The sequence below is a fragment of the Tauraco erythrolophus genome, chromosome 20, assembly GCF_009769465.1.
Source record: "Tauraco erythrolophus isolate bTauEry1 chromosome 20, bTauEry1.pri, whole genome shotgun sequence".
Lineage (NCBI taxonomy): Eukaryota > Metazoa > Chordata > Aves > Musophagiformes > Musophagidae > Tauraco > Tauraco erythrolophus.
The window spans coordinates 182,059-447,880 of record NC_141484.1 but is presented as its reverse complement, the minus strand read 5'-3'; the positions used below and the strand labels follow the sequence as shown (position 1 = coordinate 447,880).

Below are 265,822 nucleotides of genomic sequence, written 5' to 3'. Positions count from 1 at the left end.
GGGCACCCGCTGCGAGCAGGGCTCAGGCTGTGCCCCACGAGCTGTCTGCCAGCACCAGCCCTGCACAGCACATCGCTCCTGCTCGTCAGGGGACAGGCAGGACCTCGTCGCGCCCGGGGGCCCAACTCCCGGCCACCCCTCTGCCCTGCAGCCCCAGGGGCCAGGCTGTGCTGGGGTCTCCCTTGGAGAGGGGCTTTTTTCCCAGATGGTTCTCCAGCTCCTCAGCCCTTGGGATGCTCCTTCTGCCGCGCGGTGGGGTTGAGTCCCGGCTCCTTCTGTGCCAGCTGCACCTTGAGAAGGAGACCCTGCTACACCGCAGGCACTGCCAGCTCGGGGGTCCCTTCCCGTGATGCGGCCGGACCACACCTGGGCAGGATGTGGCCGCAAAGGCCTCCCGGGGCCGGGGGCCGTGTCTCTCCCCCTCGCACCTCCCCCGTGCACGGCGAGTCAGGCTGCTCCAGCACTGGTCCTGCCACCCCTCGGGACCCCCTGGCCCCCCGGGGAGCGGGGGCATCGCTGACCCGGAGCGGGTGGCCAGAGTCCCCCTGCGCGGCTCCGCGGGGCGCCCGGCCCCGGGCTCGGAGGCACCGGCCCGCCAGCGCGGGGGGCCCCGGGCGGCCGCGGGACCGGGCCGGGAAGGGTTAAGGGCGGCCCGAGCCCCCCCGGCGGCCGAGGGGCGGGCCTGTCGGGAAGCCGGGATTTCTGCGGTGGTTTTACTGGAAAAGTTGTTGCCGGCGGAGGGAGGGGTCACCCGAGCAGCCCCGGCAGGTTGGGGACGGGGGGACCGGCGGTGCCGCACCTCCCGCCCGCCCCCTGCCCGGCCGCAGCCCCGGGGACCGGCAGCATCCACCGGGCTCCGGCTCCGGCTGCTCCGCCGGCCCGCGCGGGGCTCGCTGCCGGCACGGCCGGGACGCGGCACATGGCTCACCCCGGCTGCCGGCCGGAGCCCTCCCGGCACCCCCGGAGCAGCCCCTGCCCACGGCCCTGCAGCTGGGGCAAGGACAGCCCCGGGACCGGGGCCACCCGCTGCTGCCCGGCCCGGGGCTCTGCCCGCGGTCTCCCGTGCTGGTGCCCCATGGGGAACAACCAGCCCCGGACCGCGGGTGACGGCAATCGCAGCCGAACCTCGCACCATGCTGGCCAGCCCCGCCGGCCCCTCTGCGGGCAGTCTCACCCCACCGGGTCGGGGCGGCGGTGCCCGCCATGCGTGTCCCAGCAGGGCCATCGAGGGTTTGTTCTGGGCTCAGGCTCCTTGGGATGCCTCGGTGTGAGCAGCCACCAGCACACGCCCCAAGGAGCCCAGGCCCAACACACCAATGGCACCGTTATACTGGGACAGCAGTGGGCTGGCGCCGGCAGAGAGGGCAGCACCCGTCCCTCTGCACCACCTCCACCCCCAGCACGACCTGGCACTGGTCGCAGCATGGTATGGCACGGCACGCTGGAGGCCTGGACGTGCCCCTGGCAGGCTGAGCCAGGAGCTCAGCACGTCCCGACGCTTCCAGGCATCGCTCCACGGTTCCCGACAGTAGGAAATCACTTGGCTCCGCAGCTCCTGCCCCTCCAGGGATGATTGATGGTGGCTCCCCCCTGCCTGGGTGGGAGCGGGGCCCTCCAGGCGGGCCGGCCCCAGCCCACAAGGATGAGCTATGGCAGTCTGCAGCACGGGCAGCGCAGGCAGCGCAGACAGCACGGGCAGCATGGGCAGCACAGACAGCGCGGGCAGTGCAGCCACAGGGCCAAGGCAGCCTGGCAGGAAAACACCCCTGAGCCCATGCTGAGCACTTCGGGGTGGCTGCCAGGCCCTGCAGCCAGCCCTGGGGCACTGCCTGTGCCACCAGCAATCCTGTGCCCACAGTCCCTGTCCGGCTGAGCCCACAGGCCACCAGCTCTGCCAGGATGCCGAAAGGAGAGCGCCAGCCACCAGTGCTGTCCCCAGGGCAGCCATGGGTGCCAGGGCGCAGGCGGCTCGGCCCCAGCCTGGCGATGGCCAAGGAGGCATGGCCCCACTACTGCTGGCCACCGTGACTCCCCCCAGCCCATGGCCCCTCCTTAGGGCCCTGCAGAGAGGACGCATATCGGGGCTCAGTCCCAGAGTCGGGGGGCCGGGATCCGCCAGGCGAGCGGTGGGGCCAGGGGCAGGGGGAGCCCGTCCGGCTCCGGGAATCGCCCCAGCGGCTGCCAGGCTGTGGCAGGGAGGGCGGGGGGGAAACCTGATCCTCCCCGGCGGGACCGGGCTCCGCTCCCCGGCCCTCGACAGCTAATTTTAGCCCTGGGGAGGCACCGCTGGAGCTGAGCTCAGCCCAGTGCGGCCACGCGTTCGGTGGGGCCGGGAGCCGCCGGCCGGCGCTGGCAGGTGGCGGCCACAGGAGCCGTGGCACAGCTGGGCCCTGGGCAAGCCCCCTGACGAGCCCCCCCAGCTGCTGGCCGAGCCCCCACCAAGCCGCCAGCCGGGCGCTGGCGCTGCCCTCCCGCTGCCCACACGCCTGCAGCCTTGGCTCAGCCAGCCCCACGTGTGGCCATGAGCCCTCCCAGCGCTGGCCCCACCGAGCCCCTGCCGTGGCTCTGCTGGGCCCTGTGCCATCGATCAGGCACAGGGGGGCTTGCTGGGTGCCAGCAGTGCGGGAAGACCCCTGTGGCAAGTCCCAGCCCGGAGCCCCAAGGCAGAGGCGTGGGGCTCCGTGGAGGAGCCCCTGCCACGCTGCAAGGTCCTGCGAAGGATGCGGCTGCCCCCCAGCGAAGGAGCCCCCTGCATGGCTGCGGACCCCAGGCCCTGCCCGGGCTGGGGGGGCTGTGCAGCACAGAGCCCCAAGCCACCCTCCCTGGGTCTCCAAAACCAGCTGATTCGAGAGGCACGGCCAGGACGGGCACTCTCTCTGTGCCAGGCACAGCGCCCCATGGGGCACTCCAGGGCCACCTCCACTGGGAGCAACAGGAGTGGATGGGTGAGCAGCTGGGGAGGCCACGGCCAAAGGATGCTCCAGCCAGCTGGCCCTTTCCAAGGGAGCGGAGAAAGTGTCTCCGGAGCCTGCCCTGTGCCAGGGAAGCTGTCCCACGTCAGGGAAGCTGCCCCAGACATATTGGGGTCCCCGGCCCGGGGCCCCATGGCTACGCTTCCCCCCAGCCCTTCACCTGCGATGTGACCGGCTGGGCTGCCCAGCACTTACTGGAAGAGGAAGCTGCTGGGAAGGCAGCGCGTGCAGTGGGGCAGCTTTGGGGAGGAGAGGCTCGGCTCAGCAGCCGGCAGAGCTCGGCTGTCCGTGCTCCCAGGTCCAGGGCCAGTAACGGGAAGCGCCTGCTCTCAGTGACGGTAAATCAGATCGGGGAGATTAGAGGCCTTTTTGCCTAATCATGAGCAGCTTGAAGTTGGAGGACAAGTTCCTGGAACAAAGAGGAAATGGAGGCAGTAAATAAAGAAAAACTGTTAACATGTGGCCCTGTGTGTGAGAAACGTCTGCGTGAAGGACTGTTTATGGCTCACTCATCTGCGGGGCTGACGGCGCGGGCTGGGGCGGGAGGCGGCGGTGAGGCCCCACGCGCAGGGGTGCAGGCAGGATGGCAGGCGCGTGGGCAGCCGGCCCGGGCAGCTGCGGGGGGCTCTGGCATGGGGGGAGGGCTGGGGGACCGAGGCCGTGTGGTGGCACGTGGCAGAGGGAGGAAGAAGACAGCAGCGTAGCAGGGGCCATGGCGCAGGTGGTTGGACTGGGGCTGTTGGGAGGCAGCGGCACATGGGTCCCGAGGGGAAGGGGGGCACCTGAGCGCACCTGCCCCACTGCTCCCCCTACAAGTGCCAGGAGAAGTGCTGAGTGCTGCAGAGCTGTGCCCCTCCTCGCCTGCAGCACGAGGCGGGTATGGCCCAGGCTCTCCCAGTGGAGCCCCATGGCCATGAGCCGGGTCTGCCCCACGGAGCATCGCCAGCCTCTGGCGGGTCCAGCCCTACAGGGGGAAGGTGGGGGGTCTCGCTGCTGCACTGGGCACGTGCCCCGCTGCTCCAGGGGCAGCAGGGATTTCTGCCAGGAGCCAGATGCCAGTGGGCAGCCTCCCCGGTGCAGACAGAGTGCCAAAAGCTGCAGAGCTGACAACAGTCAACACCAGGGCTGCTGCGGTAGGTGCCTGCCCGCGGTGCCACAGGACGCGTGTCAGCTGATCCCAGGGCAGACGCAGCCAGAAACTGGAGATGATTCCCAGCAGCAAGGTCACCCCGCGTTGTCCCTGCCAGCAGCGGCAGCAGCGTGGCGGAAGCCATTGCTGTTCAGCACACGGCTCCACGGGCCTATGGAAAGACTCGTGCATCCTCACGGAGCCAGGGCCCAGCGGGTGCAGGTGGCCTCGTGCTGGCGCTCCCTCTGGCAGGATGCCCGGGACAGGCACTCCTGGCAAAGCGAGGGGCTGTGGGAGAGCCAGGGCCCCGGGGACAGCACCCACCCGTGTCGCTCAGCGCCTCCCATGCCCTCGCACCGTGGCACGGGGCCGCAGCGGGCGCGGGGCAGAGACCGAGCGGAGAGGAGGGATGGAGGGATGGGGCGGGTCTGCGGGGGCCGCGCCGCGGGGGCAGCCCCGGGACGCGCCCGGTGCCCACGCAGGAGCCGCTTCCCCGCGTCCGGCCGTCCCCGCGGGTCGCGCAGCCCACGGCCGCGGGTGCCGGCCCCAGCCCCTCCCGCCACGGGGGCCGGGGCCGCCCGGGCGATCCCGCCCCCGCCCGCGTACGCGCCCGGGAGCCCTTGCGGCGGGGCGGTCCCGGCGGTCCCGGCGATGCTGGCGGCGCGGGGCGCGGGCGCGGCGCTGCGGCGGGGCCGGCTGCCCGCGGCGGGGGCGGTGCAGCCACGGGGCCCCCCCCGCCCCGCCGGGCGCCCGCCGGGCACCGTGGACCTGCGGAGCGACACGGTGACCCGGCCCTGCGCCGGGATGCGCCGCGCCATGGCCCGCGCCGCCGTGGGCGACGACGATTACGGGGAGGACCCGGCGGTCAACGGTGGGCGGCGGGGACGGGTCCCCCGCGACCCCGGGTCCGGCAGAGACGGGGGGTCGCCCCTCCCCGCGGGGGTCCCTGCCAGCAGCGCCCCCCAGCCCAGGGGTCAGGCGGGACGTGGAGCCCAGAGTGGGGCTTCTCCGGGGCTGAGGGCGTCTTGGGGGGCTCGGAGGGGCTGGGGGCGGCAGCCTGGACCTGTGGGGTTCCCGACCGCCCCCCATGTCCCCTCTGGACTGGGATATGCCCTCCCCCCCAAGACCCTCGTACTTCTCCCCTCTGCAGAGCTGCAGCAGCTGGCCGCAGGGATCCTGGGGATGGAGGAGGCTCTTTTTGTGCCCACGGCCACGATGGCAAACCTCATCGCCGGTGAGTGCCCGGGGCTGCGCCCAGCCCTCCTTCCGCACACCCTGCGGCGGCCAGGCCACGAACAGGAGTTGGTTTACGTCCCCATCCCATGGAGGGTGCGGAGGACGCGACCAGCCCCGCTCCTCCCCAAGGTCTCGAGGAGAGCCCCGCTTCTGCTCGGGAGGCTGCCCAGGTGGCTGCAGGGGAGAGCTGCGGGCACAGACCCCTTCTGGTCCGGGTGCATCTCCTCGCCCCCTCCTCAGGCCCCTCCCCATCAAATCTGTAGCAGCACGACCCTGCTCAGACCCCGGAGCTTCTCCCTGCTTCACACTGCGTATGAGCAAACCCCTCCAGGGGTCTGTTTGTCCCCACCGCACGCTCGGCCTCTGCTCTGCTCTCTTGACCTTTACCTGGTTCGCTTTCCTGCCCTTCCATGAGCAGGGTCCACTGTGCACTGCATGGGACCCGCTCCAGCCCTGGCCACGTGCACGTGCCCGGGCAGCGAGGCAGCAGCCCCCAGTCACTGCGGGCAGCCCCCGTCCAACAGCCGCTGCACCACCGGGGACAGAGCGGGCACCCCGTGCCCGGGGCAGGCAACACTGCTGCAGTGCCGTCGTGCCACCTGCCCGGCCTTCGTGCACCGGAGCCCTGCAGATGGGGCTGAGCCTGCCCGCGCTGCCCGGGGTGCTGCCCGCCGTGCCCCCTGGCTCACGGCCCCTCTCCCCCCAGTGATGTGCCACTGCCAGCGCCGGGGCGCGCAGCTGCTCCTGGGCCGGGACGCCCACCTGCACGTCTACGAGCACGGCGGGGCCGCGCAGGTGGGTGCCGCGGACGGGCGGGCAGCGGCCCGTGCCCCCGGGGCCCGGCGGCACCGGCAGCGCCGGCGGGGGCGGGAGGGCGGCTCGTTGCTGCCCTCCGCTGGCGGCCGGGGCCGGGCGGGGGGGCCCGTGGGGCTGCGGCTCAGTGGGGCCGAGCGCAGCCGGCGCGGGGGGGAAGGGGATGGAGGGGCGGAGGGCCCGGACCGTCGTGCCCCGCCGCCGGCCCCCGTCAGCTCTGCCCTGCCCCGGGCACAGGTCGCCGGTGTCCACTCCCAGGCGCTGCCGGACCTGCCAGACGGCACCTTCGACCTGGACCAGCTGGAGCTGACGATCCGCGAGGCCCACGGCAGTCGGTACCACCCGCGCCCCGAGCTCATCTGCCTGGAGAACACGCACAGCTCGGCGGGGGGCCGGGCACTGCCCCTCGCCTACCTCCAGCAGGTGGGAGCCTGCGGCCCACGGCTGGCAGCAGCCCTGCCTGGGTGCAGGCAGCCGGACCCGGCAGGATGGCACCGCAGGGATGCCAGGGTCTTGCCGAGGAGCTCGGAGCGTGGCTCACGTTGGCGCTGGCCACCTGAGGGGTCCCTCCCAGCCCAAGCCCAGCTGCTCCTCTGTCTCGCCCCAGGTCCGTGGGCTTGCTGACCGCTACGGGCTGCGGGTGCACATGGACGGAGCGCGGCTGATGAACGCAGCGGTGGCCCAGGATGTGGAGCCAGCTCGGATCACCCAGCACTGCGACTCCGTGTCCCTGTGCTTCTCCAAGGTGTGCTTGCGTGGGGAGAGGTTGCCCAGGCCAGGTGGGGCCAGCACAAGCTGGGGCCTTGCCCTTGTTCAGGGGCATCGGGCTGAGCACCCACCTTGCGGGCCGGGGCATCCCTGGGCACGTCCTTGGGAGGGGCAGGGGCAGCCCCCAGGGCAGCTCGGGTCACCACTCTAGTGGCTCCGCAGGGCCTGGGTGCCCCAGCCGGCGCGGTGCTGGCTGGATGCAGGGAGTTTATTGCTGAAGCCTGGCGTGTGCGGAAGCTGCTGGGTGGGGGCATGCGGCAGGCGGGTGTGCTGGCAGCCGCTGCCCGCGTTGGACTGGAGCACGCAGAGGCGACGCTGCGCAGAGACCATGACAATGCCCGACGCTTTGCTGAAGGTACCACGGGGCCCCTGGGCATGCCGGGAGGTGTGGGCACCTGCAGCCTAACGCCGCTCTCTCTGCCCGGCTGCGCAGGCTTCCACACGCTGCTGTGCAGCCAGGTCCTGCCCTGCCCGGCAGCTTGGCGTGGGCCCAGCCTTCTCCAAGCGCCGTCTGCCAGCTGGGCTTACTGCACCCAGCACCAGCCTGGCACTGCTGGGTGTGACAGTGGCACAAGCACCTTTCCTAGGCAGCTGTGCTGGATCTCCATCCAGGCGAGGATGCTGCTGGGGTCCCTGCCTGGCTGGAGTGCTGGGACGATGCCGTGCCTGTCCCCACGGTGCCCATGGTGACCCTGGTACTGCAGAGAGGGGAGGGCAAAGGGCCTCTCCTTCATCTGGGACCTGGGGCAGGGCTTGGGCAGTGCTGCAGCCTCCTCTCCTGGCAAGCTGGGCATCGGGCTCGCAGTTTACTGCCCCTGCCTCCCCCAGGAATCCAGGAGCTGAACTCGCCCATCTGCTCTGTCAGCCTGGCAGCAGTGGAGACAAACATCGTGATGGTGAGCATCAGGGGGGGCTGGCCGTCCCCTGCAGAGCTCTGTGAGCACCTGCAGGCAGTGAGCGACGAGGAGTTGGCCGAGACTGGGCATGCCGTCAGTGTCCTGCTGTTCCCTTGGTCGGCACACACCGTGCGCGCGGTCTGGCACCGAGACGTCTCAGCCCACGACACCGAACTCGCAAAGAACAAGCTGGAGTTTGTGGCCAGGAAGTGCCAGGAGAAGCTGGCTCTGGGACTGTGCCCAACTCCTCCTGGCGCAGGGGGAGCCTGAGCATCCTCCCAGCCCCAACCCAGGGGCAGCTGCCTCCCTCTCACTCCCGCAGGCAAGCTGGCGGGCTGGGGTGGCTGTCTCAGCCCTGTGCTGGCAGCCAGCAGCAAAAGGACTGGGACCGGCCACAACGTGCTCCAGGCATGTTCCCAGTCGGCTGCAGCACAACAGCCACCGCTGCCGGCAGGCCTGCAAAGCAGCGTGAGCCCAGCCCCAGGGAGACCCCAGCCCCCCTGCAGCAGGAGCACAGACGTGCCCGGAGGGAGGGAGGGCAGCCCACATCTCACATGGCCACCCAGACCCCTCTGAGGCAGTGTTCTGCCTCGCGAGTCACCCAGCAAACCCATCCTTGGAGCACTCTCATCCCCTGCAGAAGCTCTGCTTCTGTAAGTCCCACTGACACCCCTCCACTGTGGCCACACGCTGCGCCTGGCCCGTGTGCAGTGCACGTGTGCAAGGACGCTGCAGTAGGGAGACAGATCCCGAGGGATGGTCGGGGCACAAAATAAACGTGTTCTGGCAGTGCTGTGGCTGTGCAGGGTATTTTCTCCCAAGTGTGCTCCTCTCCTGACTGCAGCAGGGGCATCATCGCAGCCCAGAGGTCCCCACTGAGGGACAAGTGCTCCTGAGCACATGGAATTGTCTCAGCCACAGGGCCAGGGCCACTGCACCGCAGCACCCAAGTTTGTATCTAGCCTGGTCGGTCCCAGGGGCACGAGCCCAGCCTGGCCCAGACAGCTTCCCAGTGCGCCCCTCCATCACCCCATCCCCAAAGGCTCGTGTTATCCCCGTCCCGCAGCTGCCCTGCAGCTGCAGGCGGGTTCTCCAGGCTCCCCTGCCTGCCGAGCTGGTCGCATTCTGGTTGGCAAGTCCCCAACTTTGCCTGTGCCAAGAGCTGGGCCGGGCTCAGTGCGGAGCTCCCCACTGCCGGCATGAAAGAGCCCAGCCCCAGGACGGGAGCTCTGTGCTGGTGGAGGAGATTCCCTCTGCAGCAGCCACATCTAGTGTGTACTCGCCAGCTTAGCACAGCGCCAGCTCCCTGGGAAGCAGAGTTACACCCAGGCAGCAGTTATTCCTATTTTATTTTGTATCAGCAACAGGGAGTTGAAAGGAAACCAAGGGAACAAACTTCAGACAGAGCCCTGCAGCCCTGCCAGCCCCACGTGCTCCAGCCAGGCAGCTGGAGCAACCCCAGCAAAGGAACGCCAGCACAGGCGAGAATCGGTGATGACTGGTGCCCCCCTGCTCTGAGCTCGCCCCCCACCTGGCAGAGGGGGCACAGAGGGTGTTTGGAGGCAGCAGCAGGAGACCCAGCTGGCTGGAGCGAGGGCAGCAGGGCAGGGTGCTTGCAGGCTGCCTGTCGACACCACGCAGGGCTGTGGTTCCCATATCAGTTTGCTCCCGACGTGCCATCAAGTTCTTGAAATCATGTTCAGAATCACCTGGGGTGAGGAACCGAGCCCTGTGAGCAGCACCTGGCCCCGCTCCTCCGCTCCTGGAGATGACAGCCAGCCCCGACGCCGCAGCCCCGCACCAGCCCCGGTGTGCAGGGGGGGCTCGCCTTGGCACAGCCCTGCTGGGCTGCTGATCGCAGCTGTGCTCAGAGAGCAAAGGGAGGACGGGAGCTCTCCCCCTACCTGAGTGAGGACATAGCTGTCCTCCGACAGCTTCTCAATGATGTCAAAGTGGTCCACGCCGGCAAGATCCAGCAGGGAGACGGACCAGCCAGCTGCACGCAGGGCCTGCGGAGAGAGTGGTGCTGGCAGGAGACCCTGACCCGCATCTGCTCCGGGCAGGGCAGCAGGAATGATGGCTCGGCAAGGACCATTGTCCTCCCCTGAGCCACTGTTGTCTTCGACAGCAGCCATCACCGCAGCAGCGGAAATACAGCTCTGATATGGCACACGAGCTTTTCATCCCAGCTTAGCAGGTCCGAGCGGGCTGGCTGGAGCAGCATCCCCGTGGAGCCGGGGTGGGCTCACCTGGCCGTACTCCTGCGACTGCCTGCGAAACTCCGGGGAGTCGTGCTGGGCCACAGCCACGAGCACCTGGCAGGCCGCAGCCGCAGGCGGTGCCGGAGTGATGTGCAGCATGGGGCTGTTCCTCTGGGCGACCTCCCTGCAGGAGACACCGCGGCTCAGAGGGGCCCTCGGGCATCTTTGCCTGCAGAGCACCCACGTCCTCAGCTGCGAGCACCAGCCAGGCCAGGCGCAGAGGCAGGCGGTGCCCCGTGGCACGGGCAGGGGCAGAGCAGACTGCAGAGCTGGCTGACATGTGCCCGCAGGCTGCGCTGGCCAAAGCCACGCGTGTGCGCAGCCTCCCCCTGCCCCTTCCCGGTCCCCACAGTGTGCAGGCGCGCGGGCTCACTGGCTCATGTTCAGCGCATCGTTCACGTAGGTGTGCAGGATGGGCTCCAGGTCGTACACGCCGCTCACCAGCACAGCTCCTGCAGGCAGAGGAGGGTGAGGGGCTCGGCACAGCCCTACGCATGGGAACTCTCCACCGCCCACATCCCCAGGCCACAGTGAGCGGCTGGTGGGCACAGGACACGCACACCCCCAGGGGCAGATTGTCCAGGAGCCCAGAGTCCTGCACCCCCAGCACCTGTGGGCTGCTGTCAGCTGGGGCAACTCATCTCCCTCGGCTCCACAGCCCCTGCAGCCCGTACGGGCAGCAGAGATGGGCTCATGCAGACACCAGTTCTCCTTCAGCCCCCGTGCCTGGACATGGTGGCGCTACCTTTAATATCCGGTGCCACTCCGTATCCCGTCCAGTCTGTGGACAACACCATGGCTGCCAAGTGGGCCCCTGCCGAGTGTCCACACAGGTAAACGCCTCTGGAGAGATGGAGCCATGAGCCAGCACAGGGAGCGATGGCACGGTGCCCGCTGCCTGGGGCACCCTGCTCACGTGGGTGCCACAGCCCAAACGCAGCAGCTTGGACACGCTTCCCAGTCCATCAACCGACACCTCACGTTGTGACGAGGGAGCACGGCCACAGGTGTTGCCCAGTGCTCAGACCAAGGCACCGAAGCTGCCCCCGCGCACCAAACCACCCTGGGAGTGACGCAGGCAGTTTGCCCTGAAGGCCCCACGGCGGCCACAGCTGCGGGGTCGCGGGGGCCCCGGGAGCCGTGCGCAGCCCACCTGATCCCGGAGTACCGCTGCACCAGGAAGGCCAGACCGCGCCGCACCTGCCGCACCATGGCGTCCATGTGGCCTGGGCAGAGGGCAGAGTCGGGAGGGCGCCGGGCCAGCGCGGGTGGCCGCGGCCGCTGCCGGGCAGCACCTACCTTTGGGGGCTGTGTCGTAACCCACCGCCACCACCGCCACCCCCTGTGACACCAGCGGGGGGGCTGCGAACCCCGACTCGTCTTTACTGGGGTGGAAACAGAAGCTGGGCAGCCTGCGGGGGCTGGGGTCTCCGGGGGCCGGGGTCTCCCGGGGCTGGCCCGGAGGCCAGTCAGACCCGGAGCACCCACGACAGGTCCGGGTGTTGCGAGGCGGTGGAAGCAGGCCGGGGGCTCTGTCCTCAAGGGACCCCCTCACCGAGAGGCCCCCTCACCTCAGGCACTGCCAGTATCCGCCATGGATGTAGAGCAGGACCGGGAAGGCTGCGCAGCACAGCCCGGGGTGAGCGGGGGGCACGGCCCCCGCCCGCCCCCGCCGCCTGCCCGTCACCTACTTCCAGAAGGGTCCCTGGGAAAATAGATGTCCAGCTTCTCCCGCTCCCCGTCGCCGTAGGGGACGTGCAGCTCGGCGTGCGCGCCGGCCCGGGCCCGCTGCGTTCCTGCGGGAGGGCGGACACGGCGCCTGGGGCAGCGCCCGCGGGGCCGGGGCCGCGGCACCCGAGCGGCAGCCCCGCTCCCGGCCCCGGTGCCCCCAGCCCCTCACCTGCCGCCGTGGCCGCGAGGTGGGCCCGGACGATGGCGTCGCGGGGCAGGCGGCGGGACCAGCGGCTGGGGGAGTACTGCTCCTCCAGCGCCTGCGGAGGGGCGAGGCGGCTGCGGCGCGGGGCGGCTCCGCCCGGGGGGCGGCCCCGGGGCGGTGGGTGCCGAGCGAGGCCTCCCGCCCCGCGGCCCGGCCCGCCCCGCGCGCCCTACCTCCGCGGACATGGCCCGCCACGCCGCCATGCTGCGGCCGGGACCGGCACCGGCGCCGGGACCGCGACCGATCCCCCGCCTGGAGGCGGGGCCGCGGCCTGGGGGCGGGGCCGAGCGCTCCCATTGGCTGCGTGAGGGGCGGGGCGGGGCGGGGCACCGGGCGGGGCTGCCCGGCTCCCATTGGCCGCCCGGGGGGCGGGTCCGGCCCCGCCCCGACGCATCGATGGCTTCAGGGTGGGACGGCGCGCAGGCGGGCGCGCGGTGCACGCCGGGAAAGCGGCGCGGGCCCTGGCCCGGGCGCGGGGAGGGACATAAGAATTTTCGCGCCTGGACCCCCATTGGCCAGCGCGGCGGCGCCGAGGCGTGAGCTCTCCTCCGATTGGCCTGCGGAGCGGCGCGTGGGCGTGAGGCCTCCCCGGATTGGCCGGCGCGGCGCCGCGGCGGAGAAGCGCGCGCGCGGGCGATCAGTCCGTCCGTCCGGTGCAGCCATGAACTGCCTGACGGTGCCCGGCGTCCACCCCGGCTCGCCCAGCCGCCCGCGCGGGCAGATCCAGGTGCGGAGACGGGACGGGACGGGGGGCCACCGGCAGCGGGCGGACCGCCGGGGCCGCCCTGAGGCTGCGCTGTGCGGCGCGGGGACGGCCCCGGGGGGCGGCAGGGGTGCGGGGGCTGGTTCCGGTACCGGTACCGGGGGGATGCCCGGGCTGGTGGCTGGGGCGGGCTGCGGAGGCCGGGGGCCGCGCCGGCACCGGGGGCTGCCTGCGCGCTGCCCCAGCCCGCTGACCCCCGTGGTTCCGCCCGCAGGTGATCTTCGGGCCCATGTTCTCCGGGAAGAGGTGAGCCCGGGGTGGCGGGGGGGGAGCGGGCCGGGGCCCGAGGCCCGGGCAGCGCTGACAGCCGTCTCTCGCAGCACGGAGCTCATGCGGCGGGTGCGGCGGTTCCAGCTCGCACAGTACCGGTGCCTGCTGGTGAAGTACGCCAAGGACACGCGCTACTGCATCTCCGGCGTCTCCACGCACGACAAGTGAGTTCTGGGGTGGGAGGACTCACCCCCGCGGGCCCAGCAGCGGGGCTGCCCGGCTCACCCTCCTCTGCGCTCCCCGCAGGAACACCATGGAGGCCCTGCCCGCCTGCCTGCTCAAGGACGTGTACCAGGAGGCTCTGGGCTCTGCAGTCATCGGCATTGACGAGGGCCAGTTCGTAAGTGCACGGCCAGGGCAGATCCTGGGGAGCTCTGCAGGATGTGGTCTCTTCAGAGCACCTGGTGTGGAGGACAGTCTGAATCCTCTAGGAGAGGGTGGGAAGAAGCAATACCCAGGGGTGGGTGGATCCTGCTGGACTATGCTTGGGTAGTCAAACCCTCCCCTTAGTCCCTGCAGGCTGAGCACAGTGGGCCTGGAGTCCATTTCGCAGGTGGGCGACATGGCTCTAATTTTCTGTGTGTCCTGTGCTACTGTCGGGGCGTGGGCCGCTGGATCCTGAGTGACGTGCTGCTCCTTCTTCCTCCTAACGCTCTTTCTGTACCTCCTCTAGTTCCCAGACATTGTGGAGTTCTGTGAGATGATGGCCAATGCTGGGAAAACAGTCATCGTTGCTGCGCTTGATGGGACTTTCCAGAGAAAGGTAAATGTGTTTTTTCAGTACAGCAGCTGCTTTGGGATCCTCATAGAACCTATCCAACAGAACTGCCCTTGCTGTCCTGGCACAGGCTTTCGGGAACATCCTGAACCTGGTCCCGCTGGCAGAGAGCGTGGTGAAGCTGAATGCCGTGTGCATGGAGTGCTACCGAGAAGCGTCCTACACGAAGAGGCTGGGAGCAGAGAGGGAGGTAAGTTGCCTTGGAACAGAAAGCACTTCAGTAGTTTCATCTTGCCAGTCCTGCCGGTCTAGAGAGATCTCCTCAGGGAAACTGGGCTCTACAGAGTCGCACTCTCAATTTCCTTGCCAGGTTGAAGTGATTGGAGGAGCAGATAAGTACCATTCTGTCTGCCGAGCCTGCTACTTCTGCAAGCGGCCTCAGCAGCTTGGGTCGGAAAACAAAGAGAACGTGCCCGTGGGGGTGAAGCAGCGGGACGTGGCTGTCTCCCGGAAGATCTTTGCTTCTTGACTGCTCAGCTCCTGCATGGGGAAAAACGTGAGGAAGGAAGCTGAATGCTGCAGCTCCCAGATGCTGGATCTGGCTTCCCCTGCTTTTAGCGAAACTGTAAGTGTCTTAGCTCCACCTGCCAAGCCAAGCTGCTGCTCCTCTGCACTGAGCGCCAGGGAAGAGGAGGATCAACTGGACCTGATGCCCAGGGGGGAGCTGAACTGGGAGCTTGACTAAAAGTGAGTTCCTTTCTCAGAACATGGAAAAGAGAGAGTGCTGCCACACAAACAGGTCCTGGAAAACTGTCGCAGCAAGCCAGGCTGCAGGGCTTCCGTCACCCACCATAGTTTTGGCCGTCTCTCCTGCTCTGTTCAAACTGGCACTCTTGCCTGTGAACGCAACTGGTTCTTTACTCTTGTGCTCTGTTGCTAAATTCCAGGTTTCTTAAGACAATGTACAGTAACTTCGTATTTTAAAGCCACTTCCTTTTTTAACGCGGTCTGAGGAGAAAACCCGTCCCTTGTTGTAGAGCTGTGGCACAACTTTTCAGCTGACACGTAGCAGCAGCCTGGCCCTCAGCAGTCCCTTTTACGACTGTGCGTGGCCTGTCCGTTTGCTGTGACGCTCACTTGCTGTAACTGTCTTGTAAACTTCTGTTGAAACAGAAGAGGGGGAAAGGAAGGCTTGACTTGACAGCCTGGCAGCAGGTTCTTCCTAGCTTTTGAGCTTAAAAGGGCGAGTAGTAGTCTAGTAGTAGTCTGTGTGTTAAGACAGTCTTTTTGGAAGAACGAGACTTCACTTCAGGAAGAGTCACTGCTCCAAAACCAGGGTGGTTTTGCTCAGGTCCAAGCTTGGTGCTGCCACTCTGGTGCTTACTGACCTGTGGAGGGTTTGGAGACTCAGGACTTAATCTATGAAGGTTTGGGCTACTGTTACTGTGAAGATGCAGCTACTTGGAAAAGGTCCTCTGCTTTGAGTGGAAGGTTCTCAACTCTAGTCATGTATCTTGCTCCCTCCTGAGCCCTCCGAAAATTCTCAAGGCTGATTCTTCCTCTGCTGTAAATTGACTGAAGGATCCTCTTCCCCCTTTGCCTGACTTGGCTTCTGGAAGGTTTGGTGTTTGGGGTCTTTTTTCCCCTTTCTCCTTACAAAAGTGCATCCACAGGCTCCAAGCAGCAGCTCTTGGCTCTGGCCGGGCCAAATCTCCATGTGCAATGCAGTGCGCTCTGTTTTCTACATCCTCCAGCTTGGAGGAGGCACCTCCCTGGAGCTTACAAGTGTCTGACAGCCCCTGCTCCCTCTGTGTCACTTGAAGTGAAGACAGCTGCAGTACTCACAAGCACTTTGTTGCCAGGCCTGGGCTTTCCCCTTAGGGACGGGGAGGGCAGCACTGCTACTGGTTTGGGTTAATAAACAACTTATTGAAATTGTCTGTGTGTGTTTTATACCGAACTGCTGCAGAAAGCCTCCCCTGCAGTTAACAGTGCTGACGGCAGCAGCTGGGGCTGGACAGCTGGTGGCAGGGGTGCCCGCTGGAGGTCCCTGCTCAAGCCTCCACCAAACGGGCTGCGAGGAGCAGGAGGGCTTGCCTAAAAATAGACGCCAGCATGAGTGTGCTGTTTGCAGTGCAGCAGTTGGCCGGGGCTGTCCTGCTGTTTTCCTGCCTGGAAACCCTCCACCCCAGCCCTCCGGGAGAAGGCAGGAACCCTGTTCTGCCTCCCTGGAGAAGAAAGGCACATGGTGGCTTGGTGAAAAAGTTTATTCCATCTCTACAGTGACAAACAAAGAACTATTTGAGCACCAGCCCCAGCGGCGACAGCTCATGTGACGCACGCTGCTGCCGGGAACAGCCTCACAACAGGTGCAGCAGCAAACACAACCTGAGCCATCCACCCCGCACAGGCGCCGGGGCGGCACCGCGGGGCCGGCTGGCAGCGCTGGCTGCGAGCAGGGCGCTGCCGACGGAGCCGCGGGCACGGCGTGGGATGGCAGCCTCAGTTCTGCAGCAGTGCTTAGCCAGAGGCGAGCATGGGGGGCCAAGTACCAAGCCAGCAGGGAAAGCACTCCAGAACCTGGCCAGCTGGAGCAGCGGCGGCCCCACTGGGAGCCCAGTGCTTGCTGCTCCCACAGATCCCAAACCGCGTCACCCGAGCACCCGCGGCTCTGGCACATGCCGTGGGAAGGCACAGCACAGGGGTTTACAGTCAGAAGAAGACAGGGCTTTGGCATCAAGCTCACCCAGCAGCAGCCCAGGAGGGAAGGCACGGAAAGCTGGCAGCAGGTCGGAGCTGGACCGCCCGGCTGCGCTACAGAGCGAGCGCTGGCACTTGAGGGGTTGCAGCCAGCAGGGCTGGAAAGGCACTTGGTGCCAGGATGGGCCAGGGCAGAGCAGGGGACTGGGCGATGCAAATCGCACCCACCTCGCTGCTTCCTCCCGCAGCTGCTTCCCCAGGACGCGACAGCGAGGGCAGGCGCTCGGCACCGCACCCCCATTTCCTTACCTCGGCGCAGCGCCCAGCAGTTGCCAATCACCCACTATGTGCCCAATCACCCACCGCACACCAGGCTCCGGATCCCAGCGCGGGGGAGCTCAGCTCCAGCACCGGGACCAGGCACCCCCTGCGCCCCAGCACCAACGCCCCGTGGCCTTCACACGAAGCAGCCGCCACCCTCCCGCCCCACCTCCCCCCTTCAAGTCACAGGTCCGGTCCCTCCCCTCCCTCCCACCCTACAGAAGAGAATTGCACTGGTACAGCTGTGCCCGCCGCACCGCCGGGCAGGGGCTCAGTACACCGGTGGGGGCTGGTAACCCTCTGCGGCTTCTGCCGTCTGGGTGAAGGGCGGCTGCTGGTAGCTGTCGTGGCTGATGTTGGGGTAGCTGGAGTAGGGAGTCGGAACCTCTGGGGTGGGGTCGACGTAGCTGTGAGCGAAGTCCTCTACCCCCATCTTGTATCTCTTGTAAGCGAAGGCGATCAGGAGGCCCTGGAGAGACACGGGGGCCCGTGGTGTCAGCGCTGCCCTGGGTGCGCAGCCTGGGGACCTCCTCCACGCTCCTCCTGAGCGGAGCAGGACCAGGCTCCACCGCGGCTTCACTCACCCAGGAGAAGATGGAAAAGAAGCTGAAGGTGATGGCGGCACGGGCTGAGTCGGCCCCGACGTGCACATCCTCGGCCTTCGTCCAGGCCCACTGGTTGGTCAAGAAACAAAAGCCGATGAACCACAGGAACGTCCAGAGACCTGCGGGGGGAAGGCAGCGTGAAGGGCCAGGGCCGCATCCTGCTGCTCCCAGGCAGGTTCCCAGGCCAGACCCTGCTCCCACTGGGCTGCTGCCACCATCGGGGGGGGTGGAGGCCAGCGCGGGTGCCAGGCCCAGCGCAGCTGCCGTCACGCTGCTCCCCACAGCTCCTTGGAGCGCTTTCAGCAGGCAGCGCGTGGCCCGTGGGCAGCGCGCCAGGCGGGAGCGACTCCCTTCACCAGGCACCAGCAGCCACGTCACGGGACGCGGGCAGCCACCGTATCGGCTGCAGCAGGCGCAGCCCTGCCCCGCGGCCACCGGTACCTGAGAAACCGAGGTCTGCCAGGACCAGGTACTTGCGGTCGGTGGCGTTGCTGATCTGGGGGAAGTAGATGTCCACCATGAAGAAGAAGATGCAGGCGAGGAAGGCGAGGACGCCGATGCCGATGCCGTAGCGGCAGGCGTCTTCGTTGTGGTTGAAGATGCAGAAGAGCTGGGAGGAGCTGGGAACGTTGGTGTAGCCCTCCCCGACCAGGCAGGCGAAGACGATCAGGGCGAAGACCTGCAGAAGCAGAAGCGCGTGTCCGGCGGGCAGCACCGGGGCGGCGGGGCCCCTGCCAGGGGGCACCGGCTCGGACAGGGCTAGGCCGAGCGGCCGAGGGGGGAAAAGCCGGGCCGGGAGGGAGAGGGGGGGAAGGTCGGGGCCAGGCCGTGGGGCCCCGGGCCGGGCGGGAGGGGACGGCCGGGCCGCGCGGGCTGCGGAGCGCGGGGCCGCCCCGACCCGAGGCCCTTCCGCAGCCGCGGGGACGCGGCGCGGCCCCGGCCCGGCCCGGCCCGACTCACCGCGCTGGCGATCCGCGCCACGACCTGCGGCTGCTGCACGAAGCGGCCCAGGTCGAAGGCGCCGCCGGCCTTGGCCGCCCCGTACGCGCCGCTCCCGCCGCCGCCGCCGCCGCCGCCGCCACCCTCCATGGCGCCGGAGCCGCCGCCGCGCTCCCCGCCGCTCCTGCGCGGCGCCGCCCCGGGGAGGGCCGGGCTGCGCTGGGCGGTCCCTCCTGCCGCCGGGGCGGAGCGGGGCGGGCCGGGACGCGGGGGGCCTGGTGCGATCGGGTCTCCCCAGCCCGGCAACCGACGGCGGCGCCAGCCCCGTCGCGCGCTCCTCCGGTGTCCCCGTCCCGTGCAGCCGCCCGGCCCTGCGCAGCGGGGGGGCCGGCAGCCGCCCCGCGCCCGTGGTGGAGGGTCCCGCGGCCCCCCGGTACCGCCCCCGGTGCCGGGGCTGACGTGGCCCCAGGGCAGCACCCAGAGCGGTGGGCAGCGCCGTGGGACGGGGGAGCACCGGGCGGGCCCACGGCCGCCCCACGCGGTTCGCCGGCGGGTGAACGCCTGGCGCATCCCGACGTGCTTTGTGCCGCGGATCAGGCCCAGCCCCGCGCCCCGGAGCCTGGCTCCCGCGGGTCGTGCTCCCACGGCCCGGCCTGCGGTGGGTCCCGGTGGGCGCGGCCGGAGGGGAAGCGTGGGTTCTGCGGGGGTCGTTCCCGCCGCCCGCCCGCCCGGCCGCGGGAGGTGGCAGGAGGGCTGGGCTGGGCTGGGCTGGGGGGTCCGCGCTTCCCCCGCCCTCCCCCCTGCTGGACGGGGTCGACTTCGCACCCACGCTGAGCCGCGGCGTTTGCCCGGTGCGGGCAGAGGCGGCGGGAGCCCCGGGACGCGACTCCGTCGGTTCCTGGTACCGCGGCGGGCGGGAGGCTGCTGGGGAGCCCCGAGGTGGCGGGGCCGGGCCGGGAGCGGGGCGCGGCGGGTCTCAGCTCCCGGGGGCGCAGGCGGGGCGGCCGCCTGCCCGGAGCAGGCTCAGTTCTCCCGGGTTGGGCTGCGGAGCCCGCGGGCGGGGGCGGGGAAGGCGCTGAACTCGCCGCTGCCCCGGGGGCGCTGGCGGGCGGTGGGACGGGGCGTGTGCGGGACGGCGCTGGCGAGGGGGCACGGAGGTCTCTGCCCCGGTGCGTCCCCATCCCCGGGGCTAGTTCGAGCCCCGCAGGGGCGGGAAGGGGCGTCCCCGCCCGCTCCGGGACGGCGGGTCCCGCCGTGCCCTTCCCGAGCCGAGCGCTGGGGTGGGTGCCGCGGCGCGGGGGCCGCTCGGAGGCTCCCACCCGCGGTGCGGGCTGGCTCCGTCCCTTCCCCGGCGGAGCCCGGTCCCGGAGCGTCCCTGCCCGGAAGAACGGGCGAGCTCCTCCAGCGCAGCCCCGGGCCGGGGCCGGTGCGAGCCCCGCCGCGCGGGCAGGACCGGCTCGGCGGAGGCTGCGCCGCCTCCCCCGTCCGCCCTTCCTTCCTTCCTGCCCCCCCGCAGCTCCCCGCCTCCCGGCCCGGGCTGGCCGCGGTGTTAGTCCTGCGTTTAGACCCGGCTTTAGCCTCGCGCTCCCGCCTGCCCCGGGCCCCCCGCACGCCGCGGCTCCGGCTCCGGCTCCATCCCCGTCCCGAGGGCAGGCGGCACCCCGCGTGCCCCGGGGGAGCCGTGGGAGTCGGGGTGCCGGCGGCACAGGGCCCGCTGACGCCCGTCCGGTCTCTGTGGCAGGGCGGTGTGTCCGACGGAGCGCGGTGCTGCAGGGACCCCCTGGGCCCCAGCACGATGTCCCAGCTGCCCTCCTTCACCCTCCACGTCTCTGAGGACACCGAGAGCGATGGGTAAGTGTGGGCCTGCCCACGCCGTGCCCCCGCTCGCTCGGAACCCGGGATCCTGCTGCCCCAGCGGCACGAGGCTGGCATCCCTGCTGCGGGAGACAGCAGCCGTGGTGCCCAGCAGTCACGGGGTGCCCGTGTCACAGGGTAGCACAGCTGGGCTTCAGGCTGGCGCCGGGGCTTTGCCACGGCTCCGTCCCCCAGGCCCAGCCCTGGGTGAGCAGATCTGTGTCCCTGCAGCCAGGAGCCGAGCCCGGACAACGAAAGAGCCCTGCACACCTCCTTCCACCAGCTCATCCAGGAGCAGAGCAGCTTGGTAGAGGCGGGTCTGGAGCTGGAGATGCTGGCGAAGGGCAGAGGTAAAGTGCTGCGGCTGCAGCCAGGGTGGGACGGGGACAGCATGTGTGCCCAGGGCCGTCTACCGTCCCAGACCCTGCCTGGGCCAGCTAGGGCTCACGCCGAGGCTGCGGCCAAAGCACTTGTAGGAGCCTGCTGATGCCTTCGCCAGTGCAGGCAGCAGGACAGACCTGCTCCTGGGGACACAGAGAGCGTCCCTGGGGAAGTGGGCACTGCAGTGGGGAACACGCGCCAGGGCAGGTGCCCGGCCTCTGTACCAGAGCAGGGCAGCGGGGCTGCAGGGACTGGAGCCAGCCATGGGCACCCTGGCTCTTACCACTTTGTGTCCTGCCCTCTCTTTCCTAGAGCACCCGGCCCACCTGGCCCCCCCAGATGCCTGTGCCGTGGCCTGGCCAGAGACCGGGCAGGGTGAGCAGCACCCCAGCTACTCCTCTGCCTCCCTGCAGATCCTCGCCAGCATGCCCAGCCGCACCATCGGTAGGTGCCACCCACCCTCTTGCCCTTCCCCAGGCCCAGGAGCCCCTCGGGAGAGCTCTCCTATCTGCCTTGCTCTCCTGCGGCTGCCCACCCCGCTGCACTGCTCTCACCCACAGGGCGCAGCCGCGGGGCCATCATCTCCCAGTACTACAACCGCACAGCCCGGCTGCGGCGCCGCAGCAGTCGCCCACCGCTTCAGCAGCTCTGCCGCGCCGCGCGGCCCAGCCTGCGGCAGTACGACCTGGAGACCGACCCCGCCAGGGCCACGCTGGAAGGTGAGGGTCCCCCAGCAGTGGGAGCAGGCAGAGCCGGGCACTGTCCTGCATGCCATGTCCTGGCTGTCTGCATCCCACTGAACCCCTTGTGCCTCCAGACAAACAGAGCCTGCTGGTGAAGGAGCTGCTGAGCCTCTCGCCCAGCCAGCGCAGCCACATGCTCCTCGCCATGCCCCTCAGCCTGGCAGAGAAACGCGCCCTCCGGTAGGTCCTCTCTCGCTGCCCTGGCCAGGCAGGGCTCCCGCAGCCAGAGCCGTGCCGAGGCCCGTGCCACCCTGACGTCCCTCTGTGCTGGGCAGGCAGGAGCTGAATGGGCAGAGGGTCCCCCCCAGGCAGCACACCCAGCACCGAGCCCACTCCTCTCCCTGCGCGTGGTCCAAGGGCTACATCGTCCTCGTAAGTCCGGGGCGTGGGTCTGCACAGCAGCCGCCCAAGGCTTCGCTCCAGGCTCTGGCCCCGGTGCTCTCCCTGGTCTCCCTCTCCCCAGGGCTGCCGGCGCCTCTGGTACAGGCTCCTCTCCCTGCTGCCTGCTGCGCAGCCCTGGCACTACGCCCTGAAGCAGATCGGCAGCCGCTTTGGCTCCAGTGTCCTCTCCTACTTCCTCTTCCTCAAGATGCTCTTTGTGTTCAACATCATCTCATTCCTCATCCTGCTCTTCGTGGTGGCCTTGCAGGCGGCATACCCCCCTGCCCCGGCCAGCCCCGCACCCTTCACCGGCCTCGAGCTCCTCACCGGAGCGGTAAGCGCTGCCAGCACACCGGTGCCAGTGCATCCCCGGGCCAGGAGCTGTCCAAGCCTGGAGCCCAGCCCTGCGTCCCCTGCCATGGCAATGCCCCGGTCCCTGCCCTGTACCCCTGCACCCCTGCCGTGATCCCTGCCCTCGCACAGCCGGGGCCTTGGGACAGCAGTGCTGTGGGCGCAGAAGGGAGTGCCCCGGCCCAGGACTCTGTGTCCCTGCCAGCTAGCACAGATGTGCCAGGCTGCGCAGGGAGCCACGGGCACCAGTGAGATCCCCGCAGGCTCCATTGTGTGTTTTCCCACAGGGCTACTTCACTCACTCGCTGCTGTACTATGGCTACTACAGCAACGTCACCCTCAACGACCCCTGTGCCTCCAGCCCCCATGGCAGCACGTGCCCCCTCGCAGCCCCCCTGCTCCCGTACAACATGCCGCTGGCCTACTTGATCAGCATTGGGATCTTCTTCCTCGTCACCTGTGTCCTCCTGGTGTACAGGTGGGTCGGCAGCGCCCCCGGCACTGCCAGCCTTCCCCCCTGTGCCCAGCCCGGATGCCCTGACACCCTCCCCCTCGCTGCAGCGTGTCCCACTCCTTCCGGGAGAGCGTGGGCAGCTCTGCGGGGGACCTTGCTGTCAAAGTCTTCTGTGCCTGGGACTTCAAGGTGATCCAGAGGCGCTCAGTGAGGCTGCAGTGTGAGAACATCCACACCCAGCTGAAGGTGAGGAGCTGGGCTGGAGCTGGCCCTGGCGCAGGAGCCAGCCCAGACCCGGGGCTCAGCACCCCTCTCCCACCCACTGCACAGGGCAGCCCCCTGAGCCCCACCCTGCACCAGCACTTTGTCCATCAGCTCTCTGGGTCCCAGCTCAGCACAGCAGGACAAACCCTCACTCCGGAGCTGGACCCGTGTTCAGCGGCACTGGCACTGCTCTCTTCCAGGAGCTGCTTGCAGAGCGGCGCTCCCGCTCCCGCTCCCTCAGCCTCTGCCGGCGCCTGGCGCGCTCCGCGGTGCTTCTCATGGCCTGGACCCTCTCGCTGAGCACGGTGCTGGGCTGCGTGCTGGCTGTGTACCACTTCTCGGAGCACATGCATGCGGTGAGTGCTGCCCCTTGCCGCGGGATCTCCCGCCCTGGCGTTGGGGGCCGGGGCCGAGGCACTGGGGAGGGGGGCCAGAGCGGTCCTGGGTGGCAGGGGAAGCACTGTTGCATCTGCCTCCTGGCATCCACGTTCGCTGCCCTCCCCGAGGGCACTGGGCTGCCAGTAGCCACACGCTCACCCTGGTACCCGCTCGCCAGGTTCAGCAGGAGCACCGCGCGCAGGGCAGCGGCGAGCAGCAGCTGGAGGCCATCCTGCTGGTCCTGCCCCTCGCAGTGTCCTTCCTCAACACGCTGATGCCCCACCTGTACAACATGCTGGCGAGGTGGGAGCAGCAGGACTCGCCCGTGGCAGAGGTCTGCGTGGCAATCTGCAGGTAGGCTGGCGGGGCTGCGGTGCAGGGAGCGTGCTGCACCCCCACCCATGGCACGGGGGGAGGCTTTGGGGCTGGGCACCTCGTCTGTGGGGCTCGGCTCCTCTGTCCCCAGGGCTCAGGGGCTCCTGGCCCTGCTCCGGCTCCCCAGGAACCTCATTCTGAAGATGTCGATCCTCGGCCTGCTCTGCTACCAGTGGCTCAGCGGGAGAGTCGTCTGCTCGACAGAGGAGGTCAGTGCTGCCGCCCCGGCACCGTGTGGGGCTGCGCTCTGCACCGGGCGGTGCGAGGAGCACGTGGCGCCCGCGTGAGCCAGCTGAGTCGCGCCGTCCAGACTGTGCCGTGCCCAGGGAGTGCAGAGCAAAGCCAAGGCTGCGGTCCCAGCACCGGCAGGGGCAGGGGTCTGGCAGCAGGGGCAGGGGTCTGGCAGCAGGGGATTTGCCAGATGCACCACAGGCACCATCCGCTTCTTTGCCGAGGAGAGGGATGACAGCTGGACAGGGACACCCCAAATGTGGGGTGGCTGGGGAAGAGGTGCAGGGAAGGAAAAGGTCCCACAGCCTCTTGCACCCTATGGGAGCCACAGGAAAGTCATGGGGGAGGAGAAGCCTTGTTGCCCTCTTGATGCCACCTTTGCTTGTCTCCCCAGTGCTGGGAGACGTGTGTTGGGCAGGACCTGTATCGCTTCATGGTGATGGACTTCATATTCACCCTGCTGGACACGCTTTTTGGAGAGCTGGTCTGGAGGTAACGTGCCCCAGGAGGGGTTCCCCCACTGCATGGCACCCCCAGCACAGCCCCGGCTCTCCACTGCCCGGGCAACACTGCCCCGGTGCACCCAGGCTCTGCCACCGTCCGAGGGGAGGATGGGATGCTGAGCATCCCCCCCGGCTCCGCTCCTTCCCAGGCTGATCTTGGAGAAGAGGCTGAAGAGGAAGCAGAGGCCCGAGTTTGACATCGCCCGAAATGTGCTGGAGCTGATCTACGGGCAGACCCTGACCTGGTGAGATGTCTCATCCTGGCACAGCTCATTCCTCTGCTGGCAAACGCCTCGTGGTCTGCTGTGAGCCCTGCAGCTGGCGGGGACCCGGCACAGGAGTGGCACGTTTCACTGAGCGAGGTCGTGGGAGATGCCCCCCCCCCGAGTCCCGCATGGCCAGGACAAGGTGGATGGGTGGCCTGGCAGCCACAGCACCCAGCGCCAGCACCTTGCAGACAGAACCCACATGCCCACCCCCGACGTCTGGCTTTGGTGGCGGGGTGGGAGCCACGGGGGATCAGCACCTGAGCATCCCAGCACTGGTGCAGTGTCCCGCACCCAGCTGGTCCCCTCCAGAGCTCTGAGGAAGCAGCAGGCTCTGGTGCATGCGGAGCCCCTCTTGTTTGTCCAGACCATGATGGCACTTGCTGCTCCAGGGGAACTGCTCCCCTCCAGCCTGTCTGCCCAGCTGCTCAGGCCCTTGCTTTGCCACCCCCCGCCTTCCTGCAGCCCCAGCCTCGCGTCCCGCTGCCCAAAGCAGATCCATGGGGATCTGCAGGTGCTGCTGCACAACACACCTGGGACACACAAAGGCTGCTCCTCAGCACGGGCTGCCCAGCAAACCTGGCACGGGGCACCACATGCTCGCTCTTTGCTCTACAAAAGCCTGACCACAGCTGGCACCAGTGCCCTGCTGCCCCCAGCCCTCCTCGGTAGCGGCTCCCACAGGACCCAGACCCAAGACGAGCTCGTCTTCCCCCCTCTCTCGCAGGCTGGGCGTTCTCTTCGCACCGCTCCTGCCGGCCGTGCAGACACTGAAGCTGCTGCTGCTGTTCTACATCAAAAAGGTGTGAGCTGCCCCCCGCCCCGCCACTCTGCCCCCCGCCCCGCAGCTCCCCGTGTGTCCCCGTGATGGGCAGCCCTGCGGTGACGCTGCACCCTGCTGCAGTGGCACGCAGCAGAGGTGCTGCACTGTGCAGTGAGCAGCGCTGTGCTCGTCGGAGGGTCGGGGTGTTGCTGGGGACGGGGTGTTGCTGGGGTCGAGGTGTCCCCAAGCTTGCTCAGCTCTTGGCAGCTAGGAGGGATGGGACGGCGGGATGGTGGCAGCTGTCCTGCGTGCGTGCCTGGGGCCACTTCCCAGGAGACGGCAGCAAGTAGGAATCTGCTCCCTGTCTACAGACCAGCCTGATGCAGAACTGCCAGTCCCCCAGCAAGCCCTGGCAAGCATCTCGCATGAGCACCGTCTTCATCACCCTGCTGTGCTTCCCGTCCTTCCTGGGTGCAGCCGTCTTCCTCTCCTACACCATCTGGTCGTGAGTACCCACCAGACCATGGCACAGGGTGCAGAACCACTGGCTGCCTGGTGAAGGAGAGAGACTTGGGGAGACCGTCCTCCCTGGCCCCAACAGCGCAGGGCTGCGCAGTGCTGCCCAGGCAGGGAGATGCTGCCCAGCCGCTGGACGTTGCACAGAGCATAGCAACATTGGTCTGTGCCAACTCCTCCCAGCTGTTCGTGATGCAGGACAAGGGGATGAGAACCCGCTCGTCCAGCCGCTGGGGATGGCTGGGACAAGCGAGGCTTGGTCCCTGGGGCCTGGACATCCAAGACTGGGCAGTAGGGTAGTGGCCGGCTGGGCGCCCATCACTCTAACTGACCCCATCACTCTGTCTGCTCAGGGTGCGGCCGTCAGAAACCTGTGGTCCCTTCCGGGGGCTGGAAACCATCTATGAGTCTGGGCAGACATGGGTGCAAGTGCTGGAGAAGTCCAACCCAAACATCACTTGGTTCGCCTGGATTCACCAGCACCTGGTGGAGAACACCTTCCTCCTGTTCTTTGTGTCCGGGTTCCTGCTGTGAGTGGGGACCTGAGCCTGAGGCTGAACCCTGAGGGTCCCGCTCTCACGGCCCTGAGCGAGGGGCTGGCAGCTGGGGTGCCCCTCTGGAGCCCTGCAGCCTGGCCCAGTGCCAGGAGTGCAGCGGCACCCTGCTGCCTGCCCTGGCTGCCAGCGTCCCGTCCTCCTGTCTTGCAGAGCCGTGATCTACTTCAACATCCAGGTGGTGAGAGGCCAGCGGAGGATCATCCACCTGCTGAAGGAGCGGATTGCCAACGTGCGTGAGCTCCATGTGCTGTCCCTGGCCGGTCCCGGCAGTCCGTTCTGCTCTGCACCCTGGTGCAGCCCCAGCACTGCCGGATTTGGGCTCTGGCCCCGACGGCGCTGCCCCCTCGGATGTGCAGAGCCCGTCCCGCGGCTGCTCACGGCAACGTCTCTGCTCTTGCAGGAAGGGGAAGATAAAATGTTTCTCATTCAGAAGCTTCACTCCGTTTACAAGGGCAGAGAGAGACGCGCCTGAGTCCCAGGTGAGGTGTGGGTGAAGGGGAGAGGGGGCTGCCAGGGTGCTCAGCGCTCGACGTTCCTCTGCTCCGTGGCAGAGTGGGGCCGGTGGGAGCACGATGGCGCGGAGCTGCCAGGGCCGGCCCGGCTGCGGCAGAGCGCTGCGTGCTGGGGAGCAGGAAGGCGCGGGAGCTGCTGGAAGCCAGCCTGTCCCAGAGGCATTTGTTCTCGCACTGGCGGCGCTGGCGGCAGCGTGGCCGGCTCAGCTGACGGCTGGGGATGCAGGGCTGAGCACGCTGGGGAGACAGCTGGGCTGCTGGTACCCCACCTGTGCCAGGGGTGCTGGATCCCTGGTGCTGCTGCAGCCTGGGATGGCACCAGCTGCCAGCAGAGCCAGCACAGGGACTGGGAAGGGTGTGGGGACAGGACTGGGACGAGGAACAGGGTGGGGATGGGGACAGGGATGTGTAGAGAACCTCCTGCGTGCGCTTGGCGTGGGGCAGTGCTGTGCCCTGGCAGCAGACCCTGGCAGGTTCTCAGGGTCTGCATCTCTCCTCTTGGTGTCACGCTCCCCAGGAAGGAGCGGCACAGCCAGACTGGATCCAGCCCTCTGTCTGAGCCCATCAGGTCACGGCGCTGGGAGCAGTGGGGCCGTGAGGAGCTGGAGAGATCCTCTCCTCCAGGTTGCAGTGGCCAAGGACCCACGGGGGCACATGGCCTGGCAGCTCTATGGGGACACTGCGCCACAGGGACGTGGGCGCTCCCACTGCCCAGAGCTGCTGGGGACGCGTCAGGCGCAGCATGGCCAGCACCAGGACTGCCATCGCATGCCAGGGCACAGCGGCCCTGTCTCGCCAGCAGAGCCCTTCGCTGCGGACGTTACTGTTATCAGGGAAAACCTCTCTCCTGTAACCGCCCAGCCAGCCTGGAGAACTCTGAGCTGTTTTCGGAAACCCTCGGAACAGCGAAGTTTTCTGCCTGGAGAGAACCTGCAGCTGCCTTTGTGCTGCCCAGGAGCAGTGATGCTGGAGCCAGGCACTGCCAGGCGCTGCTCCAGCCCCAGCCCCGTGTCTGGCTCACCAGGAGAAGAGCAGCTGGCTGACGCCTTCCCTGTGGATGAGGCCACCCAGACGACCCCCAGGCCAGGCAGCCCTTTGGGCACGCTGCGCCTGCCCGCAGGATGGGCTCAGGAAAACCACGGTGGTGCCCAGTGCTGGGCTGGGCAGAGGAACCCGAAGGCTCTGGCTCCCCAAGCGCGGGCTGACCCGGCCCATTAAAGTGTCCCCGTGCAGGAGGCTCCCAGCCTGCCTGGACACGTTGGGCTGGAAGCAGGCGAGCGGGTTTGGTGTGTTAGCGTCGGCGTTCGTTAGGGGTGCTGAGTCAGCAGCCGCAGCAGGGCGCGATCAGGCTCCTCGGCACTGCCCACCCACCGGGCTGTCCCAGGAAGAGCCCTGCTCGGCCCACACCGCGGGCGCAAGAACCACTGCTGCCCCATCGCGGCCCAGCCCTGAGAGACGCTTCCACCCTGGCACGCTGGCAGCAGCCCCTGTCCCTGGAAAGCCAGTTGCTCCCACGGCACAGTGCCAACAGAGTGGAGCGGGCGGTGCTGCGGTGTGTGCCAGGCCCAGGCAGCCACAAGCACCCCCGTGACTTGGCACCGGGTGACACAGCTGCCTGTCCAGCTGGGTGGGGGGCACAGGCACAGGATGGGCTTTGGTGCGGGGATGGGACACGCTCCCTGTGGAGACCCAGCCATCCTCTGAGCCCGAGCGAGTGCCAGTGAGCAGCCTTGGGCTGGCACTTGCTGCAGCTCCTGAGGCATCCATGACTGAGGCATCCCTGCGGCTCAGCCTGCCCTGGCTCTCGATGCCCACCCAGGTCCCCTGTGGTTTCCATGTGGTCCCCCCAGGTCGCCCCACGATGCCCGCAGGGCCAGAGCTGCTGGCAGGAGCCTCGCACACACCCAGCCTCTAACCTGGGAGCTGTCACCAGCCCCTGCCCTGCTTATCCCAGCCCAGGTGCCACTGTACCCCCCAGCCCTGCTGCCCATGAGCATCACAATGCCCTCTCCTGCACCGAGAGGTGCCAGTGTGGCCCTGTGCCAGCACAGTCTGGCCCCGGAGGCTCCTGCTCTCCCTTCCCCGAAAGGCCGGGGTCTTCACCCGCACACAGGACAGCCACCAGCCTGGACAGTACACTGGAGGTTTTACTGTAAAGTCCCACACGGGTCCTTGTGGCACCAGCCTGCGACGCTGCGCCGGGCACCGCTCCCCGCCTCCCACAGGGCGGCTGCTCGCTGGCCGCCTCCTTTGGTGACAGGACTCGCTGCCAGCACCCGGGCAGCGTCGGGGTCAGCGCGGGTCTCCGAGGGCAGCCCGGAGCCACTGCAGGACGTTGGCCAGGCCGGTGCCGTCGCGGGCGCTGGTCTCCAGCACTGTGATGGGCTGCGTGGCGCAGGAGATGATGTCCTGCATGCGGAACAGCGACTTCATCTCCGCCAGAGACATGGAGCAGGGCAGGTCGCTGCGGCCGGAGAGGGGGGAGGCCGCGTTAGCCCACCACCACGGCTCTCCTGCGTGGCGCTGGCTCGGGGCTCCCCGCGGGCCCCGGGACACGTCAGGCCCTCCAGTATCACCTGGTGGAAGGGACACGGGAGCCCCCGCGGACCCCCGCGGGCCACCCCCGCCCGGTGACCCGCTCCGGGCCACCCCCCCCCCGGCGGACCCCCCCTCACATCTTGTTGAAGAGCACCAGCACGGGCACGGAGGCGAGCGGCGCGGCGGCCAGCACGGACAGCAGCTGCACGCAGGACGAGGAGACCTGGGTGGGGTTGGCGGCGTCGACCACGAACTGCGGGGGCAGAAGCAGAGCAGCGGTGCGGCTGCGCCCGCGGGCGGCCCCGCGCCGGGCCGGGCGGGGGGAACCGGGCGGCCCGGGGGCCAGTGCCGACCCCCCACCACGGGGTGCCCCTCCCTGCGCCCGTCCGCCCCGTCCGGGCCGCGGCTCAGCGTGGGGTCGCCACGGCGCACCCGCAGCCACGGGGTCCCCGTTCGGCCGCCGCCGCCGCTCACCAGGAGCGCGCCGCACTCGCCGTAGTAGCTGGGCCAGATGGGGCCCATGCAGCCGCCGAGCTCCCGGAGCGTCACCCGCCGCGGCAGCCGCACGGCCGTCAGGTTCGTGCCCACCTGCCGGGACAGACGGCGCGGCTCAGCGCGCCCCGGAGCCCCGCGGCCGCCCCGGGGCTGCCGGACCGGCCCGCGGCCCCCACCGGGCCCCGCCTACCGTGGGCAGCGTCGCCGGGGGCTCGCCCAGCGCCGCCGGCCCCTCCGCGGCGCTCAGCTGTGCGGCGCGTTAAGGACACACCGCGGCGGGGAACGGGCACGGGGACGCGGCCCGCCCGGACCCCCACTCCGCTGCCCGCCCCCCCCCCCCCTCCCCCGTGCTCCCCGTCCCGCCGGATATGACGCAGCCGCCGCGCCAGCACGCTCTTGCCGCCGCCCGCCGCCCCCAGCAGCAGGCACGTGGGCGCGAGCCGCCCGCGTCCGCCATCCCGCCCCGCCCCGCCCCGCCGGAAGGAGCCCCGCCCCGCCGGAAGCCGGAAGCAGAAGCCGGAAGCGGAAGCGCCCGCGGAGGGGCGGTGGGGCAGGGCGGCCGGCGGTTGGGGGACACATGGGGCGCGGCGGCGGCACCTTCGAGCGGCTCCTCGGTACCGGCCTGCGGCGTGTCCTCGGCGCGGCGGGCGGGGGCGGGAGCGGGAGCCGGGCACGGCACGGCAGGGGGACGCGCCTCTCGGCCGGGCCGAGCTCCGCGGCGCTCGGCCTCGGGAGCCGGGGCCGGCGCGGGGCCGCGGGCCGCTGCCAGGCACGGCGCCGCCCGAGCCGAGCTGAGGCCGGTGCCTCCCGGATGGGCGGTGCCGGGCCCGCGGGAGCTGTGCGGCGGGTCCGAGGGTACCGAGTGCCCCGGGGCGTCTGCAGGGGCAGACCCGGAGCGTTCCGGGAAAGATCAGCGTTTTCCGTGCTCGCGTGCTCGCTCTGGGGCATCGCCGGCCGCCGGGGGAAGCTTTCCCGCAAACGCCTCGGCCTCGTGGAGCGAAGGCGAGAAGCAGAACCGCCTAACGCGCCCTCATGGCTTCATTCCCTGCAGATAAGGCCACGAGCCAGCTTCTGCTGGAGACGGACTGGGAATCCATCCTGCAGATCTGCGACCTGATCCGTCAGGGAGATACCCAGTAAGTGCTCTCTGGCTTTTGGCCGCAGCGCTCCTTGTCTTGGTAAAGTGCAGCGTGAGGGTGGCGGAGCCGTCCGCCCGCAGTGGCATGCGCCTCGCTGTCCCCTCTCCGAAAGGCGCTGGAAGGGCAGCACAGCACGCCCCGGCGTGTTGGGGTGCTACTCTGACCTCAGGAGCTGCAGGTTACCTCTCACCAGGAATCCTCAGAGAAGGTCAAGCTGTAGTGTGTTAACTCCTCCCTTCTCGATCTGCCTCGGGGAAATCGCCCAGTCCAAGAGCTACCTGTGCCCTGCGGTTAGGGTGGGAGTTGGTGGGTGATCAGCAGCAGGTGGCATCTCCCCTCAGATTCCTGTTACCTGAGGATGTGTCCTCTCTCTCCTCACCCAGAGCGAAATACGCCGTCAATGCTATCAAGAAGAAGGTCAATGACAAGAATCCCCACGTGGCACTCTACGCGCTAGAGGTATCGTCAGCCCGAACGCGAGCGAGCAGGGGCCTGTGCCCGCAGGCCGGGAGCTCCCCTCTCTCACACACCTGCCTCCCGGGCTGCACAGCGTTCCCCGCTCTGCCCGCAGAGACGCAGAGTCGAGGCTTGGAGTTTGCCTTCTCCTGGCTCCAGCACAGGCGTTTTGTGACTGATGACGGGCCGTGGTTTTCATTCTTTGATTCCATCTCAGAGTTAGAACAGACAGGGCTGGAACTGGAGACACTGTCCCTGGAGGTCTGTCTCCACGTAGCAGAGGTACACCGGCCACGGTGCAGCCGAGCCGTAGCGACTCCCCAGTGTGGGGGTGCGGGTATCTCGGGTTTGAGCAACGCTGCCCTGACGCAGCCCGGTGCCCGTGTCTCGGTGTGCTGGCTGCAGTGACCTGTGACGCGCTGGGACTCATCCCAAGCCACAGAGCAGGAGGAGAGCAGCAGGTTCACGTTGTCCTTTGCCCTTTGCAGGTCATGGAGTCGGTGGTTAAAAACTGTGGCCAAACGGTCCATGACGAGGTGGCCAATAAACAGACTATGGAGGAACTCAAGGAAATACTCAAGGTAAATGTGCCTGATTTTACTTTGGTTCTGAACAAGCTTGTAAGAGAAGCAGCAGAAGGAGAAAGTGTGCGCGTCCTCTCTTTACTCCCTCGGAGTGAGGAGCAGAAGGGATGCTGTGTGGAAACGCATTTCAGAAAAGCACCAACTGTGTTGCATGGTGAAGGGATGAGCGTAGGGAGCTGAGGAGTCCCTGCTAGGGAGGGAGGATGTCATCAGAGCAAAGGAAATGTTTGGCTGCTTCGTGAAGTGAGGCAGGAATACGCTGCCAAGGCCTGGACCGTTCCATGGTAAAAGCTCCTGGGTGCAATGCTTTGCTTGGCTTGAGACAGCGAGGAAAACAGAGGTGTGATGGTCTGGCAGCTGCACCAAGGATCTGGGCAGCTGTGGGGTGAATTCCCTTCCCGTAGCACGGCATGAGGCACAGGAAGGTGAGCAGCAAGGTGAGAACGGGCAGAAGCTTCCTCTTTATGGTGGTCATTTCATTGGCCCGTGGAATTGTTTGGGGAGCTTTGCAGGATGCAGGACTACAGTCCTGGCTGTTTTCGCTGACTAGCCGTTGTCACAAGCTGTCACTTGCCACTTTGTTATAACGCGATGCCTGCAGGCACTCCTTGTGTCCTCAGACCAGAGACTTCCCCAAGTGAGGTGGAAATGGGAACGTCTGTCTCCAGCTCCAAAACTGCAATGCCCGGAAAAGAGCTTGTTAGGGCGGTGCTCTTCCTCCCTTATAGCTTCCGTCTTCTGCCAGAAAGAGACGACCGATGACCCAGATATTTGATAACTGAGCTGTGCAGGTCCTGTCGCCTCGCACGCCCTAGCAGGGTGTCTCTCTCCTGTCAGCTTCCTGCGAGGGCTGGCTCAGTCTCCGTGCAGGATCTCCTGCTGAGGTAGGAACAATGTGACGGCCAGGCGTAGCAGCGCAGCCGCTCTGAGATTCCAAATCAGGAGATGTTGTGGCGCTCTGCAGTCCTCGTCTGCCTCGTTAGTGTCGCAACTGCTGCAGACCCGTTCTGCTCCTACGCTTGAAGCTCTGCTGCTCATGAATGCCCAGTGCTGGCAAAATGGCCTCAGTTCTGATGAGGCTCAGGGCTGTGACACTTGTGGAATGCAAGATTTTGCCAATCTTGTAGAAGTTTGGAGCTCCAGGAGTTGTCAGTAAGCCGCGCTGCGTGGGCTGAGCTCTCGGCTGAAAAAGGAGCTTGGCGATGCTCCTCTGCTTCCAGGGGAATTTTTCTGGAGCAGCCGGTCATGTGAACACACGGTGGCTGGGTCAGGTGATGACAGGGCTGCTCTCAAGCTGGCTGGGAGAGGAACAGGCTTGCCAAGTTTCCTCCAGCTCCTCAAGCTGTGAGACAACCACCCCTGCCTCCGGAGGGCAGGCTTCCCAGCTGTCCTTACTGCGTCACATCCGCAGAACCCCTGGGTGTTCCTGGTGGGACTCTCGGCTGGAGGAGCTGGCAGCAACAGCCTCCAGGCACCCTCAGCGGTGAGCTTTTGGTGCCCCGGCAGCGCTTGGGTGAGGCAGGCTGTGCTGTCCTGGCAGCTGGGCAGCTGCAGGTCTGTGCGTGACGAGCAGCTGCCATGAGGAGGCGAACGGGGCAAACGGGGGTGCGGGGCAGGTCGGTGCTCGTGCCAGCCCCGGGGAGCGACTGTGAGTCTCTGGGCGTTTCCTCCACATATCATAACCACGCGCCTCTGCAGGCTGGTCCGTGCTGCTCCGAAGGACATTTCCTTGCTCCTGCAGGAGCGGGAAGTGGGGAAGCTGAAGGAGCACGTAGTCCTTGCTGTGAATTGCCTTTATTGCAGCTTTCTGGCAGGTCTTACCTTGCACAAGTGCTCTGAAGTCTTTCTTTCCGTGAATGTTATTTCTGGCTTCTCTTCTGGGGATTCACACCATTCTCTGGGTTTCAGGGTCTTTTTCTCAGATTTTTTTTTTCCCCTCCCTTTCTGTGCAGAGGCAAGTGGAGACAAGTGTCCGCAGCAAGATCCTGTACCTTATCCAGGCCTGGGCTCACGCCTTCCGCAATGAGCCCAAGTACAAGGTGGTGCAGGACACCTATCAGATCATGAAGGTTGAAGGTGAGGACTCTGCGGGTGGTCAGTCGGCCAAACAGCTCTGCTCTGGAGGAGCCTGCAGGAGAAGGAATGGGTTTCAGGACTTGCAATACTGAGCTTTTTCTTGGTGCCCTGTACCCGATGAACCTCTTGGAATGACTGAATCCCGCCGCAGAGAGAGGGCAGGACCAGGGGCTGCCTTGCTCTGGGCCTCCAGCCCAGCCAGCGGCTCAGGGTTGGCAGTGGCGCCTGAAGAGCAGGAGCTGCAAATGGCAGCATGTCCTCTGGGGAGGGATTTACAGTGGGATTTACAGCCTTCCTCCCAGGCTTGCGTTAGTACCTCCAGGCTCACGCATCCTGACAGAGCGTCAGTATGGCGCCTTCTCTGCTGTCCCAGGAACGGCAGCGTTCCCCATGGGGGAAGGGACACGCTGCTGTCTCTGTGCCTCAGAGCCTCCCCGGGCAGTGCAGAGCCCGCAGGTCCCGGTCCCCTGTCGAGCCGGCGTTGCCACACTTGCCATTCAAGGGTGAAACTCAAAACTCTGCCGGCGTTTTTTCTCCCTGCCAAGTTCAAGGTCTTGAGAAATAAGACGTATCCAAAGGGCCCTGGTGTCCCTTACTGGTGTGTAAGGGCAACCAGTAGGGCATTGTCCTGTGTGTTCGAGAGCGTGGCTGAGGGCCCCGTTCTTGGCAGACCGCAGCGCGTGCTGTGTGCCCTCTGGCCTTCCGCAGGAGGAGGCTCCCTGGCAGTTGTGTCGGAGTCAGGCAGTGGCCAGGGCAGGCGTGCTGAGCTGCATCTGAGGTGTGTGGCTGGCACCCACGGCACACGTCCGTAGGCACCGCGGCCTCCCTGTGCAGAGGAGCCCTTTCACAACCAGGCGCTGTCGTTCCTCCCACAGGTCACGTCTTCCCGGAGTTCAAGGAGAGCGACGCCATGTTCGCTGCAGAAAGGGTGAGCTCTGCTGGTGGGGAGGGAGCTGGCTCTGCAGGACAGACCTTGCTCTCCTGTCCCCTTCCTACTGAACCTTCAGTTCTCACATTCCTCCCTGCCATGCAGGTTAGAGGCCTTGCTGGGTGTATACCACTCCCGGCTGTCACGGGGTCAGTTCTGGGGTGGGGTACAGCAATTTAGCCTAAAACCACCAGGGAGAGGGGAGGATGGACCAGGACAGGGAGTTAGTCTCCTCTTACCCTACTCGGTGGCCTTCCAGCAGCATGGCAGTCTGGACATGGCAGCAGGGCATTGCTAAAGCGATTGCTGTGCATACTCGTTCCTAGAAAATCTCTTGCTGACTGGGAAAGCATCACAGTATCTAGGAACATGAGAGGAGGTAACCTGTGGGGATTAATGTTTCCTGTTGAGCTGCAAATGCTTCCAGTCTCCCTGATTCATGAGAGCACCTTGCTTAGCCGCGGGAGCTCCTGCAGGGCTCTGTGGAGACACCTCCTCCCCTCCTTACACCAGTTTCCTAACCCTGACAGGCTCCAGACTGGGTGGATGCTGAGGAGTGTCACAGGTGTCGAGTGCAGTTTGGTGTTGTGACACGGAAGGTGGGTGCCACTCCTGCCCCTCTGGGTTCCCTGGTCCCGCACAGCCCCCCGGGACGCGCAGGGCTGCCCGAGCCTGCCTGGAGGTGTGTGGGGCTGGAGCGCCTTCCCTGGCCGCTGGCAGGGAAGTGCCCCCAGTGTCTGAGTGATGTCGGCTAATGGTGAAGGAGTGTCTCGCTGCCACGCTGATGTCTCCCATCCTTTGCAGCATCACTGCAGGGCCTGTGGGCAGATCTTCTGTGGCAAATGCTCCTCCAAGTATTCCACCATCCCCAAGTTCGGGATCGAGAAGGAAGTGAGAGTCTGTGAGCCCTGTTACGAGCATCTCAACAAGTCAGTATCCTTTGTGGTGTGTTTCTTTGCCTGCAACAGCTGGGATGGTGAGGGGAGAAGCTTGGTGTAGAGCTGCTTTCTGCAGGCCAGAGTGGGGGTGTCCCAAGCTGTGCAGGCTGGGCTGGGTTCCCTTCCTTCCTGGGAACAGGGTTTACAGCTGTAGTGGTGTGTGGAGCTGGGCTCCAGTGCGGAGGAAGGAGCATTCAGTCTGCGCTGTCGTCTTTCTGACTACAGGAAAGCTGAGGGTAAAGCTGCTGCCACCTCCGAACTGCCCCCCGAGTACCTGACCAGCCCCCTCTCCCAGCAGTCCCAGGTGAGTGGCCATGCTGGTCGTGATCTGGTGATCTGACCTGTTTGTTGATCCCTTTGCTGACCACCTCCTCATCTCTACACTTGCAGCTGCCTCCGAAGCGTGACGAGACAGCTCTGCAGGAGGAGGAGGAACTCCAGCTAGCTATTGCCTTGTCCCAGTCAGAGGCCGAGGAGAAGGAGAGAATGGTTTGTGTCCAGCTTGGTGTCAGGGAGTGGTTGTTGCCATACAGCCCAGACGTGCTGGGCATCCCCTTGCTGTGGGGTAACGGATCTCTAGGCATGAGCCGCAGGGCCTGTGGAACGAGGGTGAAAGCAGAGCCAGGCACGTGCTGTGTTGCAGTCCCGAATCTTGGAAGCAGGCTGTGCCCAAGCTGCAAGCCGTGGGACAGCTGGCCTGTGGGAACTGTGCAAAGCATGAGGCTGGGTCTGGCCATCACTAGGAACCTCACCCACCCAGTGTGCCCAGTCTGTTGCTGGCTGGGTGATTTGAAGGAGTCTGGACAGTGCCTGAGTTCACTGTTTTTCCTCTTTTGCAGAGGCAGAAAACAACCTACTCCATGTACCCGAAGGCTGAGCCCACAGCTGTCACGTCATCAGCCCCCCCGGTCAGCACGCTCTATTCCCCGCCCGTGGTACGTTCATGGCAACCCCGGAACGTGAAGTGGCTGGACAGGGCCCCAGCCTGCCCTGCCTGGGTCAGATTTAATCCCTGTTCTGGGAGAACGGGTTTGCCTGTTCAGCCTCGTGCTCTTTCACAGCGCTACTGTGTGTTCAGCAAGAAGGTCTGAACTCAGGCAGCATTTAGGTGCCTCTGCTGCTTCCAGCAGCTGCAGCGTGCGCTGGGCTGGAGGAGATGGCTGTCCCCTTTCAGGCTCTTGCTGATGCTTGTGCATGGCCAGGGCCCAGCACGACATTTGTGTGGGAGCTGGGGTTCTCTGGGCTCTCTGAACTGGATTTCCCTGTCTGTCTCTTTGCAGAATTCCTCTGCTCCCTTGGCTGAGGACATTGACCCAGAGGTAAGGATCCAGGCCTTGCCCAGTCCATGGCACAGGCTCACTCCCAGCAGGGCTGTGATCCTCATCTCCCCTCTCTTTCTGGCAGCTGGCTCGGTACCTGAACCGCAACTACTGGGAGAAGAACAAGAGGAAGTTCGCAAGAGCCCCACGCCATCCGCGCCTCTGTCCCTCACAGAGCCAGCCGCTCAGCCTGGGGAAGCCCACCCCGCCCCACTGGGCGTCGTTGAGGTAAGGGGGGGCCTGGACCTGTGCCTGGCAGGTTGCGAGGGGCGAGGAGTGCCTGACTTCTTCCTGCAGCCCGGTCATGCAGCGCTGCTGGCTCTTGGCCCGGGAGAGTCGAGGCTGACTGGCTGCCCTGTCCTTCCAGCAGCAGTACCAGAACGGCGAGTCCGAGGAGAACCACGAGCAGTTCCTGAAGGCACTGCAGAACGCGGTCACCACGTTTGTCAACCGCATGAAGAGCAACCACATGCGGGGCCGCAGCATCACCAATGACTCTGCCGTATTGTCCCTCTTCCAGTCCATCAACAACATGCACCCCCAGCTGCTGGAGCTGCTCAACCAGCTGGACGAGCGCAGGCGTACGTGGGAGCTGCCCGGCCGGGCACATGGGAGGGTGTCCCGGGGAGGAGCGGGTGGCTGCCGGGGCTTCCCCCCGTGCCAGGGTTTGGCATTCCTGCGACGCAGCTTCTCTGGAGAGAGGCCGGTGCGTTGTGCAGGGGTTGTCCGAGTGCTCTGCCCCCAGAGGGTCCCTGAGGCTGTCTCTTCCCTCCCCAGTGTATTACGAAGGCCTGCAGGACAAACTGGCCCAGATCCGGGATGCACGTGGGGCTCTGAACGCGCTGCGGGAGGAGCATCGGGAGAAGCTGCGCCGTGCAGCGGAGGAGGCCGAGCGCCAGCGCCAGATCCAGCTTGCGCAGAAGTTGGAGATCATGAGGCAGAAGAAGCAGGTGAGGCAGGGAAGCATTTCCAGGGTATGTGAGGCTGCGTCAGCCAGCAGGCCTGTGGGCACTGTGGCCAGCCCAGGTCTGGCAGGGACAGCCGCCCTGGCGGGAGGGCATGCTGCTGTGTCCTGGCTTCTGGCCATCACAGCTCTGTTCCCACAGGAGTACCTGGAGATGCAGCGCCAGTTGGCCATCCAGCGACTGCAGGAGCAGGAGAAGGAGAGGCAGATGCGCCTGGAACAGCAGAAGCAGACCATCCAGATGAGAGCCCAGATGCCAGCCTTCTCGCTGCCTTATGCCCAAGTACGGCAGCTGAGCCAGAGACCCTCCTGCCGGCTCCCAGGGGACATGGCCTGAGCTTGCTTTTTTCTTCCCTCAACAGCTCCAGGCCATGCCTGCAGCCAGTGGGGTGATCTACCAGCCCTCTGGACCCACCAGCTTCCCTGGCACCTTCAGCCCAGCTGGCTCTGTGGAGGGCTCTCCCATGCACAGTGTGTACATGAACCAGGCAGCACAAGGGGGCACGGGGCCGTACACCGCGATGCCCGTCACAGGGACAGGTGCGTCACCCAGCTGATCCCACATGGGTGGAAGCTGAGCGGAAGATAGTCGCTTCAGTCTGTGCCCTCTCTGCCACAGATCCCAGCATGGTGAATGCCTACATGTACCAGCCGGGTGCCGGCAGTGGGCAGACGGCTCAGCAGGGGCAGGCGGTGCCCACCACCACCCCCGCGTACTCGTCCTACCAGCCAACGCCAACGCAGGGCTACCAGGTAAGTTAGAGCAGAGCCGCTGCAGCCAGCTGGGGTGAGGGCTGGGGTGTTCTGCGGGGTGGCACAAGTCACCCAGCCTTGGTGACGGGATTTTTGAGCAGGGAGAAGTGGCTGATTGCACCCAGATCCCTGGATCTGCTGCTGCCGTTGCTTTGGGAATGGGCTGGGGGCAGAGGCAGTTCTGGGCTCCCCGCAGCGCAGAGGGAAGGTGCTCCGATTCCTGCAGAGCAGGGAGGGCCCTGCCAGTCCTGGGGCATTGGTTTGAGATGAGCTGTTGCTGCCTGCACCACGTCCTCACCAGCCTCTCCTCCCCAGAGCGCGGCCTCGCAGTCGCAGAGCATCCCAGCCATCTCTCAGGCCCCCCAGTCAGGCACCATGGGCTACATGGGCAGCCAGTCGGTCTCCATGGGCTACCAGCCCTACAGCATGCAGGTGAGCCCTCCCTGCCCCCTGAGCCCCCTTGGCACTGGGGGGTACGAGGTGCGGGTGGTCCTCAGCCCGTGGAGCTGGTGGCAGGAAGGGGAGGCCTGGCAGGGGCTCTGGGCCCTCACCTCTGCCCCAGCCCCTCCGACGACCCCCGCTCTGTCCTGCAGGGCCTCATGTCCACCCTGCCGGGCCAGGAAGCCGCGCTGAGCAGCCTGCCTGCCCAGCAGCCCTACCTGCCGGGGCAGCAGCCCCTCTACCAGCAGGGTGAGTGCTGCCAGCGCTGGGGGCGGGGGTCCTGGGGGGCTGCGTGTGCTGACGGAGCGTCTGTGTTGCAGATGGCACCTGCGGCGGGACCCCCCCAGCAGCCCCCCAGCCTGCGCAGCGCCCGCCCCAGCGCAGCCGCCGCCGGGCAGCGGAGAGGCGCAGCTCATCTCCTTCGACTGATCCCTGCCGGGGGGCGCGGGGGGCTCTGTGTAACACCGCTCTCACCGGGAATCGCTCCTGTACTTCGGCTGCCCCTTCCCCCTGTCCGCCCCCCCATCTGTCCTGGCCCGGTCCTACCGCCGGCTCCGGGCCCCCGGCAGCAGGACAGCAGCTCCCCGGGGCTGCCTTCCCGCTCGCCCTGCCCCGGCTCCCGCCCCCCCCTGCCGCCGTGGAGCCTGCAGCCCCTCGGGCCGGGCAGGAGCTGCCCGGGGCTCGGCCCGTGGGACCCGGCTGCGGGGGGCGCTGCGGCCGCGGGAACAGCGCTCCCCGGCCCGGCCCGCCCGGGCCGAGCCCCGTTCTACCCCCCGGCTCCGGGGCCCCCGTCCCCGCGGCACCGCTCCCTCGCCGCTCCCCGCGGGGCAGCCCGAGCGCGAACAGCGACAATAAAGTGTTGGGAACGAGCCGCGGCCTGGTGTGCTGGGGGGGGCGGGGCGGGCAGCGGCGCGGGCACCGGGGCTCGCTCGGGCACCGCGCCCGCCGGCGCCTACAGAGTCCCGGCGGACCGGGCGGCTAGAGCGCCGGCCCCGCCCCACCAACGAGACGAAGCTCCGGCGCCTAGAGTGGCCGGCGCGGCGCGGGGGCCGCCGGGACCATCGAGCGCGGGCAGAGCGCCGCCGTGTCCTCTGCGGCCGCCATGCTGCCCGCCGCCCGCGCGCTGCCGCCGCGCCTGCCGCGCCGCCCGCCGCCCGCCTGGCGCTGGGGCGCGGCCGGGCCGCCCGCCGCCGGGCTGCGCGCGCTGGGCACGGGCCGCGCGCGGCGCTCGGAGGCGCTGGCCGGGGCGCCGCTGGACGCGGCCGCCAAGGAGTACTCGCCCAAGGTGCGGCAGCTGGTGCGGGACATCGCGGGGCTGACGCTGCTGGAGGTGGCCGACCTGAACGCGCTGCTCAAGGTGAGTGGTGCGGGGCGGCCTGGCTCGGCCCGGCCCGGCCCGGCCCGCGTGCGCCGCCTCACCGGCCGCTCGTGCCGCCGCTCTTCCCGCAGGAGACGCTGAAGATCCCGGACGTGGCGGTGATGCCTGCGGCGGCGGCCGGCGCCCTCCTGCCCTCCCAGGCGACTCCGCAGGTACCGGGTTCTCCGGGGAGGGGTCGGGAGTCGGGCTCCGGTGGCCGCGGGGCGGCCCCGCGGGTCCCCGCGCGTGGGGGGCGGGAGCAGGGCCGTCGGGCCCGGCCGGGTGTTCGCACCGGGCTCTGGCTGCTTCCAGGAGGAGGAGGAGGAGGTGCCGCTCAAGAAGGAGAAGACGCATTTCACCGTCCGGCTGACGGGGCTGAAGCCCGCCGACAAGGTGAAGCTGATCAAGGAGGTGAAGAACTTCGTGCCGGGAGTGAACCTCGTGCAGGTGAGTTGGGGGCTGCCCCGGCTCTGGGTGCCCACCGGGCTGCCCCCAAGCCCGGGTGGGCTCTGAAGGGCATCGCCAGCGGCCACCTCGGTTCTGTGTTCGGAAGGGAGCCGGGACTGCTGCGTCCAGGGGAGCCCTCCACCCGTGCCGCGGCACAGAGACATGGACGAGGGGCAGAGCAGGAGTTGGGCACATCTGTCTGTCTGTCTGTCTGTCTGTCTGGCGTTTTGCAGAGAAGGGTGTTCCCTGCCCTGCTGCGTGCTGAATAGCTGAGCCCCAGCAGAAGTGGTGAGGTGCAGGAGGCTCCAAAGTGCTCCGTGCCAGCCTCACCAACTCCACATCCGAGAGCTGCTGTTGGCTTTCCTGCAGAGCTCAGGAGCAGCCAGCATTCCTTGTTACAGCTGGATTTGGCTTCCCTAAAGTTGGTTGCTTTCTTGAGGCCAATGTATTTCTGAATTTAGACGAGTTTAATTCACTCGTCTTGCAATCCATGCTTCCAGAGCTTTTCAGAGCTCTTTTTGTAGGAGATGCCTCCTTTTTGCTCGGGGCAGACAGGCCTCACGCAGTCCCATGCAGCACCTGAGCTTTGCCCTCGAGCCATGATGTTGCAGGCTCCAAATAACGAGTGGTACAGCCGCTCCCACAGGAACATTTAACGTGCTTCAGTTCTCCGCTGGACGATGCTTTCCTATCTCGGGGATGATGGCAGCACTTTCTGCTTACCCAGCTGCAAGGAAGACATGTTGAGCATTGTAAAATCTGCTCTTATCTGTAGCCCAGGATATCAGAAGGATTTGCAGAAAATCTTCTGACCTGTTCATATCGATAAACTGTAAAGCAAACAGTTCGGTAACAGAAACTCTGGTGGCGGAGACGTGAGTTCCAGTGGCCCACTGGGATAATTCACCATCAGACTGGTTAGTCTGGCAGTGGTTTATCCATGATCAGTCCCAAGCAAACGGTAAAACACCAGACCCCTGTAACGGACACAATCGGCAGATAATTGAAAACTGCCTGGAGAACTGACGCTAAACCGACTCGGCTGGACATATGGAGCCTGCTGGCCGAGCTGGTTCCAGTTCCAGTGCAGCTCCGAGGTTGGTAGGTGCAGGTTGTGGTGGGGAAACGCTGCCAGGCGTGACTTACCCACTGTACCTGGGTTCCAGCACACACAGACTGCTGCTGGAGGGCGGCTGTCTGCAGCGGTTGTGCTCCGCGTGTCGCTGGTGCGTTTGGTTGTTGATTTCGTTGCTCTCCAGTCGAGGTGTTTTCAGTGAGATCTGCAGGGGATCTGCTCTTGGCCTGTAGGGCTGTTAATGGTTGGGAAAAAAGCGTTGCTACTAAAATCTTCAGGCGTCGGGCACTGCTGCGACTCGGACAGGTCAGCCCTGCAGGAACGACTGCTTGGTGAGCGCGGCGCGTTGCCAGCGCAAGCCGGGCTCGAGCGCGTTTGCATCCCGAAAGCACATCCAGAGCTGGCGCAACGGATGCTCACCTCGTGTCGGCACCCGTCCCAGTCCGGTGTTCTCGTGTGCTCCAGCTGGGACTGGAAACGCACCACCTCTGCCCTAGGGCTGTTGCTGAGCAGGTCCAGCTTGGCTCAGGTCCTGCTCCTCCTCCTGCTGGGAGCGCTGAGCAGCCGCTTCCTTTGACCCAGGCTGCGTTAGAGCAGGAGTTAAGCGTCAGTGAGCAAGAATCTAATAACCTTGGCTGTGCTGCCTGTCCTCATCGCAGCGAGCCAGGACAGGCTCCTTTCCGGCCACTGTCGTGGGCACTGGTGAGCGAAGGCACGCCTGCCCTGCTGAGCGTTGCCTGCACAGCTACACTGTCTTGTCCCTGGCAAAACCACCATTTTCTGCCACCGTGGGTACATTGTCACTGCGCCCAACGTGCATTAAACCAACAAAACCTACTTTCTATCACCGGTGGTCAAGGCGTTGGCTACCAAAACTGCAGTGCTGAATGCCCGCAGTGCCACATGGCCAAGAGCTGGCAGCGGCTCTTTGCTGCAGGAACCTCCTGGGCTTTGTTTTTAAGGAGCTCAATTACTTTGATGCTGGGACTTGTAAAAGCCAGAGCATCTGATCCAGCGGGGGCTGCCCCCCCAGCTGCCTTCCCGTTTCCAAAGCAGCACTGCAGGAAGGAGTCCCTCTAAAGCAGGCCAACAGCTTTCCCGCGTGCCTTAGATCTCGCGGTGCTGCGTCCGACTGATGGGTTTGTGTAAAAAGTCCTGAACCGGTCCAGGCTGCGTTGTCGAGCGTGGTCTGGACTGGCTCTTTCTCACTCAGAGCAGCAGGTTCCTGCGCAGCCGTGCACAAACCCTGCGATGGCCTCTCCTCCCCCGCTGGCACAAATACGTGAACCAAAACATTTGGCTGAAAAAGTCGCCTCGGCGCAGGCCGGTAGCTGCCTGGATGGTTACTGCATGGTGGCCCAGTGTGTGTCCAGGCACCTTCTCAGCCTGGGGCTGCACCTCCGGGAGCACCGGGGGCATGGCAGGAGCAATTGGTGGGTCTCCCAGTGCTGTAGTGGATGTGCCATCACTCGCTGTTGGGTTTAGATGTCTTCTGGTGGGATGTGCTGTAGTTTGAGTCAAAGTCTCAGGTTTTAGGCCAGTCAGTGGGTTTCCCAGGCCAGGCTCATGGCTCTCAACCTGTTAATCCAGTTAGTGAAAACCAGTTCACAAGTCCCATAATTGTCCCTCTTGCAGGCGAAGAAGCTGGTGGAGTCCCTCCCGCAGGAGATCAAGGCCAACGCCTCCAAGGAGGAAGCAGAGAAGATGAAAGCGGCGCTGGAGGCAGCAGGAGGGACTGTGGTTCTGGAGTAGGCAGCCCGGTCTCACCACAGAGGGACTGGTGCGATGGCAGCCGTCCCCGCTGCCGCCTGCCCGGGTGCCGGCCGCTGCCCACGCCGGGGTCCGGACGTTTCCGAGTGCGAGGCGTCCTGTAGGCGTGCGGTGGGAGCGCTCTCCCGAAGTGATCCGGTGCAGGAGCGCTGTCCGGTGTGGCGGGCTGCTGCCGAGTTCCGGCATCGCAACGAACTCTACATAAACGTCAAAAAAAAACAAAACCCGTGAAACGATTCCTCTGTCCCCAAACCCCCCCTTGCCCGGGGGTCTCACGCCCGTACCCTGCTATCCACACTGTACACCCGCCGCACCGCGGGCCAGTTCGACTGCGCCGTTAATTATTCGCCGTTAATTATTAACGGGGAGAGGCGGGGGGGGGGTGGGAACCCTATTCCTGGAGCCCAGGGCAGTCGCGGCAGCCATAACCGCGGTGGAGCTGCCGCGACGGCCCTGGGCTCGTTCGCTGCGGCCCCGGTATCGCGGGAGGAGGGGGCGTGGCTTATCGCAGGGGGCGTGGCCTTGTCCCGCCCCCCCGGGAAGGGGCGTGGCTTAACGGAGAGCGGCGCCGATGGCGGAGCGGCGCGTGTCGCGGTGGTACTTCGGCGGCCTCGCCTCGTGCGGGGCCGCGTGCTGCACCCACCCGCTGGACCTGCTCAAGGTGCGCGGGGGGGGCGGGAGGGGGGAGCGGCCGCTGGGGGGGGGGGAGGACGGGACGGGAGGCGGGAACGGCTGTTAGGGGGGTAACGGGAGGGGAGAACGGCTGCTGGGGGGGTAACGGGAGGGGAGAACGGCTGCTGGGGGGGGCGGCTGCGGGGCACGGGCACGGGCACGGCGGGGAGGGGACGGGGGAATGCGGGGGGCGGCGGGGGCGCGGGCCCGGCCCGGGGGCCGGTGTGGGGCTGATCCCGGGGGGCTCGGGAGGCGGCCGGGGGGGCACGGAGGGCGCCCCGGCCAGCCCTGCCCCGGCTGCGGCTTTGAACACGGGCCCGCCGGGCGCCGCGTCCTCGAGCCAAGATGTCACCCAGCCGGGCATCCCCGCGCCAGCGCTGCCCGGAGCCGTGTGCCAGCCCAGCAGCGGTGAGCCTGGCAGCCGGGCAGGCTGCGGGGGGAGCGGGAGAGCGAGCCCGGAGCAGGGCCCGCCGTGCCCGTGGGCAAGGCTCGGGACAGGCAGCCCCGTCCTGTCCCGCTGCACGGAGAGAGGGGACGATGTGCCAGGCACAGGCCCGGGAGAGAAGCCAGCACTGGCAGGGGGATGCCACTTCCCCAGAGCTCTGTCTGTTGCTGTGCCCCGCCGGTCCCGTCTGCCCAGTGGAGGTGGCTGGCAGCCCGTGGGAGCTTGAGTAGGATGCCCTGGCAAGGCGCTAAGAAGGGGAATTAGTCTGGCACATGCCTCTAGGTCTGTCTCTGTGCCAGCGCGACGGGTGTGACTTTTGGGCCGCGTCCCCATGGACGCATGGCCCCTGAGTGCCCCGCGGCCGTCAGCAGCCCAGGCCAGCCGGCTGGTTTTGCCAGAGGGTTCACACCTGAGTGTTGAATGTGGATCTGCCTTTGGCCCAGAGCTCCCCCGCAGTGGGCGCTGGTGCCAGGTGTCAGGAAGCACAAGGGGCCGCAGACTCTGGCCGGGCAGGGGGCCAAGGGCGCTTCACTGCACCTTTGGACCTTGGCTCCGGTGGGAGGGTGCCCGCGCCCCTGCCGGAAGCCCTGAGCCCGCACAGTGTGGCCACTGGCCACTCCTGGGGCTGCTCACCCTGCAGCAGTGACCACAGCACCGGCCAGCTCCTCCGCTGCCTGCCCTTCCTGTGCCCCTGGGACCGCGGGCAGCAGCGTGCTTCCAGGCATGGCTGCCTTGCCTGCCCGTCCAGTGCCTCTGCCCCGGGCTGCCTAGAAGCCACTCACCCAGCTCCGGCACGCCGCGAGCTCTGGTCCCTGACATCCGAAATCTGCCTGCCGGGGTGGACGACAGGCGCCTTCCCTGCACCCCCGCTGCTGCCCTGCGCGGGAGATGGAGGCTGTTCCCAGCGTCCTGCTGCGCGTCCCACGCCCCAGCCGTGCCGGGGCTTCTGCAGCAGGAGCCAGGCCTGGTCCCCTGCCAGCGGCCCTTTGCTCCCTTTAATTTTATCTCCTGGGGCCTTTGACCCACTTGTGATCTTTGTAGCGTGGGGTCAGGTGGGTGCGCGCGGAACGTGCTCTGGCACCGGCCGACACGGCTCCGTTGCCCTGGCCGGCCCCCGCAGTCCCGCTGGCGCTGCCTCCAGCGATGGTGGGACGTGCTGGGCTGCTGCGGGTGGGGAGGGCAGCGCCTGGGCTGTGCCTGGCCGCGGCGGGGAGCGATTCGGCGCTGGTCAGCGGGGCTGCGGGGTTGTCTTCCTGCTTCTGCGATTCCTGCGGCCGGGGAGGAGGGGAAGTTGCTTCTGGAGGCGCGCTGCCTGGCATGGCAAGGGTGTAGGGCAGCGGGAGGTCATGAATTCACCCGCCCTGACAGAGCAAACCCGCACTGGTTGCTCGTTTGCTCACGTGTTTCTGGATCCTCCCCACCCCGACATGGCCCAGGGCCTTTCTTGGAGGAGCAGGCGCTACTGCTTCATCTTGGGGCGTGCTGTTGAGGCCACCAAGCTGGGCAGGCACCCGGAGGGACTGTGGGCAGGTGCCTTGGCACTCCCCCTTCTCCTGCTGGCCTCCACTGCGCTCATGCTGCGCTGGGCCAGTTTCCAAGTATTGCTCAGGTGTGGGGAGCCTGGAGCTATCGCTGTTTGCATGGAAGCTCCTGCACAAGTGCTAACGAGTTACCCTGACGAGCACTCGGAGCGGCCATCCCTGCTCTGCTGCCCTGCGCTCTCCTGTGTCTGCCCAGCCGCAGCACTGGGCTGGTGCCCTGATGCTGCCGGACTCTGCCCCAGGTCCACCTGCAGACGCAGCAGGAGGTGAAGATGCGGATGATGGGGATGGCGATGCGCGTGATCCGCACCGACGGCTTCCTGGCTCTGTACAACGGGCTCAGCGCCTCGCTGTGCCGGCAGGTGAGTGCCGCCGTGCCCTGACGGCCTCGCTGTCCCTGGAGGCCAGCACAGAGCTGCTGCCATGCCGTGCTGCCCTCCACACCTGGCAGCGGGACTGGAGCTGACAGGCTGCCCTGAGCCGCAGGCACCCAGCGGGGCTCAGTGGCTCATTCTCGCTCTCCTCCAGATGACCTATTCCTTGACTCGCTTTGCCATCTACGAGACCGCGAGGGACCGCTTGGGCCAGGGCAGCCAGGGGCCTCCCCCCTTCTACCAGAAAGTGCTGCTGGGTGCGGTGGGAGGTGAGCGAGGGAGAGGGTCCCTCAGCCCTGGACTCCCTCGGGCAGGAGGAGCCCCCTGACCCCAGCTCTTCTCTGGCTGCAGGTTTCACCGGTGGGTTCGTGGGGACCCCGGCAGACATGGTGAATGTCAGGTCAGTTCTTCCTGCACCCGGTGTTGGCGAGGGAGGCTTGTGGCTGGCGTGCGGCAGCAGTCGGGATGGTGGGATGCTCTCCGTGTTCCTGACTTCTCCCCTGACCAGGCTGCCCCGTCGTTAGTGCCCAGCCCCGGCGGGGAGCTCCGTATCCAACGGCCCAGAGTTGTTCTGCCACTCAGCGTGACAGCTGCAGCGCCCTGTCTGTCTCTGTGGCGGGGCACGGGGCTGGAGGCAGCTTTCTTGTCCCTTTGCAAACAGGCGATGCCATCTGTCTGCTGGGCCTCTGCCTGCTGCCCTGAGCAGGGCCAGGCTTGCCCTGGGCCCCCGGGACCGGGGGGGCAGCGGGGCAGTGGCCGCCGCTCACCCCGTGGTGCTCTGCCTTGCAGGATGCAGAACGACGTGAAGCAGCCGCCGTCCCTGCGGCGCAAGTGAGTGGGGGGCTCCCGGCGCCGGGGGTCCGTGTGGCCGCGGGGGGGCAGCACCGCACCGGCGGCCCCGTTCCCAGGGGCGGCGGGGCCGTGGCCGCGGCCCCGGGAGCTGCAGCTGCCCGCTCGGGCGGTGGTGCCGCCCGGTGCGAGGAGCCGCAGACCCTGACGCCTTCCCCTCTCGCTCCTTCCAGCTATTCCCATGCCCTGGACGGCATGTACCGCGTCCTTCGGGAAGGTGAGGCCGTGCCAGCCCGGGTAGGGTGAGCCCGCCCGGGGTGTCCCCGCTGAGCTGGAGTGTCAGGAGTGGCACTGGGAGCTCTGGGAGCTGCCGCGGGTGCTCGCTCAACCGGGGCAGGGAGAGGGGACGGGGTGGCCATGGGGTCCATGGGGCTGGGGAGCCGCGGGTCGGGCAGCGCCTGGCACCTCTGCATCACCTGGCTGGGGAAAAGAGACCTGGCGGGAGCCGCTGTGAAAAAGCTGGAGCAGGTGGGAAAGGGAATGAACAGCAGCAGGGAGGAGGTAGGGCTGTTCCGAAAGATTCTCCTTTTGTGCAGCATCTTTGCTGTCGTGCGTTTTAAGCGCCGTTGTGTGAGGTGTCTGGGGCACAGACTGGGCAGGGGAGGAGGCTCCTGGGGGAGGGGGAGCATGAGTGCCGTCCCAGGGCTGTGCTGATCTGATCTGATTGTCCACAGAGGGCTTGAAGAAACTCTTCTCGGGAGCGACGATGGCATCCAGCCGAGGGGCCCTAGTCACTGTTGGGCAGGTAGGGCAGCTCTGCTGGGCAGTAAGTAGGTGCCCGGGGCAGGGACAGGGATAGTCACTGGCATGGTGAGGAGGGTGGACGTGTCACTAATATGCCATGTCTCCGCAGCTCTCCTGTTATGACCAGGCCAAGCAGCTGGTTCTCGCAACTGGGTTCCTGTCAGACAACATCTTCACTCACTTCCTGGCCAGCTTCATCGCTGTGAGCAGGGCTGGGTTCGGGGAGGCAGGACTGGGACTGGGTTTGCCTGCAGGACCCCAGACGGGGGCTGCCAGCGCTGCCTTGCGGCACTGATGAAGTGGGGCTGAGCAGAGAGGCTCCAGTGGGGCTCCCAGCATGGCGCTGGGCACAGGCAGGGCTCCGGATCTCTCCAGTGACCGTCGCAGTTGCTGCCATCTGGGTCTCCTCCGTGAGCCGGAGCTGCTGACCACTGCTGACTCTCCCCAGGGTGGATGTGCCACATTCCTGTGCCAGCCCCTGGATGTGCTCAAGACTCGCCTCATGAACTCCCAGGGCGAGTACCGGGTGAGTAGCTTGTCCTGCCCACCTTGCTGCTGCTGGACCTGTCCCCTTTCCGCACTGGCCTCTGCCACCGGGCACCTCCTCATCTCTCTCCCTCTCGCTCCAGGGTGTTGCCCACTGTGCCATGGAAACTGCCAAGCTCGGCCCCCTGGCCTTCTACAAGGTACCTGGCTGGGATGCGTGGGATGGGCTGGTAGGGTGGAGTGCGGGGAGATGGGGCCAGGCTGGGAGCAGAGGTCAAGGTCCAAAACCGTTCTGGGGCAGGAGCTGTTCAGGCTCTGCTGCCAACAGCCCAACTGCTTCCTGCAATCCTGGCACTGGATTGGCCCCGGAGCGTTGTGAGCCTTGGCCTCCTCTGGGATAGCAGCCTTGGCCCGGGCGCTGCAGCAGCTGCCCTGTTGCACCCGTTGGGTTCCCAAACGGGAATGTGGGTACGGGCAGTGGTGCTCCAGCACTTACTGGATGTTACTGACCAGCAGACACTGGTCAGCTCTTGGGCCCTACGTGCCTGGGTTTGGTGCAGTCACTGTCCTGGGAGGGCCCCTGAAAACAGGTGTCACACCCGAGGTTTCTTCCAGATGCTGCCAGCCAGGCGTTTTCCCGGTTACAGCCTGTCTGCTCATCTTCCCCAAGTAGCGTCCAACCCCCTTCTGAACTGGGGGCTGTGGAATCTGAGCCGGGCTTCAACCGAGACTCTGCCTACGTAGCGGTGATGCCGGCACTGATGTGTTCTGGGGCAGAGGGGTTGCTGCATGGTGCTGGGATCTGTGTGCACAGCGATGGCTGCGGTGCCTCCCTCACCGCTGTGGCAGTCTCTGCCTGCTACCAAGGACCCAGCTCCTGGGAGCTCATGCTGCATGCCCAGCCAGCCGCTCCGCCACGCTTGCAAGCTCGCGCCGCTCCTGTGGGCTGGGCTGCTGGGCACCCATGACCCTGACGGGGAAGCCCAGGGCCAGGGGTGTGCTGACTCTCCTCGTTCTCGCTGTCCCCTTCCAGGGCTTCGTTCCTGCTGCCATCCGGCTCATTCCTCACACTGTCCTCACCTTTGTCTTCCTGGAACAGCTGCGCAAATATTTTGGGATCAAAGTGATCACCTGAGTAGGGGGACGGGACCCTGCCTCGCCCCAGCGGGATGAGTGTGCGGGTCTCTGCTGACATCCTAGAACCTCTCTCCCGTCTGGGGCCAGTGCCGCTCCCCCTACCCCTCATCCCCACTTCCGTGCCTTGCCAGTGCCTGTGGCCAGCCAGGCCCAGACTCCTCTCTCCTCTCTCCCCCCGGTTCTCAGCACTTCCATTACCTCTGGGATATTCTTGGGCCTCTTGTCCCCTCTGCACTGTTGGTTTGGGTTTTTTTGCTGTCTTCCCCCTGCCCCACTGGCCACAGTTCTGCCCTCACCTCCCTCAGCCTTGGCCCATACAGGGCTCCAGGGAGCAGGACTGCGCTGTCCTGGGGAGGACGGGGGATCCGGCCGTCTGGCTCCCTGCCTCGCCCCAGAGCCTTACGGGGCTGGGGGGCTGGTTGGGCGGGTGACCACACTGTGGCAGAGCCTGTGCCGGGGGCGGTGGGCACGGGGCTGGCTTGCTCCCAGCCTCTCCTGCGAGCAGCAAGGGGAGACGCAGGCTTAGTGCAGCGATGCCCTGTCCTCCCTTCATGCCTCCGGCCACACGTGCCTCCTCTGCTGCCCCCAGCACAGTCTGGCATCCCTGCTCTGCTTCCCGCCTCTCCAAACACCTGCTTCTGCTTGGCCAAAACTCACCAGCGCCTGATGGCTGCTGGGCTCTTCAGGGATTGTGCCTCATACCAATGATAACGGAGAATGGACCCTGTGGGCGAGGGGCAGCCGCTCGGCCACCCTGCCCTGCTGGCCGGGCACAGGCTGGAGCCCTTCTCACCTGGGGCAGAGTCAGCAGCTGTGCCGCCCTTCCCTGGCTCCAGCCGGGCAGGCAGTGCACGCTTGAGGACCTGGTGCTCGCTCGCCTGCGGTGCCCTCACCCTCCACCAGACCTGGCCTTGGGCAGGGGCGTCCGTCCAGCACTGCTCTGTGGCATCACCTGCCCCCCTCGCCCCGAGGCTGGGGCAGACCCTGGCCCCAAGGGCTCCGAGGCTGCCTCATGGCCCCCTCCACCCTGCACCACCCTGCGACCAGGGGCTGCAGGCACCAGCCCCTCTGCGGTGTGCAGCCCTGTGCGTGGTGGCCCCGAGGGATCAAAGAACTGGAATATCTGTGACCTTAATATATAAATAAAGAGTGGAACAAGCACAGGGCCTGGTGTCCTGCTCGCGTGGGGAGGATGGGGGGCTGCTGTGCCCCCTCCCGCTGCACGAGAGCTCAGGATTGGAGCAGAGGGAGGAGAGCAAGGCTGGTCCCTCAGCACTGTGCTGGGCAGGGGGGGACTTCACCCCATTCTGTACCCGCAGCGCAGCCCCAAGGGCACATGTGCCCAGTGCCTCCCGGCCCCATGCAGCGGGGAGCCTGGTCTCAGCCGAGTGGGCAGCTCCTGAGCAGCGCTGTGCCGAGGGCGCCCGCCCGCCTCTGCCTCTTTGCCGGAGCTGCCTCCTGGATGTGACACTAATTGGGCTCCGGCAGGCGGAACAGAGCCAGCCTGGGACAGCGGAGAAGTGAAAGCTCGTCACCTTAACGAGGTCTAATGATGCTGGCTGGCATCGCTGCTTTGTTCCTGTGCCTGGCCCTGTACGAGAGCTGTGGGCAGGTGAGCGTGGGGCGAGCTGAGCCTGCTTTCCTCGTGCCTCCAGCCACCCCAGCACTGCTTCGAGGGCTGACGGGCGCTGCTCTGACCCCACACAAAAGGCCGACGTGGAGCAGGAGAGCAATGGATCTGCAGGGCACTGCCCTGGCTGGCCATCACCCTACGGCGGCACAGAGCCCTGCCCGGCCCTGTGCCAGCGGGCGGCAGGGACATTCCAAGCTGAGCCATGGTCCTGCGGGCTGGGCCAGCCCTGCGCTCCTGGCACTTGCATACCCTCTTCCCACATCCCTTATGGCAGCTGAGCTGTGCCACAGCCACGCCGGCAGGACAGCGTGTGCCAGACACAGCCTGGAGCACGGAGCGTCCAGCAGCTGCGGGAGCGCTTCTTATCTCTGAGCATCGGGAAACGAGAGGCCCCCGGCCTGTCAACAGCCTGTTGCCACCAGCGTTTGCGCTGGTCGTGGCTGGCTGCTCCCTCCTGGTCCCATCCTGTCCTCTGCCCAGGCCCCTGCCCACCCCCGGGCAGTGAGTCAGTGGGATTCCAGTGGGCGAGCAGCCGGGCAGAGCGGGACCCTGGCTGGGGGTAGCGGCTGGGGGGCTCTGGGGAGCCCCGGGGGCCGGGCTCCAGCTGGGAGGACACTCGGTGTCCCCGAGCTGCCGCAGCCCGCGTGGCCGCCACGGCCGTCGGCCCAAGGTAAATATGTTTGTGCCCGACGGCCGGGGCAGGGCGGCGGGTCGGCCGCTGGCATCCCCGCAGCTGGGGGGTCTGCCCAGGCCACGCTCCAGCCCCGCACCTGCGGGCTCGGGGGTGCCCAGGGCGGTCCCTGCGGCGCCGGGACGTGTTTACCCGGTGGTGCTGCGGCGGGACAGCGCGGGCGGACCCAGACCCGTCCCCGCCAGCGGCGGCCGGAACGGCGGGGTCGAGGCAGCAACCGGCTGCGCGGCAGAGGTTTGTCCGGGTCCTCGAGGGCGGCGAGCCCCGCTCCCGCGGGCACGAGCTGCCCGCTCCGCGCACCGGCAGGACTGGGGCGCGGGACTCAGCGTCGGGAAACTCCCGGGGACCGCAGGAGAGTCCCGAGGCCCTCGCCGGGGCCGGGGGAGCCTCCCCGGGGGACCCCGCGGCACCCAGCGGGGACTGCACCGGCCGCCCGGAGCCGCGGGCACCGTCGTCCCGCTCCCGCGGGGGCCGGGGCGGTCCAGCTGCCCCCGCCGCTCCGCCCGCCCCGTCCCCGCCGGCGAGCCGAGCCGGTGCCCAGGAGCGGGGCGGGGCGGAGGAGCCGGCGGCGGAGACCGGCGGCAGGGACAAGCGCCGGCGCCCCCGCAGCTCCCGGGCGCGGCCGCCGGTGATGCGGGGCCGCGCGGACAGCACCCGGGGCCGGCGGCGCCGTGCGGGGCGGGGGGCACCGGGCTGGCCCCCCCCTGTGCCGGCTGGAGGAGCGGGGCGGCGGGACGCGGCTCCTCGCCCGCGGTCCCTCCCCCTGCCCCGGTCCCTCCCCCCGAGCCGCCACAGCCGCCGCCGCCGCGGCTCCGGCAAAAGTTTTCGTCGGAGCGGCCGAGCGCGCCGGTCCCGGTCCCCGCCAGCACCGAGATGCGCCCAGGAGCCGCCGCGAGCCCAGCACCGACAGGTACGGGGAACAGGGGGGAGAAGGGAGGGGAGAGCCCATCCCCGCGGTCTCAGGGCTCTCTGTCCGGCGGGGTGCCGCACGCCCGGTCGCGTGTATGTGGGGTCGGGTCGCGGCGGCGCATCCCCGGGGCCGCGGCTTGAGCCCCGGGAGTCCGGAGCAGCAGCCCAGAGCCGTGCCGGTGCTGGGCGCCGGCCCCGCTGGGTCTGAGCCCCTCGGCAAGGGCTGTCCTGGGCTGGGGAGGTCGCGGATGGGCTGTGCCCGCTCCCTGCCTGAAGGACGGGGCTCTGCCGTTGGGCATCTCGGCACCTCTGGGTGCTGCCGTGGCTGCTGCGAGCCCCGGGCGAGTGATACCAGCCAGGCTCTGACGCGCCGAGCATCTCTCAGAGAAGCCCCTCGCCGGGATGGTGCCCGCTGGATCTCCCTGCCATGGGCACAGCGGTGTCTGCTGCGTCTCTCTTGCTGAGGGGGCAGAAGCAGGGGACACTTTTCCACCCTTCCCAGTGCTCCCCAAGCTCTCCGGGTGTTGCAGGGGCCCGTTGCGAGTGCCCTTTGTGACTCTGTCCCGAGCTCTGCTGTGTAAATACGGTGTTGGTAAATGGCTTTGTTTAACCAGGACATGTTGGGTATGTGACCTTGCCGCCCTCATGGTTGCAAGCGCATCTCCAAAGCAGCTGCCGCGATCACCTCTGCCTGGTGCGGTGCTTCCCAGCCTGGCAGCTCCCAAGGGAGAGCAGGGCACACTGGTGTTAGTCTGGCTCCCCTCGAGCTGTGGCCGCTGGACGGGCAGAGGACGGGGCATCTGCTGCTGCCCAGCCAGCGCTTCCCAGCGTGCGTCTGCCCAGCACCTTGCCCTGCACCCTGTAATGCAGCCGCCGTGCCCCACGCAGCACTCAGCAGCGTGTGGGTGTCCTGACCCGTGCCAAATTCAGTGGTTGCCCCTGTGATTTCCTGGGCTTCATCTGTGCATCAGCAGGAAAATTTAGGGCCCGCAGGACCCCTCCTCGGCACGTTAGTGCTGCCCCAGCTGCCAGCTCCTGTCTGTCCCAGCAGTCCCCACTCCTTTCCGCATGCTGTGGTGTAGATTTTTTTTATGTTCTGTTGCCTGGAGAGGGGAAAAGAGAAAAAGGCTGAACTGAGAAGAGGCAAAATGTGGATTAAAAATAGTTAATGAAAAAATGTGACCGCAAGCCCTGATCAGCAGCGCAGGGCTGAGACCAGCCGCCGAGCGCAGCATGGCTCCGTGCACCTCGCTGTGCCAGGCAGAGACAGGGTCTGGACAAGCCGGATGCACAGGAGATGGGATGGCTGCTCTGGTCCACCCCGCTGTGCTCCTCTGTTGCATCCTGCCCTGTCCTGCGTCCCCCATAGTCAGAACCCCTGTCCTTGTCTGTCTGCCCCAGCCCAGGGGGTCCGGAGAACTTGGCTTCGAGCAGCAGGCGCCAGCGGACGGCTGGGCGTGAGCACGGCCCCGCGGCACTGCTGCAGGGCAGGGTTTGAGCTGGCTCCTCAGTGAGGCACCGGGAGGTTGTCCGAGCTCCGTGGTGACCACAGCGTTCATTCGTGACATGAGCTGCTCTGGGGAGGCGGGATGCTGAGCTCCCAGTGCAGGCACGCGTGCACACACGCCTGTGTGCGCTGACCTTTTCCTAGGCTTTTCCCAGTCCTGTGCTTCCCCTGTGACACGCTAACCGCACGTGTCATGCCGTGTCGCTTGTGCCATCCTCCTGTATTTGATGGGGTTTCATGCAGTGCAATGAACAAGAAAAACCCGTTTTCCCCAGCCAGGACCGAGGCGCTGCGTGGCTCAGCGTCCCCTTGCCAGAGCCTGCTGAGACCAGGGTTATTTGGACCCCTGCCTGGCTGCCCGGCCATGCCTGCAGACCGTGCTCCCTCTCTGGTACCGGGCAGCTGTGAAAGATGCCCTTGACCGTCCCTCTTGGTAGCAGGGCAGCCGTGGAGGTGATGCAAAGACTGGTCGTCCCCATGGCATGGGGCGAGTGCCATTTGTTTGCATCCTGTGTTGCTGTTGACAAAAACGCTGTCAGTGTTGGTTTAGGTTTCCTTGGTCCAAAGTGACACAGAATCCGACATCTTTGGAGCCTGGTGACGTTGGTTCTCTCCATGTGCTGCTGCTCAGCATTTCCACAATCGTGTAGCTCTGTGCAAACGAGCTGCAGTCTTGCAGCACCAGGGCTACTCCAGACAGTTGAGCTGTTCCCCCACTGCCCATGTTCCCTGCGATCGCTTCACGGGGCAGGACTGGAGCAGTTGTGGGTTGCAGGTGGGGAGCAGGAGGCATCCCCAAGCTTGGGGCAGGGACACAGATGGGGACAGCCTGTGGGCCTCCCCACCGCGGCTGTCTCCCCCCACCACTTGTCCTGTCTGCCGTGGTCCTGGGTGGAAAGTGGAGCAGCATCTGCAGCGCCAGGCTTCGCGCTGGCATTGCATCAGCTCTGGCCCTGCACCGTCCCCACCCCTGCCAAGTGCCGAAGCCCCTGCCGCGCTGGCTTGTAGCTCTGAGCTCAAAGCCAAGCCAGCCGTGGAAAGCGCTGCATTAGCACACTGGGGGCTAATCCCTGCTCCGGGAGGGCACACAGCCCCCACTGCCACCTCCTGAGCGAGCGGCCCTGTGCTGGGTGCCAGGCTGCGCTCATGGGTCCAAGCTGCGGGGGGCTGCACCAGCCTTCTGGCGCTTGTAGGGGCCGTGGCTGTGCCAGGGTGCTCCCGGGTCACGTTGCAGATGCCCATGAGGGTCCCCACAGAGGCTTCACGGAGCCGCTGATCCATGTAGCAATTGGCCGCTGCGATCCCAGACGTGGAGCTCGTTCCCTCGCACGTGTGGTGGCAGCCAGAGCCCGGCGCCGACGAGGGCGGCAGAATCCCTGGGGGAAGATGACCTGGACGGGAGGAAGAGAGCGTCTGTCCTCTGGGCACGGCCGGGCGCTCGGCGTGGGCAGAGGTGCTGCAGGGCAGCGCGGGGGCTGCACACCTGCGGGTGGGGGGCAAAATCCCGACACAAGTGTTTTCCCATCCATTCCCGATGGCTTGGTGCGATGCCACACTGGTGGCAGCAGCCCGGCGGCACAGTGTGCCCGGGTACTCAGTGTGCCCCGGCCCCTCTCAGGCTGCACGCCCTGGCCCCCGCCTGCCAGCAAACCCCGGGGCCGGCGGCTGCCGGACTGTGAGCCACTGGGAGGGGGCAGTTCCAGGAGCTGCGGAGAAGCTGGTCCCCAGGGAGAGGGAGCCCTTGCTCTGCCCTCACCGCTGCAGGGGCTGGCACTGACTCGGGAAGGGCTCAGCCCACGGATGTGGGCACCAGTGACCACCCTGCTCCCCCCGCCCCGAGGTAGGGGACGGTGCCTGGGTCTGGCACGTGCAGCCCCCCAGCACTGGGGCTGCCAGCATTGATGGGAACAGCCGTCCTGTGGCTGATTCCTCTTTCCTCCTCTCCTGAGTGAGCGCGAGGTCCCCGTCACAGCGGGGCAGTGCCAGGTGTTTGCAGCCCGGCCTCCACGGGGGTCAGTAGCCGCAGAGCCATGACACAGGAACACACCGCGTTGCCCAACAAGAGCATGGGGCAAAAGTCCCCTGTGTGCCCACTGCAGCCCCAGCAGACGTACCCCCTCACATGCCAGGCACCCTCCACTCAGTGCCCATGGCTCGGTGTGGCAGAGGGTCCCCCCAAAGCCTGGCCTGGCTGAGGGCGAGATGCCAGGGCAGGGGCATGCGGCACCGGGAGCTGATGGAGCACAGCAGGACGATAGGAGGTGGTGAGGGGGAGCCAGGTCCCACCCGTGGTGCTGCCTTTGGCAGCAGCGGGCACAGCAGAGAGAGAGAGGCTCCTGCCAGCAGTGGCTGTGGCACATCCAGCCGGCAGAGACTGCTGCTCCAGCACTGCAGGCACTGATGCTGGGCAGTGCCAGCTCCCAGGGAGGTGCTCAGCGCTGCCAGCGGCCCAAGCCGCCCCAGACTCTGCCGTCCTGGCCGCGTGGGGCCACTTCTCCTTTCCTGTCGTTGCCTGTGCTGAACCACGGACAGCTGGTCCACAGCTCCTCCTGCACGCCCGTGCGTCCCCGAGAGCGCGCTGCGGGGCGGCCGAGCTGCCAGGGCCCTTGCACCGTGGGGAGCAGGGGGCTGCCATGGCACCGCGGCTGCGCGGCGCCGAGGGCAGCTGGGGCAAAGGGCCTGGGCAGGGCGGGAGCCCCGTGACAGAGGCGAGGAGTGTGACCAGCCCTGCATGCCAGGACCCCTCACCCAGTGCAGTGTGCCCAGCTTGGCTGCGGCCGGGCCCGGGGCCGGGGGAGCAGCTGCCAGCCTGGGGGGAGTCTGGGGCAGAGGCCTCCCCGCTGCTAAATCCCACTGCAGCAGCTAAAAATAGAGACACCTCTGCCCCAAAGCTGCCTCCCCGGGACGCGGAGAGGGGCCGACAGCGAGTTCACTGCTGACCCGTGGTGCCTGGGAGGGGCATTTCCTGGCAGGGCAGGGGACGGGCACTGGGAGGTCCCCACGGGGCCAGGCCACGGGCGATGGTGGGATGAGGCAGGTGGGGATGCTGGTGTGGGACTGGGGGGGGATAGGTACAGGGACACTGGCGTGGGGCTGACAGCGGGACAGGGATGGTGATGTGGGCAGGGGGCCAGCGAGCACCCACTGAAGGTCCCCGTTCCCAGAGCCCACCCAGTGCAGTCTGTCCCAGGAGACAGTTCCTTCTGTGCTGGGACTGTCTAAATCCGGCGCACGCTGGCAGGTCCAGCTCCCCGAGCCGCATCTGGAGCCCCACGCGCTGATTAATGAGCTTCTCAGGCAGCCGCTTGCGACATGGCGAGTGGGGCTGCATGGAGGAAACACGACTTTCCCAGGGATAAAAATAGGCACAGGCAGAGCGGGAAGCCCTGGGAGCAGTGTCTGGCCCGGGAGCGCGGCACTCTGGCCAGTGCCGGGGGGAGGCTGGGTGGGGTGATGCCGCAGTGTCCATGGTGGCACCGGGGCTGCTGTGTGTCCGCTCGGCTGCCCTCACCCTGCGTGGCCGCGCCATGCCATGGGGCGGCCGTCAGAATGGGCCCTTGTGGGAAGAGCTAAAATCCCACTCAGGAGCCCCGTAACCGGCTTAGGGGGATGGAGGGAATTACGGCACCTCGTGAGCCGGGCTTTGCACTGGAGCTCCCACGCGCCATGTCGGACAAGGCTCCACGTCGCTCGCTGCGGCTGGGGGCGATGGAGCCGCGGTGGGGCAGCCAGGCTGAGCCAGTCCTGGAGTCACGGCAACCCCGCGAGTCGGGGATCCCTGCGGGTTTACGGTTGACCACCCTGGGGCTGGCAGACGTCCCTGCTGACCCCTGCCCACCTCCGCCCCAGGGTGGGTGCCCACCAGGGAGACTGGAGCCAGGGCCGGGGCACCTCAAGGTGTACCCTGCGGGGCTGTCGGGGGGTCTGACACCTCCACCGCTGGACACGGATCCCCCACGAGCAGTGGTGCGGAGGCAGCCGAGCGTCGGCCCCTGCCCAAAATGCTCAGGCATGAGGAGGGGTCTCGGCTGCTGCTGGTGTCCTGGGCTCCCGGGGCTCAGCACCAATGTGCTGCCGGGCACCAGCACCAGTGGGGGGGGGGTGGCCCCAGCCCGGGGCTGTGTCCGAGGGATCCAGAGGCAGCTCTGTGGCGTGAGGGGCTGCCCCACGCAGGGGTGACGTCCCGCCCGTGGCTGCACTCCAGCCACACAGGGGCTGGGGAGATGCGAGAGATGGGCACTGGGGATGGTCTGGTTTTGGCTCAGATGGCAGAGGGGTGGTGCGGCTGCGGTTCTGATGCCATCCTGGAGAGGACACGGCAGGTATGAAGCAGCTCTTCAGCCTAATGGGAAAATGCACAACCAACCAGCTGCGTGTTAAAGCCGGGCAGGGTTGGGCAAGAATGGGGAGAGGACTATGGTGCCGTGGCCGGCGCCGACTCTGTGCCGGGGTGGCCTCCCCTCCCATGCCCACCTGCCGCGTGTCCACCGGCTCTGCCTGGGGAACGTATCCCGCCGCCCACATCCCCGTGACCTGGCATCTCGTGCAGGGTCGCCCACGCGCCGGGGCAGAGGAGCTGCCGAGGGCCGGTAGGAAGCCAGGCACCCCGCGCTGCTCCCCATGCGGCTCGTGGCCCGGTGGAGGGATGTGCCAGCCACGTCTCCTCAGCCTTCTGCTGCTGCTGCTCTGCTGCCAGGTAAGGAGGTGCCATCGGGCACGATGGTGCTCTGCCCCACACCCAGCCTGCTGCCTGCCCATGAGCCACCGCCAAGCTGCCCCTGCCTGCCGCGGCCCCTCGCCACACACAGCACGGCACTGCACCGCGCGTTAGCCCGTGCTCGCCCGTGACCAGCCCCGAGCCCAGCACGGTGGCCCCATGGACGGGGTGCAGGTGACACTCCCTGGGGCCCCCAGGGCCCCTCTGCCCAGATCACGGATTTCCTCTTCGAGAGCTGGAAGGCGTACAGCGAGGAGTGCCAGCGCAACATGAGCCGCCTGCCCGCGCCCACGGGTGAGCTGGCACGGGGTCCCGGCGGGATGGGAACCCAGGGGAATGGGGACCCAGGGGAATGGGGACCTGGGGGGATGGGGACCCGGGGGGATGGGGACCCAGGGGGATGGGGACCCAGCGGGACGGGGACCCGGGGGACAGGGGCCGCAGTGGTGCCCAGCGCCTCATACGAGCGAGGCCATGGGCACCACCACGTCCCATCCCTCCACAGAGCTGGTCTGTAACCGAACCTTTGACAAGTTCTCCTGCTGGCCCGACACGCTGCCCAACAGCACGGCCAGCATGCCCTGCCCCTGGTTCCTGCCCTGGTACCAGAAAGGTAACGGCTCTGTGTGTGTGTGTGCGTGCACGTGTGTGTGCGCACGCACCGATGCACGGTGCCCGCCGTGGCTCCAGCGCCCAGCACACCCCGTCACCCCCCTCCCCTCGCAGTGAAGCACAGACACGTCTTCAAGACCTGTGGGCCGGATGGGCAGTGGGTGACGGGCCCCCGGGGACAGTCCCTGCGTGATGCCACGCAGTGCGAGCTCGACGCCGAGGACCTGGAGGCGCAGGTGGGCAGAGCTGGGGGAGACCATTGCGGGGGTCCTTGCCTGCCCCTGCCCTGCCCCTGCCCTGCCTTCACTTGCCACCTCCCACTCCAGGAAAAATTTGCCAAGACCTATGGCAGCTTCAAGGTGATGTACACCGTGGGCTACTCCGTGTCACTGTGTGCGCTGCTCCTCGCCCTGGCCCTGCTGCTGGGCTTCAGGTAGGGGCATGGGCATGGCCACCCAGCCGGGGGGTAGCAGGGGGCCAGGGAGGACACAGCGGGCAGCAGGGGCCGTGCCGGGGGTCCGGGCGTGGGCACTGACAGCGGCTCCCCACCCCGCAGCAAGCTGCACTGCATGAGGAACTACATCCACATGAACCTCTTCGCCTCCTTCATCCTGAAGGGCGTCTCCGTGTTGGTCATCGACGCGCTCCTCAAGACCCACTACGGCGACAAGATCGACGGCTACAACGTGCACATCTGGCTGAGTGACGAGGTGAGCCGCGGGCCAGCAGGGCATTGGCGCGGGCGCAGGCAGTGCAGAAGCCCTGACCCCTGGGCACAGGCGGCCGCGGGCTGCCGGGCGGCCACGGTCTTCATGCAGTATGGCATCGTGGCCAACTACTGCTGGCTGCTGGTGGAGGGCATCTACCTGCACAACCTCCTCGTGGTGGCCGTCTTCTCCGAGAGGAGCTACTTCACCCTCTACCTGTGCATCGGCTGGGGTGAGTGTGGGCAGGTCAGCTCCCCAGTGCCTGGCCCCAGCCCCTGCCCCTGCCGTGCCTCACCTGCCCCCCTGCCCACCTCCCTCCAGGGGCACCTATGCTGTTCCTCATCCCCTGGGTCATCGTCAAGTTCCTCTACGAAAACATCCAGTGAGTACCGGCCCCTGCAGCAGATTGGCAAGCGGTGCCTGTGGGCGCACAGGGCACGGGTGGGTGCACGTGGGACGTGGTGAGGGGTGGCAGGGATGGGGTGACGGCCCTGGAGAGGCACCACACCATCACCCTGTGCAGGGAGCAGGGTACCAGGCTGCAGCACTTGCTCAGCCAGGGCTGCCAATGCCACGCCAGGCTGCAGCAGCCGCCCAGTCGAGGGGCTGCCCGGCAGTCCCTCTGCCCCCCACCCTGCAGGTGCTGGACCACAAACAACAACATGGGCTTCTGGTGGATCCTTCGCTTCCCTGTGTTCCTGGCCATCCTGGTGAGTCTGGGGCTGCCGCTCTGCCCACCGCAGCTCCTTGCTCTGTCTGCGAGGGCCCTGAGACTCCTGTGCAAGGGGCTGCCCTGGGCAGGGGCAGAGCTGCCCTGGGCAGGGGCAGAGCTGCCCTGCCTGCCCCTACCCCTGCCCCTCACGGCTCCCTCCATTGCAGATCAACTTCTTCATCTTCATCCGCATCATCCAGATCCTCATCTCCAAGCTCCGCGCACACCAGATGCGCTACACCGACTACAAGTTCAGGTGGGTGGGTGGTGGGCACAGCTGTGGCCCCACGTGTGCGTGTGTGTGTGTGTGTGCGCGCGCACACCCACTCTGTGATGCCGGTGCTGATGGGCCTCTCGCCACACAGGCTGGCCAAGTCCACGCTGACTCTGATCCCACTGCTGGGCATCCACGAGGTGGTCTTCGCCTTTGTCACGGACGAGCACGCCCAGGGCACCCTGCGCTACGTCAAGCTCTTCTTCGACCTTTTCCTGAGCTCCTTCCAGGTGAGCCCAGCTCTGCACAGGACTAGCCCTCTGTGGGCACCCCCATCTTGGGAGGGACCAGACCAGGGTTGGGGTCCGGATCTGACCACATGCTCTTGTGCCTCTCCTTCCTCCACCCAGGGGATGCTGGTGGCCATTCTCTACTGCTTCGTCAATAAGGAGGTGAGCAGGACAGTGTGGGAATGGGCTGCTGGGGGTCTCAGGCGGGTGTGGGGCTGCGCTGATGGCAGCTGCCCACAGGTGCAGGCAGAGCTGCTGAAAAGGTGGCAGCGGTGGAAGCTGGGGAAGGACCTGGCGGAGGAGTACAAGCACACCTACAGCCACGCGCCCAGTGCCCGCAACGGTGCCGGCAGCGTCTGCGAGAAGCATCAGCTGGTGAGCGACTGCGCCAATGGGCTCAGCCTGGTTGCCGCACGTCCTGGCACCCACTACCTCGAGAGGACTGGCCGCGGCACCACCGAGCACCTTGCCCTGGGGGACCGGCACCACTGCTACGAGTTTCCCGAGACCACGGCCGAGAGCCACTTATGAGCCTGCAGCTGGAGCGGGAGGGCTGTGCCAGCCCTGCTGCCGCAGGCAGAGGCAGCGCGGGCGGCCGCCACCTCCCTCTCCAGCCCCGGCCTCTTCCAGGTGCCGCGCAGCCGGTGCGCGACCGCGCAGTCCTGGACGGGACGCTGCGCCGAGCCCGACACGCACGGGACGGCGGACACGGCTGGGCCGGCCGCGAGCGGGGCACGGCGAGCAGGACCCGGACTTCTGCTGGGAGGGGGAGCTGGGGGGCATGGGGGATCTCGGGGGTGGGGGGTTCATCTCATGGTGCTGCTCGTGCGCCGTAGAGACGCTGTGCGCGGTCTGTAATTTATCTGTCGTAACTGTAAATAGGTGCGGGCCGCGCTGGGCAGCTCCGCGTGCGCCTCTCTGTCCTGAACGCGCGGCTGGAGCGTGGTGACTGCGGCCACCACGGCCCCACACCGCGGCCCTGAGCACCCACGGGGGTGGCCATGGCCACGGACGGGGAGCGGGGCCGCCTGGTGTGGATGGGCTGCACCAGAAAACAGCCCTGCTGCCTGCCCCACAGCCCCCCTGCCTGCCCCACAGCCCCACTGCCTGCCCCACAGCCCCCGTGCCTGCCCCACAGCCCCACTGTCTGCCCCACAGCCCCCCTGCCTGCCCCATATCCTGGCTGCAGCCTCACGCAGGTGAGCGAGGCAGATGTGAGGCAGCGGCCGCCGCAGCGCTGCCGGCCGGCGCTGCAGCTCCCAGCCAGCACGCGCTCTCTGGCTGCTAATCGGCTCTGTCCTCTCACTGCCAGGAGCCCTTAATTAAATCATTTGGCTCTGCCCGCTGGCACCCCCACTCTCCTGGGAGCTGGCCCAGGCCACGGGCCAGGCAGTGGCTGCCGGCAGCGCTGACCACCACGAGCAGCACCGTGAGGTGTGGGGCTGCGGGACCCCATGTGCTGTCCGGGGCAGGGAGGGAGCGCGGCGGGCCGGCACCCTAAGAGGCTTGTGCCGTGCACATGAGCACTAAGCCCGGATGCCGCGGCTTTGGGCACCACAATCGCCTGGTGTGCAGGGATTAGCCAGGCACACCTCCCTGGCTGGGGCACCCTGCCCGACGGGTGCAGAGGGATGGACAGCCGGCCCTGCCGTGAACCCCCTGCCGCCCACGGGCTCTGTGCACGGGGCACTGCCTGTCACCCGCTATGGCCAGCCCCCCTGGCCAGACCCCACACACAGCCCAGCACCGGGGCTGTGCCAAGCTGGGGGAGTGCGTGGAGATGCACTAAACAGCAGTGCTGGGTGGGTGATCAAACCCCCCCCCAAATCCCACCCCAGCATCACCCGCACTGCCATAGCCATGGCCTTGCCAGCCGGCACAAGGGACAGCGGGAGCCACGCCGGCTGCCCAGGGGTGCCAGGGTCCCAGAACACTGCAAGGGCACAGGCATCAGCCGGGCTGGTCGCTGTGTGGGAGGGCATGCCCACAGCCCCAGCCCTGGCTGCGCAACGCTTGGCTCCCGGCAGCGGTGCCGTGCCGCACACGCAGTAATTTTCCTGTTTACTTGACAGCTCGCTGTCTGCCCCGGCCGCACAGGGACCCGGCGTCCGGGGGCTGGTGCAGCGGGAACGCGGGGCGGAGGGGTCCGGGCCGTGGTGCCAGGGGCTGCGAGCCCGTGGCGGCAATGCTGCAGAGCGGTGCTGTGGGCACACGTTACCCACGGGAGAGCGGTGCCGTGGGGCTGAGGGAGCGCAGGGGTCAGGGTCTGCCAGGCGCCCAGTGCAGAGGGGGGATGTGGAGGGGGGCACGACTGGACCCTGCCCAGAATCACGGTGCCAGCGCCGGGCAGGCCAGCCCCCGCGGAGCTGCTGGCCCCCGCGGCCGCTGCCGTCACTGTGGCCTCCTGACGCGGTAACGAGCCTAATTGAGGCAAATTGCTGGAGCACGAAGCGGTTTCTGGGAAGGTAAATATGGCCATCGAGCGGCGCCGGGCCCTGCGCCTGTTGCTGCAGCGTTGCTGTGGCAACACCCCAATGTCCTGTGCCCCCCCTCCCGCCACGGCACCTTGACGCCCTGTCGGGGCCATGCTGGCCCCGCAGAGCTGTGGGCACGGGGCCCCCCAGGCCCTGCTGGGCAGGAGTGATGTGCAGTGCTGGGGCTCCACATCTGCCACACCATGACGAGGACCTTGCAGGGACCCCGACCCCATGGCGTGTCCCCGTGGTAATGCCCGGTGTTCCCCGGGGCCACAGGGCAGCCCCTGGCACTGTCCAATGTCCCCACAGCCCCTGTGCCCTGCACAGTCCCTCGTTACATCCCACCATCCTGCCTGCCCGCCGGCTGGCTCCAGCACCACAGGGTCCACATCAGGGGTGGCAGATCCCACGGCAGGGCCTGGCCGGGGTCAGAGCTGGCAGCACCAGGCACAGCCCCGACCAGGGCGACCCGCAGCCCTGGGCGCAGCGCCAGCCCTGGCCCAAGGAGCTCGCTCCCACGGGACTGCCAGCAGCGTCCTTTCTGTCACCATGGAGAGTCCCTGGAAGGGGACAGCCCGCCGCCCCGTGCTGCCATGCCCACTGGCTGCCAGGGCTCTGGCTGCACCTGCAGCTGAGGGCAGAACCTCTGCTCACAGTGGGTGCCTGTGGGACATGGCACCCACCCCGCACCCAGCTACTGGACAGGGCAGGGAGATGTGAGGGGCGGGGGGGAAGCTGCTGGGGCTGAGGGACCCCTCCCTGCTGTGGCACTGCCCACAGCAGGTGCCACCCCCTGGCAGCACCCTGGCAGCACCTGGGGCCGCACGTTTTGGCAGCTCAGACACACTTACTAATACACACACTCACTAATACACACACACACACACTCCCCACCCCCCCACCTCCCCGGCTGCCAGCAGGAGCTGCCTGTTCCCAGCGAACAGTGGAACGAAGGTGCTGCCACCAGCATGGCCTGGGCACAGAACCGTAGGATCGTCGAAGCGTTTGGGTTGGAAGAGATCTTTAAACACCATCTTGTCCAAGCCCCTGCCACGGCAGGGACACCTTCGCGTAGATCAGGTTGCTCAGAGCCCTGTCCATCCTGACCTTGAAGGTGTCCAGGGATGGGTCATCCACCACCTTCTCCGGGCAGCCTGTGCCACGGTTTCACTGCCCTCATCGTAACAATTTCCTCCTCAGAGGTGCCCGGAGGGCAGAGGCCGACTTGGCCGAGGCGCGAGTCCCCGGCCATGGGGCTAAAGCCGGGGTGCAGAGCGGGGCCAGAGCAATGAACCACCACCTGCTAGCCGCGCCAGCTGTGGCACCCCCGCGGCTGCAGCCGGGCACCCTGGGGCACGGCGCCTCGCAGGAATACTCCCACTTCATCAGGGGAATTGAGCACCACAAATTGGTCTTGTAAGTAGATTGTGGCTGCGGCCGTGCCCTGGTCCCAGGGCTTAATTCAATGACACACACCCCTCTCCCTCCCGGCGTTAATCCAATGACGAGCCCCATGTCCGAGCCCCAGGGAAAACAAACCCTCGCCGAGTTGGATTTTTACAGCTAAACAGCCTGATGTCTCTGGCCCGCGGTCCCCCCTGCAGGGGCACCCCCCCACACACTTCTGTGCTGCCCCCCCCCCCCCCCGTGGTTTGTTATCAGTCTTCATAAAAATCGCCCGTTTATAGAATCGTTTCTGCACGACATTTCATCAGGGCTCGAGCGACCGCGTCGCCTCCGGCTTTCCACGCACGAGCCAAGAGAAAAACAAGGTGCAGGCTGGCGGGGCGGGCTGCAGGACCCCTGTATGTGCCCCCGGGCTCGGGGGCACCACTGCGGCCCCCAGGGCAGCCCCAGACGGGGGCTGCAGCATGTGCCCAGCTGCAGTGCCAGGCTCCGTGGCAGCCACAGCCTGCCCGCCCCGGGTGAGGGCAGCGGGCACAGCCCCACTCGTCCAGCACGCTCCTGGACACGGGCCCATTCTGCAGGAAAAGCCAAAGGAAAGGGGCAGCAGCAGCAGTAACTGGCACCTCTCGCCCCCGCAGGGAAGCGGGGCCGGCAGTGCCGGGCGAGGCAGTGGGCACAGCAGCGGCTCCGGCAGCGCTGTCGTGCTGTGCCGGAGCCGGGCAGCACGCCCCGGCATGCACGCACCCCAGGAATGCTTTGGTGATGGGAGGTAAACAGGGTCGTGGCCAAGTGTAAAGAGGTGCACTTGAGGAGAAATTCCAGCACCGCTAAGTATAGGTTAAATGCCCTGAAAGCAGGCAGGGAAGGGGATACGTGTGTATTAATAGTCTCAGCATTTAAATCTTTGGTCCAGCGACAGCTCCTGGGATGCTGGCTCGCAGGAGGGCTGCCAGAGCCCAAGGGCACTGTGCTACCACCACGCAGCGGCAGGCTGCACATGCGTGCACTGAAATTAAGAACCCAGAGCAAGTGCAAGGGCTTCAAGATCCCTCCTGGAAAAAAAAAAAGAAATAAAAATAAGAGGCAGCTTTTGCTCTCCGCATTACGTCTCCTCAGGACTGGGTCAGGCCTGGAAAGGCACGGGAAGCCTTGGCCTCTGCTGCCCGCGCTGAAGTTTAACATGAAAGCACGGGGCTCCAGTAGCAGAACAGGAACGTTTCGGAAGCCTGAACCAGGGAAGAACAAGGGCCCTGCCCCAGCAAGGCTGCCGGCGCACGCGAGCCAGCACCGACCGAGCCGCGGGCAGACGCAGCTTGTGGGCACGGGAGCCGAGGAACCAAGCAGGGATCGGGCAGGAACAGTTCGCCGAGACGCCACGGCTTGAACATCCCTCTCCCGGGCCTTGGCAGTGCCGCCCTGGGCACAGGACTCCAGCACCATCCAGAGCGGCCGGGCAGCGTCCCGCACGCTGCTCCAGCGCCGGGCACAAGCCCTGCGCCAACTGCCGACGGCTCAGCCCCATGGCCGGCCCTGTGGCAGCAGTGGCACACGGAGGCAGACCCAAAAGGACACCAGCTTTTATTTACAACACTCCTCAAGTGACAGACAACAGAAAAAAAACAAAGAAAAAGGGAATTGTAGAGCTCAACGACTCAACAAAGGAAAGGTAATGGCAGTCACAATCCCTCCCACACCCTCCCAAAGCCTGCTGGCACTGGGCAGAGCCCCCGGCAGCCCCCTGCCCGCCGGCCTGGCGCACGGGCAGGCAGGGGTGGCGCCCACCACCCACGCTCTGCGGAGGGCACACAGCTGCTCTGCTCGCACGGGTGAGGACAGCACAGTTGCTCCCCCTCTCTCAGGTGACGATGCAGGAAACACCCGGGCCTGGCCAGGAGTGAGGGTCTCAAGAAAGCCCCCCGGTATGAGTTACACCAACTACTGCCCACGCAGCAACATTTCTGCCAGCTGTAGAGGCCGGATCTCTTCCAAGGGTGCACATCTGGAAAATGGTGTTAGTATAAAACAGCACGGCGCTGCTTGGGCGAGGATGCCAATGAGCTTCTTTCCACACAGTCACCAGCGGCCGCTCCCCACTGCTGCTTCCTCCCGTGGAGCTGCCAGAGCACGGAGGCAGGGGGGGCTCACGGTGGCCCAGCACTCACCTCCGAGCACCCCTCAGGCGCCTGGGGCTGGGGCCAGTGCTGACACCCTGTCTCTCGCCATCTGCATGGCGAGGGGAACAGCTCCACCTCCGGCACCACAGGGATCTGGCCCAATCTAAGCACAAAGAAAACCAGCCCGGCCACAGGCTCACGAGCGCTGGCAGCACTGAGTGCCAGGCGGCAGGCACAAAACACACCCTCCCACCAGCGAGCGAGGAACAGCCAGAGCGTGACCTGCCCAGCAGTCGGCTGCACAAAGGGTGTTGAGCTGGGGCCACCTGCCTGTCCCGGGGCGCCAGGACAGAACCAACTCTCCTTCCTTCTCCCCCTGGCCTGCAGCAGCAGCTGCAGATCCTTAGTGCCCAGACGGGAGCAGAGAACTAGCGCTGCCTCTGCCAGCACACAGCTGCTCTGCCCTGCGCCGGAGCCCCCGGACTCAACGCACCAGGGGCAGAGACAGAAGGAGAACGGGAGATCTGTGAGCCCAGCATGAAGTGGGGAAGGACAGCTTGAGGCCAGAGAAAGCTATGAGTAGGGGACTGGAATCCTTTGCAACAGGCTCTGGGCATCCCCAGTGAGCCCCTGAGCATCGGGGATTTCAGGTGGCTCCAGAGCCAGCCCCAGAGCTGACCGGCTCTCCCGCGGGCTTTTGGGAGCACAGACCAGAGGAGGGAATCAACACAAAATCTCAAATTAAATCTGCTTGAGGACCTTGGAGACCAGCCGAGCCACGGGAGGACCCGCCTTAGGACTTCTTTGCATCCTGTGTGCTCCTCCTCTTCAGATCGCCCAGGTCAACAGGTTTGAACGCTGCAGGGGCGACAGCAGAGACTTTGGCGGCAGCGGCCGCGCCACAGCCCCCTCCCAGCCGGCGCGGGCTGCGCGGGGCCGGCCGGGGGTGCCCCGCGCCCCCTCACCTTTCAGGCTGGGGTTCGGCATCTTCTCCACGTACTCCTCGACCAGACCGCGCTCGGAGCCCATCTGGCTGCGCAGGTCGCGCTCCACGCACTGCCAGGCTGCGGGCGCACGGTGAGGGGCCGCCCGCCTCGGGCACCGCCCGGGCAGCCCCGCCCGCGGCCGCCGCCCCCACTCACCCTCGTAGATGAAGCGCACGTTCTCCTCGTGGGCCGGCGTGAAGATCTCGCTGCCGGCGCCGGGGGAGCGCGGCCCGCCGCTCCGCTTGCCGTTGTACACCACGCGGGACACGGGGGAGCTGAAAGCGAAGCGCGGGGCTGAGCCGGGCGCAGGGCCGCGGCTGGGCCCGGGGCCGGGGAGGGGCTCACCTGGCCATGGCGGCGGCTCGGCGGCTCGGCTCGGCGCGGCTGCGGGGAGAAAGCAGAGGGCGGCCAGGCCGGGGCTAGGCCGCGGGCCCGGCCCCGCCCGTCGCCATGGCAACGCGCGCCCCTCACCTGGGCCCGGCTCCCGCCTCCGCTCGCCCTCGGGCCGCGACGGAAGGGCCGCAGCGCGCAGGCGCGGCCCCGCCCCCGCATCCCCGGCGCGGCCCCGCCTCCCGCCAGCCCCGCCCCTCTCATTGGCCCCGCCCCCCGCCGGCCCCGCCTCCCGCCAGCCCCGCCCCTCTCACTGGCCCCGCCCCCCCCGCGGCGCACGAGCGGCGGCGGCGCGTGTCCGAGGTGCTTTATTGCAAAAGTACAAAGTGGTTCCCGAGACGCGGTACCGAGCGGCCCCCGCCCGGCCGCCGGCCCAGGCCCAGCCCGGCCCTCGGCGCGGCGCGGCCCCGCCGCCCCGGCCCCCCGAGGCGCGCCCCGCCTCAGCCCACGGCGGCCGCCCGGAAGAGCTCCACCAGCTCCTGGTACTCCGGATCGATGAGGTCCGAGGGCTTCTCCCCGGCGTCGGTGGTGGCCTCCAGGCTGGCCCCGAGGGAGATGAGGTACCTGCGGGAGACGCGAGCTGAGCCGCACGGCCGCCCCCGCCGCTCCCCGGGCTCCCCCCGACGCGCTGCCATGGTGCCGGGGCGGCGCCTTCGGGCCTGGGCAGTGCCCGCTGTACCCGGCCCGTGCCCGCTGTACCCGGCCCCCTCCCGCGAGGAGCCGCCCGGAGCCCGTCCGGCCCCATCGCTGGCCGCTCGGGTTTCCGGGGCTGTGCAGCGCAGGGCGGTCCCGTCCCGCTGCTGCTCACCTGGCTACGGCGGCGTGGCCGTCGCTGCAGGCCATGTGCAGGGGTGTCCACCCGTTCTCGTCTTTCTGGTGGATGTCAGCTCCGTATTTAACCAGCAGCTTGACACAGTCCAGGTTTCCAGTAAGCACGGCTTCGTGGAGGGCTGCCATGCCTGAAAGGGAAGGACTCGGTAGCCCTGGGCCCAGTGCGAGTTGTCCGCAGCCCAGGGGAGAGTGATGTCAGCAAGCTCCTTGTCAGGGCGAGGAGTGTGAGGAAAGAAGCAAAGACTGAGGAATGGAGAGGAGCCGTCACAGGTTTCTGTTCCGCAGCACAAACACTACCGTGGGGGTAGCACCCCCCTCCCCACTGGGCCGTTCAGGACAGACGAAGGGAGGAGGAGCTGCCCTCCCCTGCAGAGCTCCGGGCCAGCAGCCTGCCCCAGTGCTGGCCAGGGCTCACATGGGGCCACGAGAGAAGTGTTTCCAGGTCCTGCTCTGTTCAGGTTTCAGGGCAAGTATGGAGCAAGTAATGAAGCAACCAGTATAGAGGGGTCATCCGAGACCCTGTCTGCGTGGCCATGTGACAGCAGAAGCCGAAGCCAAGCACAGAAAGGGACAAATGTGGGCTCTGCCCCAGCCAGTATGGATCACGGCATTCCATAAACAGTTGCTAGTGAAGATGGGTGCAAACATGACACAACGCCGTCCCCACAAACATAGCCCACATAGCCCCAAATCCACAGACCTACGTGTGCGAGAGAGCAGTGTTTGTGAGAAATGTCAGAGCCGGGAACAAAACCTGGAGCCTTCCTCCTTCCCAGTCCTCCCCCAAGCCAGCGCAGAGGGCAGGAGCCCACTGTCCTGTCCAGGGCTCCACAGACCAGCCTGGGTTTGCTGCTGCTTTTCTAGGTACCACCACGCTGCAAGTACACGGCCGTGCCTTGGTGGGACCCAGGGGTTGGCTTCCTCCCCTCCGCAGCATGTGCTGACCACGCTGGTGATGGGAGGTTTGGGGGCACTGGCATGGGGCTCTCTTGGGCCCTGCTTGGCAACATTGGGGGCATTTCTTCTCACTAGGGAGGAAAACAATTCAATCCCGACCTGCCGACCTGCCCATGTCCCAGCTTTGGCCACATGGCTCGCTCTCACCACCCTTGCAGCCCAGCTGAGCTGTGCCAGTGTGTGGGTCCCAGCTCTGCCAGCCCCAGCAGCACTCACCAGAAGGGTAGATGGTGTCCAGCGTCACCTTCCTGGCACGTATGAACCGGCCCACCTGCTCCAGGTCCCCCTGCCTGATGTGGTCCTGAAAGACGACGTCATTGGGGAAGCGCACAGTGCGTGAGGCTCTCAGCCTCCGGGCGTACCGACTGTACCGCGGCATCGAAACCGAGTAATAGTCCTTCATGCTGATCGCAGCCTTCACACACTGCAGAGGAAGAGGAGGAGCAGAGGCATAGGGGCTGCAGGAGCAGCCGGAGGTGCTCAGTGCTCTGCCCTACCACTTGCTGGCCTCAAAGCACTGCCCGTCAAGTCCCTCCTCTCTGTGGAGGTGTGATGGCACCCACACCACTGCACCCCAGTCTGTGCGCGCGTCCCCCTCACCGGCCGGCAAGCCGGGCTCTCCCTGCGCTCCCACACGGCACGCAGGAGGCGGTGCTGGACACACGCCGTTCACCCGCAGGCCCTTGGCCCCAGACTGATGGTTCTCCAGGGGCATCCCGTTATATAGGCTCCCCTGGGCTATTTTGGGGACATGCAGCTCATGCTATTTGCCATGACACTTTGTAATCAAGCCGCCCAGGCCCGCAGCCTCCCACTTTTGGGCAGAAGTTGGTGTCTCATCTTACCACCCACCTGTCGGTGTGCCCATCCAAGGGGTCAAATCTGCTCTTACTTTTGCATGCATAGCCCTTCAGAGGAGCCCAAGGGCCTGAAAACGTAACTTCCCAGCAGCAGCCCCTCACACGCACACGTGTGTGCCAGGGAAGACACAAGCACAGCCGCTGGGCGAGGGGAAGCAGCCGCTCACACACTGACCGGCCGGTGCCACGCAGACATGGCAGCGCTGCGCTGCCAAACACGTTCAGAGTGAAGTCACTCTCCTGTGGTTGCATCAGATGACTCAGGAGCAGGATGAGCTGTGCTGCCCAGCATGGCTGTCAGACAGCACACAGCTAAGCATGGGCACCACCACCGGTGTGGTGGATGTCACCAGTGCCCCCACAAGGACAGAGCACCTGCCAGTGCTCCGGGTACAGGCACAAAACCAGAAGCCTACAACACCAGTTCATGGTGCTCAGTGTCCTACTTCAAACTGGGAACCATCTGCTACGTAAGGGCAGGCTTCTACAGAGCAGCCTCAGAAGAGCTGAAGAACAGCACCACCACCAGCCAATTCCACACGCGTTACCCTCCAGCTGCCAAAGGCCCAGAACGCACCATCGATGTACTGCAGGGCTCAGCAACAGCTGCTCCTCCGCACTTTTTGCCGACAGAGTTTAGCAGTTCCAGACACAGGAGCATACTGTGCGCCATTTCATGCTGGTGGGGATTGTCCAGGCGAATGTACCAGGGAAAACCTCTGTCCCGTGTTAGGAGTCACAGGGATTTCGTTCTGCCCCTTCCGCAGCAGCCCCTTGCCCTGACCCCTCGCCAGCAGCTTGCTCAGCCACACCTGGGAACAGTCTGCACTTGTTTATCTCCTGGCAAACTCATCGATCTTTTTGCTGAGCATCTCTGCTCAGGGTGACATCAGCCAGACACTGCGCGGCAGGAGGCTGAGCTATCCGATGCGGATGGAACGCTTTTAGCCTTTCTTGGAACAGTAATTAGCTGCGTACACACAGGATGACTCTGATGAAGTCCTGCTCTGCCAAGCGCAGCCTCGGTGTACGACAGAAGCCTTGCTCAGTGCAGACCATGAACAGGAGAGCCACTGTAGAGCTCAGCCTTGTTTACACTGTAACCAGCTCCACAAAATGGACCTTTTGTGCCAAGTCCTGGCCAGCACCTTCCCCTGGGACCTTTCACCAGCAGTGCTCTTCCTCCCCACCCCAAACCACGGCAGCCAGCACCAAACAGCCCCGACACTGGCCACTGGCACTGCCTGCTCTGCTGGGTGCAGGGACAGCAGCTGCCCTGTGCCAAGAGCAAGTCCCTGCCTGCTGCCCGGCACATGGGGTCACAGCCCCACAGGGAGGCATCTCCAAAGATCCTTCCCCCTGTAACCCCAGGTGAGTCAAGGAACTGATTACTGACCGAACCAGGCAGCAGCACACACCATTTCCTGACCCCAGCCAGCAACTGCCCGCTCAGCCTCTGCCCCGGCGCTGCTGCGCTGGAGGCTGGTGCCCACCACAGCAGGACTCACCAGGCTCTGCTCCCAGGGGAGCTGCAGACAAGTGTTGTATGACACTCCTGCTCTACCACCACAGTGCACCCACGTCCAGCAACAGGCACCAGTAGCCTCCCAAGTTGCCCTCTAGCTTCACCATGCCCTCCCATGACATTTATAGCATATTTTATTACAAAAATATTTTCAGCAGTAAGCGACTGGTTTGGAAATAGCAAAGTAGCTCAGTGGATCATGTGAGTCCGACTAGCAGAGCTAGAGGCAGCCCCAGGTTTCCCTGCAGGCAGATTCCTTGGGTAGCTGCTCAAGAGCAACACTGTCCTCTCACCTCGGGCCAGCTGGCAGCCAGAGACTTTCTCAGAACCCGAGCCAGGGTCCACACGCTGCGAAACACTGCTAGATGTCTGCCTGCACAAGCTGATTTAATCTGGACACGACAGTCACCTTAAAGTTCTTTTCCCTTACAGATTATGCAATACAAATTTGTTCAGGTACTGGAAGCCACCTGCAAAACTAAAAGTGTTCAGGAGTGCAATTTCTCTCAAAAATGTGGTATTTAGTGAAAGTTTGAGAGAGCTGACAGACACCATTTTGGCAGAGCCCCCTGAGAATCCCCTTACACTCTGATCCTTTCAGGTCAGGTTCAGATATATTCCTTCTCTATTCAGATAGAGACAAAGACATAATGTAGTATTAAAATCTCAACTTTATTTGGCCAACAATTTCAGTTCCAATGTTATTGTAGCGGAATGCTAAGAACCAGCCTGATGCAGCTCAGGCCTTTGAGGCACTCCCCTGTTCAAGTTCCTCCCCAAAACCCAAAAATTGCAGATGTCTTGTTCGATCTGTTTTATCCGGCCCTCCCACACCACCCACCTGCCTGGTCAACCCATTCAAAATAATGCACAGAAAGTGATTGCAAAACAGTCTTGCATTTGATCAAAGGGATGGCGACACAGCTAGGTCTCATTAAGCTGGTGAGCCAGCTCTCACCTCCACCCTCAGAGCCTGCCACAGCCAGTGCAACTTGTATTCCACCCTTCCAGGTGCTTGGAATAGTCATCTCCAAGTGTCTTAAAGCAGAGGGGAAGAAACATTGGCCAGCATTAAGAGAAGTATCTTCACAGCCATCTTCCACCAGGATGATGCCATCAGCCTACTGCCTCTTCCCCTGCACACAGGGAAGGCTGAGTCCAGGGAAGAACAGCTGAGACCATTAAGGACCTTGCCAGGTGCAGAAATCAACTATGGGCTTTAGTTTAAAAAAAAAAAGGAAAAGCACTTTCTTGGAAGATGTTAGTGGCAAGGCTCCAGAACATTGGGCCACTGAACTCAACTCTACTGCTTCACAATCTGCCTCTACCCACAAGAGCAGAACACTTCAAACAAGAGCTGTGTACAAAAAGTACATCACAATAAAAAAAATGAGCCCAGCTGGCTGAGCTGGCTACCTAGTGACAGATCCCTTCTCAAAAGCAAAAAGAAAGAAAAGAGTCAGGCGTACAGACAAGTGAGGATAAAGTGTTACTTTAAAAGCCAATCCCTGGATTTCCAGTCATTCACCTTCTGCTGTAAATTCTTAATGGGTTTCTGACTCCCTGGGCCGCCTAAGAGCGGCCAATTTAGTGTCTGATTTTGAGTGATGTAGATCAATCTTCTCTTTACAATTCATCCTTTTGTATTTTCTGCTCGTCATCATCATCACCTTCCTCAAGGTCTGTTTCCTCATCTGTCTCCAGGTCCTCCAGATCCTGTATAGGTTAAAGATAGCTACTGGTTTCTGGCACATCAGGCAGATCCAAAACCAAGCACAGAACAGCATCTCTGATCTATTCTCTTCTCTGCTGCCACATTAACAAAACATCCAGAGACTTCTACTGAGAACTTGGAATGGGGAAAATCAAGGATTAAAAACCCCTGGAAGCTGGTACCTGCACCTGTGACACCGCAGCAGGTGAGGAGCTTCTCACTCAGTATACTGCATCTGTAATGTCCATCGTACTGCTCAAGTTCCAGGTGCTGAGCAGAAGTTATCCATAAAGAACAAGCCCTCTAGGCACTCCAGCAGTTTGCACAACAACCAGAGACAGCTTGTGCAAATTTAGAGCTTATAGTATCTACAGGTTCTATGGATTTGTGTTTAAGCCTCCCAAGAACATTTATTTCACACCCAGCTGAAGTGTTCTCAACAAAAGGAGTCCAACGGCCAGCCAGGTCACATTTTACCACAGGCACTTCTGTTCGCCAGCAACAACCCTTCCAGCCACACAACCCAGGGGCTTACTTGGGACGGAGGATTCAGGCACAGCACCAGAGCTGACCCGTACTCCACATTCTGAAGACCCAGAGTACTGTATTAATATTACTCACATCATCAGCTGCTGCCCCATCCTGACCTCCACTCTCCAAGAATTTTTTGAAGCCTTCTAGTGTCCTCTCCCCATTATAGTCAATTACCTACAAAGGAAAAAACATCAAAATAATGATTATGGGCACCTACAGAACCATACCCCTGGAGAGGAGAATCTCTTTCTGAGCAACAGTTAACATGCCAAGCAAAAGGGAATTTAAAAATTCACCTTCACCCATATGAGACGAAGGAAAACAGCTCAGCCACTAGACTTCAGAGATCACTGCGAGGAAAGAATAGCCTGCAGATGAGCACACTGTCCTCTGCTATGCTCCCTCTTTTCCCCCATTCCCACTTCCCACCCCCAAACTCTTTCCTACAGCCCAGCCCCCCTTAAAGGGTCTCAGATGTCCTATACACGTGACATGTTGCGTCCCTACAGAATGGGGAGCCCCCCCAAAGGCCTTGTCCGAAACAGAACTCGAGCAGACAACTGAGCATTTCCAGCGCTCCCTTTTTACGTGATCTGTGTCAAGGCCAGCTGCCTTCTTACATTTCTGCCAGAGCCTGCGGGGAAGAACTTGAGCGTGGGGAAGCTGTGGATTTTCACTGCTTCTACTTCATTGGCTGTCGAATCCATCTTGGCAATGACAATGTTCTCGTGGTCCCTGTAGGTCTCTCCCAGCTTGTCCCAGATAGGAGCCAGCTGCTTACAGTGACCACACCAGGGGGCATCTGTTAATTAGAAAAACACAGCTATCACCACCAACCTAATGAGTTACCACCACCACTGCCCCTCAGCCCCCATGCCAGACAGTTCACACATCTTTTCAACCCAGGCACTCTCTCTGTGGCTCAGATTCTGTGAAATGCTTTCTCCTTAATGCCTGGTCAGGCAGTATTTCACACTCCTTTCACGGTGGTTACTTGGAATCAGTTGTTGAAAGATACTTACAGAACTCTACAAAGACATTCTTATTCTCATCAAAAGCAACTTCTTCAAAGTTCTTCCCAACTAGAACTTTAACAGGCTGAGTGTCCCAGTCTTCAGGAAGATCCTGACTCATCAGGTGGGGCTAGAGTAAGAAGTGAAATTCAGACACATGGTTTGCTACTCAGCTGCTTAGAATGTATATGCAATCACACATCTTGGGACAACCCAGGTTTAACCAGCCCCCCCTTTTGGTGTCTCAATCATAGGCTGTGAGCAATCAGATGAATCAGTCACTTCCTCTTCTGCTTACAGAAAGTCTCCTTCCCACCCTGAACAAGCAGGAATGACAGGTGCTCTTGTGCAGAGAGCTGCAACCAAGCTCTGCAAGGAGGAAACAACATTGTGACTATCCTTCCCCCAGGACTGAGCTCAGCTACAGTCACTCCTGGAGTTGCACGTGCCTCCCTCCAGCAGAGGAGAGCTGAAAGCTCTTTAAACTGTGCCACACAAGTTCACTCCTTCCACTGATGGCTGGCGGAAGGAGCAACTGGACAAGCAGCAGAAAGAGCAGGCTCTGACTGCCCCGGTGCCAGTACTTCACTTGCTTTCCTACAGTCTTCATGCCCCAGCAGCTTTGCCTCTTGCTTCTCAACACAACACCCACTAGACGTTCTGTACATTAGCTGGAGGGATTTTCTCCATGACTTGTGCAGTATTTCCTGCAGCTCCCTTTTTGCGCTTGCTTAGCCAGGGGTTTTACCAGCAGCAGCATTTATCTTCATTACCTTGATCTTGCCCTCCAGGAACTTGTTACAGAATTCTTTGATCTTGTCAGCTGTGAGGTCATCTGATTCAGGTTTGTATTTGGTCATTTCTTCCTCCAGTGTGATCAGACGCACAGCTGGACATTCTTCTTTCTTTAGGCCAAAAAACTCCAAAATCCTCTGGTTGTCGCTGTGGTCGCTGTCTATGAAGATGAACAGGATCTTTGGAGGAAAAAGTCAAAGGCAGCACGGTGAAGATAAACTTCTTGGCTATGGATACTTTACACACACTTGCACAGGTAGTAGCTGAACCGGCCCCTCGCCCCGCTCCGAGCCCATTAAGAGGGCACCTGTCAGAGCACAAACACTGCAGCTGCACAGCTCAGGCAGCACCCAACATCTGCAAGAAGGAACATCAGGAGTTAACTGCTGTTCCTTCAACAGCTATGCAGGCCAGTGTGTGACTCTGTCACCTATTTCCAAGGGACACAGGTACAGAGAGCTACCTTCAAGTCCTCCTCCACGGCTGTTAAGTGGATACGGACAGTGCTACGCTTCTCTCCAGAAGGCGCTCATTTAAATCACAATCCAAGAAATCCATCTCACCTTCCCTTTGAAGTCTCCAGCTGCACTCTTGAAGTTGTCCAGTTTCTCTTGATAGTCAGACACACTTTTTGGTAAGAACAGCAGAATATGAGTCTTGATCTCTCCTCCAAAGATTTTAGGAGCAGTCTGAGGAGTAGAAAATAAACTTTATTTTTGGAAGAGAGGTAATCGGTGTCAAGACCAGCTTGGCTTGCTACTCTGACTAGACCACAGCAACCTCCAATGCTACAGGACTGCTGTGAGCAGCAAGCTTATACCTCCTTTCCAGCAGGTTCTTCCCACTTCTCCAGAACTCCAAACTAGTGTCAGCCCCAAGATAAAACACGACCACACAGCTGGCAATCTAAGCTTTGCTATATTCACACAGCAGCTACGGGACAAGACCTTATCAGCACCTAAAGACCCACCTGTTCAGTGAACTCTATGACCAGAGGCAGCGAATTAGACTTGATGAAGTTCAGCAAGTTGTCCTTTGTGAGGTCCCCTTCAAAGTTGTTACGACCTTCATCAAACTGCAAAGCCAGATATTCTTGCATTAGAACACTTTCACGTCCCACACAGTCTCTTTCAAGAAATAAGATGCATTCACATCAGTCATTGCCTCAGTGGACCTCAGCTGCATGTGTGCAGAGCAGACTTCCATCTCGGTGAAGTCTCCGCACGTTCACACATAATCTAGATCAAGGTGTCCACCTTCCTGGCAAACAAAGCCTTAAATCACCCCCTAGCAGCAACAAGACAGACCTTGGCCTTGTTCTGCACCATCATGAAACGATTTGTGAAACAGGGCACCGAGAAGGACTTTACAGCTGCCCTGCAGCTCTGCAGGAGGCGTTGGGAACCAGAGCACAGGCAGCTCCCCGCTCCGCAGGGACAGGCAGTTGGAGCAGACACGCACTTTAACCAGGTGGTGCTACCAGGGCTCACAGAACCCCCCACTGTGCACCGCCAGGGCTCACAGAGCCCCCCCCCCGCCCCGGGCACCACCAGGAAACAGCCATTTACTCAGCCCCATGGGGCTGTTTCAGTCTCTGCTGTTAGAGACAACAGCACGTGTTCAACACACCCATCGCACCAGAGTGCCAGATCCCTTTTTATATTAGGACATCACCTGTATCCCTGGCCAGGGTTCTCAGAACCCTCTCTGGCAGCCTGGAAAGGGAACAGCTGTAGAGGTCCATCAAGGTTGAAGGGAGGATGTGCAGGAAACAGCAATGTTATGGCAGGGCAGTGCTCGAGTTACTGGCAGCAACGAGACAGTGGACTCGGGTAACCTTCTGTTAGAGGAAGCCTCAGTCTCAGCTGAAAAGCTGCGCAACACACTTCACATTGGAAACTATCTTTGCAAATACTTCAGAGAGTACTGAACATTGCCTGAGCACCTTCAAAACAGCTGTTCGAGGGTCTCTGCACGCCTGGGCAACTCGCACAAGGAATGAGATGAGAATGACCAGCCAACACACCCTCTCGGTTTAGACTCAACCGAAGTTGAGTCCAAGGCCGTAACTGTTGGTAAAATAAACCATCTGGTTCTTCTGCCCCAGTATTCGGTCACCACTGGTGCTTGTGTTAACCGTGGTCTGGGGTGGCCATATCTGAGAGCTCTCATGGTGCTACCATGGCATCACAACGCTCACGGGCTGGAAGGCATCTTGCCTCCTCTCCTCCATGCAGAGCGGAGCCCTTCCGCAGCATCCCAGCCCTTCGGTGGCTCGTGAACAGCCAGGTACTCCCCACAGCCCCAAAGAGATGGTCTGTTTTAGAGGAGCTTTTCTATTTGGACTTGTGTTTGCCAAAGGCCACAAACAGAAGTTGAGAAAATCCCTGGAAACAGCTGTTGCAGCCTAACATCAGCCACGAACAGAGCGTACAAAAAGACAACACACAGAAAGCTCCGTGTTTGAGCGGAGCAAGGTACGAGTAGTAAGTCAGCCAAGAACAAAATACTACTCCCCTCACCCACCCCAGCTTTTCCAGCTGCAAAACCCCAGCATTTTGAACTTGTTAGCTAGATAACTTACTTGCACCCTCAGCCATACTGGTCTGAGGGGCCTCTGACTGGGAGTTTAAGCCTACAAGCTTCTAGCACCATAAAAATTACTACAAGTTCAGAGTTATAGTAGAATAAAATAACTTTATAGCTGAACAGAAGGAATGAAATAAGAATTCATTCAACTCTAAGCCTGTCTCAGGTCCAACTGTCAGACTGATGACTGGGATTAGAGAACAGATTTAACCAGTCTGAACCCAGAGCAGCTCTGTCCTGCCTCACCACACCCCTGCATGCAGTGCCACCAAGCCTGCAGAACCTCTACTTGTCTTCTCAAACCTAGAATTTCACCCCAGTAACTTGGATTTTAACAGCAAAACACATCAGTAAACGTATTTGATTCTGTAGATGGCCAGCATCCCTCCACACATAATCCCAACTGCCCCCACCTCGTCAGCTGGAGCTGCAAATCCTCTTAGAACTCTGCTGGCACTGCTGCGCTGCAGAACCCGCGGCAGCGCGAGAACTCCTGGCTGCAGCTGTCGCCCACCACAGCGAGGCCGGTATCATGTTTAACGCCACCTCGCTACAGCATGACAGAACACGGACCACCACAGCAAGCCATGGAGAACCTGGCTGCCGCCCTGTTGGACACCTGCGAAGTTCAGGGAGGGCACGGGAGGCCTCGCCAGTTACAGCCGTGAACATGGCAAAGATGGTGCTGTCACCACTGCACGGGGCCAGGTATCCGAGAAACGGGGAAGCGAGTGAAGCAACGGCCTGGACCCAAACCCAGAGCTCCAGGAGACCGACGCGGCTGCCCTCTGCTGACGGCGGGCCCCTCCGCTGCCAGCTGTGCCCTGCAAAGGGGCCCAGGGCTCCGCCACCCTGCCAAGGGGCTGCGGGCTCCGCTCTTCTCCCCTCCAGGCTCTGAGGCTTGGAGACAGCCAGACTGACAGCACAGGATCTTTTGTTTCATCCAGGGCTGCCCTTGTTTGAACCTGACTAATTAGAGAAAAGGTAAGAAGAGGCAGGAGACTCAATTGCAGTGCTTGTGCTTTGCACCAGGCAGTACCTTCTTGAAGAGGACCACACCATCCTGGCTAAGCTGGTACTTGGTGAAGACATCAGCGCTGGAGGAAATCCCAAAAGGAATGTCATCCACAGCTTCTGCTGCTAACAAGAACTCCTTTGCTGCCTCTGACGTCAGATCCTGCAGAACAAAGAAAGGTGTCTCACACAGGACAACACTGAGGCACAAATGTCCCAGGGCTCACCAGCCAGAGAACTGGAAGATCAAGTAAGGCAGGAGTTTCCCAACTACAGAGAGCCTTCCCCAGCTGGCAGGGCCCCACGGGGCAGAAGGCAGGGAGGCCCCACACATACAAGAGCTGCTCAGATGGAAGCACAAACTCTACCTTGAAGAAACCAATCACAACCACGTCGCTGGAATCCACTAACGTCTCTGCTGCAGCAGCGTCTCCCAGGGTAGCTGCCGCCGGGCCGGTGCGTTTCTTCAGCCAGCTGACAATATCATCTGCTTCTCTGCCGGCTACGCCAGAGAGATAAGAGCACTGATTCACCCTCTGCCCAGCTACGTTTGAGAACACAACCCCCTACGCGTTGAGACAGACTGTCCAGCAGCTGGCTGAGAGGCTGGGAGAACTGAGATACCGTTTATGCAACTCTGCCTTTTTCTCCCGGTGTGATTAAGCTAATCCCCAAAGTCAGGGGACAAGGGGCTCCCAGGAATCCATCCTTCTCTTGCTTCCCACCCAAGGGCGCTCCTGAACTCTGCCCAACAGTGCAGCGCTTCTCCAAGACGCTCATTTTCTCACACAATATATCACTTTTTCCTTTCAAACCCGGTACTCTGCATGTTACTCTCAGCACCCAGCACACCGGGGCTTGGTTCAGCTGCATTCTGCTTGCCTGGGTCTTCCTTGCCCCGGCCCACATCTTGCTTGCCCCTGCACCCACCCCCCACCAGCACTGCTTCAATTCTGGGTGCGACGCTGTCAAGCCCAGTTGCGCTTGGCTTGCACTGCTTCCCAGATCCCACCCGCTTTGGCTCGGCCAGGGGTTTCCCGGCTCTGCCTGCCGCGGGCACGCCTGCTCCCCAGCACCCCGGGCACGGCACCCGCCCACAGCGGCACCACTCCCCGGGCCGCCGCCAGCGGACCTTGTCCAGCCGCCCCGGGCGCGCGGGGCCGGGGCACGGACCCGCTGCCACGTCGCTGCCCGCCGGCTCACCCGTGTACTCCTTGGGCGCCGCCTTGTCGCCGTTCCGGAAGAACTTGATGGTGGGGTAGCCGCGCACGCCGAACTGCTGCGCCAGCTCCGACTCCTCGGTGGCGTCCACCTTGGCCAGCCGGATCTCCGAGCCCTCCGCCTTCAGCCGCGCCGCCGCCTTCGCGTACTCGGGCGCCAGCGCCTTGCAGTGCCCGCACCACGGCGCGTCTGCGGGGCGGCGCGTCAGCACCGGCCGGGGCCCCGCTCCCGGGCATGGACCCCCGCGGCTCCGAACCCGCGCCCCGGGCCCGGCAGCCCCCGCGCCCCGGCAGCCCCCCCGCCCGGTGACCCGGCGGACCACCCCCCCCCCCCCCCGGAGGCCCCCAGTCCCGCACCGCCCCCCCCCCCCCTTCCCCGCCCGCCCGGCCCCGCCGCGCTCACAGAACTCGACGAGCAGGTGGCGATGCGCCGCCAGCGCCTGCTCGAAGGAGGCGGCGCGCAGCACGAGGACTCCGTCCTCCTCCTCCTCCGGGGCGGCGGCGCGCGCGGGCGGCGGCAGCAGGAGGCAGAGCAGCGCGGCGAGCGCGCGCAGCCCCGCCATGGCGCTGATGGCGGCGGTCGAGGCGGGGCGCGGCGCCGCCTCCCTTATAAACCCGCCTCCCCCCGGCCGCGGCCGCGCCCCATTGGTCGCGCCGCGCCGCACCGCCGCCGCTCGCCATTGGCTCGGACCGCCGTCCGGACCGCCGCGCAGCTCCTATTCGCCGACGGGCTGGGCACGCCCCCCTCCTGGCTCCGCGGATTGGCCACTGGCCTCGCTCCCCTCCCGTGGGTCGCCATTGGCTCCTTTCCTCGCTGCGTCGCCCGCGATTGGTCAGCGCCGCCGCCTCGCGCGGCCGCCTGCCGTCGAACGTGGCACTCGGGCGGCCCCGGCGGGCGGCACTGCGCGTGCGCGCGGGGAGGCGCGCGTGGTGGGTTCTGATTGGCCGCGTCTGCCGCCCTGTGACCCGCCCCGGAAGGGAAAGCGGCTCCTCCGGTGCCCGGGGGGCACGTGGCGCTGCGGTGCGTTCTGGCGGCGCGAGGCCGCGGGCACCGGTGGTGAGCGGGCCGCCCCGTGCCGCCCCGTGCCGCCCCGTGCCGTGCCGTGCCGTGCCGTGCCGGGGGGCGGGGGCGGCGGCGCTCAGCCTCACGGCCGCAGCGCCGCCCCGCTCCGTTGTCCACACCGCTGCCCCGAGCTGCCGCCCGGGCCGGGCCGGCCCTCGCCTGGCGCGGGCCCCGCTGCACCGCCGTGCCGCCACGCGACCGTGGGGCCCGGAGTGGCGCCAGGCGCCGGTGCGCTGCTCCCGCCGTGCGGGTGCTGCAGCGCTCTCGCTCTCGCTTTGGTGCTGGGCGGGATCCCGCCGCCGGGATAACACCGTTACCCGCCGGGTGATGCTGCCCTCCGGCGCCCCGCAAGCAGCACGGTTCTCTCTTAAGTCCCGTTAAACCTCCGTGCGCTGCCGAGTCTGCCGAAGGGAACCCGCACAGCTGGGGCACCGTCCGCCCCGCTGGGGCAGCACGTCTCCTCCCGTGCCTTGCTCCCCGCTGGGTTCGCAAGCTGGGGCACTGTGGCGCTTGACTTCCGCACCCGCCAGCCGCGGGCACAGCGGGCCCAGGCCCACGGCCGGGGCTCTCCTGCACTGCCAGGACGTGGCTCGGGGCTGCTGCAGCGCCAGCAGCCACTTGACCAGCAGGGCAGCCCAGACCGCTCTGACCCAGGCTCTGAGCCAAGGTTCACGAGGGGCATCTCCAGAAGGGGCTGAGGCTGCTGCCTGGAAACCACAAGTGGGGAGAATCACCCAGCCCGTGACCAGAGCCGTGCATCCCTTGGGCTCTGCGCTCACGGGCTCGGCTGCCAGGCGGGAATGCCCAGCCTGGTACCCTGCAGCAGGGACCACGTTCTGGAGAAAACAGAGGCCAAAAATCACCATGTAGCCCCTCAGTGCCCAGAGTCCCGGCAGGTCGCAGCAGTGCTGCGTACCCCTGCCCAGGCATCCCCGCCCCACAGGAGCGGTCTAACGGAAACACCAACGTCCAAGTTTGGTAAGACTTGCCAAAGAGCTGTAGATTGCGTCAGACAGGATCTTGCCCTGTGCCAGCTGCCCGCAGAGCGGTGGTGGGGGCACAAGAGGGGCCTTTGTTCACGTATCAGAGCGGCTGGGCCCGCTCCGGCTGACGTGGCACAGTAACGCCTGTGCCGCGCTCCGCTCCTCTGCGGCCTGGCAGGTCCCTGCGCTGCGCGGAGGGCGGCGGGGGTGTGCGGCCGGGCACAGCTCCCAGCAGGAGCAGCGCCTTCCGGAGTGGGCTCCAGCAGCCGCTGGCCACACACCCACGCCTCACCTGGCTGCGTAGGCGGCTCCTTGTGCTTTCCTGCAGCTTCTGAGCTGCATCGTCGCCTTTAGCTGTGGCCTCCGGAAGCGCAGCAGCTTCCCGGACCACGAGGAAGGTGGCCCGTGCTGTGGGCTCCGCAGGTGCCCTCTCATGCTCAGAATTCTGTTACCGTGGTCGGTCTGCAGGGCTGAGCCGTCTTGCTACAGCTGTGGATTCCGTAAAAAGCTTTCCCCGGCTTTTCTTATCCCTGACACAAACACATTGCACGCTCTGTAAACATCCGCAGGCTCTTATCGGCTCTCCTGGATTGTGCCCTGCCTCCCATCGCCCCCCGCGTTCTGTGCCTGCACGGGAACCTCTGTGTGTGCAGCTGGAGTGGGCAGAGTGCGGGCAGAGTGCGGGCGCAGTGCAGACAGAGTGCTGGCGCAACGCGGGCAGGCTGAGGTGCAGACCCCAACTGCTCCCGCTGGCAGGACACCCGCTGCCTCCCCACCCCCCCCGGATCACACTCGGCTCCCAGGGCCTCCTGCCTCCTCTCCAGCAAGGTCTACCCAGGTCCTGTGTCCCAGCTGGGCAGGCCCGCAGATCCCAGTCTGTGCCCACCTCCAGCAATCCCCTGCGGAAGAGACGCAGATCCGAACAGAAGCAGAACGGGCAGCAGATGGTCAGTTCCAAGATTTTATTTAACTGTCATAAAAGGAGAAGCAGACGATGATCCGGGTCTCGGATTTACAGACAACACGCACCGAATCGAGTGAACAAAAACCGCTCTGGGGCAGGGCAGGGGGAGGCAGAGGCAGACGCAGCTACAAGAAAGCCACATGTACTTGGTCCCAGTTCTAACACGGCCTCCACGTGACGGGATCCCAGCAAGAGGGCTGCGGAGCTGGAACATGCCTGCCCAGCCCTCAGAGGGCGACTGTGCCCCGAGCGCCGCGGCGGCAGGCTGGCACACGGCAGGGGCTGCTCGGCGCGGGGCGGGCGAGTCGGGTGTCAAGGCAATAAATAGCGGCAGGCCAGGCACGATTTCCAAGGCAGAACAGATACGTAAGGCATTAACCGCTCCTGGCACGCGTCCCCTGCAAGCTGTGATCCCACCAGGAGCGCAGCCGCAGAAACAGACTGGTCCGTCCTCGGCCCAGAACAGCCAGGAGGGCAGGTGCTGTCCTGGAATTTCAGTGCGTTGCAGCACCTGGGCTGCAATGGGAAGTGTGAGGTGGTGGCACCACTGGTGACTCTCGCACCCACCTGCCTTGCCACCCCCTCTGCGCCTCAGAGGTGCTGAGGCTGCCAGAGAGCTGGCAGCTCTATACTGACAGGGCTGGGGCCCTGCCAGGCTCTCTGGACACCAGGAGGGGTGGCCGGGCGTCACCCAGGACGTCACACCACCCTCCCCTGGAGATGCCCCGTCTCAGATGAAGAACGGACCAGCAGCAAAGCAGGAAGTTGTGAATCTTTCCTAATAACCCATAAGGGGCGTGACCAAGATGAGTGCCATGCCAACGAACAGGGGGAGGGTGGGTGGCATTTAAAAAGTGTAACAAGGGCAGGGCCCCCTCCCTAGAGGATACATGTTACACATTAAGGCATCATGGTTACAGGGAACATCCACAAATGAAGCTGCCAGCCTCCCCAGGACACTGACTGGTGGAAGGGGCGGGCCGGACATGATTTTGGCCAACGAACGGATTCAATAGCTGCCTGGCATCAAAGTTCTGCAGCTACTGGGAGGCAGTAGCCGCCCTGAGCTGCACGCAGGAAAGCCGAGCACAGGATCCTACACAGAACACAGGAGTCTCTCCCCGCAGCACCCACCCCAGTACAGGAGGGTGAGACACAGCGAAGGGCCTGGCGAGGGAGCGAGTGCTCCCAGCTCTGCGCTGGCACAGCGCGGCCCTGCGAGGGGCAGCTGGAGACCAGATGCAGACAGCACGGGTGGTCAATGCACTCAGCGATGCTCTGGGGAGGGGGCACGTTACAAAACTGAGCTCTCTGGTCAAATCATAACGGGGTGGAAGGGAAGAGGGTTCCAACGTCAGCACTTTGGTACGGGGGGGATTTCTACGGTAGCCACTGTCTGATTCACGCTCTCTGGGGTTTGGCCTTGGGAAGGGCTAGTCCTTCCACTCCTTCTTGATGGTCAGGTTCCACTCCCAGGACAGGTGGTCAGTCTTATCATCGTCTGTGAACTTGGACTTGATGTTGTAGCTGCCCCGGGCCAGCATGCCCTTAGGGGCTTCTTCCATGGGGGTCAGAAACTCATACTCCTCTGCTCGGGGGCCGTAGCTCCCAACCATGTACTCGGTCTTGTCAACTGGAAGGAGAAAGAGAGGGGGGTGGAGGCTGTGAAGAGCCTCGCCTGCGTCTGGGGCAGGCTAAAGCAAATAGAACATCCATTGCTGCCACACAATCCACAGAGGAGCCAAGAGGACAAGAACATCACCCACGTTAACAGCTCCGTTCACTCCAGGAACGGCTCCTCCTTCCGGAGCAATCCCCCCAGCTGGCACCGCTGTTGGCAGTGATCCACTCACCGCGCTCCCCCGGGGACCACGCATCAAGACCAGGGGTGCGGGTGCAGCCAGGGCTGCAGGCTGCCACCCCGCAGCAGACCCAGAAGACTCTCTCCTCCCACGTGAGCTGCTGGGGCACCAGCGGGCGACCCGCCTCGCCGCAGCGGAAGAGCAGAGAGGCCCCACACAGCACATCCGAGTCCCTGACACGCACTTACTTTTCACGCCTTTCCGGAACGTGTGCTGGATATACTTCAACCCTGACACAATCTCCCTGTTGACCTGCAGAGACAAGCACGGGCTGTCGCAGACATCTGGACACACTGCCCACCCCGCCCCAGCAGGAGACCATTCCCTCCATCACACCACTTTCCAGGGCTCAGGCAGTCCCTGTGCTGGGACTGCAGCGCTCCGGTGTTCCACGCATTCTGCAGTTTTTAGATCCGAGTTCTTACCCTAAAGGAGATTTTTATCCGGTATTCCACGCCCTCCTTCAGCACAAACGCTTGCTTCTTGTAGCTCTCCAGGTCACCTAGGAAGAGGGGAGAAGGGTGCTCAGTGCCCCTTTGTGTTGTGCTCTGGGGTGAATCTAAGTTGCCAGAGGTGATCAGGGCAGCATCTGCAGCAGCTCGTCCCTCCAGGGAGGGTTGTGCCGTGCTGCCGGAGGCGGGCGATGCCCTGTGAACGGGCACTGTGGTGCAGCAACGCTCAGGAAAGGTCCTTTGCAGACGTTTGTTCTGAGGCTGTCGCCATCTCGGAGCTGTCCCCCTCCCTATGGAAGGGGGGCTGGCACGGGGGCAGAAGCAGAAGAGCCTCTTGCTGTGATGGGGGTGCCAAGACACAGCTGCCACGCTGAGAGTACAGAACCCTCTGGTGGTGCGGGCACCATACCCTGCATCCAGCACAGGGGCGTTTCTGACATGGGAAGGTGTGCCCACCATGCTAGCAGTGCCACTGCAGCGCCTTTGGCCAGGCTCCACACCCAGCCGCTTCGACCTGGGAGAAGGGCTGGAATTCTTTCCCAGCTCACCTGTCAGGTCCAGCTCCAGAGGGCCCGGAGCAGTAGCACAGACCAAAGTCAGTTTGGTCACCACCACGTTTGGAGCACTGGGATCTAGGAGACAAGCAAAGAGGCTGTTAAACGCCCATCCCTGATACCAACCCACACAAGTCCTTTTCCCACCAGGGCGCTTCCTGAGAGAGCAAGAAAACCAGTGAGAACACCCCCTCAGGGAAGGTCCGGGCTCCCCGCTGCATGAGGCACAGCCCCCCGTGCCCCCAGGCACATCCCCCTCGGTCCCTGTGCCTTACTCCCAGGGCCAGAGAGCGGCACGGGGGCAGCGCGACGGAGCTGTGGCTGGAGTGAGGCACAGCCACGTCCTTGGGCTCACCTGCGGTCACGGTGACGGCGCCCAGCAGCGCCTCCTTGTACTTGCGCAGACTCTCATCGTCCTTGTCCAGCTCCTGGATCTCCTGGATGCTCTTCTGGGCAGGTGGCTTATAGTTGACGGAGTGTTCGTCCTCCTCGTTTTCAGCTGCAATCTGGGCCAGCTGCTCCGCCGTTGGCTCCTGCTCTGCCATCCTCACGCACGCCAGTAACACTGAGGTGGGGAGAAGCGTAACTGCACCTACCTACTGCGCCAGCTCTTCCCAGCAGCCGCCCGGCGGCACCAGCCAGGCTTCCCCAGGGCTGCTCCGCTGCGACTCCACAGGCTCCCTCTCTCAGCGGGGCCCTCCATGGGCTGTGAGCCCCAGGGGACACAACCCTGCCCACGGCCTGTACCCTGCAGCCCCAGCACGCTCCTCCAGTAGGCCAGGTCTCTGTTCAGCCCACGGAGACCGATGCCAGAGGGCAGGAAAAATTCAGCCTCAGAACTTTACTCCTGAGCTGGAACAGGTGAACACCCCGCGCCACAGAGAGAACACGCTGCTCCACAGGGACAACGGGGCGAGGCTTTCACGGATAACGAATCTGAGCCCAGAACAAACCCAGTTCAGTTCTGCTCTCTACACCACACGATTCCAGCTAAGAACAGGCCCCTGCCCCGCCACCGGGGCACAAACGCCGGCAGCCTCTGCTGCAGTCCGGAGCTCACCGCTTCTAACTCCATCGGATCAGTCTCCTCTGCCTCGGAGGAGTGGAACGAGACACCTGGCTCAGCTGATCTCCTGCTTGCTCGTTTCCAAAGATGTGTCCAGCCAGGGAACAGACAATGGATTAACAACACGCGTGTGGTTTGGCTCGCTGGCCACAACTAACCAGGAAACACCCAGCTGCACACTGACGGCTGGGGAAAGGTGGTGCCACCACCCATTAAATCCTCAGTAAAAGCCAGTAACACGCTCAGTAACTCCTGGTGTTCCGCAGGGCACGGTGCCCTAAGGGTCACCCGGTGGCAAACACCACCTTGCGCTCTCTGAAGCCTCGACAAGCTCCTTCAGCGACAGCCTGTGAGAGGCTCTTTGTGCAAGCACAGTCCTTGACCAACGATCAAGGTGTCTCTGCCACCACCTGGCATTCCTGTGTCCTGTTCAACATTCCCGCCTGGAGCTCTGCACTGGCACACACGACTCACAATGGGCAGAAGAACTGCGCCTACTGCCCTGGCAGACAGTTTCCAAACAAATCAGGAACACAACACACACACACACACTGTGCTGAAATTCCACCTCAATTATGATCCACGTCCACCCACCGCTCCTCACACGGGTCACGCTAAACAAGCGACGTTCATCCATCATTTTCAGCTTGGAGCTAACTGGCATCACAGCTCTCGTATTCCATTTGTGCCCGCTGTGCCACCCGGAGGGCACAGACAGACCTCAGCGCATCACACGGTTCACGGAGCACGTTTTACCACAGGTGCTGGTCTGACTCCACATCCCGTTCCAGCTTGGTGACGGCTGTGAGAGCAGAACAGCGGAGGTGCCACCTGGGCTCCACTAACACTTTTAGCCATAAATGTTACGAATGTTTTGTTGGGGAACAAGGCAAAGGAGACAGACTGGACACGGACAGTGAAATTTCGCATGTCTCTGCCAGAAGGGAAGACGACAGCGGACTATCAGCAATGCCCAGAGGAGAGAGAACAGGAAAGGAGCAGGGAGAAGTGCTGCCCAGCCCACCTGCCAGGGCTCTTGGGCGAGCAGCTGGCCCCAGCTCCCGGGAGCTGGTGCTGCGGCAGAGCTGCAGCCAGGCCCCCGCTGGGGACCCGCTCCTCACCCACTGTCAGACCCGGGAACAGACGCGCTGACTTGTCTGGGGCTGGCGGTGCTTGCCCGGGGTGGCTGGCACTGGGGGGCAGGATCCTTGCAGTGGATGCAGCTGGTCCCTCTGGGTATTACAGCGTGACCAGTGTTTACCACCAGACAATGGCGGGGGTGATGGGACACTCTGGGGTTACCACAAGCGTGTTGGCCCTGTGTGGCACCAGCGCGGCTGTGCCGGGGAGCTCTTCCCACTGTACCCTCACACTCACGGGTCCCAACAACTCCTGATCCCTACGCTTACAACAAACAGCTGGCCCTTCTGCACAGCATTCTCCAACATCCTGGCACTGAACATGATGGAAATTTGTACTCAAAAGACCATTTAATCTTCTGTCATACATGAACAACTGATTAGATTTCACCCTGGTACCCACGTATGAAACCAGTCACTCTCTTAGTGCTCCCGTCCAAAAAGCCTCCAGCCTCCAAGACTCCCAGAAGAGCTGAGCACACACTCCCTCAAGGTCTGCTCCATGGCTCCGTGCCCTTATCACAGCCCTTCGTTTCGCCCCCAGGCTAGATTTCACCTCCCATGCACTACAGGTTGTTCGAAGAACTCCTGGACCTGCCTCCCAAGACACCTGCAGCTGACAGGAACTGGAAGTGACAGGCGTTCAGTGAGAACTTTGGAGAACTGAAGTCCCGAGTCGTTGTCTTCTGCAATTGAAAGCATGAATACAGTAAACAGGCACACACAGCAGACAATCTGCCAGTATCCGTAGGCATATCCCTGCTGGTGCCAATCCCTCTCTGCGGCATCAGTCCACAGCTGCATGCCACCTCCTGATTTTTGGATCAAGCAGAGACAAAACTTCTTACAAATGGCCCACTGAGGCGACAGGCCACAGGAGCCATCAGCCAGCCTCTCCTCAAACCTCCAAAATTCCCCAAGGCCAGCGCCGCGCCGGCGGCGAAGGATCAGTGCCGCAAGGTGAGCAGAGCAGCGCCAACCACGGCGCGGCTCCCAAGAGCAGGGTCAGGTCTGGGACCTCGCTGTGCTCCGCACAGGAGCAGCCCCAGCGTCACACAGTGCTGATTTCTGCCGCCGATTTCCAGGATCGGGTAGCCCGTCCTGGTCGGTTAAGAAATGCCTTAGTTTGGTCTCACCCGGGCACAGAGCTACCGCTCGCTGCCGGCCAGCCAGCCAGCCTCCAGGCGTAACACATGGGGCAAGTTTCCTGCCACACACCCACACATCGCCCGCACCCAGCTCCGTCGGGGTCACCCCTCCCACTAACAGGTATTTAGGAACAACCCTGTCGTGGAGGGCACAGGGAAAAACAAACAAAACCAAAAAAACCCACAAACCCCAGCTCTCCAGTTGCACTGCTGTGCCTCTAGCCGTGATCCTGCGATCCAGAGCTGAAGAAACGATCACGCACACCCCCACACGGGTTGATCACGAGCCACCCCAGGCCTCACAAGATCTCTAAAACGGCGGAAGCCCACGGGAGGCAGAAAACGGCTCTTCAGACAACACAAAGCAACGTTCCAACCAGCAGCTCAGGCCGCGCCAGCGTTCAGCTCTCTGAGGGAGCCCTGGATAAACCCCCTGCCCCCTCCAGCGCACCTCCCCGGGAGCAGCGGTCGGAAGAACAGCGTCTCCGGGCAGGCTGTGCCAAAGCTGCTGCTGCGGAGACACAGGCTCTCGGGCCGGCCGGCGCGAGGGTGGGAGGCACCCTGCGGGCTGAGCCGGCCGCCCCCTCCCACGCGGCGCCTCGGCCGCTTCTCCGAACACACAGCCGGGCGGGAAGGAGACTCTAATCGCATTGGAACTTTTATGAGGGCTTCCGCCTCGCCCTTCCAGCTGCTCAGACACAGCATTTACTGCAGCTCAGGACTAGCAAACCAGAGCTTTGCCAGGTGCGGAACGCCCAGCACCACGCTGCCAGACAAGGCGAAGCCACGGGACTGGATCGCACGTGAAGCGCCAGGACAGACGAGAACCACACCCGTACATCCCGCCTGCGCCACGCTGAGACCCCCAGCGGTGCACAGCGACACGGGGAGGGAGCCCGCAGCGGCCCGTCCCGGGGCTCAGCTCCTTCCCAGCCTTTCTGCCGTGCCGCTGACCTCCGGCCAGGCATGGACGCCTCACGGGAGCTCAACAAGTCCAACCTTGGGCACTGCTCTGAGGCGCTTGGCAGGAAATTCCTTCAGCTCCTTCTGATGCTCAAGAGACGCTCGAGTGCCGGGCTCAGCACCTCTGCACGGCAGCTCTCTGGCTCTTAAGGCTCACCCGGGTCACCGAACGCTGGAGCCGGCACCTCCGTGGCTCCTGGGAGGCCCCCGGCCCTGTGAGCCGGCACAGACCCGCTGTGACCTCTGCCATGGCCGGCAGGGAAGGGGGCTCCCAGCCCCCCCAAGCCTGAAAGCAAATTACAGGAGGTGGGCTCCTGGGCTGTGGAGTGGCCTAGGGAAACAGCCCCAGGCTCTTCTCAGACCCCTGCAGAAGGCAGCAGGAGGCTAAACTGCTTTCACCTGGGAACTCGCACTCAGCTGCCTTCACGGCTTCCCCAAGTCCGCAGTTCCTCCTGGATTCCCTCACCACTTCTCATGAAGGACCGAGGCGGCAGCAGCCACGAATGCACGAGCTCCACCCTCTGCCAGACAGAAAAAACGCTCAGGAACATCACCCTGTTTGCTTCCAGGCAGACAGCGGTAAACAGGGATGCAGATCACGGCACCCGTGAAAACGGAGTTAGCCGGAGTCTCTGCGGGTGGGCTAATCGGCTTCGGGCGTCCTGCAGGTCACCGTGCAGCCGGGGCCAGGCAGCAGTGCCAACTCCTTCCAGCAGTCCCCACCCTTCCTTCTTCCCCGCGGCGCAAGGCAAAGCTTGTGCAGCCACACAGTGAACTGGGTTGGGATTTGATCCAGTTAACAACCATTTCTGCAGGGCTGTTCCCGGCTGGCTCAGTTCGCCACTCGAGCTCACAGCACAGCAGCAGCTTTTGCAGCAGCACAGGCAGCCGGAACCGCTTTGGCCAGCTCCAGCTGCGCTCCGGCTCCGCGTATGGTGGCAACTGGAGGCTGGATCAGAAACAAACCAGGGCTGGGTGGCTCCCAGGGCACAGGAGGGAGCGGGGCCACATCCCTGGAAAAGGGGGAACTGGCGACTGACAATTCCTGAGGCCAAGCACTGCCCTGGCCCACCAGCCAGGAATTCAGAGGCAAGGGGTCGTCGGGATGATGTCGCTGCACCAGTCGCTTTGCAAGAGCATCCCAGAGGACTCCCATCTTGCCTGATCCCTGCCGCTGGCTCACGGCTCTGGGGTGAGGCACTCTGGAAACAGCCTGCTGCCTTTCGAACACTCGGCAGTTTGGAGACGAGACGTTTCATTTTGCTTTATGTTCCCTCAGGACATAACCCCGGTCTGCAGGTCGCCCACAGGGCATTACCTGTCAGGAGCAAAGCCAAAGGCATGAGCAGGTATTTCCAGCTGCTCGCAGTTTCATAAGTCCAAAACTCTTGCTGTCCTGCACCCGGGATGCCGCGAGCTCCGTGGGCAAACGGGCTGCAGTCACCATCCGTGCGGCGACCCCGCTACTGCAGGCGGGAGCGTGCCCCACCCGTGCCAACCGCCCCCGCTCGGCAGCTGCAGGACTGGGATACCTGCGCTGGGAAAACGCTCGGACAATCGGCCCGGACCCAAACGCGCAGGGCAACAGCTGAGCCGCTCGGGAGCTCCGCTCGTTTAAGACACGGGAGTCGCAGCGTCCGGGCTCGCTGCACGGAGCCTGCGGAGGCCGGGCGGCCCTCGGGCGGGGCCGCGAAGGCAGCGGGAGAACGGACCGTCCCGCGGAGCCGAACCGCAGCGCCGCCGGCGGCACGCGGGGAACGCGGCGCTTCACCGCTCCGCGGGGGGAGAGCGGCCCCGAGGCCGCCGCTTCCAAGTTCCTCATTTCGGAGCCAGAAACCATTTACGGAAAACCCGCCCGGGACACGAGCGCGCGCAGCTCCCGCCGCCCCGGGAAGCGGAAAGGGCCCCGCGCTCCTTTCGGCCGCCGCCCGCCGTCCCGGCAGCGCGGGGCGCCCGAGGGGCCCGAACCGGCCGCGTTCCGCCCCGACTGCGGGCCCCGTGCCGCGAGCGGCCCCGCCGGGGACCGCGGCTCATCCCGCCCCTCAGGAGGCCGCGCGAGGGCACCGGGGCCGCTCCCGCACCTCCAGCGGGGCGCGGCGCGCCCGGCCCGGCCCCGCGCCCCCAGCCCCCCTCCCCGAGCCCCGAGCCCCGCCCTACCGGCCCCGCCGCCCCCCTCGCCCCGCCGCGGCCCGGCCCCGCCCTACCGGCCCCGCTCGCTCCGCGCCGCAGTGACACCGCCGCCGGGATCCGCCCAGCCGCCCGCGCGCCCCCTCACTTCCGGGACACGCCCGTCACTTCCCGTTATACAAGGCAGAGCCCGTCACCTCACTTCCGGCCGCGGACCGGCGCGCTGATTGGCGCAGGAGATACGCGCGCGCGCGCTGGCGGGCCGGCTGAAGGGGTGGTGCCGGAGGGGCGGGGCGCCGCGAGGGTGGGCGGGGCGCGGGAAGGCGCGCGCAGGCGGGCGGGGCGGGGCGGGGGAAGGCGCGCGCAGGCGAGCGGGGCGGGGCCGGTGGGGCGGGGCGGGGCGCGGGAAGGCGCGCGCAGGAGGGCGGGGCGGGGCCGGACCGGGCGCGGCGGGCACAGCTCTAGACACGGTTCTATTTTATTACGGCAAAGGTGGAAAAGCCACCTCGGGCCGCCAGGCAACCAGTAAAATTTATCCCAAAAATAACTCGGTACAAAACAGGTCTGCTTCGGCGTTAAAAAAAACCCTTTCAGGAGTTAAAACCTATCCCGGAACGAAAAAGGAAAACAAATCCGGCCGCGGCACCAGCAGCCGCCGCCGCAGCCCCCGCGGGGAGTGTGGAGCGAGATCGGATCCTTCCCTGCGCCGCCGCCGCTTTAGCTGGTGTCCATCTGGAAGAGAGAGCAGAGCAGGCGTCAGCGCTCGCCCAGCACCTGCTGGCACCCAGCCCTGGGGACCCACCGCGGGCAGGGACGTGGGTTCCAGCCCCGGCCCGTTCAGCCACGGGCCCAGGAGCGCCTGGCGCAGCTGACCCCCACTGCGCACCAAGGCACGACCCCAAACTGCCCGCGACACTGCCCCTCTGCCAAGCCTTCGGCAAAGCAGCACTGCCTGTGCGCCCCCAGCGCCACAGAGTGCTCCGCAACACCACGTTCCCATGGCGTTTTCTTCTGGAACTCTGCTCATCCCATTCTTTCCATACTCTCACCCCGGTTTTATCCCGCTCCTACAACACCGCTGTCACACCGTGACCCCGACTCTCGATGGAGATTTTAGTCCGGCTGCGGCACAGAGGCACCCGAGCTGCTTCCGAGGGCAGCAAACGACGCGCACGGCTCCGTGCGTTACACCTCGTATCCGCCAGCAGCAACTCCAATCTTTCCTCCCAGCACCCCACGCACTGATTTCACGTGGTTTTTCCATTTCTGCAGCCCGTTATCCCCGTGGGTTGTGTCTCACAGCTACTGTTCCCCACAGCCGCCCCAGCTACGAAGAGCCTGCCCCTGCGCTGGCCCCAGCAGGCCGGGGAGCTGGGACAGCGGCCATTTCAGCTACTGACAGCAGCTGACAGCGCTCCGGAAAGCAAAGCCAAGCGCCGGGTCACGGCGCTGCTGCAGATGGAGACCGCTTTAGCCCAGCGACCCGGGAAGTGACCGCTCCTCCCTGCCGGCTCTGGGCTGCCAACGCGTCCCAGAACAAGACGCCACGGGGAATCTATGGGCAGCGCCCGGGCAGCACTTACCCTGGCATTGTAAGCATCCAGCTGTGCATCTAGTTCTTCTGCGGAGAGCTGCTGTTTGGAAGTTCTTCCGGCTCCTCTGCCTCTCCCTCTGTTCCCGCCACGAGTACCTCGCCTGTTGCCTCCTCCACCACCAAATCCTCCTGTACCACCACGGTTTCTGGTCATGCCACCTCTGTTTACACTGTGATTTTTAAAGAGCAACTGGTTTAGTGCATTCCGGTTAACCCAAACAGGCACGCAGAGGTTTGCCAAATGGGAGGTGGATCCACGCTTCCGACACAGAGAGGGGCCAGGCATGCTCCCGCCACACGCCGACCGGGCACAGCGGCTCCCACAGCCGTACGGCATCTCACCTCTGCGCTGGTCTCCGCTGTGTGTCGATCTGTGACGTGACCAGCTGGATGTTCATGGGGCGCCCTGCAGGAAGAGGAGCCCGTGAGCCCCCAGGCGGGACACAGACACGCGGGACACAGACACGCGGGCTGCTCTCGCCCGTGAAACGCGCTACGGAGCTGCCACAGACTCACCGTCCAAGGGGACTCCGTTGTACTGCTTCATCGCTTTCAGGGCGTCTGCCTTCCTCTCGAAATGCACGTCCGCTGTGCCTAGACTGCGGCCAGACCTGTCATAGTGCACAGCTGCCTTCTTCAAGGTCCCAAACTCTGCGAAGAGCTCCTGAGAAAGAGAGGGAGAAGAGCATGCACGTCCGTCAGCGCTGCAAACGCTGCACAGGTGAGAGGTGGCACGGGCAGCTCCCCACACACAGCTGCTCTCGGTCACCACGGGCACTTTTCAAAACACCACTGACAACTCGGAAAGAGGAGAGCACAAGCCCATCAGAAAGATTCCAGAAAGCTGCTACAGGTGACAAAAACAAGCAGGACTCCAACATCAGAAGGACATGGAGCTGTTGGAGCAGGTCCAGAGGAGGCCACGGAGATGATCCAAGGGCTGGAGCACCTCTGCTATGGAGACAGGCTAAGAGAGTTGGGACTGTTCAGCCTAGAGAAGAGAAGGCTCCGGGGAGACCTTCCAGCACCTTCCAGTGCCTAAAGGGGCTACAAGAAAGCTGGAGAGGGGCTTTGGACAAGGCTGTGTAGTGACAGGACAAGGGGCAATGGCTTTAAACTGAAAGAGGGCAGATTTAGATTGGATCTAAGGAAGAAATTCTTCCCTCTGAGGGTGGTGAGGCACTGGCACAGGTTGCCCAGAGAAGCTGTGGCTGCCCCATCCCTGGAAGTGTTCAAGGCCAGGCTGGATGGGGCTTTGAGCACCCTGGTGTAGTGGAGGGTGTCCCTGCCCATGGCAGGGGGGTTGCAAGTCAATGATCTCCAAGGTCCCTTCCAACCCAAACCATTCCATGATTCCACGATTCATCGCTTGCAGGGTACACATTCAGTCAGCGAAGCAGACCCAAGCGATGCCAACCTGTTTCTTTTCTGAGGGAAACTGCAGGTCTTTTTGTTGAGGCTGAGTCAATGGGGTGACTATTTAAAACCAATCCAGGCCCTAATCCATTTTATGGAGGAAGAATGATCTGTGTGAGTGCAGGGATTCACGAGATGATCACAGTTTCATTGTGCTAGACTTTTTGGGTTTTTTCCTTAAAATCTTTACTAGACCAGGTGCAATTTAAATACACAGCCCAAAAATTTAGATTAGGAAAAGCACTCTACGTAAGCACGTCATTCCTGTCATGGAGAGGCAGCAATGGAGCCACCGATTCTGTTTCACAGAACACCTCACTTTCCTGAGTCCCTACTCTGCCTCGAGCCTCCACGGCTCAGCACCTACATCAGAGCTGTCGGGTGCCCAAAGGGACAGGCCACCTCCGACAGCATCTGCTGCCAACCCTGACCGCCGCACAGCCGTCTCGCTGCCCACGCGTCTGACGGAGCACCGCACACGCTCCTCCACCCCGAGCACCAGCGCTTCAGGCAGAGCTCCCAGCTCGTTCTCCGGAGGGGAACGTCACACGGCCCTCGAGAGCAGCTCTCCGGAGCGCAGAGCGACGCGGACGAGGCAGCGCTCAGCCGCTCCTCCAGAGCCAGCTTCTCTTTGCACTGCAGAGAGCACGGCTCCGTCCCGAGCAGCAGCAAACGCAGCTCCTCCAAGAGCAAAGTGTTGGAGGCTCCTTTCAGCCAGCTGCTGGTACCACGTTAATGACGGTTAATGCCGCCATTAGCACAGAAACGAGCGAGCAATCCCCACGTGTAGGCAGCGCTAAGTAACGGGACAGGCAGTAAGGAACGGGCGGGAAGCCATGACGTCAGCTCCGCCAAATAAACATGGGCAGGTTCCTCCACAGCTCAGCCCGAGCCAGCGGCAGGAAGGACAAACCTCAACTGCCACACGAAGCGCAGGAGCCAGTTAAAGGGAGGTGACCTCACAGAGCTACGTTTTACACATCGGGGCCCGACTACAACAAACAAGGGACTGATTTAAACAAAATCTGAACCTCCATGAGAGGGGTAAAACCGTTACCACAGCCGAGTGCACTGCCCAGCAAGCAGGTGACCTGGAAAAGCTCACTTCCAGTTCCCCAGGCACAGCCAGATCAGCATGCAGAGTAACTAGAATGGCTTAGCAGACAAAGAAAGCGTAGAAGTGGTTGGTGGTTTTTCGCTGGTGAGGACCAGAATCTAAAGGAAAGCGCTTTGCAGCACGGCTGAGCCAGCAGAACCCCGGTGAGGACACGCGCGGTGTCTGCAAACGTTTATTTCTGCACAGCTCACCGCCGACTTGTGCCCGTGCCCCGCACAGACACGCAAAGCGCAGAGGATCCGGCGGGTTCGACCCAAGGCACGGCTGAAACGCGGGACACGACCGCGACAGGCAGCTCAGCTCGAAGGCTTAACGCACCAGGGGCCACGGACACTGCAGCGCAGAGCAGCGCATCCTCCCTCGCGAAGAGGGAGAACTCATTCCCAGTCACATGGATGGACGCGTCCGCAGGAACGCCTCGACGCTCAGCAAAGCGCGACTTCCACAACGCTGCGCAAGCGGGTCCCATTATATCCGACCACGCAACGCGCACAGCACGGCTGCGGAACTTCTGCGGTCACGCAGGTCTGAAGGGCTGACACAGTTCACAGCAAGCTCTCTGTTCAGAGCTGCGTTCCGACTGCCAGCACCACCTTCCCACACGTATGCTGTGGCAGCGTTGGCAGGGGATGGGCAGCGCTGGCAGGGGATGGGCAGTGCTCGGCAGGAGCCAGCGGCTCTTCCAAGTCGGCCCCTCAAGACCAGCAGCACCGCCGCGGCACAAACCTGGTCACCGGCGCAGAGCTGCTCCCTCGGGGATCCTCCGTCCCGGCTGCAGGAGGCGGCGGGAGCTGCGGAGCCGCCGCCACCGTGAATTAACGCCCCGAACACCCCCGCACCCGGCGCCACTCACCTGGATGTCCGCATCCGAGACGCCGAAGTCCAGGTTGGAGACGAGCAGCTTCCCGCCGGTCTCCACGCCGGCCCCCGCCCCGAAGCCGCTGTCGAACAGGTCGTGCTGCCACTTCTCGGGGAGCTGCTTCGGCTGCAACGAGACCGGGACCGGGACCTCACCGACCGGCACCGGGGCGCCGCCGGCCGCGCGGAGAGCGGGCAAATGGCCGCGCGGCTGGGCCCGCCGCCCCCCCCATTCCGCCGCCGCCCGCCCCGTTCGCGCCGAAGGCCCGGGCCCCCGCGGCGCCGCCGCGCTCGCCGCCCGCCCCGCCGCGCTCCGTACCCGGCTGTAGGGCGCGGGTCGGTTCCTGCCGCCGCCCCGGGCCATCACCGGTCTGTTCCGCACGGGGCCGCCGCCTCCCGCTCGCCCGGCTCCCACGCCGCCCCGGCCGGGCCCGCCCCCGCGGGTGGCGCCGCCCCGGCCCCGGCCCCCCCGGCCGCCGCCTCGGCCGGCGCCGCGCTGGCTCCGGTTGAGCTTAATGATATCGTCCAGGGACATGTCCATCTTGTCGGCCATGATGGCGGCTCCGCTCCGGGGCCTGCACTTCCGGCCGCGCTGAGCCGCCGCCGGAAGCGGAAGAGGCGGGGACGGCGGCAAAGGCGCGACAGCCGCGCGCGCTTGTGCGCGGGGCCTTGTGGGGCGGCGGGGCGGGACTTCCGGCGGGGCGGGCGGCGATGCGGGTGCGCGTGCGGAGCTGGCACGGCGTGGCGTCCTGGCTGTGGGTGGCCAACGACGAGAACTGCGGCATCTGCCGGATGGCGTTCAACGGCTGCTGCCCCGACTGTGAGTGCGGCGGCGGGCGGGCGGCGCGGGGCGGCCGTGGCGGCGGCGGCGGCGCCCCGTGCCGCGGCTGACGACTGCCCGTGCCGCAGGCAAGGTGCCCGGCGACGACTGCCCGCTGGTGTGGGGGCAGTGCTCGCACTGCTTCCACATGCACTGCATCCTCAAGTGGCTCAACTCGCAGCAGGTGCAGCAGCACTGCCCCATGTGCCGCCAGGAGTGGAAGTTCCGCGAGTGACGGCGGCCGCGCCGGGGCGACCGGGGCCGCTTCCCGCCGGCGGCCGCCCCGCCCCGGGACGCCCCCCGTAAACGTGCGGCCGCCGCTCGCCCCCGCCGTGTCCCGTGTCCTGCGCTCGGGGCCGGTGCCCGGGGCGGGCAGCGCCACGGGACCCGCCTGCGGGGGCGGAAAGCGGCTCCGCCGGGCGCGGGGGTGCCGGTAGCGGTGCCGGCACCCGCCCCGAGCTGTACCCGGCCCCGGCGGGCAGGGCCCCGCGGCCCCCCGGCGAGCAGCTCCTCCCCCGCCGCCCCGGGAGGGCGGGCCGCGCGGCTGCGGCGGGGGCGGGCGAGGCGGGCCCCCTGCCCGGCTATAAGGGCGGCGGCGGCGGCGGCCCCGGAGTGCTGCGATCCCGCCGGCACCATGCGTGCTGCCCGCTGGCTGGGGCTGGCGCTGGCGCTGCTCTGCCTGTGCCGCCCCGCCGAGCCCTGGTACCGGCAGGCGGCCGCGCCCCCCCACCACTCGGTGGGCAGAGCCTCGGGGCTGCTCTCCGGGCTCCGCCGTGCGCCACACGCCCGCCGCTCGGACACCGCCGCCCGGCCCGCTCCCGGGGTGCTGCTGCCCGGCTCGGCCCGCGCACTGGTGCAGCCTCACGCCACGGTGAGTACCAGGGCTGGCACGGGGCGCGGTGGGCACCGGGGCCCTCCCCAGCCCCGTGGCGCGCCGTGCCGCAGCGAGCAGCAGGAGCCGGGTCCTCTGCGGGTGCTGGGGCTCGGCAGGGGCACCCTGGCTGCCCTAGCCGGTGCCACGGTGCCCGGGGACACTGGTCCCCGCTGATGGTCTCCCCTGCAGGTGCTGTGCGTGACGGATGTGGCCCCGGAGCCGCAGAGCTGCCAGGTGCTGCCAGGAGCCGCGGGCGCTCTGCAGTGCAAGGCGGATGTGACCGTGTCCTTGGACCCCGTGCAGTGTGCGGACGCCTGAGCCAGCGCGGGGGCTCTGCGGTGGCAATAAACGCGCTTGGGCTGGCTGTGTGTCCTCTGTCCTTGGAAGGGGGGAGGTGCCGTGGGTGCAGGGAGCCCCCCCCAGGTCTGGGGAGCTTGGGGCTGCCGAGCCCCCTCCCTCCCTGAGCCCCAGGGGGCCCCGTCTGGGGCTGAGTGTGCCCTGGGTCGGGCTGGACAAAGCGGGCATGGGCTGTGCCCCGGGCAGGACATTGCACTCGGGACTCCGGAGACACGCTCAGTGAGAGGGCAGTGACAGCCCGTCTGGGGGCACGTCAGGGGCAGCTGGCAGCAGGACTGTGGGCTGGAGCTGGGAGCAGTCCCCAGCCTGTGGCTGTGGGGGGCCCCTGGCTCCTTGTGGAGACAGGCAGCCCCATCCGCTGCCGCCTGGGCATCGCGGCAGGGGCCTGGTTGGCTGTCTGAGCACCTGCCTCCTGCTGCCCATTTCAGCGTGACCTCTGGGCTCTGCCAAGCCGCAGGGACTTACGACAGCGCTGGTGTGGCTCTGGCCTCGCAGCCTCACTGGCCCCGGGCCCCTGTGGGCGGCCATTCCTCCCTCGGATGCCGCAGCTGCCCAAACACCCGGCAGAAAAAAATCTCTCCCTGATCGGACCAGCAAATCGCAGCCCCAAGGGCCGCCCTGGCACCAGCAGTAGCTGCAGGGCACGGCCCAAGGAGTCTCCAGGGGCAGTGTGGTGCCAGGCTGAGCTGTGGGGAGCAGCAGGAGCTGATGGGGCTTTGCCAGCTGGTGAATGACAGCAGGCAGGGCATTCCTGTCCCTGCGTTGCCCCCTGTGCTGCAGGAGGCCCGGCTGCAGCCCCCACCCGGCACCGGGGCACCCGGGCCATGCTCTGGCAGCAGAAGATGGGCTCAGCAACAAGAGTGGGGCAGCAGCAGCCCTCTGACACCTCTGCACCAAGGGCCTCCCCTGCCTGGCATCCGAGAGGGGCTGAGGCCAGGAGCCTGGGTGGGCACAGTCCTCGTCCTCGTGGGGGTCACCAGGGCTCTGCCTCGCCTGGCAGGAGGCACTCACCCCCGGCAGACACTGCACACCTTATGAAAGGAGCCTCCCACCCCTCAAGCACCCCTGGCTGCTGCCCTGGCCACAGCACACAGGCCTTGGCAAGGCCCTTGCCTGCGCTGGGGCATGGCACAGCCCAGGCAGAGGTGTCGTCCTTCTTCCCAGGGAGCTGGCTTGGCTCCAAGGCCACCAGCCCCAGCAGAGGACGTGGCCCAGTGTCCCCACCACAGCCGGGTCAGCACCGCGCCATAAGCCCCCACTGGAGCTGCCACAGGGTGCCAGTGCCTGCCACTAAGTTCAGCCCCATCCCTGAAATCCCATGGGCACCACAAGTGCTCCAGCAGCTCCAGGCTGGCCAGGCAGCTGTGGCAGCCACGACGTTGCCACGCGGGTGTCCCAGCTGCAGCCCTCCTGCCCGCAGTGGCACCACACCAGCTCAGCACTGTGGTCCCAGTGCTGCGCTCCACACGTGGCAGGCGGCTGCAGCGCCCCGGCCCTCCCTGTGCACGGGACCGGCGTGCCGGTGTGCCACGACCAACGTGCAGCAAGTAGCCGGGTCTGGGCTTTGGCCAGGGTGGTGGCGGCGGATGGTGACCCACTGGGCACTGGAGCCTGCCCACGCCATCGCCCCGTTCTGAGAATGGCCAAGGGGGCGCTGGGGGACAAGCCCCAGCCCCCGCCCTTCACTGGGGACCCTGCGCCGCAGTGGGCCACGGCTGCTCTTACAAGGTTTAGGGCACCTGCTACACCTGTGCCAGGGAATGAGTCCCCGTTAGGGAAACGTTGGGCACGGACTGCAATGCGCAATGGGGGCGGGGGGGTGTCTCCGTGGGATGGGCGCAGGAACCAGAGCCTTGATCTTCTGTGCTTGGGCAGGGGGAGGACTCCAAAACAAGAAAACAAACCGCAGAAAGAGTCACAAACATGAAAGTCATACCATACTTTTTCCCCGTATTTTAACGCCACGCTCAGTTTTGCCCCCAGGACTCGCAGGCTGTCAGTAAACAGAAGCTTGGACGGGCCCAGAGGCGCTGGGAGAAAGGAATATTAAATGCAAAAGTTTTCAGAGTAACTCGGAAGCGGCTCCGAGAGGCCCGAAGGAACCGCAGCTCCACCACGCTTCAGCTGTGCCAGCGGAGCTGATGTTTCCACGTAAATAAGTGACACCCGCGGGCACGCACCCGCGCGGCGCGCGCAGAAATGAAGCACTTGTGGCATTTCCTAATAACAGCCGCGCCGGCTGGGCCCAGGGGCAGCTCGTTTACATGGAAATGCGCAGCCCGGGACAGATGTGTCATCGCGGCTGAGCGGTTTGTAACGACACACTCTGCTGCAGGCTCTGCGGGAGGGGGCTCGGCGCTGCCGGGGGGTTATTTGTGCACTGAGCAGCCAGCGGATCTGGGAAGGGGCCGACAGCTCCGTCACGGCTGCGTCGGGGCGCAGAGCAGCTTTGGCAGCTCCGGGCGGCAGAGCTGACGCGCCCGGAGCAGCGGGGCTCAGCTGGAGGGACACGGGGCAGCTGGGGCTGTGACACAGGCTGGAGCGGAACACCAGCTCTGCCCAGGCACGAGGTGGTCCCAGAACATGTGCCCGGTGCCCAGCGGCTGCTCTGCCTGCACCCCACAACAGGCAGAGTGTTGGCCGGAGCCCGTCTCCCCCAGGACAGGACTTGCCCTGCTCCTCAACCTGCTCCCACACCCCGGCTGCGGCCGGGACAAGGACAGGGCTCAGTGCCACCTCGCAGCCCCTCAGTGCAGCCGAGATCCCCGTCCGGCCGGTGAGGACCTTATCCCTGTTTTCTGCTGGGGTGTAGCCGGACAGGGAGCTGGGGCAGAGCCTACGGCACGAACCAGCTGGTGCAGCCCACGGGACAGCCGGCTGAGCCCGGGGCAGATCCCTGCCCCGCTGGCAGCAGGAGCAGCCGTTAGGGCTGGTCAGGAAGGGAAAAGCCCTGCTCCTGCCCAGCAGGGGATGAGCAGCAGCAGCGGTGGGGGCTCACCTGGACCCGCTGGGAGCGGGGTGGCCGTCCCCAGCCCCTGGGGAGGGTCTCCAGCCAGGCAGGGGCCACAGCAGCAGGCTGTTCACTGCAGCCATCGTCTCGCCGCCTGCCAAGGTGAGCTAAGACAGACGTTACCTCCCTTCTCGCCGAAAAGGGCAGCAGAAGTTTGGGATCACACCTGCACCCCCAGGGCTGCTCTCTCCTCTCCTCCAGCTGCAGAGCTGCCCCCAGAGCAGCCCCGCTGCTGGAGCAGAGCCCTTTCATGGGCACCGGCACCCTGGGGAGGGACACAGAGCGTAGTGACCAAGGCTGGCAGCAGCGAGGACGGGGGACTGCAAGGGACACCTGGCTGGGAGAAGCCCAGTATGAGCGGACACACTCGCAGCATCACCTGTGCTGGACACGGCGCACGGATGGGACTGCCGCTCCCGACAGGCACCCGGGGGGCTCCAGCTGCAGCAGGAGAGCACAGGAGGTCCAAGCTCTCCAGTCCTTCCCCTGCCCAGGGCTCCCACACAGGTGGGTGTCTTGGCTCCCGTCACAGGTGACACATGAATATATTCCATGAATATTCTATTCATTACTGAAATGCCAACACGCCAACACAGGTTCTGGGATTAGCAACTACGCAGCAGTGAGACCCTGAGCCCCACGGCTGATCCGTCCCCACTGCAGCCCCTCTCCCAGCGGCAGGACAGACCCACTGCAGCTGCCCGCAGACGCTGGTCTGTCGTGACACACCAAGCACTCAGCAGAACCCACGTGAGCCCCCTCCCTCCATACCCACCACGGTTCCGTGCCTGCCAACCTGCTGAGACACTCACCTTTCCAGTGTGAATTCTGCTGCAGTTTCAGAGTCCAGAAAGAATAAAACCGCACAACACAGCAAAGCAAAGACGCCCTCACACAGCCTGGTTCAATTTCCGAGTGAATTCGGTAAAAACCTCCTCCCACAGCGAGAACAGCTTCTGGCCAGAGCGATAGCCCACCAGCGCCAGAACACACCCACGGAGCCCCAGCGCTCCGGCCGGGCTGCCCAGGGGCAACACGCTCCTTCTCGCCCTGGCTCCCACCGCAGCTCCAGGACAAAGCTGCTGTACAAGTTCCCAGGGCCTGGCCCCGTTCTGCTGCCCGGGCTTGAGCCCCAAAGAGACCACCACACAACTCTTCAACGTTTAATTAATGACCAGCAACAGAAGTTTACAACAGAGAGGAGACAGGACTGGCATGGAAGGACCGTCCAGCAGAGTGCTGGGATCAGCCCAGGACACCCACTGCAGCACCCTGGAATGTCAGAGGCAGAAAGGGGCTCAGCCCCTGCACCCCCTGCCAGGGCACCGTGCCACACACCCGCCCTCGGAAAACAGCTCCAAGGTCCCTCCTCGGGGAACCCATCAGGCACTGGGTGGGCTCTGGTGCAGCTCCAAGCCGGGCTCTGGGCACAGTCCGCAGCAGCACTGGCTCCGGCTGCCTCACAACGGGAAGAGCCTTTGGCAAAAGTTCCCAGGGCTCCCACGCCACCTGCAGAGAAACGCCTCAACCCACCGGGGAAACTGCAGGACCGAGGGTCCCCGGTGCCACCAGACGCCCACCCCTCTCAGGTGCCACAGCGCCGCCGTTACTGGGGCAGCAAACATTGTGCCGGCACCAGCCGCGGCACAGAGGGGCTTTATCCACCTAAACCCAAAGCGGCTCTGGGTCTGGCGTTTGTGCGGAGGCACCGGCTGAGAAGAGGCCGCACGGCAAACCCCGGAGCACGAGGCCCGTCGACAGCTCCGGCAGCCGGCACACCGACGGCGCGGCGGCCCTAACCCACAGCGCGCAGGAGGGCCGGGTGCCGTGTCCCTTCCCCGAGGCAGCCGCTCTCGCGTCTGTCCGGCCGCCCCCCCTGCCGAAGGGCTGCTCCGGACCAGACTCCGGTCAGGACAGCTGAACCCAGAGCGGCAGAGGGCCCTGGGTGGCCGCTCCGTTTCCCTCCTACTAAAAGCCAGAAACGGCAGAAGGTGAAAGCACATCAACATGTTAAAACATTAGTTATAATTAAAACCAGTTTTTTTTTTTTCTTTTGTAAAATCTGCTTCTGGGAAAGGGGACCGGGGCTGATTAATGGAGAAGAAACTAGGCAGCAGGATCCCGACTCGTTACGTCTGCATAATTAGTGCAGTAGGCGCTAGGACGGAAGAGGGTAGGACAGCACATCCTGTGCACGCCAGCAGCGGTGTCCCCGTTGGGGGTCCCTCTCGAAGAGCTGGTCCCTCCTGAGGAGGGGTGAGGCTGCGGTGCTCCGCAGCCCACGCATCGGCTCCGCTGCCCCACACATCAGCTCCGCTGCCCTAGTGCTTCTCCTCTTCCAGTCTCTTCATGGCCTCCAGCACAGCCAGCTCTTTGGCCTCCTTCTTCTGGTTCCTAGCTTCAAACTCCAGCCTGCATCGACCACAAAATGCTGTGAGGTTCTCGTCCGTCCATCTCTAGCAGACTAAAAGCTCCTGGAGCAAGGGAGCACGGCCTTCTACGCCGCATTGTTCTGAGAATACTTCAGACACCTCACCAGCAGCCCCCAGACCCCTCTGTCAGAGCCAGCTCCCACAGCTCCCCACGACCACCACCATCACTCCAAGTCCTAGGCTCCCACACTGGCCAAACACTATTTATTTCTCCCTCCACGGAAGATGCTGCTGTTCCGTGCTTGGTCTGTCCTGGGAGAGGTCACTTAGTGCCATTAATACCAAGATCAAATTTACCACTGACCTGAGCCAAGGTCACCGAAGGTAATGGGCTCAGGCCTAAAAGAGCAAACTCTGAAAGAAATAACATGCTAAATCCCCAAAATACAGCAAGGAAATTTTATCATTAATAGAGGAAGAGGAAAAATAATAAAATGCGCTGTAAAGCACATTGGCATAGCGGAGTTTAGCTGTTCCTTTTCCTGTACATCCACATTTTAGCAGACTGCCCAAGCTACGGAAGATGAAGGACCAGTTCACTGATTCCATGCCTTTAGATAACCCCTTCTCTTCCTGTCTGATCCCATTAATTAGTCCTCAGACAAGCTGGACTGAACAGAGAGACGAAGAATGCCAACCTGTTCTTGATGATTCTTTGCACAATTAAATCCGTGGTGAGATTGCTGCCACTGTCCACCAGCTGGAAAATGCCGCGTCTCTTCGGTTCCTGTGAGCGGACAGAGCAGACTCGCCTGCGGCACACACGCAGGACCTCGGGGGCTCCAGCTCAGCAGCGAAAGCTGAGCAGGAGTCAGGGCAGGTCCTGTGGGCACGCAGCCGGGCACAACACAAGGTGATCCCAGAAGGCAGAATAAGTAACTGCTGAAAGCAAAGCTCCACGTAGGTGGGAGCTGAGCAGAACTGCCCATGACTGGCACAGAGCAAAGATGACAGCATTTCTCGTTCTGCCACAAGGCTGTCAGAAAGAGGCAAAATGGAGCAGTGACTAAAAGAACAGAGCTGTTGTGAATGATTTACAGGCTCTGCTCCAAGTAGTGACCCTCAGGGGTGGGTGAAAAACAGCATCACCTGCCAAGGACTGGCTTGGGCAGCATCCTCTGCAATGCAAATTCTCAGCTCCATGAAGAAAGCCATGCTGTATCCATCGAATGCTGACAAAGAAGCACGGACAACAGCAGCTGGTAGCTTACCTCATACGGATCAGAACCATCCTTGTCTGGCACCACCTCAGTCATCCCATGACACACAAGAGCTACCTGGAGGAGACAAAGTTGCTGACAAGATCCCAAAGATAACGGGACTTTCCCTGCCACCGCACTCACTGCAGCACAGCCTGGGGATGGCAAACCCAGCCCTCCCATGCCAGGTCTGGCAGTGCATCTGCAGTTCCCTGTAATCCTGCTGAGCAGGACCATCTTTCTTCTACACCCGTGTGTTTTCCTGCACCCCTTCAGCTCCCTAAGCACATCACACCCCAACATGTTCACGTACACCTATACGCAAAGACCCTCACCCTGAAGTGATCCAGCAGATCAGCAGTGACAGCGTAGGGGGCTCCAATCACCACTTCCGAGACATACTAGAAAAGAAACCAGGTGAAGAGTCCAGATTTGGAAAAAAACACAACCAAACCCAACCAAAAAAGCCAAGACAGAGGCCAGGCTGCTTCCTAAATAGACGTGAGCAGGTTGTCTGGTTAGAGTTACGAACTCCGATGAGGGAACAGGAAAGTGGGTTTAGCAGCCACTGCTTGTCACACAGCATCGTTTTGTTCTACTAAAGAATACACTTTCTGGTAGTGTGTATACAGCAAATTCTGAAGTTAACCGCTCAGGGCACACATATCAGGGCCTCCCCACACTTCTTTCCCAGGAATTTTCTCCCCTGCTGCAGGGAGCAGAGTTTTCTACAAGAACACAGCTGTGGAGCAGAGCGGCACATCCTGCCTTTTCACTGCCGGTGGAACAGAGCTGGACGGGGTCCACAGCTCAGGTGAGCCAGGATGAGAGGAGCCTCGTGGCGACTCCTGAGAGCTCACCACCACCTCCAGCAGCCTACAGCCAGCAGTCTCGTCTTTGCCTTCTCAGTGCACACCAAAGAACTTGTGACAGATTGTTGGCTACAGGTGAACACCACCCAGCTCCACGCAGCTTCTGCAACATCGCAAAGGCACCCACCCTACGGGCACTTACCCTACAGGCCAAGACACTGAGCGTTCTCTCATGGATGTTCATGATGGGATAGTTCTTCCCTTTGTAGCGATTCACTTCCTAAGGCAAAGCACCACGCGCAATCAGAAGAGACGAAGCAACCCCCTTCCCTCACACTTTCTCCCAACATGAAAATCTTGCATTGGCCAATACATCCCTTTCCTGTCTTCCAGAGCACAGACTGCTTGTTTTGGAAAGAACAGGTGCCAAGCTGCTCCATCTTTGGACAACATTATATACAGACCTGATCAAAGTGCAGCCCAGCAATGATGTAGGGTTTCTCTGCCAGCTGGTGAACCTTCTCCAGGAAATCTACATGCCCAATGTCTGCAGACCTGTTTAAGGAATTGAAGCTAACATGGAAAATAGGGAAAGGTGGACAGAAACAGATGCACTGAAAAAACACAGTAGGAGACAGAAATCCCAGGGATTTTATTTTTGCATTACTCATCGCCTGTGTCCTAAGAACAGTTGCCTCCTTCCTCCCCAGGCTCCAAAGGTTCTGGGCAAAATCCAGACATCGTTTCAGCTCCACCTTGCATGGACTGAACTTTGCCTCTGCCCAGAATTTCTACCTGTTTCAGTGCTCTGGCACAGGGCCTCAAGGACTGTCCAGGGATGAAGTGTCTGCTCCAGACGCCCTGTTGAGTCACTTGGTCTATGACAGCCAGTGCTGCAGAGGGACTCGAGTGTGATCACTAGAGCATGGAAAGTATCCAGCTGTCTTCCTGAAATCCTCCAACAGCCACAAATCTCTCTAGAGAGGATCTAGAGCTGCTTTCTCAGTGCTGCATGACTAAGAAACTGCCAGTAAGAACTCCTGCCTCCTCCCTTACATGCACAACCAGAGAAAAAAAAAAAAAAGAAGAAAAAAAAATAAAAAAACAAGGCAAATCTCCTAATCTGGTGCCTCAAAACATGAAAACATCAAACAAAAAGACCAACACTGCTTTCTTGACAAAACGGAGTCAAGGATACGGAACAGATCGAAGGCTCCGGCCACGTAGATGATAGTATCTTCCGGCTGTGGTTCCTTCCCTGATGCAAACTGGATGATCTTCTGAGACGTCTGTAGGAACTGTGAGACACCAGTCCAGGGACTGTGGCCTTTTGGCCCCTGGGAAAACACACACCACACGTTTCCTTTTCAGGCTGCAGGAGGGGGCTGACCCCACAGAACGCAGCTGCAGGCCGTTTGCTCGCACGTATCGCAACTCGTAGCAGCTTGGACTTTCTACGTTCCTGGCACCAAATGCTTGTGCAATCTCACAAAAGCCCTTTTTGCTGTCAAACACAGGCTACATCGTCCCCTCAACAGCCAGCTAAGGAGATGCCGAGAAGAAAGCTCAGGAAGAAGGAAGGCAACAGGGCAGTCTTGGGTTTCCAGCAGAGGCAAGGCGTACGAAGGGAGACAACACAACCAACCTACGCTCTTCTCCAGCCTTAAGGCAGCCTACGCGTTCACTGGCCGACGGCGTGCCAAGCTGGCAGGGGACCACCCAGAGCTCCGGCAAGGGCCAGACCTCAGAGCTGGTGAAACCGAAGACGGAGCTTTATCCCCACCCGTGTGGCAGTTGTGGATACGGCCACCGAGTCCCCCACTCCGGCAGCTGCTTCGCTGCCCTGCAGCTGGCTGCTCCACAAGCCGTGAAAGCGCTGAGACTGGCGCGAGCCATACCCACGGCAGCGTGCAGGAACGGGGCTCAGCTGGCAGGGCCATGCAGGGTACCTGGTGCCCAGATATTCTTCCCAGATCCAAGCAGCAGGAAACAGACATGCTGGAGCAACTGGCCCCGTAAAGCCTGCTCAAAAAACCCACCATGGTGGGGAACAAAGAGGGTGATTTGGCCTGGGCAGCAAACTCCCTGCGAGTAAAAAAAGACTTACTCAAGCTGTAGGTCCAGTGCTTGTTAATCAGGGACAATCCAGCATCCAGGGAAAAAAGAAAAAAGGGACTGACAACTCTTTAGAGGTAGCCCAAGATGCAAGCTGGGTACGACGGCAGAGAACCCCGGAGGACTGCTCTGCTGCTCCAAGACCAGGCGTGTGAATTCTGCAGCACAGCGTGCGAGCTACGTGTCTGCTACGCAAATTCTTCCCAGACCTAATGCAACACCTTTCAGGACGTGAGCACTAAAAGGAGCATGGGAGCACTAAAAGTCCCTAGGTGGGAGCCGCAGGCACTTGGGTCCCAAAGGAAGCAGCGACAAATTTACAAGCAAGCCAGAAAACCAGCAAAGGCTCGATGGGCACAGCAGCTGCGTGGCACCGCTGAAGCACAGCCCGCTCGCCGGCCACGTGCGGCCGCGCCTGCCCGTCTCACTGACTACAGCAGCTCCTTCACGGGGGCAGCAGACCTTTACTGAGGTTACTACTGAATGTGGGGCAAAAAACGAGCCTGCAACACAGGCCAGAAAGCACATGTGGAATCCTTCTCGGACAGGACAACAACCAGACGTCCACAACCAGAACTCACATTACCTTCCCAAAGTTGTCAGTGTGCTTCCGATAGTTTAGGTCCTCATCCTGAAGGGAGATAAAGAGTCAAAACGTTTAAGCACTCACATAGCTCATCCAACCAAGAACACGCTTCCGTGCGGCCGCAGTGCCGGGAAGCCCGGGCTCGGGCGGCACACCATCGATCCCTGGCACTGAATGCCGACAAACGAGTTAATACCTAAACCAGAGTCGTGTCCCAGCATGAGTCAGACGAAATGCATCCTTACATGATCCCAGCTGGCACCACACAGCGACGGTGGTTCTTGCCCAACCTGCAGACCTGACAGCGTTGCACACCTAGGTCCTCCCTCAGCTACACCAGCCCTAACGTGACGGCGTCCCTCCTCCTTCCGAGGACGCTCCACCAGAGACGGGCTCAGATCTCTGCAGACAGCTGGTAGCACCGCACCAGACCTCGGTGTGAACTTACACCTATCAGCTAAGCCAACTTAACAGCTCAGCACACTACAAGGTATCCCTCTACCCCCAAACTCTCTTGTGAGTCCCTTGTCTTATTCCTGCTGTTATCCAGGTGACTCTGTTCACTGGATTGCTTGTTTGTCAAGTCAATTCAACTTGTTAACCAACATAAAACCACTTCCTTTATTCTCCTTTGGTTACGTTAGCTATCTACCAGGCAGCGAGGTGAGCAGACTAAAGAAAGGTCTGATAAGACTAGAGACAGCAGAAGACAGAAGCATGCAGATCAGTGCAAGGAAGGGGACTTTCCAACTCTGGCAGCACTGGGCTGACAGATCAATGTGGGTGCACGACGCAGTTTCACCCTTGGAGAAGCCACGGACTAGCCTGCAGCTCCCATAATGTCCCTGAAGCCCACACCAGTCACGAGGGCTCGAAGCCTTTATCCCCCCACACCTTTCCAAAGCAGCATGGGCCGAGATCACGCTGTGATCTCAGACGGGCTTAAGCAAACATAAGCAGGTTGTTTTGCTGCCACTGCCCGTAATCAGCTTGCCAGTTCTCCGTGCACCCAGGAGCCAGACCCAGGAGCTCTACCGCTGTTTGGGACAGCAGAAGGAAAGAGCTGGCAAGTGCCCTGGACCCCACACTCCCACCCAAAGCCCCCTGACTCACTATGTTGCTGTGGTGAGCCTTAGTCATGAGCAGCATGCGGCCAACCAGGTCAGTGGTGGACACACCTTGGGTGCGTTTGCATTCCCTGCAGGGAGACAAGCAAAGGATAAAGCAGGAGCCATAGGAGCCTATGCCTCTCTCTCTTCCTACCGTTACCACAGGAACACCTGTGACACCTGATAAATTCAAACCAGGGGCCATCCTGAGAAAGTCTTCCTTTTACCTGCTCTTGGCAGAAAGCACAGCATCCATTTGCTGAGACTCTGCACCTTCTTCATGCCACAGCAACTGCTCATCTGAGGCAAACCTACCTTGTGCGGACCTCCCATCAGAGCTAACTCCTGACAGAGGCCGGAAGACCAGAATGAGCATCTGCCACAATCAGGAAGGCTCCCCAGTCAGTTACTGGTCTGGGACGCTTCCCGGAAGCCCAAATGGTGGGAGCGACTGAAGCTCTGATACAAGCCACCGCAAAATTAGCGTGTAACCTGAAGGTAGCTGTGTTTCATCTGACTTCCCTTCAGGGCATGAACTCCTAGAAACTCTGCCCAAAACAGGATAAGGTAAGCAGCAACGGGTTACCTGTATCGCCCCGCTGTCTTCACTTCCTCGTAGGTATCTTTGCCATCTATTGTTAAGGTGATGTCATCTGCAGAGAGAGAAAAGCTTCAGAACTGCGCCCCAAGGCTTCCTGCACAGAAGCTGTTTTAGAACGACAGCAGAAGCTGAACAGGTTGTCCAGCACATATGCCAGGACCAGAACCCCTGCAATCCAAATCCCTGTGCATACACAGGGGATACATCCTGCATCCCATGGAAATGCCAGCGGTTTGCAAGACTACTGTATTTGTGGGGACAAGCGTATTCCTGGATGCTAACCACCATTAGCCATCTGGTCTGCTGTTTTTCAGTCCAGAAAACCTGAGCTGGTTGCCCTTGCAGTGAATCCAGCAGCAGGCACGACTGAACTGCTGTCTGAATGCCAATAAACAGCCACCATCAGTCTCAGTGCCAAAAAGCACCTAATCTGAACTTCTCTAGCAATGGCTTTAGCCCTTGGTCCACGTTACAACTTTTTCAGTCAGCTAAACAGTCCTCCAACAGCCAGTTCTTCCCCTCAGGGATGGCACTTCTACAGTGACATCAAGCCACCCTTCTACAGAGTTAACTAACTGGCACAGTTCCCAACTCACTCTACAAAAACCACTCTCGCCCACTTTTAGTGATCGTAAAAAATCTTCACAAGGGAAAGCCTCAGCTGCCTTCCGCTTGGCAAAGCGGCCAGTTCCCAGCGCAGGCGCTGGCAGCTCACAGGGCTGGCTCTCGCGCAGTCGGGTGGCATGCTCTGGGACGCGCAGGAGTTCTCAAACCCCCCACCCTCACCTTGGGGCACCGGGACAGGAGGAGAAGGAACATGCTGCACACACGGCTCCACGTGCCAGGAGAGAGGCAGAGACAGCGGGTTTGCTCTGTCACCTTCCCAGTTAAGCTCAGCTATTTCAAAACATCTTTTGTATAAACACAACCTGGCAAAACTGCAGCATTCCAGGGTATTACTCAGGTAGAAGTACCCAATGATTTGAAGAGGGGATCAACGCCGGGAACGCGGAGCAAAGGCCACGAGTGCTTCTCTATTGCCATAATCACTCACCGAGTCTAGTAAGTGGTCACATCCTCCCAGCACACATTCAGGACAGGCAATTAAGTTAACAAGGAATTTGATAATCACCCTGTCCACGTGAAAAAGCCTATCTTATAGATGATTTATTTACATTTAATGAAATACTCAGCTTATCGATAGCAGGTGGCTGGGATCAGATGAGGGAGGATATGTGCAATGAGTGCAAAGACTACACCTGATCAAACTAACAAAATACCTTCAGAAGGGTAGGGAGGAGGGGCTTGGGCTGAACGAACACGAGAAGCAGTCCCAGGAAGGGCCAGAGTACAAAAGCAAGAATGTTTCGTCACAACACTGGTTCTCTTCAGAGACTGTAAACTGAAGTGTTCACAGTAAGAACTAGGTCTCTGACCACACAGTCAGCTAAGCCCTTGAACAGCTTATCAGCTGGATAAAGAGAGAGAAGCTTTTCAGATCTGATCTCATCCCAGCATAAGTAGATATAAACATGATTGTATTTCTGCACACTTACCTTTTTAACAGCATTTTCCACATTTAAGTTTTGCAAATGACTTTCTCCTGTGCACAAATTTCTGCTGGTGCTAAGTGCAACCTCAGGATAATTGTCAGACAACGCATTTCATCTTTGTAAATGAACGGGATGCTTAAACCCAAGGGATCTGGCCACTCTCGGGGTGCCCAGCACACAGATGCATTTCTCCAGATCAGGCACAGCCACATCGCCCAGCACAGGCGGCAAACCTCTGCACACGAGGTACCCCGATGGCCAGCCAGAACGTTCCTCGGTTTGCAGCAGGGAAACCAAGAGCACGCAAGCCCAGGAGGACCTGTGTTAATACAACTATCGCCTCGGAATACCACTCACCACCGTGCACACAGAAGTCACAGTTATATTTGTCCAGGGTTTCCAGTGTGGTGACATAGGGAGCTCCTGGAGCAATCTCATCCACCCACTTGATAGCTTGCACCATTTTGTACCTCTCCTCCTGTGTAAAGACAGGGGGGCCCTTGTGCTTGGCAATCTCCTCTGGGTGAGAAACAGAAAAACCCAGTTAGAAGCACATACTACAGCTACGAAGACGCTCACCTACAGGAGCCTCACTCACTTCACGGGTAGGTGAACTTCACTGCAGACCTAAACTCTGCTTGGAATTGGTTTGTGGTTGAGAAGGAAGCCCCAGCTAGATCAGAAAAGACTTTAATTCAGTTGCGTTTCCTAAGTGTGTAACAAGGGCCCTGGAATTCAGCTGGAAGGCAACAGGTCTCAGTGCCTCCCTGTACCCAGATGCTTCCTAGTGGGGGGACGTGTGCCTCCTGGAGAAATTCCCCTTTTAAGCAATAGCTTCACGCTATGCTCGGTTCACACTAGAAAACGTGCATCCATAAAACAATTTAAGATCCATCTTCACACACAAGAACTAGCTCCTAGCACTTAACTCTCACATGGACTTGAAACGAGTTTTCTCCGCACGGTAACTTGTTTTGGAATATCAGTTCTGCAGTTTGCACCTGCAAAACCAGCCTGATTTTCAACTGGTTCAATTGTTTTTACAGCACAGAATACAGATCACCCCTCAAACGAAGCCTGCAAGCTCTGAACTACCCAAACCTCGCTCCAGAAAGCGTGAAAGGGGTAACTCCAGTCCCTTACCCAGGGAAGATACACTTTTCTTTTGGAGGCTGCTGCTCCTTGAGGAGATGCAGAACGATGCCTGCTTTGTATCACGGTACGTCCGCTCTCCGGGGGCTAACGCTGCTGGGTGATTCTAGAGGCAGCACGAGGTGAAAAGCTGAGAAAACCTCTTACCATCTGTGTGGACTCCAACAATCAGATAATCTCCCATGGCCCGAGCCTGGCGCAGCTGGTTCGAGTGGCCATAGTGCACCATGTCATAGCTAGAAAGACAACGGCCCCGGTTCAGCCTGGGGCCCCGCGGGCACTGCACGGGGACGCTGCGGGAGGTGACCCTCCCCGGGGGCCCGGCGGTCTGAAGGCTCTCTGCGATGTCACCGCGCAGCGCCCGACGCGTTCGCAGCCAGTTCCCGGGGGCAGGCGGCCGCGCTCCGCCACGCAGCGGCAAACCTGCCCCGCCGCGGCCGGAGCGCCGGCTGCGGGCGAGCCCGGGACTCCCGCCGCGGGGCCGAGCGGCAGCGCTGCCCCCGCGGCCGCCCCGGCAGGTGCCGGCTGCCGCCCCGGGCGCTCGGGACGGCCCAACCCCCGGCCGCTTCGTCGCGGCCCGTGCGGCGGCGGAGGCCGACGGCGCTCCCGGTTCCGGAGCGGTCGCCTCCTGCGTCCTCCCGCCCCGGCTCCGCGGGGAGGGACCCGCTCTCCCTCGGGGCCCGGCCCGCCGCCGGGTCCCGCCGCGCCGCGGTCACACAGGAGCCGGAGGCACCAGCGCAGCCAACACGGTTTATTTCCCCGGGCGCCGCCGCCCGCCCCACTCACCATCCGTCGCACCAGACGCGCACAGGCCGGTGCGCCGCCGCGCCGCCCGCCGCGGAGCCGCCGCCGCCCGCCGCCGCCCCGTTGCGCAGCATGTCCGCGCTGTCACCGGCGGCGCCGCCCGCCGCCGAGCGAGCGGGGCCACCGCCCGCGCGCCCCGCCCCGCGCCCGCCCCCGCCGCCATCTTGGGGCGCGTCCCCGCCGCCCCCCGCCCGCGCTCAGTGGCTCTTCCTCCGCCGGGCGCCCTTGGCGCAGCCGCGGCCCAGCCAGCCGCCGGGGCGGGCGGGCGGCGGCTCCTCCTCCCGCGGCGCTGCGGCGCCCGGCGGCGGCTCGGCGCCCGGCGGCGGGACCAGCGCCCTCCGCGAGTGCGTGCCTTCCTCCCCGGGGCGCAGCGGCTCGGCCAGCGCGAAGATGGGGTCCCGCGCCCTGCGGAGAAACGGGCGCGCGTTCGGAGGCTGCCGGGAGGCCCCGGTCCGGGCCACCCCCGCGGCGCAGCCCCCGGGCCGCTCACCGGTCGTAGCGCGGGATCTCCAGCCCCAGCTCCGCCATCAGCAGCCGCATGACGTCATCGCAGCGCCCGTGCAGCTTCAGAGCGGCCAGGTCGTCCTTCGGGGTCCACTGCAGGAGCGACAGCGGCTGCAGCGGCCCCCCCGGGCCCGCAGGGCTCCCGCCCGGGCCCCGCCTGCGCCGGGGCCCCGGGGCTCCTCAGCGCACAGGCTCACCCCGCGCCAGCACCCGCTTTTCCCAAACCCTTCGAACCTGGTGCCGAGGGCTCTCACCTGCAGGTTCACGATATACAGCTTCGGCCGGCGAGGGGGGGGCTTGCTCATGCACCACAGACGCGGATATTTCTTCAAAACCTGCCACAAAACAGAGATTATCAGCACAGCCAAAGGCACGCATGACTGTGAACCGTATCAGCGAGAGGAAAAGGAATGTATTACCAGGAGGGGAAAGAGGGAGGAAGAGAGACTATCACAGATGGTGGGCGAATCCTGACACCAGAGTTTACAGTTGTCTGTTTGGGAGGAGACTGCTCAGCACCAAGGTGTATCACCAAGAGGGAATGCTGCTAACAATCTTCACCGAGTCTCTAAAGTTACCTTTAAGCTGGAACCCAGACAAAGAATCACATCTGCTTTGCTTGCAGCTTCTGTTGCTGCTTCCCAGTTCAGGGGCTGCCTCAACGTCCCCTTCTCCCCAAAGTGGACGATTGTATCTCTCAACTGTGCCCCACACTTGTGGCACATCCTGCCAGTGTGATGCCTGTGCAGGGCTGTGCGCTCTGTCACATCAAATACTCGCACATACTCTCTGTTGGGTGTACAGGAAGTGCAGACCTGGTGCAGGACAAAAGCAAAAAAGCAGTTACATCGTTAGCATCTAGCGCGTGAAAGGTCATGAGCCAGCCATTTCTCCCAGAAGAAAAAACACTTTTGGGGGACAATAAATTGGAAGCAGGAGTTATCACCAGGGATCAGACGCTAACTTGGAAAAGTTTGGAAAACCTCAACTAGTGAGTGGAATTACAGGGAGCCCGATGGCCATGCAATAGGAGGGACTTCAGAGCAGTCAGAAGCGAAGGCTCCAGCAAGTTCAGAGAAAAGGCTACACAGTTGTACAGAACACTTTGCTTTGGTACCTGCTAACTAGTTCACCCCAATCCCGATCGCCTGAAGATACAAAACTAAGCAGAGGCTAGCCCTTGTGCCAACTCTCCTTGAGCGAGTGATGAATAGTCCACGTTATCTTCTTGTGAGGCCACTAGACAGTAACTTTATCCTGTTCTGGCCACTCACCTCTATGTACATGTTTCCATGAAGCTCAGATATTGCTGCTCGGGGTAACCCACTCCGCAGGTGCAGCCCATCACAGTTTTGAGACACCACATGCTGCACCTTGAAGAGAATAAACCACTGAGCTAAAACACGCTCAGAGTTACTCAAATGCAGGTGACACACGTCTCAATATGCACCAAACAGCGCTGTACATCAGAGCAGAACTAACACAAGAAAAGCATGGAGAACAGACCGTTATGAAAGCTAAATGAAAACACTCCTCCAGCTAAACAGAGCTCTACTAGGCCTGGCTGACTTTGTGGCCAGGTCCCCAGACCAGCCTCACCAGCAGGCAAATAAAAGGTGTTAAAGAACCATGGGGGAGCCCGGGGGGGAGGTAGCCTAACGAAGACTCAGCTGGACACGACCATAGATGCTTTTTCCTATACAGATGTGTAGCCACCTGAGTGAAAGCAGAGTAATCTCATGAAAAGCTTTTTTTCCCCTGTTGGGTTTTATTTATCATACTTAGACAGAGGAATACAAGCGAAAACATAGATCCCCTCTGGAAGGAAATGCGGGACCTGGCTACCCAGAATATGGAGAAGGCTGAGGTTCTCAGTGACTTCTTTGCCTCAGTCTTCACCGGCACGAGCTCCAGCTGCACAGCCCAAGTCCCAGAAGGCAAAGGCAGGGACTGGGAGAATGAAGAACCGCCCACTGTAGGAGAAGATCAGGTTCGAGACCATCTAAAGAACCTGAAGGTGGACAAGTCCATGGGACCTGATGAGGTGCATCCGCGGGTCCTGAGGGAACTGGCAGATGAAGTTGCTAAGCCACTATCCATCATATTTGAGAAGCTGTGGCAGTCTGGTGAAGTTCCCACTGACTGGAAAAGGGGAAACACAGCCTCCATCTTTAAAAAGGGAAAAAAAGAAAACCCAGGGAACTACAAGCCAGTCAGTCTCACCTCTGTGCCCGGCAAGATCATGGAGCAAATCCTCCTGGCAACTGTGCTAAGGCACATAGAAAACGTGGAGGTGATTGGTGACAGCCAACATGGCTTCACTAAGGGCAAATCCTGCCGGACTAATTTGGTGCCTTCTATGATGAGGTTACAGCATTGATGGACGGGGAAGACCAATTGACATCGTCTACCTGGACTTGTCCAAAGCATATGATACTGTCCCACACTACATCCTTGTCTCTAAACTGGAGAGACATGGATTTGACGGATGGACCACTTGGTGGATAAGGAATTGGCTGGATGGTCGCACTCAAAGAGTTGTGGTCAACGGTTCAATGTCCCAGTGGAGGCCAGTGAGGAGTGGTGTTCCTCAGGGGTCGGTACTGGGACCAGTGCTATTTAACATCTTTGCTGGTGACATGGACAGTGGGATTGAGTGCACCCTCAGCAAGTTTGCAGATGACACCAAGCTGTGTGGTGTTGTGGACACGCTGGAGGGAAGGGATGCCATCCAGAGGGACCTTGACAGGCTGGACAGGTGGGCCTGTGAGAACCTCATGAAGTTCAACAAGGCCAAGTGCAAGGTCCTGCATGTGGATTGGGGCAATGCCAAGCACAAGTACAGTCTGGGCAGAGGATGGACTGAGAGAAGCCCTGAGGAGAAGGACTTGGGAGTGCTGGTGGATGCGAAGCTCAACATGAGCCGGCAACGTGTGCTGGCAGCCCAGAAAGCCAACCGTGTCCTGGGCTGCATCCAGAGCAGCGTGGGCAGCAGGTCAAGGGAGGTGATTCTGCCCCTCTACTCTGCTCTTGTGAGACCCCACCTGGAATACTGCGTTCAGCTCTGGAGTCCCCAGCACAAGAAAGACATGGAGCTGCTGGAGCAGGTCCAGAGGAGGCCACGGAGATGATCTGAGGGCTTGAACACCTCTGCTATGAAGACAGGCTGAGAGAGTTGGGGCTGTTCAGCCTGGAGAAGAGAAGGCTCCGGGGAGATCTTATAGCAGCTTTCCAGTACTTAAAGGGGGCCTGCAGGAAAGCTGGAGAGGGACTTTTTACAAGGGCATGTAGTGATAGGACAAGGGGCAATGGCTTTAAACTGAATGAGGGGAGATTTAGATTAGATCTAAGGAAGAAATTCTTCCCTCTGAGGGTGGTGAGGCACTAGAACAGGTTGCCCAGAGAAGTTGTGGCCGCCCCATCCCTGGAAGTGTCCAAGGCCAGGCTAGATGGGGCTTTGAGCAACCTGGTGTAGTGGAGGATGTCCCTGCCCATGGCAGGGGGGTTGCAAGTCGATGATCTCTGAGGTCCCTTCCAACCCAAACCATTCTATGATTCCAAGTGAGGTGCAGAAAAAATACCTTACCAGGTTGTGCTTGTGTAGGCAGGCAATGCTCATATGGGTGAGTGTGGGCTCTGCCTCACTCAGATCTGTAGCTCTGACAATTAAAAAAGAAAAAAAAAGGTTGGAATTGCCATTAATCTCTCTTTCAGAATCAGCTTTCTGCTGCACAGCTCAGAATTTGTCTCCTTACCTGATGCTCCTGCCCTTCTGCAGCAACGTCCATATGCCATTAGGGCCTCTGTAGTCTGGGATTGAAGCTGCCTGTGTTACAGGGAGAGAAAAAGCGGGGCCTGACGGGAAGGTTCAAATGCTTCCTGTCCACAAACGCATCAACCCACTCTCACCCGGGACAGATACACCTCATTCACACGTGCTTCTTCATTCACTCCTAGTTTTCTAGCACAGTGGTTCCCTAACCACAGGAAAACATTGTCGTATATTTTCTCTCTCTCTAGCATCTCCTCCTACCTTACAGCTCTCGTATTTTCACCTCCAGGATTTATTTTCTCCAATTTTACCATTATGAAATCCCTCCAGAACTCTCTTTTCCCCTTAGTACTGCCCGTTTCCCTACACAGAACTCAATTCTTGAACCTTGCCTTATTTTCACTGGACTCTGACTTGTAGTACCTCGCACTCAGCATTCCTTCGCAAAAACACTTGCCACATTAGCACTCATACACCGTGCCCAGAATCATGCTCCACATCAGCAAAGACTGTGGGAAAGGGAAAGAAAAGCAAGGTTCCCAACTCAAAGTTCAGACAAAGGTGACATATATCGCATTAGAGGAGGCAGAATCAGATTTCCACTGTCCCAAGAGGCCACTGAAACCAACTGTTTGTAACTCCCATTTGTAAGCACTGATAACCACCAGCTAATAGCACTTGCCCACTAATGCAGGCAACATTAATTAGCTAACTTGGTTTTTAGTTTTTACACCACAAGTAGTTGAAGAGATTGAAGTGAGGTAAGACTAGCGACCTTCTCATTTAAGGAGCACGTTCTTCACACGGTCGCAGAAGCGACGCAGCCTCGGAATCTCTTGGGCAGCAGACACAACCCCGAGATGCAAACTAGCAAACACCACTGTCACGGTCTGCAGTGCAGCAGTGCTCACACAGCGTCCCAGACCGCTAACACACATCCCACGGTCATTTGGAAACCACAGAAAGAGTCCAAACAGCAGCACTCCTGAAGGAGCTCCCAAAACTCCAGCCACTCACCCCCAAAGAATCCTACCGTACTGATTCCAGCTCCTGTGTAGATGACAAGGTGCTTGGCGTTCCGGACAGCAGCAGCCAGCTCAGTGGCCTTTCTCTTTAGCTCCTCTGGTTCGTCACATACCTGGAAAACACAACTGAGTGAGTTCGCATGTTTCTGAGAGGCAGCACAGCACCGCATCAGAAGGAACAGGGAAGCTCCCTGGAAGTTTCCGTAGGGGCCCAGCCCAGCCAGAAAAAGTGATGCAAACATGATCAGAAGTGATTTCTAAACAAAGGAACGTGGGTGTCGTCCACAGGAGACCAAGGGAAAAAGCTTCCTGGATAGCAGCTCGTGCAGCTCCATCCTCCCAGAGCCGCGCCCACGAAGCGGGCGTGCAAAGCAGCGCACGCAGCTGGCAGCCGCGGGGAGCGAGACTGACACGGAGACGAACTCCACGAGGCCGCAGCCGCTCCCGGTACGGCGGCACAGCCGTTTCTCAGAGGCCTGCGGCTGCTCCGGAGCCCCCCCGCAGCAGCCAGCCCGGCGGCCTCCCCCCCCGGAGCGCGGGGCTCCGCTCCCCGCCAACACCGAACGCGAGGTGCCGCCCGCACCGGCCCGGCCCGCGCTCCGCGGCCGCCCACCTCCTCCAGCCGCCGGCGCAGCCGCTCGCGCCGCTTGCGGCGCCGCTCCAGCTCCCTGACGATGTCCTCGCTCTCGCCGAGCACCTGGCACTCCTCGGGGCTCCGCTCCGCCGGCGGCTTCTTCCAGATGCGGCACACCTGCCCGGTACACGCGGGCGGTCACGGCGGCCCGCGACAGCGGACCGGGCCGGGCCGCGCCGCGCCGTACCTGTCTCCGCCGGTCCCGCTGCTCCTCCTGCCGAAGGATCTCGGCGCGCGCCGCCGCCTTCCGCTCCGCGCGGCTCAGGCTGCCGCCGGCCGCCATCGCCCCGGAAGCGCCCCGCTTCCGCTGCCGGGCGGCGCCCCGCAGCGCCGCTTCCGCCAGCCGCCCGCAGCCGCTTCCGGCGGCGCCGCCCCGCGAGCAGCAGCGCCCCCCGCGCCGCGGCGGACCGCGCCCAAGGAAGCGCGAGGCGGCGGCTGTTTGAAAGCGCTTTATTGTCACGTACAAAGCGGCGGCGGCCGCGGGCGGGCACTATGTACAGCAATAAATACGGCCGCCCGGCCGCCGCCCCGCGCAATAACTTAGCAATAAATACGGCCGCCCGCCCCGCACGGCGCCCGGAGCCCCGGGCCGAGCCCGCCGGGAACCCCCCCGGGACACCCCCCAGCCCGGGCGGGCAGCGGCGCAGCGACGGCCCGGGGCCAGGACAGGGCCCGCCGCCCGCCGGCAGCGCCCGCCGAGGCGGGAGTGACTTGACACGATTCACCACACGATACACGAATCCCCGCGGGCGGGCGGGGACAGGGACCCCGCAGCCACCGCGTAACGGCACCGGGAACGGGGGAAGGAAAACACGACACCCTTCACAGCAGGAAAGCGAACGGACGAGCACGAACTGTCACACTGCAGAACGCTGTACATGGCAGAGAGGTCGCCTGGCGCCGGACCGGGTCCCCCGGAGCGGGGCGGGAGACTCCTCGGACGCTGCAGAAACATCACTCGGGGTCCAACACTTCACTGAAACAAAACCAAAACCAACACGCGAGCACAGGAAAGCGGCACTCCCAAGGGGACCACATCCCCACCGACATCCAGCCCAGCACCCGCAGAGCTTCTTCACCACGCGGGCGTCCTCCAGACGTGGCTTTGCTCCTGCTGTCCCCCACACGACGCGTCCTCATCCAACACCTCGGAGCAGGCTGGGGCCACACGCCAGCGAGCACAGTGCAGGGGAGGAGGAACGACAGTGTTAACATCTGGTGGTGCCAGCGTGGCCACCTGCTCTCCCTGTCCTCCATGACTCGCGGTCTCTCAGCAGCGCAGCCTCTTACCGGCAACAGCACAGCTGCCACCCAGCAGGCAGGGAAGGACTCAGCCATTCCTTGCTGCAGAGCACAATGGAAGCAAGTTCACCACGGCTGCAGGATTACTCGTCATCACCTGCTCTGTTGATGGGGACCTCCTCACACCACAGCCTCCAGCCCCTGGAGCCCAGTTCCCAACCAGCCCCAGACACAAAACCTTGGCTGCTCACCCTGCTGAGGTCAGGCCTCCAGCTGGGTTCAGAATGGCTGTCTAGCCCAGTTCAATCTCAGGCTGGCTCCAGGGGACACAGGGTTGGGACTGACACTCCAGGCCAACCAGAGGTCTCTGTTTTGGAACATCTCCCCTCTTCCAGGCACCATGTCACCAGCTGGAAGACAAAGGCTAGAGCCCAGAGCTCTGCGCTGCGTGCTGCTCCGTGTGTAACCCATCCGGTGAACGGCTGGGAAGCAGCACATCAGACACTTCAGCTCAGAAAATAGAAAGCCCAGGGCTGAGAGGGGGAAGCCTGGAGGTGACATTCTAACCCACTCCTCGTTCAGGAAGTTCACTGGGAAAAGCATCCCAAGCAGCTTCTCCCTAAACTCCCCATCAATCAGTGCAAAGCTGATCTCCCCCTCCATCAGGAAATCCCCACCAACTATCTGCTCCTCTCCTGCGACATTGCAACTTTCATCGGGTTTACCTGCTCCTCAGCCCAGAGGACAGCAGTATCAGGTTCAGCTGCATGAGAAACACGTCACCAAAAGCCACCCAGTACGGCAAACCGCACCTCCCTGCAGAACTGCGGTTTCACTTGTGCCATCCTGGTCTGTCCCCTCTGCTCAGGAGACTTTCATCAGCCAGGAGATCACATGGACTTCACCCCCACGTCCTGCTTCTCTGAAACAACCCAGTAATCAGATCAAATCTTTGGGGAAGGGTTCGGGGGAATCAAAGTGTTTGTGGAAGTAGAGCCTGGCCACAAATAGCTTCTCAGCTGTGTGACACAGCTGTAAGTCCAAGCACTCTGCCAACACCCACAGACAGAAGCTGCACCAGGAAAGACAGTAACCATGCCACAGCTTAATTTTGAGCAATAATGCAGACACTCAGGACCCGCGCTGGTCCTGCACCGCCCAGAAGGCAGGCAGACTTGCCCCTCTCGTCAGACGAGCTGCAAGAGCAACACAAGTTCTAATCACAGGATCCAATTCCAGAGTTAAATCCCGTAGGTCTCCTCCTGAACTTGGACAATGCTCCCTTGTGTAACTTCCCTACCAGCTTTGCTGAAGGAAGGAAAGCACGAATGTTTTCCCCGCTCAGGTAACTGAGCTACCTGGTGTTGGCTGCTCAGCCAGCGGCCGGAGCTGCCCGTGCTCCTGCAGCACGTCTCTGCAGAGAAGCGTTTTCTGGGCAGGCATCACTACTTAGTTGCACCAGCCATTCGTTTTTTGCCTGCAAGGACAGCAGCACCTTTGCCTGTGTGCCAGAATCCTTCTGGAGAATTCGGAGAGATTCCGACTCAATCTCTCGGTCAAGCTTGGGGAAAACGACAGCAGCACGAAACGATGGCACGTGGCAAAGGCAAAGGCAGCCACTGGTGCCGCCACACCACAGCTCCACGCAGGAGCTCAGAGAGCGCAACACAAGGGGACACAACGGAAGCCAGCAAGGTCGAGAATAAGTCACTTTTGGTACAACTGCAAAAACATATCAAACAGGACTTGCCTCTTTTTTTGTCTTTTTCTAAGTTTTATAAATAAAGTCTGATAACTCTTTATAAAAACTAACCTCAGAGCCACAAACAGTTTGCGGGAGGTTCATGAGAAACTTTAAAATTATTTATTTATTAACTTTTAACTAGCAAAGTCTCTGAGAATATTTCCCCATTTAAATGGTCAAATATTCTCGCCCTCTCGGATAAAAAAGCTGACTATAAATACGCTCTCTCTTCTGTCTGATTTTAATTTTAAACTTAGATAATTTAATAACTCTTAAAATGATGTTTCTCTCTTTAAATAAAGGGCTATTTAACCACATAAACTAGTTGTGTAAACTGTCACACCAGAGACACTTGATACCCTCAAAACACGGGAACACCTAGTGATTTTGGTCTTGTTCAGTGCAACACATTAGGCACAAAACCGGCCTGCAGTCAACACGGTACCTTCCCTCCCTCCCCCGGAGCGCCGGGCCTCTGCGGGGACCCTGTCCCAGCTCCGTCCCCACCGCGGGGGCAGAGGCAGCGGGGCACGACAGCATCTTCCTTCCCACCACTGCTAGTTCACACAGCTAACGCAACAGACGTCTGCAGGAAACCCACTGCTGGGGCACGGAGGCACACCTAGAAAGGAATAAAAACCTATTACACAGAACACCCCAACTGCAACTACGGGTACCGAATGAGACAAAAGCAGCAGGATCAGGCACCTGGCAGTCGGGCGCCGCGATGCACCACCTGGAAGAGCAATGAAACAAAGCCTTTGGAAACGACCGAAAATTAGGGTTCCCGACCCCCAGGAAGAAAGCCCCCCTCCGGACCTTCCCCAAGCCCTTCCGTCGCCCTGCCATCGGCCACACTGCGCAGGCTTTCTTTGGCCAGAAAACCAAGATCTCGCAGTCTGTCCCGAGGGCGCCCCAGGGCTACAGACTGCTGGGTGGGAGGCTCTGTCTGCACAGGACAAGGGACGCATCACCACTGCTCATACCAATCTGGACACAACAAAACAAAACTGGAGTGATCAGCAGGCCAGTCCTGGGCCAAGCAGAAGGAACCCAGACCCATGCGGGGAGGGTTTGTGCTTTGGGGATTCCAGGCTGGTTTTGTGCCTAATTGCCCTGCACAGACAAGCTCAGGCAACACGCGCTTCACTAAGACCGGGCGTCCGTTTTGGATTTCACTATTGTGATGACACTGGTAGCAGCGACCTTGCCAGGGACGAGGGGCCCCATACTGGAGGTGAGAGGCCCCCGCGCAGGGGTCACGGGGCTTCGAGCCACGGTTCTGGCGAAGTTCTGGAGAGCCTCGTATTTGGAGCGGAGAGCATCGAGTTCCATTTTCATGCTGGCGTTCTCGGAGGCCAGCTTCTCCACTTCTTGCTGCAGCTCTGCCTTCTGCTTCTCCAGTTCCTCCTTCTGGGTAACACGCTTAACTCTGCAGCTGGCTGCGTAGCCCCGGTTCTTCAGCGTACGCCGACGCTGCTTCAGCTGGATGATCTCCTCCTTCGACAGGCCCCGTAGATGCTGGTTCAGCTCCCGCACAGACATGGTCACCAGCTCCTCGTCTGTCAAGCTGGTCCCATTCTCGCCTGGCTCTCGCTTCACCTGGAAGAGAAGGCAGCACGCACTCATGTAAGCTGGAGCGGGTGCCTGCACCTACCACCCACTTCCCTTTCCTCTACCTGCCTCTCACCTTCAAGGCCTTGCTTCCTTTGTTGGGGGTCGTCATAACACGACAGCCTTGTCAATCAGGTTCTGGAAGGGAAGGAAGGTCAGGTCAGCCCCCCGGCATGCAGCAGAGCCTGCGACACTCCTGTGGCACGGTCCAGCAGCAACGTCCCGTGCTCCTGCACATCCCACTCCACCCTCCCCAGGTGGCACGCGACAAGCACCCAACTGAGACGGACTCACAAGCAGCAGATTCTGTCCCTGAGCAGAAGCTGCTGCCTTTACACACCCCTACTCCCACAGAGACTTTGTGGCAATGCTTTTTTTTTTCGCTTGGGGCGGGGGAAATTGAAAAACTAGGAGGAGTCAGAATACGTGGAAGCCACATTTTTAAAAATAGCCTGGCAGGCAGCAGGCTGGGTCCAGAGCGCGGCTGCTCCGGGCCAGTCACGCTGACTCAGCAAGCTGGCGCTCTGTGCCTCTTGCTCCCAGCCTCATCCTTGTGCCTCCCAAGCAGAGCCAGGCAGCCAGTCACTCCAACATGCCCTCTCCAACAGGTGCCCAAGCACAGCCCAGAAACTCCCCAGGACAAGAGTCCTACTAGACTCTGGGTGCTCCCAAGGACACAACTGGCGCGGTTCGAGAACACGTGGCCCTGGGCAAGGAGCGCAGGGGAAGCCTTTGCCTCCACAGCACGCATCGCTGGGCGTCCTGCGGGATGGGAGAACACCACTGCTGCGCTCACATCTCTCGAACTTTTTCTGCTTCCCAGGAAAGCCAGCACATCCAGGTTCAAGCCAAAGTTCTGCACCCAATCCTTCCCAAGGAACAGAAGGACAACCTGATACTGCAGCACAAGGAAGCATCTGGGCACACTGGAATCCCATCGCAAATATGGGCTGATGCTTCACCAGCCTTCGCCTCTCCCGGTGACCCCAGCTGGGAGAAAGTCCCTACCGGTCCCTGGCAATGCCAGGGCCCAGAACCACCTTCTCCCTCCCTTATCTTCAGAGCCAAGGTATGCTCGTGAGAAAACAAAGATTAAGGGCAGCCAAAACCAGAGGAGAGCAGACTCCTTCACTGTCATGGAAGACAGAACTTCGAAACTGGTAAAAGCAATTCCCACGCCTGTTTTCACAGTGACCCAAGCTCCTGTTTCTGTCCCTACACACCTCCTCCCCTTGAGGCTTTCCTTCAGAGTGCTACTACACTGCACAACGAATTAATACGCTCAGACACTCCTGGACAGCCAGGATCTGCACACCTCCTTAAGCAAGGCAAGCGTTCCTACGCAAGCGCAGCCTACAAGCACCTCCACCTTTCATCTCTCCGGTGCCAAACAGTCCACAGCAATTTTGTTTGCTGCTGCTTTGCTAAATGGAAGAGACACTGACACACAGTTATAGCCAAGAATCAGGTGCACAAGTCAGCAAATACGAGTTTATGCTCCTCCAGCAGCTGTGGCGCACGCTCCCCCACAATGCACTACCACCGATTAGAGGTGAACAGGGTCAGCATGCCCCAGGACACCAGCAAAGACATTCCCAAAGCCAGGAGGTAGGCTATTTACACCCAGAGGACAATGCTCCTTCCAGTGAGATGTCTGCTACAACCTGACAGTGCTGGTGTAGAAAGGGTCACTTTGCTGCCCAAAGACGGTGGCTGCAATGAAGCAGGCGAACACAGGACAGACAGCACACAAGCAACTGCTTCACAAAAATCAATTCTTCACTCTTTCCCGTACTGTTGTGTTTCTTTCCTCTGTTCCTGCTTGGCAAACAACAGGGCTGCCGGGAAAGGGGAGAAGGAAGGGAGTAGCTGGGGAGACCAATGATGCCAGCCCTGCAGCACCTCTGCACCGTCCTCTCGTGAGTGTAGGGAGTCAAGGACAGGTACGGTCAGTGGGACGACAGAAATCTGTTTGCCTTGTGGCACTAAAAAATTTCCAGCTGCCTGGCAAGCACTCAAGCTTCCTTCATTACATCAGAGCTGAAATAAAACAAACGAGGCAACAAACGTGCTACACCAAGCCGGGAGCTCCATGGGGCAGACTGGGGAACCTGCAGGGCGGCTCGCACAGTCCGCACCCTGCGAAGGCAGCGACTATGACTTCTGCCAAAGCCGAGATGGGGGCAAGAGAGCTATCAGCAGACAAGAGAAGGGGCCGGTCCAAGTCCCTGACAACAGCAATTTAACTCTTCTTGAACTTTGAGAGTCAAGCATTCTCACCCAACCTCCTCAGGCAGACGCCTCCCACAACAGCCATCAAAGCTGTAACAGGACCAGCCCCAAAAGCACCTGGTAATCCCACCTCTCCTTATCCCCCTTCTCAAGGGGATAAAAATGAGACGCAGCAACACACGAGGCAGTCAGTAGAAAGGGAAGAACAACCTGGAGACTAGCTGTCGGCTATTTTTTAAGCCCCGTTTGAAGGATCAGAGGACATCCAGAGAAGTGGCACCAAGACAGAGACCAAACTTGGCCTAACTGTCCAGACTGCTGATCGCTCAGCTTTTGATAGCTTCCTGAAGAAGGATCACACTGAAAAGTGCCAATGCGATGACTGCAATGAAGAAAATGCAGCCTCAACACATTTCCCCAGAGCTCAAAAGGCCTGAACTCAGCACAAGCGCAGCCAATTCTCTCCTCAGCTCAAAGGCAGCACAAGCGAGCTGACAGCACCGCGCATGATTCAACACAGGCCCCATTCTCCACATTCCTGATCGCAGAACTGTGCCATGAGCCCCGTGTAAACACGGTGACGTCACCCGTTCCAGCGCAGGCTGGCCTGGCGACGGCACTGGGAGGGAGGGAGAGGAGGAGGCCCGTCTGTAGGGACAGGGAGGCAGAAGAAGGGGCTGTGCTCCACAACAGGTTCCGCAGCACCGGGCCGGCAGAGGAGTGTGGTTTGCTGGCAGCGGCCGAGCATGCCACACAAGAACTCTCTCCCAGTGTGGATTTCATACTGTTTGCTTGATTTCTTGCGAATTAGCTCACACAGCGCTCCCAGAAATCCAGATAAATCGTGTGACTGCCCCAGTTACCTATGAAGACAGGACAGTGCCTCTCCTGTGCCACCCCGCTCTGCCTTGGGAGTCCAGGATGAGCTCACATCCAACCCAGGGCACTCCGACAGCAATTCTCCCCTCCACGAAGCTGCCCACCCAGCCGCTTTTAACTGTGCTCGCACAGATAAAGGAAGGCGCTGGCTCTTGGAGAGCCCTGCCAGCCTCCCGCTGACCGTGCGGCTCAAACGTCACGTACTCTGGGCAGGCGGAGACGTCCCCCGCTCCGGACAGCGCGACCCGCCGCACGCAGACGCTCCGTGCCGGCCAGGCGCTGCAGCCTACTCTCGTTCCCACCGGAGCGGATCCGCTCAGCTCCGCTCCGAGGACGCTGCAGCGCTGAGCAGACCCCGACGGCTCCCACCGGGGACCGGGCGCTCGGCGGGCTGGCAGGTCCACGGGCCCGAACCGCGCAGGGGCGGCCGCCCGGCTACCACCTCTGCCCCGGGCGGCACCAGCCGCGCCGGGCGGTGCGGGGCCGGCAGCGGGGAAGCGCGGCCGTCCCGCCCGCACGAGGAAACGAGCCCCGGTAGCACGCGAGACCCTCCCGGCTCGCCACCCGCTCCAACCTTCGCCTCCTGGCGCCAGGAGGGCGATCTCGGAGCAGGAAAGCCCGCGGGGCGAGGAGACTCCTCAGGAGTCGCCCCGGACGGGCCCTCGCACCCGCCCGCGGCAGCGCATCCGCCCCTCGCGGGAGCGGCGGCTCGGGGACCCGCTGCGGTCAGGCCGCGGCGGGCGCCTGGAGGGTGCCGAGCCCCGGGAGGGGCAGGCCCGGCGACAGCCGGTCAGCAGGGCGGCCAGGAGGGGCGGGACGTCCCCGCTGGTGGCCCCGGGAGGCGGCGGCGGGGACGGGCCCCAGACCGGCGGCCCTTTGCACCTGTTGCTCGGCCTCGGGACAGGGGCCCGGGCGGGGCGCGGGACGGGGGCGGGCGGCGCCGGGGCGGCCGCGGCCCCGGAATCCCTGCCGCGAGTCAGCGGCGGCGGCCCCGCGCGGCACCCACCGACCCGCGCCCGTGGCGGCCCCGGCCGCCATCCCGGGCCCGCTGTGCCCGCCCCGCCCCGGCCCGCCCCCGGAGACCGACCGACCGGCGCGCCGCCCCGCCCCGCCCCACCCGATGCCAGGGCCGCGCCCGCCGCCCGGGCCGCGCCCGCCAGCGCCCGCCGCTGCAGCCCGCGCCGGTGGCGCTCACCTCCTCACGGAGCCGCCGGGGCCGGGCCGGGCCGGGCGGGGAGGCCGCGCTGGGAGGAACCGGGACGCCACGAGCCGCCGCCGCCGCCGCCGCTCACGGACGCGTCACGTGATGTTTGGATCACGTGGCTCCATTCATGAAGCGCCCGGCGCAACCGCCCCGCGCCTTAAGGCGGCCGCGCGGTTCCGCCGGAGGCGGCGCCTGGAAGGGGCGGGGGGGCGGGGCCGGGGCGCGCCCCGCACCGGCTGGCGCGGAGCCCGCCCGGTGCCGCCTCGCTCGTCCCGCGCGGAACCGCCGCGCAGCCCGAGCGGCGGGTGCCGCGCTGCTGCGGGTTCCCCCCGTCCCGCGTCCTCGCTCGGCTCCAGCGCGGAGCCCGCCCGCCCGCCGCACAGGCAGCCCGCCCCTCCGACGGGCCCCCCGCTCCCGTTCAGCTCCGCCTCGCGGCACCCACGGCCTCTCGGGGCTGCTGGAGCCGCACGGGGGAGCAGCCGGCTGCCCACCGAAACGCTGACTTGAAAGGCCCCTAACGAGGGCTTCGCAGCAGCTCTTGCAGGCGCTGCTGACAGGGCCGAAGAGCGCTGAAACCAGGGCTGGCTCTTCCGCCACGAAATGCTGCTCTCCCAGATCATGCCTGGCTTGCTCCAGCTTTCCACCTGTTCTGCTGGAACTGTGGGTCCATAACAGGAATACTGGTGCCCACTGTATTGCTACAAGCAAAGCAGGGCTGATGAGTACAGCAGAGAAGGATGAGTGACAAGTGGAAGGTGCAGCAATGAAACTGGGCATACAGGAGTTAAGGCAACATCACGGAGAAAGCATGCTCCTTAGGAGGAAAAGTCTGGGCCCTGAGCATTGAGCAGGAGCACTGCTGTTCTCTGCTGTGCATGCAGGGGACGTGAACTCGAGTCCTGTAGAGCTCTTCTGTAGCCCTTGACATACCAGGTTTTCCACCTGCTGTGGCAGCCAGCTCAGAACAGGTCTACACACATCTACGAAGTTCATGCACAGATCTGCCTCTCTGCAGGTATGTTGGAGCAGTCTAAGACTCCCTGTGGAGGGGCTCAAGCTCAGCTGTCCTTTTATTCTGCACTGCACTTTATCAGCCAAGCGGAATCTCTTTCTGCCATGCTCCTTTTCATTTTGCATCAGCCAGGACTTAAGCCATCTGACTTCCAGCTCGGCCTGGCTGCACAGGATATTCACAGCTTCTGAGTGGGGACATGGAGGAACACACGGCACCCATTTGCCTCTCATGGAATCTTATATGCAGTGGCAGAACCACTATAAAGCCTAAAGGGTCAGGATACTCAGGCTTTCCTCCTTCCCTTCTCTTTGTATCTCTCAAAACTAGAATATCTTTTGTGTTGTTGCTCAGGAAGCCTGGGTGACAAGGAAAACCAGGTTAATACACTTCCCAGTCCCACACTCAGACAAACCATCATCAAAGACAGGTTTGCAGCACACCTCAAGCACACTTGCTGCGGGTAGCAAGGAGTCAATGGCCACTGTGAGGCAAAAGATACACCCAGTCTGAACAGCCAGGATGAGCCACAGGTCTCTGTCAGGGAAGTTTATTACATAGAGGGAAGAGGAATAACTGTCATGCCTATAGAGTCATACCCTGCTACCAGCTGAAGGCCTAACGCTAAAAATGCTTTAACACTACTAGCATCTACGGCAGCCTCTGCATCAATACTGAAATGCTTTTCTGCATTACCTGCAGGTCCAGGATTCCTCAGGAGACAATAAGCCCATCTTAAACGTCCTCCTTTTACCAGCACTCCCGCAGTATACCCCAAGGCAGAACACAGCAGGACAGTGAACACCCAAATCCATTCCATCCCCTGCAGCCCGTTGCTCCCACTGCAGCCCCGTAAAAGTGGTACGGGCAGCTGGCATACTCCATGCAGTTTTCTGTCTTGGGACAGGACTCAAGGTCTGGCACAATAGAGGCAAGGAAGGCACGCAGGGCTGTAAAGAAGTCACAGAAAGCAGTAGATGCAATCTTCTCTTTGCTGCTGTTCTGGGGCTGGCTACCAAGACTGTGTCTGAAGGTTAACCATCCTTCTAGACAACGGGCTGTGATGCACCTTCTGTCTGATCAGAGCATTGATCCCTCCTGCCCTTTCTCTACAACCCTCATTCATCCTTTTCCACAATGGGCCCAGGGCAGCAAGGTGCAGTGTTGCCCTGCTCACACCTGGCCTCATGCTCGGGGCTGTGCCGGCCACCAGGAAGGGTTGACCAGGGCCACCCTCTCTGCTTGCTGCTACCACAGCCCTGGCCAGATTCCTTCCCTCACAAATACCGGAGTTTCAGGGGCAGAAGGGACCACTGCTCCTAGACCCCACACTTGTCTGCTGTTTCTTGCTCATAAATTTGAGTCTGACTTGGGAAATTCTCCAGACCGGAACAGCAAGGGTCTTCCTCCTCTGCAAAAGTGTAGTGACCTGGATGTGTTTCACCAAGCAAATCCTTGTTGAACAGGCATCAGGCGTTCTCAAGTGCCCCCTGAACCCCTCTGTGTCAAGCAGGGACTGACGTTCCTCCTGGGTCTCATGCAGGACAAGCCAGGTGAGACAGGACAAGACCTGAGCCACAGGCAGACCAGATGACTGAGTGTTTCCCTTTAGTCCTGTATTCTAAAGAACTAGGAATGCACCTGCATGAAGCAGCCCTGAACTTTTTTCTAGGTGTTCTCTCCTTCTGGCCATTAGCAGTGCAACACCTTCAATGAAACAGGAAGAAAAAAATAAACGGTCTAGAAACACCAGAGACATAACTGTGTCCACCATAAGGTGACACTGAGAGACGCTGTGCTGGATTTCACCAGCCCAGGGGCTCTGCTGGGAGAAATGCTGTCTGGAAGGGACAAACAGCCCACCACAACAAAGCTGGACTGCACAAGCCGAGGCAGAGCAGCCACTGCCAACAGGCATCAACTCTGCAGTCCAAGGAGGTACAGCCTGATGCAAGGAAAGGTGCTAGGGGAGAGTCCTGCTGCCACTCAGTAGCTCAGCGCCTGGGTACAAAACCCTGCTTGAGTGGAAGAGAAGAGTACAGAAGGCAGCTTTCTCTGGAGGTTGTCCTTAACTTCAGCTCTGCTCCCAGCTGCCCCAGGAGCCGTGCAAAGAGGAAGGAGAGCATCAGGGAGCACAGTGGCACTGAAAACTATCCATGGGCATGTGGCAGCAGATTCTGCCATTGAGGAGCATGAAGAGGTGTCAGAGGGAAAAAGAAGCACTCGCTACCCCTCCACCTGCCCAACCACCCAAGCCAGGCGAGCGGTGAAGGATGGACAGTGACAGCAGTCCACAGTTCCCCAAACTGGACAGAGCAGAGAGAAGGGGCAGCTGGCAGAAAGAGAGAGTGTGGTCCAGAGGTTCACACCATCTGTCTCTCAAAGTCAAAGTAGACAAGAGATGGTGCAGGAGCACTTTGGTCCCTTCTGAGAGGTGCTTTAGGGCCCAGCCTCTAACGTCGTGTGCAGCACTGCATTTGTGTGACAGCATCTGCTCCAGCTAATAAAGACAGCAACAAGACACAAGCTCTGACAGCACACACAAGCTGGGGCAAGAAGGATCCAGGCCTGGTTCAAGCCTTTGAGACCAAAAGGCATTCTGAAACCCCTTTAAAAATCCTCTTAAAAAAACATTTCTGCATGGGAAACCACAAACACTGCCTGAGTCCTGGAAGTATCCAAGGCTTCTGGACAAATTACGCCCTTGGTGAAGCTCTGATGATAGTATCACCCCTGCCCAACAGAGAACAGAAATACCAGGGCCAGTTTGCACCAACCCCACTACAGGTTAAAGACACTCTTCTACAGCGTTGCCCTGCCTCACAGCTGCTGCAAGCCAAGAGCCGGGTATGGGGGACACCAACATTCAGAGTGAACGTTTTTCCTTAGACGAAAAAGAAAGCGCACGGAGGAGACTGATGTTCAGCACAGCCAGACTACAGCAGTCTGGTCAGTTCTTCTTGCTGCTGGGGCTCTTACTGGTGAACAGACTGACTTTGCCGGCAGATGCCACTGACAGAGAAGGAGACTCCAGCTTCACTTTATCCAACAAAGTCTTCTTTATGGCTGCTAGAGAGATCTTCTCTTGGTCTGCCATATGCTGCAGCTCCCTGCAATGAGATGGTGGGAGAGAAAGACATAGCAAAAGGAAGGGACAGGGAGTATGGGGGGCAAGTTTTGCAGGCTCTTTAGGACTTCCTAGACACCCACCTTGTCCGGATGCAGGAAGCCTCCACAGCATTGATCAGGAGTGAACGAAAGCCACCGCTCTCTAGGAAGTGCAAGGCATGGATGGTGGCTCCTCCGGGCGAGCAGACGTTGTCCTTCAGCTGACCAGGATGCTGCTCAGATTCTAACAGCATTTTAGCAGCACCCTGTAGCGAGGAAGAGAAAGCAGCCACCAGAGCTTTGACTGAGGAACCGACTGTCAAACACTCCTGTTCTCCACTGCACAGAGTGGCACCTAACACTCACAGTGGGCAAAACTGGGCTCCTGCCCAAGAGACATTAGCAGGCTGCCAAAACACTTTTCAGAGCTGAAAAAGCCTGCAGAGGAGTCACGGTTCCCCAGGCCCCACGTCCCACATCACCATCAGCGCCAGCAGATTGCTGCGGACACTGCCTACGTCCCCTCACCGGGAACCTGTGTGCGGTCAAACCAAACATGGTTTTTAAAGCAGATTCAGTAAAAGGACCAAGAGAATTTCAAACCATGACGTGCAGAATACTCTGCACAGAGCAGGCGCAGACTCAAATGTGTTCTGGAGGAGGAAATACTGACCAGCAAAGCCTGTGCTCCAAGTCGAACGGCCAGTCTGCGGGGAAGTCCCATTTTCACTCCCCCATCCGCCAAAGCATCCAGGGCAGTGAATGCCTGAGACCAGACAGAGGAAGAAGGTGACTGAAAATCTCTACTCCAAGACTGATATTCTCAGGGAAGAGAAAATCCAGGGCTCCAGGATCACACTGTGAGTCCTGTCGCTTACAGATATGACAAAGGCCTCCCCCTTTACTGCGCCTCCCCCTTTACTGCACAGGTGCCATGCCAGGGTTCCTTCCCTCCGGTTCCAGCTCAGGAGTCGGAAGAATGGGAGAAATTCAGCTTCTGGGTCACACTTACTACAGGCCCACATTTTGCAATATGGACATGTGGACACTGCAGGTTGGTTATGGACTTCAGACTTATCCGACTGGTAATGGACTTTTGTTGTTGACTGAAACCAGTTATAAACTGGATACCTGGATTACATGTCCCATGGCGAATATAAGCAGTGACAAAACCAAGAAATGACAAACTGAAGTTGCACAGGGTTTCACCACATGCAAAGCCCACTGCTCTCCCCGAGACTGTCACAAGTTGAGGAAGTGGTACATACATAGGCAGGGCCACTGCCACTGAGCCCCGTTACAGCATCTATCAGGTCCTCTTCCACTTCGGTGCAGAAGCCCACGCTGGCCATCAGTTGTTCCAGGAGCTTTCCATCCTCCACATCCGCATGAGTCCCAGTGGCATAGACTGTAGCACCTTCCCGGACAATCACAGGGGTGTTGGTCATGCACCTGATCACTTTTGGTGTGGGGCAGAAGGTAGAGAGTTTCTTAGGGCAGAAAATTATTGGAGACAGAAAGAAAGAAAGAAAGAAAGAAAGAAAGGAGAAAAACGAGCTTTAGTGCATATTTGGCATACAAAATAGGCTGTCTAGGAAGGGACTCCTCAGGGGTGGGAACAACACAAGCAGAGGGAAAAGGGAGACTCCTGTATTCTACGATTCTATGATTCCAAATTCTCTGCTTTGAGGCAAAGTAGCCAAAACTTAAATGTGAAGTCTTTAGTAGTACCAGCAAATAGGAAGCTCAGCAGAGCTGCTATTGGAAACAACACCCTGAACTCCTCATTCCCACATCAAATCACGAGTCTCCAAAACAGCTCCCGCAGACACCTAGCACAAAGTCTGCAGAAATTCAGGGATGACCCACCTCTGTTGAGAGAAAAAAGATCTGACAGCACCTCAGGTAACAAAAGAGCCGGCACAAAGACCCTCACAGCTGCTTCTGATAAAACGGGCAGAGGTGACACACAGCACCCAGCTGGCTGCAGCGCCAATTCAGCCCTGGAGAGCACAAGTGACCGCAGGCCCCCACCTCAGCTCCTGGGGGGCCGGAGGAGCGGGAGCGGCTCCGGCACGGTCCTGCCCCACGGCAGCCGCCTCCCAGACCCGGGTGTCCGCCACGGCCGCCCCCGCCGGGCCCCCCAGTCCCACCGCCCCTCACCTTCTCGATGGAGCTAATGGTGACGCCGGCCGCGCAGGAGACCACGATGTGGCGGGGCTCGATATCGGGGCCCACCTCCTCCAGGATGAAGGGGATGATGGGGGGCTTCACGGCCAGGAAGAGCACATCGCTGCTCTTCACCGTCTCCTTGTTGCTCACCGTGAAGTTCACGCCGATTTTCTGCAGCGGTTGGGGACAGACGGGACCGCTGTCGCCCGGGTCGGCCCGCCGGGGGGAGCCCCGCCGGGGGGAGCCCCGCTGCCCGCCCCGCGCCGCCCGCACTCACCCGCAGCCCGCTCACGGTGGGCAGGTCGGTGTCTGGAGAGCTCGCCGTGATCTTGTGTGCGGCCAAGACCCCTGCGAACGGCACCGGCGCGTCAGCCCACGCGGCGCGGCTCGGCGCGGCCCGCCCGCCCCCCGCGCCCGCTCCCACCTGCCGCCGTGAAGCCCCTGGCCAGGGCGAAGGCCAGCTGCCCGGCGCCGATGAACCCCACGCTCATGGTGCGGAGCGGTGCGGAGCGCAGGGAGCGGTGCGGAGCGGAGCGGTGCGGAGCGCAGGGAGCGGAGCGCAGGGAGCGGTGCGGTGCGGAACGGAGCGGTGCGGAGCGGTGCGGAGCGGCACAGCCCCGCCGGAGCCCGCCTGCAGCCGCGCCGCCTTCCACGTGGCCGCGCACCGCACAGGAAGGCGGCGCCGCGTGGCAGCGGGGCGGGGCGCCGGCGCGCAGCAAATCGGCGGGGGGCAGGGCGGGGCCGCGCCGGCCCTCCGCCACTCAGGGACGAGGGAGGCGGAGCCACCGGCGCGGCCCTCGCCAGCGATTGGGGCAACCGGCGCCGGGTGTTGCATCATTCGCCGCCTGCGGGGGCCGCTGGGGCCCGGCGGTCGCGCCCGGGCCGCACCGAGCCGGCCCGGCCGCCAGGCGGTGCTGTTGTCCCGCCGCGGCCGCGGGCCGGCGGCGCGCGCCCTTCTGGAAGCTTCGGGCCCGCCGCGTGCCGCGCGAGGCCGCCCGCCGCCGCGGGGCGGGCCCGTGACCGAGCGGGAGGGGCTCGCGGTGCGCGCGGCGGCGGCCGCCGCCTCTTCCCTCGGGGCCGCCCCGCCGGCAGCGTCCCGGGCGGGCAGCCCTGCGCTCCGGCCCGCCCCGGCCGCGTCCCGGGCGCTCCCGGGGTGGCGCCGCCCTCAGCGGACTCCGCGGAGCCGAGCGCGGCCCGGAGGAGCGGGCGGCCCCTCTGGGCACGGGCGAGCCCCCGCGGGGGCCGGGCGCAGCGGGCGCGAGAGGGGCGCTCGGTCCCCGTGCCTGCCCTTCCCGCTGCTCTCGCCCGCCGCCGGGGGGGAGGTGCGCGGCCGGGAGCCGGTTTTCCCACGCTTGAACTGGGATGGACCCTCGTGGCCCAGTAGCCAGACAGGTCGTGTCAGCGCGAGCCCAGACACCCGCCGCGCGTGTCGCGGCCGCCACGCAGGACGGCGGGGCCGTTCCCGGGATGAAGCGTGTTTGTCTCCGCGCGGGGCAGGAGCGCCGACACGAGCTTCGGGGGGACAAAGGCCCAGAGAAACGGACCGTGCGGGGACCCAGACGTTTGAAATATGTCGCCATAAAAACCAGGCACTGGGCAGTGGTTTTTTTCCTAAATGCAATCTTAGCACACTGATTTCTTTTGTTTCTCTCCTTTGGCTTTTTCTTTCTCCTTCATTGATAGAAATAAATCCCAGCGTATCTCCTGGGAATGAATGTTTCTCAAGATTGTCTTTTGGGGATGTTGAATCCCAGTCTTCAGAGAGAGAGAAAAAAACCCCAAAACCTCCAAACCAAAACCAACCGATTAAAGATTCAGATTTTTATGTATACGTATATTTCAGGTTGGGTCCTCTAAAGGTGCCTGGACTGGCTGCACACACAAGTCGGTAATTCTAAAGGAATGCATGTACATTGTGACATGAGTTTAGGAAGCCTGTTTTATGGCAAGTCACTTGATCATGATTTATTAATTAAGAGGACAGACGAGCTCTGGAAATAAACTGGTTTTTAATTAACTGAATCATGACAGGGTTGGTTGTTAAAATCATATTATGCAGATATCGGATGTTCTCTGCCCTAGATTGGGTAATCTCATAGTTTCCACTGGTTAGTGAGTGTTTTAACCACTGAAGCATGAGGTTTTGATTTTTTTTTCCCCTCCTAAAAGAGTGGATTGTTGTCCACACAATCTTTTTTTGCCATTTTGACCATGCTAACATTTTTTGCTCAGTCTTTGGCTGGCAGATGAGAAAGCTAAATCTGAACGCACTGTTCTTGGCAATGACTCGTCTTTCCACCCCTCCAGCCAGTGGTATCACGATTTCCATGTTAAATTCTATTTCCTTCTTATTGTGAGGGCACTAAATTTTACCCCCATTGTTTCACAGTTACCTGTTTCTCTTGGGCCTTTCTTTATGTCCCTGGCACTGTGTAAGTTGCATCAACTTGTGTCACTAGCAGATCTTACCGTATTCCTGCTAATTGCTTCTACTTGGTACAAAATCTTCACAGCAAAAGGCAAGCACATGCACAGCTGAGAGAAGTGTTGACCAGCTGAGGAGCTTTCCGACGGACTTCACTGCCGGAAAGACTTTCAGTGTCGTTTCTGGGGACAAGCAACCCCTGCCTGCGGGGCACCTGCCGCTGACGTCCCTCTCCCTGGCCTCCACCAGCCCCCTCAGAGCCACTCCAGAGCCTACAGGAAGGTGCTTTTGTAAAGCAATATTCCTGGTTTTGCAGGTTTTAATTTTATAACAGATGCCGTGATGGTTCAGTCACCTATTTGATTTTTAGTGCTCTGTAATAGCAAAAAATAAGTAATTTTCAAGAGTGACACAGCATAATCTGTCCAGTTTGACGGGTTTAAAAAGAATACATCATAAATGCTCAAGGTTCCTTTTGTGTGCAGGGGCTCTCTTTGTACACTGACCCCTCCAATACAAATGGATTTCTTTTCCCAAGTTAGCATTTCTTATTTGTACTCCTTAATTTGTTTGGGTGGCAAGAAATAAAGCTCTCTAATACCCTGTGTTATATCTATAGTAGTCTTGGGTCTTGCCCTAGAACAAGCTGGCCAGCTTCTTGTTGGATCATTATTTTCCAGACTTCCTGCCCTTAATGGGAATTTGCGGAAGAGAAACCCCCTTGGAAGGCTGTTCAGTGCATTCCCTTTACACTGGATACTGATTCTTGACCTGTTTCATGGGATAGTAATTCCCACTGCAAAAGGCTGGTTCTTACTCGGTAGCAGAATTATCCATCACCATCTGTCCCAACAATTTTTTCCTTTGCTTTTCAAACCCCATACAAAGCACTGATGAAAAGTAAGTTTCCTTCCTTTTTCCTGAGTGACTCTGCTACAAAGAATGTCAGTCCGAGGTCTCGGCTGTCTTGCCTGTATATTTTTTTGGGGCTGCGTTCAGGCTTCGTACATCAAAATAAATTGAGCTGTGCTTTCCGGCAGAAAGCAGAAGGGCCACGTCTGTGAAATAGAAGCTGTGTGGGGAGCAAGATGAAAGTATACAAATCTCTGGAGATGTAGTATGGAAGTCTGCCATTCAGCTTTATTTTAATTTGGTTAAAAAATAAATCTTGCTTCTGACAGTCAGCTACTGGAGATTTTGATCAAACCTATCTAGTCTGCATGCTTTCTGCACAAGTACTCAGACTGCTTTGGTTTCTTGCTGGATCAGAAATGAAGAACATTTCTTCCTATTAAGCTTGAAATCTGAGCTATGCAATGTGAGACTTCAAAGTGGGTGTTTTGTCAGGGATGGGTCGGAGGAACGCAGCTCATCGGTGATGCAGAGAGCTCGGGAATCCCAGTGCCTGGTCAGGCCTGGGGCCGCGCTCCCCATTTGTGACCGTCGTATGCAAGTTTTGTCGTGTCCCGTCCCATCTGTTTCTCCCCCTCAGGTTTGGTCTTTTATGCAGCGCTGTGAGATCAATTCATCTCTGCATCCCCTTCCACCCTCCCCCTGGAAACTATCTTTAAGCTTCCAGAAAAAATAAATTCTTGACATCAGTATAAAGAAACGGTGGCACATGAGCTGAGACAAAGCACATGCCAAGGTACCTCTGGTCCTGCTCGAGCAAGGATGTCAAGTTAAACATGGTTATTTGACAGTTTTGCTCTGTTCTGCACCCTGTTCCTTGGCAGTAGAGCCCTGATTTCACCGATTTTCATTTCTGTAAAGATTCAGTGTTTGCTAAATAGGAATACCGCATGCTTCACCCCAAGGTGCATGCTTGAGGATATTCTTTTTCTGGGCTAATCAGCAAAAGAGAGGAAAGGAAGAGAAAGGACTGCTAGAATACTATTACAGCTACAATGTTCTTCTCAGAAACATCTTGACTGGAATTTCCCACACTTGCAAGCATTTCACATCTCACCACACAGCCCAGACTAACCCAAACTCTGAGGGATTGTTTTTCATCTCCAGAACTGGTGTTCCTTGATGCAGCTTTTAACTTTCCCACTTCCTGGGTAAGACGCTCGATTACGGTTAAGCGTTGGTAACAGTTTCAAAATCCTCAGTGTCTTTCCTAATATTTGGCTCACTGATCCCGTAGCCTGCAGCCACGCTGTTGCGGCAAGCGTTTCTGCTGCCTGGAGATGAAAGGCCACTTTGCATACTTTGAGTTACGTCGTTTCTTCACTCTGGCACCGGGCAGCTGAGGCAGATGGTGAATGATAGGGGAGTGGGCTTTTCCCAGCATCAGTGGCAGCCCACCCACTACAAGTCGGTAATTTGCTGGTCCAGCCAGTTTTGACCTCGAAGTTTGGGTGATGGTTCTTGCGCACGTGCCCGATCAGCGCCTCCCTTCCCGCGTCCCGTCTCCTGCTGCATCCCCGACTGCTGTTGCTTACGGCGCTGGGACGGCTCTGCAGTGGCAGACCCGCGTTTCAGAGGTGCGAGACAAAGCGGATGCGCTGGGAGTATGCCAGGTCCGCGACGTAGAGCAGCAGGTTGACATAGGTGAAGATGGCAATCACCAGCTGGCTGTCCCAGGGGCAGCTGCCCTTGGCGCAGTGGCCGGGGCGTTGCGGGGAGCCGTACTTGCTGTCGAAGCAGAACACTGGCCAGATGACCGCCGCGCTCATGTACAGCAGCACGGCCCCGACAGTGTAGACAACCACGGAGCGCTCGAAGGGGAACCACAGCAAGGCGGTCTTACCTGTCACGCTGAAGGCCACCACCACCACCGTCACCACAAAGCAAAAGCTGTAGACGGCCACGCACCACTGCGTCGCCACGTATTTGCTATATTGGCTGTCGTTCACCAGTGCCCCGAAGATGATGCAGGCCACGAAGGCCTGCACGATCTTCAGGAGCCCGGAGATGGTGGCCATGTAGCTGGTGACTTGTCCCGGTTTTGCCCTGGTTAGGAACACCTCCGTGGCGTACGCAATGAACAGGAGGCCCGCGAAGACGCTGGCTGCAATGCGGAAGTCTCTCACCTCGCAGCCGATGGGGTAGCAGCTCAGCTGGACGAAGTAGAGCGGGTAGATCACCGCGGCCGTGATGGACATCAGCGTGGCGAGCATGGCAAACGCGGCGGTGAAGTTTCCCCAGGAAATGCTCAGGCAGCTGTGCAGGTGCGTGAATTCGCAGGTGATGATGAAAACAGTGACGGCGAAACAGAAGGTCCAGACAAACATGCAGAAAGTGCCGTATGCTGCGCTGAATCCCCCCCGGTGGGCTACCAGGCTGAACGTGGTGCATCCAAATGTCATCTGCAGCAAACGAGCTATTCCCACAGGGGATGTCACGGCAGCGGTGTTCAGATATGGCCCTCCTGTGCTCTCCATCATCTTTCCAGTCCAGCAGACAATGCTATTAAAGCCCCTTCAAATGTCCTTTCAGGCTTTTGCTGTTTGTCCTGAGTCACACCTGGTAGCGGATCAGTAGCGCGGCAGCTCAAATCCACGCCGTGTCTCTACCGGTATCCGTAGGTGCTGCCTGTGACGCTGAGCGTGCGCTCCTGGCAGCCTCTCGGCGCAGACGTGCCGCTGCAGGGAGGCTACTGGCTGGCTCTGCCCACTGGCCGTGTTCTCGGGGTGCCGTGATCCGCACGCTCCACTTTCTCAGGTCTGAAACCTGCCCCGTATTTTGTCCTTTCACCGTCTCCTTTCCCACATGGTGGCTGAAAGGATCGCTTTCTCCCCGGGGGCTGACATTTATTCCATTTCAGCGCCGCAGCTGTAGCTCTCTGCTGTGCCGTTTGCAGGAACCGAGGAGTATAAATAGGGGCTATATTAATAGTTCTGGAATGAGTCCTGCCCCCCTCAACTGCCGTGAGCGGGTGTTATTTAACACTGAGACTGCGAGCTCCATCAGAGGCTCTTGATTATCCTTCTGCAATTCCTCTAGGAACGCCGGGGTCACAGGAGCGCTGCTGTTCTCCCAGCAGCCGCCCCGCGCTGTGGGGGCTGTCTGTGGGAGGGGGCTGTGATCAGCCACACTGCAGAACAGGAGCTCAGTCCTGCAGACCCAAAGCCCCTTGAGCAGCGGCACAAGCCCTAAAGGGATTTAGGCCAGCGGCTACGATACGAGCTGACTCACTTTGCTCATTTGATCTGGAGCAGTAATACTTTTACCTGCTGTGGAAGGCCCTGCTGTATTTTGAGCATTACTGAGAGCATGTGGCTGTGAAGATATCGAGCACCAGTCCTCACTGTCTCCTTAAACTCTTCCCTGTCTCTCTTTTACTTATATGGGAACCAGTTATTCTTGTACCTCTGAATGCCAAAACCAAATACAATTTTTTTTTAAAAAAAAAGCTTCTGCATTCTTAGTGCTGTTTTGGAACACACATTTCAATATGCAATGTCGAACCCTCCCCGCTGTTGGATCAAAGCTTTCCCAGGTAGCCAGTTTTGGTATACATTTCCCTAGACTTGGTCCCTACCCTAAAAGTCTCTTAATTCTAACTCTAAAAGCCCCAAAGAAAATTTCTGATGTAGTTTCAGAATGGTAAAAATAAAAACCACAACACAGAAGAATTCCTCACTTACCTACTGGCAGCATCGCTGACTCCTCACCTGCAGGCCAGTTCTCACTGTGCCGTTCCCAGTACCGATACGGGATCGTCCCAGGAGCTCTGCACAGGTGCAGGGGTCAGCCCGACCCAGGGCCAGCCCAGCCACAGCCTTAAAGCCCTTCTGGATGGTTCAAGGCAGCCACCAGCTGTGCTGACAAAGTCTGTAACTGTCTAACTGGGAATTATTCGCGACCCTCCTGCTTGGTAACAATCATAGCTGCTTCGTACCATTGGTTGTCCGTATGTTCACGTAATGATGTGACACGGGCAATGAATCGCCACTCGGTGATAGATGCTGTGAAGAGGAGATGGCAAAGGAGAGTGTCTGCCCCCGTTCGCGATCTCAGTGCCCAGTCCTGCGGCGGTCGGGGTTTGTCCGGGCAAAGGACGCTGCTGCGCCTCTCCCGTGACCCTGCCTTGCGCTGTGGCTGGGGACTCCGACGGGCCAGTCTGGGAAGCGCCGACGGGCAAACGCTCCCAGACCCCGGGCAGGCCGCCTGTTCGCCACACTCGGCTGCCCGCAGGGTCTGCCGGCACCGGTGCTGCTGGCAGGTGGGACCACCACCCAGATGTGTGACCGCAGCAGCTCACGCTGCCGGGAAGCAAGCCTTACGCAGTCTCCGCCGGGATAAGATGGGCTTTGGAGGCGACGCAGCACGTATAGCTTCTGGCTGCTCGTTCCCACCCCTCTACCCTCCTGCCTTGCTCTGACACAGTTTGCCTGCACGGCTGCTCTGCGAGCCCATCAGCGTAGTCATCTCCGATTTAAAAAAGAGCAGCGGAAAACTTGCACCTGACAGGGATTATTTTTAACCTGGAGTCATCACTGCTCTGATTTACACTGGAGATGTGCAGGGTTGTGTTCACCCAGCAAGGGCATTGACAAAGAGCAGCCAGGACCAGGGGGCTGGACAGAACTATTTTAAGCCAGTGTTGCTGCTGCAAGTCACTTGTGATCCAGCTGTGGCTTAAGAGGACAAAGGGAGCCAGACACAGGTTACAGCAGGACTGCTTACAGTGAGTGCATCACTCCAGCAGCTCACCAGCAGCATTTGGTAGGACAGGGATAACTTCACAGGAAGATTTGCATGATAACAGTACAAATTTTGTGAACGTTAGGGTAAAAACGTGCCTACCTTCAGGTCCGTCACTGTGTTGTAACCTCACTGTCTCTTTCGAGAAAATCTCTCTCATTTTCCTTAAAAAGACCTCTGGCCCTAAATGTAGAAAACATGCATTGGGTTGGGGTGGAAGTTACACAATTAACATCACAACAACCAGGAAATGCAGCAAGAGAGCCACGGAGCTGCAGGTGAACAGCTCTCACCTTCAGGTCCTGCTCTTCCTGATGCTGCGACATCCATCCTTTACTTCTTGCAGTTTTCCAGACTTTACTGGCAGTGTGTTGCCGCCTGTATCGTGGCACGTCCTGTAAAACAGAAGGGCTCGTACAAGGCAAAGCTATTGCTGCTGTCGGACTCTGACCCATCCTGCCTGGGGACACTGCTTTGCCCTCCCTGTGCAGTCTCAGCACTCCAGCTGAAATCACACTCGTCCTTTTTCTTCTGAAGCCGTAGCAGGACCCTCTCTAGAACCACACCCCATACCACCCCCCGCCATGCTCCCCATTGTAGCATCTGGCTGTGACTGAACCACACTGACTACATAAGGAAAAGTTTATTCCATACTTACTATATATACAGCCAAGGGGCTGTACTGAACTCCGCAGTCACAGGAGAAGAGTGATTTTACAGTTTATAACCCACTGTGTTATGGCTTACCCTGTAACGTGCTGCATCACCTCCCATCTGACCAGGGACCAACGCCCCCACGAGCAGAGGGCGAGGGGACCCTCCATGTAAGGGCACACTTAGGGACAGCTGCTCGCAGGCCCTGGTGCCACAGGCTGATCATCACAGCCCCCACCAGCTGCTCTGCACACCCTGACCCACCAGCAATGCCTGGGCTGAGGGAAGAGCTGGTCCTTCTGCTGGGCTCCTGCTTCATGGGAGGAATGGTGCTGCTCCAGAGACCTCAGCACCGGGAGGCAGTGCCAGCAGAGGACAATGGTCCCCAGAATGATCAGCAGGTAGGAGCAGTGCACCGGATGGACCACTGCCTTCTGCTGGGGTGGTGGGTTTGAATGTGCTGGTCTCCGGGTTCTGTGGATCCCCAGGGCCTCCGGGCGCTGCCGGCAGTCTCCTTTCCCAGCATCACACAGACGTACTGTCAAAGTGTCTTTTTTAAAGATTCTTTTCTTTTAAATTTTCTTTTCACCATAAAAACATGTAAGCAGATATTAGATAGAAGGTCATGAATTAGAAACCCACAGCTTCTTGTAGCCCATCACTTCAGCTTGTTGCACTGCTCCTTTGAGACCCTGATCTGCTGAACAGGGAGGACCCTGCCTGCAGTTGAAGGTTTGTTCTGAAAGGAGATCCAGAGCCCCAGACATTTGCTGGTGAATGGCACGGCAGCTTTGCAATAAACGTTAAGAAGCTCATGTACCCACACATCAGACCAGTGGCTCCTAAATGGTAAGTCACAGCACCTTACAAAGCGAGACATTGATCGGCACAGACAAGACCACGCTACTAAACCCTCCAGATTTTTAGCCTGGGTTTCGTGCGAGAGGTGTGCTGCCAGGAGGACAGAGCAGCAAGGGCTGGCGTCAGGGGCAAAGCTTGGTCCGCTGCTTCATGGCTGCAGCAGAGCCCGTGGAACTGAGAGGAAGCAGCAGCAGCAGCAGCAATGCTGTCCCACTGCTGCCACCACCCTCTTGCAGTGTTTTCTCAGTAATGATGCTGCTTCCATGGTGCTTGTCCAAGGACTGGGGCACCTTTCCCCACCGCAGCCCTTCTCTGCCTTTCCTCTCTGCAGCGTGGCCCTTCCTCCTCGCAGCTGCCCCGGCCTCGCATGGCGCTCCGGCTGGTTACGACGGGCAGAACGTCATTGTCTGTGTCTCCGTGTCCCAGCGGGGCTTGCTGTGCATCGCTCGCTCAGCGCTGCAGCCCTCTGCCGCGGGGGCTGACCAGTGGGTTCTCTGGGTGTTTCTCAGGCCGTGTGTGCCAACAGCGATTCCTGCAGCGAACAGGAGCACGGGGTCTACCCTCCAGCTCGTGACTGAAACTGCTCACGTGCCCAATGCCCACGTCTGGACCTGTAGTCATGCAGTGCAAATACAGACGTTCTACTATCAGCTTTTGACTTCTTGGTTGCCTTTTAATTCTGAGTCAATCATGTGATGCTTTTGGAGACAATTTTTCCCTCTCAGAAAGCAGCTCACCTAGTTGTAAGATCTGAGAGCACAAACACACGGTACTGAATTCTTCCAGTCTTGCCCTTTTTGCCACTGGCTTCCACGCAGCAGATGTCACTGGGGGTGAATTTAGACGTGCCAGCTTTACAAAGCCTTGGGAAATTTGTATTTATTGCACAAGTACAAGAAGGATAGAGCTGGAAATTATTTCCTGGGTTACAGATTCCAATTTCCAGCTATGACTTGCAACCACATTGTATAATTTTTCTAAGAAATCAGCCAAGCTCCCCTTCACAAACATTTCTGAGATTTCTGTTACACATTTTAAAGGACTGTTGCAGAGGCACGCTAAACTACAAGAGTGATCCCTGGACTCCCTGGATTTTTTCCTGTGCTTGTCAGGAAAATAAATGTCACGTAACCCCTCTGAACATTCTTTGCCTTTTAGAAATTAACCTTTGAATTAATGTTTTAGATACAGAGGTAACTAGCTCTGCAAAAAGTACTCAAAACTTCAACAGTGGCATTTACACTTTACTGTTTCCTGGTAGAAATACATCACTGGACACAGGCTGGGGCACTGGCCTTATCTACAGCGGCATCATCTCGTGTACAGCCATCCTGTGAACAACTGACACACAGAGTAGTTTCCCCTGGAGCTCCCAACTGACAAACTATTCCAAGCAGAAATTCTGGCTACGGCTCAAGTACCAGTACTTCGATCGACTCCGCGTGACTCAGCCCTCAAAGGAATCGCATCTTCCTGTACGCTTTTCCAAGCATCATCTGCACTGAAAAAGCCTCTCAACTTAGTGGGATGGAAAATGTAATCAGAACAGTTTTACTTTTATACCCAAGCCATTAAAACATAAAGGATGTCAGAAATCCCCAGATTGATCATAGGGAAACTCCACTGACAGTTTTCCTGCATTTCAGTTCTGCTGGGAGCACCATCTTCTCTTTAGCTACTTTTTATCTCGGATGTGTATTAAACCCATCTTGCAGAGCAGGACAGCTGATTTCCTGTGTGGTACTGCCCGACTGCTGAAGCCCATGAAAAGTAACCAAATGGCTGCGGTTTCGTTCATTTTTGGGTTTACTCACCCAAGAGAACGCATCTTACCAATAGCACTACCATTTTAACCTGGCAAGACCCATCTTGAAAGTGCATGGAATTTTTCTAAGATGAAGTCCTCATTTTCTGTGGTCTACACACTGTGTACCCATTTACTCAAATGCCAAAGCAGGCAGTACCACCAACTTCAGAGGAATGGAGCAGAACTACGCACCTTGTGCAGGTTTGTCTACACGAGCTGCCGCACGCCACAGTGCAAAGCTCTTCTGCGGCTGCCCGTGTGCTTTCCTTCCCAAGGAACCACCTCTCGCTCTCTCCAGCTTCACTCACGTCTTCCCACTCCCTCCCTCGCTCTGCTCCCATTACCATCAAAGGGGACTCTCCGTGTTCTGAGGCGGGCGTGTTCTCAAATGACAGGAAGAACAGAAATATGTTGGTGCTTGTCTGGTGTTCTCTGCCTTTTATGTCCCAAACGCTCCCCGCTGTAAGACAGGCCAGACGGTCTGATGGCACATTTCTCTCACTAGAACAGAGGCCTCTGCTGCATCTTAAAATGCAAAGCCCTGGAACACCTGGTCAATCACAGCCACGCTGGAAACGCTGTGCAAGTACGTAAACATCAGATGCTGGGGGAAAATCTCTGTACTTAGACCTCGTATTACAACCTCTTCATCAGAGCAACAATCACAAAGCGTACTGCAAGAGGAACACAGAAGTCTATTACAAAATGTCAGTACCACCCTCAGCCCTCTCCCAGGCACAAGTGATCATAAGGATAGCCCATCCAAACGAGCAGCATATACAATTTTACAAAGACATATGTATGGTTCTCTGATGAGCCCTTATAAATAGCGTTTTACATATTAAAATAAATATGTCCACGTTGCCAAAGTAGCAAGAGGTTTCTTCGTTATTTAAAAAAAATATGTTACAAAACAATATCATTTATATTTCTTGCTTAGTTTAAAAAAAGTAATAAAAAAGTCATTTTATAAAATAATACGAAAGTAAATTGAGTACAAGAGTGTCCATCCCTAGCAGGTGTCCTGGGTTTGTACGCTATGACTCCTCGTGAGATGCTGACCTCCAGGAAGTCAGGTAATCGTTCCTTCACTTCTAATCGGACAAAAGAAATCCAGTGCTTGCTTTTTTCACCACTTGTATCAAGTCTATAATGTAAAATTCATGGCAAGGGAAGAAGTCCTAGATGTGAGGAAGGTTCCCATTGCAGCTATTTATGGCTTTGCTACTCCCTGTATCAGATGGCCTCGTGTAACACAGGAAGAGGATGTGAATGGCCAAAACTGAGCCCTGGAGTTTGGAGGTAACGAGTTCCAGTCAAAGAGTGTAAGCAAGAAACTGCTTTTTTTTTTTTTTTTTTCCTCGACACATCCTAAGTGTGCAAGAGTGTGGGAGCACGCGGGTGTGTACAGGTTGGAGCATGCCTGGGCGTGAGCGTGCATCTGCCTGCATAAGCGTAAGGAAGAAGATTAGAAAGTGTGGGAGAAGGGCTGGAGTCTCCTCCTGATCTAATCTCTCTGCCCCTCTGAACGCCCCTTCCTAGTTGCCACTGCTGAGCATCCCCAGAAGTTTACTGGGCTCCAGGCCCTGCTGCTGTGCCATCTTCTGCACGTCAAAACCCATGTGCATGAGGAACTGGATCACATTCATCTCCTGCCCTGTGAACTGGTCCCTGATGGTGGGGCACGAGGGGTTGCAGTGAGGCCAAGGGCAGCTGTCGATCAGATGAACTGGGCAGCCTTTCAGGGGCGCCTTCCCATTTTTGTTGCTCTCATGTAGGCTCCGATCCCAACAGTGCAGGGCGCGGGGTAACGACGTCCCCTTCACCTGGATGTCTGTCCAGTGACTGAAAAGAAACCGTACAGATTGCGTCAGAGCTGTCAGGCTGTCAGATCTGGTTAATTCCCCTACTGTCTCCCTGTTGACTTTCCACAGAAATCTGCAAAAGCACTCACTTGCGTGTAATGATCTCGTGAGACAAACAGGCAGGAGCAAAGCTGGCGCTAAAGGAAAAATGGAAACATGCATTAGGCCTTGGAAGGACAAAGTAACTCATGCTAAATAGAATCTTCTCGACTAGGTAGAGGGGGGAATTTTTGCTGCCTCTGGCAAGATTTTTAAAAACAGCATCGACTATTATGATATACCCAACTGGAGTGGAAAGTATCCGGAAGAAAACAGGTTCCATCCTGCCTAACAGCACGTGTTTGCAACAAGAGACTCCTGAATACTTGCTCCTGCATGAAACAACTAAGGCACGTTAGCGATTCCTCCTCTGGTGTCTCATCAACCTCCAGATGTTTTACGCTCAGTACTCCTCAAAACATCCCTGTGAGGTTAATGGCTGTGCAATGGCAAGGATTCTCAGACCTCACCTTGGAGGTAGGAAAGAAAAAAACCACGTTCCTATCGATAGCAAAGGGTAGCAGATAATTATGAAGCTGGAAATTACTTTGCCCTTATCCAGAAACAAAAAAGGCAAGATGCTTGATGTAGACTAACGGTTACCAAATTTACAACACCCCTTTCTGCAGAGATCTGAGAAATGCTGCTAGGATACTGGACAAGGATGTCTCTTAGAAATAAACGTGCCAGGTTTTCCTCAATGAAATACTTACGTTACATCCTTCAAGGTGTTTCTCAACTCCCTACCCAGATTCTGGATGTAGAGCCACTGCCCTTCCTGAACAGGCTGACCAGTGAGGTGTACATTGTCTACAGTAAGCTGGGCCTCATCAAAGAGCCATTGGACAACAAAGACTGGACCTAGAAGACAAAAAAAATTGGAAAAGGAATTGCTCTGAGTTAGCTGCGGATCCAGAGGAACCCCTAGAATACATTTCATGTCTTTCCTCTGATACTTACACCGAAGAGTGGGGTAAATCTTATATCCAAAAAAGCAATTCCATTCCTCTCCCTCTTTAAACTGCAGCTTACAGCGCTCAGGAACAATGCCATTCCAATACCTAGAAGACAAAGCAATAACAGAATGAAAGTTATAGCGCAATCTTAAAAATGGCCTTTCCATATCCCAGTCTATTTCTGTTCTGGTTACAGTTCCAACTTATTAACAGCAGAGTTTTTTCTTGGCTACATTGTCCCATCAACATATTTAAGAGCATGTATAATTGCATGCATTCTTTTGCATGTCTAGATTTTAAATTATTGTCTCTTTTCCAAGACAATAATTGAAAAACCACTGACATACAAGATAAATACTCTTTAAGTATGAAAATGAAGGAAAACAGAGAAGGAAGACCTCTTCTCCACACTCTAACCTCTTATGAAAGTATACTTTAGAGCATCTGATTGTACCTTATTCCTCTTCTGATTGCTTCTGTTGGAGCACACGTTATGGTATCGATACAGTCAGTTCTGCGATACTGTTTGTTATCCAGGAACCATCCAGAGTCTGCCAAGCCTCGAACCTGAATCCCTTGATAACCCATCTCTTCCAGCTGCTCTGCCACTCGATCCACATTCAGGAGCACCCCTGTCCCTCCAGCACTGCAACGGCAATGTCAATACTGCAGTCACGAAGCACACACGGCTGCTGAACGGCGGGCGAGCATCTATCCTCTCACAGCAGTGAAACTATAAGCAACTTCATCTATCCACAGGACAATCCACTACTGACTTGGTAGTCACCAGCTTATTTCCTTGCTTTACACAACACTCAGAAATAAAGCCAGTGGTGAGTAACAATCTGATACCTCAGAAATCAAATCCTGTTCTTGTTCTTTCTTCTGGGCGACACATACGTTTTATGTTGTTTGCGAGGGGTTTGGCTGCTCAAAAAACGAAAGCCTCTGAGGTGAGACAAATTCACCCTTTGCAACGTCTATAGCACACCCGTGTGCAACATATGCTGACTGTACCATGGCTTTCTGCAGCTCAGCACGATTCTGAGCACCTGTGTCAGGCAAGCTTGATTTTTTAATTCCCATGTCCCAAACCTATTCGCAGCTCATGCAGTGGGCCAACAGGAGCCAGCAGTATTAATGCAGGGAAGAACGAACATATTCTCTTCCTCTTGCAAAGCTTTTACCTTGTTGCTATTTTCTGCATTTTCTCCTAAGTATACTTGGACTAAGAGCTGAGGAAATATCATCCCCTATTGTACCACTCAAAGGAAAAAACTGAGACGAGAAATAGGGTTTGCTGTTCTAGTGTTACTGTACTCCTGGAAGAAGTTTTTCAGGAGCTGCCGAGACCTCCTCCCTAACACTTCATACTGCGGAAATCTCCTGTCTTCACTGCAGGAACTCTTGTAAATACCTACCTGCTTCCTGCTAGCAGCAACACTTTTGCAGTGCTAAGACCTTTTCCCACCAGCTCCTTTATAACCTCCTGAATGATCAGTGCTCCCATGAAGGCATATTCATCTGGAAAAGAGAGTTCAGTGTCAACAAAACTGCTTCCTGTCCAGGCTAAGACTTTTGCTTCCTCTCCACAAATTCTTAAGAACCTTATGAAGGGATCGTGAACCTAAAACCAGGCCCGTTTTCTCCACCTGTATCGAGTACATCTAACAACAGATACTCCCCCCCGACCCTGCACAAAACTTGCTTCCCTGAAAGGAAGCGCCTAGACAGTGAACAGAACACACAAGGACACAAGCACTCCCTCCCACGACAGTGCTTAGCCATCAGCAAACTTGGAGAAGGAAAACAAGAGCAAACATGGAAGGCACAGAGACCCCTTCTCTACACGAGAGGAATATGTACGCCTTCCTACCACCTGGAATCTCAGTTCCAACTTACTGCATCCCTTTTTTCCCAATTCATAAAGCCAATTCAGACAAACAATGTTTCAAAAAACGTCACACCTACATAGACCGCTGCTTCCCGGGCACCACCAAATGGCAGCCATCCGGCAGACCAGGCAGACAGGTCTGGTTTAAGGCCAGAACTCACAGACCAACTCAGAGAAAAGCATTAACATTCTGCCTTTTCAGTGCCATATCACAGAGCATCTTAGGTCAAATTCGTTCATTCACAGCAGTGTATATCAACAGCAATTTCACCCTCTGGTCAAAGAAAACTCTTCACCAACAAACGAAAGGAGAACTAAGCCCCTAAGTGTTACTATAGACATTACTGCATCCCAGACCCAATCCTGCTGAAATTGGGAAACCCAGACAAGTACATGATGCAGAACGATTCATTTGCATGAAATCCAGCTTAATCTGGAAGAGGACTCCTTTAAGCAGACTCCCAGAGTTCCATCATCATCAAAATGACACCATGTGGCAATGCAGGTATTAAGACAACAATTCTTCGTTTCCCAAAAAAACCTGGAGACAGCTTTAGCCTGACACATGACAGCTCCTTTCAAAGGCCAAATATCCTCCTGACAGAAGTCTGAAACTAAACTCACTGCACTTGTCTCTCAGATCAGCAAAACTAAAGTTGCATGCAACAAACCATGGTTCCTCAGCTATACCATTTAATTTGCTGTGTGCTGGAACCTGGAGATTCATCTAAAAGGAATTTCATTCCTCTAATCCTTGCATACTGCACCAGTGCAACATCTCTGCAAGCAGTGGCTCTGAACTATGTCAAAACAGCCTGAGCTAAAGAGATCAGGATGTTTTATCTGGAAGTAGCTTGATATTCTTTCCTGCCCTTCAGCAAGAAAAAGCCTGTTCCTCATTCACGTAATTTCACAGAAGTCTGGCCATATCCTTTAATGTGTGATGTCTGGGGCAGCAACAGCCCATCAGCAACACTCACTTTTCTCAGACTTGGAAGAGGCACCACTCCAAACATCACTTGAGCAATAAGGGATGAATCTGTAAGAGAGAGTTGTGTGAGTACTGATGTTCCTTTGACGTGCAAGGAGGGGTGAGGATAGGGTCAAATAACTGGAAGAAAATTAAACCCTGGGGAAGGGAAAAGGGAAGTTTCTTGTCCAGTCAGACAACATACCTTCTTGCACACCAAGTGACAATTATTAACCGTCTTGAATTTTCTCCCAAACACTGGTAGTTTTACTGAGTTAAATCAACAAATAATGTGTCCTTTATCAATCTAATTGCAGCACTGAACTCAGTGGACAGAACGATGGGCCAAGATTTCAGTGCAGGGAAACTCTCCGTGCTTCAGTATTTCACATGAAAAATGAGAAGACCTTGTCCATGCAGTGTAAATGCTGACTGCAACCTCTGGAGGTTTTTGCAGGAATAAGGTTATCTTCCCATTTTTGTCTCTGGCTTGCAGAAGGCAAATTAACATCCCTCTCTTCTGCTTTTCCCTCCTATACAGATGCATATATAAACCAGTGTCTTTCTCATTTCTCTCCTTCGAACTAGAAGAGCCGCTCCACATCCCGCTCAAATTGGCAAGTGTGTAACACACTATCAGCCCACCACTTACAACAGTATTTGCCACTTCAGTTACTTGAGAAGGCTCTCTAAGCTATCCCTAGTTTTTCTTCATTAGATCACCCCACAATTCCCAGGAGACTGGGCTTAAGCTTCTCCAGTCCCTGCCAGTGCTACTTGTTAGAGAGCTGAACTAGAACAAATGAGGCAACATAACAATTTCCTCGTGCATGTGCTAGTCTTAATCTGTCTTTGTAGCATCCTTGCTGGCCTGCAAGGCAGGAGACACTGTTTAGGTATAAACCTATTTCCCTTCGTTGTCCCTCCTTACACCATGTTTGCATTCCACCAGTGGGGATTTTCTTCTGGCTGTGATGACAGGATCCCAGTTCCTGCAGATGAGCACAAAGAAACAAGAAATATACAGATGATGGTCTATGACTTCAGAGAAACCATATGAGCCTCATGCAGGATCTCTGACCACACAGAAAACAAACATCCATGATGAAAAACATTGGTAAAGGGAAGTGGAAGGAACATTTCTAAATGTGCCCTTAGGCAGATGTGACTTTCAGAATTTGATTCATGCTAGAGATGAAGCCTGTCTACAAGCCTCTCATAATACAGAAAAGAACCTGTGACACATACTTAAAATTAAGCACTTCCCCAGAAAACAAATCCCAGCAGGTGAATTCCAATACATGCAATTATGGGATTTGTGTGTACGACAGAGGTGAGGTTCAGATATTCAGAAAGCCAGAGTACAAGCAGTGAGAATGAAGAGAGAAGCTCAATATTTCTGTGCTGACTCAGGAGCCCAGTGGTCCAGAGGATGGGTATCTGGGGGGCTAATTCCACCTCCCGCATGACATCAAAAGATGCTACAAGTACTTTATGTACACACCAAATGTGTGCTTTCACACAGAGAATCACCGCAGCTGGTTACGGGACATTATGCAATTGCAAGGGGGGAAAAGGCGGAACCACACAGCTCCAGGTAAAAGCATGGACACTTCTGATTTCTCCGTATGCACAGAAGGCAAGAACCACACATCCAGTGCAGCGTGCAAGAAAGTGCATCTGTCCTGACACATTACGAGGCCCAAGAACAGTCCTTCTGACAGGATTAAGAGCCTCTTTGAAAAACAGAAAACTAAAACACAGCTCCGTGACGTGAAGATCCCAGCGGGTCTGTGAGCACATGCATGCATTTAAAATAAAGTGAACGTATCGAGAGTTTAAAAAATCGGCACTGTCTACCGGTGCTGACACCACTTCCGGACGCATGTGCACACCCGTGCTTTGTAACTTGCTCGGAGAGCAGAGCACGCTTGTTGGGGCATCCTCCCGCAGGAGCCAGCGCCCATCGGCGCGCTGAGGCTGCGCCAGCGCCCGGGCACGGCCCTCGCACGGCGGCGGCCACCTGCCCGCGCGGACGCGATGCCGCGGGCGGCTGCCCCGGCTCGCCGGGGGCTGTCCCCGCGGGGCGGAGGGGGGCGACTCACCCACTCGGGTCGCGGGCCACTCGCCGGAGCTCATCAGCCTGCGCATGGTCTCGTAGCGGCTGTCGCAGTTCTCCCTGCTGAAGCAGTACCACCCTCCTGGCGGGGGGAGGACAGGGCTCAGCCGCCTCGCCGCCCCGCCCGGCGCCGGCACCGGGCCTGCGGGCGGGGGGGGCGCCGCTGGAGGGGCGCGGGCAGGCGGCGGGGCCGAGGGGGCGGCAGGAGCGGAGCGCGCGACAGCCCGCGGGGGGCCGCCCCCCCGCTCCCGGCCCCCGCCCGCCGCAGGACGGGCCGCCCGCGCGGCGGGGCGCGAGGCGCCGGCGCTCACCTTCCAGGAACAGCAGCCAGCGGCGGCTGCCCTTGGACTCCTTCAGGTAGTAGCTGAGGACAAACAAGCAGGAGGCGGCGCCGCGTCAGCGGGAGCCGGGCCCGACCGCAGCGCTTTGATGCCCGCCAGGCCCGGGGCGCCGGGGCCGCGCCGCCTGTTTGGACGGAGCGACGGAGCGCGGGGGCGCCGGCGGAACGGGCGGCGGCGGCGGCGGGCGGCGGCGCTCGCGCCCGCCAAGACAAGCGCCTCGGGCCGCCGCCGCCGCCGCCCGCGAGGCGCTCGCTGCACCTGTCGCGGCCGCGCCGCGCGCCGCCGCGCGGTGGCGCCACAGCCCTCGGGGCCGCGGCGCGGGGGGCGCGCGCGGCGGGCCGGGGCAGGGGCAGGGGCGCGCGCGCGCGCGGCGGGCCGGGGCCGGGGCTCGCGTCCGGGGCCGCGGGACCGGGGCCGCGCGCCGAGCGCCAGCGACCGCGCCGAGGCGCCGGCGCGGGGGCAGTCCCGGGGCGGAGCGGGCCGGCGGGGTGCCGTGCCGGGCCCGGGCCGGCGGGGCGCGGGGACTCACCCGGCCGGGCTGCCGTCGTTGCAGGTGACCGAGGCGTTGTGCAGGAGGTGCAGGCGCAGGTCGTGCGGCAGCGCCTGGGCCGAGCAGGGGTACAGCGATTGCGCCAGGCTCTTGACCTGCGCCATGAAGCTGTCCATGTTGCCCTCCACGGCGGTGAAGTCCAGCGGGAAGCTCTCGGCCGCCGGCGCCTCGCCGCGCTCGCGGGCCGCCGGGCCCCGTCGCCGCCAGCCCTTCCTGCCCTCGCCGCCGGGCCCGGCGTGCAGCAGCCCCAGCAGCAGCAGGAGGTGCACGGCCGCCGTGCCCATCGCCGCCCGCCGCCACCCGCCGCTCGCCGCGGCAGCAGCAGCCAGCCCCCGGCGGCGGGCAGCGCCGCCCGCGCTCCGCCGCGCCCCGCCGCGCCGCCCGCGGGGACGGGGGTCGGCGGCGGGCGGCGAGGACGGCGCCGGCGGCGCGGGCTCGGCGGCGCGGCTGCCGGCGCAGGAGCCCGCCGCCCGCTCCCAGGCGGCGAGCATGACAGAGGGGCACGGAGTGCGCGGGGAGCGCGCCGGGGGCGCCGCCAGCCCGGGCGCCGCGTGGGGCAGCAGCCGGCCAGCCCCCGCCCTGCCCTGCCCTCCGCCCCCTCGGAGCGAGGCGGAGGGAGCGGGGGGTCTGCGCCGCGCTGTACCGGCACGGCGGGCCGCTCCGTCGGGGCGCGCCCCGCGCCCGCCGGCGCCGCCATCGTCGCCCCTGCCGGCGCCGGGGCCGCGGCCGCGGCGGCGCCCGCCAGCCTCGCCGACAGGGCGGCGGGGGCACGGGACCGGCCTCTCGCCGGGGCCAGGGCCGGCCGTGGGGGTCGCGCCGCGCGGGCGCGAGGACCCGCACGTGGCAGCCCCCGGCCCGCGCCGCCCCCCCATCAGCACCCCCCCACCCCCCACCATTCCACCTCCGCGACCCCGACGGCGGCTCCTCCCCGGGTCCACGTGGGCGGCGCTGCCCGCCCCACCCCGCGGGACGCGCCATCCCTGCTCTCCCGAGCGGCGGTGGGCCGTGCGCCCCCGGGCCGGCGTCCCCCTCCCCACCTCCACGGCCGGTCCGGGGGTGGCCGCGGAACCCTCGGAGCGGGAGTGGGGCTGCTGCCCGCGGTGCGGGCGTCCATCCTGGCCCCGGCCCGCAAGGAGTAGCGGAAAGCCGTGAGACGGTCATTTGGCCCACGGCGGCGGCCGCCCCCCTCCGCGTAGGCGCCGGCGGGTGGCCGGGGCGGGCAGCGGGCCGCTCCCGGGCTCGCGATGCTGCTGCCGTGGAACAAGAGGGGACGCGGTGGCCCTGGGTGCCTTCAGAGTGGCACTGGCAGAGGGCTCCCGCGCAGCTGGAGGACGCCTGCGGGCGGCCGGACGGCGGTGGGGCGGGCGCGGAGGGTCCGAGGAGGCTCCCCCTCGTCCCGCCTGCAGCCCCCCGGGCCGGCGTGCACGGCTCTCTGCGACGGGCGGCCCGGCCGTTGCCTCCGCGCCGCGGGAGCACTTTGCCGTGGGTTCACAGCTCAGGAAGTTTACCCTCCAGCAGCAATCCCTGGCTGTTCCCTGGGGCTAGGACGTCTCCAGTGATTGCCAAAAGAATCCTGGAGAAAAAGCCGTGTTAAGTCCCAGTTACCAGAGTTCCTATCATCTGTGAGAGCGAAGAGTGTCACAGAAATGCTGCAGACCTCAGTATTAAAACCCGAGGAAAACAGACAAAATGGTATGCTTTGAATAATTCCATCTTCGTTTAGATACCAAAACGGACAGCTCACACCCCTCGACTGCCCCCAGAGAGGAGCAGGGAAACTGTCTTTACTAGGAAATGTAATGTCTGACATCAGAAAAGGTGAAAATAGTATAAAATAGTAAGTGGAGGGTTCTTTTGTAGAGCAAGAGTTAAGACTGTCCAGCTGCTCCAACTATGTATTTGCCTTAGCATGTTTGGGCTTTCTAAGCGTATCCTCAACGCTGAATTCCCTACATGCATAGCATATGGTTTTGCATTTTGCTTGCAAAATTTTTTTTGCTTGAAAAAAAAAACCCTTTCAGTTACTCACTTAGCTTTGTCCTCATTAAGATTTTTACCTCCAAACGTTTTCTTTTGTTTAAGTGCTGACAATACCAACAGTTATCTTTAAGCCCGAAAAAGCTACTAAATTGAACATACGCCTCTACACAGACACTGCTTTCACCTCCTGGTATGTTTTTGGTCCCAGCCCAATTCTGCATCATTGTATCTGTTTCTAAACTGGCCTCCACATCTCTTCCTCACCGGCCGTGACAGTTGAGCAATCCATCACTAGGACTCGTTACAGCAAGTTAGAGAGCTTGTCCAGCTGCCTGAGCAGAGGCGCAGCTGGAAACTGGTTAGTTTGAGCAAAGTCCGAACAGATCGGTCAGTCAGTCAGTCCTCAAAAGTGCTTCAGGATCACTGGAACAGTTGGCATGAACAACTCCAGGACCTCATATTCCACTAGCTACAGCAAGAAAAGAGAATGGATAAGATTACTGAACTCCATCTCACTTCTTTAGAGAAAAGACTGCCCTTCATCTCATGCTCCATCTCTTTGGACAGGTTTGCAGTTCCTGGACTTTGTAACACATTGTACCACCTGGTGTATTAAGGGCTAACTGAATGTGGTACCCCAGTGAAGAACCTTAGGGCAAAGAGGGTGCATGTTAAAGTTGCACATCTTTGGGTCTTTGTCCAAAGAGGTGAAGCAAAGCATCTCCCCTCAGTGAGATGGAGAAGAGGAAAATGTCACAAAAGGCCTGAGGGTCGAGATGGGAACAGGGAGGGATCACCCACCAACCATGGTCCCAGGCAAAGCAGACTCAGCTTGGGGACAAATTCGTTCCGTTTAATTTGTTTACAGTTCATTCAGAGAGGATAACAAGATATAAAGCCCGATCTTAAAAATACCTTCGCCCCACCCCTCCCTTCTTCCTGACTTGTTTCTTGGTTCTTGTGTTGGTCAAAAGTGTGTGTGTGTGGTGTAAGTTACCCCATAGAAGACCACTCACCAACAGATAAAATCCTGCTTTTGCATAGTCACGCCACTGCCATCTCTTCTAACATCAGTGGTGAGTGGGGGTAAAGGAACTCTGATAGAGCAACAGAGCTCATTTACACCCTTCGTACAAACGTCATGTGCTGTGTGATGCTCTGGTCAGAACCACCCTCTTGAGTGTCCTCGGGATGCAGCATGATCAGTAGCATGTATCCTTGGTACAGACAGGAGGAAATACTTTTCAGAATCATTGTTACTGTGATAAGTAACTATTGGTTTGTGTCATATTTTGGATGTTCACGGTTAATTTCCTACCCATTTGAAATTAAAAAAAAAGGAGGGTTCCATGCTTATAACATGAAGCAAATTTATGCACTATTCTCTGTGTGGGCGTGTGACCGAATACAAACGTGCATAATGCCGGGGATACGTATCTGATGCAAAGCACTCACTGCCTAAAAGGTGATTTTAGGGAAAGGTCGTTCTACAGTTTGTTCACTGTAATCACTAATGAATGCAATTTCTGAAAAGTTTCCAGCATGGTGGACGTTGTTGTGCTGAGGCTCAGCTGGCAGGTTTGCAGGCATCCTCTGGATCCCGACAGTGGCAGAAATCCGAATTGTTAAGGGTATTTTCAGCTGTTCCCTAATGAGTTCCTCTTTCTTTGTAGCACTTTAATGAACTCCAGGTTATAGTTACCTCTACTTCTTTCTCTCCTGATGCTTCTAATTTCAGATAAATATTTGAGATTAGATGTGGCTCTGGGTATGAAATGTGACCCTTAACCTCCATGCAACTTTCTGATTATGACATGCCATTAAAAACTAGATTCATCTCTCTAATCTTGCAACTTGGAAACGTTCAGCTCAAATTACATCGCTATCCTTTTTAACAGGAGCAACATTTCTTTAAGGGATGTGTCACTTTCAAATGCAAAATAGGAAACAGCTGCCTGCTTCAGACATCGAATAGGAGCTACCTCTCTTCCGGAAGCAGGACCAATTTTTTGGGCTCTATGAAACCCAAAATGTATCTTTTAAAATTGAATGGCTGCTCCACCTCTGCAGCTGAATAATCACTGGTCTTAACATAGCCGTTTTAATTGTTTCTTCTTCTTCATACCCTCTGTGAAGGTAGTAATTAGTGGAAGGACAGGATATCTTAATTCTGTGTTAGATACTTGCAGAGCTTTGGATCTCTATGCTTCTCTACAGACTAAGAACTTGCACACCCTAGATAGATATTGCACCCTTTGTAGGCAAAAGTATGAAAACTTTCAGAACAATGTTGCCCTTAAGTCTTCATGCTGCTTCACATATTTTTCAGCAAAAGGCAATTATAAAGGTAGGGAATTGTAAGAAATATGTCTCTAGACTTGTGAACATTACAGAGATGGTAACAGAGAATGATTAGCGATTGTTTTGTCTTAAGAGATGGGGAATGGCAAGGAAGATGTTCTGCAACAAACAAAATGAAGTACTTCTGTCATACACCACCATTTGACTGTGGCATCTGTTGCCCCGTGATCTTGAGGATGCCAAAAACTCAGATGGCATCAAAACTCAGATGGGCTCAAAACACAGCTGGGGAAAATCGTGCAAGAAAAATCCATCAGATATGATTGGATGTAAAGACACAACCTCTGACTCGGGAAGTCTAGAAGATGCAGATTGCTGAAAACTGGAAGTTGATACTGGGCAAAATGTAATCGCAGTCTCCTCCTCTGCTGCTGTTCCCAGTTGCCATCAGAGGTAGTGTTCTGATGACCGTGGTGTGAGCCAGTGCAGCCATTCTTATTAAGAAGCTCTTCTAAGATGTGAGCCTCTCTCCTAGAAAAAAGCATCCTTGAGAGGATGGTAATTCATAACCTCCGTGTGCAATACTGAATTTCAGAGTATGAACAAAGTTCTTTGCTACATAAGCTGAGAACTGACAAAGGACGATGGTAGTAATACCTCCATGTATAGCTGTCACGATTATATTCAGAAAGTTGGATAGCCGCTTAGCTAAAATAGTAAGGGGGGAAAAAAAGCGCACACAGACAATTTACCGGATATTGACATACGATCGAAAGTCATTCAGCTGATGTGGACTGACAAGTTACTAATCAGCTGTTCTGTGGTAACTGGCCCCTTGTCCATCTCAGCTCTGAAAGTAAAATACATTAACTGAAACCATTTTAAGATGTTTAGGAATTACAGACATGGACTGGGATGCCAGTATCCTGAACACTGTAGCTGTATAAGTGGTATGACAATGACACTTCCCAACAGAACGGAAAGAACTAATGTAAAGACATTTTAAAGTGTTATTTTTGAACAACGCATTATACAGCAGGACATCCCTTATTACTATTACTACTTTTTATTGAGCAGTTGTGTTGGGTGAAGCAAGGGGATGTCTCTCCATCATTAGAATTTCCATCCTCTCTCTTTCTCCCTTCTCTTGCACTGCTGATATGGTAAAAACGAGCAAGTGTTATCTTTTACAAAAGTGTCTTTCCTTAAAAGGATCTTTTTCCTTTATAAGCCAAGCAAAGCAGACATTTTTGTGGGCGCTGGGGGTGGTGGTGGGGACTTAAGCTTAACATATAGGATAAATATAGAAGAAGTAGAGAAAATATTTGGCATGTGGTAACATCTTAGGCTAGATAAATTCCAGTGGCTACCCAAACTAAAAGGTTTTTTATGATAGCAAACAAAACAGCCTGTAGCTGAATCTCTGAGAATGCCTTTGACGCTGAAAAGGCGGTACTGAGAGCAAAGGAAAGCTCATAAATGAAATAGTCTCTGAAAAATTTTGTTGTAAAATCTAAGATAATCTTCATTCCCTAGCTGCAGTCATCTCATCCGAATGGCTGTTTGCAACACTAATCATGAGACGCCCAATCAGCATTTTTCCTTTGATTTTTTTTTGTCGAGAACTGGCTTTCAAAGGCAACGAGATGCTCTGATTTGTCTTACCACCAGTGTCTTGATCGTGACACTGCCGAGACACTCATCTGACAAGGGGAACGCGGCACGGTGCTCCCCTCTCCTCTCTGAAATGTGGTTGTTGCAATAGCTTTTACGTTTTGCCGAGGAGTACCGCTCTTGGGCACGTAGATATTTTCAGAGTTATTAGTCGCTGCCGTCGCTGCTTGGTAAACAGGCAACAGCTTAAATCTGTGGAAGAGATTTCTTGCCGTAAGTTTAGCATGTGAGCGCCCCGATGGATCCTTCCGACCGGGGGTGAAGCACGGCTGGCGCGGACGGCCGGGGGTTCAAGGGTTTGCCGCTTTGGCGGGACTGGCGCGCTCGGGGCCTGGGGGATCGCTGCGTTCGTTACCGGACAAGGCCCGAGTGCAGCGGAGGCTCCGATTTTATTTCCTCAGAGGTGACTGACCGTAACACTGGAAACCCAGTGGCGAACACCAGGCGTTGGCAGCAGCTGCTGGAACCATCGGCAGTTCTGCTCTCCAGCTCCCCGCAGAGCGGCGGGACGGCGGCGGCCCCGGGCAGCCCCGAGCCGCCGCCTCCGCCCTCGGCTCTCCCGCCCCGCTGCCGCAGGGAGGGGAACCGCTCGTGCCCGGGAAGGCGGGCCCGCTGCGCGCTCCTTCGTCCGCCCGCCATCCTTCCCTTGGCCTCCCGGCCCCCGCTGCAAGCGCCGGCGGTACCGCAAGCCCCGTTCGCACCCGCGGAAACGCAAACGCCGCTCGGCCGGGCTGCCACGAGCAGCCGGCTCCCGCCGCGGCCGCCCCGGCCCCGGCCGCGGCCCCGCACAGCCGCCTGCCCGTCCCGCTTCGGCTCGGGGCTCGCCCGCGCCGCCCTGGCCGCAGCAGCCCGGCCCCGCGGCCGCTGCCCCGCGCTGCGCTCCGCTCCGCGGCGGGGCGGGGTCTGCGCGCGGGGGCGGCCCAGGCCCGGCTCCGCCCCAGCCGCGCGGGGCCGGCGCCGCGGCGGGAGGGAAGATGGCGGCGGCGGGCGGGGGGGGCGCCGTGGTGTCGGTGCTGGCCCCCAGCGGGCGGCGGGTCACGGTGCGGGTGGGGCCCGGCACGGTGCTGCTCCAGGTGGGTCCGGGGCGGGGGCGGCCGGCGGCGCGGCGGCGGGGCCGGCCCGGCCCGGCCCGGCCCGTAACGCCTCTGTTCTCTCCGCAGATCCTCGAGGAGGTCTGCAGGAAGCAGGGCGGCAGCCCCGGCGAGTACGGCCTGAAGTGAGTCTCACCGCAGGGCCGCCTCCGCCGCGCTGGGCCCGCGCGCGGCCCGGCTGCAGGCTGTGCCGCGCCGCCGGTGGGAGAGGCCCCGCCCGGCTCGGCCGCGGCTGCTCTCCCGGGCCGGGCCGGGCGGGGCCCGGGCGCAGGAGCCGCCCGCCGCCTTGTCGGCGAGGCGCTCGCCCGGTGCTCGCGGCGCCGGCGGCCCCGGGGCCTTCCCGAGGGCCGGCCGCGGGGGCGGCCCCCGCGCTGTCCGGGCGCGCTGCCGGGGCGTCCCGCGGGGCCCGTTCCGCAGCGAGCGCGGCCGGGCACGAGCGCGCGGGCGGGCGGGTGTCTGGAAGGGGCCCGGGGTCCCCGCGCTGCCCGCCGAGCGCAGCCTTCGCGCCAGGCCCTGCCACGGCCGAGCGGGTCTGGCGCGGTAACACACGAGGAAATTACTCGCGGGCCTCGCTGGGCAGAGGGGCATCCCTGGGCTGTGGTTCAGGGCGCTCTCCGACAAAGTGATTTTGTTCACACTAATCTCTCCCTGTTTCCCCGTGCCAAGTTCCCTTTGCTGTTGGGATCGGTACCGAGATCCTGCGTAACGTCCACAGAGATGTCCGTCCCCGCACACACGGTTCTGCCAACTCACAGGCTGGTGGGACTCTCCTCGCTTCCCTGGGGCTTTGACCGTTTGCTTTTACGGTGTCATAACCCAGAGGTTACTTGTCTGAGTGGTGGTTAAGAAAAGTACCTTTTTATTTAACAGCAGACACCAGGCTTGAGTATGTATTCAGTTGCAGTTTATCTCTTAAAGCCTGAGGCAGAACATATATTTGAGTGTTTTATCTGTGACCTCTACAAACTGCAGCTGTTTTGGTATGCAGAATAATTTTTTTTGGTTACTCTTTTCCGAATTGCCGGTTGTGCATTGTTGAATCCTGGTCTATGGCTGCTAGTCAGCCTGCAGGGAATTTTCTTGTTTAGTACCTGTTTTTTTCGTTGTTGCCAGTCCCCGAAGTGATCCGAAGGTGGCATAGAATGGTTCCTGGTGTCTTCATGGGCTGTGTTCTTCTTTAGGTTTCAGAGGAGCGTGTTGGATCTCTCCTTACAATGGAGATTTGCCAGACTGCCCAACAATGCCAAGCTGGAGATGGTGCCAGTCTCTAATACAGTGGGAATTCAAAACACGGTATGTTCGTTTCACAGTGTGACCCAATTTGTTGGGTTTTCAGTCGTGCTGGACATAATCTGGTCAGATCTAATGACCAAGAGTATGGTTAGGCTTGGCCAGTGCTTGAGTGGAAGACCACCCAGAGACTGGTTGAGGTGTGGTGGAAAATGGTAATTTAGTAGCTGGAAATCTTTGCTTACAGTCTGTGTGATGGTGGAGTTCCAGCTGTGTGCTGGAGGATAGGGACATCTTTTGGGAAGCTGAAAAACGGGTAGTCATGAATGTATAAGAAGTCAAACATCACGGATGACTTCACTCCAGCAGCTGAGCTACTAACTCAGTTCCCTTTCGTAACCTCTATTTCAGTCACTGTTGTCTGCCTCTGGATTTTGACTAAAATCTGAAATTGTTACAGGAGTCTCTTTTGCCTCTTTCCTAGTGTTGCTATTCACAGTGTGTTCACACTGTGTCATGTGTGCTATGTTTAGCAGTTGCCAAATGTCCCTATTTAGTATAATTTGCAAAGGGCTTACGGATACCGTGTTCTGCAGGAGTTATTGTCACATTTAGGAGATACAAAATTTTTTTATGCATGTCATTATAACAGCTGGAGGCATGATTTAAAAAATGGTGCATAGATGATGTATGATCTTATTTAAGTGGCCTGGGTATGAAAACTTGTCTGTCACTAGCAGTCATCTGATTTCCTTATATGGAGTTTCTCAATTTTTTGGAAAGTTTCAGGTCTATTGGTGCTCATCTCTTAATGTCTCTCTTCCAAACTGTGTTAGTGGTATTTTGTTACCTTACAATTGCCTTAGCTGTCACAAAGATAAACTGATATATACATTGAAAAGTGACCTTTGTAGTTTGAGAAGGTTTTGGAATCTCTGCTCAAGTTCACTGTGGGTGTGCAACGTAGTTTTGAAGGTCACTAGTGTCCATGGTTTTCTCTGTAAAACCTCCATGTGCTTCGTTTTGGCACTAATGTTTTCTTTCTGACTTTGTGGTATAAAGAAGTTTGTGCTCCAAGTGACGTATTTAGTTAAAAAAATTCCACAAGCTGGTAGCATCTGCTTAAAATTTGCAGTTAAAAAAAAGCTGTCATGGCATGGAGTTCGTCTTCCAGAGGAAAGTATTTCTGTTAAAATGGTACAGTGCTGACTTTCCAACATTTGCGTCCAGTTTGGGAGGTATTGTACTGAAGGAAAACATGGAATTTTTTTTTTTTCTTCCCAAGAAGGTATATGGAGCTTACCAGAAATGATGAGAAGGACCGTGTACTGTAGGAGAGGGGTTATAACAGGGAATCTTGACTTTACATCACAAAGGAGAAGATCTAATGAAAGCTTAAGTTGTTATGGTTTAGTTGTATTTCAACAGAAGAATCTACAAAAGTGAGGCTTCCTTTGGAGTGCTCGTTGCTACTTTATGGAGTTGAGAAGGTGGAGCAAATATGCTTGTGAAGTGGTGCGGTCTAAACAGAGTTGCTGTCCCCTAAATGAGGAACAGAGATTTCACTTGAAAGAATTTTTCAGACAGTATTAGAAAATACTTTGTACAAAATACAATTGATCAAAAGAATTCCCTGCCACAGGGAAATAGTGTCAAATACTGTAGGAAGTTTAAAACAGCCGGATAACTCTGTGACTAGAACTGGCACTGGAATTATGCCCTGATATAGTGGCAGCTGAGATGCAGACTCAGTCATGCAGACTGGCTGCAGTCGTGTTGGGATGAATTCCATTCTGTGCCTTTTGTTACTGTCTCTTTTGTTGAGATAACGTACGTGGAAGTTGGTGTGCGTTCCTGGGGTGTGTTGGCAGCAGTTACCCCTACCTACAGAATCAGGATTTGATAAACCACGAGTTTGTTCAGCAAATCTGGTATGTTTAAAATAGAATGCTTTTGGATTTGCCTTCACATGTGAAAATTGTTGCTTCCTGTAAGACATTTAGAGAAAAATGGAACAAATTCCCTTTGTGTTGGCAGGTAATCTAGGGGTACCATCAGTACGGTTCTAGTGTTAGAGTTGTTGGCCTTTTGTTTATATGTTTGTAAACTTAGAAGATAATTGGCACTGGTCTCTCTATTATTTTGTATAGAGCTTGAGATTTTTAAAAAGACTTTTCTAATTGACTGAATAGGACTTTCGTGACATGCTTCGCTTTGAACTGGTGCCCAAAAACTGATGCAACTGGTAGTTTGAATTTCTGGGCTGGAGTCTTACAAAATGGTGATGTCAGCTGTCATCACTCTGCTGTAGCTGAGAATAATCTAGGGCTTGTCTCCAGCATAGCAAGAACCAGGAGGTGGTGTCAGTGGTGGGATGAAACGACTTAGTTCTATTGTCTGGTTGTTGATGATGCCACTGTTTCCTTTATGTAGAAAAATTCCTGTCTTTAGCAGATCACAATTTGCAGTCCTCCAAGGGCTGGTAGGAGCTGAGGCAGCTGACAGATATATTCCTCCAAGGAAATCACAGTTGGTTGCCAGAGTGCATGGTGTCTATTTTTTCCCATCTCTCCCGCTCTGTCCCCCTCATGCTCTCACACATCACCCCCTCCCCAGGCTCTCACAGGGAGAGGATGCACTGGGATTGTTGGTAGGAACACGTGAAAACACAGAATGAAAGAAACCTTCTGCTGATGTTCTAGGCTTATGTCCTTCTCAGACTTTTGAATAAGGCCGATTTCTGTGGACTTCAGAAAACCATAGTTGACTAGAGACACTCTTTTTTTTTTCTCCTTACTTTTCTTTAGATGAGTGAGCTAACTGGGAAAACTTAGAGTTAGACATTTTGAAAAAGACAGCTGAATATTCTGTAAAAGGTAAAGATAACACTAAAAGTACTCTGCCATTCTCCATATCTTGATCAGCTGCTAGACTTTTGCCTTGGGGCCACCAGGAGTTTGAAGTTCTTCAGGACTGTCCTCAGTGTGTTCATTTTAAAAATGCCTTGGATTTTTTATTATTTTTTTTAGTAGCAATTCTCTGAAGAATATGTAGGATCTGCATGAGCACCTGCTAATGAACATGAATGTTCACATTCCAGGTTGGAAAAGGCCTGTCAGAATAGGCACCTAGCTTTCCTTTGCCTTTTTCTTCAGGTGTTTAAGAACTTGGTAACTTAATGTTCAGAATAAGTTTTGAGATTTTATATTAATTCACTTTTAGATTGTATGTCAAAATTTTGTGGTTAGGAAGCATTAGTGAGTTTTGAGTTACACATGTAGTCTCTTTGGACTCATAATAGTTGCTGAGGTCTTCCATAACTCACAGATAGATTTGGACTGTGTTAATTGTTTCTCCGTGTGGATGTGCAAGCATGCTGTTTGTTGTGCCTCAGAGAAGTTGTTCTGCAGATCGATGCGTAAGTCAACAGAGCTCTGGGTTGGTGTTTTAGTTTATGCAGCTGCATCAATACTGTCTGGGTTACTGGACTTCGTTTTGCGTAGCTGCGAAGACTCTTGTCTGTAAAGCTTCAGCTAGTGTGAAACAGAACACCTCAGTTGCTCGTGGTGAGAGGTTATCTGGGACGCTTGCATTGGCCTTTTTCTGGATGTGCTTCAGTTCAGGATAGGGCAGGTGAGAGGGGCCCAGGAAAGCTGGTTAATATTCAAGGATGGCCTCCTCCACACTCAAGAGCGGATCTTTCCAACAAATAGGAAGTCAGGCAAAAATGCCAGGATGCCTGCATGGGTGAACAAGAGCTCCGGGCCAAACTCAAGACACAAAAAGGAAGCATACAGAGTGTGAAAGCAAGGATGGGTAACCTGGAAGGATTAGAGAGACCTTGTCCAAGCATCCAGGGATGAAATTAGGAAAGCGTAAGCCCAGCTGGAATTCAGTGTGGCCAGGGATGTCAAAGACAACAAGAAGGGCTTCTTTAAGTCCGTAGGTGGCTAGAGGAAGACTAGGGGAAACATAGGCCCGTTGCTCAACGAGGCAGGGGACTTGGTTACACAGGACATGGAAAAGGCTGAGTGCCTTCTTTGCCTCAGTCTTTAGCAGCAAAACCAGCCTTCAGGAATCCCAAGTCCCAGAGACCAAGGGGAAAGGCTGGAGCAAGGAAGGTGCACCCTTGGTGGAAGAGGATCAGGTCAGGGAATACCTGAGCGAACTGAACGTACGTAAGTCTGTGGGCCCTGATGGGATGCACGCATGACTGATGGGGGACCTGGCAAGTGTCATTGCAATGCTGCTCTTGTCTTTGTTTGATTGTGGTGACTGGGATGTGCCTGAAGACTGGAGGAAAGCAAAGGGCAAGAAGGAGGACATGGGGAACTACAGGTGAGTCAGCCTCACTTCGACCCTTGGGAAGGTAATGGAGCAGCTAATCCTGGAAACGGTTTCCAGGCACATGAATGACAAGAAAATCATCAGGAGTAGCCAGCATGGATTTAACAGGGAAAGTCATGCTTGACAAACTTGATAAGCTTCTGTCTTGGTTTTGACTGGGACAAAGTTTTTCTTTTTAGCAGCCAGAAGAGCTCTGTGTTTTGGATTTAGTCTGGAATTCGCTATGAGAAGAATGCTGACAGCGCACTGATGTTTAGAGCTGGCGCTGAAACCTCAAGGACCTTTCAGCTTGCCGTGTTTTTGCCAGTGTGCAGGAGCACAACAGGATAGGGGGAAACATGGCCGGGACAGAGGGTCCGCAACTGCCCTTATGATTGGAACTAGACTTAGGATTGAGGGCCAAATTGGCCAATATGGAGTATTGCATCTCGTGCAACATCATGCCCAGTGTATAGATGAGGGGTGATCGGAAAGAAAGGCCTTTGCTCTTCTGTGGGCTCTCACTCTTTGGAGTACTGTGTCTCTCTTGTTCTTTTTTTTGGACCTCTTGCTCGTCCAGGATTGTGGTGTTGGGACTTACCTGTTTTGGGATCATATGCTGGGATGGGACAGGCACTGGTCTCTGGGTGATAAGCAGTTACACTGTGCATCGCTTGTTTGTATAGGTTATTATCATTATACGTATTTTTTTCCATACATTATAATTGTTAAATTGATCTTATCTCAACCCGCGAGTCTCCTTCCCTTTTCCCCTTTAATTCTCTTCCCCATCCCCTGGGGGTGGGGGAGAGTGAGCGAGTGGCCGTATTGCCAGCCGGGATAAACACGACAGTTCCATGATAAAGTGACTGACCTGGTAGGTGAGGGGAGAGCAGTGGATATTGTCTGCCTGGGTTTCAGTAAGGCCTTTGACGCTGTCTCTCAGAAGATCCTTGTGTAACACTCCCGTTCATAGCAGGACAGAACTGTTAGAGATACCAGCTTCTGAAATAATCATTTGAACACTCCTTTGCGTTTTTAACTAATGTAATCCTTTACAGACAGTGTTTAGAAGGAAGTCATGTTTTTTTTTTGGATACCAGGTTCTAGAGATCATTGAAATATTCAAAAAGGTTTTTGTGAAGGAAAAAAAAAGTTCATTCAATTTTCAGATTAATTCAGTGTTTATTTTTCCTATAGGTTCGGATCGCATTACAGTTAGATGATGGCTCCCGTGTACAAGACACCTTTCCCTGTCAACAGACTTTGTGGGAACTTCTCAACCATTTTGCAAAGATCAGGTGAGCAGTGCAGTTGAGAAAATACTTGTTTGGATAGATCTCAGTGTGCCCGTAGTTAGTTGTTGTTACGGTTATCCACCTAAATCCTGCAGATTTGCAGAATTTGCGTTTATTTGTTTTTTCTTTTACAACGCAGATGTTTGCCTTTTCCTCACCCTTTCTTTGACACTCCATAGTTTCATTATTATTTTTTTTTAATCCTGGAGTAGCACTCCTGGTTCAGGGCATAAACTGGTAGCAAACTGCGAAGGCAAGGAAGAAACTGTAACTGGATGTATTGCTGCACCTGTCTTTTACACAGACTTGTTTGAAGTCAAGTTACTGCCAGAGCTGAGATAGCAGCCTGGGTTATCTCGGTGGCCGGTATTTCTGTGCTGCAGTTCCATGTGGTGGAGGCAATTCTCTCTTAAGCGAGTTGCTGTTGCTTTTGAGGCTTCCTGTGCGAGTTCTTCAAGGAAATCCGGAGCTCTCAGCAGGCTAATGTGGAATCTTCAAAAGACTGATCAGATCCTGTTTAAATGGAAGAATTTCTGGTCCTACATTTATTGCATATATACATGGGTTAGAAATCTTACTACAGTCTAGTCTACTTTCAGTGCTTTCTTTTATCTTTAGTTTTGACTTTAATGTACTGTTTTGTTTTGAAACGTCAAGCTAATAAACTTTTCTCCAAAGACAATTCTTTTATTTTTGTCATGGCTTGGAAGATGAAGTCTTGAAGCTGTGACAGCCATTCTATTCTGAACAGAATTTCCAAATTTCTTTTTTTGTATTGTAGTTGGCTTTACCTTTCTCTTGATAAAATGCTTTTTTCAGATCCTGTATTTCTAGCTTGTTCTTTCTCTTACATTCCTCACCTTCTGCTAGTTGCTCTCTTGCATATGAATCTCTTGCTCATCTGTACAGATGCGGTGCTATGATATTGTGCAAATTTGAACTACTCCTCAAACCACTTAAATACTCATATAAAGAGACAGTAGCTTTCTGCGTCAAAACGTTTGAAGTCTCCAAGGCTGTGGTACTAGAAAAGCTACGGAATGAGCAGTCAGTAGTAAGGGTGATGGTGCAGGAGCACTCGTAAACTCAGCCTTTGAGGGTACGGTTACAGGATGCAAAATGATGGATTTGTCACCTGCTAGCTGAGCTGCAGTCATCAGCTAGTTACAGATACATGTCAGTACTAGACTAACATGTGTTAGCATAAAGTGCTTTAAATTTCAGTGAAGTTGATTGTTCTGCACTGCACTTCAAACAGGCGAAGCAGCGTGGTTCTGGAGTTGAACTGGCTAACGTTATCTGGTGAAGTCAGAGTCGTATGGCTAAACCGTGACTGGAGTTGCTCCAGAGCTGTTTGCAGGGTGAAGGAGCTAATTCTTCTAGCCTCCCAGTAATGGGCTGTGACTTTTCTGCTAGTTTAGCTCCCTGGCTGGCCCGTAACAAGATCAAAGGAGTGACTAATGCTGGCCCAAGGGAGGGAGTGCGGATTGGGGCGTCTTCTGTGTAGCAGTTGGGGATTGAACCGTTAGTGCTGCCCCTCTCCCTCATACTGGTTGTGCAGCTTTGTGGGGAATTGGCTTAAGTAGTTGATTAAGCTGAAAAATAGTATTTTGCCTACATTATCTTTCAGGTAGGTGAGTTTTCTAACCCAGTTAAGGGTCGTCTTTCATAGGCGTTTATGACAAGAAGTGTGGCTTGTCTGGAAGCAAGGATCTGAAAGGAGGAAGCTGCAGATGGATAGGAACGGCATACGTCAGTTTTTCTACTCAGCATTTTGCATCATCAAACCATAGTTTGCGAAAATGCTCTAGGTAGTCTAGTGACTCTAACGTGATATAAATTAATCTTACTTATCAATCTCTTTTCGTCTTTGATGGTCAGGGACCGGGTCTGCACTGTGGCATTAAGTCAAAAAGGACGGTCTTCATGTAAATGCTAGAGAGAAAAGAGTTCTTTTTCTTTTGATTGAGGAAGGAGGTAGGTGAGAAAAGCCTGATATAGTTTTCCTGGGTGTTTTAAGGCCCCTCTTGTACCTTACTACATACTTTGGGCTGCGAAGAGTGCCCATTGCAGTTTGGGAACTGCTAGACTGGAGGGGGGTGGTAATCATGGACAGTGACAAATGGCCTTTGTGTGGCTTTCTCGCACATTAGTTGGTTCTTTGGTTTAAGTTTTTAGCTTTTTATATAACTTTGCTCCTTTGGAGTGGTTTTATTTCTTGCAGGTTATTGTAATACTAATAGTTAATGTACATGCTGCTCTTTTTAAGACTAACTGCTACAGTGTGCTGAGCATTATTAACTTCAGTTCATAAGACACAACTATGCTTTTCTGCCCGCTGGAAGCTGAACTCACATGTTTGGATGGACTTTGCAAACTTTTAAGTTCAACAAGCAGCAAAGATGCTGTGTGTGACTTAATCACAAAACAAGCTGGATCCATCCATGCAGATTTCATGGGCTGTGCTGCTTCTCGGTGCGTATTGACTCCGTTGACTGACTAGTCAGCTAGTTGTTGGCTTTTGCTGAATCCTTCCTTTGACTTTCCAACTGGAGACGTTTTCCTGGAATGCTCAGCTGCTCTGAGTGCGTGAGGGGAAGTATTCTAAATCCACTGGAATTTCCCCTGGGTTTCCAGCGTCCATCTTGGCTAATTGGGTCTGAAGAAGTCTGGAAGCTATTGTAAGGCTGCTCCTCCTCTCAGCGTGCGGCAGTCCTTGCACAAGATGTTTACAGGCCCTGTCAGATCACTACATGAAGGAATCTAATCTGCTTGCCGTTCCCCTTCTGAAGAACAGCACATCAAAGAAATGACAGTGTGTTTGATGTGTGTGCTTGCCTCAGTGAATGCATGTAATGGATTAACAGCAGCTGGAGGAGGAGCCTGCTGGCTTCCAAGAGTTACACAAAAATAAGTCTCTGGGGGATCTTTGCTTGGAGTCTGTTCTGCAGAGACTGGTTGAGGGCACGAGTATTGTGTACCCTTTTAGCATTAGGACTGGGAGAACTGGAACTGTTGCTTTTCTGTCTCCTACTCTTGCCTGTCTGGCAACTTCTGCAACTTTGTAGACTGTTTTACATAGACGTGATTGCAGTCTGGACACTTGAAGACAGTTTTGACAATGACTATGACTCTTCGTTACTTTTGTGGTATCATTCATTAAGTTCAGATATTTTCCATACATTTTTTAGAAGGCTCTTCAATCCAAAGAGTTGCTCAAATTGAGAAAGCAGTTTTGGAAAGATGAATGAAACTAGGTTGCGTAAGTCAAGTTGGTTTCCTCTCTTACGGGTTTGTGTGGTGAGGATGTGTTCCATTGTGCCTTGGCTTCTCTCATCCTAAATGGTGATCATCCACCTTTCCTGACAGATAGGCAACTTCAGGTTCAATATTTTATCCCTGTAGGCTGTTTCATCTGCCTTTGCTGTGATTCTGTACTTTTTCCTCCATGTCTCAGCAGTCCATTATCTTTTGTGCACTTTTATTGAGGATTCCTGTAGGAATACAGCTGATGCTGATTGGGATGACTAGCTCTCCTGGATTGTCTGGAAAAGTCAGAGTGCACATAGCCTGCTGTGATGTGCTGAAGGTAGTCTCTTTTAGGTATTCTTTTGTTCCAATCTTCCAGTCAAGAGACAAGATTTTTTTCTGCCTTTCCTTATCAAGCGTTGCCATTGGAACTTACTTGGTTACTGCTGCAAAAGGAGTGAGGGAGGTTGGACCTGGCTCTTGGATTGCAGGATTGCACTCATTTTGTATTAGGAACTTAATCTCTTGACTCACGCAGAGCATTATATGTGGCTTGTTGGCTTTGACAGAGAATAACTAATTGCACAACCACAGATGGTGGCTGACCTATTCTAGTATTGTTTTGATTGTTCATCTTGAGTTAGAAAGTTAACTGTGTTTCATAATCCAAAGCTTGAATGTAATAGTTTGGATGCTCCGGGTGCATCTGTCGCTTTCTGCACAATGGGATTCGGTGCAGTGGCTGGGAGTTTTCTGAAAGAGTGGTACCTCTGTTATCTGTTGCAGCCGGTCTGGAAGTCATTCTCAGCCCATGGCTTCCCCAAGCCAGACCTCGCTCTCAAGACTGGTTTTGCAGGTTGCTTGGTTTGGATCCACTAACTCTAGTGAGTAGAGCTTCTCAGTTTCATTGGGACTCGCCTTGTCCCGTATCACCATGCTGTTGCATGCTTTATTTAGAAAGACTTAGGTTTTAACTTTTAGATCAAGACGGGAGATAGACTGCTACAGTTCAACCAAACAGAAGTCTCAATTCTGGTCTGTGCTTAACAGGTTTGCTCCCCCACATCCTCCAGCTAAAACTCTTCAGTGTGCCCTTACTCTTGAGTATTACTCAACGATTTGAATGTCATAATTTTCCAGGTGGCATTCTCGATCCTGACTGACTTCTGATTCCAGCTACTTCACTTACGTTTCATTGGAGCTGGGTTTTGAGTCTAAATGTCGATGTCCTTGACGGTTTTTCCTGGAACTCTATGGCTGTTTCTCTTAATTTCTACTCTGTAGGCTGGTTGACTCCCTCCCTGTTCAGTTTTTTATGTCACTTTGTGCTGGGCTAAGTACATTCATGTTAAAATATTATGTAAGGCATTGATAGTATATATATTCTTTTAAGCTGCTCATCTGCGACACATTTTGGACATAATAGGCTACGTAAGATAATATTGGCAAAGCTATTGTTAAGTAACTGAACGTTATGATGACACTTAAGATTATTGGAACTGCTGCATTGGGAGTTGTTAAGATGCCTTTGGGTATGCAGACTCTTGTCTTCTGCTGTGCAAGCAGATTGCTGAAATGTTAAGGGTTATTTTCTTTGCTTCTTACCTGAACAGAAACTGTTATCCCTGTCTTAAGGTGGTCTTTCCCTAGTGGTGGTTACAGTAATCACCTTCGGGCTGGGTTTATCACATGCCTATTTGTGGACTCAGGGGTTGCGAAGTAGAAGCCTTTCTGACAGCAGTAGTCAGTGTGACCACAGCACATAGTACGTAGCGTACGTAGTCACTGCAGAACTAGATGCTTGGTTGACTGAATGGATTTTGACAGTTACTTAAGGGATCCTTTTCCTACATAAACCCTGGAGGTAACTTTGTGTCTGGTAATATTGCATCCCGAAATACGTCTGTTTTATGTACTTTAGATTTATGTTTTTAAATTACACAATACTGAAGGCAGAATGTTTTAAGTAGTGGAACTCCGTTCGTTAAACTCCTTTCAAGGAAAAGTCAGAATGAACCCAGCCTTGATCTCTGACATTTTTTTCTTACAGTCATTCCCCGTTCCATTCCCCAGGTATGACGCTCGCAAATTGAAGCACGAGATAAGAGAATGAGTTCCTGAAGGTGCAAGTGGTAGATGCAAGCAATGCACTAGATATAAGCAGTCTGAGCTCCTGCTTAAATTTGGTGACGCTTGGACACTAACTTGATGAATGTTTTGCAAATATATTTAGGGGAATGTGTGGCTATAGCTGCGACTGCACAGTTACAAACAATACAGAGAAATTATTGAAGTAGAAATATCTTTACAAAACTTCTAATTTCCAGTGAAAAATATGGGATTTTTTTTCAGGCTGCCAGGGTCTTGCAGGTTTTGGTTTTTCCTGTGATGTTCACTGCGGAGACCAGAATCCGGTGACTGAAGAGGCGGTTAAGTGCAAGTGTTCCCAGGACCCTCCAAGTCTGTCATTTGCAAAGCTCCTCGTGAGTTCAGTAGTCAATATCGGCGTAACAGGGCATAAAATGACAAGTTGACTCCAGGGACTGGCTTCAGCCTCTCTTGTCAGAGGCCCAGGAGATGAGTGAGGATGTGTCCCGTCCTGGGCTGTCGCGTGCGTTTCATCGGCTGATCTGCAGAGAGGTGCTTTCTCTTCAGGCCACAGGGGATGGCTGATTGTGGGGGTGAGACATAGGGGAAAGCCATTTTCTCCCCCAGAGGCTGGACTCCAGAGAGCACTGGGATCAAGGGAGTTTACCATGAGGAAGGATGTCAGCTGTTTTGCTTTTGAGGATAAAGCAGCTGTTGCAGCACAGATGGTGTTTGCAGCTCCTTACTGAGGGGTGTCCTGGTGCAACTGCAGTGACAGAGCCGCAGGACGGAATGCACTAAGGAGAGCTTGGGAATGTTGGGGAAGGATGAACCTCATCAGTTCTCGCTGTGTTGATGGGGAATATCCTGGGGCAACTTTCTCACCTCTTTTGTGTAGTTTCCTCTGCTAAGCTAGGCTGAAACTTTTGAACCTAAAACTTGTGAAAAAAAAATTTAGTGAGAATTCAGCCAGTTGCCTTTCCAAACCACCACTGTCTCAGGAGGGACAGTATTCTCCTGGTCACCTTTTGCCATTGATGTGCTTAGGGTGGAGAAGCAAACTATTCTTCTCCTTAATCTCATTTTTTACTACATTCTCAGCTGATTTCAGTTTGAGTTTCACTTTGACTGATGAAGGGGAGACCAACATGAAAGAGAGTTTCTTCTGCTGTTGAGTCTAATTCTCTCACTGATTTCAATGCTCCAGTGTAATGTACTGGTTAATTCTTTAAGGCTTTTTACTTTTCTACAGATATCTGAGATTTCCTTGCTAAAAGTGTTAGTCCATTGTTTTTTTTCCTATTAAGAACACCCTGTCGTAGGGTTTTCCACGTGTGCTCTCTTTTGGAATTGCATGATCTTGGATGGATGAGAACTGACACTTGCTGTGACAGGCGGGCAGTGATTGTCTTTTCCCTCTCCATCTTCTGTGTTTGATCAAGTGAATATGTAATAAAGCTTCTCTTCTGCTTGAATGCATCACAATTGCTTATCCAGAGGAAAATGGGAAGAGTGGCATCTTACTGTTTTTTCCCCTTCTCTATGCTAAAAGTTCTTCACTGATGTCTTCTTCTGCCGATGGCGCGTCGGCAGTTTGCATCATTGCCAGTATGTGTCCTGCCTCACTGGAACGGATAAATGTGGGTTGATCTTCACTTTGCCCACTGTGACAGCGTTTTCTTTGGCTTTGTTTTGTCCCTGGTCTCCAGAATCTGAAAAATTCTACTGTTTGTTTGCTTTTTTTTTCCTTTTTTTTCTTTTTTATTCTGTCTACTAAGGCAGGCAAATTCTTTGTCCTCAGCTTATTTGCTTTGGAGTATTTAATTCTGTTTGTTGCTATAAATACGTGGAAAGAAACTGACCTGTCCCCAAGGAAAGTATAGTTTAAACTGTAATAAAACATTTAACTTAGATAAGGAGTTAAAAAAAGCAAGTATGAAGTCATGTTCCAGATCAGGTACTGAGGCACATGAAGAATGATGTGCTCAAATTTATTGAGTAAGATTGACTAATTTCAGAATTAATTTTAATTATTTCTCCTTTGTTTTTAAACGTTCAGAGCTGTGATTAAGGAACAGTTGAATGCACTGGAGCAAGCTCATTACCTAATGTCTAATACTGATTCTGTGAACTGTGTAATGGTTGTTGCTGGAGGAACATGGAGGAGAGTGTTGCTAGCTAATTTCATTTTTTGCTGTTGCGTTACATTGGTTTTGGAGGGACTGTTCTACAGCTGCTGCAGTATTTTGCTTTTTATTGCAGGGAGTTTATGGAACAGCACTGTGAATTCTCTCCAGTCTGTATTTACATGCGAGATGAGGTAAGTCAGCAAAGGCTTCTTAACTGTCTCTCCTTCTGTCCCTAAAAAATAAGAAAAACTCAACTCTGCTTTCCAACCTGGAAAATGTTTCTTTTGAACTTTCTTGAGAGGGGAAGTAGAAAAATGTTGGTCTTTTCAAAGCATGATGTGTCTGTATGGAAAAAAGCTCTCTTGGAACGTAACCCTGGCCCGTTTAGACCTCTGAGCCCATAAAATGAGCTCAGTGACCTGTTTGTATTTTTCTTTCCAGCTTCTTTTAAAGCTCGAGTCAAAACAGTGGTTTCATTTTAATAAATATTTGCTTTTCTCTGTGTTTTGATCTTTTGCTATTAATGTTTTGTTTAACATTTTGTATGTGCGTATTACAGAATTTGCTCTCCCTAGCTGTCCCCTTCACTTCCCACTGACCTCTGTGGACAGATGGGTTTTTTTCTGGAACAGGTCGTTATGAGCAGATGGGGAGTGTATGTAATGAAATCGGCTGTCTTTCAGCTCTGAGATGTTGCCTGTGATTTAACTTCTAACATAAAAATAAAGCTTTGCTGAGGTTGGATCTGATTTGGATGTATGTATGGAATGGAAATGTATGCAGGTCATCTTCCCTTGGCATTGTTTGATAAGCCGTGACTTTGGTAAAGCAGGACAGGTGAATACAGATGGATTCAGGTCTCATTTCCAACTGCAGAAAGAGTGTGTTTTGAGCTGTTTCTGGTGCTGCGTGGTGTTTGTTTTGGTACAGACTTATTTCTAGAAAGAGCACTTTAAATGCTCTCCCAGGGAGGCAGTTGCCATAATTACTTTTCTTTGTTTTTGTTGCAGATATCAGGAAAAGATGCCCTGGAGAAGACAACGCTGAAGTCACTTGGCCTGACTGGAGGCAGTGCCATCGTCAGGTTGGGCAGAGCAGAGTTTGGACTCTTTATTTTTCCTTTCCACTCTGGTGGTGAATTTGTTTTGTTTCAAATACCAGAAAAAAAAACAAAAAAGCACAAAAACAGTTCAAAGAGACAAACATCGCGGCACTCAGTAATTATTGCATTTGCCTGTTTATCTGAAACTGCTGCCCAGATGTGCTTCCCACAGCTGTAGATGCTGGCACTGACCAGTCATATGCAGATTAAAGGGGCTTGTTTGCTTTTTTCCTCCCCCCGCCCCCCCCCCCCCCCCCCCCCCCCTTTTTTCCCCTGTGAGTAAAACAGAGAATTCAAAGTTGAAAGTCTCTCTGAGAGGACAATCATCAGCCACTTCATTCCTCCCTGCTTTGAATTTCAGGCATTAAACTTCCCGTCCCTGCAGTGCCTCCTGCTGACTGCCTGGGAGGGTGAGGTGGGGGACGGTGACAGCCGTCCTGTGATCTTCTGGCCAGTTCCTTGCAGTATATACAGAAGGCAGGAGTGATTAGAAGCTGTGCTTTACAGCTGACTGCTGTTTTTTCCTGGAAGACAGTTTTCTTCCTGTGGAGCAGATAGTTCCTGTTCTGTATTTTTTTTTGCACAAACCCCTGACCCCCTACCCCTAACTTCAGAGCAACTGAAGCTTGTTCTTTGTGAGTGTCTGGAAGAAGCAGATTGTTAAATTAGGGGTATATTTGAGTCTAACTGTCTTCCTTGTGTCATGGTCACCTTGAGAATGGGGAGGACAGTACTGTTAGGATAAATGATTTTGGTTTTATTCCTTTTGGTGTCTTCTTTAAGAGTTGTCATGAAGAAATGCAGTTCATCGGGGCGGGAGGAAGCTGTGGGTGCCACGGTGCGGTGTAATGAGCTGACAGTGAAGCCAGGCTCTATCGAAGGAGCAGTGGATGTGCCCCTACCTCAACCTGACACATTCCCTAAGGACTTGGACCACAGGGATGTGGCCATGTCTTTAAACAGCTGCACAGACAAGCAAGACTCGATTAAAGAATCTCATGCCAGCTTGGAGGAGCTGCGGCCTTCCTCTGAGTCTACCCCATTCGTCCCTTTTTTTGGAGATGGACAGCGTCTGGGGGACTCTTCTGTAGCTGAACCATCTCTTGGGTTAGAGATGCCATCATCAAAGCTGCCAACAACTTTTTCCAGCCCTGGAGGCCCTTCTAAGCCAAAGAAGTCTAAGAACAGCCAAGAACTGCAAAAGGATCAAGAACAGGTAAGGGAAAAATTGTTTGCAGTGAGGGCTTTTTTTTTTTTCGTATCCTGCCTTGCCTGAGGCTGAGCTCCTACAGGGAAAAAGTCTTCCATATTTAAGACTTTATCCCCATATCTTAGAGTGAGGTGCCTTGGTGATGTACGGTTCTGCCAAGAGCTCAGTAAGGAAATAGCGCATTTTGAACAGTTCACTATAGGAAATATGAAGGATGGGAGTTTTAAGACCTGTGCAGAGGCAAGCAAAGCTTTGAGCCTTGGGGCATCCTTGGTGAATGGTTCTAATGGAGGCAACACAACTGCATTAAAAGCACAGTCCAGAAGAGCCTCAACTTCTGTGCCTCAAATTCCATGCAAACGAACAAATGCCCACTTTGTCGCCTGAGCCTAGGTACTTGTCCTTCTCTTAATTGCTATCTGCTGTGTAGTTTTGCTGAAGATGAGCAGAATTTGGTCAGACTTGTGTTTTGTAATACTCTGAAAGTGCTTACTGGTTGTTGTGACTGACTTATTTCCCAAATTACATGTAAGGTATAAGCTTGATAGAGTTTTACGTATGGAAAGGGATAACTTTTCTAGCTTGTTGTATATGTTGTCCTAGGATCAGAAGCAGTCTTAATAGGTTTGTTGCAACTTGATCCCATGACTCCAAGATCTGAGAAGATGGTCAGAGTTTCTATTAGGTTGTAAGGTGTGCTCAGATGTCTTGTCTGAGCCTTTCTGTGGAATGTAGAACTGCATAGTAAAGCTGTTGTAAAAGCAGTATTCCATGCTTGTAGTTGTTAGCATCTGCTTCCTCAGAGTTCCTTCTGCCTGTGGTCACTCTGACTTACAGTTTAACTGTTCTGGTGACATGTGTTGTAGAATGTAAGAGATATAGATCTAGGACAGGAATTTTTCAGCTACAGTTGCATCTTACTTGCCAAGAGTTTCGTATTTGAAAAGATCTGTACCTCTTAAACTTCCTTTCAGTCTAATCTCATACCCTTCTGCGAGTCTTAATTTTCTTAGTATTGCAGTTGAAGGAGAAACCTTCCATCTTTTTCCTTCTCTATTTCTGCTTGTGTATAAAAGTGCTTTTGATCTCGCTCTAAAATATCCTGCTTCTTAAATCAAGCCCGCCTCTCTCTAACCTTTCTCCCAGGAAGACAAATTGCACATCTGTTATCATTGCTGGTGTCTCTGAAGCAAAACTGTGTTCGTTAAAACTAAAAATGCTTTAGCCCATGTAGAGATACCAGAACTGATGACTCGAGTGCTGTGATGCCATCATAGGATGGTCTTCAAATAATGTTAGGTATGCTTTCTGTAGGACAGCTGTATGGAATTGAATACCTTCAGCAGGGTCGGATATGTCTGGTAAGTAGCGTAAAATGAAGTATAGGAGGCATTAAATTCATAACCTACTCCACATTATTGTGCATTGGAAGTTTCACATCCTGGATTCTCTGCAACTGGCTCTTTCCCTTGCCCCTTCACTGCACACATCATCACTAGGGCTGGCTTTAGTGTTCAGAGATCCCTGTCATTGTTTTCCACTCTTTACTACCTTCTAGAGTTGGAGTTTTGTGTTTAGTTCCAATCTAGCCACAGGATTAAACAATGGAAAGCCATAAGTAGAAAGAAAGGGTGCCCGATGAGCTTCAAAGGGAGCTCAGTCCAGGAGGAAATTAGCAAGACTATGTGTTTGCTCTCTGTTGATGTAGAGAATTCTACCTTGGTTGACTTCTTTGTGGTTGCAGTCCATTCTTGATGAGTTTCTGCATTGTTTAGGAGCGGAAGCCAGACCCTGGAAGGACTCTGGAGCAGTTACAAATGTAGAAGAAAGAGGCATTGCCAACCCAGTGGTGAATATTTCAGTGTATTAGAAACATGTTTGGGTCCATCTAATCAGTGTTATTCAACCTTTTGGAACAAAACCTGAGCATGGAGAACTAAACAGTGTGCTGGGTGATTTGTCCAGTCTGATGTGTTGCTTGCTTCAATCCCACTCTAACCTACGAGAGATCTGGAAAGGAGGAATTTCAGTTGTGTCTGAAAAGGAAGGAAGAAGTGTGAAGGTTTGTGGTGGTATTCTTCACCAGTCCTGTGGTCCACGCTTCTCCATATGCTGGCTGGAGAGCCAGAACTTGTTCTATCACTTTACTGGCTAACGTGAAGCTGTGCTGTTGGGCACAGAGCTGAACAGCGGTGGCCTGAGGACTCTCGTGATCCGGCATCTTTCTCAGAATTGCAGTCCAGTTTAAACCACTCCGAGGCACTTCTGGAGCCAGCTTGCCTTCCAGTTTCAGAGCAGCTTTGGAAGCAGCTGCAGATTTTGTTGGGGGGGTTTCTGTCCTTGTGTTAAACAGCATGTGATTTTGACTGCTGCTTTCAAGCCCTTTGATCTCTGGTGTTTCTGCTGCTGATTGATTACATTTTGTTCCCTCCTCCATTCCTGCCATCCTCCCCTCTCCTCGCTCTCAGCAGCAACAGCAGAACAGAGCGAGCCACATGGCATCTGCTTTTTGTCCCTTTTCAGTCCTGAGGAAAAAACCCAAAACAAAACAAATTATTTTTAAACATCAAAGGTCCATTTTTGTAAAAGAATCTTCCCATTAATGCTTTGCCTGTGTGTGGTTTTTGAAGCTGAAGAGAGAGGCTGGATAAAATCTGTGCCGGCGTCCCTTCATTTCTTGGGCTAAAGATGATTTACAGACAGCTGTATGCTGACTTTGATGTCAGAACATTAATTATTAGAAGGTAACTTACACCAGATTCTCCATGAGATTAGAGCTCCCTGAGGTGGTGGGTAGGAGGTGGGTCTCTGGGGAGAGGTTGCTGCTATGGAGGAGAGCACAATAGCTACTACTTCACTTAAAATGAAATAAAAGTTTTCCTCAGCTTATCTGCTTACTTGGGTCCAGAGTGGTGACCACAGAGTGAACTGCATTCCTGCACCTGGCTTTATCACGCAGGCTGCAGTCTCGTAGGCTGCCTGGTGGACGCTGCTGTGGGTAGGTGGCTTCAGCCTACTGGTGAAGGGTGCCTGACATTTTGGCTTTGGTAGCAGAAGTAAAGACTTTGAAGAATGGAGGTGACAAACCATGGCGCAGCATCTTTGGCTCCTGAAAGGTATCACTGACAGCAGTATGACAGCGAAACGCACAGCTTGCTTTCCTCCAGAGTTAGTAATGCAGGGTAGAAACTGCCGTATGCTGGCCATGTATTATTACAGGAGGTGGTTACCTTTTGTTGTGGTTGCAGAAAACACTAGATGTGTAGTGGACTGGGAAGCACGTTGGTGTACCTGGTAGCCTCCTTTTTGCAAATCGCAGTGGGAAGGTAGCTTTTGGATTCTGTCTGTGCTCTAGGATCTCTGGGGACACATTAAAATAAAGCTATATTGAGAGTACTTAGTTTGAGAGATGCCTAGTTAGAATACCTAAGTGAGCAAATGGTAATCGATGAAGAAAGAGGAACAGGATGATGGCAGGGTTCTGGGGAAAGAGAGAATTGGTAGAGCAACAGGAATGGATACCTCGTCCTCTCTGACGAGTGTTTCTTATGTCTGTAAGGAGGTGAGATGGAGGGTTGATTCCACAGGGTGTTAAATACATGGCAGAAGAGATATTATGGTATTATGATGGTGTGACAGTCTTTGCATCCTCAGAGGCAAAATGGTGATGTCTCCTGGTTGCTCAGCAGTTCTTAGTAGACACCTTGTGCTGCCCTTCTCTGATCAGATCCTCTTGTGCAATTCTGGAATTGACTTGCAGAAACTCTGAAAAACAAGCTCAAACCACCTGAATTGTGTTTCACAAAAACTCGCTCATTACAGCTCTCTCCAGAGGTCTCACTCTGTTATTTGGAGTTAGCTGAAAATGTAATATTAGGGAATTTTTACTCTAATTGTGTATTTTTGCAGTCTTGTTAGACATGTACAGATCTGCTCCTTCTTCTGTACAGAAAAGTATGTTTCTTTGTGTTCAGTAGTAGCTAAGTAATGTGTCTTGGGTTGGAAGTTAAGATACTCAGCACTCAGTGTTGGCTGGGGAAACAGATAAAATTACAGACTTCAGAGCTAAAAGGTAGCTGTGTGTCTGTGCGGGGCCGGTACAGGTATGCTGCAGAGAATTAAACAGGGGCATCTTGGCTGGATGTAAGTTGGAGGCGAAGTTCCTCACTGCTCGTTTGCAGTACCTCGTTGGCGATGGAGACCCGTTTGTTTGAAGGAACATGTCTGGAAAGCGATGCTTGAATGGCGGGTTCTAACATGCGGCGGTCTGGAGCAGTGGACCCAGCAAGGAAGAGGGGTGAGCGGTTGGGGCTGGAATGTGTCTGCCTTCTGCTGTCTCGTGATTTCTGATGTCTTGGCTGAAGTCTTTGGCTATGACCATGGTTTGTGCGGCGACTGGCACTTTCCCTGTGGAATACTGCTCCTGTTAGGATTAGCTAAAGTGCTTGCTAGAGCCAATTCTAAACGGTAAGTTTAGGATTTGCTGATGCAGACGTTGGAATTCTCCCCGTCATGTCCCAGCACCTTTCACAACATGCCATAGGATGTGCCTGCTCAGTTTTTTGTTTTTTGGTGGTTTTTGGGAAGAAGGCTATTTTCAGTGTGTGTGTGCTTAGAAGGAAATAAAATTTAAGCCTGTCTGAGAAGACTGAGGTATACCTGATTATGGGGAGGTCCAGTGCGTTCTCCTCTGGCCTCTGACATGGACGTGACCCTATCAGCCCAGCTCCGGGCGGCAGTCACGGCCACGGTGCGGCAGCCCAGTTCCTGGAGGGTGGCTCTGCATGCTCAGGATCGCTGCTGCAGCGCTGGGCATTCCTCCCCCAGGCCTGGGAGAGCTGCAGTCGGGCTCCTTCGCCGCTGGTTAGAGCTGACCCTGCTCAACTTTCTAAAAGTAGCCAAGGGTCCCACCCACACAACCCTGCTCTTTTAATTTCTCAAATTACCCTTTGGTGCCCACAAGCAGAGTGAACGCTGCCTTGTAATTTGTGTTGTCCTTTTGACAATGGAGGGAGACTCCTCTTCCCAAAGGGGCCTGTGCCTGGGGGAAGGGAGACGGGTAGAACAGATGGAGGGAGGCTGTTTGGGCATTAATTAGGATTAGAAAGAGTATATGAGGGAATAAGGGGTGAAGAAATGGGCATCAGGTTTGTTCATAGAGCCCAGAGCTGTGTTAGGCTGGCAGCTGCCTGTAAAGAAGCACTGTATTAACTATCAGAGTTTTGTTCCCGAGGGGCTCCGCAGTCACAGACTGCTTCCCCCTTGCATCCCCTGTAGCCTACGCGACACTCTTCTGTTTGTTTTCAGGCTTTGTGTGTTAAAACATTTCTCTGATTTTTAAAGAGTTTGAATTGTTCCAGAGCCAATAGGTGTAACTGCTGCTTGTGTGTTTGACTCCAGTCGTGGTTTGTGTGCACGTACTGACACAGCTGCTGCTCTCGGCCCAAGGGCAAGCAGCAGCCTCTCACGTTTTCTGAATTGTGCGGGGTACGCAGTGTCGTTCTCGCTTCAGAGGCAGCAAAAGCTGTTTGTCTGATAGGTTGGGGGGTGCTTTGGTTTGGGGTGGTTTTTTCTTTTAATAACTGCAACCTCTGGTATAGGCAAGGACACAATTGTGCTGAAATTTGCCATCATGAGGGAGGCAGGGGGAGCAGAGGGCCAGGCTGCCTGTGCCCTGTGTGCAGGTGAGGGGTATCTTGGCTGTTTGAGGTCTGAGTGCTGCTCGAATGGCCCATCCTCAGCGCCTGGGGTGTAGGGAAAGTTGCCAATAAATGTATTAAGTACCTTTGTGGCAGCTGATGCATACAGCAAACTGCTCCCCTCACCTCTGTCTGCTTTGCCTGCAACAAAGGCTGATTTCGGTGCTAAATACTTTGCAAAAGCAAAACACAAGGGTTTCACTGTCTTAAGGGAGCTTTCTGCACACCAGAAGCCAGGTTAAAAATTCGAAAGCTGTAGAACGAAACCTCGCAGTGGCTCAGTTCAGAGAACTCAACAGGTCAAAAACTACCTTACCAAAACGAAGGAATGCTCTCTAGAGTAAGAAGAAATGGAGTGAGCCGCGTTTGGGAACTCGTGCTGTTGGTTCTGTGGCAAGAGAATGTGAAGCAAAGAGAACGGAAGATACAATTGAGGCAGGAGTGCGTGGCAGATGGAAAACTTAAAAGGGTGGTTTGTTGGCTGTAGTATGATGAATAGCACCTGTGTTGTGTGCTGCCTGCAGAACGGTAAGGAAGTGATTACACGGAGAGGTTTGGAGTAGAGCAGAGAGGTAGGTTATGGTTTTGGGATAGGAGCAACTTCTGAGTACTTGTAACAAGCTTATAACTGGCTAGCAGTATGGTTCAGCTGCAAAACATGGTTGTATTGTAAGTGAAGAGATTCCACAGACACTCCCTGGAAAGGAGTCATCTCTCCTTACATTAGATGACCACTGAGGTTGTCACTCTGGACTTCCTATACTGACTGTGGAGAGCAGCCAACTGCCAGGGTGTGACTCCTCTGAAAATACAGGTTCCTACTGCTTGGGAGGAATTGCACCCCAAGCTCTATCAGCTATAGAGAATGATAACAATGACCACCTGTCTTGTTAGTCTGATCTCAGTGACATGAATTCCACACTAGTGATTGTGTTTCAGTTCACAAATATTGTCCTTTTACTTTTTCAGGAACTTTACAGCATAAGCAGAGCAATGCATTTGACTAATTGAAGCTCATTTTTGTTCTGTAGCTCGTAGAACGAGAGCCACTTGTATGTCACCTAGACCTACTAGAACCACTTTCTGCTGGGCCAGAAGAGCTTCCTGATGAATTTTTTGAAGTCACAGTGGATGATGTACGGAAACGTTTGGCACAGCTGCAGAGTGAGAGGCAAGTTCTCTTTTTGCTGGCGACTGAGATTGCTCTATATTGTTTTGTTGAGCAGAGTGACACTATGCACCTGTAGCTGGCTGTGATCTCTGGGTAAAAGGTTGTAGATAAGTTTCTGGGTGTGGAATTAATGAAGTAGTCATCAGCACTGGATATCTCTACTGTTTATGCCATTTGAGTTCAAGGGCTGTGTTCTGTTTCTGTGACAGAACCTATGTTTTTGTGTGAGTCGGTTGAACATTTGTGCATGAGATAATGGTTTCACCTGGATGTTGGACATTTCAGCATGAGGTGTCTGTGATGCCTGTCTGGTGATAAGTTTATCTGAGGACCTTAAGCTAATCAGGGATGGGCCCTCATGGAGAAAGGATTAAGAGAAAGATTCCTTCCTGTGTTCTGCATTTCAGGGAGTTATTCAAAGCCACTTAACACCCCACCTCTTTTTCTTTCTTTCCTTCTTCCTTTTTCTGAAAGAGAAGCCAAGGCCTTTGTAACCACATGTGCTCTTATTTGCTAGAGGCCCAAAGCAGTGGTGAGCTCCTGCTATCTGACTTCATGTTAACTATCAGGAATTAAATGGATGGAATTTGTAACTTGCGGTGGACAAATATAACACAATGATCCAGCTTCCTAAGAGTAGCTCCTATTGACTTCAGTAGTAGTTAGTAGCATTTTCAGCCAGTAAGAAACACCTGTTCTTTAAGTAACAGAATTAACCTTGTATTAGATCTTGTCAGAAAAGACCAACTTTGAGACATTTCCCAAATGGAAATAAAGCAAAATCAAACTTAGCCACAAATCAAGATGTGAAAATGTTTGGAACACATGCAAAGAAGGGAGAATAAGTATAGGAAACTGGACTAACTATGCATCTCACTGTTCAAGTAACTTGCTGTCAAATATTCATGATTTTACTGTGCTCTTATTCCAGTTCTGAACTAAAACCCCTATCACAACAGCATTTTGCTGTCTATGTGTTCCTTAAAGAAATTAATTTCATGGATGTATTTAGTTTCAAGTGAATTATAACATTCCTTTAAACATTACAAGCAGTCTCTGAGACTGTGGGACAGCCTACTTTACACTGTAAGCAAGTCCAAGTTGAACTTTTTACTCAGAGCTGAGTTTTTTTTCCCACAGGCCACTGAAGTCCGCATGAATGCATAGATTGGCCTGAAAATTGCTCTGCCGCTTGTGGGTCTCAAGTGTTTAGTGGTACAAATGTGGGATCGTTTGGTTGGGGGTTACTGGAATACAGCCTCCTCAAAAAAAGACCCAATTTTCAAATTTGCTGATGCTTGTAATCCCTTTTTCCCTCACAGCCAGGGATAAAAATAAAGACAAGTTGCACACGAAGCTGATACCAGTTGACTTCTGATCTCAGCTGGTGAATCTTAAAAAGAAAAGATCTAACTGCATACAATGCAATATTTTAAATGCAATCAGTATTAAATTCTGACTTCATAAAGAGCTGAGAATTGATATGAATCAGCAATTGGTACACGAAGAAACGGAGTGGGTTAGGTTCATCTTTGCTTTTCAGATTCAGAGCAGCTTGGAGTGTGGTGTGCCAGCTGACAGCTCTGGGTACAGTTGGTGAAGTAAGCCTGTAGTTGTTCTGTTCAGCAGCTGCTCCAGAGATACTTTGATCATTCTTAAAAATAAAAAAAGATCCTTCAAGCTGTGAAGGTATAAGAGATTAACTTGCAATTAATTGCGCGTAATTACATGATCAAATGTTTCACCAAAATCTAGCCTAGTAAATTGGTTATTCAGAATTAAGTGCAAACAAGGAAAAGGGACTAAAGCTGAACATAGGATCTGTTGGATCTGAGCTTATTTCTTTACTTACAGGAAAATATGGGCTTTTTTCCCTCTTGCTAATCAAAACGCATTAATTTCTTCAGCCAGCATTGTTTTTCAGCTTCGGTAGCTCTTCTCCCTCTCTGGAGTAATCACATCCAACTTTAGTCTCTGTTTTATTGGATTAATGAGTTCATCTCTTATTGAGTAGTCTAAGCAAACATTCCCCTGCTCTTCTTAGTACCTTTTCTGGCATCTGTTGTAGTGAACTTATTTTTAAACTTGTACAAGATAGTGATTTTATAGAGTGTTGTTGCTGATGCTCAGTAGTTCCACATATGACATTTTAGGGTAGGAACCAAGGGGATGGGGAAAATGCCATGAGGGATACATGGAACAGTCAAGCTGTTCTCATCAGATCTGCTTGTACCTTTCGCTTTCTTAATAAAATAAAATACATCTTAAAATTACAGAAGTGACAGCTTGTCTTCTTCCCATGTATCTAGGAAACGCCTGGAAGAAGCTCCGCTGATGACAAAATCTTTGAGAGAGGCTCAGCTGAAGGAAAAGTTAGAGCGTTATCCAAAGGTAGCCTTTGTTCTTTTTCCAATCCCTCTGGCTAGTCCAGACTTGGGGAGGTTGAGTAATTTTGGTAATCAATTGTGATCAACAGCATCTTGAGCTACTTACAGGAAGACACTTCAAGTTCCTGTCCCTGTTAGTTGTTTGTGGGACTTGTATAACAGTTGTACCGTGTAAAATCAGTTGTCCTGTAATGATATGGTTGAGTGGCAGGCAATATAGCTCCTTTTATTTTGTTCCAGATGTTTCAAAACCCTTATGTTGCACACACATCAGTCTGTGTGACTGAGCTTTCCTATCTGCCTCTCCTCTGCAGACTCTTGCATTTTGTTAAAATATATCTGTTAAAAAAGTTGCTCACAAATTCTACGCCAAAGAAGGTGTTACAGAACAGCCATAAACAATTGACCTCATGTGGTTTGCCTCTGACTTAGGTGGCGTTGAGAGTCCATTTTCCAGACCGTCATGTTCTACAGGGATTCTTCCGTCCTAGTGAAACTGGTAAGAGCAATCTGGACTTCAGCCTATGTAGCTGTAGCTGATCTCTCTCATCATTGATTAGTTGCATGACAAAAGAGCGTGTGGCTCTGGACAGATTTTTGTGCTGTCTGGGGAAGTAGTACTGCTCTGAAGGAGCAGCAGTAGCTCGGTACGCTGTCCTTGCAGGGCCCCCGAACGGGATGAGAAAAGAGCCTGGGGTAGTGAACTAAGTTAAGGGGAGTTTATTTCCAGGACTGCTTGGTGGAGACTGTCAGGCTACTTGATGGTAAAACGTTTGTGCTTAGGAAACTGCATCACTTGATATCCTGTTGTTTGTGTCCAAATGGTGTGCTGCGGAGATAAGTTTGGACACTTCCTCTGTATTAATGCTTAAAAAGTTTTGGGGAAAAAATAGCACCACCACTCCCTCCCCCAATCTGAAACAAAATAAAAAACCCACAAAAAACCAGAAGAAGAAAAAGAAGCTTTAGCTACTGTAATAAGAATAAAAGGGATGAACCTTTCTGCCTCCGTTGGTTCACGAAAGGCGGTCAGACCATACACCAAGTAGCTCTTACTGTTAACGGAGATCCTCTTGTTCTCAGCTGGCAGTGTCGGTTACCCACACAATTTATTTTTTTTTTTATACTTTTGTATAGAACAAGAACTAATAACTAGTTACCAGAGTCTCACCTGGCTGGTCTCTGCAAATCTTGCAGCTGCTATTGGATTTCCTAGGAAGAACTTCACTGGCATCCTTAGATTTTTGCTAAGGGACCTGCATGTCTAAGTTTTTGGGTGTGGTGTTTTTGGGGGGTTGTTTTGTTAGTTGTTTTTTTTCCTCCAAGGTATTTGTGATAGTAAGTGTTCTTTTGAGGAAAAGGCAATCTACAGACATTGTAGAGGGCAGTTCTGCTGTTACAGGTTAGCATTTTTGCCCAGCATCTGAAGAAACAAATGTAATTCAGCAAACCTTTCTCTCCTTTTTTCACAGTTGGCATTTTGAGAGACTTTGTAAGAAGCCACCTTGCAGATGCAGACTTACCATTTTACTTGTGTGAGTATGCTGTTGGTAACTTTTGGCCGTACTTTACAAAGCCTGTTCCTAGCTGTGGTGCGTATGGGATCTTGTGATGCCATGAGGTATGACCTGGGGAGAAATTCCTTCCCTAAATACACCCTCAGAGTGCAAAGGAGGTGTAACCTGCTCACTCAGCCACATTATGCTTCTGCCTAATGAGAAGCCTACGTGGGCAGTGTGAATGTGTCGCTCCTTTAAAGAGCAGTAGTCCCTTCTATACCTGCTGTGTTTATTGTTTTGGCTGCTGGGTGGTCCTGTTTTGTAACTTGTTTTTTAACTTCAGTTATTGCACCTCCCAGAATCATCTTGAACGATGAAAGTTTGACACTCTTTGAGGTAAGGACTCACATGTGTGCTCTGTGATGCTCTCTGACTTCCAGCTCCCCTGCACCCTGCCATATGCTTTAGTTACTTTTCAAAGAAGCTGCATAATGTTGTGATCCCTGTAGGCTTCTGCTTAGCCAAGACTTACAGAACCAGGTGTTTTGGAGCACGAGCTCTCCACCAGAAGAGGTCCACCTTGTGCAACAATATGCACTGGCACATTGTGGCGTGGTCGGGGGGTGGGGGGAGGTTCGCATTGTTCCGTGCATATGCTCAGTGCCTTATGGAGTCTGAACTGTATTTAACCTTGGAACATTATTACAAGAGCTGAGCTAATGTGAGTTTGCTCTATCTGTAGTTGGAGTAGCCTAGTAGGAGATGTGACACTGGGTTTGGATAGGTAACTGTTGTCGCTTTCTACAGCAGGAGCTAGAGGCCATATTAGACAAAACTGATCTTTTTGATAATTGCTGTGTGAGAATTCTTTTTAAGCCATCATGGACATTGAGGAATATGTACTTTCTATGTGTGACTTTTCCCAAGGGCTGAAATTTAGTTTTTCAATCCAGATTCCTGGAGGTGTTTTGCAAATGTCAGATGAGGTGGTCTTGAAGTCTCTGGCCAGGGTCTCTTGCCTGTGTAAATCACACGCATGTTAAGAGGCTGATTGAGTGATTTTGTCAGTGATTTTGCCCCAAACTCACCCTGTTTGAAACGTGCTGTCATTCAGAATTTCATGGACATTTGTAGAGTGATGCGCTGAAGATCACTGCAGGATAAAGGGTAGAGCAGATTGCAGTGAAAGGTTTTGCCTGATGCTCCCCAGGGAGCAGGAGAGGTGGGCAGGGAGAGGGATAGAGAAAGGGACTTTTCAGGCGCATGGTGAATGAGGGAGGGATTAGCAAGCCTCTGAAGCTGTTTGTAGTAGAGCTTTCCAAATTCCACAACTTCCTGACCAGGCCATGTGGAAGAGATATGTGTGCAGCTGCTTTTAGACTGTCCAAGGAAGCAAAGTGTGTATCTCTGTGTTCACAGTGGGAAGTCTCTCCCCTTCCTAATACTCTGTTAAGAATTCTTTGCTGAAATTTCAAGTTTTGGGAGTGGTTTTGTTGATGTTGGAGTCCCTTGCATTGTCACCATGCCTGTGACAGGTTCAGCTGAGACAGGAAGTCTGGGAACACATCTCAGCCTTTGAACTTGTGTCTCTACAAAACATACTGCACTCTTTTCAGTGTCTCTGTAGGAAGTCATAGTCTCTCTGCCCTGTGTGCCACGTTTACCTCTAGAATCTCATGGACTTCAAGTTCTGGCACTATTTATTTGATCTTTAAGATGGACTTTTTTCATTTTGTTAAGTACATCCTAGATGCTGAAGACTCAAAATCTGCCTCTGTAGTAATCTTTTTTCCTACTCTGTTCATTTTCCTGGGATGTTTTGTTGCCGTTCAAAGTACTTACCTTTCTGACACTGCTTTATTCCATTGTTTTCCGTCACTGTTGGAAAATACCCTGTCTGCTCACGTGCCTGTCCTTATCACCTTGAAATCTCCCGTGACCATTCTCTTCCTCTTTTTTAGGTACCTTCTAAATCCTTTGCATACCTACTCATTCCACAAAGGAAAGGAAGTTTCTCTGCCTTTTCTGTAAACTTGAATGCAGCACCCTCTTTGCCTGGCCTGTGTCTGCCTCCTCTTCATCCAATCTCTGATTCTGTCTGTGGTCTCCGCTGTTGGCTTTGGTCTATCTTCTGAATAAAGTTCAAAATCCTCTGCTTACCTGTATTTACTGCCTGCCTGTCGTGTCCCCCCTCCCCATTCTTTTATCTTCTGTTTTTCAGCATACAACTAACGTTTCTCTGGATGTCTTCTGAAATGTAACGTGTTCAGGGAAACACCCCAGAAATAATTGCATCTACTTGTCTTTGAATGAGAAGCTTTATGGCAGGGATTTGGTTTAATTTGCTGTGTTAAAGCCTTCGTTCTGTACCTGGCACTGTTACTTGTGCTTGTTCCATGTGTGGCAATTTCCCTCCTAGTTGTGACATTTACTGTGGAATTCATCCCTCATGGCAGCTCCCTGTAATGTATAAAAATGTGTTAAATTAGTGCTCTTTAGAGACTTAGAGGTGCCTTACAACCCCGTCTTTTAGACTCTTTTAGAAGTCACAACTTGATGAAGAACCTGCTTGATTTTAATGTCAGGCATCTTCAATTTGTAGTGACTTTCCCGAGATTGAAGTGCTTGCTGTGTCACATGGCAAAGGTGCAAAAGCCTTGATGTCAGTGCAAAACTGTGACTGTTCAAGATATGGTGCCCAAAAGTTGAAAATTCTCCTGCAAATGGACTGTTTTAAGGAATGGTTTTTCTCGTTTCTCACTTCCTCTGTATCAGCACAAAAGAATAACATCCAATTAAGATAAAGGATGACAAATCCAAAGTTGATTTAAGAATTCTTTTTTTTATGCAATGTAATTAAACTAATTAGAAAGCGGTTGTGTTGAGAATTTGGGCCTAATTAAAGAAAAATGGATTTTTTAAAGCCTAATCTAAGTATACAGAATCTTCACAATTATTTGCAAAATGTGAAAAGCAAGTCTCATAACAAGCAAATCCAAGTGGTTGGTCATATCTTGCAATGGGTGGTAGTGATGGGCTGAAGAAAGTAACCTCTTTGAGGGTATGGTTTTAGCTGGAAGGGGGGCGTGTGTCTGCAGCCTTGTGCAAGTCGAGGTTTTGCTCGCACATGTTGCTCATGCTCTGCGAGAGTTTTCTGGTGCAGTTATGCCAATGGGCCCAAGTAGACTTTTTCTACAAGAGACCTTGCTAAAGTTTATGGCAAATTTAAAGAACTCGCTTTCGAGTTGTGTATTTTGTCTCCTTCTGCAATTGAGTATATGAACTTTGCGAAGCTTAGACTCGTAGCTTGTCCCCATAACCCATCTGGTGCAGAAACCAGAAATCTGGTTGGAAATGTGTATGCAGCTATAGGTATTTAACTTTCTAGATTTTTTTACTATATGTATTCAGTTTGACACTTCAAAATGCGATTGTTTTCCAGAGTTTATCTCCAGAATTAGAAAGGCCCATCCAGTTCATCACAACTGACTTGCAAAAATGAGTTGATGGTGAAAGGACCAGGCCAGAGCGTTCTGTAATCAAGTTTTTTTCTTTTTTTTTAAAATTGGGTTTTTTAAAATCAAATTATATTCATAGAGGCTTTAGCCTTGAGTGCAGGGCCCTAGGGCATTGGACATGAGTGCATGGTCGGAGCCGAATGCTTGAGGCCAGCAGCACTGCTCTAGCGAGGGGAGCTGAGCAGAGTTGAGCGGTGAGGCCAGACGTGTGCCATGGGGCTGGCAAGAAGCAGCAGGGGAATCGATCTGTTTGAGGGGTGAAGAAATCAGTGTAACTTCAGGGTGAGAAGGGAGAAGGCTCGAGGGGCTGAGGTGACTTGGGAGGGTAAAAGAGAGGGAGAGGGAGCGCCTGGACGGGGTTGGGCTCCACTGCCTATTCAGAGCGTTGGGTTTTGTGGCAACAGCTTCTGCGCTGCCAGGACCGTGTGCTGGGCGAAGAGCACACGGCCACGCGCGTTAACGCCCTGGAGTTGTTTGAGGCGGCGGTGGCGTGGAGCGGCTCTGACGTGAAGCGGGTTCGCAGGTGGGCAGAGCTGTTTCACGCCTGTGGCCGTGTCGCCTGCGTCCCGCGCCCGAGGCCTGGCAGCCCTGTCGGGCGTGGACTGTTATGGCAGGAGTCGTTCTGTGTGTTTATAAACATTTTATTTGGATGAAGCATCAACAGGAAAATGCGATTCCTGCCGAGAACTGTCATACTGTACTGGTCACCCGTACTGCTTGTCGGACACCGCGGTGCTCCGGCGTGCTAGCGTGGTGCTGTATCCCAGTTGAGATGGGCAGGTTCTGGATGAAGCTTTGATCCCCGTTACTGGTGTAAAACCCCTTTTCGTCTTTAACTTTCGCCTTGAGTCAGTGAAGGCCTCATGCCATAATGTCCTCCGCTCGAATAGGCTTTCGCTTTTCCTGCTGCAGATCCGAGTGCTTGGCAGGGGCTGAAGGGGCCTTTCTTCTCCAGGGAAGAAACGAGTGCGGAAGTTGCTCTGGCTTTCGTGTCCCGGCAACTGTGTTATTGTTGGACGTCCTTTTTTGTAGGCAGCTGTTACTAACCGGGCTGCTTCCTGCACCGCAGTGCTCTCGGTAAGACCGGCACCGGCCCCGGCTGGGAGCAGGAGAGGGCGGTGTCCGGTGTTGGGCCCATGGGGCAGTGCCGGACAGGGCTCGTCCGCTGCCTCTCGCTTATCTCGGGCACTGCCTTACAGACTGTGACATCTTCAGCCTGGCGGGAAGCGTGTGAGTCCGTCACCGCTGGCGGCAGAGCCCACTGCGGCGCCCTCCTGTGCGGGGTGGGGCCGGGCTGTGCGTTGGGCGAGGAGAAACCTTTGCCCCTTTCAGGCATCGTGTGGTCTGGGGGAGGGCAGGATTTTGTGCTTTAGTTGGAGCTCCCCTTCTGCTCCGTTATCTGGAAGGAGAGATGAAAAAACAGAGCTGCTCTGTAAAGACAGAAGGCATGTGGTGAAACGTGTGGGTTTTGGGCTGGGGAAAGAGGAGCTTTTGTGCTAAGGTAACCTTGCAGTACTCAGCATCTCTGTAGTGTGAGAGCTTGTTCTGGAATAGTGCCGGGTGTTGGTACGTAGGATGCAAAGGGGAACGAAGGGCTGTGGGGTGTGTGGTTCTGGACGTGGTAGGGAAGAGGGGGCACGGGTAAAGTATGGAGCAGCTAACTTGTCAAGCTTTATTGTGGGCTCTTTTTTTGGAGGATGCGTGAAAGGTTGAGGAGGAAGGTTGTCTTTATGGGTAGTACAGCTCTTTGGGGTCATCAGGCTGTATTGTGTACGTGCCAAAATTCACGACTTCCGCTCCAGGTGCTCTGTGTCACTAGTATTAGTGGTAGCCTGCTGGAGTGCTTTGCACCTGAGGTGGTTCCCAAAGATGCCTGCACATAGCCCGACACTTGATTTTAATGGAATGTTTCTTAGATGACTAGAAACCTATGTTTCTGTTCAAAACAGGTCTTCCAAAACAGTTACTACCATGTTGTATCTAGCCATTCTGGACTTTTTCAATATTTAACTTTCCTATTATCAGGCTGTTCACTCTTTCATACACATCTTGCTTGAGCAGAAGGTAACATACCAAATAGAGGTAGACTGTAGGTGCTTCGTGGAACACCTCTGGAGTATATGTTCATTTCTGGAATAAAGTCACTTTCAGAGGAAACAAAGGCAATCATAAGGAAGATTGCACTGAAATCTAATTATCTCTATGATAACAGTGAGTTGTAATTAAAGCTGTATAAGCTTTTGGTCTAATTACCCTGTTCCATAAATGCTTTCCAATTTTTTTAATGTGACTTATTCTCCTTTGGCTCTCAGTGACTTCTTGGATTCTTGTTCCCCAAATATGGTGCTTAAACTCTTGAGAAACAGAAAATGAGAAATAGTTAAGAAAACCAAAGAGAAAAGGGATAGAGGATGGCCTATGGCTTCTGCATAGTCCATTCTTGGTTTTCTGGGTTGCCTTTGTGTCTTCTCAAAATACATGACACTGTCATGTCTAAACGTAAGTGCACTGTTATTATTAGGACTGTGGCAGAGAAGCATCCAATTATTTATTCTTTTCAGTTTAGTCATGGGCTACTTAATTGCCTTCTGTTTTCTGCTTTTCTTTCAGAAATGCCTTGGTACATAGGGAATTCTATGTAGCAGCATCCTCAAGGCTACAAGAATTCTCTTGATGAACTTGAAAAGAATTTTCTAGAAACTTACTGTCTTTGCTGAGACTGTCAGAGACGGAGCCTGCTTGAGCCCAAGCACAGAGTGTCTGGACAGTGACCACTGCCAGCTTGAATGTTTTAGGAACTTACTGTCATGGAGACTGCATGATTTCTGACGGTATCACAACCCCACCCTCTGCTAGGGTATCGGGTATAGATGTTTCTTCTGTGATACGACTGGGAGTTGGTTGTTTGGGATTGCTTGTCCAGTGTCAGACATGGATCATGGACCTAGCTTTCCCAGGTGTTAAGTTAGCAGTAGGTATCCTCCACTGCATAGACTGCCTTGTGCTGTCTATGAGAAAAAGTGGATGGTGTCTGAGCCAGTAATGTGAGCGCATTTGACCACACAGATATTTATAAATGACTGAAATTTGTGCTGAAACCGCTAATGGGAGTCACTGCAGATAGTGGAGTAACATGTTATCAACACTTCTGCTCTGTCTTCACCCTCTTGCTCTATTCAAGCTGGTAAGATTGGAGCCACGTTCATTAATCTGATCACTTACAATGGAGGGAGAACCTTATGCCGCAAGCAAAACCAGGAAAAAAAGACAATATTGTCAACTTGTTTGCCAAGATACTTGGACTGAAAGAACTGTCTGAAGTGAGTTCTCCCAAAATATGTGTGTATTTACAGTATAGAGAGCACACAGATTGGCAGCAACGTGGAGTTTTTGGAACCTGTAAAGTCTTCAAGGCATTGCTTTGATTTTTTTGTTACTGCTGTTTTTGCTGGCTGCCTTATCGTCATGTCCCTTGAAGTGTTTTATAATGGTCTGCTCTCCAGAACTGATCAACTGCAGGCTTCCTTGTTGTAGCACTTGGCTTTGGGTTCCTTATGGGTCTGGTTGCATGTTTGTGTTTTTCTAGGTTAGCTGAGCTTTTCGGAGTTGCTTCTTCTTTCTCCTTCCAGAAACAGGCATTTGTGTAGTGCATATCTGGGTGTGTTAGTGGAAAAAAAATAATTGATTGCTGAGTTAATACTAGGAAAGAGTTAGCAGAAGGTAAGAATACGAGCCACTGGAAAAGTCAAGACAGTAAGAGGGCAGGAGGCCAGCCTCTGCCTTCAGAGGAGCTAAAGGAATCCACAGGCTTCCACATAAATATTTAGATCTTCTAATCAGATCTTAGAGTGCACTGAGTGTTTCCTCTGGTGTGTACTGTAAGGCAGAAATCCAGAGGAGCTGTTGTTCCTTTCTTTGCCTTGGTTCTGTTTCCATATCCTATTCGTTAATGCCAGTTTGGGCAATACGTCTGGCATGCTTTTTCAGTGAAGCAGACTATGAATGGAGCCATGTGAAGCCTTCTCTGCTTTTGGCAAGAGTCTGAATGCAATTTCAGAAAAATTACTTCATCAGAGTCAGTCCGTCGGAGGCATTTCCAGTGGCAGCCCTTGCGTTATTCCACTCGCTAGCAAAGAGAATTGCAATTAATAGTGAAATTCATCCGTCCTGGAGGATCGCATTCACCTTCCTGTGTGCAGTCTTAGCCCTTTACTATCATTCAGGATTTTTCTCATCCAACTGGATTTCAGTAGCAGTGTTACCTCCTGTTTGTCCTGCAGGGTCCGTTGACGGTGCTCGCGGAGGCTGTCTGCACTCGCTTCCAACGCTGCCCCGCGCGAGGCCGGGCTCCTCGCTCTGGGTGAGGACCTGCCTTGTACGACTGAGTTCAGAGTGGAAATTCTGCCAGAAATGTTCTCTGCTACTGTCAGTTTTGGAGGCCAGATCTTTCTGATCTCAGCTCAAGGGCTCGATGAATGCTTTTATACCTGGATTGCTTGTTAAGTAGCCTTCTCAAAGTGGTGCTTTCAAATCTTATCTTTGCCTTATGAATTTTAAAGGTCCCTGCTCTGGCTGGATCGGACCTCCCCTGTATTGGCTGCAGAATATCCATCTTCTTTGGCAGTTGCAGCCCACATTGAGCAGCTTTGTTCTCAGGTTATAAACACGAACCACTTAGTTTGCCCCTTTCACCGTGACTGTAGTGTTTATTTCTGTTTCAGCGATGCTTTGCAGTGTTGCTGAAGAAGCTTTTTGATCCACCGGCTTTCGGTTGAATTTTCCAAGAGCTCGTTTATGTGTTTCGGGTGTGTGTGCTGTGCAGTATTTCATGTTGGTAGCTTGGGTTTCTCCTTCCACGCGTGTGTTCCTTTGAAGTGCTTATTTTCTAATTCATCTTTTAACATCAAACTAACAGCAGACCTGCGGCACTATAGTCTCCTCAGATCATGTAACGAAGGAATGCTGCTTGTTCTGGCAGCTGCACCTTCCCCTTGGGCAGCCAGCCTGCCTGCTCTGAGAGCATCGCTCTGTCAGTGCGCAGCATCGCTGCGCGATGATAACGCATGTATTTCACAGTTCTCTGTTGGAGGATTTTTTGAATGTGTATACCTGGAGATACCTGGTGGAGGAGGAGGTTGTTGAGTCATTATCTGAGGAGGGTTCTGCCTGAATCTTTTCTGGGGTCCAGGAACAGGTTACTAAAACATGCAGTAAAACAAAGCAGAAAGTTTCTGTTGTGTATTGCCGCTGGATTCCCAGGGAATGTTGTTCTATTGTAGATATTTTTATCATGGAACGCAAGATGCAGTAGCCCATGTACCGCTCTGCTGTCACAAACCACACTCACCACTATGGTGTCTGAGTAACTGCCCTCTGAGCTCTGAAATACAATTTGAGTTACTTAGCTACAGAGGTTCAAACTAAATGTAGCTTTATGAGTTACAGGCTGGTCTTCAGATTTCAGAAATGGAAAGAGTTCTTTAAGCATCTGCAACTGTAACTAAGTAAATTGGTAAAGCTGTGTTATTTAGATCTTTTTAAAATCTGAGGATTTGGTTGCTCAGAATGATGTCTTTAAATGGGGAGGACAGTAAGCAGGACATTGGCTTCCTCCACTTCTTGCCTCATCAGTGACTTTCCGATCCTTTCACAAGAAAGCTGTACTGTGATAAGGCCTCGAATGGAACTCTGGAGATTTAAATACTTAATTCGCATTTCTGCTAGTGCCATCCTGTGTGACCTTGAGTACGTTATTTGGTCTCTTTAGGTCTCAGTTTTTCATCTGTGCAAAAAAAAAAACCCAAACAACAAAAAAAAGAAACCTCATACTTTCTCACATTTTTATTTATATTGCATGTTGCTGTCATTACATATCTATATAATTGCACAATGGGACACCATTTCCAATTGGATTTCTAGGTGGTTTTGCAATAAAATAATATCTTGTAAATATGCCTTGCACAGCGTGATTTTGAACGTTATAGGTTGATAGATTAACAGCATCTATTTTACCAGTCAGCATGGTTTTGTATCTTTGGCTGGAAATCAAGCAGCGAGGAAGAGAAGTGCTGGATATTTGAGTATAGTAACTAGCTGTTGACTCATTTGTATTGTAGTAATTCTTTGCATATGACCGAATGGAGTTTTTGAATATTTGTTTCAAACAGCCTATGATTCTTTTGGTCAATCTGACAGGCTCAGTGTCGCTCTAAGAGGTTTTGATTCACAAAATATTATAAGAATCCTATGCAGTGAGGTTAAGACTGCAGAATTCTTCTAGAGGCATCGATATACGCATTAGAACAACGGCAAATGAGGAAATACCAGCTGATGTGCGAATATAGTTCTCAGGTAATGGTCTGCCCAGTGTTCAATCCTTGTATTCTTAGCGGTGTTAGAGAATACTAAAGGCTCCAGCTTTGGGTTTGTGTGTTTTCCTGGACTGCAGCTACTAAAGCCTTCTCATCTTTATGCCAAGACATTCCTTGGCCGATGGGATCATTCCACTGTTGTTTTTTTTTTGTTGTTGTTGTTGCTTGTGTGTGAAATGGTGCTGATTTAAATACTTTAGTGTTACAAAAAAAATCTCAGACAACATTATGTCCTGCCAGTGACTAACTGGAGAATTCCTGGGTGATCAGTAAGATGTAGCTAGCTGCCTCTCTACTGAACCCTCAGTAAGTGTGAATCGGGATGGTACCTGAGAATTCTGCACAAAGGAAGCTAGACAAAGGGTTGTATGAATGAGCCAGAAGTCTATTGAATTGAAGAAAAATAGCTTACTGGATTTGGCAAGAGGGGACTCTGTGTTGGCTGACCCCTAGGAAAGGATAGGGATGCAGGGAAATGAGCCATGGGAAGGAGGTTGCATTCTGTATACTTGTGAGCTGCTGCCTAGTCCTTTAAGTTTCTTTCAATTAAAAGATTTTGAGCTGAAACACTTGGACTGATGTTTTGCAGCAGTGGGAAATGGTTGTGGAGGCAGATCCTGAAACTTAGAACTATGGTTATTTGTCAACCTGTGAGGTAAATAGGGTAGAGGTTTATATCGGGGCACGTTCTGTCTGTGTGTTTGGTGAGTGTGTCTGTCTAGCTCTTAGTTTGTGTTTCTCACTCTTTTTGTGCCTCATGCAGGCCCTGCCACGAATTTTCTCTGACCCCTTGGGGCAATTCCACATGAAGCTTTGATGTGTGTGCCCAGAGCTTGATTGACAAGGAAGTTCTGGTGGCGGGCAGAGGGAAACGAAAAGGGCAGAGCTTTGAACTAAAGGGCTTTGAGCTCTGAGATGCTGTGCTTACTTATCTCCTTCAGAATGTTAATTATTTACCAGATAATTGGTCGGGAGGGGGAAAAAAGAGAGGGGAGGTTATTAAAAATTCCAACACTAACACGCTACAAAAACCTCATTTCCAACTTGCAGCTGGCATGAAAAGGATGTTGTGTGTAAAAAGGCTCGAGTGTATGTGTGTTGGGGGGGGCTTTTTAAGGCACCCGTTTCCTAAATAGAGAGATCCCTTCAGACGAATGCAGCGGAAACATCAAAGCTCTCACAAGAGTTTTCTCTGGGGTTTCTAAACCGTGTCTGGTACTTTTTTAATTAAAAAGTTTATGGAGAGCTGTCTTTGTGACTGAAGCAGGCAACCTTAGGCCCTGTTGATTGAGGAATGAAATGTTAAAGACCTAATAAATAGTGATTTCTGCTAAAATGTCCATTCAAGGATGTGAGGATGCCTGGCCACTTTAGCAGGATCTGAGACTTAGAGTAGACTGATGAATGTCTCTTACTTCAGCCTAACATGATGTAGGCCATACTGTATGTGAAAGTTTCCTACAGCCTTTGGATTAGTGTAAAAAAAATTATAATACCCCTACGCATTTGAAGTTTGTAGTCAGGGAGACAGGTGAAGCCGTTTCACTTTGCCTCCAGTTAATACAGGTTTATTGGTCTCTAGATTAGTAGTAATCCACAGACCTCCTTCATGAAGATCAGGGTCCTTCTGGTAACTGCTGTGCTGGATCAGGTCCAAGGACTGTCGTTCCAGTATCCTGACTGCTGATGGTGGCAATAGAGGTTCAGAAAACTCAGAAGCCAGCAGCCTGCCTGGCACAATTCTGTCGTGTGCATTAATGATACGAAGAGGGGCAGTAGCTTGCTTTTATCTGTCAATTTGTTTATGGATCAAGGTGATAAATGTAGGTTATTGTTTTGCCAGGGTAAACGTAGACCATTAATCAACATTTTAAGTACAGTTTCTGGCTATGACAGTACTTACCTCTTTTGCACTATGATGATTTGGTTTCTTTACCTGTCTCTTAGTATAAGGCCTTCTGAAAGCTTAAAATAATAGTTTTTCTTTATGTAGTATATACTGACATGTTAATTCCAGTCGTAAGTATGATATTTTTCTTTTGGAATCCTTACTGGTACAGCTGGTTACACCATATTGCATTGATCTTCAGCATATCACCTTCAAACCCTTTTAGAAATAAAGCCTGTGCTTGCAGCAGTGTCTGTTTTTAGCACAAAGCTTAATAATTCTAAATCTCACTCTGCAGTCCCCTGAGAACACTCGGATGTACCATCTGGACATGGTGATGTTGTGCTTTTTAATGTAGCACTTAGTTTGAGCAGTTTTTAATACTGCTTCAGTTCCTTTGAGGGTGTGGTGTCATAGTATAATCACTGTAAGGGGCAGAGCAAACTTCATAGGTAGGTACCTTCCTCACTTACCTGCAATTGCTTTTGTGATCCCTCGGTTGAACTGGTGAGACTGCAAGTCCAGTTTTACAGTTTCTTTGGTGCTCAAAAGATAATTAAGGGACTGATGCATCTGACATACGGGCAGAGGCAGAGAGGTTGGGGCCGCTGAGCCTGGAAAAGAGGAGCCTCGGGGAGGGTCCGTCAATGTGCATAATAAACGTGATGAGAAACAGCAAGGAAGATGGGCCAGGCTTTTCTCAGTGGTGCCCAATAAAAGGGCAGGAGGAAATGGACATGAATTACAGGAACTTCCACTGAAATAAAAGGGGAAAAAACCCAAACCAATCCCACTGAAAGGATGATCTAGCACTGGGACAGGTTGCCTGAGCAGGTTGTGGAGTCTGTCCTTGTTGATATTCAGAACCCACAGTGGTTCAGTGGTGGCGATGACGTTGAAGGATATTTCTACCCTTTTAGCTGCTCAGTCTTACCCACCTTGTAGCTTGTTACAGATCAAGAACAAGTTACTCTTCTCCAAGCCTCCCTGATGATGAAACTGATCCAAAGAAGTCATTGAAATTCTCTTCTTTAATTGGATTCCTTAATCGCAGTAATTGGTGGCCCAAGCGATTATTGAAGGACTTCCTTTATTTGAACTTCGTACTGTAACTTTTTGTTGTTTTAATCCTTGAATTGTATTTTAGCTCTCTGAATTTCATTCTGCTGCTTCATTCCTTGTTATTGACATCAGAAGTATTAACTACCAAAGTTGAAGATCTTTGTTATTTTTTTAATTATGGCTAAATGACAGCATTTGCTAGTTTGCTTTAATGCTTGCTTCCCTGCTTGCTTTTTTTAGTTAGGGCTGCACAGCATTTCTAAGACTCCATTTTTCCAAGTAATGTTTATTCAACAGCTGAGGATTGAATAGCTAAGGGTTTTACTTCAATTTCCTCTGGCTTCCATGTCTTTAATCCAGCATGCTTAATTTTCTAACTCTCTCTTTATAAAATGTGGTGTTTGTGTTAATCATTCATACCTTTTCATTTCTTATGGTGTTGAATTTTATTACATTGTGATCAGTGCTCTTATGGGCTTGAATCTGATCCTATATATTACTTAGGGTTAGTTGGAAATAATTTCTTTTCTTTTGTGTTTACAGTTACTTGTTCAGTAGGTCATCATTTGAGCTACTGACAATTACTTCTCAACAGTATAATGTTGTTTAATGTGGTAGTATGATGAACACAATTCATACTTGTATTGAGTTTTATTCAGTATATATTTATGCAGAGGTAGTTGAATAAAGCTGTTTAGCCATGACGTAAGAGACTGATTGTAAAGCAGTGAAAGGAGAAGACAGTGAGAATGGCCGTTGTCAACATAAGTTGTCAGAGGCTTCATCGTTTTGATCTGTTGCTATTTAAAATTGGAGAAAAACAAATGAAGTGCAACAAGCTGGATACTATTGGTGCATTACATTTTGAGTAACTTGAGAGACATCGGTCGCCAGCTCATTCTGCTTGTGTGGTGGGTGCACACCGTCAAAGGGGGGAAACTGAAGTGTGAAGCAGTGTCGTAAACTTACAAACAGGTTAAATTAGGAACCAGGCCTGTTGACCAGAGTTGTAGACGTTTCCACTTTTTTCCCTGGCTCTCTGTCTCTCACTGTCTCACTCTTCCCCCCCTCCTGCCTGCAGAGAATCTCTCTTCTCTATGGAGTGGTAGTAACAGCAGAGTGGCAGAAGCAGACTCTGGCTGTATTGCACTTCTGAGTTGCAGAAGGAAGAGTTTGTTCTCTTAGATTATAAGCTAATGGGAACTCTGTTCACTGTGTTTTTCGTGTATGTGTTTGACCAGAAATTGCTTGTTGTTGTGGAGCACTGAACAGGTAGGTGAACAGATAAGATCCAAGGTAGTGTGGTGCACGCCTTCTGGTGCCACTCCCGGTGAGACAGGCCGTGTCTCCCACCTTTACACTGATGTGGTTGGCCAGGGCACCGTGGCACTACCCTTTATCATAGGTCTTTTTATACGGAGACAGTACTTATGAGATCACAGACTAAATAAACTTACATACTTTAACTTACTTTCACTTGATTCGATGCCTCATGACCGATATGTGTTGGGGTTTTTTTAAGGTGTGCCACACAGTGTAATTAAAGCACACACTAAATGAATTATGATTTGGCTGACTGACACCTCAAATAATAGTCAGAGAGGAACTGTTGGAAACATAAATGACTTATGTGTGTGTTTTGTTGGAATGAGTTCTGGCCACACTCTGTTCGTTACTTTTGTCTGGTTTGTAGATAGATACATAAATACAAAATAATATTAATAACATTTGCAGATGAAATAAGATCATCAGACTGACAAATGCAGACATGAGAAGGCAGTCCTACAGTTATCTAGGTCACGTGTTGAGCTAAATGGATGTAAAAATGTTTGAATATGGCAATTATTCTGACAAGTAGGAACTAGGAATTCAGGCTAGATTTATAAAATGATAGACTGCGTCCTGGAAAGGTGTTGAAACTAAACAAATTCCACTAGAGACAGGGTATAAATATAATAGAATAATCTAGAATAGATTTCTGAAGGCATAGCTGGGTTTTTAATGTCAGCCACTCAGGTCTCAGAAGATTCTTAATCGTACTCACGTTTTCGGCTCAGCAGTGGAGAATGTGGGTGAAATATAATGGACTGAGATACAGGGACAGAGGAAAACAAATGGCAGGTCATCAGTGCAATGAGCACTTGCTGTACAGGTCTTGTCATCTGTGTGTAGTAGAATAGATCATTGAATTTTGCCTCATGTTTTACTCTGGGTGCCCTGTGCTCTACACAAGTTCAGTCTTTTCTGAATTATAGGTGGTTCAGTGACCTCAGCTTAAACTCTGTGAATTTGTCCATAGCTGTCTAACCTCTTTAATGTTCACAATGAACTGTGTAGTCTCTTCTTTTCCCTTTTTGCTGCAGGCTAAACTCTTTCCAACTGCTGTCATTCGTTTTGGGTCTGAGGAGTGTAGAGGTGAGTGAATTTCCTCTCTTCTTCAGCTGATTGTATAGCTCCTATAGTAGACTCAGAAGAGTTACATCCTTATGTTGAGAGTTCTTCCAACAAAAGATAATGCAGTCCTCGACAAGGTTGGTAAATGTTCCCATTTCGAATGGCTGAAGCTCTTCAGAGCTAGCTTGGTCAGTTAGCTTGAGCAAAACCTAGTGCCTTTCTTACAAGATTTGTTAGGCTATGGAGTAGGCATTGTCTACTATGGGGACAAGAATGATGGAACGATGACTCTGTAGAAGGAAATTCTGTTGTTCAGAATGTTATCTAGACAAATGACTGTGAAATACTTTCACAGATCTCCTGTTGTAGTGGACTGGCTAGAGATGGGAGAATAGATCTGAGTCTTTGATTCTTTGATACCACTGGTTTATGCTTAGAATTTCTGTTTCTCCCAGAGATTATAGCATGCTCTGGTTTCACAGAAAAGTTTCTGAGATGCAGTGAGCACTAAAAGAAATATCAAGATCTTGAGCTTTGAATGATGAAATAGAGTACCTCTGAGTTGTGAAAGAAACTGTCATAGTTTAAAAGTGTCCTGTGTCAGCTGGGGAAAGGTGATGGAGATTTACTGTAGTATACAGCAGGTATTTGTTGAGCCAAGAGCTACATGATTCTGTGGTGATCGATGTCTCTGTGTTACCAAACAAGTGTTTGGGTTTCATTTTTAAACAGATTGTTACCTGAAATCGGACCTGTTGAGCTCTGCGGTTTCCCCTTCTGCAGCTGATTTATTGGTAGCCAGGTATGTTGGAACTGAATACAGTTGCAAATGAGTGAGTATTTCAGGGATGAGAAGCACAAAACACGAAGAAATGTGCTCTGATGATACTAGAACTTTATTTTCTCCTGAAACAGTCACGCTGTCATACTTGACTTCATAGCTTTGTGAGTCCTTCTTTGCAAAGTAGGATTTCGGTGACTAAATGAAGTAAATCCTAGGGCTTTATCTTGGAAAAGGGCCTTTTCAATCAGACTAGAAGTTTAAAGGTGGTAGCGGTACAAGAGGCGATCACAAAAAAATGAAGCTTAATTCTGTTTGCTTATTTTTTTTCCTCAGACGTTTGTCCAAATCATTAGTTCCTTCTGCCTCATCGTCTTTAGAATCAACAGTTCCATCCGTATCTAAACCAGAAGTGGGAAGTGACAAAAAGACTGATGAGCAGCCAGAACCAGCAAGCAGTGTGAAGCTCCACAGGTGTTGAGAAGGGCCCCTGGGAAAATACCCAAATGGCTGAAGCTGCCAGGTATCGTGAAGTCAGAGGAGAGCTCTTGTTCTCAGCTCCCCAGAAGGCACGTTCCTCTGCTAAAGCTGTTGGATGTTGACAGTATTAATGAAGATGCCAACATAAGGCTTGCAGAACATTTGGTTCAGTGCTTGTCAGTCACAAATCAGTTTGTGACTGACTTCCCCAGTGAAGGCTGAGGTTTATCTGAATGCAGGCTCTGGGCATTGTTGACGCTGAATCTAATCCATATGATTCTTAACTATGTTCTGGGCTTAACGCGTTGAGTTCTTAACTATGCTAGTGTCGTTCAGACACTGACAGGCATGATACTCTGCGTACGAAGGGCCTATGTCACCTGTTTAAATCTCTGTTGTTATTTTTCCTTTGCTGGTATAGTCAGTTTTAGTACTTCCCTTTCTCTTTGTTTTTTTTTTTCTTTTGAGTTGGTCCTTTCTGGTTTTAATCTTCACTGCAAAACAGTAGTGGTTTTCCATAGTTAAAACTGCAACTAAGTTTCCATAATGAATTTCTTCTTGGTTTATCCTGATCAGAAAACTACAACCTTCTTTTTAGTCCCAGAATCAATAACTTCTGTGTGGTTTTTAGATAAGAATTTATAGAATTTATATTTATTTATAATCCTTCTTTAGAAGAAGGATTCCTGAATTAAACAATTGGCAATACTCACTTTTTGATGCAGTGGTGAAGAGGAGGAGAGGAGAAAGAAGAAAAAGGAAAAAAAAAGAAGACATTCAGTCAACCCCTTTAACGGCAATATAACTAGGAAGAATTATTTGGATTCCTTGGCAAATAATGCCAAATGTTAACTTCCTGAATGGGAATTTTAGTATTTGATTCTGGAAGATACTGTGGGGCCATCAGCTCCAGCAAGCATAGCATAAGGTGTGAAATGATTGCTGGAAGGCTGCGAACAGTGGGTTGGTGTGTTTCCCTGCTGTGGCGGGTCTGTTTCCCGTTTCCAGTATGTTTGAAGCATGCCACTTAAAAGTAGAACTTTCTTTCCCAAGCAAAAATTATCTGGCTAAAGTATAAAATAACATCTCACCTACCTGTGCAGGTTACCCATTAGCAGCTGGTATGAAAGGTTAATAACATGCTCTAACATGCATGTTGTTAACCCGTAGGATAAAGTTTCCTGCTCTGAGAATTATGATGTATTCACTATTCCATCTCCCTGAGAAGTGCTCCTGCGTGCTACCCAACTGTCGCCTGAGCACAGCAGCATATAGAGCCCTCAGCAACCAGATTGTGTTTTGAGAAATGATACAGTGCAAATTACTGATTGTTTTAATGCTCTTTATGTTTATTTTGTAGGTGGGAAGAGATGAAGCGTTCTGGGCTCCTGGATCAGTGAGCAGTCACCTGTGCCTCTTTCCTGATGGACTTAGAATGTGTAATAAATTGTTGGTGGCCCTGGAAGAGATCCTAATCAGTCTGAACATTAGTTATAAATAGAAAATTGCTGTTTCAGATGCCAGTTTCACCTTTTGGAGGAGTGGAAAGCCTGTTTGTGGTCTTCATGACTACAGAAGCAAGGTTAGAGGTTAAATTTAAGGTTTCTCGCATGCAAATAATATGAGGGGGAATAATATAAGGGGGAAATAATTCCTATCTGCTTTCTGTGACGGACTTTGTTTCTATCCATGTTTTTAAATTCAAATCTTCTCAGTTCTACCTTCAGAGATAACTTGAATCTAGCTGCCTGATCTCTAGTAGCAAGATAGAATCTGATTCAGTTTACCTATAGTTAAGTGCTGCCTAGAACAAGACCTCTCTTCTTCTTGCTGGCTGGGGTTGGTGATGCTGATAATTCTGGGCATACATGGCTGGAAAGTGAGTGAAGAGGAAGCACTTAGGTCACTTAAAACAGTTTTGAATAGGCTTTTCCTGTGAACTTCTTGGTCTGCTGCACTTGCATTGTTTTTCAATTGCCAGAATCTTGTTAACAAAGAACACAGGTATCTGTTAATGGAATGGTGTGGAGTTTGTTCTGCCCCGAGCTCTGTGTTTTATTTTCACTACATGTAATTAACATCAGTAGTTACAGTTACAGTCAGGAAAAAAACATCCAGTCAAAGGTTCTCTTCACATGACCTTGGATCTCTGGACTTCTGTGGTCCAAATGTTTCCACAGCAGAGTAGCCCTTCTCTGCAGTGCAGTTAGTGTACAGAGGGAAGCACTAGTTCAGATCTTTGCCTCCTGCAGATGTTATACAGGGAGGAATAGTGTTGGTTAGAATTGCGCCTATGCTAGAGATGAATTCTTTAGTGCCACAGTGGCCATGGTGCTGTATTTTATTTGAAGTCTTCTCCATGGATCAGTGATTCATGCTGGACAGCTGGGGCTCCATGTCATGGTAATAACATGTTTTCCATTTGCCCTGTGTAGACAATTGTTGCCTGAACTACATGTGCATCTGCACAATTGTACATGTAATAAAGCAGACTGGCCACGGGAGGCCTTTTTGTCGATCTCTTTGATAATGTGTTTCTTCCCCCAGTACTCAGTTTCTCTCTCAGTTCACAGGAACCTGCTCCCTTTTCAATGGGCCTGTCATGCCTCATTCCCTTCCTCCCGTTTTTTTTTCAACAAAGCAAAACAGAGCTTTGTACCATCTGAATGAACTTCAAAGTGGCTGGAAAGGGCACCCAGGGTTCCTGGCACTTGTCATTGTCTCCCAGCCCAGCCAACGTTTCCCTTCAGGTCTAATTACTTCCAAATGCTCCCAGATGCTTTGAAGAAACTCAGAGGGAGGGGGAGGCATGAAAGAAAGGTGGAAGAGGAAAAAGAAGACTCAAAGTGGAGGGAGCAGAATGCTTTTGCAAAACGTTGATTGATTTCTTATATGACACCCAAACATAAACAAGGAATGTGTGCGGCCACTGGCAGTGGGGAATGCAAGAGCACTGTGTACAGCTGCTGCTCTAAATCCTTTCTGTGGAAAGCAAGCCCTTCTGGCACTTGACGGGCTATAGAAGACCTACTACAGGAAAACAAAAAAACATTAGAATAATGCTTAAAGTTTATTACTTTAGTGGATTAAGGGTGGGCTGAGCCTGTGCTCCATAGGACTAACTGTGTCTTGGTTCGGGTGCTGTCTCAGGCTTACTCATTTCACAGAAGTCAGAGGCAGACTGGCTGGAGCTGCTTTGCTGCAGGGGTCAACTGATAGCCACAGCTAATGATAGGTGGTGATATTCTTGTGCTGGTGTTTTTGACTCACAGGGTTAGAATAAACAGAAGCAGTCTGGTTGGTAGGAAGTACAGTGTGCTTTCAGATCTGCTAGTATTGTTTTTTTTGAAGAGCATAGGCAACATCAAGTAGTGCTGATTTGCTTAGCTAGTTTGATTCCACCAGTTTTGACAAAGAGAGAGTACCATAACTATCACCTGCAAGTACCTGATATGGGAAAACAGAAGGAAAAGTTTAGGGACACAAGCAGCAGTATCATTATTACTGGGGCAGTTTCATGGGTTAAATACAGGTGTGAGGATTAGGAGACTTCATATTGCTGACTCTGCATTACCTCAGCCAGTTTTGCCCATGCTTGGCCCTTGTGTAACTCAGCCATGCATCAAACCTAATTTAATCCACTTCTCTTTCAAGAGAGTGAAAAATTGGTGCCTTCAACAGCTAGACCAGAAGTCTTATTCCTCCCTATGTGAAGAAGAGTTAGCCTTAGCTGCTGCCGCTATTAAAATACTGCTTTTCTACTAACATTCACATCAGTGATCCTCTTCAGTCCTTGTGTATGGACCAGGTATGTTGGGGAAGTGAACTCGAGCCTTTTTAGGGCAGCAGCTTTGAAAGGTGCGTGTGTCACTAGAAGTCAGAATGGCAGGGGGGAGATGGATTTGAAATCTGGAAAAGGCAAGAAAGTAGGAGTGAATTCTTTAAGAGGGACAAGATGTCCTGGTTATTTAAGACTGCAGGCTCTTCACTAAGGAAGTTGCTACAAGGATTCCTACCCTGCCACAGAACAATACATGCAGGTACCTCATGAGCTGGACTTGTTTCAGTGTTATTTCTGCTATAGTAGCTAGACTCATCCGTGGGGTTTTGGGCATTCAAAGGTAGTATTACTTGCATCTTTTTGCTATTGCCTTTTTTACCATATGGTTGTGGAGCTGAAGGCTGAACTAGGTCAGTTCCTTCATTGGTTTCGTTGTACAGCTGCACAAACAGTTGTTTTGGCAAAGAGGCTGCAGTGCAGAGTGGGGGCACTGCTTAAGCTGGTACTGTCATCAGAATGTGTATTAAATGGTGGTTTTAGCTGAAGTTTCCAAGTGGCTGATGTCCTGAGTGATGACCTTGATAGCTCTTGGCTGAAAGAGTACAGTGACCTACTTGAGCCTTGGCCTGCTACAGCTGTCAATGGGGAAAAAATGGCTTGCTATTACTAATCGTAAGACGACAGAAGCCAACAACAGGGAGTGTGCAGTCCTTAAGACACGCTGGTGTCAGCTGCGTTTTGCGCAGCCAGCTATGTATTTCCCAACAAGGCCAGCTCAGTTGTGTGGGTCCTGCTACATGTGTAAGGTTTCTTATTTCACAGCTTCCCCCCGTGCCCCCCCCCCGCTGGCTGAGGGGCCAGGCTGTCCCGTGATGTGGGATTCTCACACATGCTGTTTGTTATTCTGTCCTTTTTTCGTTTCGTCCTACAAAGATTTAGAGAAGAGGGTGGGTGAAGGGGGAAACTTTGCAAGTCTTTGAAGCAACTTGACTTTCGATGATGAATTGCAGCAAAGAGCTACACAAGGGAGGGAGACTCAGTTTTAATTTATTGATGTTTCTTTGTGAGAACAAATTTATAGCAGAGGGCAAGCAGCTTCTGAGGAGAATATCAAACGGTTAAAAGGTTCCAAGCATTCTTTGATGTCACAGCCCAGGAGAAATACTGGAAGGTAGTGAGGGACAGACACTGTTTATTTATAAAATAAAGATCAATTACCTGCTTTTGGCAAGAGCTGGTGACTGAGCTCCTGTTAACAACCTATTCATTAGACAGGCTTGGAGCTGGACCTAAAGCTTCTGCCACGGCTGCTTGCTGAGGCGATGAGAGCCTGCCGCTTGGACGACGTTTCCAGCCATTAAGTCTTTCCATGATCTCTGTGAAGCAGCACCTGTTTCTCACATTAGCTGAGAAAGCAACAGCATCTTACTGTGTTGTGAAGTACAGGCTTCTGTTAAAGGAGTACGGCAGCAAGATGGAAACCAGTTACACACTTAGCCGACGAAAAGAAGCGTGTGGCACCCTTCTCAAAACAGCACCTGACAGCAGAGTGGCCCGGGGCTTTGTTGTGCTTGGTAGAGGGCAGAGGGAACAGAAGCAAAATGGCAGAGAAAGAAAAAGTTGGGACTGCTCTTCCTAGAGCTAGCCTCAGGATGAGCCAGATGTTCACTGTCAGGTCACGATCTTCTGCTGGCAATCCACGTGTGCGTCTTGAGGCTTCTAGAAATCCAGGAGCTGTGAAGAGAGAGCAGCAAAGCCAGTCAGCACATCTGCTGGGTCCCCGAAACATCTCCCAAAAGGAAGAGGATTAAGCTGCTTCAGTCCACATCCTTATCCTGTCCAAGTGCAGGTCAGCTACAGCTACCTACCAGCTGTGGCAACACCTTCTCCACGTGCTCCATATCCACTTTCTCCAGGTCCTCCGCCTGAGCCTGCCGTGCTGCTCGTGCCGCTGCTTCTGCAGTACAAGGGTAAGGAAAGGGGCTGAGGGGGCTGAGGGGTTCCGTGTGCGGTGCTGACACGGTGTCGGGGCTGCCGCTCGGGGAGGAAGACGCAGTCCCTGGAACGAGGGGGCCGTTCACCGGCCCCTCCCGCCTGCGGCAGCAGAGCTGGAGCCGGGCGGGCCGGCTGCTCGCGGCGGAGGCGGGGGTGCCGTTCCGCGGCGGGACTGGGGTGAGGGGGTCGCCTCGAAGCGGTAACGGGCCGCCCCCGCCCGCCCCCCCTTCCCCGGTTCAGGCTGGCCACGGGCCCGGCACCGGGAGCAGGTGCTGCACGCTCACCTCGGACGAAGACGTTCAGCATCTCTGCCATCAGCAGCTGCGCGTCGCTGTTAACTGCAACGACAAAGCGTTTACAGAGGGCGGGGGCCGCCCCCGCCCGCCGCCGCCGCCGCCGCGGTACCTCGCGTCCTGCCGTCCCGGAAGTGGAGGCGGAGCAGCCGGTCCACGGTCTCCTGCGCGGAGAGGAGAGCGGATGAGCGAGGCGGGGGCAGCCCGGGGCCGAGCCCCCGCCCGGGCCCACCGCACCTTCCTGAAGCCGTCGGCGCGGCCGTTCCGCTCCTCCATGGCGCCGCGCGCTCCGGACCGCGCCTCCCGGAAGCGCGCGCCGTGCGGGGGCGGGGCGGCGCCGGTGCCTCCGCCGCCGTCAGCGCCGCCCCCGGCCGCGGCCGGTACCGCGCTCTGCGGCCGCGGCCATGGAGGGGCTCGGGCGGGCCTACGCGCGGCTGTGCGCGGCGGGCGGCGCGGCGCCGCAGGAGGCCGTGCTGCGGCAGCTCGGCGAGGCGCCGCGCCGCGGCCGCCTGGACCTGGCGGCCCAGAGCCTCTCGCTGGAGACGTGCGGCGCGCTGGGCCGGCTGCTGCGCGGCGCCGCGCCGCTCGCCGAGGTGCTGCTCGGCGACTGCGGCCTGAGCGAGGAAGGTGGGCGCGGGGCCCGCGGCGGCGGCGGGCGGGGGCGCGCCTGCCGGGCCGTCCCCCTCGCGGCGGGCGGGCGGCAGGCGGCGGCGAGGCGGAGCGGGGGCCGCGGGGCCGTGCCCGGCGCCCGCCCTCCCGCTCCGCTGGCCCGCGGACGAGAGGCCGCAGCGGGGCTGTGCCGCGGCCCGGCGGCAGGAGCGGGACCGCGGTGGGTCTCGAGTCGTCCGCCGGCGGCGGGACGGCCGGAGGGGCAGTTCGTGTTTCGGTGTGCGCCGGGCGGGGCGGCGGCTGTGCGGTTGCCAGAGGGGTTTTCCCGATGCCTTCGAGAGTACGACTGCTGTCGTTGGCCTCGAGGATTCGGATGATAATCTGCTGGATCTGATTACTAGATCATTAAATCTAGCAAGCGTGGAATGGGGATTCTGTAGGACGCAGGATGAGTCCCTCCTGCACGAGCAGGGTTAAGTAAGGCAGCTACAGCGGCTTGTCTGCGTGGCCTGCCTGGACGTGGGCTGTTTTCACAGCTCCCTTGGGAAGGTACGTAGGACGACGTGCAGCTCTGTACCCGGGCACCTCTTTCTCTCAGAACATACGAAAGATCTCCTGCCCTGCAAGTTCAGACTCATGCCTCCCAGCGGCAATGGCTACTTACGGAGTCGTTTTAGCCGCATCTCCTGAGCTGGCTGCTTGAAAGGATGCCTTCTCTTCCAGCTCAGGCAGAGGGTTATGTATATGAAATAAACAACTCTCTGGTTTTGTTTTTTTTCTTAGGTGTAAAACTTCTGTTGCATGGTCTTTGCTCCAACACCACAGTCAAATCTTTGGATTTGAAGGTGAGTCTGAATAAAATTAAGACAAAGAGGTGGGGAAGGAAATAGGAGCACAAGCTTAATCAGAGTTAGAAGTAGACAGTCCTGGATTGTCCTGCAGGATTGTTCTACAAGATGTGTACTTCTGTAAAGTTCTTGTCCTCAAGTACTGAGTCCTTGCCTCCTTAACACCATGTCACGACTTTCCAAAGTTACTTTGCAGCTCACCTTTGCCTGTTTTTATTCAGTTACTCTGTTCCGATAGCAAGTTATTGCTGTATATCTTTTGTCAGTTGCTGCTTGGTGAGATGAGGCACATGTATGCTTTTCTTTGGGGTTCTGTATTAATCAGTGAGTTACTGGTTGTTTGGCCTGTGCTTCCGTTGAGTTTATCCAGCTTGCCAGTGTCTTTCAGCTAGCCTGGGGCTTGGAACTAAGCATGCACTTTCAGATGTGATGATCACTCTACTGTAAGAGTGACTTTCGGTCTGTATTCCTCTGGCGCGTATCTGTTCCTTTGAATCTACAGTCTAAACTGCATCACACCTTTCTCATCTGTGCTGGTGCTGGCCACGCCCTTTTTAATGAAGTGTGTTGAGATGGTTCTGCTTGTCTAGAATCGCGTTTTCCGTCCCATCGTGGGCCATGCTGGCCCCGTGCTATCCTGTGATTTTTGTGAGCTCTCAGTCATGACGCCTTACAAGACTAGCAGTGTATGTATCTGCTGTTCTCTCAGATTCTTTAATTTTCTGGAAAGCTGACTGATACATGAAACAAGTGTTACTCAGACCACCTTTGACAGACTGAAATCAGTGGTATAGCTGGGGTGCACCAGGTGGTGTTTGATGGGATAGCTGGATTTGGGACAGGGTGTAGCCTACTGATCACCTGGGACTTTTGTTTCAGGGAAATAACCTGCGAACCATGGGAGCTGAGGCTTTGGGAAAACTTCTTAGGGAGAACAAATCCATCAGGAGGTAAAAAAATTGTGTCTACCTCTCTTTCTGTTGTTCCTGCAAGATGGAACACAACATTAGAAAAGGATTGAGGGTGGTTTTTGTTGGGGTAGGAGGAATGTCAAGTGGTGCAATTTCTTGTGAAGGATGGGACAGGTGAAAGAGTGAGAACTGGAGGTGCCCCTTCCAAGGATGCAGGGCCCTAGCAGCATCCTGCTGTCTGAAACAGAGTCTCTATTAGCAGAGCTGGGTGTTTGAGTGGGTACCATGATCCAGGTGTTATTCAAGCTCTTGCAACTGTCCATTTACTTCATGACCTCCAATCCTGTCTGATTTTCCCTAGCCTAATCTTGGAATGGAACAGCCTTGGCATGTGGGAGGAGGGCTTCTCCTTTTTCTGCCAAGGACTGGGAGCAAACAAGTTTCTCCAGCGGCTAGATCTGCGCAATAACCAGATCAACCATCAAGGGGCTGGAGAGCTGGCCGTGGCACTGAAGCAGAATGTCAGCCTTCAGGAGCTCGGTAAGAGTGACTAGTTCTTTGCCCACCTACATATACACACGCACACGCACATATATCTTCAGGTTTGTTGCAGACTGCCCTGCTCTGCCAACTGGTCCGTGTCATCCCCAGTTGCTGTCAGTATGGAGTGCTTTACAGGCTTTGTGCAGAGAGTAAAGGCCACAGCCCCATGGCCTTTGGAGAGTGGGAACTGTAATTCGAATCTCTGGAACCAAACCTGTGGATGAGGATTGTGTTCTTGGAGCAGAACAGTTCTTAGTGGAGGAGGGGATGAGTTTGTTCCCGTTTGTGGATGCTCTTGGCATGCGTCATGCCAGACTCTGAGACTTACTTCGCACTTTGTCCTTCACAAAACTTTGTCCGTAGTTTTAGTGAGGAATTCCTCACTAAAATTCCTTAGTGAGGAATTTTGCCAGAATTGCCTTCAAGAAAACATGGCTCTTGGTGCTGGTTCTTTCTCATCCGCAGATTGTGGTTGTGCAAGGAAGGCTTGTGAGATGAAAGTGCGAGGGGCAGACTTGTGTACCTTTTGAACTGTAATGGCTTCCTGCACTTAAGATCCATCCTTGCCTTTCCTGCTTTGTCTGTCATTTTCCCTCTCTCTCATTCAGCTTGAAAAGGGAGATAGTATTCACCTGTGTTTGTGCTGAGACAATCTGGGACTAGTGAGCTGTGTTTTTAGATGTATAAAAAGTATGTTTTCTCTTGAGCCCTGTGTTTTTCAGCAGATGTGCAACTACCAGGGTGAAAGTTTGCTTTCTATATAGATTTACGCTGGAATAACATTGGGCTTCTGGGTGGCCGAGCTTTGCTGAACTGCCTGCACAGCAACAAGACCTTGAGAGACTGGAGCTGGCTGGGAACAATGTTCCTAGTGACATCCTGAAAGCTGTGGGTAAGTATTACTTGTTGCACGGGAAAGGATCAGTAACTCCTTTCCCATTTCAGCACTTGAGGGATACTGGGCACTTGCTGCTCCACTCTCTTTCTCAACAGCATTTATACAGTGCCCTACATCACTTCTTCTTGTCCTTTAGTGAGGGCTGGTCAGGTTGGAGGTGTCACTTTTACTAGTAAGAAGAAAAAATATAATTCGGATTGAATTAGAGATTACTACGACTAAAGTGGGAGAACATGAGACTCTGGTTTGCCTCTGAGTAGCCGAGTTTGGATATGGCTAATGCGGCATGTCCTTTGCCGTTGTCCTACCCAGAGTGGAACTCAGTGGCTCTCCTGTGACTGGGGTGTTGATTACCCCATGGACACTGCTCTCTTCAGTTTCACCTCACCCTGTGTCTGTAAGGTGAGAGCAGTCTCTCTACGTGGGCCAGCCCGAGAAGGGCTACTGTCTTGGTGCTTCCGATAGCCGAGTGTCAGCCTGAGTGCCATCTCTTCCAGCAGTGCTTGCTGTTCTGTTGCTTTAGAAACATGTGCATGCTTTCCTGCTCTCTCTGCATCAGAACAAGCCATGGATCACAACCAAGACCGTCAGACTATCCTGAGGGAGACCCAGAACCGAACACACATACTCAACAAGGAGGTTTTGAGTCTGAAGGATGAGAAGACCAAGCAGGTCAGCAGTCTTACATGCTGGCAGTTCAAATGGGGCAGCTGGAATCCTATGCTTTCCCTTGGTGTTCCCATGAAACACTCAGTGACAGGATTATTGTGCACCTGATGTTACGTGTGCATCGTTATGAGTGGGCACGCAGCATGGTTTAGTAAATCGAGTCCTTTCTCTGAGCCAGGTTGCCCAAGAATCAAATCCATGACAGTATGGGTATGGACACATGCCCTTCTGAACATATTCACTCTGGATTCTGGAGGAGCTTTGGTGATTTTTTTCACCCATATTCGTGCTTTTGGTTATTCTTTTGCAACTGGTTTGATATTTTCCAAGTGGTGAAAACCTAGAAATATGAGTCTTTTTTCCTTCTGACACCTAATAGTGCAGAGTCCCTATAGATGATGACCTCAGTCCGATGTACTAATGAACCCATCAAAGCTCCAGTTTGCTTGCTTTCAAGAGAGCGACTTGACCTGTCTTCAGCTGTCACTAGGAAGAGAAAGATGAAAAATGTGCTTCAAGCTGATGTCGTTTGTTTTCTCACTGACGTTTGCCTTGTTCGCAGTTCTTGGATTTGATGGACACTATAGACAAGCAGAGAGAAGAAATAGTCAGGAGTGACAGGTGAGTTGAATTTCTAAGTGCTTTCTGGTCTTTAATAGCAGAAATGGGCCCTCTCTGTTTCCTGGCAGAAATTACCTACCTTTTTTTTTCCCCCCAAACGCAGGGTGTCTGCAGCACGAGTCAGCCAGCTGCAGGAAGCGTTGGATGAACAGCACTCTATTATGAGTTCACTGAAAGCCAAGTATGGAGGAGGAGAACCTTAGCCTTCCCACTGCTCTGTGCTGCACAGGCAGTGCTAAGCAGATGCGTTAAAAAGGGAGATGATCTTGTAGAGTGGCTGGCTTACTATTTTGCTTAGTTTTGCAGTAATATGCAGAAATTACGGTCAGATCAGGCCTTTGGGTTTGCCACTCTAGAGACTTAGCCTGCTTTTAAGTAAAATTACAGTGCATTGGTGTAAGAGCAAGTGAATTACAGAGAGTGAAAAGGAAAAAAAGGATCATGGGGATGGGGGCATGTTCCTTGCACAGTTTACAGCCTGGCAAGAGTCTGCACCTGCTTCCCCTGGAAGTTGGCAGTATCCTCTAGAATCACTGCAGGTATGGAGGAACTTGACCAGCAAGATTGTATGCTTAGGAGCAATGAGGTGGAGCTGCCCAAAAGCGGTGTTAGATTAGGGACAATGGATTTAAACTGAAAGAGGGGAGATTTATATTAGATATAAGGAAGAAGTTTTTTACATTGAGGGTGGTGAGGCACTGGAACAGGTTGCCCAGAGAAACTGTGGCTGCCCCATCCCTGGAAGTGTTCAAGGCCAGGTTGGATGAGGCTCTGAGCACCCTGGTGTAGTGGAGGGTGTCCCTGCCCATGGCAGGGGGGTTGGAATGAGATGGTCTTTGAGGTCGCTTCCAACCCAAACCATTCTATGATTCTATAATATGATTCTATGATTATGTAAAGCCATATGCACATGACAGTGGTTAGACTTCAAACACTGAAGAGCCTGGCTCGTTCAGTTCTGTCAGGTAAAGGTAGTTTCGTTATGCCGTGCCTCAGTGTGGACGTGTCCCTCATGTACAGAGTAAGCAAATAGCTTCTGCTACTTGTGTTTAAAATTCTATCCCTGACTTTAAACAAACTTTGCAGTCGTATAAAATAGCCAACTTTGCTCTCCTGTGAGAGCTGGCAAATCCTGGAGGGGTCCAGGTGGGGAAAAGAGCTCATGGAAGACAACACAGGGAAAACATGATGGGGCACCAGAACACCAGGCTCTGAGAAGTCCCAGGTCACACACTGGTTGCAGAGGTTGCTGGGTGAGTGATGTCCTTTTCCCAGGGGCAAAAAATGCCTCGTTTAGCCAGCCTGATTTCATCCAGCCAAATATATATTAACATCTTGTACCATGTGGTGCAGAGAGCTCTCTGGAAGTGTCTCCCTTAGAAAGGACTCTGGAAAGTGTTTCTCTGTATAGGCTGCAGATGACTGAAGCTGCCCTGGCTCTGTCTGAGCAGAAGGTGCACAACTTGGGAGAGCTACTGAATGCTGCAAAACAGGAGCAAACCAGCATGGCTGAGTGCCACTTTATGGAGCTCCAGCAGCAAAAGCAGGTGAGCTGGACAAGTCCTAGCTAGGTTTGAGAGCAGTATTCCAGGTCATACCTGGTTTGTGTAGATTTGGGGGATGCTGGATGGGATAGGCAAGCATGATTTCTGCCGCTGGTGGGTTAACCACAGCTGCCATGACAGAAGTTCTTATGTAAATTAGGCAGGTGAGTGTGAGGTGTAGAGAGGAGCAATGGTGTTTATGGGGTGGGTGGGATTTAGTTACATGTGGTGTTGGTTGGGGCAGGTTGGCAGTGCAAGAGCTGAATACAGGTTCTTAATTTTGATTCTGTTTGCAGGAAGGTGTTGATCGGGAAGGCAAACTTTTGCGTGACTTGTCTGCTGCCAGTGAGAAAAATCTGCTTCTAAGAAACCAGGTAGGAAAGCAAGTCCAAGGCTGAGGAGCAGGACTTGGACATTATTCACTTCTGCTGTGTATATATGTCCCCTACTTTGATCCTTGTTTGTGTCTCTGCTGATTGTTCTGTACAGCCAACTTTCTCTGCTAATAGGAAACGAAATTCCTTTGTGGTGGTAATTTCCTTGTAGGTGGATGAGTTGGAGAAGAAGTGCAAAGTGCAGCAGGATCAGCTATTCCAGTTAAAACAAGACCTGACCAACACAACTGCAGAGCTGAAGCTGCGGGCTGTCCAGGCTGAGGGTGAGTGGAGGAGCAGAAACATCACATGGACACCTGTGGTTTGGGATTATTGTCCATGAGTCAGCGATACAACGCAGCCAAGGAGAAAGGGTGGAAGAGTTTGGAAAAGAGCAGAAATATAGCCTGTGTAGCAGGAATGCCATAATTGTGATATGCCTGCTTTTATTCTGCAGAACGCCTGGAAACGGAGAAGAGAAGATTTAAACAAAGCCTTGAAGACATGGAATCCCTTCGAGTAAAAGAGGTAAGAATGGGATTTCTGCAGCATCCTGAGGTTAGTCTCTCTTTGGTCCTGACATACAGGCGCCGCTGGAGGTCATTGCTGTCAGCTGCTCTTAAGCTTAAAAATTAGTGTACTCAGACTTACTGTGGGAATAATAGGCCATTTCTGCAAGCAAAGCCTAGCGGAGGAGATCACAAGACATTCTACCAGCTAGTGAGATTTTGACACTTGCAAGAGCGTGGGCCAGAGTGGTTCGTGGTTCTACAAAAGAGGCCTGGAGGCTGGCCCTCATGTCAGTCTTGCTATATAGAGAGGTAATTACGAATAAGCTGTCTTGTCATGCTCACCGAAATAAAGATGTGTTAATGAAGGAAATTGAGACATACATGCTGTATACAACCGTTCCTTTAACAGGACTCAGCTTGCTAGTTCCTTCTCTGTTATGTTTCAGGGGGATTCTGTCTGAGTGTGGACAGAACAAGTGGCTGTGATCACCTCTCTTTGGAGTGTTTATTGAGGTGTGAAATCTCTCAAAATAAAGTTATACCAATAGATTTCTCTGAAGTTTTTGAAATCTTGTAAGAAAAGACATAGGCCAGGAAGATATTAGCCATATTACAACTAGAAAATGAATCTCTGGTGTTTTGTACCACTTGAAGATGAGAGCTTGGACTCTGTATCTTTCATCTTGGCCTGGAAGGGATCTCTGACTGAAGTCCGCAGTTTCTAGAGGGCAGATTCTATCTCTATTAGTGGAGCTCTGAGGGAGGTAAGAGTTTTCTTTGGTGGTAGGTGGGTCAATGAGAGGATGCTCTTTCTCATGCCAAATGGCCATACTTCTATGCCTGAAGATAGGAGTGGTTTTCTGGCACTTGCTTAAATGGTTTCTACTGCTTTGCAGGTGGATCGTATGACACAGCACATTGGGGCCAGTGAACGTTCCATGCAGGACCGGATCCAGAGGCTGGAGGCCATGAGGATAGCTCTGGAGGAGGTGAGAATGGATGCTCCGGGAGCATTGGAATGCTCCGGTAGTAGAGGTGGGAGAAGGCTGCCAGGGAAGCTTTGTGAAGTCTTCCAGTGCTGACGCAATCTGTGTAAAGATCCTCATGTGCCGTACAAAGGAGCAGAAAACAGCAGTTCACCAGCTAAAATTATTTTTAGTGTGTTGGACTAAGGAAGGAGAAGGTTCCAAGGAGAAACTTGCGGATTCTGATCGAACAAAAATAAAGTTTCCATTGAACCATGGTTAGATGCTTACCAGGATTTGACTTCACAAGTTTTGTGTGTGGTTCCAAGTAGCGTAGCATATTTCTCCTTATCTGCTCCCCCCGCTAGATCCAGTGCTGCCCACTCCTGTTCCCCTGTCTTTGGAAAGCTTCATCCATTATTGCTGTCATATAACTGAAATTCTCATTGAATTTAGATGGCAATCTCAGGGTGAGAAAATATGCGTAATCTGGGTTTGTTTTCCCTGCTCCTGAGAGAGGGAGACAGCCGTGTCATGTAGCAGACTGGAAGCTGCTAATGTTTTCTGGTCAGTGTTGCAGTGATGCAGCTTCTCTAACTGGAATGATCTTTCATGTTCCCGTGGCAGGAGCTGAGCCACGTCAAAGCAGCTGCACTCACTGAGCGAGGCCAGGCAGAGGAGGAATTAATAAAAGTTCGGAATCAGGCACGGTTGGAGGAGGTAAACAAGACCTGTCTGTGGGCCCTGCCTCTGTGGGGAGGGGTGGATTTGACTGCCTGGACTATGTGTTTGGGTTGGGGAACTGCTGAGTAACTCCCTGCTCTGGGTTTCACTGCCTGCAAGTGGTGCGATTTGTGAAGAGGGAGTCCTGAGAAGTCTGCTTTGAATTGTCTCTGGAATGTAACCACTATCCCCACCTGCTCTGTGCTTTCCAGTAGTAACAAAATTCATGTGGATATTGCCATAGCAGATTTCATCTGATTTGCCAACTTCTGAAGCTAACAGCCAGCTGTCGATCCTTCTGTTTAACAGCAGCTTTCATGTGCTGCTCCTGTTTCTCTGGACTCAGAGGAATTTCCACAGGTGGCTACTGACGCTGGATAAAAAAAAGTCACTGCAGAGTTCACTTTGTGAAAATGACAATGAAGTCAACACCCTGTGAAAGAGAACAAGGAATGAGGAAAATACACCAAAGATATTAGAATGTTTACTTACTTGTAACGTCACAAAAGAAACGTGTCTACGGTGGGACACTGCAGTTGCTTCGCTGGGTACAGTGGTTCTTCAGAGCCATTTGGGATATGGAGGAAGCGAAGACAGAGCATTGGTTGTAAACACTGGCCGTGGCATCGGTGCTTCTACCAAGGACATGGCTCCCTTTCTCAGCGAGTGAACTGGGCATTGCAGCGTCTCCATCAGAGTGTTTTTCCTGGCAACAGATGGCAGATTAGATCCACTCCTGAATGCAAGGGAGAAGCATTCTTATCTATTATGGCTGAGTTCTGTGCTCGTTCAACCAAGGGTTCACTGTGTTGGGAACGAAAAGAGGAGAATCCCTTCGCAGGAGTGGAATGGGACTGATGTATTTTCATTTTCCTTTGTGTCTTACAGCAGCAACGACTAGAACACTTAGAAGAGAAGCTGCGGCTGATGACTGAGTCACGAGATGAAGCTCAGACCTGCTGCCTTAAGCAAAAACAAATGGTTGCTGAGGCCCAAGCCAAAGCAAATCAGTTGACCCTGCATGCTGATGGACTCAGAAGGCGGCTAGAGGAACTTCAGCAGGTAATTTGGACTGGAGCACAGATGTAGTCGCCACAGAGGCAGAACAAGTTCCTGAAGTTATTTGGTTATTAACGGATTTATTTTTGTGTGTCAGGACCTGAACAGTAAAGAAGAGGAGAAAGTGACAGAGGTGAATAAAGTGAAAGTGGAATTACAGGAGCAGATCGGACACCTGCAGGCTGAACGCACAGCACAAGAAGGGCTGAGAGAGAAGATTGCAGCCCTGGAGAGACAGCTGAAAGGTGATGGATCCTTTCGTGCTTCTCAAGTGGTAAAACTGGGTTACCCTACAGTGGGCCTGGAACTGAGCTACGCTTACAGGTAGTGACAGCAGTGCTTCCTGCCTGTGCGTACAACCATGAATTGTACCCTCCATCCTGATGTATTTGCAGGGATTCTTGTCCTCATTTTATAGAGACCAAGACTCAGATAACTACCCAAAGCTGCACAGCAAGCAAAACGTTTGGATTTCCTGCACAGTAAAGTGTAAAATCTTGTCTGTGTGAAACTTCACATTGTCTCATGCAGCTTCTCTCATGTGCCTGTTGATCATCTTGCCTTTGGCTGTGCCTGTATGAATTGCCCCTGTTTATTCTAGGGACACCCTAATTTTCTTTACTAATATTGCTGTTCTTTCACAGCCCTATCAAGTAATCACCGCGAGGCACTGCTGGACAAAGAAGGTGAAATCTCCATGCTGCTGGAGAAGCTAAGAATGAGAGAGGCAGACATCTCGAGGATGAGGGAAGAAGAGGCCCAGCGAGCAAGTTTCTTGCAGAAGGCCATCATGGCATATGTGCAAGGCTCCCCCTTGGGGACACACAGTTCTAGAAAATGAGAGCATGGCTTAAAGAGTCCAGATACCTGCTGTCAGGATGAGGGTCAGCAACTCAGGTGCAGCCCCTTCTTTCTAAGTGGGACAGTTTTGTCACGGTGGGGTGACACGAAGGCTTGCAAACACAGAAAATCGCTCTTGCTCTTCAGAAATCTTGCTCCTGACTGCATAAAGGAGAGAAGGAAACAACCATCCATGACAGGGATAGAGGCTCATGCGTCTGAGTTCGTGATGTGAAGCCCTTCCCCTGCACTGCTACAGCATTTGAAGTAGTTTCTGTGTTCTTTCACACAGCAACAGTCTGTCGGCACACCTTGTTACCACAGGGTTGCACGTTCCCTGGGCAGCGATCCTTCTGAAGCCAGGGCTGTTGACAGTGAAACCTGGTTAATGACGGGCAGCAGTGTTTGCAGCTCCCTGTAGGCGGGAGCCGTTTTCTTTGCTCATGGGGTCCTGAAGCTACTGGAAACACGAGATCTTACCCACCTGTGCTTTTATTCCCAGTGCTTAGAGATGGAAGCTGTGGCTGACAGGGCTCACTTTGGCTCTTTTACCCTGCACCTCTGTGGCTCTGGCTGTAGCGATGGGCAACAGATACATGATATGTAGAAACAGCTACGCAGAGGAGGACTGCTGTGGAGTGGCTATCGGTATCCTTGTTGGACAACTGGACTTTGGCCGTGGTTCAAGCCTCTACAACATTAACTGGTATGGAAAGGCTGGGGTGGGGTGCGAGGGGTCAGCATCTGTGCTTCCTCACTTGTGAACTGCAGCCCTTCGCTGGAGTTCTTGTGGCCAAAATGCAACAGGATTTCAACCCACTGTGACAAATGGGAAAACTGTCTCCCACTGTCTTCTCAGGATCGTGGAGCCCAGTGCAGTTTTCGGGGCTTTAGCCTGGAGAGGAGCAATGCTTCTGACTCACCGCTGGGGAGTTAGTTGCTTCTCAGAGCACAAAGGGGAGAAGGTGCTTCCTTTTCCACAAGTCCTCATGTGGCATGAGAAAGGGAAGGGGTGCTAGGGTCTGAGTTGGAGAAAGCGGAGACCTCTGCCCGACAGCAGCACGAGAGCCTCTTGTTTGTTTCTCCGGTGAGTCTGTGGTGAGAGAAATGGACTTGCAGTACGTGTTTTAGGCAGCAACTGGAAAAAGAAGCTTCCTGTGTGGACTGGGTGGTTTGTGTTTGTGATTTTTCATACTGGGTTTTGCTCTGCTTTTTTTAATAAAGAGCTTTTGCGTTTTGCTGTAATACTGGACAGTGACAAGCTGGATGTTTGGCAGATGTGGAGGGAGCATCCTGCTGCTGTTACTGTCATGAAGATCCTCCTAGTCTGTCCTAGACCTAAAAGGTGGTTATAGGTGGATAAGCTAAGTATATCTACAAATTTTGGTTCTGAACTAAAGTAAAAGCAAGGAAGCTGGGAACCAATGCCCCAGTCACAAGGAGAGGAGAGAGAGTGTGGATGCTGGGCAGCTCTGTAGACCAGCAGGTAAGGGAAAACCAAAGCCTCTTGTTTTGAGACAGTACCACTAGAATCATAGGATGGTTTGGGTTGGAAGGGACCTTAAAGATCATCTAGTCCAACCCCCTGCCATGGTCCACTAGACCAGGCTGCTCAAAGTCCCCTCCAACTTGGCCTTGAACACTTCCAGGTATGGGGCAGCCACAACTTCTCTGGGCAACCTGTTCCAGTGCCTCACCAACCTCAGAGGGAAGAATTGCTTCCTACGCTAACACTGCACGAGTTCTCTGTTCTTAGCAGAGTTCTTGGAGACGTGGAGGAACCCAGAAGTCCTCTTCGTGCAGGATTTTTGCTGCTGCATCTTTGTTCCTGAGCATCTTGGGGCAGGTGATGGTGAAATCCGCAGCTGCAATGCAACATCCTTGAGCAGGTGGCCACACGCTGTGGGAACCGTCCTCTGCAAGTTGCTGAGCAGCACCCAGGGCGCTGTTTCAGGGGCCCGCGCGCACGTAACTTGCCCTTCAGGGGCGGTTTGCTGCAGCAGCCGGGGGGCGCGGGGAGCTGGGCCGTGCCGGGCCGGGGGAACGGAAGGCGGGGAGGGGCCGGATCCTGCAGAGGGGCGGGGTGGGACGGCGCCACACGTGCGCTCCGCCTTTCTGTGCCACGGCTCTTTGCGGAGGGCTCCGGCATCCCCGGCGGGGCCTCCGGCAGCCGCGGCGGGGGCTACGGGCGGCCCCGGGAGCGCCGGCGGCGGCCCCGGCCTGCGGCCGCGCTCGGCTCGGCTCGGCTCGGCCCCGCCCCGCCCCGCCGCTCGGTCGGCTCGGCTCGGCCGCGCTCGGCTCGGCCCGGCCCCGCCCCGCCCCGCCCCGCCCGCGCGGGCTGTCACTGCGGCGGAGTCGCGGCGGCGCCGCCATCGCGGGCAGATGCAGGCGATCAAGTGTGTGGTGGTGGGCGACGGGTGAGTGCGCGGCGGCCGCGGGGTGGCGGCGGGGCCGCCTCGACCCTCCGCAGCCCCCGCACAAAGCGGGCCCGGTCCCGGCGGCGCCGAGGGAAGGGAGGGGAGGGTTCGGCGCGGCCCCGCCCCGCGGCCCGGGAGAGCCGGCTCCCCTCGGCGGGAGGCCCGGCCCGGCCTGGGGCGCCGCGGGGCCCGGGCGGGGAGGAGCGGGCGCCCGGCGGGGCTGCGCCCGGCTGGCCGCGGCCCCTCACCGGCGGGGTCGCCGCGGTGCTGGGGAGAGGCGCGCCGGGCGGCAGCTGCGAGCGGCGGGTGAGGAGCCGGGGCGCCCGGCGGGCCGTGCCCCGCGCCCGCCTGCCGGGATGGGCGTCGGGGCGGCCAGCTGAGGCCGAGCGGGCGCCTCCGCCGCCGCCTCCCGGCGGGAGATCGGGGCCCGGTTGCCGCAGCGGCCGTTCCAGTCCTGCCCGGCGCGTCCCGCTCCCTCTGTAGTTCATAAACTTGGGCCCCGTCTCCTGACGCCGTTCTGTTTCGCGTGTGGCGGTGTGCTGCCTGGAAAACAAACACCTTTTTGGGGGGTTAAATCTGTCTCCTCGTTGCTCTCTTAGGTGCCTGTATTCAGCTATTTTTCATTGTTCAGGTGTGTTTTATCACAAAGTTCTCCCTAAAAATCTGGAAGTTCACAAGTTTCTCTCATATCTCATTTTGTTGTTCATATTCCAAGGTGAAATATGTTGCTGTTTCTGATTTCACCATGTACCTCTTGTCATCCTTTTTGCTCTTTTCTTTAGACTTTTCCTATATGACTTTTTTTTTTCTCTGAACACATCTGTATGCAAGAGGCAGACATGCAGTAGATTTATGGTGCTTCATAATTTTTCCTTGCTTGTCCTGCATGTTTTTCCTCATAATTCCTATTAGCTTTTCTGATCACCATAGCAAGTACAGAGCTGAGATATGGAGAACTAAATGTGAACAGGTCTTAGGCAGGGATTGCTCTTTCCGCTTTCCCATGTGTGCCACTCCTTCAAATACACGTTTGGAGCGAGGCCTTTCAGGTTCTAGCCTGTGGGGGCTGAAGAGGGGAGCGGGAGAAGGAGGCACCCACCAAACAGGACAGCCTTACTGTGGCAGGGAGAGTAATGACCAGGGGACAGCATGTTGGAAATGGACTTAGGCTGACGGTTTGCAGACTGGTGTTTTGCTTTAAGACCACATCGATGGTGCTGAGCCTAAATGAACTCAGACACCAAAACGTTTTAATCATAGATATGCGTGGGGTTTTGTGAATTGTGTGACTTCCCTCTTTGGTAGGAGAGAGGTCGTGGTTCAGGAGGAAAGTCGGGCTGATCAGTGCAGTGATGTTCTCAAGGAGAGGAGACCTGATCCAGGGGAAAAGCTGGGTGGATTACTATAGTGGTTCTTGCTGCGCTTTGTGTCGTCCTGGTGCAGGACTGGGGTCCCTGAGCGTCTCTCACTCCTGAAGTCTTTCCTTATGTCACTCCAGTTACAGAATTGGGTAGAGGATACCCATCAGGCACCTAACAGACAGCTTTCCCTGTCACTGGCACTCACAATCTGTTTCTCTGGAAGGTTCTCTACAGTTCACAACTTTCACAGTGGTAAATAGGTTGTTTACACTCCTGCTGCTCCTCTGTTCCTATAACTAAGCTTTTCCCGTATACTCCAGGGCTAACTAAAGTTCAGTGCTTACACTGTTGACAACCAGCTGCCACCACTGGGTTGACCAATCTCACCTGCCTTGAGCAAAACCCTGAGCTGATATTTTTATTGATCTATGTTGATGCCAAAATCTCTTTCCAGACTGCCGGTGGTCAATTTTAAAGTTCAGTTTTGTTTATGGATACTTAATTTTCCCCCTTTGTATTTATTGATATTGAATTCCTGTGTCTGAGGAGCTTGAATAATTCTGTGTTGTTGCACATTTTTTCACCTCACTGAAAACCATTTTGCTAGACTATTATGGATGTGTTGAGCCCAGCACAGAACCCTAATTTATTCCCTCTCATTTGGTTCCTGGAACAAATATATTTTGCCTGCCTTCTCTGATTGCCCAGAGAAGTTGTGGATGCCCCATCCCTGGAAGTGTTCAAGGCCAGGTTGGATGAGGCTTTGGGCAACCTGGTGTAGTGGAGGGTGTCTCTGCCCATGGCAGGGGGGTTGGAACTAGATGATCTTTAAGGTCCCTTCCAACCCTAACCATTCTATGATTCTATGATTTTGCTGAGGCTGAGTGGTTGGGGAAAAGGAGTGGGAGAGAGCAGAGTCAGGTAAGTGCTCAGGCAAGGTGCACATTGTGAGTTCAGGCCTGGTCCCTGACAGCTAGAGAATTCTAGCCTAGTACAGGTTTGTTTTCTCATGATGACTTTTTACCTAACCTCTTTTTTGGGTGAGGAAAGGGCGAGTTTTACAGTTTCCTGCTGTACCTTTCTTTATGCTTGTCACTCTTGTCCTCTGCAGAGCTGTAGGGAAGACCTGCTTGCTGATCAGTTACACCACGAATGCCTTTCCTGGAGAATACATCCCCACTGTGTGAGTAATGGCCTTGGGTTTCAGTTGCTTTTTGCTCTGTATCTGCATGTGTAAAAGTTGGTTTCGTAAGGTCAGGAGAGGGCTGTCCTAAATCAGACTATGAAGTTCACACACGAGGAGGATGCTGCTGGTATGGCTGTGTATGTGAGGAGGGCAGACTGTCCCCACTGGAACTGTGTTGCAATGGCCTCTCCGGATTCACTGCCTCCTTGGATTTCATATAAAGAGTTGTGTGGGTCACAACAAGATTGTCACTGATGGAGACTCTTCCTTGGCAGGTTTGATAACTATTCTGCCAATGTCATGGTAGATGGAAAGCCAGTGAACCTAGGCCTCTGGGATACAGCGGGGCAAGAGGATTATGACCGACTGCGACCTCTTTCGTATCCACAGACAGTAAGTGCTGGGCTTGGACTGGCTTGTAACTGCTCCCTCTTGGGGACAGGGGGGCTCCCAAGGACAGCCAGGCTTCTTTCCAGAGAGGAAAGTATAAGTTCCTGCAGCTGTAGCCGTAATTCTGGTTGTTTAATAAGTATCACAGCTGAATTTCTCCTAAGAGATTGTCCTGCTGTAGTCTGTGCTTCGTAATGGCAATTGAACAGTTGTGTGTGCCATAGGGAGGCTCAAGTGAAAGGAATGGCATGGGGCTGCCGTGCAGCTGAGCCACGTTCCATATTCCCATTCTCTCTTGGTGGCACAGTTCACAGTTGGGCTGCACTAGTCATGCTTACCTGGCTGCAGCAATTCCTACGTGTGCCCCCTTACCTGGGGTGAAGCCCATAGCACTGTTAAGTTTTTGTGGCTGCAGGCTTTTAACACGCAGAGCTCAGTATTGTAGGAGAAGATGAAGTCATACACTCAAAGTCCATTCCTTCCCTCTTTGTTTAGCACCCTTACTGGGGAAGAATTTCTTACAGCCACAGTCGTTGCTTGTGGGAGGAAGTTGTCCTCTATAAGGCTCCCTCTCCACCCTCCTTCCATTATCTCTAGCTGTTTCTTTCTGCACAGCTGACCCTCTTGTTTCCACACAGGATGTTTTCTTGATCTGCTTCTCCCTTGTGAGTCCAGCCTCCTTTGAGAATGTCAGAGCCAAGGTAAAGTATTCTCCTGGGTCAAACAGTGGAAGGGAGGAACTGGTGAAGTCCCATGCCCCACCCAGCACCACACCTACCAGTCTAAAATTTCTAGCAATCATGTTCTGATAAGGGAAGGTCATAGTCTGCAGGTTTTAAGAGGGGCCTACTTTTTATTCTTTTCTTCTTTAGCTAAGTTTTTGCCTTTTTGAATCTGCATCTTGAAGAAGATAAGGGATTTCCTAGAAGCTAAAATGCAGTTAAGGGTAGCACTGTGTGCAGAGTTGACTGGCACTGTCTGTCATGATTCCATGTCTCAGTGCCTTCATTATTACATCTGCACCAGCCTCTTTTGGCAGAGCATACTCAGAGCTGTAGGCAGAAGTGTCCTGTTCAGGTGTTGCCACCACGTGAGACAGTAGTAAAAACCTTCTTCGTAATACTAAACAGATCCTCATGGTTGCATCTACTGCTATAGCTACTTTTCTTATCATGCTTCTCTGTTTCAGTGGTATCCTGAGGTCCGACACCATTGCCCAAATACACCTATCATCCTGGTGGGCACCAAGCTGGACTTGAGGGATGATAAGGACACCATTGAAAGGTTACGTGATAAGAAACTGGCCCCAATCACCTACCCCCAAGGTTTGGCCATGGCTCGGGAGATTGGTGAGTCTCATGTACTGACAGATCTCCATGGCATTGAGCTTTTTGTTTTGCAGTGGGTGAGGGACAGTGGGCTGGAGTGGCTGAGCTGGAGCTCTCTTTCCCCTAGGGTCGGTAAAGTACCTCGAGTGCTCTGCCCTGACGCAGCGGGGCTTGAAGACAGTGTTTGATGAAGCCATCCGGGCTGTGCTCTGCCCACCGCCTGTGAAGAAGCCTGGCAAAAAGTGTACCGTGTTTTGAAGGCTGTGGCCTGGGTGCTGGCTCAGCATGTTGTCGTCCTCTGACAGATTGCATATTAGCTGGGTGTTTCTGGAGGGGGCTGGATGTGTAGGGCCCTTCATCATGTACGAAGTCAGTGTTTTTTTAAATGTCTCTTTGATTTAACGTCAGTGTTGATGTGAAGGGGCAGTGGGGGCAGGAGACTAGCTGGGGGCTGTACAGCCCCCAGGGGAGGTACAATGGGGAAGGCAAGGTAGCTCCTTGGGGCAACAGGCTGTTTTGGCTCTCCTGAACTCCAAGCTGAAAGGGCTGAGACATCCATCCTGTCCTAGAAACACCTGGTTTCAAACTGCAGGTGAAACACGTGGTGAAGGTCCTTGTGGGAGTGGGGAGGGAGCCGATATGAATCGTGCTGAATGACAAGAGCAGCTGGGAGAGTGGTAGGGTCTCCTTGTCCAGCCTACTGTGGCTAACAGTTAACAAATTGGTGCTCTAGCAGATGCGTGCCTGAGACTGTTAAAGAAATCATGACCAGACCCAGAAGGGGTCGAAGTAAATGAGGTACGAAGCTGAAGAACTAATCATTAGGTGCTTTACTGGGTACTAGCCAAACTCAGTGAGTGAAACAGCTCTGTGCAATCGATGTATTTGCCTTTTTGTATGTGCGCACCCTAGGACAGCATGGTGCTGCTCCCCCCCGTCAGTCTTTAGCAGGGCCTCCCCCCCACCCCAAATCCAGTCTCTGCAGAGCAGGGCTGTGGTTGTTGCCTCTGTTTTGTTTTTTTTTTCTACTAAAGACGGCAAAGGAAGCAATGAGGAGTCTGCTAATTTATTTCTTCCCTTCCCACTGAAAGTGCAGGCAGGCTCTATGGATTTGGATGGAACAGGGAGAGCTTCTGAAGGGTTGTGGGGGGGGGGGAACAGGGTTGGAAGAAAGACAGGTCCAGTTTCTAATCATCATGTAGAGTGACAAGATAAAACCTTATTTGGTGCAATAAACATTCTCCATGACGGCGTATGTGAGCTTTATTATATAGCAGCCTTCTAAAGGTAATTTTCCACCTCACTTCTCATACAGGTTCCAGCTCTGCTGCCCCTCTTCTCCAGCAAGACTGGGTCTGTGTCATTGTTTTGTATCCGGTTTACATCTATGCAGTACTAACTAATATGAGAATTAAAGCTAGGTGTGAAATGCAGGTGTCATCTTAGGAGACAAGAAATCCCCCATCAACCATCAGCGAGCTGCCGGTTGTCATTGCACTCTTATCACTCAGCAGGAAGAGAATGCTGTTCACCACATCATCCACCTCTGGAATCAGACACAGAGAACATCCGATGCAACCCTCAAATTGTACTAGAAAAACAAGCATCCCAAAAGGTATGTCTTTGACCTCTACATGTAGTTGGATCTGGGACATATCTTTGCCACCAGACTGTGCTTGATGCAGTATACAGGACACTGTGGCTGAGGGCTAGACATCAAAAAGTCTTTGTTGCGATCTAATGATACTTAGTTCACAGCCAGCACCTATGCCCCCCTCCCAGTCATATTTATGAACACCTAAGTAAGTGCATTTCACTTGTCCTCAGATGAGTTGGCTATAGAAGAGGGGAGATAAGGTTGATTCTTGCCCTGTCCTCATCAAATGCTTCAGGAATTCAACCACAGCCATTCAGCAGAGTTGTGACTTTGCCCACAAAAGCAGCAAGGTACCTATGGCTGTGATGTCAATTAGAGGGAAGGCTTGGATACAACCAAAGAGCCCAGCCTGGCAACAAATATACACCACTGACCTGCAAACTTTCCCAGTGGAATCCGATTAATCATGGCAGCAGACTTCTGAGGGTCACTCCAGTTAATTCTCCCCATGTCAGTCATAACCACTGTGGGGTTCACAGTGTTCACCCTAATCTGAGACCAAGAGCAAGAAACAATCAAACCAGACTGCTCTGAGAGGAAATGCTCAGGTTCAGCCTTCACACTTCTGTTTCCATGAAAGAATCCTACCTTGTGGGGTCCCAGTTCCATTGCCATTACCTTGCTCAGCATATCCAAAGCACTTTTTGTGGAACCTTCAAGAGAAGGGAAAAACAGGAGGCATTTAAGTGCATAGCCCTTGGTCTGGAACACGCACAAGTATTTCACTGCCCAGAACTGTCAGCCAGCAGCTTGGTGGCTGTGGGTCTCCAACTAATGGAAAATGAGAGGGGCAGTGCTAAAGCTAAACATACTTACAGTAAACAGCATGATCCTGCAGAGCACGCTGAGATGCCTGGCTAGAGACGTTTACAATAGCACCTGGCACCCCCTGTGCAATCATCTGCCGAGCAACAATCTGGGGGAGGAAGTTAAAAAAAAGAGGGATGCCAGAATCTAACAGGAGAAATCATTAACTCGTTCAGTAGGAATCTTCCTGGGCTGTTATGGTAGCCAAAAGAGCCAAAACATCCAGAGGAACTAAGTCCTCAGTGCCTCCCACTTACGAGAGGTGGAGTCAGAGCAAGAGAGTGAAGGGGCTGTGCGTGCACATTGTCAGGCTGACTTTGGATTACAGTCCCTTTAGCCCCCACAGTGGGCGCTTATCTCTGCTGTGCAGAATGACTTTAGTCACTGCTGTTCATGGAGACAACTGCAGTGACAACTCTTCCTCACCTGGGAAACGTGAAGCACAGCCTGAAGATTCACATCAAGAGACCTACAAATAAATCAAATTTAAAGGTTACAGAGTGATTGCAGCCCAGGCCAGAGAGGAGTTGTTTTGGGAGGCAGCAGAGAAGTGCTGCTGGTATCTTGGAAACACTAGTGGTACTCTAGAACACGGACAGAAATGCCAAGCTGACTGGCTAGCAAGAATTATTAGGCATGCTTTCAGCAAGGAACCGTTGGTTTGATGTAAGCTATTCAGTGTGCAGGGAGGGAGGGGCACTCGTGCACTGTCACTTTTCCAGCAGGACTCTGATCTTTAGCAGACCAATGCACTTCCTCTATTAAACAGTGAGCCCTGGGCCTCAGCCAGTGACTCTTCTTAGACCAATCAAACCCATCGCAAGGCTTTAAAATAGCAAATAAACCTGCTATAAGATGGGTAGATGCAGCTTTTCTTCCATTTGCCATCCAGTCCTTCCTTCATCAGGTTTTACCTGCTAGTTCTGCAGAATGATCTTAGTAGAATCCATACATTTTATATCCATACATTTTATATTCTAGTCACAAATGAATCCTTTATTATAGACCCACAATCGCCATTCTTAATGCAGGGACAAAGCATGACCCATCTTAGAAGGAAACAGATGCACCACGTCCTGTATCCTAAAGCTTACCCCCAACTGGAACGATGGATCTTTTGAGAGAAAAAGCTGTCGTGTTATTGCAGTAAGCAAATTAATTTCCCACTGTGACAGTTTTATAGTCCCTTACCTGGCTTTGTCTTCTCGATAGCTGAATCGTTTTGCTGACAACTGCCTTTCAATTTAGCAGAGACTGAGCTGGAGCTAGACTGGAAGCTCTGAGCTCCATTCACAGCAAGAGACACTCTTCTCGCCCGTGTAGGCTGGATGGCGTGTGCACACCACCATCCGAGATGAAACTGCAGGTTCTGGCTACTCGCTGTGGAATAGCGTCAGTACTTTACTTGGCTTCTTTTTGAAGCTTACAGGGCGAAAGGTGATTATGTAAAGCATTCAAACACAGTGAAGCAAAGAAAGCAGACGTAAGCAGTAGCAGACCGCTGGGAAAGCAAACGACAGGCATTTCTGCAAGCGTGTGTGTCAGCCTGACTGGTGCCCGTGCACCAGCTGCTGCCTTCCCTTTGTAAGACACACCGCTTTCTGGGACGCTTTGCCACAGCTTTCGGCGTTGGCAGCTCCGCTCCGGCCGCCCCGGCCCGCCGGCAGCGCGGGGCCGCGGGCAGGAGCACTCACCGCTGCAGGGCCGCCCGCGTCACCTGCAGGAAGGGCTGCAGCAGCGCCACGGCCGCGTTGTTCACCAGCAGCTCGAAGGGCCCCGCCGCGCCCACCGCCGCCTCCGTGGCGTCCCAGTCGGCCAGGTCCAGGCACAGGGTCTCGATGCCGGGGCACTGCGGCGAGGGCGGCCTCCGTGGGTCGGGGGGCGGCGGGGGAGCGGGGAGCGCCGGCGCGGGGGTATCCCGGGGGAGGGGAAGGCGCTCCCGGCGGGGGTCCCGGGGCGGGGGGGGGGCCGGTACCTCTCGCGCGAGGCTGTCCAGGTCCGCCGCGGTGCGGCTCAGCGCGGTGACGCGGGCCCCGGCCTTGCTCAGCGCCACGGCCACGGCGCGCCCGATCCCTGCGGGGAGACGGTGTCAGCCCCGGCCGCAGGGCCCCGCTCGGCCCCCGGCCCCCGCTCGGCCCCCGGGCCCCGCTCGGCCCCCGGGCCCCGCTCGGCCCCCGGCCCCGCTCGGCCACCTTTTCCGGCCCCAGTCACCAGGGCCCGGCGGCCGCGGAAGCTGGGATGCGGTTCCATGCTGCGGGCGGACTGTGGCCTGGGCGGGGCCGCCAGCCGGGGGCCGGGACCGGCGCCGGGCGGAGCCCTGGAGCGGGGCGGCCTGATAGGGCCGGGGCGGGCAGCGGGCTCTGCCCCGCGCTGGCGCCGCCGCCGCGGCCGGGGATGGGGGCCCGGCGGAGCGGTGCTGGAGGCGCTGCCCTGCCCCTGCCTCCCACCGACGGCACCTGCTGCAGCCCCCAGTCCCCTCCGAGGACGCAGCCGGAAGCCATTTCTGGGCTCACGCTGCAGGAGACGGGCGTGCAGAGATGAATTTTCTGATTCCCACTGAAGTACCGCAGTAATAGACCACAAAAGAACCCAGGGCTTTTTACCGGACCATGAGAAGACCCCCCTTCTCTGCCTACCTGAAGATGCCGATGAAGTCTGTAGGCAGCTGTAGTCTATAGTCGTTGCCTGGAAAATCAGCTGAAAAGTGCACAGGCTCCACGTGCTTGAGGACGCAGGTGTACAGAGTTTGTCACGCAGCATGTGTGCAACAACAGCAACGTGCTGGAAGGTACAACAAAAAATGGGCTAGAGAGAGAGAAGCTACTGCACCAGTTTCCTTCCACTGATGGTCAGCATGGCAGTTCCAACTCCTGATTTCCAGAGCTGGCATTAACAGCAGAGCAGCACAGACAGGTATGCCCCTTATTAACAGGTCTGTTTGTAATACTACCCAATTCAGACATTGCTTTCTGAGGACTCTTACATTTGAGAGCTCCTGTGGCACATTTATTAAGTGCGGAAATAGACTAGGAAAGTGCTGAGACAAGTTTACAACACTTACCTTATTCCTTATTTCAATTCTTTTACTCTGTTAATCATCATCTGCAAGGATTCTTCTCATCCATATTTGTTCCTCTGCACATCCAAGTCATATAACTCACTTTTTTTGGCCATTTGGCATCACAACAGCCTAACACAAGGCTGTAGTTTTCTGGATCACAGGGTTTATAGTCCATTTTTGGTGTAAATGTGTCAAGAAACATGACAAAACACAGTCTTTGACATATTTAAATATTTATTTTGTAGAATCACTTTATGTATGAAACAGTAGTTTGATTAAAAAGCCGCATCCTGATATATCCACACAGCCTGCTGTTGTCAATACAAGAAACCTTGAACACATTGAACAGTTCTGTATTGCCATGCAGGAGAAACGTGGTCTTTTTTCAGTTTATTAAACGCCCTAACACCTTGGAGTATGCTGCCTCTTTGGCACACCTAGCTTAGGATGACCAGTGACTACAGTGTGAAACTTCTACTACTCAGTTTTGCTGCCATCCACATGAAGTGTTGACATTTTCAAAATGCAGTTTGCCACATAATCACTACCCAGTCCATGCTATATCTGTTGTACCTTACCAGAGGCTGCTACCAGTGGAAGAGGAAGAAAAGCTCCAACAGAAGAGTTCAGAATCAGCGTCTAAAGACAAAATCTCATCAACAGCTCATGAAGTTTCACAACTTGCTGCTACAGGGGGTTGAAAACAGGATCCTAACATGTGTGGGTTTGTTTTTTTTTTTAAAAAAGTATTTATATGGATAACAGGAATCTCCAGAGCTATTAATGACAAATCATTAAACCATAGGATGCCTCAGTTCTAGTGAGCAGAAGACCTAATAAAGAGGTAGAACATACCACAACCTACTATTCCACAAGTCCCCCTCTGTTTTCTGTAACAGGCTGTCAGTGTTACAGGTGTACCTGTTACGGAACAGCCACAGTGCCAGCTGGACTTTGGAACAGCCACAGTGCCAGCTGGACTTTGGAACAGCCACAGTGCCAGCTGGACCTTGATCCATTTCCCTGCTGCGTTCTTATCGCCATACTTCATGCTCACCTTAGTATACATGAAGGAAAGGAGAAATTTAAGAATGAGCTGCAAGACTGTAGCATGTAGCAGTCAGCTTGTTTGCTACTCAGTGGAATTAACTATAATCATGCAGAGAGAAAAATGCACGCAGCTAAACGCTGAAAGGTTTGTGTTAAAAAGAGAGAGCAGGGAACAGTGTATTTCAGGAGGCTGAAACCTCTGCCGAGTTTCATGCTTGAATACACTGCAGGCGTTTGCCCACATTATAACACTTTTCAAACAGCAGAGAGCTGAGCAACTAGCTGAAGTCCATGGTACAGCTGCTTAGAAATCTGAAACTTTTGCTAGGTCTAGCCATTAATCATAGTTCCAGGTTATACAGTGTCATTCTACTATTTTCCCCTTAATTCAGCTTCAGACTCTAGCATTAAACCAGCAAGTATTTTCTGAAGAGTTTGTGAGAGTAAACAGTGGTTTTGCAAAGTAATTTTTTATGCTGTTCTTCATGTCAGGTAGGGATTGCACATGGCCAAAGTTTGTGCTAACAGAAAAGTAAACATAATGGAGCCCCATTTCTTCCACTTTGAAAACTAAGCTTACTTATTTAAAAAGCAGCAGCAGGTGATATTGCTACAGCATTGAACTTCTGCCTTGTGCGTGCGTGCAGTCTCCTTTTAGTGGCTGCATGAACTATTTATTGAAACATTAAGAGAAGAGTTAAAAATAAACACTGATCTAGACATTAAGGTAATGAAAATATTATCTGAAGAAGCTGACACAATTAAAGATCCTCAAATGATACCATCAAAAACTTCCTCTGGGCATTACAGCTATCTAGCATTCCTCCTCCCTCACAGACAGCAGAAGATACAGCACAACTTCAGAGACAGGGTGTGTTTCATCAGCAGTGAGCATGCTCTAGCTAATCTGACCTGCTGTGGGCAAAGCAGGAGAGATGACTACCATCTAGTCTGGCAAATATTTCTTCAGTATCGAATATCAAGGGAATAGTCTTGGATGTGGCAGACCACCATCATAATCAACAACCACTGCAATTCAGCTGGTAAGAGAGCCAAGTCTGACAATCACCTCCATGGGAGGTATATACGCACTACAGGGGAGAATGTGCACTGTAAGCAACTCTTATCCAGTCCTGAGTAAGCTTACCTTCACATGGGGTTTTCCCACGACAAAGGCTTTCAGCCTTGTTTACCCTAGTCATTCCAGGATTTCTGGTGTTTACAAACAGACCCTGTTTCTGGCCCACAGGTGAAGTTTTAATATGGCAGGCCACAGAAGCTCTTGAATAATTCTGTTCCCAAGAAAGACGCGTGAAAACTTCCCCTCTCTTGTCACCATGGGGACTACAGCCTGCTTTAGCACTCCAGCTTCAAGACAACGGCCCCTCAAAGCCCCTACCAGTAGTAAGAATGCTATCAGTCCAAGCGCTGCATTTGCCTAGGATGTGACCAAGCACAGATTCAGGTGACATCAGACGAATAGTGTGAAGTGACTCGTACCCATATGACTGTAGTCACTATATGAAGAGTCACTGGACAGAAGAACAGGGATTCTTCTTGGAATGTCCCAGGCTGCAGCTGAACAAACCACACCGTGCTTCTGTAAATAGAGTCTGTCTGCCTCCTTTGTAGACACCTCTGGTTATTTCCCAGAAGAAAAAAAAAAAAAAACAAACCATCCTGAAAGAGTCCACCACAACTCCTGTCTTTTGCAAACTAGGTAAGATACAGGTGTCAACGACTGGTCAAGAATTATGACATCTTCTTAGCAGGGCACCAAATAGTGTCAGGATAGAGCAGACAATGGACAGATTTAAATCTATAAAGAAAAAAAAACCCAAAATATTAGATTGGAATTCTCCATACAATGAATGTACTAGCATTGAATGTGCAGCAGTCTAATAGAGCAGAGAGGGGTGGGTCTACCTGCCTTTGGCACAGCAACAAGAGCTGACATGAAAAAATAACCCCTTTGATGGGTTTGATCATCTTACACTTGATAAACACGAACAAGGCAGGGAGATCTTGCTTCAGAAGCGGACACTCACCGGGTTGGATCTTGCTGAAGGCTAAACACTCCTCCCACACTCACAACATTGTGTTTGTTCTCAGGGTCCCCGTAACTTAGGGTAACCTGTAAAAGCAAATAAATATTCAGAAATTGTAACACTAATGCAGAAACACAGAGTGGGGATAGCAGGATTATTAATGAGCTACGAAGAAGGACTCCAAGGATTCTGTCTGATCTGAACAGGGGATTACATTTGAAAAACAGTGGTTAGTTTTGACATAAGCAACATTGGCACTGAACGGTAGATACCAAATGGACCACTGCTCATCTGAAGGCAATGCTGGAGAATAAATAAGAGCTGTAAGTTGCATTGCCCTGAACAAAAAGATGAGTTACAATTGTAAGCTTTGTAGGGGCATTCATCTTGCTAATGTCTGTACCCTCACTGAATAACATACGTTCTTCCTCACCAGACATTGCCTGAAGTCTGCACAGTATCGTGTTAGCACAGAGGGGAAAATACAGACATTTGGATGTTAAATGGCATGCAAAGGACTGCCATGGGACAAACCTGGCAATAAAATTTAGATTTCTGGAACTCCAATTCATGCTATTCTTCCACACAAGCACTATATCAAGAAATTTTCAGCTGCCAGGTACAAGATCAAGATGACATCAATTTCTTTCTAACTGTAGATTTCCTGGATTTTGGGTTAGGTGTTACAGTCTCAGGGAAACAATGATCACCAACGAAAGGCTGTATTCAGCCTACAGTTAAATTCACTAACACGAAGGAGATTACATCACACTGGAATCTGGCCCTAAGTGTACAATTCTGCTGCCTAATACAATTGCCAGGAAAATATAACCAAGCAGTCTGTAGGGGCAAAACTGCACTCTCGTTTTTTCATGGTGCAAAACAGTAAGAGGCAGACAAAGCTTCTGGATAGCCTTATAGCTCCATCTACTGCCCATGAGTAAAAAGGTATTCCAGCAATTAAAATACTGCTTGATTTTTCTTAAGAACCATTGGCTAAATTTCTTGAGATTCAGACAAATTATTCTAAAAAACGATCAAACATTTAACTGTGTCTTAAGTTATTGAAGAGGTACTTGCTATAGCTGAGACCTTAGTCTTTTTGAACAGCATGAATTAAGACTGAGACTTTGTTAGCCAAAGACAGAAATACTTTCTTACACAGCAGGCAAACTAAATATTGCCTTCTTCTACACTTGCTGCTACTGTGACTCATGGAAAAATCAGAGTTTAGAAGGAGATGGGGAACACTGTATTTATGCTTCACGAAGCAGAATCTGTCCACAAAGGAGAGGACAGCGATACAACTTAATTGGCAAGGGTGAAAGCATGCTTTTTACTTAAACGAAGGAGTTGGACAGGACACAGCTCTGAGTGAGACTGTAGACATTCTTCTTTGCTGAAGAGTGCTAAGTCCATGAAGAGTATTCTTTCTCATCAAATTGAGATGTAATTACACGAACAGGACACGAAGCTTAGCCCCACCTGCTGCAGCACAGACTCTCCTTGTAGTCTCTGCAGATTTTCCAGGTGGGAATGGAACAACGGGCTGTGCAGCAGCTTTACTTCCAGCAGCCCTTCAATGATGTAGCCAATAGTGCAGTCGTCAGGAAGACGCACTCTTTCTGCAGTACTGATGAAATTGCCCAGGCTGTGAGACAGAGCATAGGAGACAAGATGAAATACACTTCAAAGCCTACCAAACACACATTGGTGGAGCTCAGCTAGGAACAGCCTTTACCTGGCCCAGGGACTCATCTTCAGGGCAAGACCTCTGCTGATACAGAACCCTGCTCCACCTGTGGCAAACCAGAATTTCACGGTTGTCTTCTGAAGAACAAAAAGAAAAAAAACACACGGTAGTTACTGATAATCAGCTTTTTCCATTTGACTGGGCAGGGAAAGGAACTTGAGGTGCTACTGGATATCACATACTGCACTTGAGTCAGAACAAGACTACAGGTTAATCTCTATTTCTTTAGGCTGCTGAAAGCCCAGCTAGCTGTTCTCTCAAATGAAACTCTATCCTGGAACTGACAGCAGGTGAAGCACCAAATCAGCATAACTGAGATAGCACACATGAAATGGGAAACTGTATTCCCACTCCTACCCAATTCCGTCTGTCCCCTGGTCATTCTAGCCAAGGGTCACAGTCAGCTCAGTGTTCCTGGGGAAATCAAAGGTGGTCCATTAGTCACTTGGCTCCATGTCCAATGGTTCTTATTTTGTTGTGCAGAGTCTTCCCTAATAATCTCCTTCACAACTGACTTCCTGGCCAGTGGACGATTTATCTTTATGCCTGTCAGTACAGGCAACCTGGGGAGGACTTGTCCTTTAACACATGTATGTTGTGACTGAGATATGTTTGCTTCCACTTCTTGGAAACCCACTAACCACTCAGTATCAGAAATGCCTTATATACCCAGAGTGTCTTTGTCATCCATCTGAGGTTGGTTCAATATGATGACAATGTGATACTGCTCTCCAAGCAAACCAAGCAACACACCCCCAACCCAAACCCCTGAAACGAGGAACACTGCCCACAAAACCACTAAAGGAAAAGAAAGAGCCAAGGTGGGGAGGCCCTACTCACCTCAGTGTGAGGGAGATTACCAACGTATATGAGTAAAGGAAGAGAAACAGACATCCACCCAGGAGACAAATTCTATTGTACATATGTAGACAAGATCAGATTGAAGGTTATTTAATGCTGCACCCTGTCTCTGAAAATGACCAGTGCCAGGTTTATTGCTTGCAGATTAAATCACTTGGTTTATGGGAGAATCCTATGAACTCTCAAGGTTTTAAAGCTTAGAAGGTCAGAATGCCTCTCAGACTAACTGCAAAGTTTGCTTACTGATCCATCACTTTGGACATGGTCAGCTGCTTCAATGGGATGGTCCAGACTCGGTCGCCCCACATAGACATCCTGGCTGTGTGAGAATGCAGATAGGAGACGCAGGAGAGTCCGAGGGTTCACATAGTTGTCATCGTCCACATGGCAAAACCATCTTCAACAAAACAAAACAAGAGAGCTACTGCAGAGCAGTGGCAAAAAATTAATTACAGGTTTAGAGCTGAGTCTTAGTCTTTCAGGCTTGGAGCAGAAAGCATTTCCTATTGTCCTGAATTACAGAATTTGGAAGCTGAAAGCACCCAGAGATCCTAATGCTCTAAAGAGACTGAATTAATAACCCCCTTAGATTATCATCCTTTCCACCTTCCAGATGATGCTTGTTTATAAATACTGCTTCATGCTGTGCTCCCCTCCCTGTGCTCATGACCATGTTCTAGCTAGTACTGCATTCCTTACTGGAGCAAAGAAGGTTACTCAAGTTTCCTGTGAATGCAGAACTGGAAGAAACAAAGGCAATCAGAACAACATGTTTCACCTACTTTTGCCCAGATTCCAGGAATTTATCATATTCCACAGACATCTTGCAGCAGAGAGCTTGCCGGGTATGGACAGCAGAACAGTTGGTGTTGATCATATGATCCCCTAGAAAAATAAAGATCGGCCCTTTCAGGTTTGAGAAGCATGTGTAGTCCAAAAGAGACTACAAAGAAAGTGCACATTTGGCACCAATACCATACATCTGAAGTGCATGTGGTGCACACATGGAGAATAAACTGCAGGACAGGCAGGGCTCATGGGTTATGCATATGGCATGCAAGCTGCAGAGTACAGAAAAACGGGTGAGCGGAGGGTATATAAATAGTGCCATGAGACTGTATGCAGAGGAAATACCTAATAGAATTTTGGACCAGATAGACTTAAGCTTACTAACAGGAAGGAAGTGGGTGGAAAGGTGAACCCAGTATTCAGGAAGTTCCAGGCATCTTGTCCAGGTGGCAAGTAGGAACAGTATATTCTCCTGTGGAAGGAGATGTTTTCTCCATTTTCTGCATCTTAACTTCCCTAATTGCTTGTACAGCATGAAATAAGGACTCCAGGGAAAGCATGGCAGAAACAAAGCTGAGTTATAACAGGCAGCATGCACATATGCTACACAGCTTACCTGCTTTCAGGCGTAGCTCCCGATCATCCCAGTCCGTGAATATAAACGTCTGTGGGAGACAAAAATGGCATGTACACATTTGAGAATTTCAGAAGCTAATTTCAGCTTTGCTCAGTTGCAGTCAGAATTCTGAATTTTTTGTCTTGTTATTGTATTTCACAGTAGCCATTGGGAGTGGTGTGTGGAGTGGTGGTGGAGAGAACCCCAGCAACTTCAGCCCTTGCCTTATATGACAAGTTTTTGCATTGCAAACCAGAAGAGTGTCATTTCAGTAAAGCATCCAAGGTTTTAGTCTCCTCATCTCAGGGTATAGACAACCAATTTCCAGATAGGAATGACTGTCTTTTTTGGTAGTACCTCCTTCTGCACTTCACCTCCTCTCTCTGGCTGGGAGTCACCCACAGCTGTTAAACAAGCTAAAAGAATGAAAGTCAAGGTGGAACATCCCACACAGTAACACTGTCTTGTCCCAGCTGCTGGACAAAATTATGTTAATGTGCTTGAATGGACTGAAATTCCCAAACCAGGGAACAAATTCTACATTGTTCTATGGAAAAAACCTAACTCTCTGAGCTACTTCGTCCAAAACAATCGGCTTAGATGCATCAGCACTTGGGATCTTTCACCATCATACAAAAGTCAGCGAACTCCTCCTGCATGACCACCGATCCCAGAGGGCAAGTAAGTCGCTTATCAACAGCGAACTTTTGGAGGCAGATTGAGATGAACCAGGTGAGACGGCCTTGCCCAGCCTCGCAAGCAAAAACATGGGGAGAAAGTGCCGCGGCCGCTTGGGAAGCAGCGGGATGCGAAGCTGCTGACGAAGCCTCACCTGTCCCCTCGCCTGGGAGATCCAGGTTTGGAGCAGCAAGTCCAGCCGGCTCCGGTGGTACTTCCTCGTGGTCTTCACCGCAATGAAGATGTCCTCCAGCTCCAGGCTCTCCCTGGCCGGGCCACCGACAGGCCCAGGCGCCCCCTCCGCGCGGCTGCGGGCTGCCGCCGAGGCCTCCGCCGCGGCCGCCCGCCCCGGCCCCCGGCCCGCCGCCCGACTCCCCGCGCGAGCCCGCCCGCCGGCCGGGCACGCCGCTCCCCCCGGGGCCCACCCTCTGCGGCGGGGGCCCGCTAGGCCCGGCGGCGGGCGGCGGGCGACGGCGGGCCCGGCCGGGGGCTGCGCCCGCGGCAGCAGCAGCAGCAGGAGGGCGGCGGGCGCTGACGGACAGCAGGACGCAGGCCTTACGCAGCCCCAGGCAGGAGCCGCTCATGCTGCAGCCCCGTGGGCCCTCGCCACGCTGCGCGGGCCGCCTCATGGCCCCGAAGGCGGGCGGCGGCTCCGGGCGGGCCGGCGCCAGGAGCCCCGCACCGGCCGGCCCCGGCCAGGCGGCTGCCGCGCCCTGGGAGGTGGCGGCAGCCCCCGCAGACCGGCGGAGGGCAGCGGCCAGGCACTCCGGGCCGCGCCGCAGGGGAGGCCGCCCCGGCTCAGCGAGCACGGCTGAGCCCCGCGGGCCGTGAGCGCCCCGCGCAGCGCCGCACCGCCGCCCGGCGGGAGAGGCGCGGCGGGCCGCGGCCCCTTTAAGGGCTTCACCTGTCGGGTGCGCTCTGGCGGCGCCGCGCGACCCGGAAGTGGAAGGCGCGCCGGCGCGAGAGGCGGGGCGTTCGGCCGGAAGTGGCGCCGCGAGGGGAAGGATGCCGCTGCCCGTCCAGGTTTTAACTTGCAGGTATGGGGCGGCCGCCTCCCCTGGCAGCGCCGTTCCGCCGGGGACCGCCACCGCCGCGCTCGGCGTCCCTTCCGCGCGGTGTCGGACAGCGCCGCCCGGCCCGGCCCTGCCGCGGCCTCCGGGCGGCGCGGCGCGGCCTTCCCCGTCGGCGCCGCGCCCGCGGCTTCCTCGCGAGCAGGGAGGCCGCTCTCGGCGGGCCTCGGGCCCTCGCTCGCCCTGCCGCGGGGTCCGTCTGCGTCGCTTCCGCCGCCGTTCGGGAGGAGCAGCGCCCGGCCGAGCGTCCTGCGGCCGAGCGTCCTCCGGCATCCACGGCGCCCCGCCGCTGCAGCGGCTGCTGGCTGGAGTTTGGCGCTGTACGAGCCGTAGGCAGGGTCTGGGCGGTAGAAGAGGGTGTAACGAGGCGGCGGATAAAGAGGAAGCGAGAGCCTGCAGCGCAGGGGGAAAGCCGCAGGAGCCCAAAGAGGATCGGTACACGGAGCCCGGACCTTCGGTAGCCACACCGGTGATCCCTCTGCCCGTTAACCGTCTGCCTTCCCTCTAGCAGCCAGCACGCTTGTGTCAGGGTGCGGAAGGTCAGGACAGGATGAGGGATAGTTCAGCGTGCAAATCGGTGACAGATCCGTGCCCCCTCCAGCTGTAAGTCACACCTCTTCCGAGTGCAGCAGGAGACTTCAGCTCGAGTGGCAGCTTATCGGCTTGTATGGCATGTTGTGCCGTACCTTCCAGCAGCCCCTTCTGGGCTCAGAAAATCCTGGGCAGTGAGCATTATTTTATTTGCTTTGTGAGCAAATAAAATTCTTCAGTAGACCGTGCATTATTTTATTTGCTTTGTGAGCAAATAAAGTTTTTCAGTAGACCGTGCATCTTCCTTCCGAAATAAAGAGCTAGCTTGAAAATGTCTGAGTTTGCGTGGCCTAGTGGGACTTCCAGCCCACTACTTGTGTTTTTCCGTGTCTGGGAGTAGAGAGAAGTGCAGAGTACAGCCTGCCAGTGCAGCAGGACACAAATCGTTCTGTTCTACCGGAGTTACTGTTAGTTTCTGTAATGCTGATTTCTAAGGAATCCGTATCAGGTTTTTATTACGGTAGGCAAACACAGCCTAAAAAAAGCAACGCTAACACTTAGTGTTCATGATATAAGAAAAGAGATAAGGCAGACAAAAATGGAAACGTAATGGTCTCAATGTATGGTGACTTAAATGGTTTTATGCACGGTTTTCCTAAGTGGTGATCTGGACAATCAGACACTCCTTGGCACTCTCCCTCCCTTCACGCAGAGAATAACAAACCAGGAAACAAACTTTTATATACTTTACTTGCTTTCTCTTCAGATTGTGGGAGATTACACATCAGCACTGAGATATGTGTATATTTGGTACGTACCAGCCTGTGAAAGAATAAACAGGCTGTGGGTGAACACAAGATGCATCAGTTTTTAGAGTGAGGAAATCTATATCAGCCCTGTTCCTCCTCACAAAAAAACCCACCCCAAACAAACATCAACCCAACCTCAAAAAACCTCTATCTTTGATTTCTTAACAGACAGCAAAATCAATAAAAATACAGAAATAATTTGGTGTTAGTTGGGGCAAGGTGGTTGGCATTTTTGGCCTTTCAAAGGTCCATTCATGCAATTTCTCCCAAATCAAGTGTTGCTTATGGTAATACTGACACACTTTCAGCATTTTGTAACAGGACATTCAGCTCGATTTTCCTGCCTTTAAATAAGGAATACCTAGGAGAAATGTTCCACACACTTTTGACTAGGAAGAGGAGAAGAATTTCATGATAGCATACCAGTTTTGTTTGTGGGACTGCATAGTAAATTGGTCTTAAATGGGAACACACACAGGTATTGTATTGCTGCATTAGTACTGAGGTCACTGTACTGGTATGATTCCTCGTGGTCAAAAGCAGTGAAAGATACACTGGGAGAATAAAATTCTGGTTTTCCTGCAAAAGAGAATCGACCTAAACAGTTGGACTCAGATGTATATAGTGGCATAGTTCAACTGATGGTAAATTTTTGCAGTGCAGATAAATTTTTCCCCAGTATTTGTTAAACTGTGGAATTGCCATTCCGCATTGTTCTTTACATTTTTTAATACTTCTAAAAAGTGTAACAGTTGTCATCTCCCCTCCCCCCGGTACTACTTTTAAGCATTAAAGCAGCTTTGAAAGATTCTGGTGAGTTTTTTGGGTACTTTTTGAATTCTGGAGCTTCTTGAGCTGAGTGTTAATACCTGCTCATGCTCAAGGAAGAGAATGTCATTTGGAATTTAGCATGCATGCATGAGATACTGTGTAGAATCAGATTTATTGACCTCTTCACTTTCTTGCTTGATAATCTACCAAACAAAATAAAATGCTCTGTGTGAATGCTGAGCCTTAGTGCTGCTTGTTCTAGAAAAAGTGTCATGCTGAGTAGTGGTGTTAGCAGAGAAAAATCCTACACATGTCTCAAGACTGAGGGGTGTTTTTTAATTTCTGAATTTTAATGTGTATTTAAGCAAGTCCTTAACAGATTGAATCACATAGTTGTTTCCTGCTCAAATGTAATAAGCTACTTCTGACCTCATTTTGCTATTCTAGGGTGCAGTAGAGCCCATGCAGATTGACGTAGATCCACAAGAAGATCAGCAGAATGCACCTGATATCAACTATGTGGTGGAGAACCCCACTCTGGTACGTGCTGTTTGAGGGCTACTGGGTTACGTTTCTTGGGCATGGCCTCTTCCTTTAAGGTTTTTGGAAAACTCCTTCATTTTACTCTGTGTCGAACTGTTCTTTAGAGATTCATAGATTCTCTTCAAAGGAAGATGGGGTGAGAGTAGCAGTGCCCGCTTCTGTAGCTCCTTGCCACGTGCTGACCTCTGCTGCACCTTCTGAGATGAAGGAGGAATTGCTGGTTTGTGACTTGCTGTGCGCTGCCCGTTTGACACAGTTTCCATTCAGAGACGGTTTAGTACATCTCTGATTACTTAGAGACATCATTCCTTTATTTTGAGGCATCTTCTTTGAGGAGCAAGGCTCAGGTGTGTAATTAGGATAGAGTTCTTTCATTGCTTGATCCTCTGGAGACTGGCTAAAACCCACAGAGCTGAAGAGTTAAAAAAGCCTGTGTTTGCTTATATCAGCTTCTTCACCTTTTAGTTAATTAATTGAGATTTTGGCCAGTTTTTATATATCAGCTCTGTAACAGTGAGAGATAGTTGTGACTGAAGAGAACAAAAATGTTAATTGGAAAAAGTTAAAGTAGGATTAAAATTGCAAAATAAAGCGTTCAGTTAGGAAGCTTTGAATCTTGCCTAACCTCTGAAGCTTTAATTTGTTCCTCTTGTCACCGTGCCTTATAACAACTGTCACGTGGTTATTCACTGTTTACTGCACAGCCCTCTTTTTTGTCGTTGCTGTTTTTTGTTTGTTTCTTGGTTTTGTTTTTGTGTTTGTTTGGCTTTTTTTTTTTCAATTTCATTGCATTTCAATTCTATTCTGAAGCTGGAGTGATGAAGTAATGATGTTGTGACCTTTATGTCTTTGTTATGTTATTACTATAGCATTTAAATGTTAAAAAAAACCCCCTGATTCTCTTTCACTGTAACTGACGTGAAGGACTGTAATTCCCCTTTGACATTCAAAGAGCTAAGGAGTGAAGTGAAATTAGTCAGTGATTTCAGGAGTATTGTGTACCATCAGGCATGAAACTGGAAGAAAGAATGCTCCTGCCTTTGTAGTTGTCAAGTTCTGTAGCAAATAAAGCAGGAATCCTAAATATAAATTTTCAGTGCACACAGTCCTGTTTCAGGTCTCAGAGCAAGATTGTCCTTGCACTGAATCAGGAAGAATCATGCTAGAAACTGCTACTGTGACATCCGTAGCAGTGTCTTAATTTGGATGTACAGGGGTGAAGGAGTCAGACGTGACGTAGGCTGCATATTCAGTGTGGACAGGCAACCTGAATCTCGTGTTTCCCGCTGCCTGATGCTTGACTTTGCCCTGAACATTCTGGGTTGTCTGTACTTCTGTCTTGAGGAAATCTCCCTGCAATGCCGTATCATATCTTTACTAGATGTTTTGTGCTCCTCTTTCCCCTCCCACCCCAAGGCTTAAAATCTGTTAAGTGTTCAGAATTTAAACCTCAGATCCTTCCTCAAGAGTAAGGGACCCTATTTGTTCTCAAAGGAGATGTTTCAAGAAATTAGTATGAGAAAATGAATGCAAATTGTCCTGTGAATACTATTTTCAAGGAAAAACTACGTCTGGAATGGTTGTCTGGTTTAGAAAAATTCAGCTCAAATGATGGTATCTTGACAAAATTATTAACAGGTGATATAACTGATGCTTAAATTGGGTGAGCTGATGAGCCTTAACAGGCAGCATTACAACTGAAATAACAGAAAGGTAAATTGTAGTGTACTACATCTTTCTGAGGAAGTTACTAATGTTTGAAGAAAGCAGAAATGGAATAATCTCACCTGATTTTTTTATTTGCCTGTCGTCTTGCCCTCCATGAAGGAGCCAGGACTGCAGCGTAGCCCGTGCCTGTCACAGTGTGTAGCCTGACGCAGTGTCGCTGTCTTCGCGCTCTAAGACGGGTTTCGTTGGCAGGATTTGGAGCAGTACGCGTCCAGCTACAGCGGCCTGATGCGAATCGAGCGGCTGCAGTTTATTGCTGACCACTGCCCACAGCTGCGGGTGGAAGCTCTCAAGATGGCACTGTCATTTGTCCAGAGAACTTTCAATGTCGATGTGTACGAAGAGATCCACAGAAAGTTGACCGAGGCCACCAGGTACTAAGAGCTCACGGGAACCTGGGGAGCTTTTTCGACTGAGTTAAGACTGACGTGCCACAGAGGGGGACTGTGCACGTGATACTGGCATGTTCCTTACGCACATTGTCTTTGCCCTTAGAGCGTGATAGTAATGAACCGTGTTCAGGCCTAAGGTCTCCTGCTTTTTTAAAAGATTAAACACAGAAGACGTTACCTCATTCTCAAGTGTTTTACAAGGCTACAGGCAGATATTGAGGAGAGTTTAGTCCCTGCAACTGCTTCAAATATTAATGAACACAGTTGTCTTTCCGTAGGTAGATTATGGAGATGAAGCCCCTTCTAAATGCTCTTGTGTTCAGAAATTAAAACCTTATCTAACTGTTTTCCCTGTTTTGGTTTGGTTTTCTTTTTTCTCTCTCCCCCCTCCGCCCCCCCCCCCCCCCCCCCCTCCCAGTTTGCTGTTAAGGGTAGCCTTGGATACATCCCTTATCCATCCACACTTTCTGTCTTTGCATTATTTTTGTATGCATATTTGTTGATTTCTTGTCTGTTTTGCCCTGGGAGTCTTTACCATGTGTGTTTGACAGTATCTTAATGGCTTTCTTATATGTGAAAAGGACTGTTGGAAAAAAAAAATCAAAAACCCCCAACCAACCAACCAAAAAAAACCCCAAAAACACAACAACCAAAAACCCCAGAAAACTCAGAATGTGTTTTCCCATTTAAAATATTGGAAAGTGAGTTCAGTGCAAGTAGATGTGTTGATCTGAGCTAGATGGAAGAAGTTGGATAGTATCCATACAGTGTAGCTGTGCCATTGAGCCATTGCAATATAGCTGGGGAGAGAACTCACAAACACGTGCAGCCTGTGTTCCATATCGAGGTGTTTGATTGGATTCAGTGGCTCTTTAGAGTCATTAAATACTTTAATCAAATGTAATAATTCATTGCAGCATTGTTACCCATTCGCTTTCGATTGATTTATAGAGCAGGTTGTTTCTTCAAAATGAGCAATGACTTGCTTGTTAATTAAATACCTGCAAAAGATCATTAGGGTAATTTGAGAAGAATTGTAAACATCTGTGATGCTTATGTTACTGGTTTAATTGGAAATCTTAGCAGTCATCTTTTCCCCCCCATCCTTGTATTCTCTTTGGTCTATTTTGTGTATCAGTACTGCTTGTTAGGGTAACAGTACCCCATACTTAGCAGACCTCTGTTTTGAAAAGTTTGCAGCGTAACAGCCCCATTCACTCTTTCCTTTCAGAGAACTGCAGAATACACCTGATGCTGTCCCTGACAGTGGAATTGAACCCCCTCCTCTCGACACAGCTTGGGTTGAAGCTACACGCAAAAAAGCTCTTCTTAAACTGGAGAAACTCGACACAGATCTGAAAAATTACAAAGGGAACTCCATCAAGGAGAGTATCAGGTGAGATGCAGAAGGCTCTACTGGAGCAAGGAAGGGCATTTTGCTCCTCCAGGCACCTAACACAGGATGTCAACTGCATTCAGTGCCTTAGGTCAGTGTGTCGAGTTACTTGTTTGGAATAAACTGACTGTGTCCCTTTCTGAGCACACAGTTCACTGATATTTTAATTCCTGTGCTCCAGGAGAGGCCATGATGACTTAGGTGATCATTACCTTGACTGTGGGGACCTCAGCAATGCTCTCAAGTGTTACTCACGAGCCCGTGATTACTGCACCAGTGCTAAACATGTTATCAACATGTGTCTCAATGTCATCAAGGTAGGAAGGTTTGCAGGAAATGGTAATTTGTGTCTTTCTGGTATCTACTGTAAAGTCCACCTGTACTTTTCTCTGGTTACACCTCTTGTGTCTGCACCGATACTGCTTATCTAGGTAACAAGGTTTATCCATGCCTGTTCTGCACTGTTTCTGGCTCTCTACAGGTCAGTGTCTACCTCCAGAATTGGTCTCATGTTCTGAGCTATGTAAGCAAGGCTGAGTCTACACCAGAAATTGCAGAAGTAAGGTCCTGCTTTTTAACTTGCATGAGTTTTGCCTTTGTTTTCTTTCTCCAAAATTTGTAAAACGATTTCTCCCTTTCCCCCTTTATGACTTGCCCCCTTTAAGACTTCCCTTAATCTTACAGTCTGTTCTTCCTTTAATCCGGCCTCCTTGGCTGCTGTACTGTTTCTTGTGAGATTCATTGTTGCTTTTCTCTCATGATATGTGTGCAGGAAATCTGATTCATGGTAAAAACAGAGACACGTTTCATCCTCAGTTCTTGCCATATTTCCCAAGACAAATAAGATACAGTTATCTTCCTGTTGAGATTTGCAAGTTAATTATTAGGATGAAATATTCCAAGGACGGCTGTAATCAAAATGGTTTTCCTGCTGCTTGCTCACTACTGCTTTTTCTTATCCTTCAGCAAAGAGGAGAAAGAGACAGCCAGACACAAGCAATTCTCACCAAACTGAAATGTGCAGCAGGTGAGTGAATCCTTCAGCTTCCTGTATTGTCTGCCTGTCCTTCTGCCTGTTAGCTGTCTGTAGGGCTTTTTGATGATAGTGTGTGTGCTTGGTTTACTTTTTCTCTCAGATTTGACAGACTTGTAGTTTCTCACCAGAAATGCAAAATTTAATAAAGCTGATCAGATGGAACTGCTGACTCGTTTTTGCTATTTCTTTCTTCTGCCTGAGTTTCTTCAGGGAGAATGCCAGTATGAGTCAGCATAGTTCAAAAGATACTAGATGCTATCTGAGAGTCTCCTTTCACTTCAGTAGTGAAGGCACTAGCAACCATGTGGGGACCTGTCCTACTCCCCAGATTTAGCAGTTTCTCCTGATTCGTATGCTATCATAAACAAAGGACTAACTTTCTGGTTCCTAGGCTTGGCTGAACTAGCTGCTCGGAAGTACAAACAGGCAGCAAAGTGCTTCTTGCTGGCATCATTTGATCACTGTGATTTCCCTGAGGTGAGGAGCAAGAGGGAGCTGTATGTAGGTCTTGGAGGGGATGTAATTCTTCTAAGTATTAGGTTGTAAAATTCAGATATTGTATTTATTCTCACCACATTCCTTTATAGTTTAATGGTGCTATGAACCATGTTTGTTGGTTTTGTGTTTTCTTTATTTAAAAAAAAAATTCACTGGTCTTGGGTTCTCTAAGTGATCTCTAGATCCTGTAGGAATTACGTCTGAGATTTGTGTAGCTCAGTCAAAAGACTGGCTGTTGGAATTGGTTTCTGCTCTCTTAGCAGTGGTCAATCACTCATCAGGCTCTGGGTGAATGCCTGAGAGCATGCCGAGTGGTTCCACTGCATTTGTCACTGCATGAAGGAAAGGCCTGGGCAGGATACTTAATTCCAACCTTCTGCCATTTTAGTAGTCCGTGACAGCGCTCTCTTCCTGTCCCCCCTCCCCTCCCTCTAGCTGTTATCTCCTAGCAATGTGGCTGTGTATGGTGGTCTCTGTGCCCTTGCTACCTTTGACCGTCAGGAACTGCAACGAAATGTTATCTCCAGCAGGTAAGTGATGCCTTGAGAGGAGTTTGTATGTCCTGGACGTCTTCTGGGACATGGTACTTTGGTTGAGAGTGGATTATGGCAGGAGTAACAGCTTTCTCATACAGGAGAGAAAGAATCACTGAGCCTTAGTTTGGCTTTAGCATTAATTGATGTTCCACTGTCTAAAACACAGTGGTTAATCCCAGCTGAAATTTTCATAGTGCAATGGAAGTTTCCAGTTGAGGTCAAATCCAACATCTACATAGCCCAGTTTTCTGTCTCCATCAGCAGTCCATATCAGATACTAAATCAGAGGGATAGACCCCTACAGAAGGCAACTGTAAGATGACACTTGTTCTGGTGTATGTTACTTGTATTAATACAATTTGATAATCGTTAGTACAACTTGCAGCATAATCTAATAGGAAATATACAAGGTTAAGAGAATTACAGTCTTTGGAAAAAAATGGTTATTTGTGTTTCATAGATTGAATTACAATGACACTGAATTTCTGTGAGCTAAGTGTGTGGAAGCACTAATTTTAAATTATTGAAAAAGGATTGTTACCCTGACTCTTTTATTGGCTGATTCATAGGGCGAGATCCCAAGGTTTGGAAATCCACGACGGAGAATTGGGAGAGCACTGAGAAAGAATGTGCATCCCCAAAGTCTCCCACGCTTAGATAGGTTATTTTCCTGAGACAGCTGCATGCTTAACCCACCTATGGCTTGCTGTACTCAGTGAGGGCTACGCTTTGACTGTGCACAGACTACAGTGCATGCAGAGGCGTGGCCTGTGTTTTCTGGTGGTGTATCCTGATTTTGACCTATTCCCACTCATTTTTTTGTTTTGTGTGAACACTTTTACTGCTTGGTTTGTCAAAAGTCTCTTCCCTTCCTTCACCACAGCTCTGATGCTGTGCTGCATCTCTGTGTTCCAGGCTCCCATCTCTGCTGAAAATGGGCTATCTGGTCTGTTAGACAGTAAATTCTTGGAATCTTCAAATGATAGTGAGAGTTTGTAACATTGCAACTTGGAGTGATGGCATTGTGGGGTACTTTAAGTGGTGGGTTCCAATGTCTGATCACTGCCATCTTTATCTGTAGCTCCTTCAAATTATTTTTGGAGCTGGAGCCACAGGTTCGTGACATCATCTTCAAGTTTTATGAATCTAAATATGCTTCATGCCTGAAGATGCTGGATGAGATGAAGGTGAGTTGCAAGGGAGCAGTGCAGAACAGACCCTAAAAGTTCCCTTCACGTAGCCTGTTGTGAAAAGCAGCGACTGTTGTTAAAAGTAGCTACTAAGAGCGTTCAGCTCTTCTGTGAGTTCTGTCTTCTGACATGGTGAATGGAAACTGGGAGCAGTTTAGCTGTAGAGGGTCAGGAGAAATGATAAATTTTAAAAATATATTGCTAGTTCTTTTATTAATTCTTGTTTTATGGTATTGTCTTGCTGTAGTGCAATATCCTTAAGGTTTAAGTATATACACATATATGTTTCAGAACATAGGAATAATACATTTTTCCGGGCTGCTTCTCAGCTTCTTCATGTGTTTTTTTGCACAGGACAACCTGCTGCTGGATATGTACCTTGCACCTCATGTCAGGACACTTTATACCCAGATTCGAAATCGTGCCCTTATCCAGGTAATTGTTCCTGTAATCCTGAGAGGTGGATTTGTAATTGCTTTTCGCATGGTTTTTCAAAGGACAGCGAGTACACTTGGCAATGGAATATTTTCTTCTTCCTAGTATTTCAGCCCCTATGTGTCAGCAGATATGCGCAAGATGGCCACGGCTTTTAATACCACAGTGGCTGCTCTGGAAGATGAACTTACTCAGCTGATCCTGGAGGGACTAATCAATGCCAGGATAGACTCGCACAGTAAGGTAGGTGCATCTGATCCACAGATCATAGACTGAACAACTGTCCCTGTTCCTGGGACACTTTGGTGTTGCACTCCTCTGTTGTGACTGGCATTTTCAGTAGGGCTGATCTGTGTGTACACTCAGACTCCATGATTCCTTAGCTTTGTTCCCGTGCTCAGAAAGGGCTTCCTGCTGCGGAACCCTGTCATAGCTCCTGTGTGCAGTTCTCTGTATTGGTTACAGATTCTTTATGCTCGAGATGTAGATCAGCGCAGCACAACTTTCGAGAAGTCGCTACTAATGGGCAAAGAGTTTCAGCGGCGTGCCAAGGCGATGATCCTGCGAGCTGCAGTCCTGCGCAACCAGATACATGTCAAGGTATGGACTTGTTAAATACAGACTTTGAGACAGTGTTAACATTTTAAATTTTTTTTTTTTTTACTGAAACTGTAGAAGTTGGTGAATTGAAGGTTCTGGAGGGGAATGGATTTATTGTGCTCATGATTGGACAAATTCTTACAATAGTAAATACTAAATATCTAAGGAACAAACATTTCTAGTCAATACATTGACCTGCTTGTACAACGCAGAATGTCCTTTGAAGTTTATATGCTTGGATTGATTCTAGTTTATTCTGACATAATTTTTTGATACACATATCTTTTATTGTAGCAAACCAAAGATTTGTGTATTTTTTTTTTTTTAGTAGAGGAAGTAAAAAATGCATTAATTGCTTGGAGTATTCCTCCCAGGATGCAGTTCCAAAAGAATGCCCTTAGGGAGGATAGGCCATCTGCCATAGAATGTGTTAAATTCTACAGTATATTAATCTCTGTGGTAACTAAATGCCAGATAGGACTCAACTTCTGGGGCCAACAGCACCTTGTACATAATAAATAAGAGTGGCTTAAAAGTTCTGATTTGACTTTTTTAGAAACAGTTCTTGTGAACTCTAACTATAGAAGTTGTAAACACAAAGCTTTTGCAAAGCCATCATTATTCATGAGTTGAGGGTATGCTCTCCCCCTGCTGTTATCCTGCTGTGCTTCACCTGTGCTTCATGTGCTCTCTCAGGAAATGCTCTGCAGTATATTGACACATCACTAACTAGGACGTGTTCTGGTCTTGTTGCAGTCTCCTCCAAGAGAAGGTAGCCAAGGGGAGCTTACTCCAGCTAACAGCCAGTCCAGGATGAGCACCAACATGTGAGAAACTTCGTGCGCTACCAAAATAAATGGTCCCCCCCGGACTGTTCCCAGTGTCTCACCCACTAACTGCTGAGCTTCATGAACTGTCCCTGTCTCCCTCACTTCTTGCTCAGATTGAGAGATTCAGGGCTGCTGGTGGTTAAAATGAATATTCCAATAACTTCAGTTCTCCTCGAAAAGAAATTCTTTCTGAAAACAGATGACCCTGCAATGGGTCATCATTTCAGTTTTGGTACAACATCTTCCTCCGTTCTCCTCCTTCCACCACTCCATAAAGAGCTGTCAGGTTATTCATACAGATGCTGATTTGAGAGTTTTTCAGCTGCTATTAGTTTTCTTGTTTCAAAGCTGCAAAAATAGTTAGTGTTAATTTGAGTGGACAGGTGTGATCTAAGAAGAATTTTGCTGGCTTGAAAGTATTGCCTTGGCTCTGAGCAATGCTGAGCTTTCTGTTTATTCCAGATAAACTTACAAGTACATTGCTGTCAGTTATGGAGCTAGAGTTCTGATGGGAGAAAAGATTTTCTTTGAGAAACTCTTAATGATTTTTCACCTACACCAGAAAACATGGCACTGCTTCCATGCATTCAGTCACAGGCCTTTATTTTAGGGTGTTATGTTTACCTAGATCCAGGTTTTTTCCCCTCTGGTCTCTGTTTTCAAAGACCTGTTTCCTGATGTGTTTCCCGCTTGTGCATGACCCAGCTTTGGGGTCCAGTGTTATCATAGCAGTAAATCTCTACTTCATGCAAATGTTTGCTGCTTGTCCAGCCTTACTGCCATAGTGTGATGGTTTCCCAACATGTGCAGCAGTTGCTTCTGGTAGCATGGATGAATGCCATAAAGTACCACTCAAGTCCTGTGGAAGAGCTGAGAGCAGCCAGTCTACTAGTTGCATGCTCTCCTTGTGCATTTATTCTGCTTTTCCTTTTATAAAGGGATCAAAAGTGGCAGCCCAGGTGTGTGTGTGTGTTCTGTGTTAATGAAAGGAGATATGCACTGAATTTTCTGAAGTCACTGCAGCCTTGCATTCATCCAATCCATAGGGCAAGATAAGAATTTTGACCCAGCCCTAACTGGTCTGGCAACTGACTACAGATGTTAATGTGTTAATGCTGTTTGTTGTTGTTGTTTTGTTTTTTTTTTTAAATAAGTTGTTATATCTAGTGCATTAAACAGCAGGATTAAAAAGCTTCTGAGTATTTGGAGTTTTGTGTTAAAATTGAGGTTTAGGTATTTTGATCTCAGGCCATTGATTTTTTGCTAAGCTTGAAGATATTTTGTAGACAATTGTATTTTGCTTTCTGATCTGGTTGGAGATGTAGCTTGGCTAAACTGTGAAGAAAGTGCAGTTTGAGGGGACGTTCTAACAGCAAAATTCCTGGACTCCTTTTGCACAGCTGCTAAATCGCAACAGTGCTCTCTCCCTCTGGCTTTCTGGGCTTTTTATGACTTAGGTGCTGAAAATGGAAGCAATAGTTCCTGTGAGGTATTTGTTTAAATATCTTCCATTTGGCATGGAAAAATTCTTCCATTTTTGAGGAGTGAAAGGAGAGAGCTAGTTAATCAAGAACTTTTGAGTCAGGCATCACCAATGGCCAGTTTAGCGAGAAAGGGAAGTTGAGTCCTCAGGTAAATTGCTGTACATCCTTGTGGAAATGCTGGGAAAGTAATTTAATGCCTTGTGCTCATGCTGAAGGAAAGCCATTCAGTCCTATACTACTACTTAAATGTTCTTAGTTTCTTCCTAAAATGGGCCACTGATACCATTTGTAAGGAAAAGATATTGCGCTTTGCTCTTGCAAAGATGATTTTGCAACCCTGCAAAGTTGTGCCTCCTGTCAGCCGGCTATCTTTGCTTGCGCACAGCTTCCACTCTCTTGATTTTATTAGATTACTTCTGTTTCTTCCTGGAGGCTTTCTTCTTGGAGGAATCCTCAATTGTAAATGGACGTCTTCAGCACATTGACCTGAGAGCTTCTGCTCTTCCAGACACTAGTGCTTGTCTGCTCTCGGGCAGTGGCTGGAAGCGCGTATCCTTCAGCAGTCAGCATGGAGCCCAGCGGGGTGGCAGCAGCAGTCGCCAGCTCTTGCTGTGGCCCAGGGCAGTCCCATAGCTGAGGCAGAGGGGATCAGTGTCCTGTCTCCAGACAAATGCTTACAGCCTCTTCTGGACAGATAGAGCATTTCTCTTTAATTGCTTAGTTCATTGGCTGTGTTCAAGCATAGTGTATATTTTGTATAGAATTATTGGCATGTAGCTCTTTCCTTTAGCCTGTGAATGTTTAGGATCTTGCAGATGTGAGTCAGGGCTGTCCAGGCATTGTTCAACGCTTACTTCAGTCCTAACTACCTGCCAGTCCAAAAATCAGGAAATACAACACAGCATGGGTATAGTTCTGTATAACTCACCTTCATAAGCAGTTTCCCCCAATGAAAGATTATTCTTACCTTAAATTTCTAATTTCCCAAGTAATAAATGGGAAAATAGTGACTCACATAGAATGAATTTCCAGTGGTTCCCTGTGACCATCAAGGTAGTTCAGGGGATGGATGAAGTTTTGTGGCATCTGTAGCATGTTGGTATGTCTAGGATTTGTTCAGAGGAGCTTATTTAAGTGGATTTCATGAATTTGTGCAGCACCTTTTTGTTGATAAGGAGATGCCAGCGGTAGGCTGCAACTGATGGCGTCCTCAGGCAGTGTAAATCCTGCTTTCTTTACCTGACCTAGCTAGGGATGAAGGAAAAACAGTTAGAAAGCATCTGGTTCTTTTGGTGAAAGCAGCTTCAATTAGCACAACTAATTGTTGTGCATGTATCATCTGTACATTGGTTTCTCAGACTCTGCCATAATGGTCTCAGCGTTGCTTCCTAACAGTTGAAATTTCAGCATTGTTCCATCCTCCTCCGGACAGCTCCCAAAACTGTCACTGAATAATGTATTGTTTCTGATACATGCAATGTAACATAAACTTTCAGAAAAACAAATGAGGAAACTTTAATAATAACAGCAGTGGTTCTGACAAAGATCCATCATGCATAAGTAGAAAGTGCTGCTCAGGCATTGATATTTTTTTTTTTGAGTAAAGTCTCAGCCAACTTCATGTGGCTATTCAAGATTCTTATGCCATCTCCTTCATTACTTTTTGTATGAAGCAGATGACAATGGGTGAGCAGTGTGCTCCACAGGACTGTGCTCTTAGTATTTGCTTGTGCCACCCCCTTGTGAAAGCTGAGACTAAAACAAGTCAGCATTTCATATTTTTCAGTAGTCCATCAACTGTGAATTTGCAGTAGGGTGAAAAGCACCAAACTGATATGGAACTGACTTCCACTTATCTCTGATGGTATTAGGGAATGGGGAATGAATTACTCTCTGCTTTGCAAATGAGCTTTGTACTTCAGCTGGTGGTATTTTGGCTTCTGCATTCCTGTGGATCTATGAATTCCATTCAATGTTTCATAGGGTCTGCTAGAACAATCCAGTTTTAGATTATCTCACAGCATAACTTGATCAGGCTAAATTAATTAGGGAAGGGAAACTGGCTAATAGGGTATGTCAACCTCTAAAAGAAATGCATGAGATTCAGTAGTTAGAAGTTTGGAAAATTCATAATGCAAGTAAGACAGTTTCTTGACAGCAAAGAAATAATTCAAGCTTAGGCTTCAGTAGACTTACTAAAAGCTACAGACTGAAGCGTAGCTGTATTAGCAAGAGATGGTCCAATTCAAGTGGCAAGACCTGAAAAAATCTGTCTTTACATGGTAGATCAGGCTAGGGAATCTTGTTGTCCTTCATCCCACAGATATCACTGCTTCAGTTCTCTAATAGTTCTGCAGCTTTAGCTTTGACTATGATACTCCATGTGCTTGTAGTTCATGTAACTGTGAAGTCTATGTGTACATAAAATTTGTACCCTGTAAATACCTGCTGAGATCTAGGGTTTTCAGTCTTTGTTTTGATGTACTTCTTTTTGTCTTTTTATTTTTTAAATTTTCTCATATCTCATAAGCTGTTTGCCAAATAAAGGCAGTTGGCTTTCTTTTTGTCAGGTGAACTACTACTACTTTTTCTTGTGTGCCTCTGAAAATGTATTTAGATAGAAGAATCCAATCTCCCTCAAACCCAAAGACTGAGGATCATTTTCACCGTCAATCTACATGCAGAGCACTGCCTTTTCCTCCCCCTACTGCCATTAAAATTCAGTACTGTATATCTTCTTGAGGGCCTGTGAAACAGAAACAAAACAGGACATTACCTTGCTGAGTTGGCAGGCTGCAATTTTTTGATTAGAGATAAAGAGGATAATCAGTATATTGCCTAGCCTGAAAGTAATCCCTAGTTGGTGTAGGTGTGCCCAGCATGAACGGTAAATGGCTCAGCTTTACTCATGTTGTAACAGTGCCTCCTAATTCCCAAGCATTGTTTATTAAGACATTGATACAGTGGTCATCTTTACCTTATTAATTGCAAGGTTATCGGCTTCTAGAATGTCTGTTGAAAGTTCAGGTTGCAACTTTTTTTTTTTTCTGTTAACATGGTGATTTGTAGTTAGATGCACAAAGGGAGTTTTGTGTTGCAGTGCCTAACTGAACAGTATTCCAGCCCTGTGGCAGGAGCACTGCAGCCCTTTGCCATCTCATGGGACAGCAGCTAACAGAGAAGCGCACATCCATCTGCGTTGCCTGTTGAGAAATGCCTTGGAAGAGGAGGTGCGTTAAATACTAATTCTGTATAGAAATACGTCCTTTTAGGATTCTCAAGTACAAGGCCCTTCCTGAATTTAGGAGCCTAAAGCCAGCTTGATCCCTTCTTCACACTGGTAAGTGATTCTGTGATGAGGCTGTACTCGGGAGCTGTGTTCTGAAATCCCATTGTGTGGTTAAGAATATAATCCCAGTATCTCACATAGCACCAGCTGGCCACTGCTGTGTTGTAATAGGGTATGTTCCTCATTCAGACACCTTTTCTGACTTTGTAAATTTTCTCTGGCACAGTGAACAGGAGAATGACTGAGCTTTCTGATATTTTGAGGAAACTGTGTAAACGGGGTCAGGTAAGCAGGTTGAAATTCCACGATTACCAACATTTATGTACCTACGAACACTATTAGAAGAGTGACTTTTTGAACAGACCAGGGAGCTCGGAATATTTGACAGTTGTAAAGCATATGTCTGTGCAAAAGAAGAAGGGGACTATTTCTATAGAAGGTCGGAGACGTGGTTTCAAGCTCCCATCTTTAAATACGGCAGAGAAGCATTTTTAAATGTGGTTCTCCCACACTAATCACTGAGCTATTTGGTAAATGCCACACCCTTTCCCTCCTCCTCGGTTTCTGTGCTGGTTCCAATTCAGAAGGCAAGCCAGAGTAACACCTACCAGCTTAGTGTCTAAACTTGATTTGAATACAAGGGCAGTCAGAAATTATGAAAGCTGCTGAAAGTCTTGATTAACAAGCTGATTAAGGTTGGAAGATGTTATTCCCAGAATATCATGGAAAACATTTTGTTCAAGTAACGAGCAAACGAAATGGGAAGACTCAGTAGGAGAGTTTGAACTACTTTTATTGTCATAACCTGTGGAAAGCCACACCTAAACGTTAGGCAGCATTTAAGCCCAGCCTCCAAACAGATAGGAAGCTCTTACCACTTGCAGTCTCTCTGGAGGACTTAGTGTGAATGAGTGGGAACAGCTAGATAAAAGCCAGCTAGATGTAGACAAATGTCCAGAGAGATTAAGATGCACATGATCATGCGGTCGGGAAGGGGTCTGAAGAAACAGCAGGGATAATTTGAACACAGAATAGACGAAAGCGAACACAAGGGTGATTGACGTAAGGGTAAGGCCTCTGCTTCACATATGGTGCTCTGCTTAGCGACCTGTTGATCTTGCTTGTCGGTTCTTTTATTATTAATGCTTTGAGTGAGAATGTTTCTCCATGGATTGAGTAAGTGTACAGCTGCTAGTAGTTGAGGGTGTTTTGTTCAGCATACTGTTCCAGTCCATGTATGTATGAACTCATGACTGTAACATAGTTTGTAATGCAGGTTAGGAAATAGAAAGCCAGGGCTTGAGGAAGCATGTGTAGATGTGCAGGCATGCACACAGAGACACATGCATAAGCAGGGAATGGTTGTTGAGAAGTCAAAAAGTGTGTTAAAAATGGTTTATAAAATAATCAAGGCATGCTGTTACCTTCTGACTCCTGAAAGTGCTGCATTTCTGTCTTTAAAAAGTCTTGAGCCCCTCTTTTGACTGGGGGCAGGGAAGAGTCTTTCCCTGCTTTCAGAAATGCATGGTGCTGCATTTGCTTTTCTGACCTTGGAGGCACTTCTGATTTTTGGTTTATTACTCTTCAGTAAGCTCTTATGCACTGACAAGACACTTTGCCAGTGCTTTATGCAGACCTAGTATTCTGGGTGCTGTTCCTTTTCTTTCAGACCCAGCGTACATTCCAAAAGGGAATATCTTGACAGGCAGAGGAAGAATCTCTGCAGTCAGGATTCTACAAAAATAAATGTCAGCCAGCT

General features: G+C 55.4%; 31 protein-coding genes across 47 annotated transcripts in view; 13 read left to right on the top strand and 18 right to left on the bottom strand.

Annotated features, from left to right (window-relative positions):
• The first annotated feature begins 4,752 nt into the window (after nt 1–4,752).
• LOC147527310 (uncharacterized) lies at nt 4,753–8,084 on the top strand. The gene is made up of 7 exons (XM_086624237.1): nt 4,753–4,972; nt 5,252–5,335; nt 6,044–6,132; nt 6,388–6,573; nt 6,758–6,895; nt 7,081–7,273; nt 7,747–8,084. The coding sequence occupies exons 1-7, from the start codon at nt 4,753–4,755 to the stop codon at nt 8,082–8,084; spliced, it is 1,248 nt and encodes a 415-aa protein (XP_086480363.1).
• A 1,409-nt stretch (nt 8,085–9,493) lies between these two features.
• AFMID (arylformamidase) lies at nt 9,494–12,214 on the bottom strand. Its single transcript, XM_086624308.1, has 11 exons — nt 12,185–12,214; nt 11,976–12,066; nt 11,767–11,871; nt 11,647–11,695; nt 11,375–11,460; nt 11,229–11,301; nt 10,821–10,918; nt 10,449–10,527; nt 10,064–10,199; nt 9,719–9,823; nt 9,494–9,523 (listed from the first exon to the last, which is right to left on the bottom strand). The coding sequence occupies exons 1-11, from the start codon at nt 12,212–12,214 to the stop codon at nt 9,494–9,496; spliced, it is 882 nt and encodes a 293-aa protein (XP_086480434.1).
• A 443-nt stretch (nt 12,215–12,657) lies between these two features.
• TK1 (thymidine kinase 1) lies at nt 12,658–15,115 on the top strand. The gene is made up of 7 exons (XM_086624109.1): nt 12,658–12,738; nt 12,989–13,020; nt 13,095–13,208; nt 13,291–13,384; nt 13,718–13,807; nt 13,893–14,012; nt 14,133–15,115. Exons 1-7 carry the CDS (start codon nt 12,673–12,675, stop codon nt 14,289–14,291), a joined length of 675 nt encoding a protein of 224 aa, XP_086480235.1. The 5' UTR covers nt 12,658–12,672; the 3' UTR covers nt 14,292–15,115.
• Nucleotides 15,116–17,019: 1,904 nt separating this feature from the next.
• Nucleotides 17,020–18,477, bottom strand: SYNGR2 (synaptogyrin 2). The gene is made up of 4 exons (XM_086624029.1): nt 18,349–18,477; nt 17,830–18,067; nt 17,368–17,507; nt 17,020–17,252 (listed from the first exon to the last, which is right to left on the bottom strand). Exons 1-4 carry the CDS (start codon nt 18,475–18,477, stop codon nt 17,055–17,057), a joined length of 705 nt encoding a protein of 234 aa, XP_086480155.1. The 3' UTR covers nt 17,020–17,054.
• A 1,645-nt stretch (nt 18,478–20,122) lies between these two features.
• TMC6 (transmembrane channel like 6) lies at nt 20,123–26,816 on the top strand. The gene is made up of 19 exons (XM_086624039.1): nt 20,123–20,178; nt 20,413–20,531; nt 20,875–21,006; nt 21,123–21,281; nt 21,380–21,485; nt 21,581–21,677; nt 21,769–22,020; nt 22,325–22,515; nt 22,599–22,737; nt 22,956–23,111; nt 23,312–23,487; nt 23,636–23,717; nt 24,134–24,231; nt 24,392–24,487; nt 25,236–25,311; nt 25,643–25,776; nt 26,141–26,317; nt 26,495–26,573; nt 26,745–26,816. Exons 1-19 carry the CDS (start codon nt 20,123–20,125, stop codon nt 26,814–26,816), a joined length of 2,397 nt encoding a protein of 798 aa, XP_086480165.1.
• Nucleotides 26,817–29,148: 2,332 nt separating this feature from the next.
• Nucleotides 29,149–30,335, bottom strand: ARL16 (ARF like GTPase 16; the record flags this gene model as incomplete). Its single annotated transcript, XM_086624307.1, has 5 exons — nt 29,149–29,320; nt 29,532–29,647; nt 29,869–29,982; nt 30,080–30,138; nt 30,260–30,335. Coding segments are annotated over 5 exons (537 nt in total), but the record flags the coding sequence as incomplete, so codon positions are not given.
• A 119-nt stretch (nt 30,336–30,454) lies between these two features.
• Nucleotides 30,455–39,940, top strand: HGS (hepatocyte growth factor-regulated tyrosine kinase substrate). The gene is given in 23 exon segments (XM_086623944.1): nt 30,455–30,503; nt 30,941–31,025; nt 31,412–31,487; nt 31,973–32,065; nt 34,021–34,144; nt 35,020–35,072; nt 35,603–35,671; nt 35,877–36,001; nt 36,236–36,314; nt 36,401–36,499; nt 36,850–36,945; nt 37,291–37,329; nt 37,415–37,448; nt 37,451–37,557; nt 37,604–37,910; nt 38,107–38,279; nt 38,436–38,576; nt 38,656–38,833; nt 38,913–39,046; nt 39,362–39,478; nt 39,640–39,736; nt 39,794–39,849; nt 39,851–39,940. Coding segments are annotated over 23 exon segments (2,385 nt in total). The 5' UTR covers nt 30,455–30,466; the 3' UTR covers nt 39,917–39,940.
• Nucleotides 39,941–40,589: 649 nt separating this feature from the next.
• Nucleotides 40,590–44,199, top strand: MRPL12 (mitochondrial ribosomal protein L12). 2 transcript variants are annotated; one of them, XM_086624161.1, is made up of 4 exons: nt 40,590–40,844; nt 40,937–41,017; nt 41,160–41,291; nt 44,002–44,199. In XM_086624161.1, the coding sequence occupies exons 1-4, from the start codon at nt 40,590–40,592 to the stop codon at nt 44,116–44,118; spliced, it is 585 nt and encodes a 194-aa protein (XP_086480287.1). In that variant the 3' UTR covers nt 44,119–44,199. The 2 variants fall into 2 exon arrangements, with proteins under 2 accessions (XP_086480287.1, XP_086480285.1); XM_086624159.1 differs by having other exon boundaries at nt 41,157–41,291.
• A 508-nt stretch (nt 44,200–44,707) lies between these two features.
• On the top strand, nt 44,708–50,416 carry SLC25A10 (solute carrier family 25 member 10). The gene is made up of 11 exons (XM_086624076.1): nt 44,708–44,797; nt 47,037–47,156; nt 47,323–47,437; nt 47,520–47,568; nt 47,958–47,999; nt 48,191–48,234; nt 48,692–48,762; nt 48,871–48,963; nt 49,210–49,287; nt 49,391–49,447; nt 50,281–50,416. The coding sequence occupies exons 1-11, from the start codon at nt 44,708–44,710 to the stop codon at nt 50,380–50,382; spliced, it is 861 nt and encodes a 286-aa protein (XP_086480202.1). The 3' UTR covers nt 50,383–50,416.
• A 9,353-nt stretch (nt 50,417–59,769) lies between these two features.
• On the top strand, nt 59,770–62,907 carry GCGR (glucagon receptor). The gene is made up of 13 exons (XM_086623877.1): nt 59,770–59,820; nt 60,039–60,135; nt 60,347–60,454; nt 60,568–60,689; nt 60,780–60,886; nt 61,010–61,163; nt 61,233–61,392; nt 61,482–61,542; nt 61,801–61,870; nt 62,040–62,128; nt 62,238–62,376; nt 62,497–62,538; nt 62,617–62,907. Exons 1-13 carry the CDS (start codon nt 59,770–59,772, stop codon nt 62,905–62,907), a joined length of 1,491 nt encoding a protein of 496 aa, XP_086480003.1.
• Nucleotides 62,908–69,115: 6,208 nt separating this feature from the next.
• On the bottom strand, nt 69,116–69,713 carry MCRIP1 (MAPK regulated corepressor interacting protein 1). The gene is made up of 4 exons (XM_086624306.1): nt 69,706–69,713; nt 69,517–69,635; nt 69,340–69,438; nt 69,116–69,232 (listed from the first exon to the last, which is right to left on the bottom strand). The coding sequence occupies exons 1-4, from the start codon at nt 69,711–69,713 to the stop codon at nt 69,168–69,170; spliced, it is 291 nt and encodes a 96-aa protein (XP_086480432.1). The 3' UTR covers nt 69,116–69,167.
• A 477-nt stretch (nt 69,714–70,190) lies between these two features.
• PPP1R27 (protein phosphatase 1 regulatory subunit 27) lies at nt 70,191–71,941 on the bottom strand. The gene is made up of 3 exons (XM_086624191.1): nt 71,755–71,941; nt 70,559–70,709; nt 70,191–70,314 (listed from the first exon to the last, which is right to left on the bottom strand). The coding sequence occupies exons 1-3, from the start codon at nt 71,939–71,941 to the stop codon at nt 70,191–70,193; spliced, it is 462 nt and encodes a 153-aa protein (XP_086480317.1).
• Nucleotides 71,942–75,146: 3,205 nt separating this feature from the next.
• P4HB (prolyl 4-hydroxylase subunit beta) lies at nt 75,147–83,365 on the bottom strand. The gene is made up of 11 exons (XM_086624050.1): nt 83,206–83,365; nt 82,786–82,992; nt 81,951–82,084; nt 81,608–81,745; nt 78,950–79,054; nt 78,543–78,668; nt 77,958–78,158; nt 77,194–77,314; nt 76,792–76,973; nt 76,259–76,345; nt 75,147–75,639 (listed from the first exon to the last, which is right to left on the bottom strand). Exons 1-11 carry the CDS (start codon nt 83,363–83,365, stop codon nt 75,550–75,552), a joined length of 1,551 nt encoding a protein of 516 aa, XP_086480176.1. The 3' UTR covers nt 75,147–75,549.
• Nucleotides 83,366–86,075: 2,710 nt separating this feature from the next.
• On the bottom strand, nt 86,076–90,508 carry ARHGDIA (Rho GDP dissociation inhibitor alpha). Of its 2 annotated transcripts, none has more exons than XM_009991062.2 (5): nt 89,036–90,508; nt 88,675–88,758; nt 88,100–88,176; nt 87,863–87,926; nt 86,076–87,445 (listed from the first exon to the last, which is right to left on the bottom strand). In XM_009991062.2, exons 1-5 carry the CDS (start codon nt 89,223–89,225, stop codon nt 87,246–87,248), a joined length of 615 nt encoding a protein of 204 aa, XP_009989364.1. In that variant the 5' UTR covers nt 89,226–90,508; the 3' UTR covers nt 86,076–87,245. The 2 variants fall into 2 exon arrangements, with proteins under 2 accessions (XP_009989364.1, XP_009989365.1); XM_009991063.2 differs by having other exon boundaries at nt 86,076–87,313.
• Nucleotides 90,509–95,595: 5,087 nt separating this feature from the next.
• ALYREF (Aly/REF export factor) lies at nt 95,596–100,661 on the bottom strand. The gene is made up of 6 exons (XM_086624101.1): nt 100,428–100,661; nt 100,104–100,235; nt 97,234–97,381; nt 97,060–97,123; nt 96,707–96,887; nt 95,596–95,855 (listed from the first exon to the last, which is right to left on the bottom strand). The coding sequence occupies exons 1-6, from the start codon at nt 100,659–100,661 to the stop codon at nt 95,841–95,843; spliced, it is 774 nt and encodes a 257-aa protein (XP_086480227.1). The 3' UTR covers nt 95,596–95,840.
• A 158-nt stretch (nt 100,662–100,819) lies between these two features.
• ANAPC11 (anaphase promoting complex subunit 11) lies at nt 100,820–101,163 on the top strand. The gene is made up of 2 exons (XM_086624167.1): nt 100,820–100,928; nt 101,018–101,163. Exons 1-2 carry the CDS (start codon nt 100,820–100,822, stop codon nt 101,161–101,163), a joined length of 255 nt encoding a protein of 84 aa, XP_086480293.1.
• A 399-nt stretch (nt 101,164–101,562) lies between these two features.
• NPB (neuropeptide B) lies at nt 101,563–102,120 on the top strand. Of its 2 annotated transcripts, none has more exons than XM_086624287.1 (2): nt 101,563–101,769; nt 101,992–102,120. In XM_086624287.1, exons 1-2 carry the CDS (start codon nt 101,563–101,565, stop codon nt 102,118–102,120), a joined length of 336 nt encoding a protein of 111 aa, XP_086480413.1. The 2 variants fall into 2 exon arrangements, with proteins under 2 accessions (XP_086480413.1, XP_086480412.1); XM_086624286.1 differs by having other exon boundaries at nt 101,563–101,781.
• A 4,969-nt stretch (nt 102,121–107,089) lies between these two features.
• Nucleotides 107,090–117,606, bottom strand: PCYT2 (phosphate cytidylyltransferase 2, ethanolamine). 2 transcript variants are annotated; one of them, XM_086624350.1, is made up of 13 exons: nt 117,515–117,606; nt 116,876–116,964; nt 115,934–116,095; nt 114,009–114,075; nt 113,427–113,511; nt 112,314–112,358; nt 110,811–110,949; nt 110,077–110,159; nt 109,815–109,892; nt 109,136–109,201; nt 108,813–108,878; nt 108,240–108,328; nt 107,090–107,581 (listed from the first exon to the last, which is right to left on the bottom strand). In XM_086624350.1, the coding sequence occupies exons 1-13, from the start codon at nt 117,604–117,606 to the stop codon at nt 107,491–107,493; spliced, it is 1,152 nt and encodes a 383-aa protein (XP_086480476.1). In that variant the 3' UTR covers nt 107,090–107,490. The 2 variants fall into 2 exon arrangements, with proteins under 2 accessions (XP_086480476.1, XP_086480477.1); XM_086624351.1 differs by lacking the exon at nt 112,314–112,358 and having other exon boundaries at nt 107,091–107,581; nt 117,515–117,545.
• A 123-nt stretch (nt 117,607–117,729) lies between these two features.
• On the bottom strand, nt 117,730–123,750 carry SIRT7 (sirtuin 7). The gene is made up of 10 exons (XM_086624349.1): nt 123,655–123,750; nt 123,447–123,584; nt 122,842–122,946; nt 121,792–121,862; nt 121,623–121,695; nt 119,311–119,409; nt 118,615–118,851; nt 118,291–118,371; nt 118,023–118,129; nt 117,730–117,937 (listed from the first exon to the last, which is right to left on the bottom strand). The coding sequence occupies exons 1-10, from the start codon at nt 123,748–123,750 to the stop codon at nt 117,730–117,732; spliced, it is 1,215 nt and encodes a 404-aa protein (XP_086480475.1).
• A 428-nt stretch (nt 123,751–124,178) lies between these two features.
• On the bottom strand, nt 124,179–132,409 carry MAFG (MAF bZIP transcription factor G). 5 transcript variants are annotated; one of them, XR_015222734.1, is made up of 4 exons: nt 128,362–128,441; nt 128,144–128,205; nt 124,758–128,055; nt 124,179–124,625 (listed from the first exon to the last, which is right to left on the bottom strand). XR_015222734.1 is itself a non-coding variant. In XM_086623939.1 (3 exons), exons 2-3 carry the CDS (start codon nt 128,177–128,179, stop codon nt 127,603–127,605), a joined length of 489 nt encoding a protein of 162 aa, XP_086480065.1. In that variant the 5' UTR covers nt 128,180–128,205; nt 132,374–132,409; the 3' UTR covers nt 124,179–127,602. The 5 variants fall into 5 exon arrangements, 3 of the variants coding, with proteins under 3 accessions (XP_086480065.1, XP_086480066.1, XP_086480064.1); XR_015222733.1 differs by having other exon boundaries at nt 124,179–124,811; nt 124,961–128,055; XM_086623939.1 differs by lacking the exon at nt 128,362–128,441 and adding an exon at nt 132,374–132,409 and having other exon boundaries at nt 124,179–128,055.
• A 3,596-nt stretch (nt 132,410–136,005) lies between these two features.
• Nucleotides 136,006–139,165, bottom strand: PYCR1 (pyrroline-5-carboxylate reductase 1). Its single transcript, XM_086623957.1, has 7 exons — nt 139,099–139,165; nt 138,952–139,022; nt 138,666–138,845; nt 137,771–137,992; nt 137,176–137,268; nt 136,605–136,768; nt 136,006–136,504 (listed from the first exon to the last, which is right to left on the bottom strand). Exons 1-7 carry the CDS (start codon nt 139,163–139,165, stop codon nt 136,345–136,347), a joined length of 957 nt encoding a protein of 318 aa, XP_086480083.1. The 3' UTR covers nt 136,006–136,344.
• A 4,417-nt stretch (nt 139,166–143,582) lies between these two features.
• On the bottom strand, nt 143,583–144,491 carry MYADML2 (myeloid associated differentiation marker like 2). The gene has a single exon (XM_009984401.2). It carries the CDS (start codon nt 144,489–144,491, stop codon nt 143,583–143,585), a length of 909 nt encoding a protein of 302 aa, XP_009982703.2.
• Nucleotides 144,492–151,614: 7,123 nt separating this feature from the next.
• On the bottom strand, nt 151,615–159,301 carry NOTUM (notum, palmitoleoyl-protein carboxylesterase). 2 transcript variants are annotated; one of them, XM_086624186.1, is made up of 11 exons: nt 158,790–159,301; nt 158,123–158,283; nt 157,906–158,082; nt 156,732–156,792; nt 155,811–155,869; nt 154,358–154,460; nt 153,391–153,582; nt 152,941–153,041; nt 152,694–152,841; nt 152,031–152,078; nt 151,615–151,921 (listed from the first exon to the last, which is right to left on the bottom strand). In XM_086624186.1, exons 1-11 carry the CDS (start codon nt 159,299–159,301, stop codon nt 151,615–151,617), a joined length of 1,869 nt encoding a protein of 622 aa, XP_086480312.1. The 2 variants fall into 2 exon arrangements, with proteins under 2 accessions (XP_086480312.1, XP_086480313.1); XM_086624187.1 differs by having other exon boundaries at nt 157,906–158,001; nt 158,231–158,283.
• Nucleotides 159,302–165,739: 6,438 nt separating this feature from the next.
• On the top strand, nt 165,740–211,702 carry ASPSCR1 (ASPSCR1 tether for SLC2A4, UBX domain containing). The gene is given in 17 exon segments (XM_086623979.1): nt 165,740–165,838; nt 165,926–165,981; nt 167,038–167,149; nt 172,613–172,713; nt 180,310–180,367; nt 181,187–181,260; nt 182,062–182,494; nt 189,219–189,358; nt 191,668–191,749; nt 192,178–192,244; nt 193,218–193,280; nt 193,588–193,640; nt 208,447–208,498; nt 209,210–209,279; nt 209,595–209,716; nt 209,719–209,781; nt 211,099–211,702. Coding segments are annotated over 17 exon segments (1,659 nt in total). The 3' UTR covers nt 211,113–211,702.
• Nucleotides 211,703–214,548: 2,846 nt separating this feature from the next.
• On the bottom strand, nt 214,549–216,094 carry CENPX (centromere protein X). The gene is made up of 5 exons (XM_086624152.1): nt 216,045–216,094; nt 215,920–215,971; nt 215,799–215,852; nt 215,388–215,476; nt 214,549–215,253 (listed from the first exon to the last, which is right to left on the bottom strand). The coding sequence occupies exons 1-5, from the start codon at nt 216,081–216,083 to the stop codon at nt 215,239–215,241; spliced, it is 249 nt and encodes an 82-aa protein (XP_086480278.1). The 5' UTR covers nt 216,084–216,094; the 3' UTR covers nt 214,549–215,238.
• A 117-nt stretch (nt 216,095–216,211) lies between these two features.
• Nucleotides 216,212–228,116, top strand: LRRC45 (leucine rich repeat containing 45). The gene is given in 18 exon segments (XM_086624082.1): nt 216,212–216,434; nt 217,200–217,261; nt 218,144–218,214; nt 218,537–218,715; nt 219,483–219,554; nt 219,557–219,610; nt 220,176–220,288; nt 220,848–220,906; nt 221,010–221,087; nt 222,318–222,453; nt 222,747–222,824; nt 222,997–223,108; nt 223,282–223,352; nt 224,233–224,325; nt 224,929–225,021; nt 225,913–226,086; nt 226,181–226,328; nt 226,728–228,116. Coding segments are annotated over 18 exon segments (2,013 nt in total). The 3' UTR covers nt 226,925–228,116.
• A 1,160-nt stretch (nt 228,117–229,276) lies between these two features.
• Nucleotides 229,277–235,051, top strand: RAC3 (Rac family small GTPase 3). Of its 3 annotated transcripts, none has more exons than XM_086624219.1 (6): nt 229,277–229,340; nt 231,813–231,884; nt 232,163–232,280; nt 232,916–232,978; nt 233,467–233,626; nt 234,921–235,051. In XM_086624219.1, the coding sequence occupies exons 1-6, from the start codon at nt 229,306–229,308 to the stop codon at nt 235,049–235,051; spliced, it is 579 nt and encodes a 192-aa protein (XP_086480345.1). In that variant the 5' UTR covers nt 229,277–229,305. The 3 variants fall into 3 exon arrangements, with proteins under 3 accessions (XP_086480345.1, XP_086480344.1, XP_086480346.1); XM_086624218.1 differs by having other exon boundaries at nt 233,733–234,960; XM_086624220.1 differs by lacking the exon at nt 234,921–235,051 and adding an exon at nt 233,733–233,824 and having other exon boundaries at nt 233,467–233,630.
• Nucleotides 235,048–238,319, bottom strand: DCXR (dicarbonyl and L-xylulose reductase). Its single transcript, XM_086624217.1, has 8 exons — nt 238,262–238,319; nt 238,045–238,142; nt 237,764–237,918; nt 236,496–236,538; nt 236,079–236,178; nt 235,851–235,915; nt 235,637–235,754; nt 235,048–235,151 (listed from the first exon to the last, which is right to left on the bottom strand). The coding sequence occupies exons 1-8, from the start codon at nt 238,317–238,319 to the stop codon at nt 235,048–235,050; spliced, it is 741 nt and encodes a 246-aa protein (XP_086480343.1).
• Nucleotides 238,320–239,101: 782 nt separating this feature from the next.
• On the bottom strand, nt 239,102–247,509 carry RFNG (RFNG O-fucosylpeptide 3-beta-N-acetylglucosaminyltransferase). The gene is given in 11 exon segments (XM_009989827.2): nt 239,102–241,999; nt 242,229–242,314; nt 243,714–243,879; nt 243,970–244,058; nt 245,086–245,239; nt 245,625–245,727; nt 246,248–246,296; nt 247,080–247,271; nt 247,273–247,398; nt 247,401–247,451; nt 247,453–247,509. Coding segments are annotated over 11 exon segments (1,140 nt in total). The 3' UTR covers nt 239,102–241,932.
• Nucleotides 247,510–250,515: 3,006 nt separating this feature from the next.
• On the top strand, nt 250,516–260,367 carry GPS1 (G protein pathway suppressor 1). 6 transcript variants are annotated; one of them, XM_086624006.1, is made up of 13 exons: nt 250,516–250,646; nt 252,570–252,751; nt 254,001–254,165; nt 254,347–254,482; nt 254,647–254,724; nt 255,132–255,192; nt 255,593–255,678; nt 256,135–256,229; nt 257,317–257,422; nt 257,780–257,860; nt 257,966–258,103; nt 258,326–258,460; nt 259,217–260,367. In XM_086624006.1, the coding sequence occupies exons 1-13, from the start codon at nt 250,569–250,571 to the stop codon at nt 259,289–259,291; spliced, it is 1,416 nt and encodes a 471-aa protein (XP_086480132.1). In that variant the 5' UTR covers nt 250,516–250,568; the 3' UTR covers nt 259,292–260,367. The 6 variants fall into 6 exon arrangements, with proteins under 6 accessions (XP_086480132.1, XP_086480133.1, XP_086480136.1 ...); XM_086624005.1 differs by having other exon boundaries at nt 250,554–250,646; nt 252,570–252,756; nt 253,994–254,165; XM_086624007.1 differs by lacking the exon at nt 254,647–254,724.
• Nucleotides 260,368–264,838: 4,471 nt separating this feature from the next.
• DUS1L (dihydrouridine synthase 1 like) overlaps nt 264,839–265,822 on the bottom strand; it is a 17,055-nt gene continuing 16,071 nt past the window's right edge. The window contains exon 13 of the mRNA XM_086624004.1: nt 264,839–265,822. This exon is cut by the window's right edge and continues 486 nt beyond it. The gene's annotated coding sequence lies outside the window, so the exon portion shown is untranslated.

Bases quoted from the DNA above. Each gene is read 5' to 3' on its own strand.
- LOC147527310 (XM_086624237.1), top strand. From the start codon at position 4,753: ATGCTGGCGGCGCGGGGCGCGGGCGCGGCGCTGCGGCGGGGCCGGCTG. The intron at 5,336-6,043 runs GTGAGTGCCCGG...CTCTCCCCCCAG, and splicing joins GATGGCAAACCTCATCGCCG to TGATGTGCCACTGCCAGCGC. The intron at 6,574-6,757 runs GTGGGAGCCTGC...GTCTCGCCCCAG, and splicing joins CCCTCGCCTACCTCCAGCAG to GTCCGTGGGCTTGCTGACCG.
- AFMID (XM_086624308.1), bottom strand. From the start codon at position 12,214: ATGGCGGCGTGGCGGGCCATGTCCGCGGAG. The intron at 11,302-11,374 runs GTAGGTGCTGCC...CCCTCTGCCCAG, and splicing joins TTACGACACAGCCCCCAAAG to GCCACATGGACGCCATGGTG. The intron at 9,824-10,063 runs GTGAGCCCACCC...CTCTCTCCGCAG, and splicing joins AGTCGCAGGAGTACGGCCAG to GCCCTGCGTGCAGCTGGCTG.
- TK1 (XM_086624109.1), top strand. From the start codon at position 12,673: ATGAACTGCCTGACGGTGCCCGGCGTCCACCCCGGCTCGCCCAGCCGC. The intron at 12,739-12,988 runs GTGCGGAGACGG...TTCCGCCCGCAG, and splicing joins GCCCGCGCGGGCAGATCCAG to GTGATCTTCGGGCCCATGTT. The intron at 14,013-14,132 runs GTAAGTTGCCTT...TTTCCTTGCCAG, and splicing joins GGCTGGGAGCAGAGAGGGAG to GTTGAAGTGATTGGAGGAGC.
- SYNGR2 (XM_086624029.1), bottom strand. From the start codon at position 18,477: ATGGAGGGTGGCGGCGGCGGCGGCGGCGGCGGCGGGAGCGGCGCGTAC. The intron at 18,068-18,348 runs GTGAGTCGGGCC...CTGCTTCTGCAG, and splicing joins TGGCGCGGATCGCCAGCGCG to GTCTTCGCCCTGATCGTCTT. The intron at 17,508-17,829 runs GTACCGGTGGCC...TTCCCCCCGCAG, and splicing joins GGCAGACCTCGGTTTCTCAG to GTCTCTGGACGTTCCTGTGG.
- TMC6 (XM_086624039.1), top strand. From the start codon at position 20,123: ATGTCCCAGCTGCCCTCCTTCACCCTCCACGTCTCTGAGGACACCGAG. The intron at 23,718-24,133 runs GTCAGTGCTGCC...TTGTCTCCCCAG, and splicing joins TCGTCTGCTCGACAGAGGAG to TGCTGGGAGACGTGTGTTGG. The intron at 24,488-25,235 runs GTGAGATGTCTC...CCTCTCTCGCAG, and splicing joins TACGGGCAGACCCTGACCTG to GCTGGGCGTTCTCTTCGCAC.
- MRPL12 (XM_086624159.1), top strand. From the start codon at position 40,590: ATGCTGCCCGCCGCCCGCGCGCTGCCGCCGCGCCTGCCGCGCCGCCCG. The intron at 40,845-40,936 runs GTGAGTGGTGCG...CTCTTCCCGCAG, and splicing joins ACCTGAACGCGCTGCTCAAG to GAGACGCTGAAGATCCCGGA. The intron at 41,018-41,156 runs GTACCGGGTTCT...GGCTGCTTCCAG, and splicing joins CCTCCCAGGCGACTCCGCAG to GAGGAGGAGGAGGAGGTGCC.
- SLC25A10 (XM_086624076.1), top strand. From the start codon at position 44,708: ATGGCGGAGCGGCGCGTGTCGCGGTGGTACTTCGGCGGCCTCGCCTCG. The intron at 48,235-48,691 runs GTGAGGCCGTGC...GATTGTCCACAG, and splicing joins GTACCGCGTCCTTCGGGAAG to AGGGCTTGAAGAAACTCTTC. The intron at 48,964-49,209 runs GTGAGCAGGGCT...GACTCTCCCCAG, and splicing joins TCCTGGCCAGCTTCATCGCT to GGTGGATGTGCCACATTCCT.
- GCGR (XM_086623877.1), top strand. From the start codon at position 59,770: ATGTGCCAGCCACGTCTCCTCAGCCTTCTGCTGCTGCTGCTCTGCTGC. The intron at 61,543-61,800 runs GTGAGTACCGGC...CCCACCCTGCAG, and splicing joins TTCCTCTACGAAAACATCCA to GTGCTGGACCACAAACAACA. The intron at 62,377-62,496 runs GTGAGCCCAGCT...TCCTCCACCCAG, and splicing joins TTTTCCTGAGCTCCTTCCAG to GGGATGCTGGTGGCCATTCT.
- MCRIP1 (XM_086624306.1), bottom strand. The intron at 69,439-69,516 runs GTGAGTGGGGGC...GTGCGCCCGCAG, and splicing joins CGTGCGCTTCATCTACGAGG to CCTGGCAGTGCGTGGAGCGC. The intron at 69,233-69,339 runs GTGAGGGGGCGC...TCGCCCCTGCAG, and splicing joins GCCGAACCCCAGCCTGAAAG to CGTTCAAACCTGTTGACCTG.
- PPP1R27 (XM_086624191.1), bottom strand. From the start codon at position 71,941: ATGAAGGACTATTACTCGGTTTCGATGCCGCGGTACAGTCGGTACGCC. The intron at 70,710-71,754 runs GTGAGTGCTGCT...CTTCCCTTTCAG, and splicing joins GGACACCATCTACCCTTCTG to GCATGGCAGCCCTCCACGAA. The intron at 70,315-70,558 runs GTGAGCAGCAGC...CGTCTCCCGCAG, and splicing joins GGCCACGCCGCCGTAGCCAG to GTACCTCATCTCCCTCGGGG.
- P4HB (XM_086624050.1), bottom strand. From the start codon at position 83,365: ATGGCGGGGCTGCGCGCGCTCGCCGCGCTGCTCTGCCTCCTGCTGCCG. The intron at 79,055-81,607 runs GTACTGCCTGGT...CTGGCTTTGCAG, and splicing joins GTGTGGTCCTCTTCAAGAAG to TTTGATGAAGGTCGTAACAA. The intron at 78,669-78,949 runs GTGGGTCTTTAG...TCTACTCCTCAG, and splicing joins TCATAGAGTTCACTGAACAG to ACTGCTCCTAAAATCTTTGG.
- ARHGDIA (XM_009991062.2), bottom strand. From the start codon at position 89,225: ATGGCAGAGCAGGAGCCAACGGCGGAGCAGCTGGCCCAGATTGCAGCT. The intron at 88,759-89,035 runs GTGAGCCCAAGG...CTTGTCTCCTAG, and splicing joins CGCCGTCACCGTGACCGCAG to ATCCCAGTGCTCCAAACGTG. The intron at 87,446-87,862 runs GTAAGTGCGTGT...TTCTCCTTCCAG, and splicing joins GTTCCGGAAAGGCGTGAAAA to TTGACAAGACCGAGTACATG.
- ALYREF (XM_086624101.1), bottom strand. From the start codon at position 100,661: ATGGCCGACAAGATGGACATGTCCCTGGACGATATCATTAAGCTCAAC. The intron at 100,236-100,427 runs GTACGGAGCGCG...GTCTCGTTGCAG, and splicing joins GACCCGCGCCCTACAGCCGG to CCGAAGCAGCTCCCCGAGAA. The intron at 96,888-97,059 runs GTGAGATGCCGT...TAAAAATCACAG, and splicing joins CAGCGGAGACCAGCGCAGAG to TGTAAACAGAGGTGGCATGA.
- ANAPC11 (XM_086624167.1), top strand. From the start codon at position 100,820: ATGCGGGTGCGCGTGCGGAGCTGGCACGGCGTGGCGTCCTGGCTGTGG. The intron at 100,929-101,017 runs GTGAGTGCGGCG...CCCGTGCCGCAG, and splicing joins CAACGGCTGCTGCCCCGACT to GCAAGGTGCCCGGCGACGAC.
- NPB (XM_086624286.1), top strand. From the start codon at position 101,563: ATGCGTGCTGCCCGCTGGCTGGGGCTGGCGCTGGCGCTGCTCTGCCTG. The intron at 101,782-101,991 runs GTGCAGCCTCAC...TCTCCCCTGCAG, and splicing joins CCGGCTCGGCCCGCGCACTG to GTGCTGTGCGTGACGGATGT.
- PCYT2 (XM_086624350.1), bottom strand. From the start codon at position 117,606: ATGCTGCGCAACGGGGCGGCGGCGGGCGGCGGCGGCTCCGCGGCGGGC. The intron at 114,076-115,933 runs GTGAGTGGTATT...CTCTCTCTGCAG, and splicing joins TGACTTCTGTGTGCACGGTG to ATGACATCACCTTAACAATA. The intron at 110,160-110,810 runs GTATCCTTGACT...ACAGGTCTGCAG, and splicing joins CGGAGCCTTCGATCTGTTCC to ACATTGGGCATGTAGATTTC.
- SIRT7 (XM_086624349.1), bottom strand. From the start codon at position 123,750: ATGGCGGCCGGCGGCAGCCTGAGCCGCGCGGAGCGGAAGGCGGCGGCG. The intron at 121,863-122,841 runs GTAGGATTCTTT...CCTGTAACACAG, and splicing joins CAGGAGCTGGAATCAGTACG to GCAGCTTCAATCCCAGACTA. The intron at 119,410-121,622 runs GTAAGGTATTTT...ATTCTCTTCAAG, and splicing joins GCCTACACAAGCACAACCTG to GTGCAGCATGTGGTGTCTCA.
- MAFG (XM_086623939.1), bottom strand. From the start codon at position 128,179: ATGACGACCCCCAACAAAGGAAGCAAGGCCTTGAAG. The intron at 128,056-128,143 runs GTGAGAGGCAGG...CTTCTCTTCCAG, and splicing joins AAGGAAGCAAGGCCTTGAAG to GTGAAGCGAGAGCCAGGCGA.
- PYCR1 (XM_086623957.1), bottom strand. From the start codon at position 139,165: ATGAGCGTGGGGTTCATCGGCGCCGGGCAGCTGGCCTTCGCCCTGGCC. The intron at 139,023-139,098 runs GTGGGAGCGGGC...TGCCGTTCGCAG, and splicing joins CAGGGGCTTCACGGCGGCAG to GGGTCTTGGCCGCACACAAG. The intron at 136,505-136,604 runs GTGGGTGTCTAG...ATCTCATTGCAG, and splicing joins GCTTCCTGCATCCGGACAAG to GGAGCTGCAGCATATGGCAG.
- MYADML2 (XM_009984401.2), bottom strand. From the start codon at position 144,491: ATGATGGAGAGCACAGGAGGGCCATATCTGAACACCGCTGCCGTGACA.
- NOTUM (XM_086624186.1), bottom strand. From the start codon at position 159,301: ATGCTCGCCGCCTGGGAGCGGGCGGCGGGCTCCTGCGCCGGCAGCCGC. The intron at 156,793-157,905 runs GTGAGTCGCCCC...GCTCATCTGCAG, and splicing joins GTGGCCCGCGACCCGAGTGG to GAACTGGGATCCTGTCATCA. The intron at 152,079-152,693 runs GTAAGTATTTCA...TTTTTCCTTTAG, and splicing joins AACACCTTGAAGGATGTAAC to CGCCAGCTTTGCTCCTGCCT.
- CENPX (XM_086624152.1), bottom strand. From the start codon at position 216,083: ATGGAGGAGCGGAACGGCCGCGCCGACGGCTTCAGGAAG. The intron at 215,972-216,044 runs GTGCGGTGGGCC...CTCTCCGCGCAG, and splicing joins GCGCCGACGGCTTCAGGAAG to GAGACCGTGGACCGGCTGCT. The intron at 215,853-215,919 runs GTACCGCGGCGG...TTGTCGTTGCAG, and splicing joins CCGGGACGGCAGGACGCGAG to TTAACAGCGACGCGCAGCTG.
- RAC3 (XM_086624219.1), top strand. From the start codon at position 229,306: ATGCAGGCGATCAAGTGTGTGGTGGTGGGCGACGG. The intron at 232,281-232,915 runs GTAAGTGCTGGG...GTTTCCACACAG, and splicing joins CTCTTTCGTATCCACAGACA to GATGTTTTCTTGATCTGCTT. The intron at 232,979-233,466 runs GTAAAGTATTCT...TCTCTGTTTCAG, and splicing joins TTGAGAATGTCAGAGCCAAG to TGGTATCCTGAGGTCCGACA.
- DCXR (XM_086624217.1), bottom strand. From the start codon at position 238,319: ATGGAACCGCATCCCAGCTTCCGCGGCCGCCGGGCCCTGGTGACTGGG. The intron at 236,539-237,763 runs GTGAGTGCTCCT...ATTTATTTGTAG, and splicing joins ACGCGGGCGGCCCTGCAGCG to GTCTCTTGATGTGAATCTTC. The intron at 235,152-235,636 runs GTCAGTGGTGTA...GTCTGATTCCAG, and splicing joins TCCACTGGGAAAGTTTGCAG to AGGTGGATGATGTGGTGAAC.
- GPS1 (XM_086624005.1), top strand. From the start codon at position 250,569: ATGCAGATTGACGTAGATCCACAAGAAGATCAGCAGAATGCACCTGAT. The intron at 250,647-252,569 runs GTACGTGCTGTT...TTTCGTTGGCAG, and splicing joins TGGTGGAGAACCCCACTCTG to GATTTGGAGCAGTACGCGTC. The intron at 257,423-257,779 runs GTGAGTTGCAAG...TTTTTTGCACAG, and splicing joins AGATGCTGGATGAGATGAAG to GACAACCTGCTGCTGGATAT.